Here is a 276,002-nt window from a genome sequence, read left to right as displayed (position 1 = left end):
ACTCAGTTAAGGTAAAGCCAGACCTTTATGTCAGGACAGGCCTAAGACATGACTAACCATGACTTGCTTTTAGTTAGGCAGTTTTAATTTTGATCATTCTGTGTAGTTACCTTTGGAGTTTGTAGGGTCTACCATGCAGGCCTCCCCAGAGCCTGTCAGGTTTACTGTGTGGCCCTTTTTTTGTGTCCACACTTCGGCTGTTCAGCATAGCCATCCATCCCCTGCCCAGAAATGCCAAGGCTTGATCAGCTGCTCTCTTGGATGGGTGGACACACAGTTTCAGAGGTTTTGGGGTGTTTTTTTAAAGACTTTATTAATTTATTTTTAGGGAGAGGGGAAGAGGGAAAGAAACATCAATGTGTGATTGCCTCTTGCACGCCCCTTAGTGGGGAACTGGCCTGCAACACTGGCATGTGCCCCAACTGGAAATTGAACTGGTGACCCTTTGGTTCGCAGGCCAGCGCTCAATTCACTAAGCCACACCAGCCAGGTGTTTTGTTTTTTTTTAATTGTGTTGGCCAAAAAGTTTGGTTTTTTCCATAAAATAAAACACATTTTTCATTTTCACTAATTACTATTGATTTGGATATTTTGAGTTATGTTGGCTGTCGCCTGTGTGGTATGATTGTTCTCAATTTCTTAATTTGATTGCTATCGACTTCAACTGGTCTTGATAAATCAAGCAAGAAATCTGCAGCATGAAACTTCACAAACCACTTTTCACACATTGGATCAGTCATAGCACCTCCATACAACTGCACAAATCTTTTGCATTTCAGTTGTGTTTTTACCTTTCTGGAAATAAAACATATGCTGAAAACGTTGCTTATTTTCTTCCATCTTCAATATTAAAATGGCTATGCAAAAATTTATCAATTTTGATTATTTTTAAAGCACACTAATGTGAGAACTGTAACAATACAATCTAACAAAATTGTTTTGAATGAAGTTAAAGACAACTAAGCACTACCTGAGCCATCTTGTGGGGAAAAAAAACTTTCTGGCCAACTCAATACCTGCAATTAAGTAGAAATGTCTGCTTGAAAGATCTCTTGTCCAAGTTTTCCCTTCTAGAACCTTCCAAGATGAGCCCTTCCTATGAAAGCTGTGGAGATATTTGATGAATATGTCTCATTCCCTCATTCAGTTCCACAAATCCATCTTGAGAGTCTAATAAGCCCCAGGCCCTGATGGGGACAAGTCAGACATGGTCTCTGCCTGGTTGGGGGCTGGGGTAGATTACAGTCAATGAAGGGAAGAAAGACTATGAGAAAGCAACCCAGTACTATGGGAATGAACAGGGCAGAAATGACTGAGAAAGTTACCCTTGTGGAGGTGGAATCTTCATGAAGATGGAAGAAGCCAGCCATTGCAAGGGTGGATGTGGCTGAAGCAGACCTAGAACAAAAGGTGATGGCAGAGTTGGGTGGAACCAGACTGAGAGGGTTTGTAGGCTGAGAGGAAAGCTTTTTCTTCTACGTGCAGAACACTTCGGACAGATGTGTGCATTTTCCATACCAGGCAGAGTTCTATGGTCACAGACCAGGTGTCTTACAGTTTTAAGTCAGGTTTGACACTACCAGGAGTCAGCACAGATCCCACAGGTTAAGGGCTCAATCCTCAAGGACTGCCCCCATTTCAGAAACAAGTTAAGTAGTAGGTACCCAGATCACCTGCATCTATCAGATTTGGCTACAAATTAGGGATTTCCATGAGCTCCTCTGGTTTGATAATTTGCTATAAAGACTCAGAACCCAGGGAACAGCTTACTTACTATTATTGATTTACTTCAAGGGACATACTAAAGAATACAAATGAATAGCCAGGTGAAAGATACATAGGGTGATGTCCTGCATAGGAGTTTCTGCCCCTATGTTAGTGACATTTCGGGTTCTTGGTTCTTGACTTCACGTAGGAAAGATATCACAATATGAGTCCAGGTAATTTTGAGAGTACATTGACTAAAGCTGGGGACAATGAAACAAAAGAAGAGGCAAAATCAGAGCAACAGGGGTGAGCCAAGGTGGAATTGTCTTGGCCCTTTGGAAATGTGAGGAAGAGTCAAGCCTAGGTGTGGCTGTCTTGGCCCTTTAGAAAGTCACAGAGACAGAACAAGTGAACCAGCTGAGTGCATGGACTCAGGAAACAAGTTATTGAGGGAAAAAAAGGTCCCTTGGAGAAGTGCCTTAGGAAAGAAGAGGGGGAAGTCGTGGCCATGCTGGATGGGGAGAAATAAAGCAAGCACATGCACTGGGTCCTTTGTCTTAATGGTTTTTATCTGTTTTCTAAAGACATGAATTTTAGGGGCAGTCTCAGAGGAGGATCTCAATAGAATATTCATCAGCTTTCTAGGTGTGTCCTATAATATACTGATTCATCAAAAAGAGCTTATAGTGTCAGGGTCATGGTCTTTACTGATTGGTTGGTGCTAGGATAGCAGGTCATTGGTCATTACATGTGGTCCTGATGCCAGCCATGGCATCGCTTTATCTGGTTTTGCTGCTTTTCTAGGCCTGGTACTGAAAAACAACTGAGGCCTAGATTTTATCACTAGTTTAACCAAAACTGTCTCTGTGGTCAACAGACCCAAGACCCAATCTTGTTCCTAAGATTATTTGATGCAGATCAGAATCTCATTGCCCTGAGAGTTTAATGCATAAGAGAGTGGTCATGCAAGGGAGGAGGCAAATGTGTCAGGGTGTTGAATGAGGCCAGTTTTAAATCAGCTGTCTCAATTTCCTCATTGCACTTGCCAAGGAATTTTCCTAACTTCTTACTAATACTGCCTCACCTAGAGAGTTTGAGATACACTACTTTCCCCGAATGTGGAGATGTTCTTGTTCACTAACCCAGAAGCTCTCCAAATCTTTTCAGTTAGGGCTTTTTTATAGAGGTTTCATTAGGTAAACATGATAATTAAATCATTCACCATTGGTGAGGAGCTCAAACTCCAGCCCCTCTCCCCAGAGTCCAGGGGCTGAGGCTAAAAGTTTCAACCTTCAAATCACAGGGTTGGTTCCCCAGGCATCCAGCCCCCATTTTTATAGGCTTTCAGTCAGTCACCTCCTTAAAATAAACTCAGATGCAGTTGAAAGAGGCTTGATTTAAATAACAAAAGACATCACCTTTACTACTCCACAGCTGTTTTTAGAGCCTGTTCAGGAATCATGGTAAAAAACAAGTATTACGACAAAAGACGTTTCTATGGTTATCACTTAGGAAATTACAAGGATGTTAGGAGTTCTGACCTGGAGCTGAGACAAAGACCAATATATATATTTCTGATTTTATCATAATATCACACAGGTCTAATAAGGCCCAACTGTAATAGTAGCCCTTATGATTGTGAGCAGGAAAGGAACATGGTCCAATATATTTTGTAAGATGATCACAGTTGGCCACTGTAAATTGTACTGAAGAGAGAAAAGAGGAAGAGTTAAGTGGAAGTCTGTGGAATAGCCTAGAGATGGTGATGGTCTAGACTCAGGGGATAGGGAAAGTGGACATATTTTAGATATATTCTGCAGGTAGATTAGACAAGATTTAGTAATAAATAAGAAATAGGAGAAAAAAAGAAACCATGGACAATGACCAGATTTCTAACTTGAGAAATAGATTGAGGTTTAGTGGGAAGAACCAGGAGTTTAATTTTATATGTATTCACTTGCTAGAAAGGCTAGAAATGCCTTTTAGACATTCAAATGGAAATGAGAACTTTTTTAAAGATTTTATTTATTTATTTTTAGAGAGGGAAGGGAGGGAGAAAGAGAGAGAGAGAGAGAGAAACATCAATGTGCGGTTGCTGGGGGCCATGGCCTGCAACCCAGGCATGTGCCCTGACTGGGAATAGAACCTGCAATGCTTTGACTCACAGCCTGCACTCAATCCACTGAGCTATGCCAGCCAGTGTGGAAATGTGAACTTTTAAGGCAGGTTTGAGTTTGGACTGCTGAGGAGAGGTTTGGGCATAAGCTGTGGTCAACTGGCAGCTGTCACAGAGAGAAATAATTGCTGAAGGAGACTTGAGTGCCCACCATTTGAGCCAGCAAACGACACTTAGGAATGGGCAAAAGGTGGGAGGAAAATTAGGAGAGAGGGTATTTATGGGAGCCTGAAGAAAAAAAGTCAAGGAGGCTGAAGTTAGTTTAGGTCAAGATAGTTGAAATATCGGGTAAAATGACAAACCTGTCCACTCCTCTATGTTTCACTAAAAATAAGATGCCATTATTATAAGAATCACATTATTTTATGTACAACTAAGGCAAAAATACTAGCATTTGGAATGATTAGATGTCATTAACCATAAAATATCCTGTTAGCATAGGTAGATATTAATAAAGGAAGGTAGCAAAAGGAATCAGACATTAATAAGCATAATCAGCTAGAGAGCATAAGCCTATTTAACCAGGTAGATACAGCTTCACACTCTCTCCAGGGGATCACAGCATTTCCTCACAAAGGGGCATTAACACCCCTCCCGCCATCCTATAGCGATAAAGGACTGGCTTTTTGATCTCCAGTGTTCACTCACTCAGACTACGGAGAGAGCCTATTACGCTCATGCATAATAGGAGCCAAGGTAGTGACCACAGAGGTCTTTAAGTCCAACCTGGGAAGGGGAGTGGTTAGAGGGTGGACCCATCAGAAGCCTGTGACAGCTTGGGAAGTTCATTGGTTAATCTGAAAAAGTACCTGGTCCATCTCAAGCCAGAGAAAATTTTATCCTAGCACAAGGCTTTCCCTCTCTCTCTCTCTCTCTCTTGCCCAGTAACATGTGCTCATCTGTTTATTTGTGCATTCATAGAAACCATGTGCATCTAGCAGCCACCTGGGACCCATGACAGACTGCATGGGCACTAAAGGAGTAAGCTTTAATATGACATGGAAATTCTGGACACTGGCCTTTGTTTTGGCCTTGATGAAGACAAGGTGGATTTTTTTCTATAGTAGTACAGAGATGGAACATTGGGAACCCAGGAGGGGCACTCTTATGATTTTGCATCTGGCACTGTGGCAGAGTAGTAAAAAGCCAGGAAAATTCATATGCAAGTGGAATAGGGAAACTGAGACAAGAAAATTAAACAGAATCAAGCAATTTGAAAAACTTATAGTCAGCAAGTCAATCACAGGACTGTATCTTCCCTAATTGAGGACACTTAAGAGCAAATGGTTTATACCTCTCTTCCCTAACCAGATAGTACATCATAGTTTAAATTACCCTGGTGTGGGATAGAGAACATAGACCCAGTTAATGCTATTTGTGCCAGCTAACCCCAAGGACATATGAAACCAGGGGAACAAATAACAAAAATCTAATTAGTGCCAGACAGGCACAAGATAAAAGTAAAAACAGTAAAGTAGACCAAAGAATAATCCTGAACTCCCCTATACACTCATTTTGATACATCAATATTTTTAAAATGCATCTGGAATGCTGATGACTATTCTGCTGAAACCCTCCCCTAAGATTCTCACCCACAGAAGAGAGATAAAAACCATCAAGATGATGACTCTGTACGGGCTCACCCTGGAGCATGACCATTCTCTTCCCTGGGTGTAAACCATTTACTTCCCCCTAAACTCTAAAGTTTCCCATGAGACTTGCAACCAGGGGAATAGTGGACAGCAGCAGCTCATTCTGGTCTTACCCCTTGATCCTATCTCCAGAGACCTCTTTTTTCTCTGACTTCCAAGTGAGGTAAAAGCAGACCACCTTGGCTCACTCATTTCCTATAATATTTCTAGGGAGCCAAAGCAGAGCACTGCCTAGGCTCTCTTCTGTTGCTTCCTCTAACCTAAGTCCTTCCTTTGCCTCACTGTTCCCAGCTTTTTATAAATGTCCTCTCAAAATTACCTGGACTCGTGTTATGAAATCTTTCCTATACAAAGTCAAGAACCCACACACTACAGGCTGGCCTGAGGCAGGCTTGCTTTGGGCCAGGCTATGTCCAGTAACAGTACCACAAATAAATCCTACTGTGCCACAGTCTCCCATATGTGAGTCTCCTGGAATGCTTTCCTTGTGACACTACAAGAGTTCCTCTTTCATTAGCAATACTGCTAGTTAAGAGATGTTGGAAAATTGTTTTAAATGTGCATCTTAAGTTAAAATATGATATTTGTGGTACTATGGAAGTTGTGGTGACTTTGACAAGCAATATCTATTTTTTAAATACATTTTATTGATTATGCTATTACATTTGTCCCATTTCCCCCCCTTCATTCCCCTCCACCCTGCAAACCCTCTCCCACCCACATTCCCCCCTTTAGTTCATGTCCATGTGTCATAAGTTCTTTAGCTTCTACATTTCCCATACTATTCTTGCCCTCCTCCTGTCTATTTTCTACCTACCATCTATGCTACTTATTCTTCATACCATTTCTCCTTCTCCCCTCCTCCCACTCCCCCTGTTGCTAACCCTCCGTGTGATCTCCATTTCTGAGGTTCTGCTCCTGTTCTAGTTGTTTGCTTAGTTTGTTTTTGTTTTTGTTTTAGGTGTGGTTGTTAATAATTGTGAGTTTGCTGTCATTTTACTGTACATGATTTTTATCTTTTTTTTCTTAGATAAGCCCCTTTAACATTTCATATACTAAGGGCTTGCTGATGATGAACTCCTTTAACTTGACCTTATCTGAGAAGCACTTTATCTGCCCTTCCATTCTAAATGAAAGCTTTGCTGGATAGAGCAATCTGGGATGTAGATCCTTGCCTTTCATGACTTGGAATACTTCTTTCCAGCCCCTTCTTGCCTGCAAGGTCTCCTTTGAGAAATCAGCTGACAGTCTGATGGGAACTCCTTTGTAGGTTACTGTCTCCTTATCTCTTGCTGCTTCTAGGATCCTCTCCTTCATTTTTACCTTGGGTAATGTAGTTATGATGTGTCTTGGTGTGTTCCTCCTTGGGTCCATCTTCTTTGGCACTCTCTGAGCTTCCTGGAAGTCTATTTCCTTTGCCAGATTGGGGAAGCTCTCCTTCATTATTTATTCACATAACTTTTCCACTTGTTGCTCATCCTCTTCCCCTTCTGGTACCCCCATAATTTGGGTGTTGGAACATTTAAAGATGTCCTGGAGGTGCCTCAGCCTCTTCTCATTTTTTTGAATTCTTGTTTCTTCATTCTTTCTGTTTGGTTGTTTGTTTCTTCCTTCTGGTCCACTCCATTGATTTGAGTCCCAGTTTTCTTCCCATTACTATTAGTTCCCTGTGCATTTTCCTTCATTTCACTTAGTGTAGCCTTCATTTTTCATCTAATTTGTGACCAAATTCAACCAATTCTGTGAGCATCCTGATCACCAGTGCTTTGAACTGTGCATCTGATAGGTTGGCTATCTCTTGGTTGCCTAGTTGTATTTGCTGTGGAGCTTTGATCTGTTCTTCCACTTGGGCCATTTTTTTTGTCTTGTCATGCCTGTTACGTATGAGGGGAGAAGACTTAGGTGTCCACCAGGGTGGGGCAACCCAGTCACTGGGTTGTGGCACTGTATGTGGGAGCAGGGTCCAAGAGGGAACAATGGCACTTGCTTCACCCTCTGTCAGATTTCAGAACCTTCTGTCACTTCCCCCAAGCAAACTGGGCCTTTCTGGTGCTGATTCCAGTGTGGGTGGGCTTATGTATGTTTTAGGACCCTGTGGGTCTCCCCAACAAACTCTCCTGTGAGACTGGGAGTCTCTGGGCACCTCACCCCCTACAGGTGTTTTCGATTGGTGTTTGCGGCTTTATTTCCTGGCGCTGGGATCCAGGGTTGCACAGTCTGTCTCATTCCCCAATTTCACCTGGTTTATCTGCACAGGAATGTGGGACCACCTGGTCAGCCAGCTGCCTTGAGCACAGTGCCTCGCTTCACAATTGCTGCCCCACTAGGTCTGCCCATTGTCACCTCATGCCCTGGGTCTGCCTTCTGCTGTCTTGCACGCCCAGTGCCACTGCTTTTTGTGCCTTGACTCCTCTCCACCTGGCCGCCCGACTTCACCCCACCTACTGGCCTGGATATATATGTCTATTTTAACTCCTTGGTTGTCAGACTTCCATACAGTTCTGTTTTCTGTCAGTTCTGATTGTTATTTTGTTTCTAAATTGTTGTTCTTATTTTAGTTGTGCAAGGAGGTGCAGTGTGTCTACCTATGCCTCCATCTTGCCCGGAAGTTGACAAGCAATTTCAGTGCAGTGTGAGTAGTTAAGTAAAGGGGAGGTAAGGATGTAGAAATTGTATATGTAAAAACTCTTGAGAAATATGATTCTTAAAGGCAGCCATGAAATGGGACAGCTAGTAAGGTATACAGGATAAAGTGAAGTCTTTCTTTGGTATATATTTTAGGATTGAACAATTAAAATTTGTATTCATAATATAAAAGCTTATTAATGGATTAATCTGAAAGATAATTTTGAGTGAAAAAATAAGATGTCAAAGATGTAGTATCATATGCTGTACATAAGAATTTCAAATATAATAATATCATACATTGTTTATATATATGTTAAATATGTTAAAAATAGTTAAAGATAATATAAAATGTATGCTTATATATTCTTATTTTTTCATATCAGGTTTATTGAGCTATAATTTACATACTATATGATTTCAAGTGTACAATTCAATGGGTTTACAATTGACCCTCACAATCAATTTTAGAACACTTTCATCTATCCCCCCAAAATGCATCCCCATCAACAATCACTCCCCTTTCTTCTACCTTCTCACCTCCAGCCCTAGGTAACCACAAAAGTACCTTCTGTCTCTATGGATTTGTCTATTCTGGTAATTTTATATAATAGAATTATACAATATATGATGTTTTTTGATGGGCTCCTTTCACTTAGCATTTTTAAAAGTTCATCTGTGTTGTATCAAGTGTTAGTGATACAGGACGCAGTCAAGAGGGGCGTCCCAAAAAGGGATTTGGAATGGAGTCCAGAACTCAAGGTGTCTAGGAAATATTAGAAAGACATATAAGATGTCCTCACCCCTTTCCCCCAAAAAGGTGTGAATTGGGGGAAGGGACACATGGAACAGGAACATGCAGGGCTGTTTTGTACAGCAACAGCTTTGCAGCTAATCCATGGCATGGTCATTTAATGTATCTATAGCCTTTGGCTGGTCACTTATATATGTTAAATAGCTGTGGCCATGCTCTGAGCCAGGGGGATGGAAGGGACTCCCCCTCAAGATATAACTGAGGGGCAGGTTCCCCAAGTTATAGCACCTGCGTGGGAGCTTGGAGAAGATTGGCTCCATGACATGGGGCCATGCCTGCCCAGACTCATGATGGGAGCCCAGTAAACTTAGAAGGATACGGGAATGCTGGCAAGCCTAGCCAATGGTGGGAGGAGTCAGAAATGGGGCTGCAGAGGAAGATTGGCATGGGGATTTAAACCAGACTTGGCAGCCATTAAGGAGAGAGGACCACGTGGCTGTGGAAGTGCAGAGAGAACCATGCAGCTGTGGCAGAGCAGAGAGTACATGCAGCTGTGGCAATAGAGGGGAGAGCCACACGCTTCTGGCAGAGTGGGGACCCCTGCAGCCCTGTGAGAAAGAATCAGCATGCATCTTTAGCAGAGAACCGCCACTTGGCTTTGGCTGAGTGGTGACCCCTCCTGCCACAGCTTTGCCCAGAAGAACCATGCAGTTTTGGCCAGAGTGGGGACCCCCACAGTCTTGGCAGAAGAGGACCACACAGCTTTGGGGTGCTTCCTTTGGCTATGTGGCCTGGGAAGCAGGAGACACTTTGCCTGGAAGAAGGGTGAAAGAACTCTTCCCAGTAGGCCATGAGATGGTGCTGCATGGCTTTGGATTAATTAGAGGTCTTGCCTGGATGGCAACACAGCTGATGGTGCCTGCAGCTGGAATCATGGATGTCTACTTCTTTTCTTCAGATACAGCACCCTGAATTAGGGCAGGGGGAGAAGGAAGCACTGTGGGCGTCTGTGGGTATCCAAAAGGACTTTGATATTTTAATGAAGACATCAGGTCACTACTTTAAGTCTGTATAGCTTCAAATAAACATTTCCTTTCCTTTTCACAAATCTCTGGCATTGAGAGACATCTTTCCTAAGGTGGTGGACAATCGAACCTAGTGAGGGTTCTTTCAATAATAGTATATAGTAACCCCTCTTGGCCCTGTGTGTGGGTGTGTTCTGTAACAGTTTTTGGCATTCCTGGGTGGGCCAATAATTGCCCCCCATCTGTTCTGTAACATTAGTACTTTATTTTTTCTTGTTGCTGAATAACATCCTATTGTATGGATATGTCACATTTTCTTTATCCACTCATCAGTTGGTAAGCATTTAGGCTGTTTTTACCTTTTGACTATTATGAATAATGCTACTATGTACATTCCTGTAACAAGTTGTGTGGACATGTGTTTCCTATTCTCTTGGATATGTACCTAACTGCTTTGTCATATGGCAACTCTACATTGAATCTTTTGTGAATCCAGCAGACTTTTCCAAAGTAGCTGCACCATTTTTGCATTCCTATCATCAGTGCATGTGGGTTCTGATTTCTTCAGATTCTGCGTAACATGTTATTTTTCTTTTTAATTTTAGCCATCTTAGTGTGTGAAGTGGTTTCTCATTGTGATTTTAATTTGCATTTCCTTGATGGCTAATGGGGTTAAGCATTTTTTTCATTTGTGTATTGATCATTTGTGTATCTTCTTAGAGAAATATCTATTCAGATTTTTGCCCATTTTAAAATTTGGTCATCTTTTTATTATTGAGTTATTAAGAGTTCTTTATATTCTAGACACAAGTTCTTTATCAGATCCATGGTTTCCAAATATTATTTCCCATTCTGTGGATTGTCTTAACTTCCTTGTTGGTGCCCTTTTGTGTGTGTGTATATGTATATACGTATATATATATCCATCTTGCATATATATACACACACACATAGATCCTTCTTATATATATATCCTAGTAGATAACCTAGCATACACTTTTATTTAGGATTCATAACTTTATTTAGATTAACCTTGTAAACCCTCTGAAATTATCCTAGATTTTATCAGGTGTATATAATCATATTCTGTAATTTGCTAAGAGTTTAACAGGATAGCTGAAACTTGATTCAACTTCTTTCATGCCTATGCTGTCCCTCACATTGATGATTGCTAAAATCATTTTTTAGGAACAAGTCCAGGATGCCTTGCAGGGCCAGGGGTTGATCTGGCTGAAATTGATGCCAGATCAAGCAGCTTGGAAGACCCTCTAGTGACCTCCTCAAACTTTTCTCATTATACCCTCATCTAATACTAAACTCTTCTCTCAGGGGCAGAGATTTTCCATTATTTTTGAATACACAATATACGAGACCTGTCCAGAAAGTATCCAGCTATATACTATGAAAAGTAGAGACATTTATTGAACAAGATACAAGAAACATTGTACATAGGGAAATTGCACCTCAGTGGGCACCTTGGGACCTCACACAGTTCTCTCAGTATCTCTTCCACTGTTCAAAACACTCTGCAAAATCCTTTGTTGGTGATTGTGAGCAAGAGGAGTGAACTGGATGGAGGAGAGGCAAAAGAGGGAAAAATGGGACAACTATAATAGAATAAACAATACAAAATTAACAGAGTAAAAAAGAAAGAAAGGCAGTGAATAAATAAGAGAGGAAAGAAAATCCTTTGTTGGGATCGCCATCAGCTGCTGCATCATATTTCCCAAATCTCATTAAAGGTCTGAAATCTCTTCCCTTTCAAAGGTGATTTTAGTTTTGGGCAAAGCCAGAAGTAACAGGATGCCAAATCTGGGCTGTAAGTGGTGCTGAGTCAACTGGGCGATTTGATACCTTGCCAAAAAAACACAAAACGTGGTGCATGAGCAGGCGCATTGTCATGACAAAGCTGCCAATCACCAGTTGCCCATAGCTGCAGCTGTTTGCATCATATTGCATCTCTTAACCAATGAAGAACATTGAGATAGGCTCTTTATTAACTCTTTGGCCTGGAGGGGCATACGCATGATGAATAACACCTTCCCAATCAAAAAACACAGTTAATATGATCTTCATCTTGCTGCAACTTTGAAGCATTTTATGTCACACTTTTCTTTGCATTGCATTCATTGTATTGTCCCTGAAAGCCTTCTGAATCATATAAATAGTTTCTGTGGAGGAATGTTCAAGCTTAACACAAAATCTGGTGCACATTCATTGCTCTACTTGCTCAGTCATTTTGAATGTGATGGGCACACAATACACATGCTTACTCAATAGTGTCTACTGCCCACACTGATTAAGTACAGTGAACTCCTCTTCCTTTACACATGCACATTCCAGTCCACTATCCTTGGCTGCTAGGTTGTTACATCAATGTTGTGAAAACCGTTCTCACTTTATTAACAATAGCTGGGCTTTTTCTGGATAGATATATTGCATGTGTTCTAACTGCACATGCTTAGGAATGTTTCCACTTATACATATTTGTAACAGTGTGCAGCCAAGGGGGGCCCAAATAGGGATTTGTAATGGAGTCCAGAACCCAGGGTGTCCCAGAAATACTAGAAAAATGTATATAGGATATCCTCACCCCCACAAGTCTGAGCTGGGGGATGGGACACATGGAGCAGGGCCATTGAGAGCTGTTTTGCATAGCAACAGCTTTGCAACTAACCTTTGGCATGGTCATTTAACATGTCTATAACTTTTAACTGGTTTCATAGATATGTTGAATAGCTGTGGCCATGCTTTGAGGTTAATTCATGCACTGCCCCCCAGTCTGCTCTGTAACAAGATGACAAAGCTCACCTTGATGTTAATGTGTGATTTCCCTGAACAAAGACAAATCTGATCCTTTATTCAAGTACACACTGTTTTTGGAATGTGCCCTCTGATGTGTCCTTGCTTGCCAGCTCAGCAGTAAAGTTCATTCCTTTTCATTAAATCATCTTGGAGTTGTCTTTTGGCTTGCAACTAGTAAGCAATTAAACTTGGTTCTCTCCAGTAATGCTTTAAAGCACAAAAGTTAAAAAACTTCTTTTATTCTCACCTGAGGACATTTTTTTTTCATTGCTTTTTTTAGAGATAGAGGAAAGGAGAGCTTATTGAGAAGGGAAGGGAGAGAAATATCGATGTGAGAGAGAAAAAAAATCCATCTGTAGTCTCTCCCAGGTACCCTGACTGGTACCAAACTGCAACCCAGGCATGTGCCCTGACTGGGAATTATACTGAGACCTTTTGATTTACTGGTGGATGCTTCAACTGAGCCACAGAGGTCAGGGCTAAATTTTTTATTGCTACAACAAACATTTATTTCTCATTCATATTACAATCAGTGGCCAGTGGCCAGCTGCTTCAGCTCTGCTCCATGTATTTTTCCATTCTGGCTCCCAGGCTGTAGGAACAGCCCAAATCTGGGAAATGGGTTTTAATGGCAGAGGGAAAAGAGCATGAGCCTTCCATGCCATGGCTCTTTAGGGAACCACACTCCTGATGGGGAAGGGGTAGTGATATCTCCTTAAAAAGTTTTTTAAATTGATTTTCTTAATGCAGATAACTAAATTAGTGGCTTTTTCTAATACTGAGCCAATTTTTAATCCCCAGGGTAACCCTACTTAATCAGGATATGTGGGGAACCGATCTGCCTGGCAATGGCAACTGTAGCCAGCCCTATTGAAAAACCCAATAGGTGTGTTGTGGCAAGCAGGAGCCAAACCCACAGATCAGTTCTCCCATGGGAAACCAGGCCTGCATTATAATTAGGCTGCTTTGTGACTGCTATTGCTAAAACTCCTCCACCCTGAATTCAGGCAGCAAATGTTTACTGCATATCTCCAAAGTAAGTTCCTGAAATCTGTGCTAATTCTCCCAAGGACTAAAGTGTAACCAGACCTATTATTACTCTTATTGTTCCCTTGCATTTGCAACATTTTTTTCTTGTTAATCTGTAAGAAGTAATCAGTAACATCCCTTCCACTGGTATCTGTAAAAGGTAATTACCTAAAGCAAACCTAAGTATAATGAATGAAAACCTTCTTTGATGTATACAATTAGAAAGTCAATAAAAGCTTGTCAACAAAAAGCTTGTCAAGGCAAGGGTCAGTGTGCTCTCCTTTTGAGAGAGTAGCCATGATGTCCCTTTTCCTCCACAGGACTCGGTAGTCCATGTGAGTTTGTCTTGTATCTCACCCATAATGCCATGGACTCTGCTGGCCAGTGTTCACATCAAGGATATATCAATATTTTTAACATATTGCTGCAATCAACTTGCTCATATTTTCTCTATAAAAGTTGTATTTGTGTTCAATAAGATTGACTTAGGGTTTTTTCTATTTATATTATCTTCAGGGGTTCTTTTTTTTGTATCAGGGTTATACTAGTTTCATAAAGCAAATTGGGATGACTTCTACCTTTTTTTCTAGAAGAGTTTTTATGTTTAATGTTTGGTAGAATACACTCATTCCAAATGGTCTTTATGTCTTTTGGAGGGTAGATTATTTTTTACTGTCTTTTTATTTCTCCCATTGTTACTGGTATTTAGCTTTTCTTTTTTCTTTCTTTCTTTCTTTTCTTTTCCTTCCTTCCTTCCTTCCTTCCTTCCTTTCTTCCTTTCTTTCTTTCATCAGAATAGAAGCCTTTTATTTTTTTCACACTTATCATGCCATAAATTCATAGGGAATGGGTTCCAACAGTTCAAGCTCCTTTCTATTAGTTCTCACAAAGTGTGCTTCTTTTGGGGAGCAGGCTGATGCTTCAGTTGAACCCAGGTACTTTTCTCTTTGGCTTCCTTCTTTTTCTGATCATTTTCCTTCACATATTTCAGGAAGCTATCTCAACTCTTTGAGTGCTTAATATGCTCAATTTGTACATTAATTCTCTTTGCAAAAATCTTGCCGTTAACTTGTTTGTTTGCAACAATGCCCACTACATGCTGGGTGATGTTATAGACTCTTCCAGTTTTGCCATGGTAACAAGTGTGGGGCATTCCTTTGAATAGTGCCCATTCCCTTAATATCTACAACATCACCTTTCTTGTAGATTTGCATGTATGTAGTAGCCAAAGGAACAACTCCATGCTTTCTAAAAGGCCTAGAGAACATATAACAGGTACCTCTCCTCTTTCCCTTTGTGTTAGTCATGTTGGTGAATTACTGGAAGATGGCAGTTCTGGCCAAAAAGTAGCAGCTTTTCTTCTACTTGAATTAATTTCAGTATTTTTTTGTGTGTGTTATTTTAAAGATTTTATTTATCTATTTGAAGAGAGAGGGGAAAGGAGGGAGACAGGGAGAGAAACATCAATGTATGGTTGCCTCTTGTGTACCACCTACGGGGAACCTGGTTTGCAACCCAGGCATGTGCCCTGACAGGGAATTGAACCAGCGACCCTTTGGTTCGCAGACCTGCACTCAATTCACAAGGCTACACTAGCCAGGGCTCAGTATTTTGTGTTTTCTTTAAAAGTATTCATTCCAATTAAACTTAAAACTTTATTAATAAATTATATGTGAAATTTTGCTTGTAATTTTAAAATCTTATTTGTAGTTTTGTTCCCATTGTCATTCCTAATGCTTTTTCTATGTCTTCTCGTTTTTATCTTGATACTAACGTTTTGACTGCTTTATTCATCTTTTCAAACAACTGGCCTCTAACAAATAGTTCTACTAGGCCCCGGCTGGCATAGCTCAGTGGATTGAGTGTGGGCTGTGAACCAAAGTGTCGCAGGTTCAATTCCCAGTCGGCCCCCAGCAACTGCACATTGATGTCTCTCTCTCTCTGTCTCTTTCTCTCTCCCTTCCCTCTCTAAAAATAAATAAATAAAATATTTTAAAAAACCAAATAGCTCTACTGGATTTTATTGTTATTTTAACAGCAATAGAAATTTCTTGGGTTGTGTGTGTGTGTGTGTGTGTGTGTGTGTTGTAAAGATTCTTAAACTGAATACTTGGTTCATTTACTTTTAATCTGTCTTTTTTCCTCTAATAAATGTATTTGTGGCTATAAAATATCCTCTGTGAATTAATTGTTGGCTGCATCCCATGGATTTTCATATGCAATGTTCTTATGTTGTCATTAATTTCTAAATAGACTAAAATGTATATTGTGATTTATCTTTAACCTAAGAGCTAATTAGAAGGGCATGCATTTTGCACTGTGGGTTTCTCCAGCAATTTAATCTTATTTGCTTTTTATTTTTTAAGTGTTTCCTCATCATTTTAGACCCACCAAATTAATCCCATTTTGTATTCCAGTGCTGTTGTGGACCGAGGTGTACATATGTATATTTCCTATGATTTCTAGGGTCAAGAGCAGGAGGTAAAAGCAAGCACATGTACTCAGTGTACCAGCAGCATGACTTCATCTCTTCCAGTATTTTTTTTAAGATGAGAAATTCTGGATCATGTTTTTATACCTAATGAGAATGGTCAGGGAGAAAGAAAGACTGACACTGTCAGAAAAGAGATACTTTTAAATGGAAGTTCTTGAAAAGGAGACAAATAATGGCCAGCAGTATCCATGTATGTGTGTTGTCATTGGTATGAACAAATACACATGGACTACTGAAGTCCTGTAGAGAAAAAGGGGTGGCATGGCCACTCTCTAAGAGGGAGAGAGGGCGAGAGGGCCCCAGCCTCTGCCTAGACAGGCTTTTATTGCTTTTCTGGGTACATTATGTGGAGGATGGTCCTCATCTACTGTGCACAGGTTCACTGCAGGTGATTACCTTTGACAGATAACAAAGGAAAGAATGTTGCTAATTACTTCAAAGAGAAGTATATTGCAGACCAAGGGGAAAAGTGGTTGAATCAGTTACACTCTATAGTTTGGAGGTTTAGCACAGATCTTAGGAAGTTACAGTACGCACTTGCTACCTCAATTCAGGGTAAGAGAGTTTTAGCAAAAGCAAGTCTCATAACAGTCTAGGTACAATGCAGGCCTAATTCCCCATGGGGAAACCTCTCCGTGGGCATGGTCCTGTGTGCCAACTGGCTCCCCACTGGTTTTCCACATGGATGCTGAGCTACATTTCCTTGCCCCATGAAATGGCTCCCTACAGAGCCCCAGTGGAGGAAGTTGGCCTGTGATAAAGCAGGACACTCATTTCACTGCAGCAGAGGAAAAACGGACACAAATGATGGGTTTAGATGCACCTCAGTTTTCTCTTTTTCAAGCCAGATACTCCTAGCTTTAACAGTTGTTTTCTCTGATATGTTCCTGGATAACTCCTCCATTACTTGGTCCTTCACTGAACAAACAAACAAAAAAAGTTACTATAAAAACATAATGTTGACAAAGTTCAAAGAGTTCCAAATAGCAGGACCATTAACTTCCTTGTTCTGGGCACTGTACTCATTTTAAGTCCAAACTTGCTTTACACTTTGTAGTCATTTCCTATATGTGGGCTTTTTGTGTAAACTGTTATAAATTAGGTCTTGTCTAATTCATATTTGCATAGAGAATAACAGTAAAAATGACATCAACAGGACTCAATTCCATCATTCTTTGAGTCATACTAGTGCTGTCTCTGGGGTGTCTTTTCAAATATGCTGTGCTAGCCCTAGGTCAGACTTCTACCATCTGCTCCTGAGACACCTGTGGCAATCTCTCCACTGGCCAATCTTTCCTCTCTAGTGCCCTCTGAATCATCTGTGTAAAATACAGACCTAACCATGACATGATTCTTATATAAAAAATGAATTTCTGGAGAATAAAGTCCAAACTGCTCATTATGACCTTCAAGATCCTTTACTACCAGATCTTGACACCCTTCCAGACCCTACAATGTCCATTGAACAAAATGGTCTGTGGAGTTTAATCTGACCACAGGCTAAATGAAATGATGTAGTTCTATGAATTAAGAATAGCTTTACCTAAAAATTCTAAATTTATTTACTACTTTGCATTATCTTCTTAGACTTGTCACTTTTCCCATGTGTTTTGTGGCCTCATTCAAAAATTATTTATCTTTATTTACTTTTAGGGAAAAGAAGAAGGAGGGTTAAAGAGAGGGTGAGAAACATCCATTGGTTGCCTCTCACATGCCTTGAACCAGCAACCCACCTGCAACTCAGGCATGTGCACTGACTGGGAATCAAACCAGCAACCCTTCTGTTTGCCGATGCCCAATCCACTGAGCCACACAGTCATGGCTCACTGCCTCATTTATAACATAAGAGCCTACTACTTTGTATGAATTAACCAAAAATTCAGTAAGGTATTTAGCTAGTAAGTCATCTTTTTAAACTTTTAAACTTGTCTTCTGCCCCATCCTAATCATGAAACTATTATCTCCTAAATTTGATATGGCAAGTAATTTTATCATACTGAGCTACATTTTGCTCATGTTCTTTCCTTTGATTAGGATTCATTTCCACTTATCTCCTGTAACTGAAGTGCAGGTTCAGCTGCCTGCTTCAGTGAAAGCCAAAGTTGTCAGACAGGTACTAGTGAAAAAGGAAAGAAATTTATTCAGATGCCACAACTTGGGAGAATGGTGGACTCCTGTCTCAAAGACCATCTGACCCTTCCTGCTCAAGCCCTTAGTTCTTAAAGGGAGAGGGAGGGAGGGCTTTTTTTCTCTGTCTTATTATCTTGCTAGCTTTTGGTGCTCTCAGGTCCTGTACATTCATCTTTCTAGCTTTTGGCACTCTGGATTTATCTTTCTAACTTTTGGCCCATTCAGTGTAAGAACCTCCCCCAGCACTATCTTGGCCAATGGGGGAAACTCCTTGGTGCTCCATGACTATCTACTGTAACATACCCTCCACCTCAATACCTGTTTCTCCTAAGTATTTAGTCCTGGAAAAGTTCTTTGAGATCCAATATCTAGTGATAGAGGGGTTAAGACTACATTTGAAATACCAGATTCAGTATAATAATTTATTTTTAAGAAGTGTTTTCTGAATATACTATATATAAAGTAAAATTCCATAAAATACTGACTGCTGGACATGTTCAAACTGCAGTCATTCCAAAAGTGTTGGGACTTTTCTTTGTTTCTCAGAGAGATTGAGGACCTTTCTAACTCAGGAATTACACATGCACTTTTCTTTCTGCCTGTAATGTTCTCTCCAACCCAACCTTGTATCCATTCACCCTTCCAGGTGCCAGCTTAAATGTGCCTTCAAGAAGGCAAGTGTAAAACTTCTGTTCTATGTTGTTTCATTGTCCTTCTGCTTCTTGGCAGACTTCACTATAATTGTAATTCTTATTGATTTTTCTTTGTTTTCTTCACTAAACTATGAGGATGGGGGTGTGACTGTTTTGTTCACTACAGTGATGTCTGGTACATGAAGTGGTACCAGTTGCCCTGGTACAACTTTAGTTGTCACAAGGTCAAAACGCTTAACAAAAGTTAAGAAACACTGCCTTAGTGGCTCTCTCTGTGGAGCACACTCAGGCCTTTCCCCAGGTGCATTTTCCTTGCCTGTGTCTTTCTTCTAAGCTCCAAGGGTCCTTCTTTTGCCTTTGGAACTTGTTTTCTGAGCCCATTTCTTCTATGGCTCACTTTTCCTACCTCCACAATTTTCTAAATAAACTTGTAGTTTGAAAAAAAGAAGAAAGAAGAATGAAACACTGCCTTAATAACTCAAAGCCTGCTTTCAACAGATGAGGCAACTGGGGCCCAGGGGTGTGAAGAGGTTCACTCAAGGTCTCAGGGCCAATTTGAAGGAAGGATGTGCACTAGACTGGCCCCAAGTTGGTTCTTTGCTCCCTCCTGGCCCAGGGACTTTGCCTCATCCTTCTCTTACGTTGCCTTCGTGGTTTGCCCTCTCAAGTGCCCGTGAGAAGCGTTTCCTGACCTCACTCCTCCTCCTCCTCCTCCTCCTCCTGAAGCTGCTGTTCAACCTCATGTCGTACAATTGTCAACACTCCACGCCCAGCGTTAGTGTTATACTCCTCTCACTTCTCCATTCTCTGATAAGTCTCATTTGATGAAGGTGACCACTGCCTGCCTCCTGGGTGCTCAGGAAATGTTTCCAGGAGATGGGTGACTGGGTGGCTCCGGGAGCTCACCTCCGTTGCTGCGGCCAAATAGGAGGTGCGAGGCCCCAAATTCCAGGCCTCGCAGTTGCAGCCCCAGCCTCTCCCAGGGCCCCACCGTTCTGGCTGACACAGCAAAGGGGAAGAGACAGAGGGGAGGTCACCCGTGCCCTTCTTACCTCCTCGGGGGCGCGCCGCTGTCACGCGACTGGGCGGGACCGAGGGTGAGTGACGGCAGCGTGTTCCTTTGGGGCTGACGCGCACCTCCCCGGCTGCCTGAGAGGCCTCCAACGCGGGCAGAAGCGCCGGCCGCTGCGGCTACGGGTGGCAACGGTTGCATCATGGGCCGGTTGCCGCGGGCTCCTCCGCTGCCGCTGCTGCTACGGACGCTCCTCCTGCTGCTAGCCGGAGGTGAGTGCGCACCAGCGATCGCAGGCGTCAGGGTTGGGCGGACGGGCAAGGTAAGCCGCGGTGCTGGACAGCTCCCGGCCGCTAACAAAGGACTGGCGTGGGGTGGTGAGCGGGGTCTGGCTGGGCTACGGCACGATCCTTCCACCACACACGCGCGCTCGTAGGGAGAGGGTGGGGGCGTGGGGCGACCCGGTGTGCCTGCGTTGTGAGCCGTTCCATGCGCGAGGGCCACACACACACACCCGCGAGTGAGCCGCGAGTGTCGTCAGCCACCTCAGCACGCTCCCTGCGGCACTGGACCAGGGTCGCTCTGGGCTAGCGGAGCAAGGCTGAGAGGATGAACGGGCCGCCAGTCCCTGCGACAGTCACACAAGAATGCGAGACAGCATCTAAAGGTCCCATGGGGCTGCGACAGTGAGTGTGGGGTGGACGTCTCTGTGTTTTCTAAGGGAGACTGTCAAGAACCTCTACATACAGCTTCTGCGACCGTGGAGAGTGTGTTTACGTGTGTGGGTTACTGGACAGGAGGAAGGGTGTGTCGTTGTGAATGAGTGTTTTACATAAGCTGCGTTGGGCAACTTAGTTTATTAGGAGTTGACAAAAAAGACGTATGGCAGCCCCAGAAAGTCTCTGACAGTGACACTCCTGGATAGCTCCCGCGCAGCTGACAACAGGGGTGTGTGAGAGACCCTGTGAACCAGTTTCCCATTCAGAAGCTACTCAAGGGCACTGGGCTGTACGTTGGGTGGTGGGGGGCAGGTGTGAAATGGATGTGCCTCTGAGAAAGAGGCAGAGCCTGAGAACAGCTTCCGAGTGGCAGACTTAGGATTTAGGTGTGTGCAGGGTGGTGGTGGGGGACACAAAGTGTGTGACAGCCTATGAGACAGGCCACCACAACAGAATGGGGGTAGGGAGAAGAGCTGTCTGCAAAGATGAGTCAAATCAGGACATGGCTAAACAGCTTCTCCTTGTAGCTCGACAGAGTGATGGGGAGAGCTGTCATGAGTACATATTAAGGTGTAACTGGTGTTGGTGGAGAGGAGTACTGGAGTGTGTACTTGTGATGCATGCTCCCATGTCAGATAGGCTGGAGTGACTCCACTTCCAATCCACGCACAAGGGTATAGTGTTTATGTGTAGCAGTGTGCATGGGACAGTGGCTAGTAGGTAGTTCCCATTCAGTTAACCCACAAAAATAGGCATATTGTGTGATGAGTGTGATGAAGGAGAGACTTGTGAAGTGTCTCTTCCTGAAGGGAGGAGCAATCTTGCTTCATGAGATGGGCCATTACCATGGGCCATAGTGACAGAATGCCAAGGAAAACTTGTGGGAGGGGAAAGGGGCCACTCCTGAGCATGTTCCAGGAAGGATCAGTTCAACAGGAGTACTTTTTCTCCACTGTCAATCAGGGATGGGTAAGGACCTAAGTGGTGTGCACAGAAAAAATGTCCACGAGGGTTTCTCTCAGACACACACATCTACCTGCATCCTGGCAAACCTCAAATCCTCTTTGAAGAAGATGAGAGTCAATAAATAAATTAAATATTGATTAATTTACTCTTTCTTTTTGTGACAGCCCCACCAAAACTGGCCATTAAAGTGTGTTAGCACCCATGCCCAGCTGTAACTGCCTGTACCCTTACATGGCTAGCCATGGATTACTGTGGGCAATTTTTCTCCCTTCTGTTCTTTCTCCGTTCTCCTGCCTCCCATACACACTTCTCATAACACATACTATTAGACACACATTAATGTGGGTGACGTGTGTATCCAGCAGTATGTCTTTTTCTTCACACCTTTGTGTGGAAACCCTGCAAAAACCTTTCAGCACTGTCTCTTTGATGTGTATAGACACACAAATAGTATAAGTATACATGTGGTAGGTCAACAGTGCTAGACAATTTCTGCTGTGGCTGACACTCAAGGGTATGGGAGCTATGTTAACAGAGGCTGCTGGGCAGCTCCAATATTGATGTCTGGCAAGAGCCTAGAGAGATCTGGACTTCAGAGCTGCTGATTAGGGGGAAGGTAGGGATGCAGCTGATGTTAGAAATCATAAAAGGATATTTGGATCTTGAGAAGTAAATTGCAGGGGAGATAAAACATGGGATTACTAAGGCCTTGTTTTCTCACTCCTCAAGATATAAGCCTGCTTTATTTGCCTCTTTTTCAGAGTGTGTTTGGGTCAAATTTTTAATTATTTGAGGCTGATCCCCAAATCCTTTTATGTCCCTTCTTTTTCTCTCCCTCCCTCTGTTGGCAGTGATGAAGAAACAAAACATTATAGGTATTAGAGGGGAAAAAATCAATTACAAAGAGTGTAAATCTGAAATTTTAAATCAGGTGGTCTTAAGGTAGATTAGTTAAGTGCAAAAGTAATATACATAGAATGGTTAGGTCTCAGCTACTATTTTGGTATGCAAGTTTAAAAGTAAGTAACCTCTCATAATTACCTAAATAATTACCCATTATCAAGACTTTTGAAAATACTAAGGTATATAAAAAGAAAAAGAATAATTATAGGGAAAATAACATTCAGAAGATGGAACTGTTTACTGGAGAAACAACAACAATAACAACAACAACAACAAACAACCAGATTCCTTTTTTTTACACACAGCTTTTCAGCAAAGTTATAAAAATCTCTGTTAATTCCTACCAGGCTGTTAGGCAAGGAAGACGAGGAGGGGGAGGGAGATAAGGTAGAGAGACATCATGGCTTCTCTCTTGACAGGTAGAGGAGAGAGGTTCAGAGAATGGAGGAATCACCTAAGTCATGGAAGTCATAGGGAATAAACCTAGTGAAATCATCAGACCACAGTCCTCTCTGTACACAGAGCTTCACTGACTAAAAAGGTATTTTATTCCCAGAGGTGGGAAATCAACAGGACTGCTGGTCAGACTTTTTCAATAGGGCAGACACAGTTTTTTCAAGACTCAAGCTGTCCAGGAGAGCCTGAGCAAGTCCTAGATGGTAGTGACTTCTCTGACACCACACAAGTGTTCAGCTCTGAAAGAGACAGTTCTTAGGTTTTGAAGAGGCAATATGTGTTTGATCCTCCAGTGGTTTGGTAGAGAGGGTAAGATCCCAAGAATTTGACAAATCAGGTTGCCCTTATCTAAAAAAGCTGAAGTAATGTCTTTCCCAACATACCTGCTAGTGACTGATAATATGTAGATAAAAATCTTTACTTCTTGACCCTCTCAAAAATTGGCTGTTCATGTGCTTGTGGAACCTGTAACATTTTTGTTATTTAATTATTACAAGTATTTTCCATTGGTTGACTTTTTTTCTTCCTGGACTGCATGAGTTTTTCCAGATTAGTTTCTAGTATTTGGTTCTCCTACCCTAGGGACATCACTTCTGCAGAGTAGGGCTACTATGTCAGCTGATATTTTGTATAAAATTTAGAAATGACCAAACAGTGGTCATTTTCCCTAGGACAGAGGCTGTCTCATGCTCATGTTTGTATCCCGAGAGGGCCTGGCATAATATGTGATACAGAAGGAGCTCAGAGGTGACCATATTCTTCTGTGTAAACTGAAATTCTAATGCAAATTTCTACCTCTAATAAGATACTGAAGCCTACCTAAAATCAAAGTTTGATTCTAATTGGCATTGTATCTGATTGGCATATTCTATGATTCTGATTAACTTTTTAAAAATGAGAAAATAACTATTAAATTAGTGCAGTTTATTGATGACATATTTTCAGACATAGGTAAAAATGATTCTTGGTGAAAATATAGGGAACCACCTTTCTGACCTCAGGCCTTTTGCAAGAGGAGAGATTCCTGCACTCTGAGCCTTGTATGTTTTGGATTTGCCATGAGGACCCTGAGCAGAGTGCTAGAGGGGGATGGATGTCCTTCAGTCTTTAGCTCTGGCCTCTTTCCTTGCTCCTTAAATCCTATGAAGTATTTATGCCATCTTGGGTATTCTTTTTCTTTACCTATACTTTGGAAGAAGGGTACCCAGCTTAGCAAATAATAGCTTCCCAGCTTTTCTTCATGGAGGAAGGTCTGCAAGACCTTTTTTTATGGGTAGAAACATCTAATTACAGCTTTTCTATTAACTATTATCTATTTGCTATTGCGCCTTAATCTCATGTAGTCTCAGTTATTTCTTTTTTTAAATAAGAAGGTTATTTATTTATTTATTCCTTCATTTATTCAACATGTATTGAGCCTCTATTATGTTTCAGAGACTGTTGAGTCACTGGAATGACAAGGTTAAATCTGACATGGGACATGCTGATTGTGGGCTTACTATTCAACAAAAGGAAGCCTGTAAGATGGTCTGTTACAATTCAGTGAGAAAAGTAATTTGTTCAGAAGGCTATGGTAACAGAAGTGGTACCTAGCCTAGATTAGAAGTGGCCAGAAAATACTTCTCAAAAGCAGGAGGAATAGTTAGGCAGGTGGGCAGAGGTGACTAGCTTCTAGTTAAAGGCTTTTGGGCCCTCTGATGCTATCCCATATTTCCACTCAGTCCTAGTTTTTTCCTCAGACATAGAATAACTGATCTTTATTATTTACATCAACATTTAAAAAATATATTTGAAGATGCTGACCATTGTCTCTCTTAAATGTTCTCTTTTCCTGGCTAAGAATATCCCAATTCTCTGTCCTTTATATAGAGTAATAACACATTTGTTCAATACAATATGCTCCTTATAGCACTGTTTACACACACTACATGGAGCTTACCTCATCTGATGCCCTTGCCTCTGTGAGGGTTGGAGGAATTATTGTCTTTGCTTTACTGATGAGGAAACTAAGGCTGCTGGCAGTGAAGTAGCTACTCAGAATCACTCAGCTAGGGGAGCCAGAATACAAACCTGCTTTCTTGGTGACAAGTTCTCTCTACAAGAGCTTCCTTCTGTGTGTGTTTTCCAGACCTGTTTATCCACATCAGCATGATTTTTACTTTGTTAAGCCCCTTTCACTTTATCCCAGAATGCTGTCCTTACAACTAGATGTTATTTGTGGACCTGTGTTGTCTGATTGTGCATAGCATGCACAGATGCCATCATATTTGGGATGTTCACTCTAGTTCTGCTAAAACAAAACTCATTTCTGAATCTGGAATGCCCTTTTTTCTTCAGTGGCCAATCACCCTGCTGGTACACACCAAGCTTATGGCTTGCTATTTTATACGGTAGTTGTAAAGATTAAAATTCAGATAATGCTTGTAAAGCATTTAGCACGCAGCATCAACAATGTTAGCTCTTCATTATGCTAAGTGAAGTAAGCCAGGCAGTGAAAGACAAATACCATATGATCTCACCTTTAATAGGAACCTAATCAACAAAACGAACAAGCAAACAAAATATAACTAAAGACACTGAAACTGAGAACAGGCTGACAGTGACCAGAGGGGAGAGGGGAGGGGATTATAGGGGGAAAGGGTGAAGCATTTGCAGGAACAATTGTGAAGGACACATGGACAATAATGGGGGGGGGGAGTTAGAAACAAGAAAAGGAGGTGGGGAGGGCCGGGGTGGTGGGGAGGTGAAAAGGCAGAAAACTGTACTTGAACAACAATAAAAATGTTAAAAAATAAAAATAATTTTATCTCTTATTTTTGTTTTAATGATTACTAAAAATTTCCATGAACTACTGTCGTTATGTCATAGTGCTCAACAGGGGAAGAGCAGGAAATGACTCCTAAAATTCTGTCTTTCCTGCATCACTGAATGTTGGTTGTGGAAAATAAAACTTGGAGGTCATTTCATCCACGTTCCTCATATTTTTGGATGAGAAGGCTGAGAGACCCAGAAGCTTTAAGCAACATTTGTGGAAGACATACAGCAAGGTAGTAGTACTTGTGTAATTAATTTAGTAATTAAGTTGTGGAATTGGCAAATATGGCTGTATTCCTATTCTTAGTGAATGAGAGAGAGAAAAAAGATATCCCTTTAATTTTTTTGTTTGTTTATTTTATAACAAGATGCCCTTTAATTTATTGTTTTTATCTGATTATTTGTCTGTTTTGTAAAATAGGAGAGATGCAGTCAAGATGCTACATGAACATGTCATTACCAACATTGGATGAATTTGATCTATGACCTCACATGGTTTTTTAAAGATTATATTCAGAAATCCCGTGTTGCTGAAATACTAATCACACTCTTAATGCAGTTTTGGAACTTTTTCAGGCTAGGATAGCAGCAATGTCCATAAAATTTTTTAAAATTATTTTATTGTTGTTTAAGTACAGTTGGCTGCATTTACCCGCCACCACTCCCCCCATCCCAGCCATCCCCACCTCCCTCCCCTGATTCCATCCCCCCACCTTGGTTTTGTCCATGTGTTCTTACAGTTGTTCCTGAAAACCCTTCACCCTTTCCCCACATTATCCCCTCCCATCTCCCCTCTGGTTACTGTCAGATTGTTCTTAATTTCAATGTCTCTGGTTATATTTTGCTCACTTGTTTGTTTTGTTGATTAGATTTCACTTATAGTTGAGATCATATAGTATTTGTCTTTCACTGCCTGGCTTATTTCACTTAGCATAATGCTCCCCCATTCCATCCATGTTGTCTCAAAGGGTAGGAGCTCCTTCTTTCTTTCTGCTGCATAGTATCCCACTGTGTAAATGTACCATAGTTGTTTGATCCATTCATTTATGGATGAACACTTAGGTTGCTTCCAGTATGTAGCTATTGTAAATTCTGCTTCTGTGAACATTGGGGTGCATAGGTTCTTTTGGATTGATGTTTTGGGGTTCTTAGGATATAATCCCAGCAGCGGAATTGCCAGGTCAAAAACAGTTCCATTTTTAGTTTTCTGAGGAAATTCCATACTGTTTTTCATAGTGGCTGCACCAGTCTGCATTCCCACCAACAGTGCACTAGGGTTTCCTTTTCTCCACATCCTCTCCAACATTTGTTTGTTGATTTGTCTGTAATGGCCATTCTGACTAGTGTGAAGTGGTTATCTCATTGTGGTTTCACTTTTACCACTCATATTCAACATAATATTAGAAGTCCTGGCCACAGCAATCAGACAAGAAAAAGAAATAAAAGGCATCCAAATTGGAAAGGAAGAAATAAAACTGTCATTATTTACAGATGACATGATAGTATACATAGAAAATCCTATAGATTCCACCAAAAAACTACTTGACCTAATAAATGAATTTGGCAAAACAGTTGGATACAAAGTCAATATTCAGAAATCAAAGATTTTTGTATACCAACAGTGAAATATCAGCAACAGAAATCAGGAAAAAAATCCCATTTGATATAGCAACAAGAAAAATAACTACCTAGGAATAAATCTGTCTATACATATTTCTTAAAAGCAGGACCCTGCTTTTGGCTACTTGTGCTCCCAGCACCTAGTACAGTTATGGCAAAGAACAGGGACACAGTCTGCATTTGAGTGAGTGCCCAGAGGATACTGAGTTCATCAATCTCTCATTCTCTCCTGCCTCTGTCTCCCTCTGTCTCTGCTTTATCTTGGCTAAGCATTTTGGATCTTTTGAAATATGAATGGCATCTCAGAACCCCCTTGCAGCCCCTGGCTGTCATGACTGATCCCCAAAGCCTCACCCCTATTTCAGGGTTTTTTTGTTGTGGAGACAGATCTGAACCCACAGCAGCCTGTCCTTTCTGTCCTCTCATAGGTCTGGCTTTTGTGTTTGTGCAGGAGTGTCCCTGGAAGCATATGCAGCTGGATCTGATGAACCTGGCCCAGAGGGCCTCACTTCCACCTCCTTGCTGGATCTCCTGTTGCCCACTGGCCTAGAGTCATTTGATGCAGAGGAGCCCCGTGAGGCCACGGGACTGGGACCTGGCCTGGGAGCCCCTGGGTCAGGCTTCCCCAGTGAAGAGAGTGAAGAGTCCCGCATGCTGCAGCCACCACAGTACTTCTGGGAAGAGGAGGAGGAGTTGAATGACTCTAGTTTGGACCTGGGACCCACTGCAGGTAGCTCTTCTTACCTAAGAGTATGTGCTTGAGTACAGCTGGGTATGAGACCATCTTGGCAAAATGCCAAAGGACCATTTCTTTGCTGAAATCATGTCTCTTCTCTTTCCCCACCAACTTTTTCTGTGTATCAAATCAGGTCTCTGGGATTCTGAATGTCTTATTGGCTCAGGAGGTTGTTTTCTCTTTAATATTTACTGCTGTTTAGTAAACTATATTCTGTGTCCATAATATTATTCCCATTTTACACGTGAGAAAACTGAAGCTTAGAAAGGTTAAAAGCATACTTAAGATCATACAGCTATTCAGATGTTCATTCATGATTCAAGCTGAGATTTTTCTGAGGTATGGGGTTTGTTTGTTTGCTTGTTTGTTTTTCTGTAGTGTGCTGTATTGTCTCAGTTGAAGGTTCCCAAAGGTCCACACATTGCATGTCCCCCCTTAAATCTTTCTGGCCCCGTCAAGGCATTATAATTGCCCTGCATGGACCAGAGCTGGTTTCTGGACTTACAGAACATGGTTGATGGACATGTGGGGCCTGGGCTCAGCAGGAATGCATGTACCATGGCTGATGTCAGATGTGACAGAACTCTCATGCTTTTAGCAACAGCAGCTGTGCACATGCCCTTGACCTGCAGCAGTTCATTTTTAAATGTCAGACTGTCAAATTGTGTGTGTGCATGTGTACTTGCACATGGGGGTGGGATGTCAGAGATTTTAGCTCTAATTTTTCTTTTTAAAATATATAATATTTTGGCTCTGGCTGGTGTGGCTCAGTGGATCAAGTGCTGGCCTGCAAATCAAAAGGTCACCAGTTTGATTCCCAGTCAGGGCACATTCTTGGGTTGCAGGCCAGATCCCCAGTTGGGGGTGTGCAAGAGTCAACCACACATTGCTGTTTCTCTCCCTCTTTAAAAAAAAAAGAAAGAAAAGAAAGGAAAAAAAAGGTAATACTTTGGATTTATGTTCTCTAATTTCAAAAATAATATATGAAAATTGTAGAAAATGTGAAAAATAAAAAACAGTACAAATGTACTGGTAATAAAATCCTGCTATGGTCTTACAACTAAAAGATAATTACTACTAATAGTTTGGGATGCATTTTTCTAATCACTTTATATGCAAAATTAGAATTATAGGGGACGTAATATCTTCACTTATGAATTCACTTATAAAGTCACTTATAAATTTATTTCTGCATCATTAATATTCTTTTATAACCTGGTTTTTAATGACTACACTGTAGTTCACGATGTGCCTCATTATATGTATGAAACCAGTTCCCTATTATTGGATATTTAGGTTTTCAGTTTTAATGCTGCTATAAATATCCTCACATGTTTTTGTACTTTTTTGATTTCTAAAATAAAATTTCTGGGCCTAAAGATATGTCAGTCAGCCTCCCAACCAGAAATTTAAGACATAATCAAGCTAAAATAATCCAAGGAGGGTTTATTCATACAGCAGTGATTTTACAAAGGTATAGGCAGGGAGTGGGTGACCACAGAGGAATCCAGGGCCAGTGGCAACAGAGCTATCAGCCCCCTACACCTATTGAGACAAAGGCAGGGAAGGATGAAAGGAACTTGCAAGGATAGATAGTGCTAGGGAGTAGGTGGCCCTACAGGGAAGGAGCCAGGAGAATAAGTACTCAACTTCCCTCCTCCCATCTTCTGCCAGGACCCCCATAATTCTCCCTTTCCCTCTTCTGCCCAGGAGTCAGGTCAGGAAGCAAGACATGACTTGTTGATGTAATCCACTGGGTCAGTCTGCCTGGGTGCTGGCGGGTTAGAAAAGGGTGGAGACTGGATCTATAGGGGACAGCACATATCTGATACAAAGGATGTGAATCTTTCCACAGGCTTTGGTTAAATATTTCCAAGCCACCCTCCAGAAAGGTGTTTTCAGTGTGCATATCCACTACAAGTATAGTGAGTGACAGTTTTCTTTAACACTTCTTACCACTAAATTTTGCCATTTATAAATCTTAGTCAATTTGATAGACAAGATTATAATGGCCTTTGATTACTAGTAAATTTTAACTTATATATGTGTATATATTCACACATATATAGTATGTATACTTACTATATATTCTCTCTAGATATGATATATACATATTCTGTCCATTGAGAGTTCTATTTGATTTGAAATACAGTGTAATTAAGAGAACAGGCTTTGAGGTCAGGCAGATTCCACAGTTCTAGCAATGCCATTGAACAGCTATGTGATTTTTGACAACTAACAAGCCTAAGCCTCAGTTTTATCATCTAGGACATGGGGATAATAGTAGTATCATAAGGTTGTGAGATTTAAGTGCAGTGATACATTTTGGCACATTGTAAGTCATCTGTAAATATTAGCTATTATTACTACTTTTTCTACTGAGGCTTTTTTATTACTGTACACATTTTCATATAGAATAGCTACTAACCATTTCTCTGATGTATATATAATAGAAAATATTTTTCTGGTTTGTCAATTACCTTTATTTTTATCATAGTACTTTTTGATATGCATAAATTTCATTTCTATAAGCTTAAAACAATTTTTCTTTTGAAATGTTTTTATGTGCTTTTCTATGCTTTATGTTTAGAAAAGACTTTTCTTCCTTGTGGTATACACACCTTTATTTCTTCTATTCTTTCTGAACTTGATTTTAAAAAATTTTAATTGTTCAAGTACAGTTTTCTGCCTTTTACCCCATTACAGCCCACCCTCCCAGGAGCTTGATTTTTTATATTTTATTTTATTATTTATTTTTGTGTGTAATATAAGATAGGGATCTAATTTATTTTCCTCATATATGTAACCTATTGGTGTAGAAACATTCATTGATAAGTGTATTCTCTCATCATTGAAAAGAAGTGACACGTTTACCTTGTACTGGAAAATTATATGTACTTGGTCTTTCTCTAAGCTTCTCCTTTTGTTCAAACTGAGATTCTAGTTTAAGACCAGCAGTCACTCAGAGAGCCTGGTCGAGAAAGCAACAGTTATGTACCTGGACCTTTGTCAGGATCACAGCAGGAAGACCTTGGTTTTAACTCAGATTTGCTTTGCACACACCTCCCAAAGTTGTTTCCGCTTTTTTTTTCCCTCACTTCATCTCATTCCTTATCCCACTGGCTTCTTGAGGTGTCATTATAATAAAAATACCTGTCATTTATTGAACACAAGCCATGTAATGAGCACTTTGCATACATTCTTTCTGTTGCTCATGCCAGGTGCACAACGTGCCAGCTCCACAACACAGATCTGTTTTCTTTTGAAAATATATTTTCTTGATTATGCTTTTACATTTGTCCCATTTCCCCCCCCTTCATTCCCCTCCACCCTGCAAACCCTCTCCCACCCACATTCCCCCCTTTAGTTCATGTCCATGTGTCATAAGTTCTTTAGCTTCTACATTTCCCATACTATTCTTGCCCTCCTCCTGTCTATTTTCTACCTACCATCTATGCTACTTATTCTTCATACCATTTCTCCTTCTCCCCTCCTCCCACTCCCCTGTTGCTAACCCTCCGTGTGATCTCCATTTCTGAGGTTCTGCTCCTGTTCTAGTTGTTTGCTTAGTTTGTTTTTGTTTTTGTTTTAGGTGTGGTTGTTAATAATTGTGAGTTTGCTGTCATTTTACTGTACATGATTTTTTATCTTTTTTTTTCTTAGATAAGCCCCTTTTAACATTTCATATACTAAGGGCTTGCTGATGATGAACTCCTTTAACTTGACCTTATCTGAGAAGCACTTTATCTGCCCTTCCATTCTAAATGAAAGCTTTGCTGGATAGAGCAATCTGGGATGTAGATCCTTGCCTTTCATGACTTGGAATACTTCTTTCCAGCCCCTTCTTGCCTGCAAGGTCTCCCTTGAGAAATCAGCTGACAGTCTGATGGGAACTCCTTTGTAGGTTACTGTCTCCTTATCTCTTGCTGCTTCTAGGATCCTCTCCTTCATTTTTACCTTGGGTAATGTAGTTATGATGTGTCTTGGTGTGTTCCTCCTTGGGTCCAACTTCTTTGGCACTCTCTGAGCTTCCTGGAAGTCTATTTCCTTTGCCAGATTGGGGAAGCTCTCCTTCATTATTTATTCACATAACTTTTCCACTTGTTGCTCGTCCTCTTCCCCTTCTGGTACCCCTATAATTTGGGTGTTGGAACATTTAAAGATGTCCTGGAGGTGTCTAAGCCTCTTCTCATTTTTTTGAATTCTTGTTTCTTCATTCTTTTCTGTTTGGTTGTTTGTTTCTTCCTTCTGGTCCACTCCATTGATTTGAGTCCCAGTTTTCTTCCCATCACTATTAGTTCCCTGTGCATTTTCCTTCATTTCACTTAGTATAGCCTTCATTTTTCATCTAATTTGTGACCAAATTCAACCAATTCTGTGAGCATCCTGATCACCAGTGCTTTGAACTGTGCATCTGATAGGTTGGCTATCTCTTGGTTGCTTAGTTGTATTTGCTGTAGAGCTTTGATGTGTTTTTCCATTTGGGCCATTTTTTTGTCTTGTCATGCCTGTTATGTATGAGGGGTGGAGCCTTAGGTGTTCACCAGGGTGGGGCAACCCAGTCACTGGGTTGTGGCACTGTATGTGGGGGCAGGGTCTGAGATGGAACAATGGCACTTGCTCCCCTCTCTGTTGGACTTCAGTCCCCTCCACCACTTCCCCCCAGCAAACTGGGCCTTTCTGGTGCTAATTCCCATGCGGGTGAGGTTGTACATGTTTTAGAACCCTGTCGGTCTCTCCAACAAACTCTCCTGTAAGGCTGGGAGTCTCTCCATGCACCTCAACCCCCACAGGTGTTTTCAATCAGTGCCTGAGGCTCTGTATCCTGGTGCTGGGACTTTGGGTTGCATGCAGTGCCTTGCTTCACAATTGCCGCCTTGCTGGGTCTGCCAGTTGCCACCCCACACCTGGGGTCTATGTGCAGCCATCTGCGTGCCCAGGGTCTGCCTGCTGCAGTCTTGTGTGCCCGGGATGCCTTATGCGCCCAGTCCCACTGCTTTCTGTGCCTTGACCCTTCTCCACCCTGCTGCCCAACTCTGCCCCTCCTAGCGGTCTGGATGAACATGTCTATTTTAACTCCTTGGTTGTCTGACTTCCAAACAGTTCAATTTTCTGTCAGTTCTGGTTGTTATTCTGTTTCTAAGTTGTTGTTGTTGTCCCTATCTTGGTTGTGTGAGGAAGCACAGTGTGTCTACCTATGCCTCCATCTTGGCCAGAAGTCCAGATCTATTTTTTTTTTTCTCTACTGTACATACTTGAAGGACTCTGAGGTGGGGATGTATGTGCCCTCCAACGAGAATGAGCAAGAGATTTAGAGCCGGTGGAAAAAGGAGAGCTGCATTTGTCCAGGCTTCCTCATTGCTTATCTTTTGGTTGGTCTACTTTCCACAGCACGCGCTTTGCCCAAGAGTCACACAGCTTATGTGCAGCAGAGCTGAGTCTAGAATCAGCGTCTCCTGAGCAGTGATGCCTGTGGACCTGGGTAATTGTCATGAGAGCATGTTGATAGTATGTGTTGGAGGAAACCAGTATATTTTTTTAATTGAAAAAATATGGACTGCTTCACAAATTTTCAGGTCATCTTTGTGCAAGGGCTATGCTAATTTTCTCTGTGTTGTTCTAATTTTGGTATATGTGCTACCAAAGCGAGCGTGTAAACCAGTACATTCTATTGTTACTAATACTATTATACATCTCATTTCTAGTTTGTTTGGACCTAGAAGAACTAGAGCTGGTGCTTTCCTTCACCTTCTATAGCAGTAATCCTCAGTGGGGTCCAATGGCAAAAATAGCTGATGGAGTTTTTGCTTGCCTGGTAATGAGTACTGGTGTGACCTTGAGTGGGTTCCTTTTCTAATTTTGGCTTCAGTTTCTTCATCTGTAAGTAAGACCATCGGAATGATAGATTAAAATCTTTTCCAGCTTTAAAATATGATTCTCTGGCATTTCAGTTGAAAAGAGTAGTCTTAATAAAGTAGGGAAAAAGAAATATAGTGTAAACTTCCCACTCTAGCAGCTAGTGTCAAGCCAACTGAAAGCCGGATCAATTAATTCATGCAGAATTGTTAATGATTAAGAATATATTTCCCAGGTTACCTATTCATCTCAAGACTGTCCCTATTGTCACTCTCCACTTCTTTCATTTTCCAAGCTTCTTAATAAAATTTTCTGCAAGCAGTTTCAATTTTCTAAGTGAACAAGATAACTGATGTTCTACAACAAAAGAGATAACTCTTTGGGGTTGGCAAGTTCTAGAAACCCTACTGAAACAGGCTCACAGGTGTTTCCTGGCTCAGTAACTGAAGAACTCCAAGCAGATGGGGTCCAGGGGTTGAACCTGAGTCAGAATCCACCTTGCTCCATCATGCTTTACCTTCCCTTCTTGGCCTCATTCTTAGGCAGGCTATTCTGGTGTGGTGGCTTTGAGAACCACCAATACCTATGGTTTCCTTCTTTCACATAGCAACCCTAACAGGAGAGAACTCTGCCTCCTCATCACTTTTGGAAAATCTCAGAGGGGAGACTGAGCTCAGGCTTGGTCATGAGGCCTTCCCAGAGCCAATCCTAAGGCCATCAGGACTAAATTTTCTCACTGGCAGAGTGGGTCTTGAGGCCCCCTGAAGCCAAGGGGTAGGGCTCCCTACTCCTGGATGGAGAAGAGGGGAGGAGTGCCTCTCAAAGGAGACTCGAGGTGCATTCACAGGAAAAGGGGAATGAAATGATGGTTGTGCATAAACCCCACTGCCTTTGAGTAAGGAACATTCATAAAATGTTTTTATTTTATGAAATATTATTATTATTATTTTTAATCCTCACCTAAGGATATTTTTAAAAATTGATTTTAGAGAGAAAAGAAGGTGAGAAAGAGATACATCAATGTAAGAGAAAAACAGTGATTGGTTGCCTCCCATTTGTGCCCCGACTAGATATCAAACTTGCAACTTAAGTATGTGCCCTGACCAGGAATCAACCCCTCAACCTTTTTGGTGTATGGGACAATGCTCCAACCAACTGAGCCTTCTGGCCAGTGCATGCATTATAAATTATTTTGACATAATATTGTTTGCCTCACAGCAACCTGAAATTTGTAAAAGTCAGCATGATTAGTATCACTGTTTTTATAGATGAGGGAACTGGCTTAGAGAGGTTTAAAAGTGACACTAAATTATACAGGTAATAAGTGTCAGAGCTAAATCTCAAATCTGAGATTTCTACTTCAAGATCTGCTTCTCCTTCTCTATATGAAATTATTCATGAGACCACTTTAATTACTTATCCCTATAATGAATTTTGTAGAAACCAGATAATCAAAGCAGCTTTCTGCTGGGACCTAGACACATTTCCTATACAGTGAATCCTTGTTGATACTTTATCTTCTGTAGAATGATTTGACCTTTTGAGTTACTTCCCAGGCATATTTACTAAGAGGAGGACCGGCTGACAGAAGCACTTTCACCTAGACACCAAAAACAAAAACTACTTAAAATCCCATCACCCAGAGTTAACAAATGTTAACATGTTGGTGTATATCTTTTTAAAAAAGATTTTGTTTATTTATTTTTAGAGAGAGGGGAAGGAAGGGAGAGAGGAAGAGAAACTTCATCAATTGCCTCTTGCACGTCCCCAGCTGGGGGCCTGGTCTACAACTCAGGCATGTACCCTGGATGGGAATCAAACCAGTGAACTTTTGGCTTATAGAATGATGCTCAATCCACTGAGCTACACAAGTCAGGGCTAGTGTATGTCTTTCTGAACTTTTTCCCATGTGGGAAATACAGAAAATATGCTTTTACAAAAAAATGGAATTATAGTGTACAGATCTTGCTGTTTCACCTAACAACATCTTTCCAAGTCAGCATACACAACTACCCAACCTTATCTATCTCAAATGTGATGGGCTCTCATTTCTTGGTCTACCCCTTGCTGTGTGAGAGCTGAATGGTTTCCAGTCTTTGCTATATGAACTCTGCCATGATGGGAACTCTTAAAACTAAATGTTATGAACATCCTCACTTGTCTCCTTAGGGTGCACTTTTAGAAGTGAAATTGTGGGTTCATAATATTTGTTTTCAAAGCTTTTCATTCAGTTGCTTACCCCACCCCAATGTGGTATGATTTCTGTTCCTTTCAGCATTGCATTAAGTACCTGTTTTCTGTACTGATTCAAAAATGGCTATTATCTTCACATACACATATATATGTATATACACATATATAAATTTATTTATTTTCAAGTTGGTTGGCCAAAAAGTTTATCATCTTTTTAAATTTACATTTATTTCATGACTACTGAGATTGACTATTAAAAAGCTGTTAATTATACTGAAACTTTCTTCTCTTGCACCTCTGTTTTATATAAATCTATTCTGAATTTTGTGGGTGTTTTTATATTAGCACTTGGTTGAATAACTGGCTTAAATGTTGCACACAAAGAACAATTTCAGTGATTTGAAATTAATCTAAAAGGATATTTAAAGTGATTTTTAAAGGCCATTGGCCCTGATGCCTATTTTAATTCCATGTCTTAAACAGAAGAATCAGTTCATTAATATTGAAGCTGATAATGAAGGTCATCCATGAAATATGGCTTTTCTAGAAGGAAGAAATAAAGTCCAGTGTGGCCTTAATAAACTAGGGAACAAGACATATAAAACTGTGGTGAAATATAGGAGGAAGAAAATGCAATATGATCTTTTGAGAGAACAATAATGAGATTAAAAGAAAAAAAGAAAAGGCCTGGAGAATCCTACTTACCCAGAGACCTGGAGCTTCATTATAGTGATCTCTAGCAGCCGCTGAGCCACCCATTGCATCTCCTGGGGGGAATGCAGCTTAAGTGCTGTGATAAATAATGTTACACAAATCAAGAACCTTATTTTAGGCCAGGTGGTGAAAGACAAATATCATACGATCTTACCTATAAGTGGAACCTAATCAATAAAACAAGCAAGCAAGCAAAATATAACCAGAGACACTGAAATAAAGAGCAAACTGACTAACCAGAGGAGAAGGAGAATGGGGATAATGAAAAAAAGGGAAGGGTTGTCAAGGAACATGTATAAAGGACACACGGACAAAGCCAAAGGGGAGTAGGGTCGAGGGTGGGAGGTGGGGATGAGTAGGGTGAGGGGAATCATGGGGGGAAAAATGGAGACGACTGTACTTGAACAAGAAAAAAAATCTAAAAAAAACCACCACCTTACTTTACCTTTTCCATCAATTAGTCTGTAGTTAGTGGTTCTTGTTTAGTTTCAACAAGTTATTCAGTGAGTATTTGTTGTGTAACTACTCTGTTGATTTTGTATAACCACTGTTAAAATTGTGGTGAATCCACAGTTTTCACAAGAGGAGGAAAATATTAATAAGCGTTGCTAAATAAGGGATAATTAATGTTGGTTCTTTAGCCCCAGGAAAATAAGGCTAAACTAGAGGAACTAAGACAATATGTACATTTCCCCCCAAGAAGGAGATACTTCCTAGGTGTTTCTCCCTTTGATAAAACAGAAATGGGCTTAAGTTAAGTTGTAAATGAACTATCACATTTGGGTTTAAGGAAATTAGGGAGGAAAAAAGGAGGCCAAGATGTGTTCTTGAAGAGGATTGCCAATCCACGTTTTCTAAACTTACTTACCACCTGCCAGAGGGCTAAGACCATCAGATAGCCTCCTAGGTCCCTTCTAGCATTAGGATCCTATGCTTCTTGTAGCCCTATTATAATAATAGCCTGAGCACAGATATACCTACTGGGAGCTGGATTGTGTAGAAAGCTTAGAGTGAAAGACATGTAGTGTGACTTTCAGAGAATGCCTTGAGGAGAAAAAAGTACCTTTCATGGGGCAGATGTTTTGCATTTATTATGTCATTTCATCTTAACCTCATGTCGCAGAGGGGTGGGTGTGAGGAGCCTAGAGACCAGTCATTAAGAATTCCAATCCCCACCTGCACAGCCCTGAAGCTTGTCACCCAGTCTGGTGATTCAAGCTCAGTTTTAAAGAAATTGGCTGTGGCCAGAGCTGCAGATGAACTGAGAGAGATAATGTAACTACTGTCAGTTTGCTCTTCTGTGTCTGAAGCCAAGTTTGAGTGCTGGCCTGACCAGGAGGTATCTTGAAAGACTGCCTTTGACCACACAGGAGCCTGTGTTTTACAACTTTACAATGTGACAAATTCAGCTTCAAAGCTTAGAGAAAATATCCTCTACTCTTGAAGCTTTTGTTTCCTCATCTGTAATAGGAGGGTGATGGGCCCTTGGATCTCACTGATGGGGGACTGGATTTTCCCCACAACTCTAGGGAAGATGTAGTTTCCAATAATGGCCACCAGAGGTCCTGCAGCTTCACAGCGTTGTTGCCTGATGTATCACAAAAGAAAGTTCATTAGCCTGCTTTGGTGGCCAGGAGGGAAGTGAGGCATTGACTGTCTTCTGGTACCTCCGGAACAGCCAGCTCTCAGAACTAGCTTCTTTTGCGTCCCTTTGCAGCTTATCCACTCCTTGACTTTCCACACTTTGAAGCCAAGCTGGAACCTCTCTCTGGAGAGCCAGAGCTGTGAGGGACCCTTTGCATCTCTTCAGTGTCCCAGTTGTTAATACCCTCCTGGGAATAGGCTTTGACAAGCTTTCTTGCTGTCTTCAATGTGTCTCTTGGGTACCTTTGCTTGTTCACTTCTGTGTTTAGTTATGGAGCATGTGGGGAGTGCTTTGTAGGCATGTCTTGGTCCCAGACAGGCTTTTGGGGTTTGGGGGGCCCAACTGTCCCACCTCCAGATGCCTACAGTAGATGGCACAGAGAGGGCACTAAACAGGAAGGGTTCTGCTTGTGTGGAGTCTCAGCTCTCTGTGGTAGTGTCCATGGGTCCTGGGGATTTCCAGCCCATCACTGCACCAGGAGAGTGGAGGAATGGGAAGTGGACTACCTTGCCTGGAGAGGAGGCCCATTCCCTTCTCCATTTTCTTCAACCCTGTTGGTACTGTTCTCTCTTCTCCTTTTTTTCTCTCTGGCTCTAACCTTTTTCTGATTTGTCTCACTTAAAAGAAAATTATTTACTGGACTTCCGGCCAAGATGGAGGCATAGGTAGACACACTGTGCTTCCTCACACAACCAAGATAGGGACAACAACAACAACTTAGAAACAGAATAACAACCAGAACTGACAGAAAATTGAACTGTTTGGAAGTCAGACAACCAAGGAGTTAAAATAGACATGTTCATCCAGACCGCTAGGAGGGGCAGAGTCGGGCAGCAGGGTGGAGAAGGGTCAAGGCACAGAAAGCAGTGGGACTGGGCGCATAAGGCATCCCGGGCACACAAGACTGCAGCAGGCAGACCCTGGGCACGCAGATGGCTGCACATAGACCCCAGGTGTGGGGTGGCAACTGGCAGACCCAGCAAGGCGGCAATTGTGAAGCAAGGCACTGCATGCAACCCAAAGTCCCAGCACCAGGATACAGAGCCTCAGGCACTGATTGAAAACACCTGTGGGGGTTGAGGTGCATGGAGAGACTCCCAGCCTTACAGGAGAGTTTGTTGGAGAGACCGACAGGGTTCTAAAACATGTACAACCTCACCCGCATGGGAATTAGCACCAGAAAGGCCCAGTTTGCTGGGGGGAAGTGGTGGAGGGGACTGAAGTCCAACAGAGAGGGGAGCAAGTGCCATTGTTCCATCTCAGACCCTGCCCCCACATACAGTGCCACAACCCAGTGACTGGGTTGCCCCACCCTGGTGAACACCTAAGGCTCCACCCCTCATACATAACAGGTACGACAAGACAAAAAAATGGCCCAAATGGAAAAACACATCAAAGCTCTACAGCAAATACAACTAAGCAACCAAGAGATAGCCAACCTATCAGATGCACAGTTCAAAGCACTGGTGATCAGGATGCTCACAGAATTGGTTGAATTTGGTCACAAATTAGATGAAAAATGAAGGCTATACTAAGTGAAATGAAGGAAAATGCACAGGGAACTAATAGTGATGGGAAGAAAACTGGGACTCAAATCAATGGAGTGGACCAGAAGGAAGAAACAAACAACCAAACAGAAAAGAATGAAGAAACAAGAATTCAAAAAAATGAGGAGAGGCTTAGGCACCTCCAGGACATCTTTAAATGTTCCAACACCCAAATTATAGGGGTACCAGAAGGGGAAGAGGACGAGCAACAAGTGGAAAAGTTATGTGAATAAATAATGAAGGAGAGCTTCCCCAATCTGGCAAAGGAAATAGACTTCCAGGAAGCTCAGAGAGTGCCAAAGAAGTTGGACCCAAGGAGGAACACACCAAGACACATCATAACTACATTACCCAAGGTAAAAATGAAGGAGAGGATCCTAGAAGCAGCAAGAGATAAGGAGACAGTAACCTACAAAGGAGTTCCCATCAGACTGTCAGCTGATTTCTCAAGGGAGACCTTGCAGGCAAGAAGGGGCTGGAAAGAAGTATTCCAAGTCATGAAAGGCAAGGATCTACATCCCAGATTGCTCTATCCAGCAAAGCTTTCATTTAGAATGGAAGGGCAGATAAAGTGCTTCTCAGATAAGGTCAAGTTAAAGGAGTTCATCATCAGCAAGCCCTTAGTATATGAAATGTTAAAGGGGGCTTATCTAAGAAAAAAAAGATAAAAATCATGTACAGTAAAATGACAGCAAACTCACAATTATTAACAACCACACCTAAAACAAAAACAAAAACAAACTAAGCAAACAACTAGAACAGGAGCAGAACCTCAGAAATGGAGATCACACGGAGGGTTAGCAACAGGGGAGTGGGAGGAGAGAGGGGGAAATGGTATGGAGAATAAGTAGCATAGATGGTAGGTAGAAAATAGACAGGAGGAGGGCAAGAATAGTATGGGAAATGTAGAAGCTAAAGAACTTATGACACATGGACATGAACTAAAGGGGGGAATGTGGGTGGGAGAGGGTTTGCAGGGTGGAGGGGAATGAAGGGGGGGGAAATGGGACTACTGTAATAGCATAATCAATAAAGTTTAAAAAAATAAATTAGCTTACCCTACTTACTCTGAAGAAAATTGCTAGATTATTAAAAATATACTACAAACCAAAAAATTTTATTTATTTTATTTTTAGAGAGAGGGGAAGGGAAGGAGTGATAGAGGGAGAGAAAAAACATCAATGTGTAGTTGCTTCTTGTGCTTCATTCTAGGGACCTGGCCTGCAACCCAGGCATGTGCCCCGGCTGGGAACCAAACCAATGACCCTTTGGTTCGTAGGCTGGTTCTCATTCCACTGAGCCACACCAGCCAGGGCTCACTTCTTTTTTTCTCTTCTTCCATTGTCAATTTACTCCTTTCCCCCCTCCAAAATGACTGCTAAGGGTTCCTCTCTCTTAGTGTTACAAGTGCTTGGAAGCCTGGTCTCTCTACCTTAGACACCTGAGTAGGAAAAGCACTCTTCCCTGTTCACCAGGGTTGTTCTCTGTCTCGTGGCAACTGTGTTTCTTCCTTCTGGAGTGTTCTGAACTCTTATTCTAGTATGGATTGCCCTGTCTCTGCCTTCTTTCTCTTCTCTTCTAGTAGTTCCAACACACTCACTAGCCAATAGTTAAAATGATTTATTTTTAATCTATCTCTCCCTTTCTCTCTCTCTCCCTTTATCTATCTCTCCCCTTCCCTCCCCCTCACCTCCTATTTTTTTAATTGATTTTAGAGAGAGAGAGAAGAAGTGGAGAGGGAGGGAGGAAAAGGGGGAGGAGGAGAGAGAGAGAGAAAGAGAGAGAGGCATTTGTTGTTCCACTTATTTATGCATTCATTGGCTGATTCTTGTATGTGCCCTGACCAGAGATCAAACTGCAACCTTGGCCTATCAAGATGGCACTCAAACCAACTGAGCTACTTGGCCAGGGCTCTCCTCCTATTTTTTTTAATTCAAATTTATATAAAACTTGCAAGAATAATTGCTATATACCCTTTACTCAGATTCCCTTATTGTTAACATTGCTTTATTCTATATATGTGTATATAGACATACAATTTTTTTCTAAACCATTTGACATAATTTGCAGGCATGATACTCCTTTACCCATAAATACTTCAGCGTGTATTTCTTTCTTCTTTTCAAAAGGATTTTTAAAATTCATTTTTAGAGAGAGAGGAAGGGAGGGAGATCTTGCATGTGCCCTGACCGGGACTGAACCTGTAACTTATCATGTGCCCTGACTCAGAATAGGGAATTGAACTGGTGACCTTTCCCTTTGGCGGACGGTGCCCAACCAACTTAGACACAGCTGTCAGGCGCAGTCTGCATTTTTTGATAGCAAAGTCATTCTCTTACGAAACCACAGTACAGTGATTGCAAATCAGGAAATGGACATTGATAAGATACTATTATATAATTACAAACTTTTTTTCAGACTTTGCCAGTCTTCCCAGTAGTGTCCTTTCTATCTAGCAAGTGAACAAGAAAATAGTTTTTTCTAGTTCACTATCCAGTCCAGAATCATGTACTACATTTAGTTGTCATATCTCTTTTGTCTCTTTTAGCCTGAAAAGTTTTACAGCCTTTCTTTCTCTTCATGACTTTGACATGTTTGAAGGGGATAGGCCAGTTATTTTATAGGATACCTCTGAATTTTTTTAAATATATTTTATTGATTATGCTATTACAGTTGCCCCATTTCCCCCCCTTTATTCCCCTTTGCCCTGCACACCCCCTCCCACCCACATTCCCCCACTTTAGTTCATGTCCATGGGTTGTACATATAAGTTCTTTGGCTTCTACATTTCCTATACTATTCTTAACCTCCTCCTGTATATCTTCTACTTACCACTTATGCTACTTATTCTCTGTACTTTCCCTCCCTCCCCTTTCCACTCCCCCACTGATAACCCTCAATGTGATCTTCATTTCTGTGATTCTGTTCCTGTTCTAGTTGTTTGCTTAGTTTGTTTTTGTTTTTTGTGGTTTTTTTAGATATGGTTGTTAATAACTGTGCATTTGTTGTCATTTTACTGTTCATATTTTTGGTCTTCTTCTCTTCCTTAGATACGTCCCTTTAACATTTCATATAATAAAGGCTTGGTGATGATGAACTCCTTTAACTGACCTTGTCTGGGAAGTATGCCCTTCCATTCTAAATGATAGCTTTGCTGGATAGAGCAATCATGGATGTGGGTTTCATGAATTCATGGATGAAGGTTTCATGAATTTCATGAATTTCATCAATGTTGCCTTTCATGAATTTGCATACTTCTTTCCAGTCCCTTCTTGCCTGTAAGATTTCTTTTGAGAAATCAACTAGTCCAATGGGAACTCTTTTGTAGGTTACCATCTTCTTATCTCTTCCTGCTCCTGGGATTCTCTCCTTCATTTTTACCTTGGCTAATGTAATTATGATGTGCCTTGGTGTGTTCCTCCTTGGGTCCAACTTCTTTGGCACTCTCTGAGCTTCCTGGACTTCTTGGAAGTCTATTTCCTCTGCCAGATTAGGGAGAGTCTCCATTATTTTTTCAAATAAGTTTTCAATTTCTTAGTCTTCCTCTTCTTCTGGCAGCCCTATGATTTGGGTGTTGGAATGTTTAAAGATGTCCTGGATGTTCCTAAGCCTCTTCTCATTTTTTTTGAATTCTTGTTTCTTCATTCTGCTGTGGTTGAATGTTTCTCTCTTCCTTCTGCTCAGAACTGTTGATTTGAGTCCCGGTTTCCTTCCCATCACTGTTGGTTTCCTGTACATTTTCCTTTATTTCACTTTCCATAGCCTTCATTTTTTCCTCTAATTTGTGACCATATTCAACCAATCCTGTGAGCATCCTGATTACCACTGCTTTGAACTGTACATCTGATAGGTTGGCTATGTCTTCGTTGCTTAGTTGTATTTTTTCTGGAGCTTTGATTTGTTTTTCCATTTGGGCCATTTTTATTTGTCTTGTTGTGCCTGTTACATATGAGGGGTAGAGCCTTAGGTGTTCACCAATGTGGGGCAACCCAAGTCACTGAATTGTGGTGCTGTAACTGGGGGAGGGATCAGAAAGAGAACTGCACCACTTGCTCAGCTCTCTGCCAGTTTTCAGTTACTTCCTCTGCTACCCACAATCAAATTGGGCCTTTCTGGTGCTGATTCCTGGGTGGGCGGGTTTGTTTTAGGACCCTGTGGGTCTCTCCAATGAACTCTCCTGTTTCACTGCAAGTTTCTCCTGCTGTCGCCTCCCCGCTGCAGGTGTTTTCAATCAGAAGCTTTGAGGCTTTTTTCCCCCGTACTGGAACCCTGGGTTGCATGGTCTACCTTGCTCCCCAGTTATTCCTCCCAGTTCATCTGCATGCAAGTGTGGGACCGCCCAGTCCATAAGCCACTGCCTCTCCTGGTCTGTCAGCCACCACCTTGCCTGCCCTGGTCCTCCAGCCACTGTTTTGCCCTGAGTCCTCTCCATCCAGCTGGCCATCTCTACCCCTCCTACTGGTCTTGATGAATGTTTCTTCTTTAATTCCTTGGTTGTTGGACTTCCATACAGTTCAATTTTCTGTCAATTCTGGTTGTTTTTTGTTTTTAAATTTGTTGTTGTCCTTCTTTTGGTTGAGCAAGGTGGCACAGTGTGTCTACCTATGTATGCCTCCATGTTGGCCGGAAGTTGATGCCTCTGAATTTTGGTTTGTCTAATGTTTCCTCATGATTAGACTCAGATTCTGCATTTTTTTTGCAGGAATGCTATAGAAATGCTATTGTATTTTTCTCAGTTGATCATGCCATGGTTCTACTGTTGGGTAACACTTGGTTTCTTTACTCATTAGTCTACGTTCATATGTGAGTCCTGTCCACTCTCCTAAGAACCCCATTCCATCTCACTCAGGTCTGTCCCACAGCTGCTCCTGGCAGACTTGTACTCATGCCTCCTGATCATAGTCTATGTCCCCAATAGGTCTTACTACAAATTCTTGTTTCTGTTATAAGAGACATTTCTGATATTCAGGTCACATCTAGACTTGTCAGTAGATGGTCAGTCCTTTCCTGCCCTCTTTTTGGATTCTCCTTGACTTATCACTCAAGTGTTTATCCTACTCCTCATCTTTGGAGCAGATTTCTGGAACAGTGCTATTTCTCCTATTATGATTTTACAATATAAAAATTCCTTTCATGATAATAACAGGAGGAGGAATACTAAAATTCATCAAGTATTTGCTCTGTACTATGGGCTGTGCCCAGATTTTATCTCATTGAATCCTGACCACAGACTATGTGCTAGGTACTATTATTTTACACATAAAGAAAAGGAGACATAAAAGTAACAGGCAAGATGAAGTAACATGTTTAAGGCAACACAGTCAATAAGCTGTGGAACTGAGATCACACAGTGAAAGGAAAAAGAATTGTGTTGGATACTGAGAGGTGGTAAAGAAGTAGGAAAAATTCTGCCAATTCCAAGTGTCAGCAAGTATTGTTTAGTGATTTGTTAGTCACTGGAGATGAGAGGCTGGAAGAGTGAAGTGAGATGGTGGGGGTTGTAGATTTAGGAACCTTTAGCATAGAGCCAACAAATAAGTGTTTGGAATCTGCAAACTCTCTGAGAAAGATGTGTAGAAATGGTGAATCAAAGCTCACTATTTGGGAGTGGCCACATTTAAGGAGGAGAGGAACTTCTGTAGATAATGAAGGAGAAGTCTGTACTATGTTTGGAGTCACTATTCTATCCCTAAAAGGACAGGTCCTGGGTATAAGAGGCAGAAGATGGAAATCAAGTGTTCAATAAACACAAATTCATCACTGTCCTTTCTATTCTGGGCCATTCACTGTGTTGGCTGCTGGGAATGTAAAGATAAAGAAAATTACCTTGCTTATCAGTAATAGTTTGTAATCAAGTGAAGCCTATTTTATGTTTATTTAGGATAGTAGAGGAGTTGTCCTTAATGCCATATGTGTAAGACATTTATCAAAACTACCTTCAAAATTTAGAACATAGGTTCTAGAAAGAACTCCAGTAAAATTCCCCAAACTGTTTATATTTTCCTCTAAGATGGCAAATAATAGTGGTCATGCTGTTGATGATGTGATCTGGGAGCCAGAAGATTTAGCCACTTAAAATTAGTCTCAATTTTAAACCTGTCTAAGCAATTCTCTGGGCTTCAGCTTTTCATGTGACAGTAAGGATGCTGGTTTGTCACATGAAAAACTGAAGCCCAGGGAATCTTAGAGAAGAATAAACAGTTTAGGAATTTTACTGGGAGCCAGGTAGTCTCTGGAGGTATGGAAACTTGGCTTTTAGAAAGTGGGCATCAAATTGAGTAGAGGGATTATTTTGGTCAGCTTGAAATCTTGGGAACTCTCCCACCTCACACTCCAGTGGAATTCTGCTGGTGAGTGCATTGCCATCCTGACACATTTGAGACTTTCTCTAATCTATTGGCTCATTAAAGTGATTCCCGAGAGTTTCCAAAGCACTGTTCCTCTAGACTTCACAACTTCTGTTATGAAGTTGTGGGCTACTCCCACAATCATTCAGAGTGCTAACTTCTTCCTGTTAGCCCACCACGTTTTATCAGTTCTACCTCAGGGCCATGTGCTGAATTCATTTTTCTCTCATCATTTCCAATATCATCACCTTCATTTATCTCTCTGGAATTATTGCAACAAGCTCCCTAATTCTTTTCTCTGCTTTCATTCCCTCCATCTAATTCTTGCACATTGCTGTCAGATTAATTTTCTAGGAATGAAATCTCATGATTGTATTTGTTTTATTTTATTTTATTTAATTTTATTTATTTATTTTTAGAGAGGGAAGGGAGGGGAGAGAGAGAGAGAGAGAGAGAGAGAGAGAGAGAGAGAGAGAGAGAAACATCAATGTGCAGTTGCTGGGGGTTATGGCCTTCAACCCAGGCATATACCCTGGCTGGAATCGAACCTAGGACACTTTGGTTCCCAGCCCGAGCTCAATCCACTGAGCTACGCCAGCCAGGGCTTGTATTTGTTTTATTTCCCAAGCACCCATCTAATATTTTGTTCTATAGTATTCTGCCAAGTGATCATCCAGCCCATTTTATTTATTGTTTTATGCATTGCATTTCAATTTTAAACACAACTGTCTATTATAAAGTTTTTACTTATATTGAAGTCAAATATTTTTCCTTCTATGTACTTGTTTTATGGATGTAATTTCCTCTTGAATATCTCTGAAGATGCTAATAAGAAGGTTTTCTACATTCTCTTTTGTTTACTAGATTAACTCTTCTCTCAGAGGTCAGTTGCTTTGTTTCTTACCCTCATGCTTTTTCACGAACCTGGCTTTCCTCAAATGTTCTGTGAACCTTGATTGTTTTTCCATGTCTATAAAAATGATACTAGATTGCTCTTTATTGGAGTCTGGCGTGGGTTTCCTCAGCAGTTCTGTGGTCATAGTTCCAGCAGCAGGAACCATGTGGTTTGTGTGGGGAGTAAGTAAGCTTCCTTGCAAGTGTGTACAAGAGGGAGAGTAATGGAAGGTCTTCAGTTGCTAAGTCTGTACTATTGAAAAAAGTTGTATATTTAAAAGAAGTGGGGTAGGTAAAATATTGTAGTTATTCATTTAAATATCATAGTGAGCTCTTAGTTAACACTGAGATTATTCAGTTTGGAAAAATCATACTTCTGTTATAGGTAATCATTTTTTGGTAATAATTCTCAGAGCTCTCTATATTCTGGGTTTAATTTGAATAATTGCTCTCTAGGTCTGCTGCACAGCTTCTACTCTGAGATTTACTTTTATGACGTTCCTCTCATGTATCTTGATTTCCCATGTCTTTGTCCGGGGGTGGTGGTAGGGGTGGCTTCTTAGAGAACTTCTTTAAATAATTTTCTCAGAATCTGTGAATGGTAAAACCTTTTAGTCCTTGCATACATAAAAATGTCTTTTTTTTTTTAAGAGAGAGAGGAAGGGAATGAGAAAGAGAGGGAGAGAAACATCAATGTGTGGTTGCCCCTCACGAGCCCCCAGCTGGGGATCTGGCCCACAATGCAGGCATGTGTCTTGACTGGGAATCAAACCACTGACCCTTTGGTTCACAGGCCAGCTCTCTATTCACTGAGCTATACCAGCCAGAGCAAAATGTCTTTATTTTTAACAACACTTGAATTATAGTTTACTTGGGTATAAAATTTCAGGTTCAAACTAAACTTCCCTTACAATTTGGAATGCATTTTTCAGTTTTTTTCCTTCAGTCTAGTGTTATTAATTCGAAGTGTGATGATGTTAGGGGACTTAAGAGTTGGGAAATTTTGGTTTGGGGTAAATAGTTATAAGCCTAGCAAGTAATGTATATGTTAAAGTTTTTGTTTCAGAAACTATAGATAAGGCCCATCCTGGCTCCTGGGAAAACAGCTAGCCTCCTGGGGCACTGATAAAGATTACCGCCTGGGGAGAAATGGAGGCATCCAGGCCATTGTATTTCAGGAAGGAGCAAATGGCATCTTCCCCTGGGAACAGCTAACTGCCCAGAACAGGAATGTTGCAGTTTCTTCTACCCGACCCTACTTGAATTTCAAAACCCTTTACTGTACCTTGTTTATTCCCTGCTATAAAAACCTTGGCTTGGAAAGAAAAGATGAAGACAGTCTGTTAGGGTATGAACCTACCATCTTCTTGATTGCCAGTCATCTGAATAAAGCGCCCATAAAGATTCAATCGCTGTCATTGCTTATTGGGTTGGTAGTGACAGGCATTCCGAACTCCGGTGTCTTTTCCAGTTTCAATGATAATTTGATAATCTGTTTCTTGTTCCTTTATGGGTTCCTTCATTCTTTTTCTGAGAGTTTTTAGGATTTTCTGTTGCCCCTTAGAATTTTGAGTTGTCATAGAATGAGGTTTGATGTGAGTCTTCTATCATTCCCCTTGTGTGTATTCTCTTTCACTATGAAGATTCATGCTTCTAGGCCACAGAAATTTTCTTCTTCTTCTTTGGCTATTTATTGTTGTCATTTTGCTTTTGCTCTGGAGACCTTCCCATGATTTTTTTCAGCTGTTCTATTGAATTTTTACATTTCAACAATTGAATTTCAATTTCCAAGAACTCTTTTTAAAAGATTACTTGACTTTCTTATTACCCTGCTTTTATTTTAGGGATGCAACAGTTTTGACTTTCTGAGGATACTAATTGGAATTTTAAAATTATATTTTGTTCCCCAAAAGTGTCCTTAGACTTTATAAAAAGAATCTTTTCTGATGCAGTATTCTTGGTGAAATTCCTAGAGGAGGAAACATAAACAAATTTTGAAAATAATAGAGAAGATATCCAAACTCTATCCAAACAAGGGCTATCTCTGAGGGGTATAAATATAAACTTTCTACTTTATACAATCCTGTATTTATGTAATTTGTGTGGAAGATTTATGTCATTTAAGAAATGTTTATTGAAAGACTTGGGACTTCCGCCAAGATGGAGGTTAGGTAGATACACTTTGCCTCTTCATACAACCAAAAGAAGAAGAACAACAAATTTAAAAACAAAAAAACAACCAGAACTGCCAGAACATCAAACTGTGTGGAAGTCTCACAACCAAAGACTTTAAAAAGATCCATTCATCTAGACTGGTAGGAGGGGCAGAGGTGGACAGCTAGAATGGAGAGGATGTGCAGCAAGGTGGCTGGCAGACTGAGCAGTTCCACATTTGCATATGGATAAACTGGGAGGAACAACTAGGGTGCAAGACAGACCACACACCCAGGGTTTAAGCATGGGGAAATAAAGCCTCAAAACCCCTGGCTGTAAAAATCTGTGGGAGTTGCTGCTGTGGAAGGAACTCCCAGCCTCACAGAAGAGTTCATTGGAGAGACCCACAAGGTTCAAGAATGTACACAAACTCACTCACCTGGAAATCAGCACCAGAAGGGTCCAATTTGCTTGTGAGTAGTGGGGGAAGTGATTGAAAGCCAGCTGAGAGACAAGCAAGCAGCACTGTTCCCTTTTGGACCCCTCTTCCACATACAGCCCCACAACTCAGGGGCTGTTTCCCCACCCTGAAAAATATCTAAGGCTCCACCCCTTACAACATAACAGCTATGCCAAGGCAAGGAAATATGACTCAAATGAAAGAGCAGATCAAAACTCCAGAAAAATAATTAAGCAATGAAGAGACAGCCAACCTATCAGATGAGGAGTTCAAAATTCTGGTAATCAGGATGCTCACAGAACTGGCTGAGTATGGTCACAAAATAGAGGAAAAAGTGAAGTCTATGCAAAGTGAAATACAGAAAAATATACAGGGAACCAAAAGTGAAGGGATGGAAACTGGAACTCAAATCAATGATTTGGAACAGAAGGAAGAAATAAATATTCAACCAGAACAAAGTGAAGAAACAAGAATTCAAAAAAATGAGGAGAGCCTTAGGAACCTCTGGGACAACTTTAAATGTTCCAACATTGAATCACAGGGGTGCTAGAAGGAGAAGAAAAAGACCAAGAAATTGAAAACTTATTTGAACAAATAATGAAGAACTTCCTTAATCTGGCAAAGGAAATAGATTCCTAGGAGGTCCAGGAAGTTCAGAGAGTCCCAAAGAAGTTGGACATACCAAAGCACATCATAATTACATTTCAAGATTAAAGATAAGGAGAGAATCTTAAAAGCAGCGAGAGAAAAGGAGAGAGTTACTACAAAGGATTTCCCATTAGACTAGCAACTGATTTCTTAAAAGAAAGCTTTCAGGCAAGAAGGGGCTGGAAAGAAGTATTCAAAATCATGAAAGGCAAGGACCTACAACCTAGATTACTCTACCCAGCAAAGCTATCATTTAGAATGGAAGGGCAGATAAAGTGCTCTCAGATAAGGTCAAGTTAAAGGAGTTCATCATCACCAAGTCCTTATTATATGAAATGTTAAAGGGACTTACCTAAGAAAAAGAAGATAAAAAATATGAACAGCAAAATGACAACAAACTCACAACTATCAACAACTGAACCCAAAACAAAAACAAAAACAAACTAAGCAAACAGAACAGGAACAGAACCACAGAAATGGAGATCACATGGAGGGTTAACAGCAAGGAGAGGCAGTGGGGAGAATAGGGGTAAAGGTACAGGGAATAAGAGGCATAAATGGTAGGTACAAAATAGATATGGGAAGGTTAAGAATAGTATAGGAAATGGAGAAACCAAAGAACTTATATGTACGACCCAAAGACATAAGCTAAGGGGTGGAGGAATTCTGGTATATGGGGAGGTGGTGCAGGGTATAGGGGAATAAAGGAGATACAATATATGGGACAACTGTAATAGCATAATCAATAAAATATACTTTAAAATATGTTTATTGATTTTGGGGGAAGGGAGAGAGCTGGAGAGAGAAACATCTATCTGTGACTTTTCATATGTGCCCCAACTGGACATTGAACCCACAATTTAGGCATGTGTCCTGACCAGGGATTGAACCCCACACCTTCTGCTATATGGGACCATACTCCAACCAAATGAGCCACACTGGTCAGGGAAGAGTTATGTCATTTTTAATATCATTAAGGAAATGAGGAATAGCCTGGTCCTTGTTTCCCCTCAGTTAGCCCCCCTTCCCCTTACCCAGCCATAACCTACTCTTTTTCTGACATGACCTCTATTGCAACCTCCTCACTGTCCTCCTATGGGTTTTATGGTTCTTTTATATCATCTGTTCAGCAAATACTGAACAAATCAATGAATAATGAAACTAGTGAATTAATTTTCTATCTCTGTTCTTAGATTATGGTTTCCCAGACTTGACTGAGAAGGCAGATCCCATAGGAGACACCAGCCAGGGTCAAGAGGTGTCGAGCCTCCCCCCTCCTTTGCCTAAGATGAACCTGATGGAGCCACCCTGGCATATGGCTCCTGGAGAGGAAGAAGAGGAGGAGGAAGAGCAGAAAGAGGAGGTAGAGAAGGAGGAGGAGGAGGAAGAACTGCTTGTGAACAGAGCTCAAGAAGAAGCTCAAACGCAGGTCTACCATTTTTCTCCCACTAGCAGCAGCACCCAGACTCCCCTGGCTCCCAAACACAGGCATAAAGATGTTGGGGGCCAGACCTCCTCAGATGTGGAGGTAGGGAGCAGCATAGAGCCAAGCCTGTCACCACCCTCAGTCACCCCAAGTACTGTGACCCTGGGGGGTCAGGACTTCGCCAGCCAGGAGGCAGGGGGCACAGTGCTACCAGCTGCAGGGCATGAAATAGAGTTTGAGGCTCCTCAGGAGGCAAATGAGAAGTCTACCATGGGAATAGCTGTGTTGGCTGGCAAACAAGGGGAAGTGCTGTCCTCAGCCTCATTCCCTCAAGCCCCCAGTGGATCTGAGACCCCAGATGAAGATCCCCTTTACCCTGGAGCCTCAGCTGCTTTTTCCCAGGCCCCCCAAGACATGGAGCTGACACCTTCCTCTGCTACCTTGGGACAAGAAGACCTCAGCCAGCAGTCCCAGCAAAGGCAGGCTGCTGAAGCTCAATCCAGAATCCCCTGGGATTCTACTCAGGTAATGTGAAAGTGTGTGCAGGCCCTTGGCCACTCTGGGGTTGCACGGCAGTGGGAGGTCTGCTAGGCTGAGGATAGAAGCCCATGCTACCATGAACAGCCTTACAGAACTGTTGAGGATGCACACCTCATGGCCTGGCAATGGGTGTTCTCCCCACACTTATACACAAAATAGAAGTTTTGAAAGCATATGGTCCCCTGGCCTGGTTTTCATTCATTCAGGTGCTATTGCTGCTACCCTTGGCTTCTACACTGCTTATGACAGTGGAGAGAGTTTGTGCTGTATTCTCTTCAGCTCTGTTCTCACACCTACTACTACATGTGCAGTTGTCCTCTGCTCCTCCCCTCATCATACCTACCCAGTATACACACACACCTAAATCAGTGCTCACACCTTTCAACACCAGAAGGAAAAGAAAGGGGTCCTAAGTTTTCAGCCTGTGCACCTGGCCCACAGGAATGTTTTTATTTGCACTACAGATTATTAAAAACAAATTTGTCTCTAGCTAGGGAAAACCCTCTTTAGTCTAGCTCCTTTGGCACAGTTTCCTCTTCCTTTATGTCACTTTTGGCTTCCTCATCTCACTTGCTATATGAAAATATATGGGTGTGTGAACCTTGGGTTGGATCCTGGGCATGTCATCTTCTTGTAGAGGCTATCAGCTCCCACCTAGCTAACACAGACCTATACCTGGCCTTCACCTGCTAGCTTCTCAAAAATTTTCTACCCATGCTCTCTCTAGATGCTTTTCCTTATGCTCTTTGTAACTGTCACCCTTCTTTCTGTTTCATTGTACAGGTGATCTGCAAAGACTGGAGCAATCTGGCTGGGAAAAATTACATCATTCTGAACATGACAGAGAACATAGACTGTGTGAGTGCAGAGCTAAGCTGAGGACCTCAGGCTGAGATTGGAGGGAGAGGGCAGAGAAGGGGCAGTGAATGGGCAGTGGGTGGGCACTGGGGAATGGGCAATGGACAGGGTGGAAAGCCTAGCTTTTAAGTCAGAGGGAACTAGCCTAACCCAGGGGATGAACCTACCAACATCCAAGAAGACAGTACTTTCATATTTTCAAATTTCTAAGGACTCTTTTGTTCTTGTTCCCCTTTGTTTTCAATTTAAAGGAACAGTTTTGCTTATGTGTGCAGTATCTTAACTCTGAAGATATTAAAATAGTTTTAAAAATATTTTCTCCCTGTAAGGGTTGCTTTCCCCATTTATTTATTTTTTTAACTTCAGTTTTTCCACATGCCCACTCTCCTCAAATGTTTGGTGGCATTTGCCACCAGAAAGCTGGTTGGAAGTTTTGAGCATGCTGGTGGCATCTCAACTATGGCTTCTCAGGAGGATGGTCTGGCTGAATCATTTTACTTCAAAATTTCTAGTCTCAACATCTTTAGGTCTTTTCTCTTAAGTGATTAGATTCTTTGAAAAGGGAACTTCTGTTCTCCTGGGAGTATAAAGGGCTGGTTGCCAGTGTTTTGGGAGCCAGGGTTGGAAGAGGACTGGGCGTCTCACTATTAGAAACATGTATGTATAAATATATTTTACTACTCATTTGCAGTGTGAGCCTCCTCCCACAGTTGTGCCAGGTATTCGCTAGGTTAGAGATCCTCTGTTTTACCCTCATTAAAGAATAAACTTCCAGTCTTCTACTAGGGGGAAGGGATATTTGTCAGCTGTGCAGCTTTGGGAAGAGGAACTAGGAATCCAGTGGATGTCTAGACAGACTTCCAAACAGCTTTCTTATATCTAGTACAGTTTCATCCCTTCTTATAAAGATAACCAGTGCTGCTTATTCCAGAGCATTTGGGAAATTTGATAGTATAAGTCTGATTGCTTCTCAGCTTTCTCTGTTTTGGCTTAGGATTTGACTCATTGGGGCTTGCTAAATCAGGGAATTCTTTTTTAAAAGTGTTTTTAAATTAAATTTTTTTCACTTAAAGTTTACATTCAATATTATTCTGTATTAGTCTCAGATATACAGCAAAGTGATTGAAAAATTATGTACTTTATGAAGTGGTTCTCCCCTACATCAAGTACCCACTTGGCTCAATTCATAGTTGTTGTGATATTATCAACTATATTCTCTATGTTGTAATCTACATCTCTGTGACTATTCTGTAACTACAGATATATACTGCTTAATCTCTTCATGTTTTTCATCCAGCCTCCCTATAAAGGGGAGTGGACCTTCTGTCAGTCTGTTTTCTACGTCTATGAGTTTTGTTTCTATTTTATTTGTTTATTTTGTTCTTTAAACTCCACATGTAAGTGAAATACCATGTGGTGTTTGTCTTTCTGTCTGGCTTATTGTTTAGTATAATACCCTCTAGGTCCATCCATACTGTTGCAAAAAGTAAGAGTTCATTCTTCTTTATGGCCAAGTAGTATTCCACTGTGTGTCTGCACTGCAGCTTTTTTATCCTCTTGTCTATTTGGTAGGGACTTGGGTTGCTTCCATATCTTAACTATTGTAAATAATACTGCAATGAAAATAGGGGTGAATATATTCTTTCAAATTAGTGTTTGGGTTTTTTTTTAATATACTCCTAGGAGTAGAATCACTAGGTCATAAGGCAATTCTATTTTGAATTTTTAAAAGAAACTCTACACTCTACACTGTATTCCATAGTGGTTGCACCAGTCTACATTCCCACTAACAGTGCTCTAGGATTTCCTCTTCTCCACATCTTCGTTAGCACTTGTTTGTTGATTTATTGATGATGGCCATTCTGACAGGTGTGAGGATTATCTTATTGTGGTTTTGATTTGAATTTCTCTGATGATTAGTGATGTTGAGCAACTTTTCAGCAAAATCAGGAAATTCTAACTCATATATCCAGATTTTGTTGCTCTTGTCTCCTCTTCTGTTTGGCTTTGGTTTTGTCTTTGTGGTTTTGAAATTAAAAAAAAATTTTTTTACTCTTGTTTAGTGAGTTTGGGGGAAAGTGAAAGTACATGCATATGTTTAATCCAAAAGTGACCACTGAGGTGGAGTTTTTTTTTTCAGCATAATTATAAATGGATAATTTTAACATATTGATGTATCTTAATCCATTGTAGTTATTATTCTTTTTTTAAAGATTTTATTTTTTTTAGAGAGAGGGGAAGGGAGGGAGAAAGAGAGGGAGAGAAACATCAATGGATGGTTGCCTCTAATGTGGCCCCAACTAGGAACCTGGTCCACAACCCAGGCATGTGCACTGACTGGGAATCAAACCAGCCACCCTTTGGTTCACAGCCCACGCTTAATCCATTGAGCTACACCAACCAGGGCCAGTTATTATTCTTATTAATGCTCAAATCCCCTGCCTTTGGTAGTGAAAGCTTCTTTGAGTTGACTTCTGAGTCCTTTTGACCAACTTGTTAGTTTTTGGTAGTTTCCTTGCTTTCTGTCATAATAAGATTTTCCAGACTCATCTTGCATGTTCCCTCCCCCACATTCAGAATCAACATTTCCTCAAGCTCTCCTTCCTTTTATTGAAAAACAGTACTTAGAGGCACAATAAAGGTCCTGGGGGCCCTTAAATATTTGGTATGGTATGCATACTTGAACAATAAAATCTAAAGATAATATTTCTTTTTCTTTCCAAATAACACAGATAATTAAAATGCTTTCATTCTGCTTTCTCTGATTTTGTCTTATTTGTTATTCTCATCTAATATTTGATGTCTACCCAATTAGTCATTTTTTTATGGTGGATATTTTCATTATGATAAAAAAATGAACAAAATTTGCCATCTTGATCATTTTTAAGTATACAGTTCTGTAAGTATAGGCATATTGTTGTGAAACAGATCTCCAGATCTTTTTAATCTTGCAAAACTGTACCCCTTAAATCAACCTCCCATTCCCCGCCTCTCAGTTCCTGACAACCATTCTATTTTCTGTCTCTATGACTTTGACTACTCTATTAGAAGTGGACCTCATAGAAGTGGAGTCATACAGTACTTGTCTTTTTGTGACTGATTTATTTCCCTTAGCAGAATGTTCTCAAGGTCCATCCATATGGTAGCATGTATCAGAATTCCCTTCCTTTTTAAGGCAAGATAATATCCCATTGTATGGATAGAATATATTTTGCTTATTCATTCATCTGTCAATGGGTATTTGGGTGTCTTCCATCTCTTTGTTCTTGTGAATAATGCTACTATGAACATGGGTGTACAAATATCTCTTTCAGACATTGCTTTCAATTCTTTTGGGTGTAGACCCAGAGTGGAATAGCTGGATCATATGGTGATTCTATTTTTAATAAGGGATCCACTTTCTCTGCATCCTTGCCAATATTTGTTATTTTCTGTGTGTTTTTTTTTTTGATAGTGGCCATGACAATGGGTGTGAGGTAGGATTTCATTATGGGTTTGATTTTCATTTCTCTGATGAATGGTAATGTTGAACATGTCATTATTGTTAGCAGTAATGCTTATTTTGCTTTATCAACATATTTGTTTGTTTCTTTGCTCATATGTCTTTTCACATTCCCACAGCTTTCTTCTGGGTTTAACACTCTTCATCCTGAAATATTGGGTTGGCCGAAAACTTAATTTAGTTTTTTCCATAAAATAAAAGACACATTCTTCATTTTCTCCAACAACTTTATTGATTTGGATATTTCGAGTATGTCAGCTATCTCCCAGGTGGTATAACATCAGTTGTTCTCAATTAATGTCTTGATTTATTTGCTATCAAGTTCAACTAGTCTGCCCAATCATGGAGCATCATCCAGTGAGAAATCTCCAGCATGAAGCTTCATAGACTGCTTTTGACACATTTGATCAGTCACAGTACCTTCTCCATACACTGCACGAATCTTTTCTTTTTGCATTTCAGTTGCATCTTAAACTTTCTTGAAATAATAAAGCATAACATGCTAAAAATGTTGCACATTTTCTTCCATCTTCAGTATTAAAATGGCCACAAAAATTTTCACAATTTTGATAAGTTTGTAAAATATATATGCTGAGATGACAGCTGTCACAATACAATCTAACAGAATTGTTTCGTATGACGTTAAAGACAACTAAGTGCTACTAGAGCCATTGTGTTGCGGGCTCACCTGCCTACAGTGAGCGCGGGCAGTGGATGGCTGGTTGAAACACAAGAAAGACATACACAGAGACAAACAGTTTCTGTGGGGAAGTAAAAATGGGATGGCCACCCTCTCTCTAGTGGAGAGAGCACCCCATATCCATTCCCAAGCAGATTTTTATTGAGAAAACAGAGTTAGTTTGTGGATTCATAGTCTGGCAGAAAAGATCAAAAGATGTAGGTGACAGACAGAACTCCTGCTGTGATTCTGTGCAAAGTTTGGAGTTTTAACATATGAAAGGACTACAGGTTCCAAAGGTTTCCTGTTTGTGCCCTTAAATTCCAAGTTAATAACATCCTCCAGCAAACAGATCTCACAGGATCTTGCATATTCTATGTCCCAGGCCTGATTACCCCAGGGGCCCGCCATTTCTGGTCTGGGCTGTACCGCCCCTGCAGGCCTGAGAAGGGCAGAAGACAGAGGCAGCCAGGAGATTTGGATTTCTCACATCTAAGAACAAAGACTCAGGCTTTGACAACGGCAAGGGGGCAGGGGTTGATGTGGATCACCCCTTCATTTCCACAGCCCTGTGAGTCTCTTCCTTTAGGACTTTCCCACATGATCGCATCTGTCTTAGATTTATTCTCTTTTTTAGAGAATTGTTACCCGTCATTGACTGCCAACCATGCAAAAGAGAAGCCAGGCATTAGAACATGCAGCATTCATGCCAGCGAAATAAGTTTTGTCTCCACAGTGGCTCCTGATCCGGAGGTCTTTCACTCAGACTAAGTCACGGGGGGGTTAGAGCTTCCTGAGACCAGGCAGGGCAGTCCCCAACACCATTGTACAGAAAAAACAAACAGACTTTTTGGCCAATCCAATATGCCCTTTAGTAATTCTTTCTGCAAAGATATCTCAGCCTTTATTTATGTAAAAATGTCTGCTTTTCTCATGTTTATTTTGAAATTTTTAATTTTGATATAATTTTAAACTTAGAGAAGGAATAGTACAAAGAAATCCATATATCCTCCATCCAGATTCACTAATTGTTAGCAATTTCTCAAACCATTTGAGAGTAAATTGAAGGCTTCATTCCCTTTCTCTCCTACCCTAAGTATATTAGTTTGTATTTCCATAGAATAAGAATTTTTTGATAACCACAGAACAATTATCAAAATTAAGACATTAACACTGACAGAAAACTGTAAACTATAGACCTTATTTAGATTTTATCAGTGGTCCAGTAATATCTTTTTTAGCTTTTTTCCTCCTGGTTCAATATCTAATCCAGGATCATGCCTTGCATTTGGTTGTCATATCTCTTTAGTCTCCCTTAATCTGGAACAACAGTTCCTCAGTCTTTCTTTGTATTTAATGACCTTGACATTATTGAAGAGTAATAGTAGTGCATAAAAAATGATGAGGCTATACAGATAACACATCTTCAGAAAAAGAAAGGGAGAAAGTGCTCACAGTCTTACAGGTTAAGTCTCGCAAGTTAGAGCTTCAGTTTGAGGAATTTGATCCTCACAATCTAGAAAAAGCAATGCAGACTCACTGGTTTCTCCTATTTTACCTAAGATATCACAGGTTAGTGCTCTTCCCACCTTTTGGTGTAGTTACACATTTGAAATATAGTTAGGTTTATTTGTTTCTGTTTGTGTTTAATTTTAGTTTATTTTTCTCATCTGTGTTGATTTATTTGTATTTTTTTAAGATGTAAAACAATACTGTGGTTCTAAATATCTAAATGATACACAAATGTATACTTAGAGCAATACCATTTTCCCCCATATCTCTTTCACCCCACCCATTCCCTTTAGATAACCAATCTTATAAGTTTCTGGTTATCTTTTCTGGGTATTTCTCATTGAAATAAGCAGATGTATGATTTCTTGTTTCTTCCCTACAGAAAAACAGCATACTATTTATATTTGAATTTGAAAGTTCAAGATTAAGTGTTGGCAGGTTTGTTTTCTCCTGAGCTCTCTCTCATTGGTTTGTAGATGATTATCTTCTCCCTGTGCCCTTATATGGTGCTTCTTCTGTTCATATCTATGGCCTAATCTCCTTTTGTAAAAAAACAAAAACAAAAAACAAAAATGCCAACAACAAACCAGTCACTGGATTAGGGCTTTCTTTAAGGACCTCATTTTAACTTAATTATCTCTTTAAATGACCTGTTTCCAAATACAGTCACATTCTCATGTGCTGGGAGGTAGTGGTTCAACATATGAATTCAAGGGAGACACAACTCAGTCCTTAACAATATTCTTGCATTTTATTTATTTCCCCCTTATGTTTTTTCCCTTTTGTTTTTTTTTCCAGTTTTTTTTCAAAAGGGAAAAAACTGAATAAAATGATTTCTGCAAATCATTTTGTCAGTTTATGAGATCATTCTTTATCATTTTTTTACAACTGAATAATTCCATTATGTTTGTATACCACAGTTAATTCATCAAATTTCCTTCATATGGGCATTGAGGTTGTTTCCAATATTCTGAAATTACTTCCATTGCTGCAGTGAATAATATGTGAATGTATTTTTGTGTTGTTGGGATGTATATTCAGAGTAAATTCTTAGAACTGAGGTTGCATATGCAGTTTGTTAGACATTACCAGATTCCCAATTTTCTCTCATTTTTATCAGAAGTTTATTGGGCTGTTTTTTTTCCAGTTACAGAGTCTTTTAACACACTTTTATGTTTTCTCTGTCTTTAAAATCTCTGTGATGCATTTTGGGTAATTTTCCATCTCTCACTTCCGAATTAGTAACTCTCTTCAGCTGTGTCTAATCTTCTGTTTGACTCATCCTTGAGTCTTTAATATAGATAACTTTTATGTCTTTGGAATTTCTATTTGATTCCAGATCTCTTCCTTCTTTTTAATTTTTGCTCTCTTCTTTCATTATGGCTTCTATTCCTTCTTTATTTCACCTTTTAAAAAAATCATCACCCAAACACATGTGTATTGATTTAGAGAGAGGGGAAGGGATGGAGAGAGAGAGGCAGAGAAACATCAATGTGAGAGAGAAACAGCAGTTGGTTGTCCCTTGTATGCACTCTGATGGGGGTCTGAACCCATAACCTAGGCATGTGTCCTGACTGGGAATCAAACCCGTGATCTTTTGATTTATGGGATGATGCTCTAACCAGCTGAGCCACACTGACTGGGGCTTTAATTATTTTACACATACTTATTTTTTATCTCTTTCATATTTAATGACATTATATCTTGGCATGTCAGTTCTCTTGTCTGTTGCATTTGTGCCTTATTCCCTCATATTTCTCAGAATTTATTGTGCTCTCATCTTGAACCCCAGGTTATGAAAGAATTTCTACAGAGTGATTTAAGAGTACCTTCAGGATTTCCAATAGTCTTAGAATAAATTTAATCTTATTTCTTGGCTTGGCTTTCTAAACCACAAAGGAGTACAAGTTTAGAAAGTTCCACCCCTAGATGAAGTATAAGCCTGGGGGTTTTAAGCAATCTTAGGTAACTTTTTCCTCCTACCCATGGACACAGGCAGATGGCATACCTCTTAGAGCTCCTCCAGGTGAGAGAAGTTTTTCAAGTCCCCATTTTACTGAAAGGGCTGCTCTTTGAGGCTGTGTCTTGGTACTCTGCTCTAGTTCTCTACCTTGCCTGGGTCAAAAGCACATTTCCCTGTCTTCACGTGAGCATTGAAAGTCAGGTTACCAACTGCTGGATTCTATATCTGGGTCCTGGATGCCCAGGAATTACTATAACTTTAATGCCAGCTTACTCTTATGGCTTTGAGTTCCCTCTATTTCTGTCTCCTTTAAGTTTGAGGATGGATATGCTTTTAGAACATCTTCATTGTTTTGTTGCATTTTATCTGGTATTTTTATGTGTATGTAGCAAGGTGGGAGAACAGAGCTTTCATCAGTTCCATCTACCATATTTCCAAATGTCAACATAATCTGATAGGTAAAGACATGTCCCTTCCTGTTCACTGCAAGGACCACACCAGTGGTGCTAGAGCCCCTATAGTAGGACAAACTCTGAGATTTGTGAGAAGGATCATCTGCTCAGGAGTTAGCAGGAAAGATAGCTTATATTCATGAGTGTATTGCACTTAAGAAAAGTTCTAATGACTTAAAATATGCATCCAGAAAAGCACACAAATCTTGAAGTATACAGCTTGATGAATTATCTGGCTGAAGCCCACAGACCCACAATGTCAGTTCTGGGGGAGTGTGATGACTATATCGTATTGAAAATATACCATTTATTTTGTAGGTAGGAACTGAGTGTTAGTGGCCTGGGAGAGAAGCCCTGGCTTTGGATTGGAATCTAAATAATCTGGGTTCAAATCCTGGTTCTGCTGTTTATCAGCTCCATGACCTTTAGCAAAATATTGCAATTCTATAAGCCTCAGTTTCCCCATCTGAAAATGTGGGCATTTATCCTAACAGCCTAGTCTTACCAGACAATTGGACTCAGGAAAATGTGAGGCATGCATGTGGTGGAGTATAGGGCTGTGGCATGGGCAGAGGCACTGCTGGTGGCAGGAGGGCCATTTTTTGTTTATGTTTTGTTTTGTTTACAAGCAGTGAGGCTGCTGGGTCACAGCGCATTCACCATGTACCCTGCTCAGACAAGTGAGGGCATGCACCCTCTCCCTGTATATACACACGTGGTAAGAACCATTTCAGGAACTAGGGCTCTCTTAACTACATATGTCACTCTCCAGGTACCTGTCTTCTTCCAAATTCAAAACTCATTTGGGTTTCTGTTAGGCTAGTGAGTGCCAAGGTTTGAGCCTAAATCTGGCACTTGCCATGGTAATGAGGGACTTTACCCTAGTGGCCTTCAGGTTGACATGACATCAGGGAAAGCTCATTAGCTTGGGCTGTAGCAGAAAGGAGACTAGGAGTGTCAGGGATTCCAGAGGGGTGGCCTAGTGAGATGCCTTTTCCTCATGGCAGACCTGGCTTACAGCTTCACAGCAGGGCACTCAGAAGAGCTGAGAAGCTGGTGGAGGGGTGTCTGGCTGGGATATTTGGAAACCAGGAACAGGGTATTTGTTCACTTCCCAGAGACAGGAAGGAGAAGACTGCTGGAGAGGAGCTGGGGGACAGGGGAGGTCAGGTGGGCAGCAGCCACAGAGCCAAAGGAGGGTCTCTTCCCAGATGGGGCTAGGTAGGGACAGGGGCAGGCTGGGGGCCAGAGGCAGGGTCTTGGCCTCTAGGCCCACCCAGCCTGAGTTCCTGCCACTCACTGCATTCCTGCTCAGCCCCAGCTTCTTGCTTAAAAAAATGTAATTACATATATACAAGGTCAAGACAATCTAAAGAGTACAAGAGAGTACTCATGAAAAAGAAGGCTCCTTATACCCCTGTTCTTACTCCCAGCCCTGCTTTCCAGGGGAATTGGGTTACCATTTTAACCATTTCTTTAGTTCTGGTCGCCTCTACCATCATTAGAGTGCTGAGATACCTTTCTTGATTCCCAAATTTGGGCTGTATCTCTGCAATGATAGATGAGAAATGAGAACAGTTAAACTGCTTTTCACCTGCCCTCCTGGTCTTTGGTGGCTGTATGAATCAGAACATCTATTGGTCCTTTACCCCTGCACCCCAAAATATTCATCCTTTGCACTATACACATAGGCATCATGAACTGTCTTCCATACCCCTTCACATGCTACACATCCCCTTCCTGGACTTGTCATCATATGTGGAAATATGTGTTCTCCCAGTTCACCTGAGAGTATCACTGGGTAGGTCCCACAGCCTTCTCGTGGCACAAAGCCAAGGTGGTAAGAAGCACCTGGATGCCTGTAGGGAACAAACCCACAGTCTTCCTGAAGGCCAAGTTCATAGCTTCTCAAGTGGTCCAGAGCATCCCCCTCTGTAATAGCCAGATGGTCTTTCCCAGTGTTTGACTAGTGGGTGCAAGTTGGAGCGGAGCTGGGACTAGAGGCAGGAATAATTAGAGTTGTCTTCCTCACTGAGCATAGGCTCTCTTTCTGCCCCTGTAGGAGGTGTTTCGGCAGCACTGGGGGCTGCAGCTCCTGGCCCTGGTGGAGGAGGTGCTACCCCGCCATGGCAGCAGTTTCCATGGAGACTGGCACATCTCCCTGAGCAAGCCCAGTGAGAAGGAGCAGCACCTTCTGATGACCTTGGTGGGCGAACAGGGTGAGCTGGGGTGGGGGGACACCCACAGGACAGTTATTGGCATATCTGGTGAGAGGGTCCAGGAGAGCAGTGGGAGGCAGGTCAGATCTGTAGAAGTTTCCTAAGGCCATGTGAACTCTCCTGCAGAACTGTGGGAAAGTGCAGCCAAGGGCTTTTGGATGTAGGCTGGGCTTTTAGGATGGCAAGATGAAGTGATGCTTGGACTCCTTAGTTTAGGGTCTGTGGGTATCAACAAGATGGGAGACAGGAGGAGAAAGAAGGTGAGAACATTGGGAATAGGAGGTGGAAGAGGTGTGGTTTCAGTACAGGTGCCAGACAGTTGTACTGTATACTTTGTGGTGGGATAAGAAGGGGTGTGTTTAGAATGAGCTTTAAGGAGCTGTGGAAGTGACCTCCTGGTATCACAACTGTCACTTAGTAGGAACTCACTAAATTTTTTTAATGAGTAAACCAGTGGGCAACAAGCAGAGGAGAGTGGTCATCCATGCCCCATGAGATCTGAGTGTGGTCAGGAGCCAGGGAGTGGAGCTCTAGAGGAAGAAGCTCAGGTCAGAGGCTGTCCAAGGGACGATGAGTCTGCAGGGGGAGTGCCTCAGTGGCCAAGGCTGTGCTGCTGCTGATGTCTCCCTCCAGGAGTGGTGCCTACTCAAGATGTCCTTTCCATGCTGGGTGATATCCGCAGGAGTCTGATGGAGGTAAGAGGGCAGGGATGAATTCTTCTCCTGTTCTTTAAAGCTGTGAGAGCAGAGCTGCCTGAAGATAGGAGGGCAGCCTGCACCATGTTGTGCAAAGGAGCAAAAAATAGACTTTTGCTCTGTAGCTCTTCCTTTCAGGTCTCCTAAGACACAGTTCCCATGGGAGAGACAGACTGTATGAGCACTTACCTACCAACTGCATTGTGCATGTGACAGCCAGGGGCAGAAAGGGGCCAAGGAGTGGGTGGTGATCAGGAGAGGACTCAGAGGAGAGGAGACCTCTGAGGGGGCATTTTGACAGGTAAGTGGGAGGTTTTTGGGTAGACACTGGGAAAAACACTATGTCTGACCAAGGAACTGCTCAGAATCCTGGTGGGTGGGAGCACATGCTGTGGCTCCAGAACCATAGGAGAAAGCACAAGAGGCCTGGGCATTTGTCTAGAAACCATGGGAGTAGGCAGTGCTTGGCCAGCTGAGGTTGGAGGGCGGAACTTAAGGCACAGCAGATAGCCATGCCTTCTTGAGATTCACCCCTGACCAACATCTGTCACATCCTGGAGACCTTGGCTGAGGACACAGGCTGGCCACCTGTGCAGAGTGGAGCAGAGCCATGGCTCATGGAGGGTCAGGTCCCCATTCCCTCCTGCTCCTCATTCCACACCCCTTCTTGAGGTCAGTCATCATTTCTACCAAAATTCCTTCTACTCACTGTGAAATTCAGTGATCTGTCATCAGTCCTCCTCCTTGAGGGCTGTGCAGTATTAGACAACAAAGATGAGCTGTGCATGGCTATGGTCCTGCCTCCTCATCTACTACACACAGGTTGAGGGGTGAATTCTGTGGGAGTTCTGGGTTTTTTGATTAGCTTATTGAATGCTTACTGAGTGCCAGACTGTACTCTGTTCCTTTACTACCATCCCAGGGCTTTTGAGCATTAAGTAAGGCACCCTATTGAGTAATCTTGGTATTCCATTTAAGGTTAGAGCTGAAGCCCAGGGAAGGGCAGTAACTCCTCTGAGATTGCACGGCTAGTAGCTTTGGACCAGGCATGAATGACTCAAGACCCAGGTCTTTCACTATGATGCTGTATCTATAGTAAGGGCTGTTCTGGTTATGAATGTTTGGGTTTGTGAACCCTGAGAGCTGGTAGGAACAGGCTGGCCTTGATATTCCTTTATAGACCTTCCTGCTCCTTCTCCCAGCCCCTGGCTGTTCTGGCTTTAATGGATACTTCATGCTGTCTGACATGGCCAAAGGTACAGTAGGCCTTTGGAAGTATATTAGTGGGCATTTATCAAGTTCTATCAAGGAAAAATTGACCCTTGATCACTTAAAAAGTCAATAGAGAAAAGTACTGGAAATATACAGGTGGTTCACAGAAACCAAAGAAGAGCTGATACCTGGCATTAGAAAGGGGAGTGAAAGGCAGAAAGGGGATTCCCAGCTCACTGGACCAGGAGCCAGGAAACAGCACCTTCACCCTGGCACCTGTCTTCTGAGGAGGGTATCTCACCTTCTTTGCTCCCTTTCTGCCTGGATGCTGATTTGTGGAGAAAACATCTGCTGGGCTGGGTCAGGGCACAATGCCTCTGGGCCAGAGAAAGCAGGCCCACCCAAGACAACCAGCAATGTGGGAATGGGGCTTAGCAGGTGAATATCACTGGTGACCACTCCAGTGGGAAAAGGAAGCTAAAAGCTGGGGGTGGCCCATGATGTCCCCAGCATCCATTGCACTGTCTGTGTCCCATGAAGACTAGGTTAATACTAAAATACCCTACCCCCAAGGTGGAAGCTGTGTCTTAGGGGCCTGAGCCTGTGGTGGTATGTGGTGGAGGATGTGTGGCAAGAGGATCACAGCTGCCTTTGTCGGTTTTTTTTTTTTTTTAACTGGTGGAACAGGTGTGGGAACTCTGTTGAGTTTGGATCATGCCTGACAGCATGCGAGGGCAGTCTCAGTGGGGGTCAGGGCCACAACTAGGTGGGTTTCGAGCCAGACTTCTGTCACAACAAGGTCAGGGTCAATCAGAGCCATGGTGTGGATGTCAGGGGGAGGCAGGGAACGGAGATTTGGGTGGAGAGGCTTGGAGCTGCCCCCAGGTGAACAGGGTGGGCATAAGGCAGAGAGAATCACTCATGAACACAGATCCAGGCCTCTAAGGGAGCTTCAGGAGCCAGGAGTGTGCCAGCTCCTCCTCACAGCTTATCCCTGTTCCTAAGCTCCCAACCCCATGGCCCCATGTCGGGGTGGGAGCCATGGCATCCTAGGGCCTCAGCTGAGGAGCCTGGCCCCTCCCAAACCCAGATTGGTATCCAGAACTACTCCACGACAAGTAGCTGCCAGGCCCGGGCCAGCCAGGTGCGTAGTGACTACGGGACGCTCTTTGTGGTGCTGGTGGTCATCGGTGCCATCTGTGTGATCATCATCGTTCTGGGCTTGCTCTACAACTGCTGGCAGCGCCGGCTGCCCAAGCTGAAACATGTGGTGAGTGTGGGGGTGGGTGGGGCAGAGGTCCTGGCCTGGGGACAGTGCTGGTGGAGATGGAAGTGCCCAGCAGGCTTGTCATCTTTATCTCATGTGGGCTGGCAGTAGTTGTCCTAGGATGGAGTACTGCAGGTGAGGCCACCTGTCCAGTGTTCACATCTTAGATGACCTTCTGTATAGGGCACTAGCCCCAACCACAGTAGTCCTTTATGGCATTAGCCCGTCCTGGGGCAGAGTGGCCCTGCAGGCCTGAGCTCATTTTGGGAGATCTCACCAGAGAAGCCCTAGTTCAGCACTGCCCAGTGGTCAAGAAAATACTCCCCACAGAGGAGAGGGCAGGGCAAGACTCCCATTTTTCCCAGGAGTCCCATAAGGTCTCTTTATAAGGAGGCTTTTTGGAGGGGTCTGCTGGTGTTCTGGAGGCCACAGGCTTCTTTAGTCAAAGGATCAGTGGAATTATTTTAAGAAAGGAGTTGGGCTGTGGAAACATAACAGAAGGGAAGTGTCATCTGTCAAGGGTCCTTGGGGTTCCCTGTGTAGGGTTTTACAGACTAAGGAAGGCACAATGAAGTGACTTACTTGTTCAAGGTCACCAGCTGGGTCGACAGGACACCAACAAGCAACTGGTGGGTTGTTCAGAGGCGGGGGCCGGGGGGTGCGAGGGGGGGTGTGGGGTGGAGGTGCTAGCCCAGCAGCCTGGTCCCGGTCCGCAGTCACACGGTGAGGAGCTGCGCTTCGTAGAGAATGGCTGCCACGACAACCCCACGCTAGATGTGGCCAGCGACAGCCAGTCGGAGATGCAAGAGAAGCATCCCAGCCTGAACGGCGGCGGGGCGGTCAACGGCCCGGGGGGCTGGAGTGTGCTCATAGGGAGCAAGCGGGACCCGGAGGACTCCGATGTGTTCGAGGAGGACACGCACCTGTGAGGGCATGAGCCTCCTGCGTCAGCACAAGCAAGATGGACTGGGACGCACAGTAGCGCTCCCTCCCTCCTAGCTGCCGCTCCCCCACAGCCTGGTTTCCCCCACAACCTGGTTCCGGGTGCTGGCTCCTCCCGCTTCCCCCTCACCCCAAATAACCTTGGCGTAGTCCTCCCCACCCCCACCCGATGTCCTGAGGGGCCAGCCCAGGACCCCCCATTAAAACCGCTCGGAGCCCACGCAGGGCCCAGTCTTTCTGCCTGCCCGACTGGTTTTTGCTGCGGGGCGGGTAGGGCTGTGGGAACTTGAGGGTGGGGTGAGCAGGAGGGAGGAGTGGGACGGCGGGTGTCTGTTTACCTCTGGCTCGGGAGGGTCAAAGTCGCTGCCACCTTCGCTGCCTGTGGCCAGTCCCCGCGTGCCCGCTCGTCAGTGCCATAAATACCAGCGCCTTCTTCGCCAGGTGGGAGAAGGGGGACATAGGCCTATTGCAGTGAGGACCCACAGCCCCGAGAGGGTGTGACACCCCAAGAGTGTCTTCAGCCCCTGGCATGCAGGGGACGGCTCCTGGACAGGTTGACGCCTCGGCACCAGCACCCGACCCACCACAGACGACTTGCCAACAGGCCGCCAGGGGGTCACAGTGGCCTTACAGATGGAAGTGTGGGAACAGGGTGGTCCCAAAGGACTTCTTGGAGGAGAGGACTGCCGCAGAGCCCTGGAGGACAAGTGGGAGGAGAGGAGGTTCACCCTCTGAGTACCTGAGGCTGAGGTCAGACTAGGGGCAGGCCCAGGACTCCCGATCTGTTTCCTCTTTCTGATGCCTGTGGATCTGGAGTTGGGAAAACGTGGGCCCACAATCAGCCTCTGGTCATCGGAGATTAGGAAATTAATTAATGTAGCTAAAGCACATATAGAGCTGAAATCGCTATCTCCACGGCTCTGGCAGGAGTGGAGAGGGTGCCCCATTGGGATGTGAGGCACCTCTTTTACTTGGCCCTTCCTTCCCCATTAGTTATTCCCACAGCTTCCCTGGGCCACTCTCTCTCATCAGGTGTCACCTGGGAGTTAGTAGATAACTCCCAAAGCTGAATGCTACTCAGCATTCCCTGGTCCGACCTGGATATCCCTCAAGGCTGCCCTGCTCAGTGATGGCTCCACCACCATCCATGATGACCTCCTTGCCTCGACATTGCATCACCTGTTGTACCTTTCTCCTGACTTCCACCTTCTACAATGTGTCTATTTCTTAGCATACTTCCATACCACCAGGATGCCTACAGGCAGCTTCCTCCTTGTTCTCCCTGCCTACAGACTCCCTAAGTCACCAGAGGGTCCTGGCTGAAGCAGAGCCCCCATCACCTCCTCTCTCCAAAATGCCTGCAGGCCAGAATATTAGCCTCTTCAGCTCTGGGTCCTGGCCTCTGATGCTCAGGGTCTGCCTTTTGTGTTCCCATCTCTACACCATATCTATGCTGGTCTGCCTGTCACCTGCCTTACCTGGGGGAGGCTTCCTTCAGCCAAAAAATATCTCCCCTCCCAGACTATGAGCCTGTATTGACCCAGGCTCTGACCTCCCCTCTCCCTGTCCAGGTACCTGCTAGAGCAGTGATATGTGGATGTGAATGTATGTGACCAGTGGGATACCACCCCCTTGTGAGTGTTAGCTGGGTGAGTGCTCAGGGTAGATGAAGCTGCTGCTTCAGTCCTGACAGATGCCTCCTGGTACTCCTTCCTTCACCTCAGGTGGAGCTGAGGAGCTGGTACTCTACCTTCTGGCCATTGGTGAGGGAAGGCAACAGGGGCTAAGGATGTGTGTGTACATGTGTGCAAGTGCTATAAGGCATGTGTATACATTTGCAAACAGCTTTGAGTCCTCTCTTTCCCTCACTGTACACCCAGTCAGCAAATACTATTAGCTCTACTTTCAGAACCTATTGCCTGCTTTGCCCACCTCCCATCTCTGCTGCTCCTGCATATCCCAGCTACCACATCGGTCCCTGGACCATCTTTCCCTGGATGCAGTGCCAGCCTCCTCGCTGGTCTTATGGCTGCCTCTTCTGCTCCATCTACAATCCTCTGATGGCTTCTTAATGTATTTAGTGTAGAAGTGGGATGCCTTTCTTTGCTTGGGAGCTGCTACATGACCTAATTCTCCCTCTCTGGCCTCTCTTGTTTGGCTTTCCCATGTGCTTCCTGTTCCAGCCATACTGGTCTCCTCTGTGCTGCTCCAAGTTTGTGCTGCCTCAGGGCCTTTGCACTTGCTATTCTTCCTGCTTAGACTGCTTTTCCCCAGATCTTTGCATGGCTAACTCACTTCATTCAGGTCTCTGTACATTGTCACTGCCCCAGTATCCTTCCGTGGCCTCCCTTTGTCATAGCTGCTGTCACTGTCACCCTTTGTCTTGCTTTGTTTTTCTTCATAGCACCTGATATCATTTGTTAATATGTTTATTGTCCTTCTGCCCCACTAAATGTCACTTCAGTGAGAACAGGGACCTGTCAATGGCAGTGTCCTCAGTGCACAGAAGAGGGCCAACCTCTCAGCCTACTCTGTTTTGTGTAGTCTGTGGTATGTATGAGTGAATATGTGTGGGTGTACAGGGCTTTGCCTGTGTGCCTAAGCCCTAGGGTCAGAGTGGGCCCAGGGTCATTTAGGAATGCATCCCCGGGGTATATGGATCCTACATGTGAGGAGGAGAAGAGGAGGGGAAATATGGAAATTAGGATTTCCCCAGGCCCCTCCCCAACTATATAGCATGCAGCCCCATGACCCCACTGCAAGGCCAACACCTTCCAGAATGAACGCTGCTTCTATGGGGCTGTAAGTGATACCATCTACTGGGCCCTGCATAATTAGAAGCAAGTGACAACCTCCTGCAGGAAGTGGGACTAGGACTACTGTGACTACTTCCTACAATAGTGGATGGAGCACAGGGCATGTGGATGGCCTTTGCCCAGTGGGTCTGAGGTGGGTGTGGGTGTGGAACCCTGCATGGGGCTGAGGGTTCTCCTACAGGATGGGATAGGAGATTGGAGTGGTGAGACTAAGGAGAGGCGTTCTTCATGGTGCACAGAAAGCCCTCCCAGGCCCATCACTGCATCATGGGTGCATACAGTGCCTACTTCACCAACATACTGGACACCAAATGGAAGGGCAAGAGCATCATGGACCTCAGGCACCCACTGGTACATCTCTACCTGGGGTGGGGTAGCAGAAGGACAGCAGGGGGCTTGTGCTGGGCCATGCTTCTAACCTTCCTTCCTGGCTGTCTCTTCCTGCAGATCAACCCTGTGGTCTTTGGGGCCCTGCTGCAGTACCTATACACAATGATCCCCCACCCCCAGGCCAGGGTTGAGCAGGCAGTGCAGAGGCTGTGTTTCTGTCCAGGAGCAGACTCAACTGTGGCCTTTAGCTGACCTTTTACTGCCTGGTGCTTTGTCCCCTGCAGTGTGAGGCAGTTCCAGTTGCCTCCTGGGTTGGGTTAGCAGACAGTGAGCTGGTATACCTGATGAGGAAGAGCTTGTTTCACCCATAAACTGATCTCCCCTCTTGTCTGTTCTGGGACCTGTAGAACTCAGGCACTAGCTCTTATGGGGAAGTCAAGGCAGGACATAGGCCCAGAAGTCCCAGTCCTGCAGCCAAGTGGCTAAGAAGGAGGGACCACTTATGAAACTCTACATGCCAATGTAGTATACTTTTAATGGTCCCTCTCAGGCCCTGAGCTTCCCACACTGCTCCCAGGCCACCTGGACGTCAGTGTAGAACATAGTGGCTGTGAGCACTTGGCTAAGCAGTGCCAACTATTGGATCAATGACCTGGAGGCCAAGTGCAAGGTAGTGTCTGAGTTCAGTGTGTCTAGGCTTTGGGGTCCAGGGCTTTGGGCAGGAACCGGCAGAGCCAACCTAACTCCCTGAAGCTGTGTTGTCTCCTCTGCAGTGGCATCTATGCCAGGCACTTACAAGTATGTGAAGGTTCTGAGCATTAGGCTCCCCCACCAGAGGACTCCTGGTTCTGGGAGGTCCTGGGAGGTCCTAGTCCTACTGGCTGTCTGCACCCTACACCCTGAGCTCCTACTAAGCACACAGGGGCTTGGGGTTGGAGCTGGTGGGCAGAAAATGTGTCTGGGCACTGGGCTGTGGTAGGCAAGCCCCATGTTTGGGTTCAGTTTCTTGTGTAGCCTTAAGCCAATCACTTCCCTTTTCTGAGTCTAGTTGTACACTGTTGTTTGCCTTGTATTTAAATATGCAAACAGGATGGCAGTCCATGCCTCCAGGCAAATGCAAAGGATCAAGGCAAAGTAGGCCCTTGGTGGAGGCCAACCTCTCGCTTAGAAGCAAGTGACAGCCTCCTGCAGGAAGTTGGGGCAACTTGGGGAGCTGCCCTTCCTTTTTCCTGATGTCTTCAAAATCTTTCCTAATATTTGATTCTGAGTGGGGGGGCTTCAGATTTCTCTGTCACAAGGTGATGTCCAACCCCCTCCCTGCATTAAGCCCTGGGCCAGCTCCTCTGGGCACAGCCCTGGCCCTTGCCTTCCCTAAGCCTAGCCTTCCCCAAACCTTCTTTTCTGGCCATAGTGACTACTTCCAAGCCCTGTTGGATGACCATTTTGGAGAAAATGAGGGGCTGAAGGCCATTGGTGACCTTCCAGCCATCACCCTGAATCTGGCCCTGCATCTTCACCCATGTGTTCTATCTACTACACATATAGCAGCCACGCCAAAGTGCAGGCTGGGGTGGGCTGTGTACTCTGTGCCAGGGGCAGGAGGCACGATGGTCAGGACAGGCACACAGCCCATGTCACTATCGGGCTTTAAGGGTGTGCCCAGATCCTGCCTGGCTTTGAGGGACAGGATTTCCATGTGGTTGGAGAGGGAGTATGGGGCCCATTTGCATTTTTCTTTTAGGTGGAGGGGCCCTAGAACAGGAATGAGTGACAACACCCATGTCATGAGCACATGACACTTGGGGACAAGTCAACCATATAGTGTCCCCAACTTCTTTAACCAGAGGACAGTAACCCTGGATTCCCACAACAGTGAGGATCTCTGAGCCTCCTGCCTGTAGTTTGCTGCAGACTCCTGGGGTTCTCTATCTCCTGTCTTCTGTTTTCTCACTGCCTCCCTGTATCTTCACCTGCTCCAAGGCCTCCCTAAAACAAGGTAACATGGGCAGCAGCAGATAGTGCCAAGAATGTTCTCTGCTAGGGTGTGTGTGTTCATGTAAAGGCCACTGTACATATTGTGACTTTTGCAAGAGAGAAATTTGTCTTCCTTTCATATGGAGGTGAGTATCCCTGGGCAGGCAGCTTGCTGGTTATTCATTCCACCTTGGGCTACAGGCCATATCTAGCCTGTTTGTCAATACTTTTTTATGGAAACTACAACTGCAACCATTCATTTCTGTACTGTTGGTGGCTGCTTTTGCACAATGGCAAAACTGAGTAGCTGTGACAGAGACCCTAGAAGGTGGCACACAGTATTTACCACATAGCCTTTTAGAGAATCCCTCCTACCTCCTTATTTCATTTCTCCTGTAGTGTAGCCCAGCTCTCTGGACCTGCCACCCAGGATCCAACTTGGCCCATCCTGACCCCAGAAAGCTTTGCCACCCAGAGGGCAGCTTCTTAATGACTTAGAGCAAGGACTTGGGTTCCAAATCTGGTTTAACTCTGGGTTAGTCCCCCACAGAGCTGTGAGATCTTGGTTTAGTTACTCAACTGCTTTATGCTTCAATTTCCTCTTCTAGAAAACGTGGATACTGATAGTTGTTACCTCTTAAGGTCTTCTGTGGTTGAATGTGCATATTGTAAGTACAGTACCTAGCAAAAGTAAGCACTGTGCACATGACCTGTGATGGGTTAGCAGAGGTCCTGTCAGCTCTGTATTCAGTCTGCTTCCTGTGGCCATTCAAAGTCTGGACCAGAGCTGAGCACATGATCTCTTCCAGCATAGGGTACAACTATGGCTATGCCCTAAATACCACAGCTTCTATAGATGGAGGGAGCTGGTAAATAGTTACTTCCCCTCCATTAGTAGAGTCTCTGCCTTAGTTTTACCAGAAGCAACTTTTGTCAGTTTTCTGACAGCGTTTTAAGGCAGGCATGATTGTCTGCAGCTCACAGGACAGCTGAGGCACAAAGGTGAAGTGATTTGCCCACGATGCCACAGCTAGAATTTCCTAGCTCATGTCTGTGTGATTCAGAGCTCAGGCTCTGCTCTTCCTGAGGCATGGGAACCCCAGGTTCTTGTGTCACTTTTGGTCCCAGTGATAACAGCAGGGATCCAGGCCAGGCACCTGGCATGGGTAGGGAGCATCTGCTTTGCCTGAAGCCTACAACCTCTCTCCCCAGCAGGTCCCATCCTTACAGCTGGGACCCTGAGAGGTCTTGGTGACCTTGAGGTGCACCCTCCATCACCCTCATTTCACCACAGCTTCCCCCACCCCACTGCAAAATGTGGCTTATGATGTGCTGAGGATGGCTAACATATAGCTGTTGCTGGGTCTGAAACTGTGTGACTGCAGTCTGGCCCAGCTGCTGGATGAGGACACCATGGTTGGCTGTGTAGGTGTGTGGCCTGTGGCCAAGCTATTCTGCCTCATAGGCCTTGAGGACCAATGCAGTGAGTACATGGCCAAGGTTATCAAGAAGGTGGGCTAGTGTAAGCTTTGGTGGGTGGGGGCAGGCAGTGGTCAGTAGTGGGCAGTGGGCATGCCCTGAGCTAGTCTGTTCACAGCTGTTGGAGGGGGAGGAGTTTTCAAAGGCTGTGAAGGAGGATGTGGTGGCTCTGGTGGCTGGCAGAAGCTGGGATCTATCCTGCTGATAGATGATATCTGCTTCTACATGGCCAGCATTGTGTAGATCTACAGCAACATTGAGATGATGCAGCAGCAGCTACATGCTCTTGAGGACCTGTTGGTGTCTATTGGCCTCGACTGCTGACTGTCACTGAGTTAGGGGCTCCCTGTGGACTACACATGTGTTCTGGTCAACCATGTGCTCCCTAGTGTGCTTGAAGACCCCAGGGAGGGTCACCTAGATACAAGCTTCCTCCCCCAGTCCACAAACCAGCCCCCAATGTCCTGGGGTTGACATCACTCAGGGAAACTTGGAGTGGGATCTCTTAGCCTTCCTACCCCAGGACCCTCTCCCCACTCCAGTCTGGCTCTCCCTGGCTACTTGCTTCCTAAAACCAAGTTGTCTTCTTTTTTTTGTATATTTTATTGATTATGCTATTACGGTTGTCCCTTTTTCCCCAACCCCTTTATTCTCCTCTGCCCCGCACTACCCCTCCCTCCAGCATTCCTCCACTTTATTTCATGACTATGGGTCGTATATATAAGTTCTTTGGCTTCCCCATTTCCTATACTATTCTTAATCTCCCCCTGTCTATTTTGTGCCTACAAATTATGCTTCTGATTCCCTGTATCTTTACCCCCATTCTCCCTAGCCTCCTTTCTACTGATAATCCTCCATGTTATCTCAATTTCTGTGATTGTTTCTGTTCTAGTTGTTTTCTTAGTTTGTTTTTATTTTTGTTTTTTTAGGTTCAGTTGTTGATAGTTGTGTTTGTTGTCATTTTACTATTTTCATTTGTTGTCATTTATAGCTTTGATCTTTTTCTTAGATAAGTCCCTTTTAAATTTCATATAATAAGGGTTTAGTGATAACAAACTCCTTTAATTTGATTTTATCTGGGAAGCACTTTATCTGCCCTTCCATTCTAAATGAAAGCTTTGCTGGATAGAATAATCTTGGATGCAGGTCCTTGCTTTTCATGTATTTGAATACTTCTTTCCAGCCCCTCCTAGCCTGCAAGGTTTTTTTGAGAAATTAACTGGTAGCCTTATGGGAATTCCTTTGTAGGTAACTGTCTCCTTTCCTCTTTCTGCTTTTAAGATTCTCTCCTTATCTTTAATCTTGAGTAATGCAATTATGATGTACCTTGGTGCGTTCCTCCTTGGGTTCAACTTGTTTGGGACTCTCTGAGCTTCCTGGACTTGCATGTCTATTTCCTTTGCCAGATTAGGGAAGTTCTCTATCATTATTTTTTTCAAATATGTTTTCAATTTCTTGGTCTTCCTCTTTTCCTTCTGACACCCCTATGATTCAGATGTTGGAATGTTTAAGGTTGTCCCAGAGGTTCCTAAGCCTCTCCTCATTTTTTTGAACTCTTATTTCTTCATTCTGTTGCAGTTGAATGTTTATTTCTTCTTTCTGTTCCAAATCTTTGATTTGAGTCTCAGTTTCCTTCCTTCACTTTGGGTTCCCTGTATATTTTGCTTTATTTTGTTTTACATAGCCTTCACTTCTTCCTTTACTCTGTGACCATACTCAGTCAATTCTGTGTGCATCCTGATTATCAGGGTTTTGAACTGTGCATCTGGTACGTTGGCTATCTTTTTGTCACTTAGTTGCATTTTTTTTTTGAGCTTTGATCTGTTCTTTCATTTGGGCCATATTTCTTTGTTTAGGTGCACATTGTAAAGGCCAGAGCCCCAGGCAAGCCTCTTTGCTGCATTGTAGCACTGTATGTGGGAGAAGAGTCAGAGAGGGAACAATGCCACTTGCTTGGCTCTCACTCCACTTTCAGTCACTTCCCTCACTTCACACAATCAGATTGTACCCTTTCAAGTGCTGATTCCCAGATAGGTGGGCTTGTGTATATTCTAGGACCCTGTGGGTCCCTCCAATGGTCTCTCCTGTGAGACTAGGAGTTTCTCCTGCTGCTGTAACCCCCAAAGGTTTTTATAGCCAGAGACTTTGAGTATTTAGTTTCCTGTGGTGGAACCCTGGGTTGTGCAGGCTGTCTTGCTCCCCAGTTGTTCCTCCCATCTTAACTCGAACATGGGATATTTCAGTCCACCATCTACTTCTCCCACCCCTGTCCACCAACTGCCACCATTTTGTGAATCTTTGCTGCCTTGGCTTCCTGTCTCCACCCCTCCTACTAGTCTGGATGAATGTTTCTTTAACTCTTTGGTTGGATTTTCTGCAGTTCTTGTTTTTTCTTTTTAAATTGGTTGTTATCTTTCTTTTGATTATTTGAGAAAGTGAAGCATATCTACCTATGTCTCCATGTTGACCAGACACCCAGTTCCCAAGTTTTCTTCTTGACAGGGGAACTCTAGAGTCAAAGATTTTAGCCTTAGTTAATAAGCTTAAGTGATTAATGCATGTGGAAAGCTGTTATTCCAGGAACTGGAATGAATGGCCACAATGACTCCAGGAGGTCCACAAGCAATTCAACCTTTTGTATCCCAGGAGGTCTGCAAGCCATGGAGATGGTATCTGAGCCATTGTGTTTCAAGGAGGGGGGTGCAGATAAAGAATTGATCAACAGATAAAGAAGTACTAGGAAACTTGCTATTATCCAATTAACCTTTTTCCAAACCCCTTACCTACCTTTTCTTCTTATAAAAAGGTAGGCTTGAAATGAGATGTTAAGATAGTTTTTGAGGGTATATAACCCACTGTCTTCTTATGTTGCCAGCCATCTGAATAAAGTACCCATGAAAATTCAATACTTGTCTCTACTTATTGGCTCTGGTAGTGACAGACAGCATGATCACTGACCTCCAGTTTCATATTCAGGCGACCAAGATAGGACATCTTCAAGAGTCTCTGCTAAGTGGCTATTTGGCATGGAGTCCCATTGGCTGCCTGGACTGAGGGGCCCTAGTGCATGGATTTGGAGACTCCCTAAAAGCTGCCAAGTGATTTCCTTTGGGGATTCTTCTCTGATTCTCAGCACCCCATGTCACCTTCACTTGCAATTGATCACTAAGCTTTCTGGTTTGGGATTGCAGTCCTATTTAATTAAGGTAGTTTCTGGTTTATAGAGTTCTATCTGGTAAAGAGGTGCCTTCTAGTTTAATTAAATTGCCTTCTGGTTTGTGTGGTATTACAGAGCTCTGGTAGAATATGGTGGTGGGGTAGCCTCTGTTCTGGGAAACAGTCCTTTGGGGTGAATTCTGGCTGACTGGTTGATCTATGCTTATGATCTAAGAAATGGCTTTTTATTATAATGCTGCTTGGCTTATGTATAGTCTGGATTTAGGAGAATGTTAGATGATGAATGGGTCTTTAAACTACTGTACTATACTGCATTTAAAGTTGCTTTATCAAAGATCAGAGGAATGGGAAAATGGTCCAGAGTAAAAAGAATTTGCCTATGGCAGACAGCAGGAGCTCAGAAGAGAGGGACCAGGAAGATAAGGATGGCTGCTGTGAGCATTGTCAGGGATCCCAAGGTTCCTCCAGCCCTGGGGAGTCCTCCTTCTAACTTGGCTAAGGGAGCCAAAGGAGGTGAGCCTGAACTGATCTCTCCATCTCAAACCTGTTAGGGAATCAAATTTGGTGGATGACAAGCTCCTACCAGGGCAGGGCAATCATATTGCAAGGGAAAAGTGCACTATAAAAATAAGTGTTCTTAGCAAGGGAAAAAGAGGCCAGAGTCTGAGAACTCAGGTAAAACTGACAGTGGGAGGACAAATTGTAGACCCTTCTGACTGATACCAAAGCAACATATTTTGTGGTCCTTAGACCTCTAGCTGAACTGTAACTGAAATTTCTGGAAACCCTGAAAGTCAATGTTCCTTGAAGACATTAAGAATGTTCTGTGGGAGATATGTTTTTTCTCCCCTGGGATTTGTTGATGAAACTCTGAGTTCAAATTACTTTCTCTCCAGAAGAATGATAGCTCCACCTACAGGTCCCTCCAGAGCATGCCAACATTTTCTTATGAAACTATGGGAAGGAGGAAAGCAATCAAGAATCAGGTAAACACCATTGTGTGGGCTGCTCAAAGTCCAGGAAAGGCTAAGCAGCCTCCTTTGTTAAAGGTGACCTCAGACCAGGGGCAGGGACTCCAGTAAGAGGTAGTATCCCTGCAAAAGGAGGGCCTAGAGGGAATACTTACAATAATTGAGAAGTTTCAGGCATTTTGACTTATTTGTCCCTGCTACTCCCTCTATAATATAAGATTTAAGGGCCATAAATGGCGTACAGAATAGCATATCCTGGACAGTCTCTGGTGTTCAGTATTGGACTTAAAAGATGCTTTCTTTTGCATGCCAGTTGACCAAGACTCTCAACCATTGTTTGCTTTTGAATGGCAGGACCTGGACTCTCAGAGAAAGACTCTACTGCTGGACAGTCTTACCACAAGGGTTCAAGAAATGGCCTATAATTTTGGGGAGACCTTGAGCCAGGGCTAAAAAGATCTGAAACTAGAAGGAGGGACTCTGTTACAATATGTAGATGTGCAATTTAACTAATACTATAGGTACATTGAACCATTTGACATCTTGTGGCTATAAAATATCAGCACAGAAGGCCCAGATTTGCCAACAAGCAGTAAGGTTTCTTGGGTTCCTGCTCTAATCTGGCAGGAGTCTTACTGGGCTTCTCAAAGAAACTTGATCAAGTTCTAGCCACGATGGAGGCAAAGGTAGAAACCCTTAGCTTCCTTGCACAACCAAAAGGAGGATAACAACCAATCTAAAATCAATAAATAACCAGAAGCACCAGAAAATCAAACTGCATGGAACTCTGATAACCAAGGAATTAGAAAAAAAATCAACCAGAACAACCAGACCAGTAAGGGGGTGGACTGTTCTAGCCAACTCAGAAAAATTGCGTGAGGCAGCAGACCAGGCAGGCAGGGCCAGCTGAAGGTGACACTGAGACTCAGAGTTGACTGTGGATTATGGTGGTTGCCCTGGTGGGTAAAACTCCCAGTCTCAAACGAGAGTCTAGTTGGGAAGTGTGCTAAAGACAAGCCGGAGAGCTGCATTGTTCCCTCTCTGGCCCCTCCCCCACAGGCAGCACCACAGCACAACAAAGAGGGTTGCCCTGTTAGGGTGAATACCTAAGGCCTCGCCCCCTTACAACCTATCAGCTGCACCAAGACAAAGAAATATGAGAGAACAGAGCAAAACCTCAGAAAGAGAACTAAGTGATGAGGAGATAGACAACCTATGTGATGGAAATTTTAAAGCCCTGGTAATCAAAATGCTCACAGAACTGATTGAGCTTGGTCAAAAAATGAAAAAACAAAGTGAAATAAAACAAAATATTTAGGGAACCAACAGTGACAGGAAGAAAACCAGGACTCAAAGCAACAATTTGGAACAAAAGGAAAAAATAAACATCCAACAGGAAAAGAATGAAGAAATAAGAATTCAAAAAAGTGAAGAGAGTCTTACAAACCTCTGGGACAACCTGAAACATTCCAATATCTGAATTATAGGGGTGCCAGAAGGAGAAGAACAGCAGCAAGAAATTGAAAACTTATTTGAACAAATAATGAAGGAAAACTTCACCAATCTGGCAAAGGAATAGACTTCCAGGAAGTCCAGGAAGCCCAAAGAGTCCCAAAGAAGTTGGACCCAGAGAGGAACACACCAAGGCACATCATCATTAAGTTACCCAAGGTAAGATAAAGAGAGAATCTTAAAAGCAGCAAGAGGAGAAGAGAGCATTACCTATAAAGGCATTCTCATAAGACTATCAGCTGATTTCTCAAAAGAAACCTTGCAGTCAAGAAGAGGCTAGAAGCAAGTATTTGAAGTCATGAAAGGCAAGGAACTACATCCAAGATTACTTTATCCAGCAAAACGTTCATTTAGAATGGACAGGCAGATAAAGTGCTTCCCAGATAAGGTCAACTTAAAGGAATTCATCACCAGCAAGCCGTTATTGTATAAAATGTTAAAGGGACTTATCTAAGAAAAAGAAGATCAAAACTATGAACAGTAAAATGACAACAAACTCACAACTATCAACAAATGAACCTAAAAAAAAATGAAAATAAAAACTAAGCAAACAATCAGAATAGGAACAGAATCAGAGAAATGGACATCACATGGAGGGATTTCAGTGGGAGAGGGATGGGAGGAATATCAGGGAAAAGGTACAGGGAAGAAGAAGCATAATTAGTTGGCATAAAGTAGACAGGGAGAGATAAAAAATGGTATAAGAAACAGAGAACTCAAAGAACTTATATGTACAACCCATGGACATGAATGAAGAGGGGGAATGCTGGAGGGTTGAGGGATGCAGGGCGGAGGGGGGATAAGGGGGGGAAATTGGGAAAACTATAATAGCATAATCAATAAAAAATACTTTTAAACAAAGAAACTAGATCACACTGTCCAGGAGTGACCAGCATGCTTGAGCACTGTAGCAGCCAACTGTGAGCTTTTATAGGAAGGTGAAAAGTGTTCCTTGATACAGCCTATCACCATTTATGTACCCCACCAAGTATTAAGCCTGCTAGAGCAAAAAGGAAATTTGTGGCTCACTGCTGAAAGAATGGGCAGGTACCAAACAATTCTTGACAATCCCAAGGTCTCCCTCGAAACTAATCCATTTACAGAACCATCCTCTAGAAGAGGCAGACTGGACTCTATATACAGATGGAAGCAGGGACAAAGGGAACAGAAAGGATGGTTATATCATTGTGACTCTTGAAGGAAAAGTAGAGGCCAAGGCCTTACTGCCAGGAACCTCTGCTCAGAAAGATGAACTGATTGTATTAAAAAGAGAGTGAGGTGTATACTGACTCGAGGTCCTGGAATTTCTAAAGTCATATGGAAAACAAAAGATGTATTTTGTGCCAGAAGAACAACTCCAAGACAGATCCCCATCAGAAGAAAGAAGGGAAACAATACCAAGGACAGTGCCTGTTTGAAAACTGGCACGTAGGCTTTAGCCAGATACAGAGGGTCTGAAGATAGACATACAGTATTTGTTAGATTTTGTTGCTACCTTTTCAGGAGACCTATCCTACTAGAACTGAGAATCCTCAGAGGCAATGTAAGCCTTACTGAAGGAAATAATTTTTCCCTTTGGCCTTCCTAGCAGCATCCAGAGCGATAATGGAGCTCCTCTTATTTCAGATATTACACAGAATGTTGGTAAATATTTAGGAATCAAGTGGAAACTGCACATGGCATGGAGACCTCAGGCTTCTAGAAAGGTAGAGGGGATTAATTACACCATAAGAAAAATGTAGCCAAACTGTGTCAAGAAGCTCATCTCCATTGGGATCATGTTTTACATATTGTTCTGCTCAGGACAGTGTGCCTCCTGAAACTGGGATTCAACTGACTTCTTATGAAATTATGAACTATGTACAACATTTAAGTCAGACTTTAGCTGTGATTACTGATTTTATCTGTATTAGAGATATCTTCCACACAGGTTTGCTACATTCTTTCAGCCTTGAGGTAAGGTGCAACTTAAGACACTGAAGATATCCCCAGAAAGCCAACTAGAAGAAAAGTAGACTGAAACATATGTTGAACAAACTTTCATTCCATGTCTTGGTAGGTGTTTGTACTCCCCAGGAAAGATAATTGGGGAGCTATTGTTACTCTAAAGGACAGGGAAATGTTTTCTTTAAAAATGCTAATGTAGTCCCAGATGGAAAATGTGCAACTTTTGTCAACTGTACTATAAACTGTTTTAGATGAACTGCAACCACATTACTAATGTTTCTTATGCCTTTAGTCATTTCAAATAGCCTGTAGGATGGTTTCTAATGTGTGGAAGGACTGTTTATTCAACAGCAAAATGATTTTTAAATAATCTTATCTGCTTTTATGTTGTTTTAGTTTATAAACGAATCTAATAGAAATACAATAATTAAAAAACAACAGGGGGGAGTGATAGGGGAACTCAAGAGTTAAAGATTTTAGTCTTAATTGATAGCCTTAAGTAATTAATGCACATGGTAAACTGTTATTCCAAGAACTGGAATGCAAGACCACAGGACTCCAGGAGGTTGACAAGCAATTCAGCCTTTGTACCCCAGGGGGTCTGCAAGCCATTGTATTCCAGGGAGGGATGCAGATAAAGAATTGTTGATCAACAGATAAAGAAATACTAGAAAAATCACTGGACTGCAACTCTTATCCAATTAACCTCTTTTCCAAACCCCTTACCTACCCTTTCTTATAAAAAAGTAGTTTTAGCCCTGGCTGGTGTAGCTCAGTGGATTGAGCATGGGCTGTGAACCAAAGTGTTGCAGGTTCGATTCCCAGTCAGGGTAAATCCCTGGGTTGCAGGCCATGACCCCCAGCAACCACACATTGATGTTTCTCTTTCTCTCTCTTTCTCCCTCCCTTCCCTCTCTAAAAATAAATAAATAAAATCTTTAAAAAACCAATTCTTTAAAGAAAAGGTAGTTTAAAATGTTAAGATGGTCTGTTAGGGTATATAACCTGCCATCTTCTCAAATCACTGGACATCGGAATAAAGCACCTATAGAGATTCAATCCTTGTCTTTACTTATTAGTTCTGGTAGTGATGGACAGCACAAACACTGACTTTTCCAGTTTCATTCTCACGGGGACAGAGATGGCCAGCAGGGAGCAGAAGAGTCTGGTTGCAATAAAGCTTGAATTCACTGTGGGAGCCTTAGCCCCTGGAAGGGGGTGGAGTTGGAGGAGAGTGAGGGGGCATTTTCTGGAGTTGGGACCCCTCAAGGAAAGGGTTGGGTGCCCAGCAGGTGTCCCTTAGGGATTAGGGGTTGTCCTGGGTCTATGGGTCTTGAGTAGGCAGCCCCTGGCTGTGGGGGCTCATTCAGGTCACCTTGGGTATGCCCCACAATCCCCAGCTCCTAACCATGGCATAGTCCCAAAAAGGAACAGAGAAGTGCTGACTGAGAGTTGAGGTTCATCTGACTTGTGTGTAGCTTTCATAGTGTGGCTGCACTACTTTTAGAAAAAGCACATCTATCCCCCACTTAACTTTATAATTAATTTCTGACTCTAAATGCAAAACTGCTGAATGAAAGAACATAAATCTCCATAAATTTTATTGGGTACTACATGCATTCCATCCCAACTCAAGATATCCACGTATTTTTTCACAGAAGTAAAAATAGGTCAACCAAACACTAACAAAATAAGCAACAATGGAAAAGAAATAATACAGTTAATATATATAATGTAACATAGGGATGGCTTGTTGCACCCTCGAAAAGAGAAAAGGAGTGATGATGGGGCAGGGCAGAGACAAAATCAGTGGCAGTGCTCTGCTGGGTCAAACTAAAATTGGAAGCAAAATGGAAAGCCAGATCCTATCATTATTTAAAATTTTATTTGGTTCATCACTTTTTTGCATTAATTTTGATTTAAAAAGTAGTCTTAATCACTAAGATTTTGGTGCCCTCTTACATTTTGTGATGAGGTGAGTACCGCATTGGCCTCACTTTAGTTCTGGTCCTGACCCAAACAGTTGTTACATGAGATAAGTCTATAATGAAAGAAATAAAATATTTTTTTCACTCATTCTCTAATATCATCCCTTCCTGAAAAAAGAAAAAAGAATGAAAATTTTGCATCGTATGTTCTTTCCTCTACTTGGAAAACACTTACATAGCCTTCAATGCCCTCTCTCACTGCAGCAGACCTAGGAATCCAAGGCAGGGTGAGATTGCCATCTGGCCACTGGCATCACAAAGTAAAGAGTGCTCTTGTCAGGTCTTGGGACAGAGTTGGTCCCTAGAGCAAACATTTTGAAGGCATAAAGCTTTCTCACTTTGGGAAAAGTCTGTACCAGAGGCCTCAGAGACAGGGACTTCTGAAAGAAGGGGCTCTGAGTAGTAACTCCTTAGGCCTCAAGGAGTTACTACTCTGAGCCAGGAAGGTACCCTCAGGCAATAAGGGTTCCTGTGGGGAACTGGTGAGGGAGGGATGGTGTGGATTTAAGATACGAAGAGTTGCATTGTGGTACTCTGCTCTTGGAGCTTTGTTACCTACCTTCCTTCTCTGGGAGGCAATAGGTACTCTGCACCTGAATCTGGTGATTTGGCTCAGACTCAGCATCTGGCTTTGAACAAATCACTGAATTCTTGGGAGCCTCAGTTTACTTAGTGTAAATGGAAGCAATAGCACCAACCACCCAAAGCTGGTATGAAAATTAAAGAGGGTCATGAGGAAGTGCCAACCATAGAAGGGGCTAAAAGAGCAATATGAATCTCAATGTGAATTTTTATTTTCTCTGGAAAATATAATATGAGCAATCTGGACAGACTTTGCATCCTTTCCTTATGTGGAGACACAAGGGGAGGTAACCATACAAGGTGATCTGATCATAAATTCCTAACTTGGCAGGTAATAGTGGGTATTCACTCCCCAGGAATTTAATTTCTTTTTTTTAAGATTGTGTTTATTTACTTTATTTCTGTTATCTCCAGTGTATTGTTTTTTAAAAAATTACTTTATTGTTGTTCACTTACAGTTGTCTGCATTTCCCCCCATCACTACCCCCAACCCCAGCCAAGCCCACCTCACTCCCTTGCTTCTACCCTCCCCCTTGGTTTTGTCCTTGTGCCCTTTATAGTAGTTCCTGAAAACCCTTCCCCCCTCATTGTTCCCTTCCTCCTCCTCTCTGGCTATTGTTAGATTGTTCTTAATTTCAGTGTCTCTGGATATGTTTTGTTTGCTTTTTTATTTTGTTGATTAGGAATATTACTTCTTCAGAGAGAGATTTTTTTAAGCCAGCCATGTCCAATGTTCTTGGGCATCTAGGCTAATGCACCTTCGAGATGCCAGAAGGATAACCACACTTTTAGCAAAGCACATAATCTTGTTAACTATCCTGTAATCCAATCTCCATCTTGCTTTTTCCCACCTCCAAGTAATCTACCTTACTTTCCTTCTTAATTTCAAATGCATAAAAGAAGCTGCAAAACTGTTATTCTTGAGCGCATTTGAGATCTTGTTCCCTGGCGTAGCTCTTCAGTTTGACCCATACTCATGAAAATTCTCTAGAGGTTTGGATTTTTTTTCATTGACACTTACCTACAGAGCTTTTTAAAGATAGATATGTGTTCTTTATGTTTTCTCCCAATTCCTTGACCCTCAAACTTAGTTGATCACAAAACCTTATTGATTTTACCTCTTTAGGAGCTGCTGCTCAGTCTCTCCGTTTCTGTACTCACTGCCACAAGGCCCTGCCTCATCTACAGCCCATTTTCACTGCCTTGTTGGCATCTTCCAGGCAGATACTGAGCCTGGGTATCTCCTCCTTGGAAGCCTCAGGGTGCACTCTTCATTCATGGGCATAGCCTGATGGCTGTTCCTGATATCTGAGACCTTTTTCATGAGCACCTGGCATATTTACCAGGCTTCTTTGTACCCGGTTCTAGATGTGAGCTGAAGTACTAGATGTGATCTGTGCTTTATTCCTTCAAAGGCACACTCATACCTGCCCCCTTCCTTTCTTCCCCTCTGGTTGTCTGGAACAAGGATACAATGGCAGGAGCTAGAGCAACCATTTTGGATGGTGGATTGGAAGCCTCATGCTCCAGACTCCAGATTCAGGAGGGTGAAAGATGGAAGCAAAAGAAGGGGGCTGCCTCCTCCCTGCCAGCCTCCATCTTGGCCATGGCTGTGTCCTCTGTCTGAAGCCCCAGCCTGACAAGTGTCATCCCTCTCCCAGGGCAGTGCTCTCCATGTTCAGTGACAAGCCCTCCAGCCATGGCTCCCCGCTGTGACCTGAGACAGGATATTAAGAAGCTAAGAAAATTCCCTGGCAAGTGGAATAGGATAACTGAGATAGTTGAACACAATGGCTGAGCAATTTACAGTCAGATACAAAAGGTCACCTCCCTAGAGATAACATCTAGGTCTCAGTTGTGTTTCAGCTCCAGGTCCAGAAAATCACAAAACCAGGTGGGCTACACCAGACCAACTGCAATGGCTAAAGACCCCCTGCCACTGACCAATCAGAGGAGACCATGATCCTGAAAGGGCACACCTGGAGAACTGATGAATATTATACTGAAACCCTCCCCTGAAATCTCCCCTAAGATTCCTGCCTGCAAAAAAGAGCCTAGGCTCTCTTATTGCTTCTTCTATGCTAAGCCCTTCTTGCCACCCTCAGCAGACCTGAGAGAAAATGTATTAATAAAACTCTTACTTATCCACTTTCATCTTATTGATCTGTAGTTCTTTACTGTGTCGGTGAGAATAAATGAGCTTCCAGTAACACATCTACCCCATGGGCTCCCTTCACCACACTGTCCTTATTTGGGTGCTGCTGAGGGTACCTTAGGTTTCTCCCATTCATCCTGAAAGTCCCAGTTCTGAGACCAACCTCTACCCTCAAGTCTTGCCTTGAGCCCCCTTGAGCTCCTCACTCCCACTTATTTCCCTGTTTTCCCTCAGGGCCAACTCTGGAGAGCATGCTAGCCTGCTGGGCTGGCCCCACTGTGTGCTCTGTCTCATTTCTTGACCCTCCACTGTTAGGTGCTAGAGTGGCAGGTTTGTGTCACTCTGTCTTCATTCTGTGGGGCAGTCCCAGGCCCAGGCATGGTGCCTGGCGGGCACATCAAGGATGAACAGTAGGGATCTTCTCATAGTACGAAATGCTCATGTGAGGCAGGGAAGGCCAGGTTTGATCAGGCTCAGGGTAGAATTTGGTTAGGTGTAAGAAGAAAGGGAGGTCCTGGGTGGGGCAGACTCTGTCCTTCAGGTATACAACCATTGGAAGGTCCTCTGCACAGAGGGCAGGCCCAATTCCAGCCATGCCCACAGAACCTGTTCCATGTGTGTAGAGCCCAGTGGAGAACAAACATGTGGGGAACTTGTTCAGAAATGACTGAGAATTTCAAGACAGCAGTAGCAGAGCAATAAGCAAAGCATGGGGGCCTTTCTAAGTATGGGCCCTGAGCAACTGATTGCACAGGTTGCATATGCATGAAATTGGTCCCAGTGCCAAACTCAGTGCTTGTCTCAGATGGCATTTGTCCATTTCTCCTTTCCTCCCTCCCTCCTCTATATCCCCTCTCTTATTTATTCATTCACTTTCTTCCTCCCTCCCACCTTCCCTCCCATCCTTACTGGACAGGCATTTTATCAGGAATCCCCTGGAAATCAGACAGAGAGCTAATTTTAGGACACATGATCCTGCAGCTTATTCCAGTGGTGGGGACAGAGAGCTACTGAGTAGACAAGCAGAACAGGTGGCAGTTTGCTGGAGGAGGAGAAGGCAGGGCCTGGGTTGGTGGGGTGACTTTTGACAGGGTGGTCAGAAAAGGCTTCATGAATAATGTGGCAAAGAACATGGGAGAAAAGACAAAGGCAGGGTGATCAGCTATCAGGCCAGAGGGAAATCGAAGCAGAGGTGACAGGATTTACTGCTGGGCAAGCGTAAGTGTGGGGCCAAGACAAGTGGAGCATGCTGTCCAGAGCTTTGGCCTGAACAACAGGAGAGCTGAGGTACCCTGTGCTGAGATGAATGAGGCACAGATAGAGTCAGTGTGGCAGTGAAGATCAGAGCTTGTTTCTGGAGATGTTCAGGTATCCATGTGGCACTGTGGAGGAAGCAGTTGGTTCAGAGCTGCGGGCTTCCCTGTTCCTCTGGTATGCAGTGTGGCAGGTCTACAATGTAACAGAATGCATGCACAATCTGCTCCTGGGGAGAAATCTCTGAGTGTATAGGAAAGAAAGTCAAGTCCACACACATGGGTTTATGTCAGATGACTGGCTCAGCACAGGCTCTCAGTTCTGCTCTCTCTGTAGGACCTGTTGTAGTCTTAGATCAGGCAGACAGACAGATAACACCATTCAAAAAACATCTGGTTTATTAGGATTAGCTGTGGCATATTGGTTTCTTTAATAATTCTAAACTGGTACATATTTCCCCACTAACAGCATACATTTAGGTGTGTGTTGAGCTGCAGTGACAAAAGCAAACAGGTGAATTTGTTTAGAAAATCATTGTGATCCTAATGGGTTTATATTAGCAGTGGTGAGAAAAAGAAAAAAATCTTGCTACAGGGTGCTGAGCAGAGCAAGGAGAGTGTCCAGAGCACCTTTCTGTGCTCTTTCCATGACCCCCAGTGCCCCTCTAGAAACTGAGGTGGAAGCTGGGGTCTGTGCTGGGTGGAAGGGAGGCTTCCCATTCCCTACAAAAGAATGGGGTCCTTTGGGACTGGGAACACCTACACTGGCTACAAGTGACATCTTTGCCTAGAAAGATTTTCAGGCATGAAACCCATTTCTGTATGTGTCAGGATGACCTCTGGGGTACAGGGAGAGGTGTGTTCACATCAGTGCTTGGGTATAGTATCTTGTTGTGTTCATCCCTCCAGGTGAGTTTGGATCAGCTGCGTCTCTGTGGTCTCTTCCCTGGCTAGCCTATGCCCTCTCACCTCTTTCAAGGCCAGGCTCTATGTGAGACCTACTGTCCCTTCCAAACCCAGCTCATCTGCCTTGCTCCCATGGCACCACTTTGAAGCTCCAGATGTCAGTGCAGAGCTGTCAACTTAGAGAATGAATTCAGTTGGAGACCCACATAGTTTACTTGGAGTACCTTAGGTAAGACTCCAGACACAGCTGATGTCTGGCTCCTGAGCTCACTCATTCATTTCAAATAATTTTTTTATATAGGCGATTCTTTAACCAGATGTGTAAATGTGACTAAATTTGTCTCTGTAAGAACATTCATATAAATAAATTCATGCATCTAAAAGATTTGTGGTTAAACCATGTGCCTGATATTTAATTTGGGAAATGGTATTATGGTGACCTGCTTATGGGAGAGGTAGGGCAGCGATAGAGTGGGTGGGAGGTGTGGGGACTTTATGTGACAGGAACTGTTACAGCTCTGGCAAGAATTCCAGGTCTGGGCTCAGGGGGTTTTGTGGGTTTGGGAGTTTGCAATGGAGTTTCTGCTTTTCCTTAGCTGAGGAGCACAAATATTCACATGGCTGCCCAGCTGAACAGACACCCACCTTGTCTCTCAGTGCATTTCTTACATTTTTCTCCCTCAAAGAGAAGTCAGAGAAATAAGACAGGGCAATGGAAGCCACTCTCTGTGGTGAAACTGGGGCCCTGCCCCCAAGGGGTAGGTACTTGGGTACTTTGCCTCTCCTGAGGGGCAGGGACATCAGAACAGAAACCTGGGCCCTGGGCAAGCAAGCATGATCAGACTGCCATTTGAAAGGGACTAATTCTAGCTGCGTCATGGTGCAGGCAGGTCCCTGGAGGGAGGGCAGAAATGAGTCCCCTCTTTGAGGACTGGAAAAAGCCCTAGAAGAATAAGATGTGGATAAGGGGCAGCAGTTCCACTGCTAGAGGAAGAGGAGTGAGAGACCCAACTCCTAGAGTCAGAGGCCCTGGCAGGGAATCTGCTGCCTCTTCTCTGTAGCCTGGAGCTCCTGCCTGCACCTTCCATGGGAGTCAACACTGAGCAATTGACCCCCAGTGGCTCTCCCCACCACATGGTCATAGTTGTACTAAGGAGCCTCATGAGGTCACAGCAAGTCTGATTGAAAGTGAAGGTATTCCTGAAGTGGGCAGTGATCCTTGTTTATTGCTGGCACTAAATGAGGGCCATGGGTGGGTGTTGGCACCTAAGAAAGGCTGGTCAGGCACTGCGGGGCCTCGGCTAGGAAAGGTCTAGGAAAGGTTGGCCCTATCAGCTAGCCTCATCTTTCCACCCGGCTGCAGGGCCACCAAGTGGGGACTCCCTTCTCCTGCCACCAGATGTAGCTGTGCTGCCAGGACTGAGCTCCCAGGACAGTTATGGGCCCAGACAAATGGGGACCAGGGAGAAGTGGCAGGGAGAAGGGGACCAGGGAGAAGTGCCCTGACACTGCCACTGGTGGTGCTCAGGGCCTTGCCTCTGGGGGCTGTGCATTGATGCCTTTGGCACAGAGTTCCCAGGCCAGCTTTTCCTATGCCTGTGCAGAGGGATCAGACTCATGTGCCTCCAAGCCCCCTTGGACCCACTGACCTACCTACCCAAATAGTATCTGCTTTAGAATATACAGTATATATTAGACATTCCCTCTTCAATACAATTGTCCTCCCATAGTGTCAGGTAAAATGAGTCATGGAAGGAAAGGCAGCCCTTGAACACAATTCTTAATGGGCAGCCTCAGGCTCCCTGAAGGGGAAGAAGGGAGAGTAGGATCTCTTGTCAACTTCTCTCTCTCTCTCTGGGCTAAGTTTCATGCCACATCAAAGCCCTGTTCTCACTGACAAAGAGTTGACAAGGGTCACAGGATGGGACTATGTATTCTGAAGAAGTTCCAGGCATTTTCTGGGATTCAGGGGGCACATAAGTCTTCCCTGGGAAGCTGACGCCAACCACCTCATCACATCACAGCCAGAGAAAGGCCAGACTGAGATGAATGGGGGTAGAGGGGTTGTGGGGACTGGACAGGTGGGCAGGAGGGGACTCTTCCAATTATTGCAGTCAGGTGTCACAGAACACCAGAAATTCCTGGGAACCTTGCAGGAGCTAGGAGAGGCAGAGCAGAGCCTCTGCTGTGTTTAAAGGACATTCCAGCATATTCCACCTCTGGAGAATTTCCTGTGACTCTTCTCTATTTTTTGCATGAACTGTCTGCCCCTTAAGGTAGGTCCATGGATGGACAACTTAATATAAGACAAGAGTGTCTATTTTCTTTAGTAAATTATGCTAGGGATTCCTCCAATTAGTGGGATTTTTTTTCTTTTTGCAAGCTACATCCAAGAGGTCGGCTTTTGCCCTTCCTCTGCCCATTTCCCTAACTGTGGGATTGCCTGGCTGGACAGTGTGTTTAGGGTAGGGACCCTGTTCTCGATGCCGCTGTCCTTTGAGAGACCCACGTGTTTATTTCATGGAAGACGGAGTTGGTTACTTCAGGAAGCTCTTTGTGGAGAACGTGGTAGGCACCTTCATAAATCTGGAATTAGAAGAGAGGAAATCAGGGCTATAGAAAGCTACAGGTGCAGGGAGGGAGGCCACAGGAGGCAGCTGGAATCCCCCAGGTTCTCCCCCTGTCCCCAGGACTCCTGTCTTTATGGTACTAATGCCTTTTGATCAGGTGATGGTTCAAAAAATTAAAATGTCCCAATATGTTCTAGCACTTCCTTTCTTAAGTCAACACATACTTTCCATTTATTCTGCTTCTCTCTCCAGCTGTGGACCTAGTCTGTGCCTCCATCTCAAAACTTTGATTTCCATTTACTGTCTTCACTTACTTGCCTTCCACTTGGACCTCAGCTGATCCCAGTCTATTTTTACTCCCACAAACCCACAGCAACTGTTCTTGGCAGGGGCTCCAATGACCTTCAGTTGTCATAGCCAGGGAACACCAGCTCTCATATTATTTGTCTTCCCAACATCACTCAAAAGCTGTTAACTTTCTAGAAATACTTTCCTCTTGTGGTTGCTTTCAATTCTTTTCTCAAATTTCCAATGGACTCTCTGATAGGTATCTCAAAATGGAACTCCCTGTGTCACCCATATTGGGGCAGGGGTCATAGTCTCCTGAATGATGCAGGCCCAAGCTCAGGATTCATCCTTAATCACTTGATCACTATAGTCACTCTCTCCAGGTCTGGCCAGGCTGTCCCCTATCTTCACTGCCACCACTTTAGGCCAAGCCCATCCTCTTGGCCTAGGTGACGCCACCATCTTCTCACCTGGTGTCCTTTCCCCCATTCTTGTCTCCACATGGCAGCTGAGGGATGCTTTGAGAACTAGAGTTGGAGCATGTGGCTCTCCAGCTCAGAACACCCTGGTGGCTTTTTCATAGCACTAAGAGAAAAATTCCAGACTCCTCCTCTGCTGCCAGGTCCCTCTGTCACATAACATCCTCACCTTGTTCAGCACATTTCTACTGCACTGATCTCCTGGTTGCTTGCATACACCAATATTTTTGCAACTTGGGTTTATGCAGTTGCCTTTCCCTTTGTCTGGAATATTTTTCTACTGCTCTAGTCACTGTTAGCTCTTAGCCCTGCCTGCCTATCTGAAGTAGGTACTTCACCTTTTGTCTGGTTTCCCTGTCCCCACCTCCTGCTTAATTTCCTTCAGGACATTCACCCTCTTCATTGTCATCATCATCCTGTCTGGTTATTTGTTTGTTGCTCATTTGCTAGGATGGACTGCTTGGGTTGAGGTAGAGACTTTGCCTGTCTTGTTCACTGGTGCTGGCACAAAGTCAATGTTTAGTGAACACTTGGATTGAATAAAGAAATGGATGAATGGAGAGTGAATGAACAGATGAGTGCTCTGCATGGCCTTCTTTTGCAGGGCCACCAAGTTTCCATTCCAGCAAAGGAAATGATATGTGCGGTGCCTACACCCAAACTACAAAGTGCTCATGGCATTTATACTTTCCAGCATTATAAGAGCCAATCTTCCTTTTTCTCTTTCTTTCTGTTCATCTAGGAGTCTATTATATCTTGTAGTTGGTATGGGCCAGGGTCTGCAATGCATAATGGTGTAAAAGTTTGCAAAGACATAAGAGTCTCTGTCAGTACAGTAGGGAATGGAGAGGATTAGTGTGCATGAGTCAGAGGGTGTGAGTTTGAATCTTGACCCTACTGCTCAGTAAGTGTGTGATCTGTAATGAGTTGCTTGTCCTCTTTGTAACTTAGCAGGAAATGGCTCTGGACTCAGGGCTTCTATGCATCCACTGCATAGGTGGTAGTGGCATAGTTTGGGGACACATCCATACATTCTTACACTGAGGCTGTGCTCTGCCCAACTGACCGCAGATAGCTGCCTTCAGGGTCAACTGACAGGTACATATTAGGTGCTTCTCCTCCTCCCATTACCCCAGCTGGAGCTCTTCCCAGTTCAATCAGATAAATAAAAACGGCAACATTGGGACTTCCAAACCACATCTCTAAAGGCCCTCTAATTAGTCCATTGCAGTTTGTATGTCTGACAAGCCATGTAGCTAAGCCACAGGTCCCATCCCCTAGTGCAGATTCACTTGCAGACCAGATCCTGCCATGTCCCACTCCACCAGTACAAGCACAGCCCTTGGCAGTGGTGGCTGGTCCCAAGCTGTTGAAGCAAACCAACCTGCAGGGAGGCTGCAAGTCTGCAGGCCTTTGGACCTTGGACATGGAAAAGTGGGACACAAACTCTGAGAGACCTTTCTTTCTTGGTGCCCTGTTGCAGGATTTTTTCCTTGACCTGGACATCTTCTGAGTGTTCTCTCTTTTTCCCTTTCAAGCTTGTTCACATGAACAAGCAGTCAGCTAATAGCTTGTGTTCTTGCTTAGAATTAACAACTGTTTTGTATTTCTGGTACTTATTTCCTAGCGGGGTCAGGCTGCCCCATTTCAAGATGCCTCTCCTGGGAGTGGCTTTCACATTCTGGGAAGATGTGCCCAAAAGGATACCACCTTCCCAACCTTGGGGAAGTTAGGTGTTCACCTTGAGTGTCTTGTCCTGACTCTTGGCAGACTCCATGAGCAAGTAGGCCCCTTTGCTGTCACACAGGCGGTCAGCAGAGCCCTGGAGCAGGAGGAAGGGCAAGGTCAGCTTGGGGAGGGCCCGCTCCACCCTCGAGACAGCATTGAGCAGTTGGATGCCAAAGCACACTTTCAGTCCTGCTCGGCAGATGAGGGGGTCTGTGTTATAAAGGTCAACCTGAGGGAAAAAAAAAGAGAAAGGGTTCTGTCACTTCATGGGTGGGGGAACTTTTCTATTTTCTGTTAGCTCTTCCTTCTTCTCTATGAATCCTCACCCAAGGATATGTTTATTGATTTTAGAGAGAGAAGGAAGAAATGGAGACACACACACACACACACACACACACACACACACACACACAGAGAGAGACAGAGAGAGAAACATCTTTGTGTGAGAGAGAAACATTGATTGGTTGCCTCTTGTATACGTCTCAATAGCGAATTGAAACTGCAAAGAGGTATATGTCCTGACGAGGGATTGAACCTGCAACCCACATATGTGCCCTGACTGGGAATTGAACTTGCAACCATTTTTATTTTTTTTGGTGTATGAGACAATGTTCTAACCAACTGAGCCGCCCACCCAGGCTGTTAGCTCTTCCTTGTGCTTTGGCCTGAAGAGCTGATTCCACTCAGTCAGGCTATTTGGGGTGCAGGTGCCAAGAGCCAACAAAATGGCCAGACCCTCCCTGACCCAGATCTACACTAGTTTTGATGCCTCTCTTCACAGGCCTTGTTCTATGCATTCCGAATTCATACATGTGTCTGTAGACAGTTTCAAGTGTTAATCTTATATTTTTATATAGGCAGCATTGTATTATTTACATAATATTTCACTAAGGAATAGCTCTGAAGATTTTTTTTAAATTTTATTTTAATCATTGTTCAAATACAGTTTTCTCCTTTTTACTCCCAATCCAGCCCCCCCTCCCACTCCTCCCCACTTCCCTCCCATTACCACCCACCCCATAGTTTTTGACCATGTGTCCTTTAAGTTTGTTCCTGTGAACCCTTCCCACTGTCCCCTGAAATTCCCTCTACTCTCTTCTGTGGGCACTGTCAGCCTGTCCTCTATTTCAGTGTCTTTGGTTATATTTTGCTTCTTTGTTTTGTTGTTTAGGTTCCTGTTAAAGGTGAGATCATATGGTATTTGTCTTTCACTGCCTGGCTTGTTTTGCTTAGCATAATGTTTTCCAGCTCCATCCACGCTGTTGCAAAGGGTAGGAGCTCCTTCTTTCTTTCTGCTGCATAGAATTCCATTGTGTAAATGTACCATAGCTTTTCGATCCATTCATTTACTGATGGGCATCTTGGTTGCTTCCAGCATCTAGCTATTGTAAATTGTGCTGCTATGAACATTGGGATGCATAGGTTCTTTTGGACTGGTGTTTTAGTATTCTTAGGATAGAGTTCCAGCAGTGGAATCACAGGGTCAAAAGGCAGATCCATTTTTAGTTTTCTGAGGAAGTTCCATACTGCCTTCCATAGTGGTTGTACCAGTCTGCAGTCCCACCAACAGTGCACTAGAGACCCCTTTTCTCCACAACCTCTCCAACACTTGTTGTTTGTTGCTTTGTTTATGATGGCCATTCTGACTGGTGTGAAGTGGTATCCCACTGTGGTTTTAATTTGCATCTCTCTGATAGCTAGCGATATTGAACATCGTTTCATGTGTCTTTGGTCTTTCTGTATGTCCTCCTTGGAGAAGTGTCTGTTCAAGTCCTTTGCCCACTTTTTAATTGGATTCCTTGTCTTCTTAGAGTGCAGTTGTGTAAGTTCTTTATATATTTTGGAGATTAAACCCTTGTCTGAGATGTCATTGGCAAATATGTTTTCCCGTACATTGGTTCTCTTTTAATTTTGATACTGTTTTCTTTAGCTGTGCAGAAGCTTTTAATTTTGATGAGGTCCCATTTGTTTATTCTTTCCTTTATGTCCCTTTCTCTAGGGGAGAAGTCAGTAAAAAAGTTTCTTCTTGAAATATCTGAGATTTTCCTACCTACGTTCGCCTCTAGGACTTTAATGGTGTCACGTTTTATATTTAAGTCTTTTATCCACCTTGAATTTATTTTTGTATATGGTATAAGTTGGTGCTCAAGTTTCATTTTTTTGCACGTAGCTGTCCAGTTCTCCCAACACCATTTGCTGAAGAGGGTATTTTTACTACATTTTATGTTGCTGCCTCCTTTGTCAAATATTAATTGACCAAAGAGACTTGGGTCCATTTCTGGGCTCTCTGTTCTGTTCCATTGGTCTATGTGCCTGTTTTTATGCCAGTACCAGGCTGTTTTGATTACAGTGGCCTTGTAGTATAATTTAGTGTCGGGTATTGTGATCCCTCCTACTTTACTTTTCTTTCTCAAAATTGCAGCAGCTATTCGGGGTCATTTATGATTCCATATAAATTTTTGAAGTGTTTGTTCTATGTCTGTGAAATATGCCATTGGTACTTTAATAGGAATTGCATTGAATGTGTAAATTGCTTTGGGTAGTATGGACGTTTTGATGATATTAATTCTTCCAATCCATGAACACGGTATATGTTTCCATTTGTTTATGTCTTCCTTGATTTCTTTCCTGAGTGTTATATAGTTATCTGAATACAGGTCTTTTACCTCTTTGGTTAGGTTTATTCCTAGATATTTTATTTTTCTTTTTGCTATTTCAAATGGGATTTTTTTTCCTTGATCTCTGCTTCTGCTGTTTCATTGTTGGTGTACAGAAATGCCTTTGATTTCTGGATATTGACTTTGTATCCTGCTGTTTTGCCAAATTCATTTATTAGGTCAAGCAGTTTTTTGGTAGAGTCTATAGGATTGTCTATGTATACTATCATGTCATCTGCAAACAGTGACAGTTTTGTGTCCTCCTTTCCAATTTGGATGTCTTTTATTTCTTTTTCTTGTCTGATTGCTGTGGCTAAAACTTCCAGTACTATATTGAATAGAAGTGGTGAAAGAGGACAGTCTTGTCTTGTTCCTAATCTCAATGGAAAAGATTTTAATTTTTGTCCATTGAGTATGATGTTGGCTGTAGGTCTCTCATATATGGCCTTTATTATGTTGAGGAATGCTCCCTCTATTCCCACTTTGCCGAGTGTTTTTATCATAAATGAGTGCTGTACCTTATCAAATGCTGTTTCTGCATCAATTGATATAATCATGTGGTTTTTGTCTTTGCTTTTGTTTATGTGATGTATTACATTTACTGATTTGCGAATATTGAACAACCTTGCATCCCTGGAATGAATCCCACTTGGTCATGGTGTATGATCTTTCTAATGTATTGTTGGATGCGGTTTGCCAGTATTTTCTTGAGGATTTTAGCGTCAATGTTCATCAGTGATATTGGCCTGAAGTTTTCTTTCTTTGTTGTGTCCTTATCTGGTTTTGGAATTAGGATGATGTTGGCCTCATAAAAAGAGTTTGTGAGACTCCCATCTTTTTGGATTTTTTGGAATAGTCTGTGAAGGATAGGGGTTAGCTCTTCCTTAAATGCTTTGTAGAATTCTCCTGTGAAACCATCTGGTCCACAGCTTTTGTGTGTTGGGAGTTTTTTGATTACTGCTTCAATTTCTTTTGTTGTTATTGGTCTGTTCAGGCTTTCTGCTTCTTTTTCATTGAGTTTTGGAAGATTATATTTTTCTAGATATTTGTCCATTTCACCTAGGTTTTCAAATTTCTTGGCATACAGTTCTTTGTAGTAATTTCTTACAATCCTTTGTATTTGTGTGGTATCTGTTGTAATCTCTCCTCTTTCATTTCTGATTGTATTTACTTGTGTCTTCTCTCTTTTTTTCTTGATGAGTCTGCTTAAAGGCTTGTTGATTTTGTTTATCTTTTCAAAGAACCAGCTCTTGGATTCCTTGATCCTTAGAATTGTGCTTTTAGTCTCTATGTCATTTAATTCTGCTCTGATCTTGGTTATTTCCTTCCTTCTGCTTGCTCTGGGCTGCCTTTGTTGTTGTTCCTCTACTTCTTGTAGACACAGGGTTACGTTGTTTGTTTGGAATGTTTCTTTTTTAGGTGGGCCTGTATCGCTATGAACTTCCCTCTCAGGACTGCCTTGGCTGTGTCCCATAGGTTTTGGGTTGTTGTGAGTTCGTTTTCATTTGTTTCCAGAAATGTTTTGATATCTTCCCTAATATCATTCTTGACCCATTCATTGTTTAATAGCATGCTATTTAATCTCCATGATTTTGAGTGTTTTGGGTTTTTTTCCTTCAGGTTGGTTTCTAGCTTCAGTCCCTTGTGGTCTGAGAAGATGCTTGGTATGATTTCAATTTTCTTGAAATTCTTGAGGCTTGTTTTGTGTCCTATCATGTGGTCTATCTTTGAAAATTTCCGTGTACATTTGAAAAGAATGTATATTTAGCTTCTTTTGGATGGAGAGCTCTGTATATATCAGTAAAGTCCATTTCATCAAGGATATTGTTCAATGCCACAATATCTTTGTTGATATTTTGTTTGGAAGATCTGTCCATTTTTGATAGTGGGGTGTTAAAATCTCCCACTGTAATTGTGTTGCTGTCCATATCTTTCTTGAAGTCCTCTAAGATTTTCTTTATGTATTTGGGTGCTCCTATGTTGGGTGCATATATATTTACAATATTTATGTCTTCTTGGTGGATTCTTCCCTTGAGTATTATGAAGTGACCTTCTGGGTCTCTCTTTATGGACCTTTTTTGGAAGTCTATTTTGTCTGATATGAGTATTGCTACCCTGACTTTTTTTCCTGTCCATTTGCTTGGAAGATTTGTTTCCATCCCTTCACTTTCAGCCTGTGTAGGTCTTTTATACTGAGGTGGGTCTCTTATAGACAGAAGATATGTGGGTCATTTTTTCTTATCCATTGAGCTATTCTATGTCTTTTGATTGGAGCATTTAACCCATTTACATTTAAGGTTATTATTGATAGATACTTATTCATTGTCTTTTGTGTATGTGTGTTCCTCTCTCTCTCTCTCTCTCTCTCTCTCTCTCTTTTCCTTCCCTTCCTTAAAGCAGCCCCTTTAGAATCTCTTGCAGAGCTGGTTTGGTCGAGGTGTATTCTTTTAGACTTCTTTTGTCTGGGAAGCTTCTTATTTGGACTTCTATCTTGATTGAGAGCCTTGCTGGGTATAGTAGCCTTGGTTGAAGACCTCTGGTTCTCATTACCTGGAGTATTTCTTGCCATTCTCTTCTGGCTTGAAGTGTTTCCATTGAGAAGTCAGCTGTTAGCCTTATTGAGGTTCCCTTGTATGTTACTTCCTGTTTCTCCCTTGCTGCCTTTAAGATTCTCTCTTTGTCTTGAAATTTTGCCATTTTAATTATGATGTGTGTTGAGGTGGGCCTCTTTGTGTTCCTGTTGATTGGGACTCTCTGTGTTTCCTGGATTTGTGGGACTTTTTCTCTCATCAAATTAGGGAAGTTCTCCTTCATTACTTTTTCAACTAGGTTTTCAATCCCTTGCTCTTCTTCTCCTTCTGGTATCCCTACTATACGGATATTATTACGTTTTATATTGTGTTGCATTTCTCTTAATCCCTCTTCATTTTTTCTGAGCCTCTTTTCCTTTTCTTGCTCTTTCTGGATGTTGTTTTCTACTTTGTCCTCCAGCTCACTAATCCTATCTTCTGCGTCATCGATCCCGCTTTTCATTCTTTCTACTGTGTTCTTCAGTTCAGAAATTGTATTCTTCATTTACTCTTGACCTTTGTTGAGAAAGTCCCTTTTCTATTCCTTTTTCATGTTTATATAGTTTGCAGTGAGATTGATGTAGTTTCCCTCTAATTTCTGATAGCTCATTGTGAGTTCATTGAACTTCGTGATAATCATTGTTTTGAACTCACTATCTGATAGTTGAGTTGCCTCTATTTCATTTAGCATTTTTCCTGAAGCTTCCTCGTTTCCCTTCAATTGGGAGTTTATTCTTTGTTTTCTCTTTGTTCGTGGGTTTCTTCTTGTTTCTTAAATTGATCTGTTCTGATTCCCTGTAATTATGGTGCGAACTTCTGTGGTTGAATATTTGTGAGATCAGTGGTGCAATCTCCTTCATGTATCCTGGTGTTCACAGCTTCCCCCTACTCCCTTCCAGCTTGATGCTCTTTCTAGTCCCCTCCCCATGGACTTCTTCGCAGCCAGGAGCAGAGGTGCAGGCAACACACACTACCCGCTTCCCAAAAGGCCATGGGGCTCAGCGGCACGCCTGAAGATATTTTAATATTAGTCATCTGAATTTTGCTTTTTCTAAGCCTGTCTCTCCTTACTTAGTGTCCATCTGGTAGAAGTGGGTGAGGGGCACACACAAGATGCAGGGGCAATGGGGGCCATGGTGGAAGGTGTGGGGCTGGTTGGAGTTACTCCTGAGGCACTTTGGCAGGGCACTACCCCACAGGCTTCCAGAGAAGCAAAGTCCAAGGCAGGTCTGGTCTGTGGTGGGTTCTAGAGTCCATGTCCTTTAGGCTGCAGAAGGCTGCCTGTCATTATGACAGGGATGCCTGCTGCTTCTCTAGGGGATATGCCCAGAGGCTGGGTCCTCCCTCCTTAGTCATCAAATTGCCCAGGACCTAACTCTGACACTCTCCCTGCTTATGTCTCAGAATCCAACCCAGCCTTTCATGGGGATACCCTGATACCTTATTCTTGTTCTTCCAGGCTTCACTCCTCCTGCCTCTAAGAGAACAGTGAGTTGTCTGTTCATTGTGACCCCAGATGGAGCATTGCCCACACAAAATCTGGGTGAGAAATATCTCAGTCAACATGGGTGGGTGTTGGGCCACAGCCACCCCTTATCTCATTTCTCTCACCTTTGCCGGTGGATTCTCAACTGGTTGGAGAAGTGCAACATGGTCTTAATACTGGGTAAGGGAGCAGAGGGGCCACGGGAACTAGGAATACAGGGACAGCTGGAAGGAAATGTGCTTCCAACTGTCCTGTGTGAGGCTGCCAGAGTGTCCACTGTGTTCCAATCTGAGTCTGCAAGGGCAGGGGCTACACTGCTTTTATGTTACCACCCCTGTAGGACTTGGCTAGAATCCGGATTCATGCCAAAATGGAACAAGCTATTCTAGGTCATCTCTGCCATCCCTGATTCCTCTGATGCTGGGGACAGAGCAGGCAAATCAAACCTTTGTGGAAAGCCACATGATATGATTTAGCCACTTTCTGCAGCTGAGCTGGTGTGAATCCTGCAGGGCCAGGCTATTTGTTTGGGGGGCTGAGGGGACAAGATACTGGCAGGGGTAATAAATGCATAGGAAGTACACAGCCATAGCAGTCGCTTGTCCAGGGGTTGCAAGGAGCCCTGTTTGGGAGCAGAGCCTGGGCTTGGAGTCTGTTGAGAACTGAGGCTAACAATGAAAGCAATGGTAACTACAGCACCACTGACTGGCCACATACTTTGTACCCAGCACAGTGCCAGGGCATCACGTACAAGATCTCATTTAATGAAAAGAAATAGGAATAGCTAATACTTCTGAGCTCTTTCTTCCTATGTGCATGCACTAAGTGTACAATCTGATTAACCTGTCTGAGGAATGGCTCTTATTCTCCCTGTTTTGTACATGAGGAACCTGCCTTTTATTCATTACCCAGTTCTTGTTTTTCCCTATAGAACCCTGAAAGTTTCATTTGGAACACAAGGATCCAGAGTAAAGACTACATTTTCCAGGTTCCCTTGCAGTTAGGTGTGGTCATGTGACCACATTCTGGCCAATGGGAAGCGAGCAGCAGTGCTGTGTACTCTCTTTTGTCAAATGCTTGTTCTATTTATTTCCCTCTTTCCACCTATCTGGACACAGCAGAGCAGGGAGGCAGATGAGGCTACAGGGAGAAGAGCTGTTCTCCAGAAACAGCAAGCAACAAAATGCATTGGAGCATGTGGGGCTGGTCACACTGAGAAGTCACTGTGCAGGGAAACAAACTTCTACTCTGTTTAAGTCCCCATTGTTGAGGTCTGGGTCTCTGCAGGCTGGCAGCCCTGCAAACAGCACTCCATTCTGTGATGCTGGGCTTTGGTTGCAGAGAATATGTCCTTATGAGTGCACAGGGCTAGAGTTCACTAGACCACCACTTTCCTGAAATGGCCTGCCACCTTGCCCTGTTGACCCAAGACATCTTGGCCACATGAGGCCCCTTGGGGAATCTTTTCCAGGGTCTAATTGCTCTGCCAGCCCAACTGGCTTCCTGCTTTTGGCTTCATTTTCCTTTTCCTGATCACGTAGTCCTTGTTTACACAATGGCTGATTCTGGGCCTGGGGAAGGAGCTGCCAGATATGTCGGAGAAAGGGCAGTCCCCTGGTGTGAGTCACAGCTGGGGCAAAGGGTGAGGGACAGAGGAAAAGTGGGATTTGGAGTGAAAAGGAGGGCCATACCTCATGGGGAAACAGACTTAGAAGGCCCAAACCTTCCTGTCAAGTAACCATTCTGGTCCTATCACAGTGGTCTTTGCTTACTTGAAAGCTAAAGGTGACAAAATGAGAGGAATGGAGAATAGAAATGTGGTTGTTAGGGGTGGGGCAGGAGGAAGTGGTTGTGCTATACAAGGACAATATGAGGGATCTTTTTGGCGATAGGACATTCTGTGGTTTGGCTGTACTGATGTCAATTTCCTGGCTATGATGTCCTATAGTTTTGTAAGATGGCAGCATTGAGGGGAACTGGGTAAAGAGTCCATTGGATTCCTCTCTATTTTTCTCACAGCTACATGTGAATCACTATTACATCAAAACAAAAAGTTGAATTTAAAAACATATAGCAAAGACCCATCTTTGGCAATATCTCTTATACTCCCTTCACCCAATTTTTTTACTACAGTTGTTTCTGCCATCTGAGAATGTGTCAGCTGGGGACATGTCAGTTGGAGGATGTGGGTCCAGGTCCAAGTGACCACATCTTCGCTTCAGATAACTGACCTCTGGGGGTGCCTTCACTGGTTGCAATTTGAAGTTTTATATCTTGGGGGCAGGGATCAACTGACAATATGAAGGAAAACAGAAGAGTGAGGAGCACCCATCCCTGATACTTCCTAGCCATGATCTGGACCTGGCTCCTAAACTCAGTTGGCTCATTTGTAAAATGGGGGGGGGGGGGGGATAGTAGAAATGTTTCAGAGGACTATAGGGAGATTAAAAGAGATGATGCAGATACAGTGTCAAGCCCAGGGTCTGGCCTCATAGTAAAGTTAATGATGTATGGGGTACATATGAACCTGACACCGGGAATAAGAGGAGGAGAGCCACTACACCCTGGAGGCTTCTCTCCCTTAGAGATCTTGAGTCACATAACCTTAGGTGAAGCCTTATTCCTTCTGAGATCTTGAAGGTTCCTCTTAGGCTTTAAGTTTCACAGGTTGTGAATAATTTCCTGGCCTCTTGTAGGTATTTTAGCAATCCTCTAGTACCTTCACTGTTTTCTATGGCTCTGAGAGCTCCCAGCAAGATTGAACTTGCCAGCCAGGAACATGCCAGCTGGGCTTCTGATATTGAACACTATCTTTCTGTGGGAAAGAAACTGTCCTAAAGCACAGTGAATATAGCTACAATTTACAGCTAGGAGTTGTCTTAACTTGGTTGAGCAAAATCTAGGCACCAACCCTGCAGTCAAATCCCTTGACCTATTTTTAAAAAAAGCTGTTCTGTGATGGAATGCAAAATTACATGTTTAATTAAAGTAATATTTAAAATAATGAACACACTGAGCTCTTAATTTTGTACCAGGTGTTGTGTCAAGCAAGTACCAGGTACTTGCTCATTGAATCTTCATGGGAACTCATTGTAGGTACTACTGTTATTATCACCATTTTATACATCAGAAGAGTGACTCAGGGAGGCTAGATGATCCACCCAAGGTTACACCATAAGAGGTGGAGCTAGGATAAGAACCTATGCAGTTGGGTTCCACAGTCAGCATTTTAAACCACTCATTATGCCATGCTAGAGAAGAGAAAGTAAAGGTGAGAAGAGAAAGAGAAGAGAAAGAGAGAAGAGAAAGTAAAGGTGAGTCCTGTGGACTCACAGATAGCCAGGAGCCATGGAGGTAGCACTCCTCAGAAAATAAAGGAATGGGTCTTTGGTGAGGACCATATACATCTAGGTAGTAAAATGACTTAGTGGTTCCCACAGGTTGCCACCCTTTCCAGAAGGGGATGGGGGCACCCTTCTGGACATAGGCAGGCAAGTGCCCTTCTCACATGACATTGTTTACCACTTCACAGAGAATAAGGCCCAGCAAGTCCAATCTGCATTTTCCCTTCAGGTACCTATATGTGTCCACAACTGGATGTTCCTGACCCTCCTTTTCTCTAATACCCTCCCCTTTTCTATGGAAGCCTCACTCTTCCACCTGTGCTTCAGACCCCATCCCAGGATTCCCATCTCCCTCCTCCATTGTTTAGATCTTTCTTAATCCACCTATTTTTATCACAGAGAAATCAGATAGCTTTCTCTGACATTTTGGAGAGAGTGCACAAGTGATTCTATCCAAGTAATTTCTGTGAATCTGGAAACTGTGAGGACCCTACAATGAATGGACATGTCTTTGCAGAGACAATATCATCATTTCCTACCTTTGTTTTTAATGGCAATTTGTTGTGGAAAGACTTGGATGATTGAAAATCCTCTCCTATGAGATGGACAACATATGAGATACAGATTCAAAACACTGGTAATCAGGATGCTCACAGAATTGACTGAGCTTGATTACAAAATGAACCAAGAAATGAAGACTATACTAAGTGAAATAAAGGAAAATATACAGGGAACCAAAAGTTCCCTGGAAGGAAAGAGAGGAAACCAGAACACAAATCAACAATTTGGAACAAAAGGAAGAAATAAACATCCAAACAGAACAGAATAAAGAAACATGAATTCAGAAAAATGAGGAGAGACTTAGAAACCTCTGGGACAACTTTAAGTACTCCAACATCTGAATCATAGGGGTTACAGAAGGAGAAGAGGAAGAGCAAGAAATTGAAAACTTATTGAAAAAATAATGAAGAAAACTTCCCCAGTATGGCGAAGGAAATAGACTTCCAGGAAGTCCAGAGAGTCCCAAAGAAATTGGACCCAAGGAGGAACACACCAAGGCACATTATAATTAAGTTACCCAAGATTAAAGATAAGGAATCTTAAAAAGAGCAAGAGTAAAGAGAGAGTTACCTACAAAAGAGTTCCCATAAGACTATCAGCTGATTTCTCAAAAGAAACCTTAGAGCTCTGGCTGGTGTAGCTCAGTGGATTGAGTGCAGACCTGCAAATAACAGGGTCACTGGTTCGAGTCCCAGTCAAGGTACATGCCTGAGTTGTGGGCCAGGTCCCCAGTGGGGGGCAGGTAAGAGGCAACCACACATTGATGTTTCTCTCCCTCTCTCCTTCCCTTCCCCCCACCTCTCTTTCTCTAAAAAAAAAATAATAATAAAGGAAACCCTACAGGCAAGAAGGGTAGAAAGAAGTATTCAAAGTTGTGAAAAGCAAGGACCTACATCTAAAATTACTCCATCCAGCAAAGCTATCATTTAGAATGGAAGGGCAGATAAAGTGTTTCCCAGATAAGGTCAAGTTAAAGGAGTTCATCATCACCAAGCCCTTATTATATGAAATGTTAAAGGGACTTATTGAAGAAAAAGAAGATCAAAACTGTGAACAGCAAAATGACAATAAACTCACAACTATTAACAACTGACCCTAAAAAAACAAAAACTAAGCAAACAACTAAAACAGGAACAGGATCACAGAAATGGAGATCACATGGAGGGTTATCACTGAGATGTGGGAGAGTGAGAATTGGGGGGAGAAGATACAGGGAGTAAGAAGCATAATTGGTAGGCATAAAAGAGACAGGGGGAGGTATAGGAAATAGAGAAGCCAAAGAACTTGTATGTACAACCAATGGACATGAACTAAGGGGGGATGCTAGAGAGTAGGGGGGGTGCAAGGTGGAGTGGGAATAAAGGGGAGAAAAAAATGGGACAACTATAATAGCATAATCAATAAAATGTGCTTAAAAGAACATCCTTTCCTATGTACAGTGGCTTCCATTGAGCATCTCAAGTAGTTTTTCCAACCCTTTGCTCTTAAACTAATCAACATCTATACCTCTTTTGGATTTCAGCTCAGACTTCACCCTTTTGGGGAGGCCTTCTTGACTTCCCAGGCTCTTATGACTAGCAGCCCTTCTCTGGTCCTGCACTCACTCTTCAACCAGGTGTTTTTGCACCTGCTTCTCCACTGACTGGAGTGTCAGCCCATGGGGCAGGGCTCTGCCTGTCTTGCTTTTGCTGTGTCCTGGCATTGGAGGACCTCAGTAAATACTGGTGGAATGAATGAGTGAGCCAACTTTTTCTAACTCAGCCCAAAAGACAGCATTTCTGGGCACTGGGAGCCCAACACAGATCAGACAGCAGCTGGGAACCTCTGTACCAGGCTCACTGGCCAACAGCTGGCAAAGGAGCTATTGTATTTGGCCATGTATAATGTGTGTCCATGTTTTGGGCCCAAACTTTCAAGAAAAGAAATCTTTCATTTTAAGTTTTTAAAAAAAGATTTTATTTATTTTTAGAGAGAGGGGAAGGGAGGGAGAGAAATATCAATGTGTGGTAGCCTTTCACACACCCCCTACTGGGGATCTGGCCCATAACTCAGGCATGTGCCCTGACTGGTAATTGATCCGACAACACTTTGATTCTCAGGTTGGCATTCAATCCAGTGAGCCACAACAGCCAGGGCTCAATTTTTAATTTATTTGTATTTAGATACTTGTTTTTTTTGTATTATAAAGGAATTTAGCATTTATTTTTGAACATATTATGGTATAAGAAATTTTATGTAACAATTACAAAACACAAGCACAGATACAAGGTACAACAAATTTTATGTGCCAGTAACAAATTGCATATGGATATCATTATTGCTTTCTAGAGTTACACTTTAATGCAGAAGCATAAGTAAAAGAATTAAAAACATCTATATAGATGTGGAATAAATATATGGAACTACCCATTTATAATGCATATCCTTATTTTTCCCTCAAAAATTTGGGCAAAAAAGTACGCATTATACATGACAAAATATGGTATTCACATTGGAATGATATCCATGGGCCTCACAAGAAAAGGTCCCTTATTAGTTCATTCAACAAAGAATAATTAGGTTTGAAGGAGGTAAGCTCCCCAAAGGTAAACTCTTTGGATCTGCTTGGTATTGTTTCCCTGTGACTCACTGGGCAGTACTCTCATGAATTTCAGGTATGTGGGATATTCTAAATGCGAATAATAATTTAGCATAGAAACTGGCCTGAATACAAAACATACTGAACACTGGAAACAGCCTTGTCTGTGGCATGGCCAGTGCATGCTCCTCTCTTCATGTGATCCCTCCTCTTGGGTCTGAGCAATTATCCTCCTAGCTGGCCACCCCCTGCATACTGTGCTCTGATTCTCCCTGGATACCCCTGCACCTAGGAACACTGCCATGCATCCCACACACTGCAGGGCCAAATCCAAACTTCCTGTGGCTTGCAAGTCCACAGAGGGCTCCCCTCTGCTTCTTTCCTCAACATTTCTCCCCCTCATATGGTCATCCCCTCTGCCTGGGCCACCTGTAGACTTTCTCCTCTCTTAACGACATTTAGCTCAGTTGCCCCTTCCTCTGGGAAGCCCCCTGCCTTCCCCAGGGACATTGTGTGACATCCCTTCAGGGCTCCCACTCTTTTCATATGGTCAGCTTCTGTATCTACAGACTGGGGGCTGCCACTGACATTTCTAGTTCCCAGAATGCACCTTTCCCATGCCCTAACTCCTGTTTGCCAGCAAATATCTGTCTCCTTTCAAGGCCCAGTTCAAGTGTTTCCTCCCATGACAGGTGCCCAGACACTAGTAGTGAAACTGATGCCTATCTTCCCAGGGCTCCTGTAGCTTCATCAACACTTCTTTAAAAACAGATCTGATAACAACAGCTTGCATTTACCTAGAGTTGATGCTGTGCCAGGCTATATGCTAGGCCCCCAAGGGAACTGAGGATCAGTGACACTGAGTGTGGTCTCCAAGGTTACACTGAAGCACAAAGAGACAGAGCTGGAGAGCTGGGTCCAGATGCAGGCCTTTTTGCTCTTCCCTCAAAGCTCTCTGTCTCTTTGTCCTCTGTAACAGAACTGTTGATATGCCTTTGTCCCCTTCTGCCTATGACCTCAGAAGATCATTGGGTGTCCTCACTTCCATTTTGGGGTCTGGCCCAAAGTGGGAGCTCCACACAAATTTGTTGACTTGACATGATGCCTGCAGAATGGCAAAGGGGAGATAGGGCCTTGCCTGACTTGGCAGAAAGTCTTCTTGGCCATTTACCAGGAGGTCTGAGCTCCCTTATGATTGCTGAAGCAGGCACTCAACTTGGGTGGCAGAAATTTCCAAGCAAGACAAGAACCACCAGAAGTAAGGATGACACAATTCCATTTTGGATATAAAGATGATTCACATATATGGATTTCCAGTTAATCAAGGGCATGCGACTTACCAAACATTTTTTCCCAGGAATTAGTTTAAGCCCATGCGATTTACTGAACATTTCTTCTCACAAATTACTTTTTGCCATTAAGGCTTGAACTCCTGGATATCCTGGTAGGTCATAGGCCTGGACACGTGGGCACAGGTAGTTTGTGCACACCCACCAGAGGATGCTAGGACCTCCTTCTGGAGGACCTTCTTCTGAGGGGCTTCACAACCAGAAGTAAGTCAGAAAGTCAACCTCACTTGCTTCTTTGGGATAGAGGCTCCTAGGGTGCAACCTTGGACCTAGACATAGGTAGGTCCTGAGTGGTCACCAAGGGAAGAGGAAAGCAGCTATCATATTCTCTACCTAATCACACAACCATGGCTACCTTTTGATAGGTCCAGGGATTGAATAAGTTATAAGAGATACGAGAACGAATTACGGGGCTTCTGGCCAAGATGGAGGCATAGGTAGATATGCTTCACTTCCTCATAAAAAAAAACACACACACACAACAATTTAAAAACAAAAAATAACCAGAACTGCTAGAAAAATTGAACTTTATGGAAGTCTGATAACCCAGGAGTTAAAGAAGAAACATTCATCTAGATTGGTAGGAGGGGTAGAGACAGGCAGCTGGGGTGGAAAGGACTCGAGGCAAGGTGGTTACTGTTGGACAGGGAGGTCTAGGCAGCAATTAGCACACTCATCTGAAAGGCAAGTCATAAAAGGCAAGTCCCACATTCATGTGTAGATAAGCCAGGAGGAACAACTGGGGAGCAAGACAGACCATGAAACCCAGGGTTCTAGTGTGGGGAAATAAAGAGGCAAAACCTCTGGCTGTAGAACCTGTGGGGGTTGCAGTAGCAGGAGAAATGCCCACTCTCACAGGAGAGTACGTTGGAGAGGCTGACAGAATTCTAGAATGTACACAAGCCCATCCACCCAGGGAATCAACACCAGAAAGGTACAGTTCAGTTGTGGGTAGTGGGGAAGTCACTGAAAGCAGGGCGAGAGTCAAGCAAGCAGCATTGTTTCTTCTCTGACCCCTCCCCCACAAACAGCAACATAACGTAGCAAACTGGGTTGCCCTGCCATGGTAAATACCTAAGGCTCTGCCCCTTACAATGTAACAGGTGCACTGAGACAAAGAAATATGGCCCAAATGAAAGAACAGATTAAAACCCCAGAAAAAGAACTAAGCAATGAGGAGATAGCCAACCTATCAGATGTAGAGTTCAAAATACTGGTAATCAGGATGCACACAGAAATGATTGAATATGGATGCAAAATAAGGGAAGAAGTAAAGGCTATACAAGTGAAATAAAGCAAAATATACAGGGAACCAACAGTGATGGGAAGGCAACTGGGACTCAAATCAAACATTTGGAACAGAAGGAAGAAATAAACATTCAATTGGAACAGATTAAAGAAACAAGAATTCAAAAAAAAAAATGAGGAGAGGCTTAGGAACTTCTGGGACAACTTTAAATGTTCCAACATCCAAATCATAGGGGTGCCAGAAGGAGAAGAGAAAGACCAAGAAACTGAACACGTATTTGAACAAATAAGGAAAATTTATTTGAACAAATGAAGGAAAATTTCCCCAATCTGGTGAAGGAAATAGACATGCAAGTCCAGGAAGCTCAGAGAGTCCCAAACAAGTTGGACCCAAGGAGGAACACACCAAAGCGCATTAGCCAATATTAAAGATATGGAGAGAATCTTAAAAGCAGCAAGAGTAGAGAGAGTTACCTACAAAAGAGTTCCCATAAGACTATCAGCTGATTTCTCAAAAGAAACCTTATAAGCAAGGGGGCTGGAAAGAAGTATTCTAAGTCATGAAAGGCAAGGACCTATATCCAAGATTACTCTATCCAGCAAAGCTATCATTTAGAATGGAAGGGCAGATAAAGTGCTTCCCAGATGAGGTAAAGTTAGAGGAGTTCATCATTACCAAGCCCTTATTATATGAAATGTTAAAGGGACTTATCTAAGGAAAAGAAGATCAAAACTATGAACAGTAAAATGACAACAAACTCACAACTATCAACAACTGAACCCAAAACAAAAACAAAAACAAACTAAGCAAACAACTAGAACTGGAACAGAATCATAGATATAGAAATCACATGGAGGGTTATCAGCTGGGAGGACGAGTTGGGGAAAACAGGAAAAAGGTACAGGGAATAAGAAGCATAAATGGTAGGTACAAAATAGACAGGAGGAGGTTAAGAATAGTATAGAAAATAGAGAAGCCAAAGAACTTGTATGTATGACCAATGGACATGAACTAAGAGGGGTAGGGAATGCAAGAGGGAGGAGAGGTTCAGGGCAGATGTGGATAAAGGGGAGAAAAAATGGGACAACTGTAATAGCATCATCAATAAAATATACTTAAACATAAATAAAAAGGAAAAAAGAGAATTACTAGGATCTTGCAGAACCACTTTCATAATCACTGGTCACACACAGCAAGATCATGTGGTCTCAAGTCTTAAAAGTTGTTGACAACTAAGGAAATCAGAAATATGAACTAGATAAAATAATACAGAATTATTGCTACTTTTTCAAAGTGTGATAATGGTATTGGGTTATATGCATGAAAGCCTTTATTCTGGGTTATTTCTCTTGAGCAGCACAGGCTGAGTTAAGAATCATAGTATATTTAACTTACTTTTAAAAGGTTCTGCCCTGGCTGGTGTGGCTCAGTGGATTGAGCACCAGCCTGAGCCCCAAAGGATTGCCATTTGGATTCCCCATCAGGGCACATGCCTGGGTTGAGGGCCAGGTCCCCAGTTGAGGGTGTGCAAGAGGCAACCAATAGATGTTTCTCTCACACATCTATGTTTCTCTCCCTCTTTTTCTTCCTCCTTGCCCCTCTCTCTAAAAAATAAAATAAAAAATATTTTTAAAAGATTCAGCCAACATAATACATCCACTTAATGACATTCAATTAGGCAACAAAAGAAAAATTAGATAAATTGAAATTAGATAAAATTTCACCAAAATGAAATAATTTTGCACATCAAAGATTGAAAAAGCAACCCACATAATGGGATATTTGCAAATCATATATATCATAAGGAGTTTATGTCCAGAATATATAAAGAACTTCCATAACTCAACAATAAAAAATTCAAACAACTTGATTAAAAATGGACAAAGTGTTTAGTAGACATTTATCTAATGAAGATATATCAGTGGCCAATGGCCAATAGACATGTAAAAAGATGCTCAATATCAATAATCATTAGGAAAATGCAAATCAAAATGATCAGGCAATCTCACTTCTGTGTATAAACTCAAAGGAAATGAATGCAGGGTCTTGAAGAGATATTGCACACCCATGTTTGCAGAATCATTGTTCACAGTTGCCAAGAGGTGGAAGCACCCCGGGTGTCCATCAACAGGATGAATGGATAAAGAAAATGTTTTCTAGCCATACAATGGAATATTATTTAGTCTTGAAAAGGAAGGAAATTCTGATGCATGCTACAACATGTATGAACCTAGAGGACATTATGCTTAAAAGAAAAAAAATGAAAAATACTATATGATTACACTTATATGAGGCACCTAGAATAGTCAAATTCATAGAGTCAGAAATCAAAATTGGGGTTGCCAGAGGCTGGGGGAGGGGAGGTGGGAAGACTATGTTTAATGGACACAGAATTTCATTTTGGGAAGATGGAAAAGTTCTGGAGATGGATGGTGGTGAGGTTGCACAACAATGTGAATATACTTAATGCTACTGAACTGAATACCTAAAAACAATTAAGATGACAAATTTTATGTTCTGTATATCTTACCACAATAAATTTTAAAAGATTTGAAATCTATATCTATGTTGATATTTTCATTTTTTAAGCATAAAGTATGGCAGAGTATTTCCAATTGATGACTCTTAAGAGGAGTATATGGGTATGCATTTTATGACCATGCCAACTTTTCTACAGATTTGAAAATTTCCATAGTTAAATCAGAGGGAAGAGCTGGTGACTGACTTTGACCTCTTCTTTACCCACAATCTCAGCTTTCTCATTTTTTATTTTGATTTGCTTTGCCAGGAGGAGCCATACATCCCTTAGGCAGGCTTGTGGCAGGGAGACCCTGTACTCTGTGGCCAGAGGCCTATCTGGGGCTTGTGTCTGGCTCAGCCACTTATTCAAGCCTTGGCAAGTCAGTTGCATTGGATCCTCATGTAAATGGGGGTTTAATTCAATGACATCTTTGAGAGAGCTTTGCCCAGGCTGTGTTCCTATGTGAACCTAGCAAAGTATGTAACCTCCTTCTTCTTCAACCATGCAAAGGTATTTGGATGAAAAGCTTAGCTTGGCCTGTGGGTCAGGGAGAATGCTTCATTTTGTCTTGATCAGGCTGGCAGTTGGGATTACTCCTGACAGTCCCTCTACAGAGTCACTGACTTTTCTGTTGCAATTTAAAGTCACTGACTTGAGGGACCTTCCTCTCATTTGCTCAGAGCTGCTTCTTCCAGAGTCAGAGGAGGAGAACTAGGAGCAGGAAACATCTGGAGGAAGGGGGTAGGAAGATCAACAGACTCCACTTTTCAGGGCACAAGACCAAGGCAGACCCATTTGCCAGTTGTCCCATATGGAGCTATACACTCCAAGAAACGTTCTAATGACTTGTTATGTTTTTAAGTCATTGGTAAATTATAGCTGCGTCAAACAGACAAATCTTATGTGGGGACTATGAGATACTGAAACCAACTGTCAACAGTAAATGTGTTTAGGTACTAGATCATAGAATCTGTAGGTATAGGCTTTAATTAAATGTTTTAATTGGTTGTCATATAGCTTATAGTCAAACATTAAGAAAGTATGTTAGCCATGTTTTGAAGGGCTGCCTAAAGCAAGTTCCAGGAGAAGTGTTTAAAATTATACTTTGCTTGAGATAATAGAGAAATACAGTTAAGCACAAAACAATGATAGCTTAAACAATAGTGATAGTCACAAGATGTCTAGTTTCTGCTTTTTGCTTTAGAGATAATGTCACTGGTGTACAATTATGAGATATTTTGCAGAATCTTGGTTCTTCAACCCAACACCCTTTGTTCTTACAGTATAATTTTGTGTTGTTGATGTGCTGTTTCTTTGTTAGCAGGAAAAGATAACTTCAGGGCCACAAGGAGAATTTATGAGTTTGCTTTGCAGAAGGAAAGAATGTTTCCAAGGTAGCTGGGACCAGCTGCTGCCGCTCAGAAGTCTGGCTGCACAAAATGTTATCTATGACTAAAGAAATACAGATTTCTCTCTCAGTTCACTAAAACTCTCCCTTCCCCACTCCCTAGCTGCATAAAAACTCCCTACTTTAGCTTTTTGATGTAGACAGATTTGAAAGATCTTGATCTCTCGTCCTCTGGCTTTGGCCAAATTGAACAAATCTTTCTCTCTTTCCAGCCACTGATGTCTCAATGTTTTGGCTTACTAGTGCATCAGATACACAAACCTGAATTTTGGGAGGTGATTTGGTAACAATATGATTAGTGGAAAGTAACAAAATAAAATTGGCTAACCAAACCAGAAACACTGGAAAGTTAATAACCAGTTCTTGGAGGGGACTACTGTGGGAGGCTATGTCCTGGGGAGAGAGAGAAAGCTGGGGCCTATCTTTAGCTGTGGTTATAATTAGCAAAAAGCCTCAGTGTGACTGGGCTTTCCAAGACTTGGCAGGAGCCTTTGAGGGCAATGGGCAGAGGTGGCCTACTGGCATGTGGGTAGGAGACCTGCAAGGAACTGGGGAACAGGGGGCCTAATCCTTGACACTGGCACATCTCAAACACTGGGTGGTACCTGGAGTGGCACCCACTTATAGAAATGAAATAAAGTGGTGTTGGCCACTCCTTATAGCTCTTACCATACAGCCTGCCAGCAACCTATAAACAAGCTAGGATACTCCTGGTGGGCATCCCAGAGTATTTATACAGAATAGAGACTTGGTTGTAGAAGACAAAGTACCTCAATATACAAACACTTCCTTGTCCCCAGTGGAATGGGTGCTTAGAATCACAGCATCTCTTCCTCCCAGCTCACAGGCCAAAGGATAGAGCTCAGAAAGAAAGCAATGCATTCTTTATTAACTGTGTGGTTAGCAATGGTGTGATGTGAAGGCAGGTGGAGACTCTGAGCAACTCCCCTCTTTATCCTCCAAATCCTACCACCACCTACATCGTTGGCTGGATGACTATTAAGACCATGCAGGGCTTTTCAGAGTGGCAAGGATTCATCACATTCTGAGGATGGAATGATTAATATGTCAGTATGCAGCGTTCTGACCAGGGACTCTAAATGTGTAGACAAACAAAAAATGCTTGAGTAGCAACTTCTTTGTTTCCAGGATTTTAGTGCCAACAGCACTTGGCTCAGAGCAGAGAGGTCTGGGCTCAAATCCTTACTTAGTAGCTGTGTGACCTCAGATAAGTGACTTGCCCTGTCTGGGCCCAAGCTTCCACAAATGCAAATACTGATAATAAGACTGCCTCCTCGGAGCTGTGGGAGACAAAAGGGCAAGTCTGACACAGAAGAAGGGTGCAACCACTGTGCATTGGATTGAGCTAAAACAATTACTCCTGGAGGCCACATAGTCCAGGAGACTGTGTGTCTGAGGGCTGGCAGCTGTGAAGTGGTGCTAGTTAAGGGTGTCATGCTAACAGTCCTGGGTGGGTTGTGAAAGCACTTGCCACAGCAAACCCCTGCTTTTGACATTGGAATGGCAGAACCAGCCTGTTTCCCCAGAGACAGAACTCCAAAGACTCTGCCACCTTCCACCCTCCTCAGCCTGCACCCTTCTTCCAAGGGCCTGCTTTTAGTAAGCTTGTTAGACAAATGTTTCTTTTCTTTCTGAGGCTTTTGTAGCTGCAGGGCTCCGTGGGAAATATCTTTGCTAAAGATGTGCTGTAAAACACCCCATGTTAGATCTGGGGGGATGCCTTTTCTGAGCATATTTCCCTCTGGATGTTGCTATTTTTAAAGTTGAACACATGTTTCAAAGGGAGACTCAGAGCTGGACATGTGAGGGGTAATTTCTCTCTGCTGAGGAATGGAAACACTTGCTCCTATACATTCCAATAGGAGTTTAGCCTTTGTGTTGACCAGCTACCAACCACCTCTCTCCTCAAAGTCTTCCTAGCAAGGACATTTATTAGTGTTTCTAAAGAAATCACTCCATTTAGCTGACCAGTCAGAAACCTGATACATGAAGGCATGCAACCCAGTATACCAGCCTGTGTGCCTTATTTTCACACCAGACTCTTACATGTGTTTAAAGCCTTCAGTGGAATTTTTCATTATTTCAAAAATGAAATAAAAACTCTGAGAGTTGCTACTTTTAAACAAAGAGGGCTTGGAATATTTTATTATCTCTTGTTTCTCTCTCTTTTTGTCCAAGTACTTTCAGATGGTGAGATAAATGACTCAGATTTGCACCTGGATGTTTCCTCTCAGATCTCAAAGCAAGGTCCCTGTCTTTCTTTTAACTCATTGTTGTCCTAGCACAGCTGCTGCAAAAATAGTTTTACTGCAGATTGCACAGTTGAGCCAGAGCCATTGTGGGGGTTGCCAGCAGTTGGAGAAGCCCCTACCCAACATTGATTCCCATCACAAAGTGAATCCTGCATACAGAGAAATGGCCCCCAGGCACAGGCTGCATGGACCATAAAATAGGAAAAAGAGCTCAATGATCATAAATACTAGCTGTTTGCAGGCACTCAGCCATGAACTTTGAATCAAATGGGTTCAAATCCCAGCTCTGCCCTTGACTGATCGTGCAGCCATGGATGTTATTTAACCTCTGAGACTCAGTTTCCTAATCTGTGAAATGGGGTTAATGTTGGTTTCATTCATGTCAGGCTTAAACTAAACAGCATGTGTTTTGCCTTTGGTTTTTCTGGGTCCTAAAGTTGTACAATTCTTTTTCTCTACTCAAATATTCTTTGGCCCTGTTGGGTCACATTTGGCCCCAAGATATGAATTTGGGGGGCACTGTGGGTATTAAAACTAGATTAAATTAAAATGGAATGTAGATGACTTGAGTGGAGCTGATACCCTCTGGCTCCCCACAGACCCCACCACTCCCTAGAGCCTTTTACCAGACTGATTCATAAGGAGCTGCTGACCCTGGAAGACTGGGAGTTTTAATCCTTGATAGCAAATGTCTCTTTCCTATATATTAGGGATGGTTTGCATTTAGTTGCCTACTCTGTAAGTGACTCAGAATGCCAGAAGATCAAATGTTTAAAAAAATGTATTTACTGACTTTTTTATGAGAGAGAGAGAGAAGGGAGAGAGACTTTGACCTGTTGCTCCACCTATCCATGCACCTACCAGTTGACTCCGTATATGCCTAGACCAGCGATTGAACCCACAACCCTGGCACATAGGGATGATGCCCCAACCAACTGAGCCATCCAGCCAGGGCATAGGAGGTCAAATTTTATGATAAAGCTAGAGTCCAACTGCTGAAGTCCCAAGGAAACCTGGGAAAGATAGAGTACCTCATTCCATTTTACAGGGTCCTTAGGAAGCCACTGCTTTCATGATTTTAAATTTCTAAGGCAAGATAGGAAACTGAGGGAGATGAGTGACAAAATGATTTGCTTAATCCTGAAGATAATTTCAGTGTCTTCCAGAAACCCAGGGTTGCTGCCTCTCCATTGGCTGTAAGTCTACATGGGGTTGTCGTCTCCACAGACAGAGAAGGGCTGCAGACCACACCCACCTACTAACTCAGGTTAGTCCCACCAGTAGGTGACCCAGGCAAGTCCTCTCATCTTGTAGAGCCTCAGTCTGGGGCTGTCTTGTGTGGGTAAGCACACAGCACTCACCTGGCACAGAGCATAAAGGCCCAATCAAAGGCAGAGACAGGTACTTGCCTTTTGATAAACAGGAGGTAGGTTGGTTCACTGAGGAGCATCTTAATAGATGAATCCCAATATCTGGGGCTTTGGAGTCTGCTCAGACCCAGTGCCTCAGGTACATTATTGACCTTGACCTGTTATCCAGGCTGACCATTGTGCCTGGTCCCAGAGGCAATGATGTTGACTGATGGCACAACCTCCCAGCTTATTTTCCCCAAAGCTGCCTTGCCTCTTCTTTCTAAGTTTCTGGTTTTGCTTTTATTTTTTAATTTTTCTTAATTTTTTCCTTCCTCCCTATCTTTCTTCCTTCCTCTCTTTCTTTCTTCCTTCCTCTTTCTTTCTTTCTTTCTTTCTTTCTTTTTCTTTCTTTCTTTCTTTCTTTCTTTCTTTCTTTCTTTCTTTCTTTCTTTCTTTCTCTCTCTCTCTCTCTCTCTCTCTCTCTCTCTCTCTCTCTCTTTCTTATTTAGCTTTTATAGAAGGCAGTACCACTCTGCTCAGGGGTCTGCAAGATACTCCTGGCAGGGCAGTGGCTCCTAGGAGATGGGGTTCATGGGTTATCTCATGATCTGACCTCAGTTTAGCCCTCAACACTTACCTGCTGCCCTACCTGTAATCGAACCAAATTACTGGTGTTTTGCAAATGAGCTGTCCTCTCTCCATGCTAGAGCTCATTACTTGTGCAGTTTTCTCTACCTGAACCCTTTTCCTCTGATCCCCCTTCAGCCCAGCACCACTCCCACAATCCATTTGGCCTGGCCTAAATCCATCTTTTGTCCTTTGCTATGCTATCCCAATTGCACCACTCTTCCTGCACTCTTGGTCCATGAAGTTGGGTAGGGTTGACACTGATCCCTTTCCTGGACAAATAACCCAGGCTTGGACAATCAGCCAATAAGAATCAGCCCTGGGACTTTTCTTGGAAAGAGGTGCTATTTCACCTCTGGGGTTGCTCATGTAAAGCTGCCAGTGGCCATTTCTGTCTCCACTTGGGCGAAGTTTGGTAGGAAATGAAGCTGAACCAGGGGATATGAGACCTGAGAAGAATGAATGGTGAACAAGATTTTTGTGCCCCTGGATCCACTCATGCCCTAGGCCCATAGTATATTCAACAATAAATTTCACTTTTAAATTTGCTTAAATCATTTTGAATTAAGTTTCTGTCACTTACAACCAAAAGAGACTTGGCTGATATACACACAGTTTTATCTTGTTAGCACCATTGCATGCTTAGGGCATAGCTCAGGCATCATGATCACACATCCCTTTCCTCCCCATCCTGAAGCCAGATGGCATCTTATGCATCTCCATGTCCCCAACACTTCATGCAAAGCCTTGGCTAAAAGGCAGCAAAATGCCACTGCTAGGGCTAAAACTCAGATTTCCAGCTGTGGCTGCTGCCTTCACTCCTCACCAGCCCCAGCTAACCACTTCCCCCACCCTCATTTCAGAAAGACTCTCACCTCTGTCTTATTCCGAGAGAGCACGCTGGCATCGATCGAGCCCAGGGACATGTTTGGCAGGACAAGGTTGAGAATTTTTGCTGCCAGGACCTAGCCAGGGAGGCAAAACAAGGGTGTGAGTGCAGTGGGATCCATGCCCAGCTCTGCCCATGGGACAATTTACAGTAAATTAGGAAAAGTGACACCCAAACTGAACATCAGCCAGGTTTGTTTCCCAAGGCTGAGTGCCCCAGGATTCTCCCTGCTCTGACTCAGACAGCCTTGAGTTAGTCTGACATAGATCCCTGTGGGGAGTGGGTGAGAGGTGGCCACCAGGGTTGACAGAGAGAATGCCACATCTGTTTTTCTCCTGTTCCAGATTCTGTGTGATAGCTCTCCCCATAATCACTCATCAGTCATTTTGAATTAGTTTCAGGAGCTTCCTGGCTGAGCTCTTCTGCACAAGCCACTTCTCAGAAGATCTTAAAAAAAATACTGCAGGAGCAGAATTATCTAAGTCACCTGAGAATGAAGCCAGACACCTTAAAAGGCACAAAAGGAACCTGCTCTGATCAGAAAGAATCTGTTGATCAATGTGGTTTCTTGTGGAAAGGAACAAAAACAGTCACCAAGCCTGATTAGGAGATGTGTAGCAGAGGGAATGAGGCCTGACTTGATTACTGGCTGTGCTGCCTCACACATGTGGACTTGAGAGCTGACCACGACCGAGACTCTATTGCCTTAGCTGCCAAGGGGGACCACTGTGTGTAAAAGCACCAGACACACAGTAGGTACTTAGTATATGCTCCTTGAACTTGAACCTGATTCTGATACAGGCCTTCCTGCCCCACCCTACCCCATTTCTCCTGCTGGATCTGGTGTTTACCCAGGAAAAGCATAAACCTGGGTCTCATACTTCTGCCCATAGAGGAGGACCATTCTCATTTCTGCACTATGCACAGACACTCAGGAATGAAAGATGCTATTCCAAAAGTGAACTGTGAAATGCTGAAATTAGAATCACATAGGTGATTCGAATCACCTTCTAATTCACGCAAACAGTGAATTCTCAGTGCATGCTGAGGGTGAATGTTATGGAACTAAGTGATGTTCCCTCAGTACCCTTGGTGGGGAGGCAGGGCACTAACATCTACTGAGTAACAATCTTTTGATGTATTGGGGACAGTTGTAGGTGCCCAGTCTTTAATCTTAACACAAATGCTGTGAGGTGAGGGTGTATCCTGACTTAATAGAAAAGAAAACAGAAGCTCAACACCATACAATGTGGTCAGCTGGACATGGGGCAAGGGTGTGAGTGAGGGTACTCTTTCTCTTTATGCCACCAGACTTCATTATTTTTTCTCTCCTCCAGAATACTTGTAAGTGCTACAAGAACAACTGGCACTGATACTCTCCATGGTGACACAACTGGTGTACTGCCCAGCTTCCCTTTACACTCACAACTATAAAACATCCTGTTCCTCAGGCTGAACAAGCATGATGTAACCTCACATTGTCAGGGACCAGGCAGGGCTTTGCTCCTAAAAGAACACACATGCATGTACCTATTCTGAAATTCACATGGTCAATTCTCCACTTTTCAGTGCAAGGATGGCAGCCTCTTGCCTCTGAGACTATCATAGATCATTGCACCCCAAGCCTGGCGTCTAGGCAAGTAAACCCCATGCATAGTGACTTACTGCTATCAATGTGCCAGACACTACTGCCAGGCTCTGGGCTGATCTGTGATAGTCTAGCACGGAAATATAAAGAAATCCAACTTGAGCACTAAGTTGGCACTTGAGTCGGTCCATGCAATTGAAGCCTCATGGGATGGTCGTGATCTATATTGGGCAGGTTCAAGAGCCAATATAGGGTTATGAACAAGTACAGAACCAGAAAGTCTCAGAATTCTGGGAGCACTACGAAAGGAAAGGATGTGAATGTTTCCAAACATAGGTCAAATGTCTGTGACCTCCAGGAACTGAAGGCTTCTCTGGGAACCTAAATTCAGAAATTGGTATTCATGCTTTCAAAGGTTGAAAATTTGTAATAAAGAGAAAACACGGCACATAAGAAGTGCACTGCAGGTGCATAGAGAGGCAGTGGGTGCCAGCCTTATAGCCTTCACTGGGCTTCAATTGTGTAAGGAAGGTGGACTTTTAGGGATTATCTCTTTCACCAAGGGCAACACTATTAGGAAAAAACTTAATGCGTCCCAAAGTTTGTAGAACTGACTTCTGCTCATAGCTTCCTGAGTAGACACAAGGGCTGATGGTTGACTCCACATGTGACCCTGCCATGCCCAGGAATTGAGGGGCAATTGTGTTCGATAGGACCTTGCACAAACATCAATCTCCAGACCCTGCTGCTTCATTTGGCCTGCCTGCCTGCCTGGTTTGGCATGGCCTTCTCAAGGACATGGCTGTTTTTCTGCAAACCAGCTTCCTACCCATTTCCAGATGAGATGGACAACAGCCAGGGACATAGTACGTTGGTACTCACCCTGAAATAGAACTGAGGAGAGAGACCATGCAGGGCCCATTCCATTTCTCTGAAGCCCACCAGCAGATTTTTCATTTGCCAACAATTTATGTTGTGTTACTCATCGCCTGATTCTGCATGAATCTGGGCATACAGGTGCTGGCCATTTGTGAAGAGGCAGATTTATCCTCATCTTTGAGTCCATGTTCCAGCACTTCTTAAACCAAACATTTGTATCCAAAAGTGTCAAGGCCTCAATGTCCAGGAAAAGATTCTGACAGTTTATGCTCAACAAGAATCAGAGAAGGTCATGCTATGGCAGGCACCATCCTTGCTTTGGTTTCACAGGGAGTAGTGAGGGGGACTAGAGAGACAGGAAGGACTCTGCCTCCAGGAGACAACTATAGGAAAAAAAAACTTGTTCTGTCCTTTCCGAGTCAGTGGTCTTTTCTTCCTCTTAACAGGGAAATTTTCTGCAGCTAAATGACTCTTTCAGGAAAAGAACTTCATGTAAAAAAAAAGGAGCATTTCTGGAGAAGTATTTGCTTTGCACAAAAGTGAATAATGCAAGGGTTTAGTCCCTACAGGAAGCACAACAATGGCAGATCAGTTGACCACCTTACTGCCCCCTTCCAAGTACAAGAAGCCAAGTCCTGGTGAGGACTCCTGCAACTGCCAATGACATGTTTCCAAAAGCACAAACAGGAGGAGACATGACAAGGACACATCATGCTTAGGACTGGAGGTAGCAAGTGGCTGGCCCAGTAGATGTGTGCAGCTGTATGCTTCCCACCACAAAGACTCTTGTGGGGGTGGGGATGGGAGGGGGCAGCAGCTGTTCTCAATACTCTAAGGGAGCTGATGCAGGTGGATTCAGGATGGGTGGATGTCCCTAAAAGGATCAGCTCATGATGACACAACTCCAGTGGCTGAGTGTAATGGAACACTGGTGTCCTAGCAATAAGAACTGGTTGTTCAATTACAAATATAGATGAGGGGTCAGTGTGCAGATATCACTGTTCTCCATTCTGCATGATTGGGTCCTGAAGGATGACACCCTAAGAATAGAAAAGTCTCAGCCTATAGATGATTATCAAAACCTGGGTATGAGTTAACACTTGGGAGAATGCATACAGAGGCCTGAGATGGACATACCCTTCACAGTAGAGGTACCATGAGGAAAAATAATGAAGAGGGTGTCTTGAGTCAGGGAGTCTCTTGAAGTGACCTGTGCCTACCTCTCTACCTATCTACCCAGTAAGACAGCCCTTTGTTTTGAGCATTCTGGATTTTTTTTTCCATTTGGTTAGAGTATTGTTAGGCGGTATAGCATACCTACCTGGAAGCCTGCCTTTTCCTAATATGCTATGGCTTTCCTGCTCTAACAGTGACTCTTAGACCAGCAGCACCATCAGCTCCTGGAGATATTGGGCCTATCAGATCAGAATCTGCATTTTTTCAGGAATCCTTGAGGCATTAGTTTGTGCTCTGAAATTTGAAGGACTGGCAACTGCTGTGTCTCAGAGAAGCATCACAAATGCCTCTTCCCAGATCCCACGGAGAGATTCTGATTGAGTTGGGACTCTGGAATCAGTGTTTTTTTTTTAGGCTCTCTAGGTGATTCTAATGTGCAACCAGAGTAGTGAGTGTTCCTGACTCACACTGGTTGGAAGGGAGGGGCACAGATGTCTCAAAAGAGATGTTCAGGTGGTGCCAACCCTCAGCTCTTTTTCTAAACCTGCACAGTAAGTTCCAAACCATATTTCTAATGGTACTTAGTTAGGGAGTGGCAATTCATGTCACAGTTAAAAAATTAGTTGTTTAGCCTCTTCCCCACAAAAGATCCAAGAATGATGCAAGGGCAAGGATGCTTTGAATAGTTGCAAAAGAGAACCCCTCCCCCTGCTGTCCTTTTCAGGTTTGTTTATTTCATTGTTCTAATGTCTGATGAAAGAGAAAAGGGTAGCTTGAGGGGAGAAAGAACTAAGCAGAAGCAGTGTTGATTGTAGCAATGAAGGAAGACAGAAAGGCAGAGAAGAGGGTCTTGAGGTCCAATAGTAAGGAAGCAGTGGGGGATGGACAGAACCCGGTATACTCCACACCAAGAAGGATCAGTTTTGTCCATGTTGCCTGAGTGGCTGCTGTTGCTTTCTGTCAAAAACTCCTTTGGCCTCTACTGTCAGACATAAGAGCCCTGTACTTATTTCCAAGGGAAGACAAAGGAAGCCATGACACAGATGAAGGGGAGGTGGAGTGGCTCACCATGAAGACAGTGTAACTCAAGGTATTACCATTCCTGATGTCATTTTGACCAAACTTTTTGAATAATCCTGTGTGAGTGTAGAGATCCAGCTCAGGAGAGGGATGACCCTAAATAGGACCCCCTTGAAATGACAAACCTTCACCATCCATCATGATCCCAACAGGCTGTCAGGTCTCTGCAACCACAGAGAGCTCAGTGACACTGACTCAACAGGGACCCCAGGTCTTATTGCCTGAAGGTAATTTGCAGGCCAAGATTCACAATGAATGGACATTCAGTCACTGACTACCAACCCCAGAAAAGGAGGTGATGAAGTGGAGCAATCAGACTCAGAGACCAGGAGCCAGGCAAATTTGCATTAGACCTCTGGCTCTGCATCCCCAAGAAAGTCTCTTATCTTCAGGTTTTTTCTTCTGTAAAAAGGGGATGATAAAAAAAACTTGAAGCATTGATGGGAAGGTTACCTGAGTGAGACCTGATTCTTACAGTGCTAGACCCTAATTGCCCTTCAGGCTTCTGGCCCCAGGAGAATCTCAAGAAGCCAGTGTTGGTTGATGAAGGAATGAGTACATGCCAGTGTTATTCAGAGTGGAGACTTTAGAAAAAGTAAGTGACCTGCAGCTTTGCAATAAATGTCATATCACAGCTAAAATCCCAAATTATTAAAAAAAATTACAAAAGGGACAATTCCCCAGAAATGAGGTCCACTTTATGAGTAGCAAGAGACCGAAATGTCTTTGCTGTGGCCTTATGGCATTCCTGGATTAACTGCAGGCCCATCATTTTAAATACTACTGACTTGCACAAATGCCTGTATTTTTACACAAAGTTTTAATGGCTCCCTAAGATCATTTTAAAACTTCTGCCCAGGAAAGACTTGACACGAGGGAGGTAACTACAATCGCTATCCTCTAAAGTAGCTCCAGCAGGTTGACCTGTGCAAAAGGAGGCTAGAACTCCATGTCTTCTATACAAGTGACATTAGTGCAAGGGTCAGAGGATGGCTGAGACTGTCTCAGGAGGGAAACTGACCCTCAAGCAGACATAGAATAGAAAGCACTGTGTGCCCTTGTTGGTAAGTCCTGGGAAAGCACCGAAAACCTGCTGGCTGCTGGGGCTCCCAAAGGATGTGTTGAGGTGATAACTCCTTCCTCAAGTCCTAAGTGTTTAGAAGTCTGAACCCCAGATGTTAGAGAGCAGGGGCCTGCAGGACAGAGGTAACAATGCCTCAGGGTACATTGCTGCTATCAAATTCATGAGCACAGCTAAGTCCCTAACTCCTGGGTATAAATGTACTTGAAGTTGGAAAGAGTGGCCCCATGCCCTCACATATTTTCCCTCCACCACCCCACAGATTTAAGGGCCTTTTGGGTGTTGGTCACTAAAAGCAGATGGGTGGTATTCAGTTGGGAAGTGGGCTAAAGTCAAGGAAACTTGATTTGGGTGGGTTTTGTGGTAAAAGAGAGCTTCCTGCCACACTTGCTAGCAGAGCTGGTGCTCAAGTTGACCTTCAATAAGACAATTTGCCTCATTTCTTTGTGCATATGTTGGAAATAATTTTCCCTCCTTATAGGATGGTGACAGAGAGGATGTTAACCAAAAATGCTAGGTTTATAAAGGCCATTCACTTCTCCCTACTTTGCCAGGTGCCCTCCTTGGTGGGGAGTGGAAGCATCTGAAAGCACTGGAAGGGTTGGCTCCTGCCTCTGACCTCCAGGCAATAGGCAGGAAGATCTCTTAAAAGGCTAGACTCCCAGAAGGCTGAGCCCCATCTGGACTCCAGGCTCTGCCCAAGGTTATTTCAATCCTGACCCTGAGGGCTCTCAGGGGAAGAAGCTGCTCTGCAGCTGGCCACATATTCCTGGGTATCCTGGAAAGCTGAGGAGACTCCAGTTAAGCTCAGAGTTTGACATCTTCTTACTTGGGCAGCAATGGATCTCCCCTCTGTCCCTGTTATTACTCCAGCCCTACCTTCCTCAGAGCATAATCTCCATGAAATGACCTCATAAACAGCTAAGACTTGGTCTGATGCATTAGATTTTTGTTTCTAAATTTCTCCTGTTCTCCTTTCCCTTGTAGGACCACATTCTTAGCACAGTGTTTGGAGGCCAGAAGCCTCTGCTCAGCCCAGCTTGTTGAAAACAGAGAATCCACACAAAAACCAGATGTGTGCAGGATTGGTGATAGGGGTGGGGGAGGGAGATCTGGCATTCTCACATTTCAGGGTATGGGATGTGGACAAAAAGAGGGGTTCTACAGAAAATAACCTCACAGAGTGACCTGATCATAAATTTCTAGCTGGGCAGTCATGGTTGGTAGTCACACCCTAGGCATATACATTCTTTACTGAAAGGCTTTGCTTTAAGCAAGCCCTGTCCATTGTTTCTGTGCATCTATGTTAAACATACCTTTGAGGATGCCCCCTTTCACACCCCTCTTTCTCAGATAAAACCACCAAGAATGCAAATAATCTTAACTGTCCTATAATCTGAACCTAGCCTTGCTTTCTTCTATTTCCATATAATTTTCCTTAAATTCCCTCCTTAATCTCAAGTGCATAAAAGGAATGGCAAACTGTTATTCTTTGGAGCATTTGACATGTTGCTCCCTGCCATATGTTGTCAGTTTGGCTCCACTGATAAAAATTCTCTTCAGGTTTGGACATTTCTTGTGTCAACTGTCTTATGTCACCTTCTACATGACCTTCTGTACATAAAAACTTGAGATCTCACACTGTCTGCTTTAATGATATCAAGAACCTCTACAACAGGAACTTCTGGCCATGAAATAAACCTTTGAAAAGTCCTGAGCTGAGTTCTGGGTGAGGAGTCATGAGTCAGAGGACTCATGAGACCCTGCATTCTGCAGCCCCCTGCCAATGCCACTGACCCAGGGAAAGGTCCCTCCTGAGTCTCAGCTTTCTCAGCAAGAGGTGGCCTATGGGAATCTGTCCACCTTTGGAACCATAAGAACAATCCAATGCATAGAAATGACCTGAAGATCAGTCAGTGGGGCATTGCCTAATCTAGAGCCCATTCTACAACAGGACCTCACCTAATTCAGAGCCCATCTTGCACCAGGGCCTCATCTAAACCAGAGCCCATTATATAGTCAGACCTCTCAATCTCTAGACCATTTACAGCAGGTTTTCAACTAATCCAGAGCTCATCCTATAATGGGCCTTTCGTTATTCTGATGGGAAGGAGCTGTAAGAGGGTCTGCTCTGCAAGTGACCAAATTCAACCTAAAACTCACAAAAACAAATCAGCCAACCAAGAGAGATCAATGAAACAAAAAGTGTAGGGAGCATGTTCCATTTGTGTAAAACACAAGAGCAAAGGAGGGTGTATGTGTGTCCACAGAAGATGTATCCACTCCCTCTGTAATTCTGGCTGTCCACCTCCAACTGGGAAAGAAGTCTTCCCTTGTGTAAATGTATTACATTACAATTTTAAAAATTAAATTAAAAAAAGATTCAGTGAGACTCTTTCTGGAAGGTTGTCACACAAGACCAGATGGGTGCAGTGTGATCAAGTCATCTGATGTAGGTAGACAAATGAATCATAGACTCAGTCAAAACTGCCCAAGAGCCAGGGGCAGCAACAGAATCCATGGGGAGGACATGTCCTCAGGTTTGAGGGCAACAGGAAATCTAATTCATCTTGGTCAATAAGAAGAGACCTACACCCCCTCAGAAACAGCTGGCCCTAGATTTGAGAAGGTGTTCTGTTAGCACAGGGCTCTAAAAGGTCATGTTAGTATGGCCTTGCCCAGAAATTCCATCTCCACCAGTGACTCTAGGAGGAAATCTTGCTGGCTCCACCTCACAGCTCAGCTGCCATGACCCTTGTGCATATCACCTGAAAAGCCCCACAGTCTGTGGCTTTTCTCTAAGAGAAAGTATCTACTGTTGAATACATCCACTTTCTTCTATGGGGAAACATCCTAGATGAAGAGTATATAGCCTTGGATTCAAATCCATCACACAAGTTGTGTGATCTTGGCAAGTCACTCATCGGGTCTAAGCCTAAAGTTCTATCCATAAAATGCAGGTCATGAACTCTCCCTAGATTGATAAGGGGAGTTAAGTGAGATAAGCACAGCACATGCCTGACACTCACTGAGCTGAGTAAATTTTCATTACTCCAAGCACATGAATGGCAGAGGGAACTCCCCTCCCCTCTGTCACCCTGGTCTTGCTTATTGTACTTGGACAAGAGCCCTTGACTGATTCAGCTCACATTATACAATTATAGTCATGATAGAAGCTGTCTAAAAGGACGTGTTCTTTCTTGCACATTTAAATGGCCAAGAAATAGCCACCAGTGACTCTGTGGATGACCTCATTTCTTTCCATGGCAGACATACAGTGGCTCCCACCTCCAAGGCTGTCCCATACCACTGTGAAATTTACTAATGATAGTTTCAATAAAACAGTGGTGATTTCTTTAAAGCTGAGTAAAATTAAAAAGAGCTAGCCATCTCTTTTCTTCCTCAAATTAAATAAATTGTTGTTCTCTGGTTAAATTATCAGATGGTTCCAAATTTCTCTTTTGCTCAACCTTTCTTCATTTGAAATTGGTGAAAATTTAGCTATCTAATTGAAAGCCTATACACAGGACCTGCCAGTCCATTTCTAAGAGTTAAGTCTGTGGCTGTGGGCTATCAGAAACATTTGAGGACATTTTGAAAAGGTTTCATTCCCTGTCCTGTGCTCCCCTGTCTGGGTCCTGTGGAGAATACCAAAGGCATCAGAGCTAAGGCAATGATTTAAATCAGGGGTCCCAGACCTGCTGGGGCCACAGACCAGTACTAGTCTATGGCCTGTTAGGAACTGGGCTGCACAGCAGGAGGAGAGCAACAGGCAAGTGAGCTAAGCTTCTTCTGTATTAACAGCCGCTTCCCATCGCTCACTTTACTGCCTGAGCTCCACCTCCTGTCAGATCAGTGGCAGCATTAGATTCTCACAGGAGCACAAAACCTCCTGTGATCTGCTCATGCAAGGGATCTAGGTTGTGGGCTCCTTATGAGAATCTAATGCCTGATGATCTGAGGTAGAGCTGAGGTGGTGATGCTAGCTCTGGGGAGCAGCTGCAAATACAGATTATCATTAGCAGAGAGGTTTGACTACACAGAGACAATAATAAATCAATTGCTTGCAGACTTGTATCAAAACCCTATTAACGAGTGGCAAGTGGCAATTAAGCCTTATCTGTTGGCAGGCTATAAAGCCATCCCTCCTCATTCCCCACCAGCCAATGGAAAATTGTCTTCCATAAAACCGGTCATTGGTACCAAAAAGGTTGGGGACCACTGATTTAAATGATCCTGCTATCATTTGATGGCCGCCCAGGTCCCCTGGCCTTGTTACCCACCACTTCACCCTTAGTGCTCCTCTGAGAGTTCCCAGAACTGGCTTAAAAGGCAGCAGTCCCACCCAGCACTTGGGTAAACTGGAGCTTTCCTAGGAGATACACAGTGTGGGGATTCTCTAATCTCATTAGATTATTGACTGTCTCAAACCTCATGCCCCTCAAGGACAGGTTCATCATATATCAGCAACCCACATTCACAATTAAGTAGCCAAGCTGAGGACCAGTTTCCTGTCCTTTTTCAGGAGGATAAGGCACTTGTTCTACTTCTGGTAGTATTATTGTTTTGTTTGCTTTGTTAAAAATAGCTCAGAGCCCCAGAACCAAGAGGTGAACACATGTGCCATTGTGTAACATTACAACCAGAAAAACAAAATGATGGTTGGGTTAGGATCAGAGAGGAAAGCACTTCAGGGTGGAGGAGAGCTACAGTGAACAAGACTCTATGTTGCAAGTACAAATAGCCCACAATTCCACTTACTGTGTACTTTTGGCTGAAATTGGCAAATATTCCATGAAAATCAGTTTGAGCCTTGCATGTGACTTGTTAACAAAGGTTGCTTTGCTGGAATCCTAACATGTGTAACCCTTTCTCCTTTTAATGTTCACCAATAAAACATGCACAAATAGGAAGTCACTTTTCCTTTGTCTTTGGGAAAAAAGAGCACCTGATTTAGAAATTGTAGAACCTCAGTGGCAATAATGTTCAAAATTTGTCCAAACCTTAACATAATAGTGTGTTAAGTACAAGAATGGACTTTGGCCCCTTTCCCCAGATTCTGCTTATAAATGGAGGTCCCAGGGAAGTTGTAGGAGTTTCACAGAATCAGAAGTCCGTTTACCTTGAATGTTGTTGCAGACTCAGGATTGGCCAGAACCAAAGGTGAAATGAGAATCATGCCTGAGAAGTGGCCTGGCTTCTCTGCAGCTGTGAGGATGGCAATGGCACCTCCCTGCAATGCAAAATGGGCAGAGTTGCTGTGTGCTGGCTTCAACCAGCACATGTTTTCCAATGAGCTCCATGGATGAGGTCCTCCTAAGCCTGGCTGAACAGCCCAGAGAAAGTCCACTTTGGAATAGGCACCATTGAATGTTGGATAAACTGGGTCTGCAATTATTTTATTTCACTTTTTTTTCCCAAGAGCAAACATTTCAGAGAGGTACAAATAAGGTTCCTACTTGTGGGCTATAAATTAAACAACACATTCCTACTTTGCTTTAAACCAAAAGCTGGCAGACATCCAATTCGTCCATTCTGTCAGGCTTAATAGGAGGGTCTTTCTTTCTTTCTTTCTTTCTTTCTTTCTTTCTTCCTTTCTTCCTTTCCTCCTTTCCTCCTTTCCTCCTTTCCTCCTTTCCTCCCTCCCTCCCTCCCTCCCTCCCTCCCTCCCTCCCTCCCTCCCTTCCTTCCTTCCTTCCTTCCTTCCTTCCTTCCTTCCTTCCTTCCTTCTCTTTTTTTTTGTAATCTGATGATAATAAGAGGTTCCTACACTTTTCCCCCTGGCTCAGAAAAGGTTCAAGAAAAATATTTAGTGAATGTGGATGCTGCTAAACGTCTGAGACCTTGGCTGTTTACTGAAGCTGCAGGTAATTTGAACCAAGGGTGGAAAGGGCAAATGCTTACAGGGGCCAAGCAGGTCAGAGAAATGCAGGTACAGAGCCAGGCTGTGATAAAGGGGGTGGAAGCTCTGCCCTGGAGTGAAAAGTTTCCCCAAATTCAAAATCAGGCAGTTCAAATTCTCTGTTGGCCAACATGTCAGATTGTCAGAGGAAGATTTGCCCTGGGTGCTATAAATTTGAGAACTCCCAATTTAAAGATTATACTTGGTTAATTCTTACAGGGCTTTATAAATTTAAAAGGTAAAAGGGATTCTGAATGACCATTGAGGAATTGAGTCCATGGGGAGCCTTTGTCCCTAGTTCCCATTTGTACTGTACAGCTCTGAAGCAAGCAGGCAGGACTGAAGCATCATCCCAGCTCTGAGAAGTGGCTCTGCAGGGAGCAGCAGTACCCTTGAGAGCATCACTATGAAATGGCACTGAGGTGGAAACAGGGTTAAAAAAAAGAGATAGTTTCCCAAGATGCCCCATACCTGAGCTCCTCATTAAGGATTGGCCAGCTGCCTCCTGGTGCCTTGGGCTCTGGTGAAAAGTAATGGGGTGCTCTGAGCTTTTTCTGGGGCTATCTGCAGGACTCTGAACCTAACCTGTTTCCTAAGCATCAAATAGCCTAGGAACTCCAAGTGTAGGGCCTGCCAAATGGGGTATGCCAGCCAGGTGGGGAGAGCGGATGAGGCAGGGAGGCAGGGCCATCCTTTCTTCATCACAAGGTTCTCACACTGCCTACTCACCACAGACCTGATTTGGACTGGGTCTTCTATGGTCTACTTACCATGGAGTGGCCCAGAAGGAAGACAGGAAGCCCTGGGTAGTCTTTCTGCATGATTTCCACATGCTGTAACACATCTCTGATGAAAACATGGAAGTCAGACACTACCATCCTCTCCCCTTCACTCTGTCCATGGCCAACTGGAAGGGAATGGGAGATGAGAGAACTGCAGTAACTAGGAGGTTGATTCTTGCTAAAGCTCAGTGGTTTCTTCACCAGAATTACCAGCCACTCTTTATCGAGAACCTGAATGGGTCATTTCACTGAACCCTTTCCAACCACTGTTGGACATGGGAATTAATCTCCCCTCATTGTGCAGATTAGGAAGTTGAGGCCCAGGGTGGTTAGGAACTTGCCCAAAATCAGTCAGGAAGTGAACCATACTGCACACCGTGTCCACAAAGCCAGGATGTCTTCGCTGTGGCCATTTCCAAGGAAGAAAGCAAGGCAGGTATAAGGAGGAGCTCACCAAACCTGATTTTCTGCAAAGTGGTCAGGAGTAAGACACAAGGCTCAAAATTTTCCTGGGTTTTCCTAGTTCCTTGACCCTCACAGTTGTGTTCTAATGTTAGCCTTTTACCAGATAAAGTGTCACCTCTTTTTATAGAAGATATGACAAACATAAAAATAGTCAAGTGTGCTCACTAGAAATCTTTTCAACAAAGCAATAAAAACAGGTCAAGTTCTATCCCCCTGGGATTTTATTGGGTTGGCCAAAAATATGTATTTTTTTTCTGTAAAATAAAAGGCACATTTTTCATTTTCACCAATAACTTCATTGATTTAGATATTTTGAGTATTTTAGCTATCTCCTGCATGGTAAAACATTGGTTGTTTTCGGTTAATGTCTTGATTTGATCACTATCAACTTCAACCGGTCTACCGGACATGGAGTACCATCTAGCAAGAAATCTCTAGCACAAAACTTCGCAAACCACTTTTGACATGTTCCATCAGTCACAGCACCTTCTCCATGCACTGCAAAAATCTCTTTTTCACATTTCAGTTGCATTTTTACCTTTCTTGAAATAATGAAGCACAATATACTGAAAATGTTGCTTATTTTCTTCCACCTTCAATATTAAAATGGCTACACAAAAATTCACCAATTTTGATAAGTTTTTTAAGTGCATGCTGATATGACAACTGTCACAATATAATCTAAAACATTGTTTTGAATGAATATAAAGACAATTAAGCGCTACTAGAGACATCTTATGGATAAAACCAAACAGATGTTTTGGCCAATGCAAATTCTCTAACACACATCTGGACTGTTCATTTTCCCTGTTTTTTTCTTAGGATATCTACTTTTGCCCCCTAAGGAGGACATAAGTCACTATAGAAACAGCACACTCTTTGTGGTTTCCACATTCAGGCTGAAAGCAGCTGATGTGATTGTTTGAAAATTGCAAAAAAGAGTGAGCTCTGAGAGAAAGGGGCCCACATAGCAAAGAGTATCTGCCCAAATCCTTCCTGCTGCTTTTTCAAGGAAGTTATTCCAGTAATAGTTATAATACTTATTTCACAGATGAGAAGGATGAAGATTCATCATTGCCTGAAACTGACTGGCTGCCCAGACCTCAGTCTCAGAAACTCAGTGTGGTCAGAACACAGACTCTTGTTTTCTATTCTCCTGTCCACCTCCCCCATGTGTCCCCACACTCCCTCTCTGACCATCGTATGAAGCCCAGGGCCTACCAGTTCTGTCACCTTTTCAGCAGTACCTCCAGTTCCCTGTCCTCTCTGAGGATTTTTTACCTTTTAAAATTTAATTAAATTTAATTTTGTATTGTGGTAAAATATACATAACACAACATTTATACCATCTTAGCCACTTTTTTAGTGTACAGTTCAGTAGTATTAAGTACATTCGCAATTAACCATCACCATCATCCATCATCAGAACTTTTTCATCTTTCTAAACTTACTCCCTACTCATTGTTATGGGCTGAATTACGTGCCCTGCAATCCACATGTTCAAGTCCTAATCCCAAGTGACTATTTGGAGACAGGGCCCTTAAAGAGGTACTTAAGTTAAAATGAGGTCACAGGAAGAAGATGGCCACCTGCAAATGAAGGAGAGAGCCCTCAGTGAAACTAACCCTGCCAAAGCCTTGATCTCTGACTTCCAGTCTTTAGAACTGTGAGGAAATAAGTGTTGTGTAAGCCACCCACTCTGTGGTACTTTCTTATGGCAGCCTGAGCTGACTAATACCTCCATTGAACATTTACTACCAGTTCCCCTCCTTGCAGCTCTTAGCACCCACCCTTCCATTTTCTGTCTCTATGAATTTGACTACTCTAAGAATCTCCTATAAGTGGAATCATATAGTTTTGTCTTTTTGTGACCAGCTTATTTCATTTGCCATAATGTCCTCAAGGTTTTTCCTTGTTATAGCATGTAACATAATTTTGTTCTTTATTTTTTAAGGTTTAATAATATTCCATTGTATGCACATATCTATCACATTTTGTTTACCCATTCAAATGTCAATGGACACTTAGGTTGCTTCTACCTCTTGGCTACTGTGGGTAATGCTACTATGAATATCAGTCTACAAATATCTCTTCCAGACATTGCTTTCAATTCTTTTGGGTGTAGACCCAGAAGTGGGATTGATGGGTCATATGATAATACTATTTAGTTTTTTGAGGAGTGGCTCCTCTGAGTTCTGAGCTGTCTCTCTTCCTCCTTCTCTCGCTTCCTTCCTTCCTTCCTTTCCTTCCATAAGAATTTTTATAAGAATTTATTTGAGCCAGGACTTCCAGCAAGATGGAGGCATAGGTGGACGCACCATACCTCCATGCACAACCAAGATTAGAACAACAACAATTTAGAGGCAGAATAACACCCAGAACTGATAGAGAATTTATCTGAATGGAAGTTGGACAGCCAAGAAGTTGAAGTAGACCCATTCATCCAGACCGGTAGGAGGGGCGGAGAGGAGCAGCTGGGTGCGGGTTGTGACACGGGTCCTGGTGTGGAGAGCAGAGAGCAGTGGGCGCATAAAGCAACCGTGAGTGCGTAAGGCATCTGGGGTGTGCAGGATCGCAGCGGGTGGACCCTAAGTACGAGAGTGGCAGCTGGTGGACCCAGTGAGGCCATGATTGTGGACAGGGGACAGAGCGCACAGCCCAGGATCCCAGGGAAGGGACTGAGGTCCCAGGAGAGCGGAGCTACTGCCACTGTTCCCTTCTGCCCCCGCCCCCACATACAACGTCACAATCTAGCGACTGGGGTGCCCAGCCCCAGTGAACACCTAAGGCTCCGCCCCTCACCTTAACAGGAGCAACCTGACCAAAAAGAAAAAAAAAAGAAAGAGAAAGAGAGAGAGACATGTCTCAAACAGAAAAACAGATCAGTGCCACAGGGCTCATCCTTTTGAGTGACCAAGAGATAGCCAATCTATTGGATGCACAGTTCAAAACACTGGTGATCAGGAAGCTCACAGAATTGGTTGATTTTGGGCACAAATTAGATGAAAAAAATGCAGGTTACCATAAAAGAGATGAAGGAGGATGCACGGAGAACCAATAGTGATGGGAAGGAAACTGGGACTCAAAACAATAGAGTTGACCAAAAGGAAGAAATAAAACAAACAGGAAAGAATGAAGAAATAAGAATTCAAAAAAACGAGGAGAAGCTTAGGAACCTCCAGGACATCTTTAAACATTCCAACATCCGAATTATAAGGGTACCAGAAGGGGAAGAGGAAAAGCAACAGATTGAACACGTATTTGAACAAATAATAAAGGAAAACTTCCCCATTCTGGCAAAGGAAATAGACTTCCAGGAAATCCAGGAAGCTCATAGAGTCCCAAAGAAGTTGGACCCAAGAAGAAATACACCAAGGCACATCATAATTACATTAGCCAAGGTAAAAATGAAGAGAGAATCCTAGAAGCAGGAAGAGATAAGGGGACAGTCACCTACAAAGGAGTTCCCATCAGACTGTCAGCTGATTTCTCAAACGAGACCTTACAGGCCAGAAGGGGCTGGAAAGAAGTATTCCAAGTCATGAAAGACAAGGACCTATACCCCAGATTACTCTATCCAGCAAAGCTTTCATTTAGAATGGAAGGGCAGACAAAGTGCTTCTCAGATAAGGTCAAGTTAAAGGAGTTCATCATCAGCAAGCCCTTAGTATATGAAATGTTAAAGGGGCTTATGTAAGAAAAGAAGATACAGAAAAAACATGTATAGTAAAAGGAAAGCAAGCTCACAATTATTAACAACCACACCTAAAGTAAAACCAAAAGAAACTAAACAAACAACTAGAACAGGAACAGAACCACAGAAATGGAGATCACATGGAGGGTTAGCAACAGGGGAGTGGGAGGAGGAGAGAGGGGGAAAAGTTACAGAGAATAAATAGCATAGATTGTAGGTTGAAAATGGATAGGGGGAAGGTAAGAATAGTATGGGAAATGTAGAAGCTAAAGAACTTATAAGTATGACACATGGACATGACTAAAGAGGGCGATATGGGTGGGAGAGAGTGTGCAGGGTGGAAGGGAGTGAAGGGGGGAAAGTGGGACAACTGTAATTGCATAATCAATAAAATATATTTAAAAAAAGAATTTATTTGAGCCAAACTGATGACATATGCCAGGGAGCAAGATCTCAAATGCTTCTCATTTTTTTAATAGAAGAAAAGGCTGGTAAAATACAGCCTGGAACAAGGAAAGAGAGATTAAGCATTCAAAAAGCAACACCTGACATTTGTGTGGCAGTGTGTAATTTACAAAGGCTCCTATCAGAGTTTATTTCATTTGATCCTCATAACTCTGTGATTCCAGGATTCTTACCCCCAATTTCTAGCTAAGAAAACTGACCCTCAGAGAGATTAGATGGAACTCAGTCTCCCAGTGAGTTAAAGGCTAGGCAAGGACTTGAGTGCAGACTTCAGACCGCAAATCTAGTGCTTTGACTGTCAAAGTTCAATGAAAAACACAGGGAAGAACAGGAGCCTCAGAGACCAATAGAATGAAAATAAAGCCCTTCCTAAACAGATAAAGAACCTGCTATGAAAGCACACAGATGGCACCTTTCCTCTGAGTGTGTGCCCAGAGCTGTTCACACCTGAGGTGAGTTCTGTGAGTGCTTGATGGTGTCACAATGAGACAGGCTCACTTGCTATGTGGCTGAGCTCTTTAGCTTTTGAAGATATGCAAACATGGAGGCCACCAGGATGAGTTATTCGGAAGCTTTCCAAGTATTTGTGGGTAGGTACAGCAGAAACATAAGGGCTGAGCTGAGATTGAAACTGGAGTTAATACAACAACTAGCAACATTCATTCACCGAGGACTATGAGTCTATGAACTCACTGCTTTCAAGGATGTCCCCCAAGGTACACTGCGTGGGCACATGTGTGAGCTTTATGAACACAGAAACTGGTCTCTGGGAATGTTAGCAACTTCCCAACCTGCTGGCTCAGGCTCATTGAGGAAGTGCAGTCTGAAGTGAATTGGAAGAATGGCCATGTCCAAAGAAGGGCAAGGGAGAGTGAGGCTCAGACCTGGGACAGAGAGAACAAAAATCCTGGTGAGAAGAGTTGTGGTGCTTTGGGGTCAGATCCCACTGTCCAGATGTGGCCTCTACCTGGAGAGACAGATGAAGAGTTGAGGAGGGTTTTGGCATAAGAGTGACATTTGCATTTTTAGTAAATAGGTCTCATTGCCTTACACCTGAAAGAACAAGAAATAGAAGAGCAGATAAATCCCAAAGTGAGTCAAAGGAAGGCAATAGCAAAAATCAGAGTGGAAATAAATGAAATAGAGTCTAAAAAATACAAAAGGTCAGTGAAACCAAGAACAAGTTATCTGAAAAGATAAACAAAATTTATAAATTTTTAACCAGACTCATCAACAACAAAAAAAAGAGAGGACCCAAATAATTAAAATCAGAAATGTAAGAGAAGTGACAACTGACATAACAGAAGTACAAAGGAGTATAAGAAAATACTACAAACAAGTATGTATGAACAAAATGGACAACCTGGAAAATATGAATAAATTCCTAGAAACCATCTTTCAAGACTGAATCAGCAAAAAACATAAAATCTGAACAGGTTAATAACTACTAATAACATTGAATTACTAGTCAAAAGACTCCCAATGGACAAAAGTCCTGGACTACATGGCTTCACAGGTGAAATTTACCAAATATTTAAAAAGAATTAGTCCCTGTCTTTATCAAGCTAATCTAAAAAAATGGGCTTTTTATGAGGCCAGCATTACTCTGATTTGAAAACCAGACAATGACATTACAAAAAAAGAAAATTATAGGCGAATATATCTGATGAACATAGATGCAAATATTCTCAAAAAATATTAGTAAATCAAATTCAGCACTATATTTAAAAGGTCATACACCATGATCAAATTGGAATTGTTCCTAGGATGAAAGCTTGGTTCAATACCTGTGAATCAATTAATGTGATATACTACATAAACAAAATGAAGGGTAAAGCTCATATGCTCATATTAATAGATACAGAAAAAACATTTTATAAAATCCAGCATACATTTCTGATAAAAAACTCTCAGCAAAGTGGGAATAGAGGAGACATACTTCAGCATAATAAAGACCATATATGACAAACCCACAGCTAACATCACACTCAACTGTAAAACAACTAAAAGCATTTTCCTTAAGATCAGGAACAAGACAAGGATGTCCACTTTCAACACTTCTATTCAATGTAGTGTTGGAAGTCCCAGTAACAGCAATCAGACATGAAAAAGAAATAAAAGGCATCCAAACTTGAAAGGAAGAAGTAAAGCTGTTCTTATTTTCAGATGACATAATATTATATATAGAAAACCCTAAAAAGTCCACTGAAAAATATTCAAACAACTATTAGAACTGAGAAATAAATTCAATAAAATACAAAATTAATATTCAGAAATTGGTTGCATCTTATGTACCAATGATGAACTATCAGAAAAGAGAAATTAAAAAAAAATCCCATTTACAATTGTATGAAATAAATAAAATACTTAGGAATAAATTTAACCAAGGTGGTAAAAGACCTGTTCTCAAAAAACTGTAAGACATTGAAGAAAGAAACTGAAGAAGATACAAATAAATACAAGCATATACCATGCTCCTAGGTAGGAAGAATTAACATCACTAAAATGTCCAAATAACCCAAAGCAATCTACAGTGTCAGTGAAATTCCTATCAAAACACCAATGGCATTTTCACAGAACTAGAACAAATAATCCTAAAATTTATATGGAACCACAAAAGACCCCAAATAATCAAAGCAATCTTGAGAAAAATCAAAGCTAGAGGTATCATGTTACCTGATATCAAACTATACTTCAAATTTATAGTAATCAAAACAGCATGGCACTAGTATAAAAACCAACACATAGATCAACAGACCCAAATAGAGAGAGCACAAATAAAACAACATCTATATGGTCAGTTAATCTTATGAGTAAGGAGTCAAGAATATACAGTGGGGTACAGGCAGTGTCTTCAATAAATGCTGGGAAATGTTGGGAAAACTGGACAGATACATGCAGAAAATGAAACTTGACCACTTTCTTACACTATATACAAGAATAAATTCAGAATGGACTAAAGACTTAAGTGTACAACTTGAAGCCATAAAATTTTTAGGAAAAAAAAAAACAGCAAAAAGCTCTCTGACATTGTTCTTAGTAATTTTTTTCTGATATATCTCCTTGGGCAAGAGAAATAAAAGAAAAATAAACAAATGGGACTACATCACATTGAAAAGTTTCTGCACAGCAAAGGAAACCATCAACAAAACAAAAACACAACCTACTGATGTATCACCAATGATACATCCAATAAGGGGTTCATATCCAAAATATATAAGGAACTCATATAACTCAATACCAAAAAGACAGACAATCCTTCTAAAAATGGGCAGAGGACTGGAATAGACATTTCTCAAAAGAAGACATACAGATGGCCAATAGACATATGAAAAGATGCTCAGTATCACTAATCATCAGAGAAATGCAAGTTAAAACTACAATGAAATATTACCTCACACCTGTCAGAACAGATACTATCAATAAACCAACAAATAAGTGTTGGTGAAAATGTGGAGAAAAGGGAACCCTTGTACACTGCTGGTAGGATTGCAAATTGGCACAACCACTATGGAAAACAGTATGGAAATTTCTTAAAAAAATTAAAAATAGGTTCTGGCCAAGATGGCAGTGTAGGTAGAAACCCTTAGCTTCCTCATATAACCAAAAGGAGGATAACAACCAATCTAAAATCAATAAATAACCAGAAGCATCACCAAGTCAAATTGCATGGAGCTCCAACAACCATGAAATTAAAGAAACAATCAAACACAACAACCAGACCCATAAGACAGTGGAGGGAGAGAACCTGAGGTGAGGTGGTGGACCATGTGGGTGGGACTGACTCAAGAGAAAACTGAGACTCAGAGCTGGCTGTGGACTATGGTGGTTTTCGAAGTGGGAGAAACTCCCAGTCTGACATGAGTCTGTTGGAAAGTGGGCTAGAGAGAGTAGGGGAGCTGCATTGTTCCCTCTCTGGCCCCTCCCTCAAAAGCAGTGCTACAGCAAGGAGGGTTGCCCTGACCAGGTGAATACCTAAAGCCCTGCCCCCTTACAACTTAACAGGTGCCATGAACAAAGAAATAGGGCCAAAATGAAAGAACAGAGCAAACCTTAGAAAGAGAGCTAAGCAATGAGGAGATAGACAACCTATCTGATGGAGAATTTAAAGTCTTGGTAATCAAAATGCTCACAGAACTGATTGAGCTTGGTCAAAAAATGAAAAAACAAATTAAAGATACCCAAAACGAAATAAAGCAAAATATTCAGGGAACCAACAGTGACAGGAAGGAAACCAGGACTCAAAGCAACAATTTGAACAGAAGGAAGAAATAAACATCCAACCAGAAACAGTATGAAGAAACAAGAATTTTAAAAAATAAAGAGAGATTTTGAACCTCTGGGACAACTTGAAACATTTCAATATCTGAATTATAGGGGTGCCAGAAGGAAAAGAGGAAGACCAAGAAACTGAAAACTTATTTGAACAAATAATGAAGGAAAACTTCACCAATCTGGCAAAGGAAATAGACTTCCAAGAAGTCCAGGAAGCCCAGAGAGTCCCAAAGAAGTTGGACCCAAAGAGGAACACACCAAGGCACATCATCATTAAGTTACTCAAGGTTAAAGACAAAGAGAATATTAAAAGCAGCAAGAGGAAAGGAAAGAGTTACCCACAAAGGAGTGTCCATAAGACTATCAGCTGATTTCTCAAAAGAAACCTTATAGGCAAGAATAGTGGAAAGAAGTATTCAAATTTGTGAAAAGCAAGGATTTACACCCAAGATTACTCTATCCAGCAAAGCTATCATTTAGAATGGATGGGCAGATAAAGTGTTTCCCAGATAAAGTCAACTTAAAGGAGTTCATCATCACCAATCCCTTATTATATGAAACATTAAAGGGACTTATCTCAGAAAAAGAAGATCAAAACTATGAACAATAAAATGACAACAAACTCACAACTATCAACAAATGAACCTAAAAAAAAGAAAGAAAAACAATGAAAACAAAAACTAAGCAAACAACTAGAACAGGAACAGAATCAGAGAAATGGACATCACATGGAGGTTTTTCAGTGGGGAGGGAGAAAGGAAGAATAGGGGGAAAAGGTACAGGGAAGAAGAAGCATAATTAGTTGGCATAAAATAGATGGGGAGAGATAAAAATGGTATAGGAAACAGAGGACTCAAAGAATGAAATTTTCCCATTTGCAACAATATGGATGATTCTAGAGCATATTATGCTAACTGAAATAAGTCTGACAAAGAAGGACCAACACCATTTCACTTACATGTGGAAGCTAAAAAACAAAATAAATGGACAAATGAAACAGAAACAAACATAGATACAGAACACAAACCAATGATGGCAAAGTAGGAGGGAGTTTGGGGAGTTAGATGAAAAAGGTAAAGAGGTTAAGAAGTAAAAATTGGCAGTAAAAAATAGTCACATGGATGTAAGGTACAGCATAAATAATATAGTCAATAATATTGCAATACCTATGTATGGTTTCAAGAAGGCACTAGACTTATTGGAGAGATCACTCTGTAAATTATATAAACTTGAAACTAATATACTATTGAAAGCAATCACAATTAAAAAATGAAACAAATTTGTAATTGACCTCATCAGATCACTTTTGCCACAAGATCATCATGGAAAGTCTTATCCAAAGCTTTGTCCATCAGTTATAACTACACGAGTACAGAGAACCCTAAAGTGACCTTTGTTCAGACTACCAGGAGTTAGGAGGGGAGAGCTTTGCCTCTGAGCATAGGCAGGGAGTTTAGGGTATAGAGCTATACTTGGGTAGGGTGGGATGAAGATTCAGCCAACCAGAGAAGATCTGAAATGGAGGACACAGTGATGGCTGAGGAAACCCTCTCTGACCCTACACAGAAAAGTACAACCTTTTCTTTTTTAAAGATTTTATTTATTTATTTTTAGAGAGAGAAGAAGGGAGGGAGAATGAGGGGGTGAAAAACACCAGTGTAAGAGAGAAACATCAATTCATTGCCTCTCATATGAGCCCTGAATACAAAACCTAGGCATGTGCCCTGACTGGGAATCCCACCTGCAACCTTTCACTTTGCATGATGCCCAATCAACTAAGCCACACTGGTCAGGGCAGAAGAATATAGCCTTTAGCTCAAAGACTGACCTGCAGCATCATCTACTTTCCTTGTAGATGAGGAGACTGAGGCCCCAAGGAGCTGAAAACTCTGCATGAGGCCTTGCAGTGGCAGGGCTAGATTTGACCAGAAGATAACTAATTCTGAAGCCCACCCATTAACCATTGTGGCCTGAACAGCTGCCTCTGTGCATTACTAGTCCACCCACCTAAATCTACCTTGAACATATCTTACTTTGATAATGAGGAAAAGGATGTGGCATGTATTATTTAAAATGTAGGCAAATGAATATATGTTAACATCAGACCAGCACTTTCTATCACCAGTTCCTCTATCTTTTGAAAGTCAGAGGGACAAGTCTAAAGTGAGGAGATTACTTCTACAAGACATGGGGGTGCCTAGCTCCCTTTGCCAACTTCGCTGTGAAAGCAGAATCATCACCCCTTTTGGTGAAGGGTCTGCAGTGGGCCCACAGTTTCAGTTTTTCTAACCCCTACCACACATGCTCTCCATTGGGGATTTCTGTAAAACAGAAATCGCTTCTCTCACCTCTACTCCTTTTGAGGTAGCAACCAGATAGAATTTTCTGATCCTCAAAGCTGGCCACATTCCATAGACTACATTGGCCACATTCCATAGGCTACATTGGCTTAGCCTGCCAAAGGAACCAGCTCTGTTAAAACATGAACTAATTAGAAAAGTTGCTCTGGTCTTGGCTTTGTTCCAAGTCCACAACACCCAGGTAGAGTGATCCAAGGCACTATTAGTTCTTTAGCAGACTGCTGTATTTTTTCACATTAACCTGGCAAGTTCCTCAATTCCTGATTTTCAAGGAGATCTTTCCTCCCACCAGCAAGGCAGCCATGGGACATGCAAAGGCTGAGACAGAACTGAGGCTCTAGAGAGCTGGCTTTGGTCTCCCTGGGAACATGAGTGTTAAGAGGACCTTCCACCATGGTTAAGATATTGGCTTTGCATTCCTGGCCAACCCACAGGAGGTCAGCAAGCCCCAGGATAGGGGACTCTTGCAAGACATATGGTTCAGGTCAATGAGACAGACAATCACTGTGGAGCCTTAGGCCTTGAGAACTACATGACTGGACTGGCAGGAGTCAGTTGTGAGAGTCATGGACACTCAGACTCAGAGGGAGAATGGTAGCCACTTGTGGATGTGTGCCAGAGTGGCACAAAGCATTGTTAGGATTAAACATCTACTGCTAAACTTAAAGGGAGTTAAAACCTCATATGTTACAGAAGAGAGAAAAACTAGTACAACCACTTTGGAACACAATTTGGTGTCTTATAAGTTTAAAATTCCATACTTTACAACCCAGCAATTCTACCTCCAGGTATACCTACACCCATGAGAAGTTCTTGAACAAGTGTACCAGGAGACATGCATAAGACTATTCATGACAGCCTATTGTCATAGCTACAGAATGGGCACAGTGTAGCAAAAGGGATTATTCTACAGTAGTGAAAATGAATGAACTAAAATTATACTTAGCAAACTGGGTGAAACTTAGAAAATATAAAGTGAAAAAGGCAAGTCATAGAGAACTGCATAAGTATTCAGTTTAGCCATTTTATATTAAGCTAAAAAAAACCCAAAAGCAAATAATATTTTTTAGAGAGCCATACCCATATGAAAAAAACATAAAATAAGAACGCAAGAGAATGAAACAAATTTTGACATGGTAGTTAACCCTGGTTACTTGCCCATCTGTAAAACTGGAAGACATACACTCATGTCATAAATTTGTCAGGGGAATAAATGAAATAGCAAAACATTCCCGACATATAGTAGGTCTCCCATTTCCTTTTCTCATGTAAATAGTTTCAGAGGATAAAGTTTATAAATTATTGCAGTGTTCAGCATCCTTCCCTGTCAGAGATTCTTCTATTCATCTAACTTGTATTTCTCACACTTAAAAGGATTTTCTCTTGTTCAGCTCTCCAAAGAGATGAACAATAACTAGTCTGCATCCTCAGTGTAATCGTAACTTTACAGATGAAGCATTAAATTACCTCTCAGCTCAAGTTCCTTCAAACTAAAAATTCCAGGTTTAACATGTAGCAGACCTTTTCTTTTCCCCCCTCAAAAACATTTAATTACTTATGTTGTATCTTCTAGCAGATTCAAGTTCCCATGCAATACTACCACAGTTTTCAGAGCTTAGGGTTGGTAAAATATGACAAACACATAGAAATTCTGCAATCCATGTTTAACTTCTTTTGGTATTGTAACAAATGCTACTTTTAAAAAACAAAGGAGCTTGCACATGGTAGAGTGAATTGCTTTAAAAATAAGTGCAAATTCATATCTCTGGTATGGAAGATGTTATATTTTTAATATTAAGAAGAGGGTATTTCTGAAATACTTGGGGATGCAGATAACTAAACTCAGTTGAAGTTGGGATCCTGGAGCCTTCAGAAATGCCACAACTGGGTCAGCATTTCCTCAACCACAGGGGGTAAGTAGATCCTTTTGCCCTTGAGAGTTCCAACTTCCCTCTATGCAGTTATGCCCAGACAGGGCCCCCAGGATGATGGCCCTTCACACATGAATAAGAGTGAATAAATACTATTGCAAATTCAAATTCAGCAAAGATGTCATGAGTGCAAAAAGAGCCTCAAGTGTTAAGCATTTTTTATTTAAATATTTTATTGTTTATGCTGTTATAGTTGTTCCAATTTTTCCCTCTTTGCCCTCCTCCACCTAGCCTGTCCCCCCACTCTCACAGGCAATTCCCACACCGTTGTCCATGTCCACGGGTCATCATAAATGTTCTTTGACTAATCATTTCACTTTTCTCCTCCTCCCCTCTTAGCTGTCAGTCTGTTCCATGTTTCTATTTTGCTCATTAGTTTATCATGAACACAAAAAGTGACTAATTTGTTAAGCACATATTACATGTCTGACCCTATGCCAGCTCACTGGGCCTGTGTGTGGTTCTTATGTTTGATAATAGCTAGATCTGCAGGAAGGAGTCACCATGTCACCATCCAGTTTCAAGACAGGAGACAAAAAAAACAGAGAATAAAGGGAGTAGAGGACTGGGGTTAAGGATGAAGGCAGGCTGGTGTGACCTGGGCAAGTGACCTTAACCTCTTGAAGGCACAGCTTCCTCACCTGTAGTAAGAAGCACTCCATAGTGTACTGCAAGAATTATAGGAGGGTGTGAGTGTAAGGTGCTTTGTACTGAGTGTGGCACACGGTAAGTGTTTAGTACCTGCTCACTGCTGCTATTAGGTTATGATGAAGATATGGGCTGAGACCAAAAAGCAGCCCTATGTTCTTTGCACGGGAACATCTGCTATGTCATTTTCAATTCCAGGACATCACTGACTCCCTCCAGGATACAGTGAAATCATCTACTGCTCCTTAAAATAGGCATTAATTACATATTAACATATGACACACAGTAATATTATGCTAGTACCTGAGGATGTTAGAAGTGCTTGTGATTACTGAAAGTTTGGAAATGATGATCTAGATCTTTCCTGTGGAGTCCTCAATTACTTGCAGGAGCAAAACTTACCCTAGGAGGCACAAACAAGTGATTGTTTCTTGAACCATTTCCTAAGGAGCTAGGTGGGGGTCCCAAATGATAATGGTGGAGGGTGGAGACTGGGGGCTGGAATGAGATGTCAGGCTTTTACCACCCACTAAGTCTTGTCAGAATAAGAAACAAGGGGCAAAGGGGCTAAAGACATCCTGATAGTGGGGACCCAATCCCTCCAAGCCCAGAACAGGTTAAAAATAGCCATTTGGCTTTCTCTGCCCACCACCTGGGCACACTGCTCATCTCCCAGTATGGGCATGTGGCCACCAGCTCAACCCCTTAGGGGTATGCACAGGAGAATAGACCAAACAGACAGGGTCGTGGCCTGACTTCTGCCAGCAGGGAGCTGTGTCCCTCTCTAAGGGTGTCCAACTGTTTGGCATCTCTTGGCCACACTGGGAGAAGAGTAGTCTTGGGCCACATATTAAGTACACAAACACTGATGAAAACTGATGAGCAGAAAAAAAGAGGTTTTATGTAAATTTAATATTTTGTGTTAGGCCCCATTCGTAGCCATACTGGGCCACATGTGGCCTGCAGGTCACAGGTTGGACACCCCTGCCCTACTAGGCCATCAAGCAGTGCCACTGAGAAATGTGCTGTACCAATTGCACTATTCAGGATGGTAGCTAACTACCAGTCCATGCGTCAGTTAAACTTAAATGAATTAAAATGAAAACTATTAAAAACTCAGTTGCTCAGTCTCATCAGCCACATTTTAAGTGCTCAGCAATCACATGTAACTGACTGGTGGCTGCTATATTGGGCAGGGCCAATGCAGAACACATCTGTCACCACAGAAAATCGTTTCAGGCAGCACTGAAAATGTTTTCTGTTCAGGCAGTACTGTGTAGCATGATGAAAAACACCTGTATCAATCTGCCTGCATTTGAAATAATACACCTTGTTCCTTTCTCTGATTATAGAAGTAATACATGTTCAAGGTAGGTATGGAGAAAACTAGAAAAGCATTGGGGCAGCCACTGAGGTTAAGTGGAATGAGGCTGGGTTTTAGGCTGCCTCGGATCAAATCTGGCTACACTGTGGGAAGGCCTCCCACAGGATTTTCAAATTCTTTGCACCTCAGTCTCTTCATTTGCAAAGTGGGAATGAGAGGCAAGTGTGTGCCCTGACTGAGAATCGAACCAGCAACCCTTTGTTTCATAGGCCAGCACTCAATCCACTGAGCCACACCAGTCAGGGCACCTCACTTTTACAAAAGACATAAGTTAATACCGTTTTCACTAATCAAAAGAAATCCAGAGAATTTTTGCTTTTACGAGCAAAGGTGAAAATTAAAACCGTGTTCAGGGTTTGTTTTGTAGGGGCCATTATAGAAGCAGTGGCACCCTGAACAGTGAGACTGGCCCCAACCCAACTCCTTCCCCAGGAACCGTGTGAGCATCTGCCCTTTAACTCCATTTATTCTGTGCATCCATTAGTGAGATGTGTCCTAATGTACCAGAAAAACCAAGAAAGCTCATAAGAGTGTTATACTTAGCATAAAACTGGACATGATTAATTGTTTCAATTGTGGTGAACAAAATAAAGATGTTCATGTGTTGAAATTTGGGATTCGGAATGCTCAAAAAGTTTCCTTATAAATAATGGCAACTGTATCGTTGCTTTACTATTTTGGCTTACAAAAGATTTCATAGGAATGCCCCACTTTCTTATAGTAGAGGAAACATGTATTATTAAAGTGCTTTTTTTTCCCGATGGCCTGCCAATGTGAACTATATGAACTGACCCAGGAAGAACTCTAAGACAAATTGTTGAAAGAAAAAAACCCAAACTGTGAAATGATGCCTACATGGCTCACCACTTACATTTTTAACAAACCCACAAAGCCATACTATTTCCTATGGTCCTGGGAGACCATCTGTCCTGCATATGACTCTGAACACTATAACACGACCAGGGCAGGCTAGTGTGGCCTTCTCAGGCTCTTTTCAGACAGCCCAACTTCTCTCAGATAGGACAGCCACCTTGCATGTATTACTCTGCTCTTTGTCAGGCCTGAGGCTCATGCTAGGACACCCATGACACACGTGCTGCAAGGGGCAGAAGGTGTAAGTTGGAGGTGGCCATGGAGATGCCCTTCCAGCAAGAACAGCCAGGGAGAGTCATTTGACTTCTTGCTCAGTCTATACCCCATTATCTCATGTCTCTGAGGAGAGGGGCATATATTTGGGCATGGGGTAGGGGAGAATGTAAGTGTTCCAATTAGACAAGGCCTTTCTCTATCAGGGCTGCTACAGGAAGATGATGAAAGCTCTTTGCAACTGAACAGACGTGTGTTAGGTCTTGGTAAGGTACCAGGGCCTAGAGTTGATTTTTAACTTAACATATATAATACATAAATATTTCCTCCACAGTGTTATATAATTTGTATTTATGATTTATAGTGACTGCATGATAGCCTGTCACTGGTTAAATTCAAGACTTCTTCAAATACTTTTTATGGTGAGGCATTGAGATTGCCTTCAATCTTTTGCTATAATAAATAATACTAAGATGAACTTTATTTTTTACAGACATATATAAAATGTTTAGAATAAACTCACCAAAATGAGATTTCTAAATCAAAATATACAAATATTTTGGGGAGTCTTCATTCATAGAACCAAAAATGCTTTTCAACTAGATAAATTTCACTGTCCCCAGCAAAGTATGAAAATTTGAGTTTCATTATATCCTTGCCAGCAGAGGGAGTTATGTTTTTGTTTATTACACAGGCAGTGACAAACCCACTTTCTTCCTAGTGTGGTACTTGGCTCCCACTTAAAAACCCTACAGAAAGCTTTTTTGGTCTGAAGAACATGTGGCTCAAGTCATATGTTTTCTTCTTTCTTTATCTCTCTTTTTTAGGGCAATCTATTTCTCTACCATTGGTAGGGAGAGAGCCATAATATATGTCACTCATACAATGGGTAGTAAAATTATCCAGGCTTTGGGCTGACTCACTTGGAAATCAAGCAGAATCTATGTGACTGCCTGAGCCATATCAAATGCACCCACAGTGATGTGACAGAAAATCCACTCAGTGGCCTTTATTCATCAAGCCATGTTCTCCACTTCTAGCAGACTTCCTTGTGATTTGAACAAGGATGCCAGCATCTCCATATTTCCTTTCCCCTTTAGGCTGTAACCTAATTATGCTGTTTAAAATTTAAATATCATAGTTTCAAACCCATTTTTCTAATGTAGGTTTTCTGTGGCTAGGTGACATCCAATAGCAGAAATCCCATTAGCAGTGGAATTGTATACCAAAATGTAAGGAAATAAGACCAATGATAAGTTAAAAGTAATGGAAATGCATCCTTAAACCAAAAGGCTATATGTCCATTTGCTGCCAACAAAAATGTATGTTGGGTCATCAGCCAATACATTTCACTAATGCTTAAAATGTCTTTGTTAGGTTCCAATAGCTGTGTGGGAACAAAGGGAGATTCAAAGTCACAGGGCAAAGAGGCTACAGAGATAGGTGATTTGATCCAGGTTAGATAAGAAGTGCATGCTACTAGGCTCAGGTGTCCATCCCCTTGCCAGGGCAAGGAACAGCATATGATCAGGAGGTTCTGCTTCCATCTCTCTTTCTCTTTTTAAAAAGCATATGGTAAAAAGTCTAAGATCACAACTTGTTGGCCTGGAAAACAGTTTGTTTCCCGCAACAAGTCATTCCTCCTTTCTGTTTGTTGATGACCAAAGTGTTCATCTCAGACACTTAAAACAACACATCTTCATCCCCCTAACTACTGCTGCTCTCAGTCACCTTCAACAGAGAAAAACATCTCCCTTTGTAGCTCTCTGCAGCTTCCAAGCATACCCTTGATCTTAAAAGGACATAAAGACAGAACTTAATCTCTTTACTAATTGATAACAGTTTGAAAAAGGTATAAAGATGCCAGAATTCAACATATGGGCTATGGAAACATTTTAGCTCAGATTTTTCCTTTAAGCTGTTAGAATATGCTTTATAATGTAACCAGCTAAAAGGCTGCTAACGGTATGGCATTTTAGAAATAATGCATCCTCAGGATGTCGTATTTAGAGGGTTTATTTGAAAATATCCTACTCTCCACTGTGTAAATAAGAAGAAACAGCATGACAAAAAGTGTCGTAACTATGGTTCTTGGTGTCTAACAAAATGATCTTCCTTTAGTATCATGCTGTAGACTGATAATTTGGTTTCAGAGAACTGAGGGAGGTTGGTTCTCACTGTCTGATAAGCTGTCACTTTCCCATGTGTCATGCCCATGGGGGCATTTCTCCCATTAATTTTCTGTCTCATGACCTGGTGGGGCTCTGGCCAATTCTGGGCTAGCCAGATCATCCAGAAATGCTAGACCTTTTACCCAGATCTTCCTGATGAATATACAGAAAGTGCCTTTACTTTATAAACAGGCAGCAGCTGGTGGGTGGGGAGAAGCATTTACTATCAGAGACTTCCAGGATGTAATGAGATCAAGGAATAAAAAATCTGTAAAAAAAATAACAGGATGTTCTGCAAATTCCATAAATAATGCTTGAGGCAAATTACAGAACACCACAGTATCAGCGATTGTAATGGTTTGAAATTTCAGGAAAATGCTTAACATTAAAAAAATCTTCCTATATTTAGAACCAGACAAAGGGGAAAACATCAAAGGAACAATATGCCAAATTAAACAAATTTCTGATCTGATCCAGATTTTACAGAATAGTTCATTTGTAAATGACTTTCTTTGGGTCTTTAAGATCATCTTTATTTTTGTTAGAAAATATATTATAGAGACTATGTTTTGACTAAAATATTTGCCTCCACACCATAAATCCATGGGCTGGCAGAGTTTCTGGAAGACCCCAGAAAGAACACAGGCTTTGGCATCAGATCTGGATTTAAATTCTGCTGCTACGTTTTAGCTGTGTAAACTTGGTCAGACTACTTCATCACTATGATCCTGGTCTTCCCAACTGTTAAAACTGACATCAGGGATAACTGTATTTAGCTGGCAGGAGGCTGAAAGATTTACATGAGAAAGCAGGTGACAGTTGATCAATGCCCAGAAAATGTTAGTCTTCCTTTTCCCATTGTGATCCCAAGAGTAAGAAAGACTGATTTAGGCCCTGGCTGCTGTGGCTCAGCGCACTGAATGCCAGCCTGCTAACCAAAGGGTTGCTGGTTTAATTCCCAGCCAGGGCACATGTGTACGTTGCAGGCCAGGTCCCCAGTGGGGGGCATGTGAGAGGCAACCATACACTGATGTTTCTCTCCCTCTTTCTCCTTCCCTTCCCCTCTCTCTAAAAATAAATAAAATCTTTATTTAAAAAAAGCCTACTTAGAACTGGGACCATGAGTTTATAGCGTGGTGTCTGTCTGTCCTCCACTGTATAGTTCTTCCACTTGAGGCCAAACAAGGTCTTACAGTGGCTGCACCCTGAGCACAACCCACCTTGGGCAACTGTTGTCATGAGCTCTCTCTGTGAATGTAGCTGAGGGGATTGAAGAAGCAGGCTGAACAGGTTCCAGCCTCATCCGAGACCAGATGTGAAATGTCCAACTTTTGCCTACTGTGACAACAAAAGTGATTACGACTTTTCTGAAGGATAGGCAAAGAACAGAGTTTGAATAGAATGGGAGACACAGACTCCAGGAACTTGGGAGAGATGGGGTTCGGGGGAGATACATGGATGGGAATGAAAGTGAGAGAAGACTGAGAGTAACGGCATCAGCAGACTGACAGACCAAATGAGTTCCTAAGGCTTTCTCTCCAGATTGCTGAAATGGAGCAGAGTCCAGCTGAAATGCGCAAGTCTTCCTGACCCTCCTTCAGGGAAAAAAACTTAAACAAAAATGTGCAGCCACTTCCATCAAGTTTTCTGATATGGTGACTCCACACATCACCTGCTCTATGTTTCTCCAAGTTTCTTTGAGCCACTCATCATCCCTGTGCAGATGGTGGCTGCCCTCCTTTTGCTTGTGAAACTCTCCTGTCCCTTGGATTACAGGTCCACCCATCCTTTGGTCTAATCTACCTCCAATGTCACCCCCCCAAACCCCTCTACTCCTTTATCCTGCCCCTGCTTTCTCCCCACTCCAGCCCTAGGGTCCCCATTCATACCAAGCACTTGAATGCCACAAGGTGATGCCATGGGGTGATGCCCTGGGCTGCTTTCCTGTCTCATTCTGCTCCCAGATTCCATACACATATTTCCCACCTATTTAAAATGAGTCTCTTCAGGTTCCCTCCCACCCTGGTTCTCATGAGGCTTCACTTTTCATCTTTGATGGTGGTGAAATCACAGGATTATTGTTTACCCTTCTTTCTCCCAACTCACTCAAGGGGGGTGCCTACCCCCTAACTTCCCTCCTCTTCACTGGTTCACAGTCTGTCTGTCCTTTTTCCTGCCTGCTATCCTATTCCCCACTCTCCAGCCCCCACTCTTTCTCCATCCCAGGGGCTCCACAAAGCCTATCAGGTCTGTGGACCTGGGGATAACCCCTTCTTCTCTTCCTCATTTCCCCAGGGAGGGGGGAATACTGTAGATCTGATTGGTCTTAGGCTACATGACTGGAGGGACTCACGGTGTATTAGAGTGCTTACAGAGCTCTCTCTGTCTTGCACATCCCTGGACCTCGCACATGATCTTGCTCCATCTGAAACATTCCCCAACACACCCTTATAGATCTGCACTTATCTCGTCTTTCCCCTAAGGACACTTCCCCTGACATTTCCTTTTGTGCTCAGAATTCTAACTTTAGTGTTAGCACACAATTTAATTTTAAGTCTGTCTGCATTGTAGAACCACTTTCCCAGAGACTGTGTATTTCTGGGAGAGGGAAGGGAAGGAGATTTATTTTTGTATCTCTAGCATCTAGAAAGTTCCAGGCTGGTAGCAGATTGTTAAGAATAAGAGAACTAATGAGAACCGGATGTTACGGTTCATTTGGTAACAAATGAGACATTCACTCCAGATCAACTAACAGGCTCACTAAGAATTTGGCTACAGGGTCTCAAGTCCAGCTGAGCCCCAAATGGGGAGAGTCACAGTAGTTTATATTAGGTTGCTGTCCACAGCTTCCACTGTAACACCTACCACTTAAGCAATTGTCCCAAAGGAAACAGAGATACCCTGATTTGGGCTGGAGTTTATTTCACACTTGTAGTTCCTGGGACTGGCTCACAGACTTCCAGACCTGCACAAACAGTTGACTTAGTCACATTACAGGAAGGGAGCCTCTCCCTATAGGGGTGGAGTTTGCCTCAGCCCTGTCACTCTGGGGCCTGATGTTGAAAACAGGCCAGGTGGGACCAAATGCTTTCTCTTCCTGAGTTCATGTGGGATTTCATGAGGGAGGAGGCCACTGTGTTAAAGGCACCATGCAGAGTAAAAATTATCAAGAAGATTCAAAGGTATTCTTCAAAATGATAACCATTAAAAGTAATCATAAATAGATATCAAACAACCTTGAGACCATACTTTGTGGAGCTCACTAGTACCATGTGTGGGGGGCAATTTCAGGTGTTTTTTTCCCCATAACAAATGTACCCAGCCTCTGTAGCTTCAGATAGGCTTTTCCTGTGGTAATAGATATACCACAGAAAGGCCTCTGGCATTCACAGGATCATTTGAGTTAAATCCAAGGTCTCGATTCATTGTTATAAATCTCAATCTGTTGACATTGTTCCTTGCTTAATACCTCTCAGGAGAAAATTACGACCCCTTAGACATCTTCACCAGTCCCAACTCATTTCCTATTATGGTGCCAGGGGCTGAGTTGTATCCCCCCAAATTCATATGCTGACATCCAAACCCTCAGTACCTCAGATGTGTCTGTATTTGGAGATAGGACCTTTAAAGAAGTAATTAAGATAAATTGAGGTCATGTGGATGGGCCTCACATGAGGTTGTCTCACATGATGTCCACCCACATGCTTACAAGAGGAGATTGGGACACAGGCACACACAAGAGGGAGGACCATGGGAGGACACAGGGAGAAAAGAGGACACACCAAGGAGAGAGGTCTTAATAGGAAACCAAACATGCTGACACCATAATCTTGAAACCCCAGCCTCCAGGACTGTGAGACAATACATTTCCGTGTTAAAGCTACCCAGTCTGTGGTATTTGTTATGGCAGCCTGAGCTGCTGACTACTGAGCATGGCACCAATCCCTGATAAGTGGTGTGTAGTTCCCTCCACACATCTCACTGCTATAGGACTCTGTTCTTTTGCACAGAGAAATGTAATTCTCTTTGCTTTAATGTCACCCTGTTCTGCCCACCTCACAAACTTCTACTCAGTTATCAAAACTCCCTGTATAGGTCACCTCCTCCTCATACCTGGCCTCACCCTCTGCCTTTACACAAAAAGTTGCTTCCTCATCTGTGTCTACAGCCCTAAATATACTTTGCAACCTGTGTGTGAAAATTTGTTGAGATGCTTGTGAGCTTGTGCAGAATGTGAGCCCTGACACAGGGGTCACAACCATTTTCTAACTGAACAGGACCAAAGCAAAGTTTTCACAGAGCCTCCTGCTAAAATAACTTGAGAATGTATAAATTCAGACCAAGTCCACTTTAAAGGAAAACTGCATGATGACCTCCTCTGTTCCTTTATCTCTAGCCTACTTCATTTCAAATTCCATTCATCTTTTATTCAACTAGAAGTTTCCTGAGCACTTGCCATGTTCAGGGAGGAAGGGTTTAACAGTTACCAGTAGACAAGACCAAAGAAGAGACCCCTTCCTGCCCTAACTCCAAACATTTGTTTTGTTTTGTCATTTCAGTGGAATCAGACAAGAAATATAGAAAATGCAGAACAGGTGTGCTGGTTGGTGGTCTGGAAAAAACAGAGCAAGGGAGTGAGTAGGGAGTGCAGGTGTACATGTGCATGTGTGTGTACATGGAGGATACAGTTTCAGAGAAGGCCTTATGAGGTGATGTTTCCATAAAGATGAGGAGGAGGTGACAGATTTCTGGAGAGTAGCAAGTGTGGAGGCTCTGATGGGGGCTGGGTAGGTGGGGAGCAGAGAGAAAGAAGCCAGGGAATAGGGAGGGGCAGGGCTAGATCAAGAAGGAGGAAAGAGTGGCCCTCCCAGAAAGACATTCCCTGGGGGAAGAGACTTCTAAGGCAAGGGTGGGGCCAGGGCTCAGGCTTTCTGCTGAAAAGACACCACTTGTATAGTTTGCTTCCTGGTGAAATTCAGGGCCTCTTTTGGGTTTGCTGTAGAAAAGGCACCTGAATGACGAGGAGGCCACATGTTGTGGTCTGGACACTGGTGGTCAAGAGCTCCTATTCTGCATCCAACCTGCTGGGCTGCCTTGAGAAAGACAGGGCCTTTGCTTCTTCATCTGTGCAGTTAAGGAGACAGTCTCCAAATTTGCTCCCATCATGCTTCAAAATGCTGCACTTCCACTTTCCATTTTCATAAGCAACTTACAAAAAAACACAAGGAAGTACAAAAATAAGAGAACACACCATGATGAAGGAAATGGAGAATGCCTGAAACAGCAGGTGCAGTCTAGACCCCAAGGGACATGGAGGGAATGTCTATTATGTTGTCAAAACCACTGGTCTCAGTCATTTGCACACACCACACACACCACACATACACATATATCTATACACATACTCACTCCCAAATATATACCACATACACCTATGCAAAAACATATGTTCACACATATGTACATGCACACACACATAACACACATACACATGAACACACACCACATGTATACACACAACACACAATGCATACATACACCCACACCCACAAAAATATACACTCATATGCACACACATACAGCTGAAAGGATATACCACAAAACAGGGTACTGACCATCTCTGAGCAATCAATTAGGGTTATTTAAATTATTTTGTCCTTTTTTATATTTTTCAAAATTTCTACAGTAAATTGGTATTTTGTCATTAGGGGAAAAATAAGGTTGTATTTTAAAATATCACATTTGAAGATGCAAGAAAAACAAAAAAAATCACATTTGAACATATGTACAGATGGAGGCCTGTGAAACATCATAGAGCATGAAACAAAATTCCCCACCTCTGCAATTAGCCTACAATCATATCTGCTCTTGAGAAATGATTGTAATTGGAATTAATGCATTCATGTTTTTTGCTGACAATGAGGGACTTGGCTAGGTTTTGAGGACATAAAAATGTAAAAGCTGAGTGGGGCAGGGGAAGGAAATAATGACAGTTGATCTGAAGAGCCCTTTAATAGAGTAATTGAGGCAGGAGACAGCATAGGAAGAACTCTGAGACTGCAATACTGTCCCTGGCCAGCATTTAGCATCCTGGTTGCCACGCAACACCTTTTACCATTTAGGTAGAATAATTAGTAAACCAAGGTAGGAAGAAGGAAGGAGACATGTCTCACATGCTAACTCAGTAGTCCTAAGCCTGGTCTGATAACATTGCCAGGTATTCCAACATCACAGGAAACACTATGTTAGTAGGAAAGAAGGGAAGTCCTTGAAATTCTATGTAGCATTTCCACTGTCTGGGAAAGAAAGCCTTAAAACTGTGCTTTCATCCCAAGGCCTGAATGTGGGAGAGGGTCCCCGGTGCCCAAAGAAAGAGCCCATAAAACAATTTTGGTTAATTGCCTACCTCTGGTCACTATCTGTTTTATGAGGGAGTCCCTGATACTTACAGAAAGAACCCATAAATAACTTTGGAAAGTACCCCAATTTCAATTACCTGCCTCCTGTCATGTATTTGTTTTACAACAAGATGAACAAATGGGGTCTGGAGCAAGATAAGGATTTGGGCTAACAGACCCCCACACATCCCTAAGTTTGGATAGTCACATTCCCCAGGAAAGCTGGAGCCACATTTACCCATTAATCAATATGTGACTTTTTCCCCTCCTATCCCACCAACTATATAAGTCCTGAGAACCAAGGACTCAAGCTCACTCTCTGTCAGGGGCTCTTGGCTCTTGGGCCACAGGGCCTCAGGCTGCCCAGGGGCTTGCCACCACTGAGCGCTGGTCTTCAGCTGCTCTTACTTTTTCCTCCCTGCTTTGCCCTGAAACTTTGCCTTCCATCCCCTACTCTACCCAGTCCTGTTCTCTTCCATGGAAGCAGGCCAATAATAAACTGATTACCTACTAGTAGATTTGCTGATATGTAATTCTTTACATGCATCAGCAAGAAGAACCAGGTCTCTCCCATCAACATAATGAGGCTTCTGCTGTCCTGCATCAGAGCCACAAGACAATTCCCTTAACCACTACTGAGATATCTTAGGATGGAAAAAAATAATTCTCCAAAAGAGCTCCAGGAAACACTTTTCATTCTATTCTGCCAATCTTTGCCTTCTTGGAAACACACCTGGGCACTTATCTTGGTCTCCTGGTAGGCTGACTGCAAAAATGGTGGCAATTCTTCCCCCTCTGCAAAATGCTTCTGAAGCTCCTCCTAGCCAGGACTGAATGGGGGTTCAGAGTTGTTTTAATTGATGCAGTGTAGCAAAGCTGATGTTTCACTAGGTCTGAGCCCAGGTTCAATGGGTCTTGCAGCTTCTGGAAACTCTGCTAACATGCTGAATGGTGGAGACCAGCCTAGGCACCTCCACACCTCTTGTCCCAGCCAATAGCCAGACAATCTTCAGACCACAGGGGCCTTGCGGACCTGCAGCTGAGCTCAGACTAAATTCATTGACTCACAGGATCATGAGCTAGATAAATGGTTGCCTTAAGCCTCTCAGTTTTGGGTGGTTTGTTATATAACAATGGCTAACTGATTAACTGGGTACTGTTGAGGCAGGAGACAGGTAGGAAGAACTCTGAGACTGCAATGCTGTTACTGACCAGCATCTAGCATCCTGGTTGCCACACAAAAGAAGATCGGTTTTCGGTGCCCGAAAAAGAAGCTGATAAAACAACTTTGGTTAATTGTCTACCTCTGGTCACTATCTGTTTTATGAGGGAGTCCCTAATGGTTACAGAAAGAGCCCATTAATAACTTTGGGTAACCGCCCCAATTTTAATTAACTGTCTCTTGTTACGTATTTGTTTTACAATAGGATGAACAAATGAAGTCTGGAGCAAGATAAGGATTTGGGCTAACAGACCCCCACACATACCTAAGTTTGGGTAGTCATATTCCCCCAGGAAAGCTGGCACCACATTTACCCATTAATCAATATGTAACTTTTTTTCTCCTATCCCACCAACTATGTACGTCCTCAGAACTAAGGACTATTTCTCTCTTGGGGACTCGGGCATTCTTGGAAGTCTTGACTCCCGGGGCCACTGGGCCTCTGACCACTCTACTTCAGGCTACCTGGGGGCTTGTCACCCTGGTCTTCAGCCGCTCTTACTTTTGCTGCCCTGCTTTGCCCTGAAACTTTGCCTTTTACCCCCACTGCCCACTCTACCTAGTCCCATTCTTTTCCATGGGAACGGGTTACTAATAAACTGAGTACACACTAATAGATTTGCTGATCTGTAATTCTTTACATGTGTCAGCAAGAAGAACAAGGTTTCTCCATCAACAATGTCACAATGTCCCCAGGCATGAAAACTTTGGCTCAATTTTAACTGGCTTTCAGAGAATTTTGTTCTAGACCATAAAGCTCTGGCAGAGAAAACTCTTTTCCTGTGATGACATCTGGGATTTCCCTGTCCACAGTGGGGTCCTTTAGAGTTTAATCACTGTGACAGTTGAGGAGCCACAAACAACTTGGTCAACAAGCATTTTGTTCATTGATTTACTTATTTTACATTACAAAATACATTAATACAGTCTCATTATTCCCTCAGATTTGCCAAGTCTATCACTTTGGTGTGCATTCTTCTAGACCTTCTTCTACACACACTCATATGTCTTTACTTCTGTATAATTTTGTGTTATGGTCTTCTTTTTCCTTTCATAAACAGTACTGTACTCTCTCTTTTCCCTTGACAATATGTCTTAAAAAACTTCCCATAGCCCAAATCATGGCTATTTCTCCTTCTGTATAACCAGCAAGTTGTGAGTGTGACTGAGCTATCAAACAGCTCTTCTGTTGTGGGCATGCAGGTTGTTTTACTGGAATAAGGTGTATGCATGCCAGGTCCCTCTGGGGTATAAACAGAAATGTGGAATCACTGGTCAAGTGAGCATTTTTAAAGGGACAATCATAGCAGAGGGAGACTTTCCAAAATCCACAGACCAATGAATTAACAATTCCTGCAAAACCAGCTGAACTGAGCCTCCCTTTGTAATAGGGTGCAGCCAGGGTGGGTGCCCAAATAAGGATTTATAATGGGGTCCAGAACTCAGGGTGTCCAGGAAATATTAAAAATACAGGATGCTCTCCTCCACCACAAGTCTAAACAGGCGGATGGGACACATGGAGCAGGACCATTGAGAGTTGTTCTGCATAGCAACAATTTTGCAAATACCCTCAGGCACGGTCATTTAACATATCTATAACTTTTAACTGGTTTCATGTATATGTTAAATAGTTGTGGCCTTGCTTTGAGCCAGGGAGATGGGAGTTACTTCAACAACTCCCCCTTGTTACATTATCTGTGTGAGAGCTTGGAGATGATTGGCTCCATATCATGGGGCCATGCCTGCCCAGAGTTACTATGGCAGCCCAGAAAAGCTGGAAAAAATATGGGAATGCTGGCAGGTGTAGCTGATTGTGGGAGGAGTTGGAAATGGGGCTGCAGAGGAGGATTGGCGCTGGGATTTAAAACCCAGGTGGGCAGCCATGCTAGAAGGGATTGTGTGGCTTTAGCAAGAGAAAGAGGGGGAACCATGCAGCTTTGGAGAAAGGGAGAAAATGTGCCACATGATTTTGGATTAACTGGAGATCATGGCGGTGACACAGCTGATGGTGTTGGGAACCAAGGGTGGCCGGCCAGGCAAGTGCAGATTACTGGGAAGAACCAGTGGCTACCTGAGCCACAGACTTCCATTTCTTTTCCTGAGATATGGTACCCCTGACTGGGCAAAGGGGGGAGGGAAGGACTGTGTATGTTTGTGGGTGTTTTAAGGGACTTGGGGATCTTAAGACATTAAGTCATTACTCTTATGTCTGTATAAATAATTCCTTTCCTTTTTCACCAATCTCTGACACTGAGAGCTACAACTCCCTGGCAGCAGGCAAGGCGAACCTAGTACAGGGGACCCCAGGAGAATGGGGCGGAGGGGTGTCTGTTCAGTAATAGTATATTGTTCCCCCCCCTCCACATGTCTGTTCTGTAACATTCCTGGTTCTCTGTAATACTTCCTGGTTCTCTTACCTCCCTCCTCTCTCGGGCCCTCCTCTTTCTTCTTCTCTCACAGCCTTAGGTATGCACTGCACAGGACTCATCAGATAGAGTGTATTTTTCCTCCCTTAATCTCAAAGGCATGTTCACTGAATCATTATATTTTCTAAGAGGGGAAAAAAACTGCCCCTTATTTAATTGCCGCTGTGCCCTTGATTGATTTTTTTTTTCTGAGTTTTGGTCTTCCATGGGGGAAAAAAATAGAAAGATTTTTGTTACATTATAAAATAAACACCAGTTTCTTAGGGGAAGAAGACTCTAAAAGGAACCACCACAAAAATGGGAGACAATGTTAACAGGAATAAATACAAAAAATCCAAAAAGAAGAAAAGAAGTAATAGAATAGTCAAGAAGCATCGAGCATGCTCATCCTGTGGGTCAGGAACCTGTCCCACACCAGAAGCCCACAATGTTGAAGATACTGTATCCTTTGCCTAGTGATTCTGAGAACCCAAAGACATTCTCTGTGGTTAGGTGTGAGGCTGTTTGCCCCTTACAAAATGGCCAAGAGCCAAGTTTTCATGGCTCTTTGTTCCCATAGCCATTTTTCATCAATTTTCCTGGTATTTGCTGAGAACAGAACATGGGGAAGCTGCTGAGCTGGGAGCAGGCCCAGCACTGCTTTACTCAATCACCATCAGATATTCCTGGGCCTGATTCTGATTCTGCCATTGGGGAGCAATGTGTAATTCTGTAACCTCAATGACCTTCACTTTTCTTGTTAAAAATGGTGGCAATAACAAGGGCAGTATGGAGTCCATGGGGTAGAAAAGCCTCTGCAAGTAAGATGAGACTCAACCATCCAATGACCTGATCAAGGCCACATGGCTACAAGATGGCAAAGGCTCCTGGTCCAGGGGGATATGCGGATCTCACTGTCCCAGGCAGGGCCCCCAATACCCTTTCCTTGACATTCTTTTCTTCCCTGCTGCATCTCTGCCTCTGACTTGGCATGCTAAGTGAACTGGCTTGGACTAGCCAGGGCTGGCTGGTACCGTACAAACCCTGTCTTTCCTAGGATGGCACTTCCTACCACCAGCCACATCACAGCCTTTGGGGATCTGGGCACTGGCACTCAGCTATTTTCCTTATTTGTGTGAGCCCCACTTCCCACAGGCCACACACTCAGGCCTACCCAGGCCTTGGTTTCATACTGCTCTAAGCTTCCCGCTAGTATTTCCTTCTATGAGCTCAGTCCACAGCCTATGAGAGGCCCCCATTGTGACCTCTGATCCCTGTGACTTGCCAGGCTAGGATGCCCACAATCTTACCAAGTTTACTCTGAGGTCCTCACATCCCCTTGAAAGAAGGAGATGCATAGACTAAGGAAGAAAATATCTCCCTTTTAGGGAAGCAGTCTTGCTGTCATCCTCATAATGATAAGGGGCAAAATAAGAAAGAAAACTTTACATGTATATAAAGTTTATATATATGTATATAAACTATACATATAAACTATATATATAAACCATATATGTTAAGTTTATATATATCTTTATACCAATATATTCCAAGATTACGAGAAAAACTTAATTTCTACTTCAGTTTCCTCAACTATAAGATGAGAATTCCTAAATCTTTTGCTACTGGCTATTGGGAGATTTATAATATTGTACAACCATCTAGTGTCTCAAACTTTTTACATATACTAACTGAATTAATTCTCACAACAGCCCTTCTAGGTATACAGCATTATTGATCCCTATTCTACTGAGGTAGAAATTGAGGCACAGAGGGGTGACATGACCAGCAGAGCTGAAATCCACAGCTGGTCGGCTTTGCTCTGACCACCTCAGGCCATTAGTTCTAGTAGATGCTTAGCAGGTTCCCCTATAGATCAGGGGAGCAAGGGTCCTGGAACTCTAGCCTAAGAGGTGGGAGGCTGGGCTGTATCCTGTGAGGGCTGGAGTACAGGCCAGCCTTGGCTTAGGATGCAGGGAAGGCATATGATTTGTCCCCCAGCTTGTCCTCCAGAGGCTCCCAGCCGGCCTCCCTGTACTCCTTCCCACTCAGCAGCTGAGGAAATCAACCATGGGGAGAAAAGGGAGAATGTCAAAATGAAAGGCTTCTTTTTGGGCGGGGGACAGTAGGAATCTTGTAAAATGTAATTTTAAACATGTATGCTCATGTTCACATATCCCACACTATTTAGATGGTAACATTTCCTCAATTGTTTGTGCATTCTGTTTTAAAAATTCACATTGAGCCTAAGTGAGGGGATTATAAAGGAGAAACACAACATTTTTGTTTGTTTTTATTCATGTTTTTGGCATCCTCAGACCTTTGGGCAGTGGCACCAGTTTGAGTTGTTACCCAGCTGTGTAGTTGGGGAGGAAATGTGCTAAAGAAAGTGTTGTCAGCAGCAGGGAGCTCTCTCAGCCTGCAAAACCCTATCTGCTTGGGAAGGCATCCCACATGTTGCTCAACCTCAGAGAAAAGCAAAAGACAAATCTTAACTCAAACAATTCCACTTCTCATGAGCCACTATTACCTGGAACAAGGAAAAGCCAAAGTTAAAACTCTGTTCCTTGTGAAAGCAGGGAAGGGTGCTTTGCCAACCTTGCAGCATCCAACCTCAAGTTCTCCCCTTGGTCCAAGATGGCTACTGGACTTCCAGCCATTGCATCACAATTATATTTCAGATATCAGAAATGATGTGTAAAGACTTTCTGGAAGGTCCATCTATCAACTTCTTATATTTTAATAACTAGAACTTAATCACATGGTCACACCTGATTATTGGGGAACATGGAAGATAGAGTGCTTTGGGTACATTGCCAATCTGGATAAAATCAGGTTTGAGTTACTAAAAAAGGAAAGAATGAATACTGGGTAAGCAAATAGCAGTCACTACCAGTTATTATTTATGGAAAATGACTCTGGTTTTCCATTAACAGTAGTGATAGAAAATGTTTTTATTTAAAATCCTCACCCAAGGATATGTTTATTGATTTTAGAGAGGAAAGAAGTGGGTGGGGGAGAGAGATGAAAGAGGAACATCAGTTGGTTGTCTCCCATACAAGCCCTAACCATGGATCAAACCTGCAACCTAGGTATGTTCCCTGATTGGAAATCCAACCCACAACCTTTTGGTATACAGGATGATGATCCAACTAACTGAGCCACCCAGTCAGGGCTAGACAGTGTCTTTAATAACTATATTGACATAAGAAAAAAAGTGAGTCTTTGTAATAAAAAATATATTAAGTACAGGTGGTATGTGTTCAGGCCAAAATTGTAAAGGTGGTGTCCTGGGACTTGCTGGGGCCCATAGTAGGTCCAATCACTGTGGGTTCAGAGTAGCAGTGACACATGTCCATTCAAGTTCACAGTGCTGGCTGCACTGAGTCCAGGTGCTAGCTAGGGAGCTGTCCTGATCATGAACTTCACTAATGTGCCCCTAATCAGTATGCATTCAGAGTCAGGCTTGTCTTCTCTGTGCATTTCTCACTGAGATATCTTGGCATTCCGTGTCACTCTTGTGTGAAGATTTTTGGGGACTTCATTAAGCAGTTTTATTGTACAATTACTGATTGATTCAGTCAGGGAAGTAACAATCTACTAATATTTATTGATTTCTTAAGTATTTGTTAGAAATAGTCCTAGCTATATCCCAATGCCTCTATATAAAACACTCACATACACACATAATACAACACACACACATAACCCCCCCTACACACACACATAAGTTAGTGAAACTAAGAAAGCTGTGACAGTGTTGTAAAGTTGGGTGGACCTGCTTATAATGAGAGAGCACTCCTTGACTACAATCAGGGTATATCTGAATCAACTCAAGCTTACCCTGTCTTAGCTGCATTTAGCCATGTGTCCTTGACACCTTGCAAATGGAGGGCTGACTAATTGCATTCTGATGTCTTAGGAAAAGAATGTTTACATTTGGTTACATTTGTTGAGTGCCTGCCATATGTACAGATGCCATTACCCCAGTACATCTGTTCCACAGTTGTGAGGTGTCTTTATTTCTATTTTACAGATGAAAAATTGAGGTTCATTAGGCCCCACATTGTTCCTGTCACCTCTGTCTCATCTACCACTCCCTCCTCTCTCACTGTACCCCACCTCCTGACTGTTTCTCTCATGAGTGAGACATTCGTCTGCTCTAGGACTTTTGCATAGCTGTTCCCTCTTCCCCCAAATACTGCATGGCTACCCCTCACCTCCTCTAGGTCTTCGCTCAACTGCCACTTTCTCAGTGAGGCCAACCTACTTAGAATGGCAACCTGCCCCCACTCACCTATCCCTTCTCTGTTTTATTTTTCTCTGTGACACTTATCTTTGAGTTACACACTCCAAAGTCACTCATTTCTGACAGTACAGGGTCTGACAATTACAGGGATTTTTGTCTGTCTCATTCACAGCTATATTGCCTGTGCTTAGACCAGGCCTGACCCATGGCAAGTATTCAATAAATCATAGAACAAGCAAATAAACAAATGAATGAGTGAGGCTTAAAGATGTGATGGAACTTGCAACATATCAATAGCAAGATGTTTTCTGAGCATTCTGGGGCTCCAATCTGCTAGGCCCCTTACATGGCCCATGCTGCCTTGTATAATTAAACCCACAGTGACACTTCTCTCTTCCTTTGTACTCCCTTTGTCTTTAACTCTGAAAGACAAAGTGTCAGTCTCTTTTTGTAACAATTCTATTATGTGAAGCAAGGAGAATTGGGGAAGTCACTAACAATTTATTTTTCTTTCTCTTTAAAAAGGCCTTTAAAATTCAGATATATTTTATGAAAAAAACAGTACATTTATCATGCCAATGACAAGCTATTGTTAAAGGGGAAATATCATTCCTGAAAATGTGCAGGAGTGTACTAACTATAAGTTGCAAATGTTGTACTTACAGGTGAGGACAATCTAGGGGGTTCCTGACAACTAGTTCAAACAGTTCCCCTATATGTGACTACAGTAGCTAAAACACATGGGGTCAGACAGGTCTTAAACCTGTGGCTCTGCCACCTGGTGTTTGGCCAATATCTTGAACCTCTCTGGACCTGTCTTCACCCCTCACATGGCCCCTGTAACACACACGAATGTTGACAAAGTAGGTGTTCAGTGAAGGTCAGGTTCATCTTCTTTCTGGGTCATGTGCACAAGGTGGACGTCTGTGTTTACCTGTGGTCATTTAGAAATCTTAGCCATGGGTGTGTTCTCATATTTCCTCACACCTTCTCCTGTTGAAGAGGCTTTAGAAATTGTGCCACTTTATCAAGATGCATGCAGCCCAGGGAGACCGATAACTTCAGGGGTTCTTGGTTTGTGGGTCAGCTGGGAGGGAGGAAGGGCCTGACCTACCTCAGATCAGCCCAGTGCCTCCTCCCTCATTCTCCCCAGTAGCTTTGAAATCTGCCCCTTGGCCTTTAGATTAAGTACTCTCTGCATGATTACTCTCCTTCAGTAAAAGAAAGTTTCCACTAAATGAACTTTCTGAGAGATTTTATGATTGGGTGACATTGGTACAATAAGCAGGGAAAGAAATAACTGCTATTATGGTGACTAAATGATCCAGCACTTCTCCACAACTCTGGGGAAAGAGACAGCTGGCCCCTGCTTCTCATACTCAAGTCTTTGCTGGCAGGTCCTGACTCAGTGGGCTTGGTTTTCTGGTAGAGAAGGCTGGTTGGTGTGAGTACAGCCTTTCAAACAAAAGCAGAGCAGAGCAGAGGGAAGGGAAAGAATTATATGAGCCCCCAAGCCTACATTTATTGCATGCTAAGTTTACTGGGTTCTATGGTTTAAATTTTCTAGGGAAAGCCTCAGGCCCATCAGACAGATGGGCAAACTTAGGCTCAGGGGGTAGTCCTGGCCACACAGCTAGAAAAAGTGGAGCAGGGCCTGAGCCCAAGTCCCTCTGTCTCTACCCAGCAGAGTCACATAAGAGAATATCCTGGGCTGAGCTTGAGCTGAAAATAGGGATCTGACCCCTATAAGGCTCATGGGGTTCAGTTAGCATGGGGTGCAGGGCATGTCTCTGTCAGTGGGGAAGCTGGGGAATTAATAGGGTGAAGGACCATGTTCCCACTCCTGGAATCAACCCTGGCACTGTGTCTGTCCCTTGGCTGGGCTTGGGTGCCACCTTTGGGAGTCAGAGCCTCTCTGGGCAGAGCCTTGGCAGAAGACCACTCCTGAGAAGGTGTGGTTTGGAGCTGGCATGCACACCCAACAGACAGCATGTCCCAAGCAGTTCCTGGAGTTGCTTTGGCACTTCTGTCAGATGATACAGAAACCTAGGACCACTTCTCTGGGGACTGCACTCCAAGCCAGCTGCTCAGAGGCACACATTGAGAGTGGCATTGCTGGTCAGATGGAACCTACAGCACCCTATCTCAAAGCAATTTTCCAAAAATTAAAATGCTAGTGAGGTGAGTGTTGGAATTTGAATAGAGCTTTGCCATCTTGATGGCTGTGTAGCCTCAGGGAAGTCACTCTGCATCTCTGAGCTTATTTCCTCAATGGGCACACCTCTTGCCTCATCACATTGCTGCAAGGATTACAAGGGGTGATACATGGGAATAATCCCTAGCACAGAAATGATGGATTTTTCCAGGTGGGAAAGTATTATTTGACTTTCTTCAATAGGGCCCTCCTCTAGACCAAATTTATACACACATAAGCATGATTCAAGAGTCTGAAGTGGGGAAAATCCAGGGAAATCAGTGTCTTTAATCAAATACTTTAGAATTCATCAGACATCCATTGAGCAGCTACAATGTCTAGGTACCAGGCAGGATGCAGAGATCAGTAAGCTTTGGGTACTATTCTGAGGGTTCTTATAGTCAAGGCATGTTTTGTGGCTGACTGTGCCGTGGGAGAGATCAGTGTGGGAGGGAGTTCTTAGGGAGGCTGATGACCAGACTGCCCTGTTTTCTGGAGCTCACTATGCACACTGGCTTCTTCCATGGTGCTATCCTGTTAGAGCCACTATGCTGGGTTTGCTGGCTTGGTTCAGGATGGGCGTGAGCTGCTGCAAGGGAGGAGGTGTTTCTCCAGGGCTCCTCTTTCGTCTCCAGCAGGCATTGTCACCTGCTGTCCAACCTCTGCTTACGGGATCAGGGCAGGACCTCACAGTACTCCAGAGGAGGCTACTTCGGCAGCCACACCCACGTGGGAGGGCCTGGAGCAGACTGCACACAGAGTTCATACCCCATTCCAAGTGCTTTCTGCATGTACCCATGTGTTACAATAAATTGCTCACTGTAACAGTCCACGATGGAGGTATTGTCAGTCTCATTTTTTTGCAGATGAGGAAGTAGAGGCCCAGAGAAGTGCAGCACAATGACCACTCAGACTGCCTCAGTCCCTGCATGTCTAGCCCACTTATTTCACTGACTTGGCATCAGGCAGCCCAGCTTGGACTTAACCAGCCTTCGAACACAGAGCTCTTCATTCTTGATTGTTTAGGAAAACACTAGATACATGTAGCATCCCAGGGCTTTGCCAACAAGAGCTTTCTCTGCTTGGGTATTGGTTCCTAGGGTGGCCTTTTAATTTTTCCTTTTACCAGTAATACATGAGAAATCAAGGCACTAGGAAAGCAGTTTCATAGGACTGCGAGTAGGAATTCTGATACTGGAGTATCAGAATTGGCCCTCCACTCCTGGCTGCTGTCATCTGTGAAACAGAGGCAACAGTCGCTCTACCTGCCTTGGAAGTGGCTTGGAAAAATGAAATTAATAAAGGATATGGCAACACTCTGGAAGGGTGAGTGTCATGCAAGTGTAGCTGGTGGTTTATGATTGCCAAGTGGTATGTGCATTTTAAAATTGTCACCAGAGGTTTATGAAGCAGCTTGTTTGCCATAAAGAGGTTCCTTTTTCCAGTTTGGGGAGGGCCCCTTTGGCCTACTGCCCACTCCCACATTCTCCTGCTGCCCTGGCAGTTTGTAGCATCACAGTCACTTATTTTTAGTTCTCTGTGGGTCAGATATTTCCTGGCCACATGCTATTTCAGCTCTGACTTCAAAAAGGCTCCAGCTCTCAAACAGAGGATGCTCCTCCTTCAAGCAGCCTCTCCCCACTGCAAACCTAAGCATTCCATGTGGGCCCCACAGAGTCATATAGCCTCTCCAAGGGACGTGTTTAAATGCATCCAGCTTGGCTCTACCAGTTTAAAAACTGGAGTAGCTCCTTTTCCTGGTCTATCTACAGAGTTATTTTATTTTGTGTGCTTTATTTTTTTTAAATCCTTACCCAATGATTTTTTAAAATTATTCATTTGAAAGAGAGAAAGAGAAACATTGATGTGAGAGAGAAACATTGGTTGGTTGCCTCCCAACTGGGAACTGAACCAGCAACCTTTTGATGTATGGGATGACACTCCAACCAACTAAGCCACCTGGCCAGGGACAGAGTTATTTTAAATGTTAATTTACCAAAGGGCAGCAGCAATTTCCAAGTCTGGGAGCCACATATGTAGGCAGTCTTGGGAGGCTGGAATCCTGGATCAAATCTGCCGTGCTAGGTGGAATCTAGAATGTAGCACCTGCCCCCATACTCTAGAGTGAGAAGACAGGCCTTCCTTGTAGGTTCACTGTGGCTTCCTGCTTGTGGGTGACTAATATTTGATATTAATTATGCTCATATCTTAGCTTCAATTAGAAGTATATATATTAGAATAGGCACCATATGCTGACATGTTTTTTGGGCCAGGTCCTGTATTAAAGGCTGTACAGATGGTAACATCCAGGCATTGTACATTGCCACCTCACAGAGAGGAAACAGAAGTTCCAGGGTCAGGGTCTTGTCATGTCTTGTAGCCAGCCGGTGAATGGAGGAGCTGGGATTTAAACCTAGGCAGGGCAGTTGCTACCAAATCTGCCTCTCACCCTGGGTAGCCATGTTAGGTTATTTTCCTTCCCTTTGTCTCGACATGTGCTGAAAAAGTCTGTGGGTTACTAATTCTGACTGGAGACAGAAGCCTAATCCACCCGACCTGAATGTCTTTAGGAAAATAGTAAATATTTGCAGGCAGAAAATAATAATTCAAGGTAATTGTTACCTAAGCCAGGCGCATACTGTTTAAATTTAGAAGGTGTCTGATGAGTGGCATGGGAGACAGCCTCATGGAATGTAATGCAGGGCACATGTTGGTGCACCCTTAGGTCTGCCTGCAGTCCCAGTGTCCAGGAACCAGTGTGCCCGACAAGAAAAGGCTCCAGAGGGCACATCATTGCCAAAGTGAGTTTGTAAGACACCAGTGAGGACATCTGCTGGAGCACCAACTGAGAGTGTTATAAAATGACCACTAAAAGCACCAATGCTTCTGATACTATGAAGCCACACTGAAACTAACAATGCCTGGCCAGCATCTAATCATTATGTTGATATGACAACTCAAGTTCAAGGCTAGCTCTGATTCAACCAGGCCTACAGTCATACCCAGGACTGTGCCCTCTGCTTCCCAGAGGCCTATTGCAGCCAAGGCTGCTTAATCATGGACCTTGCCAACCCAGGTGGGGACCCCTGTCAAGCCACAAGACCCACCTGGACATGTCCTGCTGCTGACCCAGTCTAGACACTGGCTGATGTCAATTTCTTACTCTGTTTTAAGCTCTGCCACCATGACCCTGCCCTCTGAGGAGTCTCTTAAAACTTCCTTCCTTCCTCCTCCCTACCCCTTCTCTCCCTACTATCACTCCCCTGTCCTGAAACTCAGAGATGAAACCCCTACTGGAGAGGCAAAGACACAGATTGTCCTCAGGCAGTTACCAAGCTTGTTTATTTCACAGTCATTCTGCCTTCCCTCAGTCAGTGACCAGGATCTCAGCTGTGCTACGGATATAGGGGAAAAATAATACCTAGTTCTGATGCTGAAGGAGCTGAGTGTTAAGATGGGGAAGCAAACACACAAACAGATAACTAAAAGTGTGCAGTGGAAGATGCACTATCCTCAAGCAAGTAAAAGTTGTGACAGAAGCATGAGAGATATGAAGGTGAGGAAAAGCTGCCTGAAGTGGGAGTTGGGGTTGCAAGTTTGGCTAGGTGGGCAATGGCAGGTCCCCCTGATGGGGACCTGGGCAGGCCATCAGCTAGCATCAAAGGTGGTCCAGTATCTGCACAAAGCTGTATTTTGAGAGGGAGCTGACACTCCAGGACCTCATGATATCTTCAGCCATTGTCTGCAATATAAAGGGCTTAAAGATGATAATAGGAATCCAGGAGCTGACTGATGGGACAGCAGCTAAAAACCCTGCCTTGGAGCCCTGGTCTGGGCTGTCTGAGAAGCTTCTGGCAGCAGCATGTTGCCCCTCCTCCCCAAATGGTTCAACAGTCATCCCCAAACTCCTGCTCACACCTGGTCACCAAGCCCCAGGATTTGGCCACTCAACCCGAAGGTGTCTTCCCAATGATAGCCATCCTGTATAGTGCAGGGAATCCAGTGTGCTCTTCCTACCACGTGACCCAGCATCCTGCTTCTCCAAAGCCCAGTATAGCAGTCCACTCTTATTCATGGGGGATGCATTCCAAGACTCCCAGTGGATTCCTGAAGCCATGGATAGTACTGAACCCCATATATAACTGTACTATGTTTTTTCCTATACCTACATACCTATAATAAAGTTAAATTTATAAATTAGGCACAGTGAAGTATTAGCATCAATAACCAACAATAAAGTAGAATAATTATAACACTGTAATATACAATTATGTACACTGTAAAAAATTTATATGAATGTGGTCTTTTTCTCCCTCTCTCTGAACATATTATACTGTGCTTACCTTTTCACTTAAAGGAAGCATTTACAGTTTCTCTTTGGCATATACAAATTACCAGCATCACTACTCTTACGCTTTGGGGCCATTATGAAGTAAAATAAGGGTGACTTGAACACAAGCACTGTGATACTGTAGCAATTGATCTGATTATGAGATAGCTACTAAGTGATTAATGGTCAGGGAGTGTATACAATGTGGAGAAACTAAAAAAGGGATGATTCCTGTAGTCAGTGGGATGGTGGGGATGGCAAAAAATTTCATACGGTGCACAATTTAAAACTTATCAATTGTTTGTTTCTGGAATTTTCTATGTAATATTTTCAGACTGCTGGTAATTGAAACCCTGGAAAGTAAAACCACGGATAAGAAGGGACTACTGTACTCTCACCTTTCAAGTATAAGACATGTCCATGGATCATGGTGTCTGGCCCATGACAGGGAAGCTTGGCCTGTGTACTGCCCTTGCCTCTAAGCTTTTACCCAGCTGCTCCTTGGGACTATGATGCCCTTTCTCCCACCCCACTCTGCATGGCATGTCTGAATTACAGTTCAAGTCTCAGCTACAAAGAGTCTTTTCCTCTCACTCCTGAAATGTTCCTCCCTCCTGGCCATCTTGTAGGCACCTCCTGCTTTTCCTGGACTTTGTGGCATTACCCAGCCCTATGCTAATGACCTCCATCTCCAATCCCAGCACAGGCCTCCCAGGTAGCACCCAAGCTTGTTTGTTGAGGTGACTAAACACCACCACCAGGCCAGCTGTCCTCCCCTGGCAGTTCTCCCAGATACAAGAACTGCCTCTGACAAAACATAAGAAGGACTGGAGAACATGCTTTCCTTTAGGTACCTCTGGCCATGCAGCAGACTACCTGGGCTCCAGGAAGTGTCAGGAGGAAGAACGTCTTCGTTATCTTTTCAGGGAGGCAGAGAACAGGGATTCTGGGGCTGCAGAGCTGGAACAGAAGGAACCTAAGCGTGCCTCACCTCATCTGTGTGCCTTTTCTCTGCTTTCTAGTCTGGAAAATGGGCATGAAAACATCTAGACCAGAGATTTTCAACTGGTGTGCCACAAAAAATTTTAAAACATGCTACGCATGACTATTTATTTAATCAAGGATATTGACCTCTTTTTCCTTAGATTGTCAAACAAAAAAAAAATAACAACAGCCAACTCAATAGCAGTCCAGTGTAAATGAATCAAAATTATACCTATTTCTTTGCCAGGTCAGGAAGAAATATATTTTTTGGTGTGCTGCAGAATTTTAGTAATTAGTTTATGTGTGCCATGAGATGAAAAAGGTTGGAAATTTCTGGTCTACACTATAGGTCTGCGTGCAGAATAAATGCGATGAAGGATGGGAAATGCCAGGAGAGTCTTGGCCCACAGTTAGTGCTGTGCTGGTGGGTAAGAAGAGGCATTCCGGGGTGTTCAAGAGTTCTCCTCATCTGTAGTAATAACTGTATCTGCTTCAAGGCTATCATGAGAATCAAACAAAACGATATTGAAAAAGCTTTTGTGTGGACATTCAGGGGTACAATAAATATTAATTAAATAGAAATATCTCCTTATGTGAGAACTCTTATAAATATCCTATGAGATAGGTAATATTACATCCACTTTTCAAATTTGAAAAATACATTAGGTAGTATAAAACTAGAACTAGTGTCAAACTCAGGTGTGTTTCTAAGACTAATAAGTAGTCACTTCATCATAGCCAATATTTATGGAGTATTTATGCTGAGCCAGGCACTTTATGTGGATTATCTTACTTAATCCCCCCACTGGCCTCATGGGCCAGATAGAGACTTTAACTCTTCTCTTGCTGTAGATGAGAAAACTGAGGTTCAGAGAGGCAGGTAACTTGCTTACTGTCACACAGAAAGAAGGTGGTTGAACTGACTCTAACTGGGACTTTCAGATGCCAAGGTCTATGTTTTTCTCTACTTCCAAATATAACCTATGTATACATTATAATTAGGTACCTCTTATCCAAGTTCCTGAACCACAACAAACAGCACCCTCTTTTAAGAAGAATTTCCTTCCTCAGAATTATTCAAGCATTCTTAACACAGCTTCACATATAAATAATTTGACTTTATTTTCTCCTCCATAAAGAACTATATAAACACTTCAGAAATGGCTTATTCAAGAGACAAAAAGTGATGTCTGTCTTCTCACCAGAAAACCTTAAATATTTCCATTTCAGGAGCTATATAAATAATTTTGAAGGAACATATACCCTTTCAAAGTCCTTTAGAAAGATAACCAGATGGCAAATTATCAGGCAACTCCATCACTGAGATGAGAAAAGATGGCACTGGATTTCTGGAAACATCCATTTGGCTTTCAAAGTCCCTACAACTAACTCCTGATACAGGATTCAGACTACAAACTTGCCTGTAAATCATGTGTCTGATTCACATGTGACTCACTCAGCACTCTTGGTGTATCCTCACAGCAATCACTTTCTAAATATTTATAAAAATGACCTCAACAGTGGTGACTACTCCAGACATCATCAGAGGGAAATCCCCAGATGCTGATATAGAAGCTGCTTCTGTGACAGTGACACAAGGCAAGAGTAGCCCCATTGCGGACTGCACTGCTTTAAGATTAACTAAAACAGGAAGTGTGAGCAACATGCGACAGAAAAAATAGAAACTGAGGAAAATGACAAAGAAAGTTCTTGCCTCAAAGATCATGCCAAATGCATAGTGAAGAGAGAAGTGGGTCTGTGTCAGGGGAGTGCAGCATGGATATTTATTGAACACCTATGTGCCCAGCAACTACCACATTTATATAATCCTACCAAGGAGATACTATGACTCAGGTGGGAAAACTGAGGCTCAGTGAGGAGTGGTGATTTGTCCAAGGTCACAAGTATCATGTCCTGTGAAGATTTTTTGGATGATCACTCCCTAAGGGAGACTCAGCCTCTCTCTTTTACCTCCTGCCCACTCCCACCAGGGTATTATAATAAGCTCCTCTACTCACTGTTCTTTTAAAGCTGTCCGTCCACTTCACTGTAGTGGGTTCTTGGAAGCTGTACCTGGGTATCTGTCATTTCCATATCCCTATGCCCAGTGCAACCCCCTCCCCCACCTAGTAGGTTCTCATATAATTTCTGCTGTAGGACATGTTAAATCTACTTATTACAGATGTTACATTTTCAATTTTGACTACATCTACACTGCACCTTATTTAAACTCTACACAAGAAACACCTGTGGTGACCCTGGCTCCCTTCTTCCTGGAATTTGCCCAATAGAATCCAACAGTCTGAGAAGCCAGCCATCTGGGGCTCAGCCATCTAGGTTTCCACAAGCCTTCCAGGGAGAGTGAAACACTTCTTTCTCCCATTTTATCCTACAACCATGATGTAACTTTTATTATTATCTTCATTTTTAGATGAGTAAACTGAGGCTCATGGAAGCCTCTGCTTTATTCAGGAAAGAAGCAATTGACCAAATAAACTCATGTCAGACATTTATGTCCAAGATTGAATGTTGTGCCTAACTATGAATAAAGCAGGAAGGGAGGTGGTGAGGAAGGGAACTGCAGAGACCTCAAAGAGAGAGGAGGCACAACTGAACTCAGCATGCCTGAGGCACTTGCAGAGAGTTCTAACCCGGGGTTAGGTCTTGTGAAGCATCAAAGGGCACTCACTCTACTATTTTAACTCTCATATTTACTAAGATAAGAAAAATTGTTAACATAATTTTGAAACAATAATAACAAAAATATATTATTATAATTGATGGAAGTCTATTTTAGGATAGATCCAGCAAAGTACCTTGACCCAAACATGTCTACCTGCATGGAAAATATACATATATCATCTTTCTCCCCAGAATTTCCTAAATACTGTTCTCTGGACAGGGTAGCCCCCCTCCAAAGTTACTCAGGCATAACTGCCAACCACAAACATTCCCTCAGAACTTCCTCTTCTTACATACCCAAAGATAGTTTTTAAATAAAACAAACTAAAAGAAAACCAATAAAATGCACTTAAGCCATCAAAAAAAATAACCCCAAACAAAAACAAAATAGTCTTCCTTTAACACTTTCCCTCAAAGATTTGCAAATAATTAATTCACTGTTAATCATTTTAGAATGATTCTTCTATACTATTTAAATAAAGAGAGAGCATTCCAGCCCCAGCAAAAGTAATTTTAAGTGGGCCACTGCACAGAATTAGGAGGTTGCTTACTGGGAAGGGTGACCTGGCCAACAGCCTTGTCACCTGGGGCCTAAATGACATGCCAGACTTGCTTGTTTCAGGGATGATGACGCTTCATTGTCCCATCTCCCTCCACCCACATTGCCTCCTTCACCCCTCTCTCTTGGTCGCACTGCTACTCTGGTTGCCGGGAAAGCTTAGGGGTTTCCAGTGAGTCACCAAGAGCAGCTTGTGACTGAGGGACAAGCTAGTGAGAGAGCCCCATTTCTCTCTGTGCTATATTTAGAGTGGCACAGAAAATCCCAGACTCTGTGGTTTCTACCTGTTCAGATGTCTCTGCAGCAACGCCATTTCTGCTGAGCCACGCCTCTTCCTCGCTGGGCCCTGTCCTGGATCCCATTTCCTGATGGTTCCAAAAGACTACTGGTAGCCCTTGCTGTATCCAACAGCTATCCTATCTTTCCTGGCTTAAATTCCTCCATAAGGTCCAAATGTCCAAAAGGAGTTATTACAGAGCCTGGAGCTGTGCCAGAATGGGCTCCCCCTATGTTTCTGTTCGTAAACCTGAGGGTCTAGCTAAACCTTTGTGCCAGCCAGGATTTCTACCTGAACATGACATAAATATGCAATCTGGTGTATCTGTTTTTCTTTCTCTCTCTCTTTCTTTTTCTCTTTCTTTCTTTTTCTTTTTCTTCTCTCTCTCTCTCTCTCTCTCTCTCAAAGGAGGGAGAAAGAGAGGGAGAGAAAGAGCAATGTGTGAGAAATATATTGATCAGTTGTCTCTCACACACCCCCAACCAGGGACCTGGCCCACAACCCAGGCATATGCCCTGACAGGGAACCAAACTGGGGATCTTTTGACTTGCAGGCAAGCTCTCAATCCACTGATCCACACCAGCCAGGGCTGGGTTGTTGTCGTCGTTGTTGTCGTTGTTGTTGTTGTTGTTGTTTGCCCTATGACCTCTTTTGACTGTAATGATAGTTCTTAGCCTTGGATGATTTTAAAAAACCTTGATGCTCCAGCTACACAAAAAATCCCCAAGAAATCAGTCTCTGTGGAGAGAGGGCACTCACACTTCAGTATTTTTAAGACTCCTTAGTATTTTTTAATGGGCAGCAAATATGAGAACCACAGTTCTTGATGATTGGTGACTCTACATTCTTTCTTTGTCTGGCAAGCTCCTACTCACCTGACAAGACCCAGCCACCTTGCCAGCCCTCCAGGCATTGGGATAGCCCTGTGCCTCTGAGATTTAGTATCCCACCTCTGCCTCAGCCTCCATCCACATCACTTTTTAGCTCTACTTGATTGCTACCTCTGCCTCAGCCTTGGCCACCAGACTCAGAGTTCCAATGGCCACTCTGCTAGATCCTCTTCGCAAGGATAAAACTCAATAGTGCCCTGCTAATATGGATATTTTCTTTACTATTGCTATTTGAAACATTTCTGGTCTGATCTATTAATTTGGGTCATAAACTCCTTCCTTCCTTCCCTCCTTCCTTCCTCCCTCCCTCCCTTCCTCCCTCCCTTCCTCCCTCCCTCCCTCCCTTCCTTCCTTCCTCCCTTCCTTCCTTTAATAACCATTGATGATGCCACTATTGTCTGCTCAGTCCTGGGACCCATATAGCAGATTAGAAGGTTGTGGGGGTAAAGAAAGAAGCTAACACATGACACAATAAGACAGTCTTTGCCAGGAGCTTGCTGCCTCTGCCATGAGGAGATAGTTACCACTCAGGATAATACTCTAACAAAACTGAGCACTTAATAAAGGCTGCTTAATTTTTCTGGTGAAGATAGTCACCTACCACGAGGACATCAGTTACTGTGTCCTTGTGTTTCTCCATATATAACACCTAACCCAGGGCTAATTAGGAACTTTAACCACTCCTTACTGATGATGCTAATAATAACATTTGCATCAAAACCTCATGAAAGAACATAGGGATAGATAATACAGAAAACATAAAAAAGAAATGATTGAAGAATGCTCTCTTAAATAATAAACTTGGAGTGTAGTGTGGCAGAGGACAAGATGGATACTAACAATATGCATTCTTTACTTCTCTTTTATTCACAGAACCATGTTTTGTTTGGATCAGCCAATATGCAGTTAACAAATTAGATTTTTTCTGCCTCACTTGCAGTTAGGGGTAGCCATCTTATGCAGTGCTGGCAGTGCTCACAATACTTATTATGTTATAGGCCTATCTTGCCCATTTTGTAGATGAGAAAATGAGGGCTTGCAATGGTTAAACAAGGTCTTCAAGATAGCACAGTCCAGTGGGGACTTAGATCCAGGCATGTTTGTGCTGTCTGGGGTAAAGATTCCAACAATGTGCTGCTGATAACACACAGGAGTACAGGATGACAATGTTTAGTCACAGAAAACTCATTTTAAAGACTGTTAGGCAAAGAAATATGTGTATTGGGACCCTTCTCAGCCAAGGAAAATGTCACAGAAATGATTAAGGAACTGCATACTGACTTAGTCTATGAATATTACATTTTTATGGTTATTGTGGATTTTGTTACATGACAAAGAATCAAAGATTCAGTCTAAGGACATGTATGTGTATAAGTGTATGGATATGCAGGTGTGTGTGCATGCATGTGTGTTTGGGTTTTCTCATGACCAATATGGTCTTTTGAGTCTTACTATTCTCCTGTTTTGAAATTCTTTTGTAAACCTCTTGTGGTTAAAAGAGAGTTTAAATTGCCCTTTTGTTGACTGCACCACATCCATCTGAAGTCCCTTGAAAGAAAACCAGGGCCCATTTTATAAAGAAAGCTCACTATAAATGTAAGAGAGTGTTACTTGGCCTGGGGCAAGTTCTTATATAAACATATTCCCACTTTGGTTTTCCAGTGGAGGTCCCAAGCTCAACAGAAACTGCTGGTCAGACATACTTTTTGTTTACATAACTACATATTTTTTAACTCAGAAACATCCCATGGAGAATATCTTTTCCAGTTTCATTGCAGGAATTGGAAGAGAATAAGTGAGGAAGAAGAAGGATGAAGGTAAGATGTACTATACATCTTTCTTAGACCCCAAAACTGACCAGAATCATGGGCCCTGCTCACTGTGGCCCTGGGGATACTCACCATGATCATGGGCGAACACCAGCAGCTCCAGGCCCACTAGCATCTGAGCCAGCTCATCATAGCGGCCACAGTGCTCCCCAGCTCCATGGGACACAAAGATGAGGGCTCTGCAGGTATGAGAGGGGAGCCAGGTTAGGAAGGTGGCAGATCACCGAGGCTGCAGCTTGAGCAGTCTGAAGTTTCATGACATCAGCAACAAATCAAAGACCAGATAGACTAAATGCATCTGTAAGTGAAAGCAGATTGCTCTTAGAGTGCTGAGCTTCAGGGTTCCGCAGAATGGAGTCCCAATCTTGGCTCTACTGTGAACTCACAGGGACAGAACTCATCCCTGAAGCTTCATTTCTTTACCTGTAAAATAGTAATAACAGTCTCTTCCTCTGGAAAGGGGCAGTGAGAGTTGCAGGTGTTAATTTATACCAACACGCCAGACAGAATGCTGGCACGTGGCAAGCCCTCAATTGGTGCTGGTTTCCTCCCTAGCCAAGCTGCCCAGGTGGACCAGCCCTAAGCCAATTAGGATACTCCATGATCATGCCATAGTGACTGGTTCAGGTATAGGTATGTGACTTGAGCCAAGCTGTCTTGATGTAATCAGAGCTGATCCCAGAGCTTTGGCCTAGATGGTCAGGAGAAGGTATTTTCATTTCCCCACTTATACTAGCCATGGAAGCTATGGGCCTAGAATGGCCCCAGCCTCCTGGCCCAAACTGACCTATGAGTTGACTCAACAGAGGAGAACCATGTAAAGGAGGGCCACCAAGTCCCAAATGTATTTGAGCTCTGAATCCAGCTGGCCCTGAAGCCAGCATTCTCCCTCATCCTGCCTTTTGTTGTTATTGACATCATTGGATTTTCTGTGACTTGCAATGAGAAGAGTCCTGACATATAATTCTTTCTATTTTTGTGTAGAATAACTGTACTTACACATTCACTCTTCTACAGGCTGCTGGCATTTGCCTTATGTGTGTGACTTTTATTATCCTCCCTCTCTCAATTTGGCAAACTCCTCCCCTTGCTTCAAGACTGATCCTTAAGATTCTCCTCTGAAAAAGATTTTACACCCTCTGAGAGGCTGTCTTAAGTCTCTTCTCTGCGCCTCTGCAATCCCTCTGTTACAGGATGGGTGACAGTTGCTTTTTACTTTCCTCTACCACTGGTGGAGGACATGCAGCCTTCTCTCTCATTTTTCTTCAGTGACTAGCATAGTTTTGAGTTATTGGAGGGTACTCTGCAAATGCTGTTTGGATGAATGGGTAAATGACAAAGGTTATGAGGTTTTAAAATAAACAGCTATCAGAGAGGAGAGGGGAGAGAATTTCAGGGGGAAAGGGGAAGGGTTTACAGGAACAAGTATAAAGGACACATAGACAAAACCAAAGGGGGGATGGAAATGGGAGGGAGGTGGGGAGGGCTGGGGGGGGTGGGCTGGGATGGGAGTAAAAGGCAGAAAACTGTACTTGAACAATTAAAATTAAAAATGGCAAAAATTAAAATATAATAAACAGCTATATTTTTAACTAAGATCCGTGCAGAAGAAACCTCAGGAGCTAGAAGCAGAGTTTGGCTGTGGTCTCAGTCACCCAGGAAAACCTTCGATGAGGCATGAGTGCTTTGGGACACAAACCATAGTGTCCATGGCACATAGCTTACCCTGGCTTCTACACTGGATGGTGTCAGCCCAGCAGTGGTGGAATTATGAGAGGGGATTTAGATTCTTAAGTACATAACTTTCAAGACTCATGTTTAGCATAAGACTCATGAGACATTAGAGTCCCTTCAAGCAAGGAGTGACTGTTGTGATACACACCCATTCAATTTCTGCTAATGAGGTAGGGGCAGGGAAGGAGGAGAACAGTAGCTGCCATTTTATTGAGCATTTACTATGTGTCAGTTCCTCTGTTAACTCCATCTACAAGAGTTATAATCCTCAAAATCATGCCATTCTTTATTTCTTTACAGCTGAGAGTGAAAATCAGAGAAGTTAATTGCCCAAGTCACAAAATAAGTTGGTAAAAGGTAGATCAGAGCATGTCAGCACCTGGGTTTCAGGTCTTCAATGGGCTACCAGTAGGATCAGAATACAAGTCATCTTGTCCCTTGCTTTCTCATCACTCCTTCTGGCTACATCTCCAGCTCACCTTCCTGTCCTCATGAGGGGCTTCCAGTCATTTCTTCAGCAGCACCCAGTTCTTTCCACCTCAAGGCCTCCAGCTTTGACATCCCCTTCTCCCTAGAGTGCTCTCTGCCAGATTTCCTGTGGCTATTCCTCATGCCTGGGTCTCAGGAAAAATGTCACCTCAGAAAGGTCTCTCCTCCATCCCACCTGCGGTGATCTCCTTCTCTTGGGCCTTTCTGACCTGCACTGGACCCTCACTGCACATCACAATTTACCATTTGCTTGCTTGATTTTTGGCTCTCTCCTCCACTTTGAAGTCAGCTCAAGAGGCCAGGAAGGCAAAACACCAGAGTAATACTCCAGTCTGTGGTACTGAGCAGGGACCAGAGAATATGTGTTAAGTGAATAAACACTTTTTTCAAAAGCCTGTGTTCTTTCTATAACTTCTCTTTTAGGTTGTGTAGAGGTAGAACAGCACTAATTCAGTTTACCATGCTACACACTTTATCCTTTAAGTGGAATATGAACTACCAGCATTAACCTCATTTTTCTTTGACATCTGTCCTCCCTGCTCTTTACCTAAAGATACAAGAGAAACATTTCACACCCTCTTTATTGTTCCATGTAATGCCTAGCCACCTGATTATACCTGTCCACCTGACACTTCTGGGGTCCACTGATGGGACTCCTCTCAGCTACTGAGGAGCATGGCTGGAACCTACTCATCATCTCTGATCTGCAAAAGTGACTGGACCTCCAGAAAAGGAGGCTTAGACCTTTAAAATTCTTTGGGAATTGTGGAAGCTGCTGTATTAAATTAGTCCATAGTTAATGCAGAAGGACAAGTGATTAAGCCAGTCATGCAATAGTTAGTTAGCCTCTCACTGCATTTTGGTCTAACTCAGTGGAGAACTTAGGGGTTTCACTCATTGTCCAAAGGAGTGGCACTGTCATCATGCCTGGAATTGCCTGCCAAATAGAGTCCACTTCCTAGGCAACATGTGGAAAAATACTTGGCCTTTTACTATACAGAAATTCTTCTATTCCAGAGGCTCTCAACTTGGGCCACACCTCGAAATTACCCAGAGAGCTTTCAAAAGTGCTGAGGTTGGGTCCCACCACCAGTAGAACCTCTGGGCTTAATTGGCCTGGTGTGGGAAAGCTCAACAGCAGTTCTCATGTGCAGCTGAGATGGAGAGGCACCTGTTTTATTCACCATGTGCAGCTTGGGTGACAATGCTGCTCAGATGCCACTAGGAACCTGCCAGTGGCAAGAATGTAGCCATTTTGGTGTGGAGACTTACAGCCACTTTGGAACCACTTATCTCCCTGAGGAACATGCTGGATAAACCATGGGTTCCATCTGTAGAGATGAAGAGGCTTCTGTAGCTTGCTGCTGCCATCCCTTTGGAAATGAAGTAGACTGTATGACCATCCCATTGCAGGTGGCCAAGGCTTCAGTAACTCTTCTCTGCAAAGGCAAAGCAACACCTGCAGGCTCAGGCCCCTTTCCCCTCTAAATCCATGTTAGGCATCTCTTCAGACATACATTGCAACAACAGGCCTCATTCTGGTCTTATGCTACTGCTGCTGCAAGGGGCAAGGGAGAGGGGATTCCCCTGAGTTACTGGATTCAGTTCTTGCCAGGCCCCCAATTCTGATAAATCAGTCTTCCTCCTACCCACATTTACTGTTCTTTGGACATGAGTCTTTGTTTTGTAGAATCTGTTTGGCAAAGTGAAAATCAAGTCATGTTACCTCTGTGATTGAAACCTCTCAGAGACTTTGTCCACGACCACAGAACAAAGCCTGCTGCTTTTGTGATAATATATCCTCCTCACCCTGCCTTGGGCTTCTTGATGTCCTGGGAAAGTAGTGATCTTCATTTATAGCTTTGCCAATTTCCATGGTATAAATGCTCTCACTGTGACTGATTTTAAGCCATTAGCATGCCATCACTGAATTCAGAGTTGAAAAGGGGTGTGCACCATTGGCCAATGAAAACCTGTCCAAACCTGCTCCAGCCTAGGTTGGTGAACCCTTTCCCATCTGAATGGGCTTCTGCTGGAGATGAACACTCTCATCCCCATCTTTGCATGCTGGCTTTGATCATCATTTGAATCTCAGGCCTCTTCTGACCACTTTGGTTTCTTCAGTACTTGTCACTGTCTAAATGTACTTATCCAGTGCTATGCTTTCTTTTGCCTCCCCTAACTAGACTGTGTTCTGTGAAGGCAGAGGTCTTGTTGGTCTCATTTACAACTATATTCTCAGCTGGGAAAAATATTAGTGCATAATAATAGCTTAGTAAAGATTTGTTGACTGTCTGGATGATCCCTTAGGCTTGGATCCCTCTGCCCATAGCAGTCTCCCAGGTTGGAGCTTATGCCCTGGGGTAGGGGTCTTGAGAAGCACGCTGGTACCAGGATTTTTCATTTATTTGTCCCACCCACTTGCTAGGATGCCCCCCTCCCCTTGTCAGACCTCCCTGGCTTTCTCCTCTCACACGTGCTATAGGTGGAGCCACCATCTGCTTATGGTTCCACCCTGTGTCTAAAACTGACCAGTTCCAGGCCCTCTGAGCTCCTCTCCTGGTTGCCATCGACACATCCAGCTACATTCTGAGCTACATTCTTGTCTCTTTGGAGAAAGTGCAATACCCCATCAAGGCTTTCTATGGAACTTCATAGTTCCATAGAAACACACTCACACTGGATCCTGGCTACCACTTAGGATTTCACAGTCATGATTATATTTATGCTCTGAAAGTACACAGCACTAAGAAACTTAGGTGTTGAATAAAGAATACCACATATGTCAGGAAGCCATGAAGAGAGAGCACATGCCAGGAGGGTTGGTTTGATTCCCAGCATCACCACACATGGCTCTGGGCAAGTCACCTGGCCACTCTGAGCCTGCAGTCACAGGATGGTAGTGACAATGCCCCTTTGACTGAGACTGTCCAGAAATAGTGACTCAAAGCTTACCATATGCCAGGTCTCAGGGACACAGAAATGGAAAAACAGCCTTGTCCCTACTCTCATGTAGCTGACAGTTTCACAGGAAAAACAGATACTGAGCAAAGAATACATGTATAAGTGTGTATTGTGAGAAGTGTCATGAACACAAAGATAGGGGTACCACAGGGGACCTTACTGGCACTGAACACAATACATAGGGAAGGTCTTGAAGAGTTCAAACTGAGACCTGAAGGCTGAGAAAAGGACAGTTATGGGCAGGGATGAGAGCTATTGGGGTTTAGGGTTGTATCTAGGATAACACAGGTGCACCTATCCTAGGCACAGAATGAAGGTCTACAGGGGGCTTCTGGGAGGAGAAGGTGCCTTAGATGAGCTCTTAGAAGTGAGGCAGCCAGAGTTTGTGGGTGTCTTGGAGGCAGCAAGGAGCTAGGGGTGGTACTTCCTTCATACAGAGTGTGGTATGGAGCAGAGAGTGGTATGGAGCATGGAGATGGGGATAATCTGACTTTTTGAAGCATGTCTGGCTCTGTGGACAGAGAAGCAGGGAAGCTACATGGCCAGACCCTCCTCCACTTCCTCCCCTGGCCTTCTGAAACCTCAGTCAACAATAGCAGCAGAAAATTAACAAGGCATTTATGCAGACACAGCAATACCCACAGTGGTAGAAATTAGGTTGCAGAAGAGGCTAGCAAAGATCTTTTGGCAGGACCACCTTTAATGGCTGTAGCCTATTAGGAGCCAGTTGTTCTGGGAGAAGGCAGTGACTATTAGAGAGGGAGGCCTGGGCCCAGGAGCAGATGGCCTGCCTGGCATCCATCCCTGGGAAGCAGAGCAGCTCCCAATAAGGTATACACAGACCTTGAGATGAACATGTTGCAGAATTCCTCAGTGTTTATAAGTCAGGTCCTGCTTACTCATGCCCGGGTGTGACAAAGGGGAATTTCCCTTCCAAAAAATTAATTTTCCCTTTATTCCATTGCTTATTCATTGTTGAAGTGATGAACTTTTCTGGATCTCAGTTTTCTCACCTGCAAGATGGGGATAATCCAAACACCAACCACAGAGGGCAATATGGAGTAAATGAGATGTATATGGAATGCTTGGGGCCTTGCCTGGCATAGAGAACACATTGCAACTGTACACTCTGAAACCCTTTTCTCTGATAACACAGATGGTCCACTTGCAGTCTGGAGGCCTGGGTTTATGCTCCAGCCTTCCCATGAACTGGTTCCTGGGTTTCCATAGGGCTCAATTTCTCCACCTGGCACGAACTCACTAAGGTTTGGGGATGAAATGATGGAAGATATGTAAAAATATGCTAAAGGACTCTGTTTCTCAACGTTGAGTCTTCTGCTTTCCAAGTCATCTACTCTGCTTGGCTAACCCCTCCAATGGTGAGGGTCATTCATAGACCCACATGGTGCTGGGATCCCTGGAAGGGTAGGCAGGGAACAGTCCAGCAGCCCTACCAGCACCTTAAAAGATGACCAGTGTTGGGAGGAAAAGAGCTCACTTCCACAAAAGGGCCCCCACATATTTCCCACAGGACTTTGGACTTGGCTAGCACCTACACCTCCCTCTACCTGCATATCTGTAGAGTGAGGATCACAATGATTCCCTCACAAGGTTGTCAGAATTAAACAAGTGCTTAGCATGGCCTGGCACTGAGTGGAGAATGTTAGCCTCCTTCCTGCCTGCCCTTTTTTGAGCAATGTCAAGTTTTATTAAAGGAAGAGCTAGATGTCCAACTGAAAAAACATTCTACTAATTTTACTAGGAAAAGTTTGGAAAACAGGATTTGTTGGGGGAAACAAATGGTCAGAGGAACACAATGAATGTTCCTGCCCCTAGGCAGCAGCTCTGGTGGCAAAATGGGGGTATCTGACCCAGACAGTTCCACTGACTTTTTTTTAACCTTTTTGAAATTAGCACACATGCTATTGACTTTTATAATGTCCTTAAGTGAAGAGGGTAGAAAGGAATCTGCCTGCCTCCTCTCAAAACTGTATATGCAATTATCTCTCAATTATTTCTAAGGTACTCCACTCAGGCAGCACATGGCCCACCTCATCATCCACATCCACCAAACTCCTACTGCCAGATTTTATTATCTTAAAAGTCATAGGAGCTTCCTGTCAAGATGGCAGAGTAGGTAAATGTGGTACTCACCTCCTCCCATGACCACTTTAAAACCACAACTAAACTACAGATCAGCCACAAATGAGAACCACTTGAAATCTAGCTGAACAGAAGTCCTATATCTAAGGATATACAGAAGAAGCCACATTGAGATTGGTAGGAGAGCTTAGGTGGTAAATGTGCTGGTCTCACACCAAAGTGTGGTGGTTGAAATTGGGAGGGATATTTTAGTTGTGGAGGTCCACACTGAGGAGCAAAGGGTCACAACTAGACACCAGTTCCCCCAGTGCCAGGTAAAGAAGTCCTCATAATTCAGGCTGTGAAAACCAGCAGAGATTGTGTCTGAGAGAGATGAAGACTTTTGGAGTCCCAGGTATTCCTCTTAAAGCACCTGTGCATGAACTTATTCAATCTTATGCCCTCTGATCTCCAACACTAGGGCAGCAGCTTGAAAGGCACCAGGGACATACAGGAGAAACTGAATTGTCTGGCTTTGGGGTGAAATCTGAAGGGGCAGCTTTCTCCCAGACAGAAGTGCCGGCAGAAGCCATTGTTCTTTTGCTGAGTCCTTCCACTGCCAGTGTGGCAGGCACCACATCGAAGCCTCCTTCAACTTGGTTAATGCCATTCACCCACACTGATGATTCCCTGAAATCTGGCTCCCACTCAACCTGCAGGCCCCTCTAAGCTGCTTCCAGTGTCTTTTCCCTACAAACAGCCTGCCTTGGCTCATGCATCAGAGTTTCCTAAAATCTCTCAAAGATTCACAACCCACAAACAAGAGCATCTGGCCTCAGCATGTCCCATACGTCTTGCTAAGTGGCCCAAGCCCAACACTAGTGGTAGCCAGCCTCAGTTTGAATCTTAGGTCTTCCAGCCACCTTCAAGCCCAGCACAAAAAGCAGCCACCTGTAGGTCACTCTGTAGTTCACTCCAGGTGGCCCAGGAATACCAGGGATCGAGTGGCAGCTGATCTTGGCCTACATCTCCTGGGAAGCTGCTAAGCCAGTACATCTGGTGGACAGCTTCAGACCATGGCAGAGCACCACCCAACCATTTCTACCAATGACATACTCAATGGGTGGAGTCAGCAGGCACCAACAAATTAGTGAAGCAAGTCCTGCTTCATTATGTGTGCCCCTTCACAGCAGCTCCTCCATCCTTCCCATGGCTAGACCTTGCAGCTGATTGGCCTGGGGTCAATCCTTCCTACTGACATGCCAACAGAAATCAAGGCTCAACTACAATAGGAGAATGCACACAGCCTACATGGGGGTGCCTCTGGAGTGCCCAGCTCTGGTGACTGGGGAGGCTGAGCCACTGGGTCCTACAGGATACCTATTGCTACAGGCCACTCTACTAAGACTGGATGATATAGCAGCTCTACTTAATACATAGAACCCAACACAGGAAGGTAGCCAAAATGGGGTAAGCAAAGAAACATGGCCCAAATGAAAGAACAGAACAAAACTCCATAAAAGAGCTAAACAAAATGGAGATAAGCAATCTACCAGATGCAGAGTTTAAAACACTGGTTATAAGAATGCTCAAATAAGAGAAAAAGAAGATGGCAGAGGAGTGAATGGAGGTCACACTGACCTCCTCCCAATCTGGAATTACAACTCAATTGTGAAGAAACCACCCAGAAGAAACAACTGAGCAACAGCCAGAGAGAAGCAAATAGCTTCGGACATACAGAACCAATTTCAGCACAACTGGTCTGGAAAGGAGTGCGGTGGAGACTCGAGAGGGCTGGCTGGGTGCCTACAGGTGGCAGCACTGGCAGGATAATTAAGTGGCTGGTTGGATCCCCCAAAGAAGATTGGGGTCTAAACCCTAAGCTAAGAGTCCCAGCCTAGAACACCAGAGCCCAAAAAGTACACAGAAAACAACCAGCAGAAAAAGCAGCAGGTTGCTCTTTGCCAGAGACAGATGTTGGAGATGCAAGGGCTGTTTAAAGGGCCAACACACAAATTTTCATTTGCAGCCACTTGTGTGGAGCTCAGGCAAAGGCAGGGGCAGAATAGGTTAGAGATATCTGAGGAGAGACTGGGGACAGAAGCCTTGGGGAGAGAAACCCAATAGTAAACATCGGGATCCCAGTGCTGAGTCATTCCCCAGACTTTGTGCTCAGGCAGACTACTCCCCTCTGAGAGGCAGTAGCCTGAGGGAAAACAATAGTCCTGACCCTAGAAGGGTCTCTACCCTGGGCCTTTGGTGCTTAAGCCTGACTGCTGAGGCCTAGTGACCAGAAAAACAACCGAAGAAGGCAGCCAAAGACAGTAGATCACTGACAAAGGTTGGGCAGAGTGGACTAGAGAGACTTGAGGAGAGACTGGGGATGGAGGTTTTGCAGAGAGAACTGAGAAAGTAGCCACCAGATCTGGTGCTGAGCCAACCCCCATATGCAGCAACTAAGCTGTTCAGGCAGACCACTCCCTTCCAAACAGCAGCTACCTGAGGGGAAACAATAGCCCCCACTATAGGAGGAATTTGGCCTACCCTACGGTGCTTAAACCTGACTGCTGAGTGCAGAGGGACCATATTAACAATTGAAAGAGACAGCCAGTGACAGCAGATCCCTGGAATTATCAAACCAGCTGCTTAAGGTCAGATGAGGTCAATATCTGAGATCACCAGAGGCAGATCCAGAAAGAAAACAAAAACAGTGGCAAATACAAGAGACTACCTATACAAAAGTCACTGTGGTCTCCTTCATTATTTGCAATATTTTATTTCCTGCATAACTTTATAATATTCATTTCTTGTCCAGTGAATTTGTATATAATAAGTCACTAGATTTTATACTATAGTGTATTTCAATCCATATATTTTGCCCCTCCCTTCTCTTAGCCCATCTTACCTTCCTCTTTCCTTGCAATATTCTCATTTTAAATTTGATTTACTCTCTAGCTACAAATTGTTTCCATTTCACACTTTTACTGTTTCTCCCCTGCTCAGACACTCAAAATGAATTCTCCTGTCAAGGGTCATTTCACATCCTTGTGCCCAGCTATCAAAATACCTGTGTTCTCTTTACATCTATAACAAACTTTGCTAGTTGGTTGTGGGTAGGGTAGGAGTTGTTGTATTGTTTTCTCAAGGTTATCGCTAGAGCTTCACTAATTCTGTATTTCAAATAACAAATTTTACTGGACCCCTCTCAACTCTTTTTCTTTTATCCAAATTTTAATTATGCTGTCTTAGTCTGTTTTTTTTCTTTCTTTTTTGTCTTTCTTCTATTTCCCTTTCATTCTGCCCTTTTATTTTTCTTTATTCTCCTTATTTTCCTATTCCTTTGCATCCCAAATTTTAATTTTTCCCTCACTTACTCTAGTTTTTGTTCCTCAATCTTAGTATTCCCTCACCCTCTATAGTTACAAAATCACTTCCCATTCCTCTAAACATCTTTTAGATTTTCATTTGTTTCTTTTTTCCCTCTTATTCTCATACCACCTATATTAATTTTAGCTTGTTTATTGTTGATAGTACTCCAATGGATCTTTCTCTCCATTTTGGTCCCTATATTTCATTAATTATTTAATATTTTCCCTTTCTTTTTCTTTCTCTAACTTTATTTTCTTTTATACTATTTTAATTTATGTTTAAACCTAATATTATACCCTTCCCTTCTCATACACTGTTCCTCACTCTTCATTCCCTTTCTTTATTCATAAGGTAAACTTTATCTTCTCTCCTTCCATTGCTCCAAATCCCAACTCATATCAGTGCTCTTCCCTTACCCTCTCAAAATCATTTCTCTTTTAGTAGGTCATCTCATATCCACTCTCTTTTCTTATAATAGTCCTAATCTCATTACACCTTTATTAATACTGGTTCATTAACTATTGATAGTAGGATTATGAGGAGAGTTACATTTCTGGGTGTGGGTTTGTTTCTTGGGCTCTGTGGTTTTGTTCAGACAGTGCCTGCACAACAGCATACTAGACGTGGTGGGCAAAGTGATGCTCAGTCAACCAGTGGCAGGGAAGGACCCACAAAAGAACAACTCAACAACAATAAAAACCCAATTACATCCAGAAAACTAGCATAAAAGTCATAAAGGACATCCCAAGAACATCAACTTTGGGTGATCAAGGAGACTGCACCACTGAATCTCACAGGCCTCCCACCATAGAAGTTCACACCACAAAGTCAGAAAGTCAAAACAGATCAATTTAAGAAGCAGAAGCAAACAATAAGTGTCCCACAAACAATGGAGACAAAGAACCAATCCCCAATCTAAAGCAAAGAAGGAATCCTCAGAAAGAATTCTAAATAAAATAGAGGTAAGTCAACCATCAGATATTGAGTTCAAAACAATGGTTATAAGGAAGCTCAATGAACTCAGTGTGAACTACCAAAAACTGCAGGGAAAATGCAAGGAACTTACTACAAATTATATAAGCATAACAAAGGATATAGAAAGAATCAACAAGGGCCAAGAAGAAATGAAGAATACAATTTCTGAATTAAAGAACACAGTAGAAGGAATCAAAAGCAGGCTTGATGAAACAAAGGATTGAATCAGTGACCTGGAGGACAAAGTAGAAAACAACTCCCAAAAAGAGCAAGAAAAATAAAAAAGACTGAAAAAGAACAATGAGGGGTTAAGGAAATGCAGGACCACATGAAACAGAATAATATCCATATAATACGGGTAATGGAAGGTGAAGAAGAGCAAGGGATAGAAAACCTGTTTGAAGAAGTAATGATGAAATACTTCCCTAATTTGACAAGAGGAACAAGTCCAGGAAGCAGAGAGGATACCAATCAAGAGGAACCCAAAAAAGCTGACTCCAAACACATCATAACTAAAATGGCAAAATTTAAAGACAATTCTTAAAGGCAGCAAGGGAGAAACAAGAAGTAACATACAAAGGAGCCCCAATAAGACAAGCAGCAGACTTCTCAACAGAAACACTACAAGCCAGAAGGGAATGGCAAGAAATATTCTAAGTGATGAAAAACACAGGCCTGTAACCAAAAACACACTATCCACCAAGGCTCTCAATTAAAATGGAAGACCAAATAATGAGTTTTTCAGACAAAAGAAGGCTAAAAGAATACACCTCCACTAAACCATCACTACACAATATGCTAAAGGGGCTGCTTTAAGAAGAGGAAGAAAAACAGAGAGAGAAAGAAACAAAGGTACAAAGGGAGTAAAATGGCAATGAATACGTACCTATCAATAATAACAATAATGTGAATGGATTAAATGCTGCAGTCAAAAGACATAGGGTAGCTGAATGGATCAGAAAACATGACCCACACATATGCTTCCTTCAAGCAACCCACCTCAGAACAAAAGACCTACACAGACTGAAAATGAATGGCCGGAACAAAATATTCCTTGAAAATGGACAGGAGAAAAAAAAGCCAGAGTAGCAATCCTTATATTTGACAAAACAGACTTCAAAACAGAGGCCATAAAAAGAGACCCAGAAGGACACTTCATAATACTTAAGGAAAAATCCATCAAGAATATGTAAACATTGTAAACATATATGCACCCAACATAGGAGCACGGAAATACATAAAAAAATTTTGGAGGATTTCAAGAAAGATATAAATAGCAACACGCTTATACTATGGGATTTTAACACCCCACAATCAAAAATGCATAGATCTTTCCAAACAAAATGTCAACAGGAATATTGCAGCATTGAACAATTCCCTAAACCAAATAGACTTAACTGATATATATAGAACCTTTCATCCCAAAGAAGCAAAATACATGTTCTTTTCAAATGCACATGAAACATTTTCAGAGATAGACCACATGATAGGACACAAAACAAGCCTCAACAAACTCAAGAAAATTGAAATCATAGAAAGGATATTCTCAGACCACCAGGGTCTGAAACTGGAAACCAACCTCAAGGGAAAAACTCAAAAACACTCAAAATCATGAAAATTGAATAGCATGCTATTAAACAATGAATGGGTTAAGATTGAGATCAAAGAAGAAATCAAAAAGTTTCTGGAAACAAATGAAAATGAACTCACAACAGTCAAAAGCTTATGGGACACAGTGATGGCAGTCACTGCTGAGAAAAGTTCATAGCAGTACAGGTCTACCTAAAAAAGATAGAAACACTTCAAATAAACAACCTAACCCTACATCCACAAGAACTGGAGAAACAACAACAAAGACAGCCCAGAGAAAATAGAAGGAAGGTAATAACCAAGATCAGAGCAGAATTAAATAACACACAATAAAAGTACAATTCTAAGGTTCAGCAAATCCAGGAGCTGGTTCTTTGAAAAGATATACAAAATTGACAAGCCTTTAAGCAGACTTATCAAGAAACAAAGAGAGAGGACCCAAATAAACACAATCAGAAATGAGAGAGGAGAAATTGCTACTGACACCACAGAAATATAAAGGACTGTAATTACTGTGAAGAACTGTATGCCAAGAAATTTGAAAGCCTAGGTGAAATGGACAAATATCTAGAAAAACATAATCTTCCAAAACTGAATGAAGAAGCAATAGAAAACCTGAACAGACCAATAACTGCTAAGGAAATCAAAGCACTAATCAAGAAACCCACCACACAAAAATCCTGGACTGACAGTTTTACAGGAGAATTCTACAAAACATCTAAGGAAGAACCAATCCCTATCCTTCACAGACTTTTCAAAAAAAATCCAAGAAGAGGGAAGACTCTCAAACTCTTTTTACAAAGCCAACATTATCCTAATCCCAAAACCAGGTAAGGGCACAACAAAGAAAGGAAACTTCAGGCCAATATCACTGATGAACACAGACACTAGAATTCTCAACAAAATATTGGCAAACCATATCCAGCAATACATTACAAAGATCATACACCATGATCAAGTGGGACTCATCCAAGGGATGCAAGGATGGCACAATATTCTCAAATCAATCAATAAAATACATCACATAAGCAAAAGCAAAGACAAAAATCACATGATCATATCAGTAGCTACGGAAAAAGCATTTGGTAAGGTAAGCACCCATTTATGATAAAAACACTCAGCAAAGTGGGAATAGAGGGAGCATTCCTCAACATAATAAAGGTCATATATGAGAGACCTACAGCCAACATCATACTCAATGGTCAAAAACTAAAAGCTTTCCCACTAAGAACAAGAACAAGACAAGGATGTCCACTCTTACCACCCCTATTCAACATAGTATTGGAAGTCCTAGCCACAGCAATCAGACATGAAGAAGAAATAAAAGGCATCCAAATTGGAAAGGAGGAAACAAAACTGTCATTGTTTGAAGAATACATGATACTGTACATAGAAAACCCTACAGACTCCACCAAAATATTACTCGATCTAATAAGTGAATTTGGCAAAACAGTAGGATACAAAGTCAACATTCAGAAACCAAAGGCATTTTTGTACACCTACAGTGAAACATCAGAAACAGAAATCAAGAAAAAACTCATTTCCTATAGAAACAAGAAATATAAAATACCTAGGAATAAACCTAACCGAGGAGGTAAAAGACCTGTACTCAGAAAACTACATAATGCTGAAGAAAGAAATTAAGAAAGACACAAATACATGGAAGTATATACAATGTTCATGGATTGGAAGAATTAACATCATCAAATGTCCATACTACCCAAAGCAATTTATAGATTCAATGCAATCACTATCAAAATACCAATGACCTATTTCACAGATTTAGAACAAACACTTCAAAAATGTATATGGAACCATAAATGACCCTGAATAGGTGCAGCAATTTTAAGAAAGAAGAACAAAGTAGGTGGGATTACCATACCTGATAACAAACTATATTACAAGGCCATGGTAACCAAAACAGTCTGGTACCGGGATAAGAGGAAGCACATAGATCAATGGAACAGAATACAGAGCCCAGAAATAAACCTAAGTCTCGGTGGTCAATTAATATTTGAGAAAGTGGGCAGAAACATAAAATGGAATCAAAATAGCCTCTTCAACAAATGTTGTTGGGAGATCTGGATAGCTACACACCCAAAAATGAAACTTGACCACCAACTTACACCATACACACAAATAAAACTCAAGATGGATAAAAGACTTAAATATAAGTCATGATATGATAAAAGTCCTAGAGGAGAAGATAGGTAGGAAAATCTCAGATATTCCACACAGCAATATTTTCACTGATATGTCCCCTAGAGCAAGGGACATAAAAGAAAGAATAAACTAATGGGATCTCATCAAAATAAAAACTTCTGCACAACTAAAGAAAACAGCATTAAAATGAAAAGAGAACCAACCTTATGGGAAAATATATTTGCCAATGATTCCTCAGACAAGGGTTTGATCTTCAAAATATATAAAGAAGTCACATAATGCCACACCAGGAAGACAAACAATCCAATTAAAAATGGGCAATAGACTTAAACAAACACTAGTGCAAGGTAGACATACAGAGGGCCCAGAGACATATGAAAAAATTTTCAGCATCATTAGCCATCAGAGGGTGTTGGAGTCTGCCCTGCCTGGTCTCAGGAAGCTGTAACCCCCTGTGGCTAAGGCTGAGTCAGAGACCTCCAGACCAGGAGCCACTAAGGAGACAAAACTTATTTCCCTGGCATGAATGCTGCCTGTTCTGTGCTGGCCGCCAATGCTTGATCAGTTAGCCAGTGACAGGTAAGATTTCCCAAGGAGGGAATTGCCTAAGACAGGCATGATCACATGGAGGCCTCAGGGAAGGACTTGAGGGGCTGTGGAAATGAAGGGGTAATCGACATCAACTCCTGCCCCATAGGCTTTGTCAAAACCTGAGTCCTTGTTCTTAGTTGTGAGAAATCCAAGTCTCCTGGCTGCCTTTGTCTCCTCTGCCTGACTCAGGCCTGCAGAAATAACAGGGGTGGTGCAGTCCTGACCAGAGTCAGCGGACCCCGGGGGTAATCAGGCCTGGGACATAGAATATGCAAGATCCTGTGAGATCTGTTTGCTGGAGGATGCTATGGAATTAGAATATGAAGGCATGGGCAGGAAACAAAACTAGCCTTTTAGATTCCGCAGTCTTTTTAAGTGATAAAACCCCAAACTCTGCCCAGAATCCCAGCAGGAGTCCTGTCAGCACCTTTGAAAGCTACCTATTCCTTTTGATCTTCCCTGCCAGACTGTAATCCACAAACTGTGTCTATATTCTTAATAAAAGCCTACTCAGGTGGGGACTCGGGACACTGTCCACTAGAGAGAGTGGCCGTTTCATCCCTATCTCCCCACAGGACTCAGTTGTCCCTGTGTATGTTTTTCTCATGTTTTGCCTAGCATCCACAGCAGGGATGAATACTGTTGGCCAGTATCTTCCACAAGAGAGATGCAAATTAAAAGCACAATGAGGTACTACTTCACACCAATGAGAATGGCCATCACAAACAAATCAACAAAAAATAAGTGCTGGCAGGGTTGTGGAGAAACGGAACCCCAGTACACTCTTGGTGGGAATGTAAACCAGTGCAGCTTTTGTGGGAAACACTATGAAATTTCCTAAAGAAACTAAAGATGGAATTTCCTTTTGACCCAGCAATTCCATGCTGGCTTTATACCCTAAGCATCCTGAAACACTAATTCAAAGAACCTATGCACCCTAATGTTCATAGCAACATAATTTACAATAGCCAAGTGCTGGAAGCAGCCTAGGTGCCCATCTGTAATGAGTGGATCAATAAACAATGGTACATTTTCACAATGGAATACTAGGCAGCAGAAAGAAAGAAGGAGCTCCCACCCCTTGTGACAACATGGATGGGACTGGAAAGTATTATGCTAAGTGAAGCAAGCCAGGCAGTGAAATACAAATACCATATAATCTCACCTAAGTGGAACCTAACTAACAAAAGAAACTGGCAATCAAAATATAGCCAAAGACAATGAAATCTACAACAAACTGACAGTAATCAGAAGGGAGGGGAGAGGGAAATAACTTTGGAAAGAAGGAAAAGTAAATGAATATGAATGAGGGACCCATGCATGGAGCTAAGGGGGGGTAGAATTGATGGTGGGAAGTGTGCATGGGTAAGGCGGGGGGTGGGGAAGTGGAGTGGGGAAGTGGAGTGGGAAAATGGAGACAACTATATTGGAACATCAATAAAAAAGTAAAATGTGAAATAAAATAAAAAATGAATCTATTGTCACAAGATATATAAGAAAAAGAATGCTCAATGAACAAAGAGTATATGAACTCAGTTGAGAACTTTAATAAAGAGATAGGAAACATAAAAATGAAGGCAGAAAACATAAAAAACAACCAGTCAGAAATGAAGGCTATCTCAGACGAAATCAACAGTAGATAGATGGAGCAGAGAATAATCAGCAATTGGAAGATAAGGTAGCAGAAAACACCCAAATCAGAACAACAAAAAGAAAAAATAATCCCCTGAAAGTGAAGATAGTTTAAGGGGCCCCTGGGACAACATTAAGTGTAAGAACATCTGCCTCATGGAGGTGCCAGAAGGAGAGGAGAGAGATCAAGGAATTGAAACTTACTTAAAAATATAATGATGGACAACTTCCCTAAGCTGGTGAAGAAAGAAGACATACAAGTCCAGGAAGCACAGAGTCCCAAACAAGATGAGCCCAAGCAGGTCCACACCAAGACATGCCATAATTCAAATGCCAAAGGTTAAAGACAAGCAGAGAATCTTAAAAGCAGCAAGAGAAAAGCAGTTAGTTGCCTACAAGGGAGGCCTCATATGACTCTCAGCTGCTTTTTCAACAGAAACTTGTCAGGTCAGAAGGGATTGACATGAAATATTCAACGTGATGAAAAGCAGGAACCCACCACCAAGATTACTCCACTGAGCGAAGTTATCACTTAGAATCAAAGGACAGATAAAGAGCTTCCCAGACAGGAAAAAGCTCAAGGAGTTCATCTCTACCAAAACATTACAAGAAATGTTAATGGGTCTTCTTTAAGAAAAAGAAGGGGTGATTAAAATAAAATTAAATTTAAAAAAAAGAAGGGGAAAAAGATTAAAAAACATGAATAATAAAGTGGCAATAAATATATGTATTAGCAATTACTTCAAATGCAAATGAATTAAATGCTCTAATCAAAAGACATAGGGTGCCTGAATGGATAAGAAAACAAGACCATTATATATGATGTCTATAAGAGACTCACTTCAGGTCAAAGACACACATGTACTGAAAGTAGAGGGATGAGAAAAGATACTTCATGACAATTAATGCTGGAGAAAAGATACTTCATGACAAGTAATGCTATCAATACTTTTCCTGGACAAAATAGACTTTAAAACAAAGGCTATAACAAGAAATAAAAAAGGACCCAGCAATTCCACTTCTGGGAATTTATACAAAGATATCCAAAACATTAATTTCAAAAGATATCTTTTGGAGACTTCCAGCCAAGAAGGAGGCGTAGGTACCACACTGTGCCTCCTCACACAACCAAAATAAGGACAACAACAGTGTGGATAAACCAGGAGGAACACCTGGGGAGCGAGACAGACTGCGTAACCTGGGGTCCCAGCACAGGGAAATAAAACCTCAAACCACCAATTGAAAACACCTGTGGGGGTTGAGGTGGCAGTGGGAGAAACTCCCAGCCGCACAGAAGAGTTCGCTGGAGAGACCCACAGGATCCTAGAATGTACACAGGCCCACCCACATGGGAATCAGAAACAGAAAGGCCCACTTTGCTTGTGGGTAGTGAGGGAAGTGACTGAAATCCTGCAGAGAGTGGAGCAAGTGCCATTGTTTTTTCTCAGACCCCTTCCCCACATACAGTGTCACAATTCAGTGATGACGTGGGTTGCCCTGCCTTGGTGAACACCTAAGGCTCCACCCGTTATACATCACAGGTGCACTGACACAAAAAAAAGAGGACTAAATGAAAGAATAGATCAAAGCTCCAGAAAAAACACAACTAGGCAATGAAGACATAGCCAACCTATAAGATACACAGTTCAAAACACTGGTAATCAGGATGCTCACAGAATTGGTTGAATTTGGTCACAAATTAGATGAAAAAATGAAGGCTATGCTAAGTGAAATACAGGAAAATGTACAGGGAACCAACAGTGATGGGAAGGAAACTGGGACTCAAATCAATGATGTGGGCCAGAACAAAGAAAGAAATATTCAGGCAGGAAAGAATAAAGAAACAAGAATTCAAAAACATGAGGAGATGCTTAGGGACCTCCAGGACACCTTTAAACATTCCAACATCTGAATTATAGGGGTACCAGAAGGAGAAGAGGAAGAGCAACAAGTGGAAAAGTCATTTGAACAAATAATAAAGGAGAACTTCCCCAATATGGCAAGGGAAATAGACTTCCAGGAAGTCCAGGAAGCTCAGAGAATCCCAAAGAAGTTGGACCCAAGGAGGAACACAACAAGGCATATCATAATTACATTACCCAAGATTAAAAATAAGGAGAGAATCTTAGAAGCAGCAAGAGAAAAGGAGATAGTTACCTACAAAGGAGTTCCCATCAGACTGTCAGCTGATTTCTCAAAAGAGACCTTGCAGGCAAGAAGGGGCTGGAAAGAAGTATTCCAAGTCATGAAAGGCAAGGACCTACATCCAAGATTACTTTATCCAGCAAAGCTTTCATTTAGAATGGAAGGGCAGATAAAGTGCCTCCCAGATAAGGTCAAGTTAAAGGAGTTCATCATCACCAAACCCTTATTATATGAAATGTTAAAGGGATTTGTCTAAGAAAAAGAAAAAATATGAACAGTAAAATGACAGCAAGCTCACAGTTATTAACAAACACACCTAAACCAGAAACAAAAGCAAACTAAGCTAACAACTAGAACAAGAACAGAACCACAGAAATAGAGATCACATGGAGGGTTAGCAACAGGGAAGTGGGAGGGGGTGAGAGGGAAAAGAGGTACAGAAAATAAGTAGCATAGATGGTAGGTAGAAAATAGACAGGGGGAGGGTCAGAATAGTATAGGAAATGTAGAAGCTAGAGAACTTATAAGTATGACCCATGGACATGAACAAAATGGGGGGAATGTGGGTCAGAAGGGGTGTGCAGGGTGGAGGGAGTAAAGGAGGGAAAATGGGACAACTGTAATAGCATAACCAATAAAATATATTAAAAATAAAGATAAAAAAGATATCTTTTGTGTTCACTGCAGCATTTTTTAAAATAGCCAAGATATGGAACCTAAGTGTCATCAATAGATGAACACATAAAGAATTGGTGCATATATACAATGGAATATCACTCAGCCATGAAAAAGAATGAAATCTTGCCATCTGCAACAATATGAATGAACCAAGAGGGTATCATGCTGAGTGAAATGTCAGACAAAGACAAATGGCATATTCTTTCACTTACATGTGGAATCTAAAATAAATAAATAAATGAATAAGAAGAATAGAAAGAGACTCATAGATACAGAGAACATTTTTATGGTAGCCAGATGGGAGAGTGTTTGGTGGGGTGAGTGAAAAAGATGAAGGGATTTAGAAGTACAAATTGGTAGTTACAGAATAATTACAGGTATATAAAGTATGGCATAAAGAATATAGTCAATAATATTGTAATAACTATATATGGTGCAAGATGGGTTTTCTTTTTAAAAAAATACAAGGGAGATGTTTCTGATCATGGATAGTTTGATGCCATGGTTTTTTCAAGGAGAAATATTTAAATCATATTTAACAATAATTTCCATCAGGCTATTTACAGTTGGGAAAGTTAATTCAAATGTCACCTGTTTAATTATTGTTTGTTATTCTTAATTAAAATGTTAATGAATATAAAAAATTATCAGGTTTGAGTGGGACCCTGAGGCCGAGTTAGACAGCATGACAGGCTTTGTTGGAATCCAAATTTAACTGTTTCCCTTCCTCTTTCAGACTCCCTGGACAACTTTGTTCCTCCTTCTCTGGCAGGGCTCCTGCAGCATGAGTAGCATGTGGCAGGGATAGAAATAGAACAAAATTCTTAAAGGGGTCTAAAATTTCATAGAGGGAACTAGAAATAGAGTTCAAATTTGTAAAACAGGTCAATAATGCTGATTTTCTGGGCTCTTTTTGAGCAATGATTGAGAGAATTTATGGAAAAGAACTCAGCAGGATGCTTGCTGTAGAGTCAAGCATTACATAATGATGCACGCTAGCAGCTGATATCTACTTTGGCCAAATATTTATTTAAGCGCGTCATGCACTAATTCATTTAACCCTCACAACAACCCTGCTGGGTGGGTACTATTATTTCCCCCATTTTAAAGATGAGAAAATTGAGGCCCAGAGAGGCTGACAAGGTTGTCTGCAGTCACATAGCTCGTAGGTTTTGAACCCAGCAGAATTTGAACCAATTAGGCTGGCTATCAAGTCTGTATTCTTACCATTGTGTGATTGCAATAAGAATTTAAGATACCATGTAATTGTGTCCCAGTGAGTGATCAGGTGGGATCCTGTAGGCCCCACACCTCGATTAGTTTATCCTCTGGCCTCCTGCCCCAGCCTGCCCCTTCTGTGAATTCTGAAGTCTTTTCCAACTTCTAGGCTGAGTTAGCTGCTCCTCTCTGGGGCCCTGTAACATTTTGTTCACATCTCTTTTATCCAGTATTCATCATAACCTAGTATAAGTAGACCATGAATTATTTGGGGACAAGGACCATGTTTTATTTATCCATGCTAGTACCCTGTCCCTAGTAGCTAGAATGACCTTTGCTCCATGAATGCTAAATGAATGAATAATGTGGCTAAGAGAAGGCAGGGACAACCCTGGGCTAAAACAGTCAGGAAAGCATTCCTGGAAGGTTATAGACCACTCCTGCATTTTCTCTAACTATGTTGAAAGCATCTGATCCCCCTTATTTAATTCCCTTTCGCTATGCCTGGCTAGAGAGGCTTCTATAGTCTGTGAATGATACAGATACTTCAGTTGAGAGGTTGAGATGGCCACTGAGTCCACGGGAAGGGAAGAATGAGGAAAGGTGATGAGGCCCTGAAAGGTATGGTCAAGGTGAGAGAGTAAACTCAGGAAGTTTGAGGTGTGCCATGTAGACTCATAAGGTGGTCAGGAAAAGACTCGATGTGAGGGAGTAAAGCTCATCTGAGTGGAGAAGAGGCCCTGGATGCAGGAACAAAATGGTTGATTTTATCCTCCAGGGGTTCAGAGTTGCTGAAGGATTCTGGGATAGGATGTGACTAGGTAGAAGGACACATCTATGGCTGGAAGGACAATTTAAAATTCAGGAACACAGTAAGAATTAGACTAATTATCTTGAAATACAACCCAATCTTAGTTTTTTGTTAAAAGGTAGATATTCAATACGAGCATTTTCTAATGAGAAAACAAAATTATATAATTTTTAAAAGGCCACAGGGAAAGCTTCCTTAGCATTCTTTCATTTAACACACCTTTCAAAATGTGCATAAACCAAAACCTAGAACAGCTTTGCATAAAGCATATTCCACCTTAAACACTGCTGTCTACTCCCAAATTGTTTATTTTTTTATTATCATAAAGAACACTATAAAACAGAAGATGTTGGCTAGGCCAAGTTAAGCCATTCAGTTAAGGTCATTAAAAGTAGATGCAGTGACAATCACCCAGATTAACAATAATAGTGCTGACTGATATGTATTAAGAGACATACTATGCGCACCCTGTGGTTTGGGGCCCTGGAGTCACTCCTTGGACTGGAATCCTCGGTCCACTCTTCACTAGCTACAAGCCTCAGACAAGTGACTCAATCTCTCAGAGTCTCAGTTTCCTAATCTGTGATATGCAGTGCTGATGATAGCACCTCCTAGAATTGTAAGGATTGTTAATCAATGCCCAGGAGTCAGTGACTGCTCAATACATGCTAGCTAGTATTTACTTACTATTACATGTCATTTTACAAATTTAGAAAATGGGCATAAAGATGTCAAATATTTAGCTCAAATCACACACATGCCAAGCGTTGAAAATTTGACTGGAAGACCCTCTTTCTTAGCCAGTATACTGAATGCCCCTCATGGAGAGGGGCATAAGGGGAGCTCTTTGTGTTCCATGGAGGTACAAGATGTTGGGGTGATGGATTGTGAATGGCTTCTGTTTAGGCATGGGTCTTCTTCATAACATGCATAGTCACTCCCAAATTGATTGTAGATTACCTATTGAAAGTCTGCTTCTATTCTACAGTCATGAAATAAATATCCTGAGTTATTCATTCACTGATGATTTACTAGACTTACTATGTATCAAATCATGGAAGGGTCCTATGAATATCCCATAGCACTCTTTCCCTACTCCACCCTCCCCACCACCTCTTGGCATGACTCTGAATGCTCGTCCTAGTTTGGTGTTCCTACTCAGTACCCCATCTGCCTGCCCTTCCTATGTGACCCTGGTCTAGGAGTCTGGTCCATACATGCTCCCCTATACACTCCACTACTCCTCACTTACTCCAGGGGTCCACTGTGGAAGTGAAAACACTGTCTCCTGTTCTGATATGACCCAGAGTTTATGCAATTACAATAGAATGAGGCCCTGATCCTCCATGCTGCCAGATATTCCCTTTCTCACTACAGAGCACTGCTTGGTCCCCAAAGTACGGGCTTAGAATATGGAGGCCAGCACCAAGTGAGGCCCATCTTTCTGTTCCTTTTGATGAAGCACATGCCCCATTCTCATAACCAAATTATGACTCTGCTTCCAGATCATTGAAAGATCAGAATTCTAGAAGAATCTAAGAGTTCATCCTGTATACCCCACCTGCTGCAGGCACCAGAATGCCACTCTTCCTCCCTTCCCTTCTTGTCTCTTTTTCATCTGTGAGCCCTCTTATTTTAAAGCACTAAAAAGAATCTGTAGCCTCCAGGAAAACTAAGCCACAGTTCAAATGTCACATCCTAATTATTCCATACAGTTGCATTTGGCTTTGTGTTTATTTCTGTGCACCTCTTAGCTGAAGGGGAAAAATTCTTACTTGTTGAGCCAGTACTTGACATGTCATGCTACTGAATGAGCTCCTGAATGATTACCACACCCCATACCTCTCCCAGGACCAGGATCAGAAACAGGATCAATACACTTAAATGCCACTGTGGGACAATGATCCCAATGCTGACCTCTTGAGTACAGGAGTTTCTTTCTCACCTTTTATGGAAATTATTTATGCTGCAAATGGCTCTGTTTGCTTTTGTTGTGTCCACAAAGAAAGGAGGAGTGTGGACCCCTTTCCTTTCACATGCATGATGCCAGCCCCTGGAGCCACTCACTAGGTCCAAATCTATTTATCTATTGACATATCTCTCTATGAAGATCTATAGTTATTTATCTGATTTTAAGACACTTCTGTTAAATCAATCCATTCACTTTATTTTTAGCTCATAGGTCAATAACATAGCAGAAAAACATGGCTGTGGTCCATAAACATATGTCTATAAGATTTGATGAAAAGGGTTAGAGAAAACCTGGAGCAGTGGGAAGGAGGCAAGCTTTAAAAATCAGTTCTGCCTGGTAGAACTGGCAGAGGCAAGGTAGGTCTGAGCCCTACCTTTGATATCTGAGAAAGTCACTCACAGCCTAACATGGAAAAGTAACCCCTGCCATGCAAAGATATTTTAAAGATTAAACAATGATATTCTCAAAATGTCCAGTGTCATACCTGCCATGTAACACAAGGCTACCTTGTACTTTTCTGTGCATGTCAAGATTGTGTAAATCAAGTCATGTAGGAACATGCAAAAGATGCTTGTACTTTTAAAAGCTCCTCCAAACAAACATTTGGTTACTTGTCAGGTCACTTCCTGGTTTTCTGGTCTGTGTATTTGGGTTTTTATGTATCTGACTCATGTAAAACAGGCACATCTGTGCTAAAAATGAACTGGACCTGATCCCATCTGGGGTCATGACATGAAATATTTTTACTGGGAACAGTGATGATGACTGTCATCTTACCTAAGTCTGAAGGAATTCTCCACTCCCCCTGGCTGTGAGCCAGATGGAACTCTTCCCAGCTCCAACATGGTAAGTAACTATAGTGGCTCCCAGCAGAGACATGTGCAAGCAGAGTAGAACCAGATGTGTGGTGGGATGATAGTCACCCTGGACCTCAGCTGGTTCAGCAGCTCTCAGTGCTGGGTCTCAGTATGCAACCCACGTGTTTATAGAGAAGGAGAGAGAACTGAGTTTGGCAGAAGTACAGAAATTGGGTGGTTTCAAAACCCCACTTAGCATAACTCCTAATAAACCAAAGCTTTTTAAAACATTGGAAAAATAGGTAATGTGTGTGTGTGTAGTTTATAACATAAATATACTTTTATTTTAAAAATTATAACAACATGTTTTGAGTGGCTCTGTGTCAGGTACCTAGGCAAAGTGCTCTATATACACAATTTCATCCTCCTGATTGGAAAAGCTATAGACCCCATAGGATCTTTTAAGATGTCAGTTTATTCCCTCTTCATAAGTACTCATTCTTATTTTATAGAAGCCAAGTCTTCCTGGACTGTGTTGGAAGGTATTGGAAAATTTCTAACTTTCTTGTAACAACACAATCTCATAAGATGTTTCTATGACTCCTCAGAAGACTGCCCTGCTTTGGGGATGCTAAACCTTTTGGATTTCTGGTGGCTTTTGCTCATCTTTTCAGAAAAAGGGCAAGATCTGTCCAGTATTAGAAATTGGGAGGTGACTATGAAGGCTCCTGACCAAATCTTTCAGCCCAGATGAGACAGAAGGTTTAGCACTGCTCTAAGTAGCTACCAAGAATTACACTGAGGAGGAGTAATAAATGCTCCTGGTGAATTTATAAAGTACAAAATGCATGCTATCAACTCTGTGTGTGTATGTGTGTGTGTATACATACACAATAGGATACATAAATATAATATCCTAGCCTATAAAAGGATATATATAATGTTATATATTTATATCCTATAAAAGGATATATATAATATTATATATATAAAACATTATATATAATGTTATAAAAATTCACACTGCCACACCCACACACATAACACGTTATGTTTGAAAAAGAAATGTGGGTCATTTTGAAAATGGAAAAATGTAGATGAGCATAAAGAAAACGAAAATCCATCCATAATCTCACCAGCTAGCACTATGAACATTATGGTATGTTTCCTCCCAGGTTCTTCCTTTCCACATATATTAAAATTTGTTTGTAATTATTTCTAATTTAATTATAAATTTATAATTGTTGTCACACCATATGTCTTTGGGATCTTGCTTTTGATTCCCTAACATCTTTCCATGAACATTTCCAAGGAGAAGAGCAATGCCACTTAATTCCAGAGTTGCTGTGACAGTGAATGGAGAGAATATCTGCACAGGGCTCAGCACCTGGGGGGTATCTGGGAAATGGTTAGATGACAAACACATGATACTTGGGCTACCATCCCCACTCCTAAACTCAAAGCAAAGATTACTAATCATTCACAGCTCCCTGTTCTGCTGAACCCCAGGAGGTCTCTGAACCTTTCCAGCCCCAAATGCTTAATAGCCACATATATTCCTTTGCTGAACCCTGGCTTTGAAAAGGCTACTTCAGAGTAGCTTTGATTCCTAATTTCCTTCTAAGACAGTATCTCCACTACTTGCAGCATCGGCCCCTTGTACGCAATTAATCTACAGTTGGATCTTTACATTTAGCTTGGGCCTTCAAAAAAGCTCTGTGGAAGGTAATAATGTATTCAGGTGGCTAAAATCAGGGTCTGGCTTCAAAACCTCCAGTTAGGAATATAGCCAATGAAAGACCTCTCTGCTGCACAATAGTGACAGGGCAGACTTTAGTTGGAGACCTGTCCATCTTGATTCTTGGGCCATAAAAAGAACATTATCATACAACTCTCAGAACAGCAATATATGGAAGCTGATGGTGCCCCATGATAAGTGGCACAAGACGTCTGGAGTAATCCTGTCTTTCGAGCACCAAGCCTCAGTAAAGACTGCCCAGTATAAGAACAGTTAGATTCCAAAATGGGTCTGCCCAGAAGTTATTCAACTAGAAAAACATAAGTCATAGCAAAGATACATTTCTACATAAATACGCAAAAGCAAATCCAGCATCAACCAGCTTAAAACAAAAGCACAGACAGTTTGATACATTTTAACACATAATTTATCACACTGCTAAACTATGGGCATTTACTGCATTTTGCTTGGGCCATCTGAATGTCTGCTGTATCTAGAGGTTCTAGAAGGTGATGCCTTACCCACTCTGCAGGGTTTCATGGGAGCCTGTGGCCAACTGATGTGCCTGTAGTCAAGGCTGGCAAGATAGAAGCATGTGATGCCACACTGCCATCAGGCACAGGGTGCTCTTCATGCCATACACACATGCCTGTCACTGTGGGCTGAGCAACCATGTCAACATTTCCCTGCCCCAACCCTCCTACTGTCTTTCTTGTTTTTCTGCAGAGGACTTCTCCCAGGGCTGCTTTCCACTCAGCTTCTGAACATTCTTTCCTGGGTCTCTGCCATCCTTTACTTTACTGGCTCTTTTCACTCCTCCATTCTATGTGGTAGCCCCCAAAAAGGCTGGGCAAGGCTGAGGCTCCTCTCAGGGTCACAATCTCACTTTTTTCAGGCAAAGAAAAATGTCTCCAAGATGCACAAGAGTACCATATCTCTTAAATAATATTTCTTCTTGACCTTTCAAGACTCAACCTAGTCTCGCCCTACACACAGCCTATTTTCTGAACTGGAAGGCCTCTGAAAGCAGAAACCTGGGCCCAAAACATGCAGATATAGCACAATCCTTTTATTATACATGTTTATAATAAAGACTTTATATATTCTGAATATTACTAATATCCTAAAATATTCCAGATTATAGAAATGACATGAAATCAAAAATTTTATATCTTATCAGAGAGGCTTCCCAGTGTGTTCAAACCTTGTCTCTAGCCTCATGCCAGCCTCAAAGCCACTTACACTGTCAATGTTGTTAGGTCAGAAAGGCTGGTGTGATCTCTCATTGTGAATTTATCTGTGCAGGTCCAATAATCATAAAAAGTGGATGCCCATGTATAAAACATCACCAGAATTGTAGAAACATGTGTATGCCTCCTTCTTCTCCCAGAAGCACCACCTTCTCTGACTCTGTTTTAGTCACTTCCTGTTTTCTTCACAGTCTAACTACACATGTATACTGATATAGGTAAACAATAATCTGTTTAGTTTTGCCTGTGTTTGAACTTTTGTGTAAATACACTCATCCTAACAGTTCTTCTGTGTCTTGTTTCTTTTATTCAATATGTGTTGACGACTCATCCACATGAATATGTGTAGCAGTAGTGTCATTTTCACTACTGTATTGTATTCTACAGTAAGACCATTCGATGATATATTCATCCATCCTCCTATGTATGAACATTTGGATAATTTCTAGTTTTGACATGTTACAAGTCATGCTGCTATGGACATTCTTGAGTATGTCTCCTAGAACTCATGAGCAAGAGGGACCCTATGATATTTATTTGGTAGTAGAGTCACTGGATAAAGCATACAGATTGTTTCCAAAGAGCCTTATACTTACTCTCTTTCTCCTTTCCACTGTCTGCAACATAAAAGTGGCAATGACACAACATCAGACCATACCCTAAGTCATGGTGGGGCAATAAGATAGAAGGAACCTGGCCCCTGAATGACTGCATGGAGCAGAGTGGCCTTGCCAACTAGGCTTCTGTCTTATATAAGCCACTAAATTTGGGGATCTCTTTTTCATAATGCTCAGCCTATAAGTTAACAAATGTGGACTTGCATTAGTAAGATCCCTCACTTAAGAAGGAGCAAATCGACCTGGGTTAAAATTTAAGCTTTATTACTTTCTAACTCTGGGACTTTGGGCAAGTTGCTGAATTTCTGTTTCCTCATCTGTGAAATAAGGATAACAATAGGACCTGCAGTGATAATTAAATGATATAGAGCACACATAACAAAGCTAGCTGTTGTTATATCATAATGTCAAAATGTTTTCTTGCCAGTAAAGCCTCAGCCAGGCTACCCTGAGTCAGTAATCCTGTGCCAGAGGAAGTATCTTTTACATTGATCCCCTGTGTGGTTAGCTATTATCTTCCTGACACAACTGGTTCTATCTCCTCACACCCTTTTTAATGCAAAATCCAAAACAAGTATGTTGGTAAGAACTGCAGAGTAAAGTTCAGATTTGTGCAAGGTTCTAGAATATCTCCCAAAGCATCTATTTTCTTTAAATATATGAGTATATATTTAAATTTTATACACTTTTTCAAATATATGTGTTTGTTTATTCATGTGTATATATGTGTATGTGCATACACATATTACATATAATGTTTTTCTAGAAAAGATGAAGACCCATGAAAGAGGCAGGAAGACTAGGATTATCTTTGTAATGTAACATGAAGAAACAGCAGAACTGCCTGTCACCAGTCTGATGCTCACTCAGCTCTCAGTTCTTCATTAACAGAGCTTTTGAGCACCTTGGGCCAGGCACTGGTTTAGGCTCTAGGGACACATCTGAATTAGATAAATTTCCTGTCCTTATGGAGATTCTAGTCTAGTGCCAGATGCAAAATATGTAGCAAATAAATACATGTGAGGTCTTGTTTAGCTCTATTGAGAAAAATAGTTAAGGTTGGGTATTGGGGAATATTTTTCTCCATCTTTCACAACACAGAATTGCTTCCTACAGTACTAAACATTCTAGAGATGATAGTTTGAAGACTTTGGTCAAATATTTTTCCAAAGAAGGCCAACAAATGACCAACAGGTACATGAAAAGATGTTCAATATCACTAATCATGAGGGAAATGCAAATCCAAACCACAGTAAGATACCACCTCACAGCTGTCAAAATGGCTATCATCAAAAAAAGCAAGTGATAATGAGTGCTGGTGAGGATGTGGGATAAAGGGAACCCTATAAACTGTTGGTGGGAGTGGAAATTGGTGCAGTCATCATAAAAACAGTATAGAGGTATCTCGAAAAATTAAAAATAAAACTACCATATGATACAGCAATTCTACTTCTGGGAATATATCCAAAGGAAATAAACAAACAAAAAAAACTAAGTTAAAGAGATATCTACACCCCTGTGTTCATAGCAGCACTATTTATAATAGCTAAGGCAAGGAAACAACCTAATTGTCCTTTGATGGATAAAAGGATATAGAAGTTGTGATATATATATATATATATATATATACACAATTGAATATTAATCAAGCAGAATATAACCAGAGATATTGAAATTAAGAACAAACTGACAGTAACCAGAGGGGAAGTGGGAGGGGATAATGGGGGAGAAAAGGGGAAGAGTTTTCAAGAACATGTATAAAGGGACACATGGACAAAACCAAAGGGAGGTAGGACCAAGGGTGAGAAGTGGGGATGGCTGCTGTCAGGGGGAGTAGTGGAGGAGAAATGGAGAAAACTGTACTTGAACAGCAGTGAAAAAAAGAATATTATTCAGTCACAAAAAGGAAGGATATCCTACCATTTGTCTCATCATCGATGAATCTTGAGGGCATTATGCTAAGTGAAATAAGTCAGACAGAGAAAGACAAATACTGTATGATCTCACTCATATGTGGAGTCTTGGGGAAAAAAAGGCAAGAAAGAGGAAAAAAAACAAACTCATAGAAAAAGAGATCAGGCCAATCCAATATGGTGGAGGAATGAGTGAAAGTTACACTAACCTCCTCCCAGGACCAATCTGGAATTACAAGTAAATTGTGGAGAAATCATCTGGAATAAACAATTGAACAATAGAGGGAGAGAAACCTTATAACCACAGACAGACACAAGAAACAGCTTCAACACAACATGATTGGTAGGGAGTGCAGAGGAGATGCACAAGAGGGCTGCCTGGGCTCCCATGGATGGCAGCTGAAGTGCCAGAAGCATATTTCAGTGGCTGAGGGGATACTCCTGAGGAGTGTGCATCTAAACCCCAAGCTGGGCTCCCCAGCCTGCAGCACCAGAGCCCAAAAAGTACACAGATAACATACCGCTCTGAAAAGCAGCAGGGTTTCTCTCTACCAGAGATGCAGAGAGACATTTAAAGAGCCAACACATAATTTTTTCATATGCACCCACTTACCCTGGGCTCCAGGAAAATGGGGAGGGGGGGCAAAGTGACTAGATATGCTTGAGGAGGAACTGGGGACAGTGGCTTTAGAGAGAACTGAGAGAGCAGCTGCCAGGATCCTGGTGCTGAGTCATTTCCCATACTGCAGAAGCCATCTTGCTCAGGCAGACCACTCCCCTGAGTGGCACCAGCCTGAGGGAAAGCAATAGCCCCACCCCTAGGAGTTACTCTGCCTAACCCTTTGGGGCTTAAGCCTTACTGCTGAGTACACAGTGACAACTGAAGGAATCAGCCAGAGAGGGTAGATTCCTGGTAGTCTCAAACAGATTGCCTAAGGCCAGACTAGGGTACCATCTGACATCACCAGAGGTGGATCCAGAAAGAAAAATCAGTGTTCAACACTAGATGCTACCGAAATGAAATCCACCATGGTTTTCTCCATGATTTGCAATATTTTATTTCCTGCATAGTTTTTTAACATATATTTCTAGTCTTTCAAGTTTGTGTATATTGTTGCTAGATTTTATGTTGTAGTTTATTTTAATTCTGATATTTTACTCCTCCCTTCTTTTGGCCCATTTTATCTTCTTCTTTCCTCTTATTACTTTCATTTTAAATTTTGTTTTCTTTTGCTACAGCTTGTTCCCATTCCATACTCCTAATATTTCTCCCCCGTCAGCCTCTCAAAACAAATTTTCTTGTCAAAGGTCATCTCACATCCTTTTTCCTGCTGTTAAAATACCCACATCCTCTCTACACCTTTAGCAATCTTTGCTCATTAGTTGTGAATAGACTAGTTGTTGATTTTTTCAATTTTATCTCTAGATCTCCACTATTCTTGTGTTTCAAATCTAAAATTTTATTTGTTCCCCTCTCCATTCTGTCTTCATCCTGCCCATTTTTGTCCAAATTTTACTTTTCCCTGTCTTAGCCTGTTTTTTTCTTTTCTTTTTTTTCCTCCTGCCTTTTTTTAATCTCAAAATTTGAATGTTCCTTGTTGTAGCCTGCTTTTCATTCCTCACTCTTAGTATTCCCTCTCCCTCTATATACTCAAAATCACTTCCCTTTCCTCTAGATAGTTCATAAGCTTTCTTTCTTTCTTTCTTTTTTCTCTTATTCCCTTCACATCTATGTTAATCTTAGCTCATTTGTGATAGCTCATTTTGATAGTGCTGTGGGAGATCTTTCTTGCCAATTTGGTTCTTATTTTTTATATTATTTATTTTTCCCCTTTTTCTTTCTCTCTCTCACTTTACTTTTTAAAATTTCCATTAAAACCTAATACCATACATTTTCCTTCTCTTACTCCATTCTGCTTGCTTCATTCCCTTTTTGATTTACAATGTAAATTTTACTTTCTCTCTTTGCATTGTTCTGATTCCTACTCTTATTAGTGCTCCTCCCATCACCCCCTCAAAATCATTTTTCTTCTAGTTAGTCATCTCATACTTGCTTCTCCTTTCTTATAATAGGATTAATCTCTTTACACCTTTATTAATACTGGCTCATTTGATGTTGATACTGGGATAGTGGGTGGGAGTTATTTTTACAGTTTTGGATTTGTTACCTGGGCTGTGTGGTTTTGTTCTGGCAGCATCTGCACAACATTCAAGATGTGGTGGGCAGTGTGACACTCAGCCAGCTAGCTGGAGGGAAGGACCCACCAAAGAATGACCCAACAATAATCAAAACACAATTACATTCAGAGAACCAACATAAATGGCATACAAAACATCCCAAGAGCATCAAGTTCAGGAGAGTGAGGAGACTGCACTACTAAATCTCACAGGTCTTCTACCAGAGAAGTTCATACCACAAAGACAGGGAGTCAAAGTAGATCAATGTAAGAAGCAGAAGCAAACAAGAAGAGTCTCAAAAATAATGGGAAGACAAAGAAACAACCCACAATTAAAAGAAAATGAGGAATCCCTAAAAAGAGTGCTAAATGAAATAGAGGCAAGTAAACTATCAGATATTAGTTCAAAACAATGGTTATAAGGAAGCTGAATGAGCTCAATGAGCACTACAAAGAACTACACGGAAGCAACAAGGAACTTACTGAGAACTACATTAGTATGAAATAAGACATAGAAACTATCAATAAGAGGCAGGAGGAAATGAGGAAGACCATTCTGATTCAAAGAACACAGTAGAAGGAATCAAAAGCAGGTTTGATGAAGCAGAGGATCAAAGGAGCAGTCTGGAGGGCAAGGTAGAAAAAAATTCCCAGAAGGAGCAAAAAAAGGAATAAAGACTTAAAAAGGATGAAGAGAGGTTAAGGTTACTGCAGGACAACATGAAACATAATAATATACATATAGTAGGGATACCAGAAGAAGAAGAGGAACAAAGGATAGAAAACCTGTTTGAAAAAATAATGACAGAAAACTTCACAAATTTGATGAGAGAAAAAGTCACACAAGTCCAGGAAGCACAGAGGGTCCCATCAATATGAACCCAAAGAGGCCCACTCCAAGACACATCACAATTAAAATGGCAACATTCAAAGATAAAGAGAGAATCTTAAGGCTGCAAGGGAGAAACAGGAAGTAACATACAAGGGAGTACTGATAAGGCTATTAGCTGATTTCTTAACAGAAACATTACAAGTTAGAATAGAATGGCAAGAAATATTCCAAGCAATGAAAAGCAAAAGCCTGCAACATGACTACTCCACCCAGAAAGGCTGTCATTGAAAATGAAAGGTGAAATGAGGAGTTTCTTAGACAAAACAAGGCTAATAGAAGGCTAATACACCTCCATCAAACCAGCATTGAAAAATATGCTAAAGAGTCTGCTTTAAGAAAATGAAGAAAAGGAGAGACAGAGGAACACAGGTAAAAAGGGGGGAAATGGCAATGAATAAGCACAAAGCAATAATAACCTTAAATGTAAATGGAATAAATGATCCAATCAAAAGGCATAGGATAGCTGAATGGATAAGAAAACAGGACACACACACATGTTGCCTACAAGAGACTCACCTCAGAACAAAAGACCTAAACAGACTAAAAGTAAAGGGTTGGGGGAAAATATTCCAAGAAAATAGGCAGGAAAAAAAGCTGGGGTACCAATTCTTATGTCAGGCAAAATAGTTTTCAAAGGCCATAAAAAAGACATAGAAGGACACTTCATAATATTCAAGGGTAGGATTCATCAAGAAGACGTAAACATTGTATACACATATTTCACAATATAGCGGCCCCAAAATATATAAGGAAAATCTTGGAGGACTTCAAGAAAGATACAGACAGCAACACACTTATAGTAGGGGATTTTATCACCCCACTGTCAACAATGGATAAATACTCCAAATAAAAAATCAATAATGATAATGTGGCACAGAACAATGCACTATACCAAATGGACTTACTTGATATATACAGAACCATTCACCCCAAAGAAGAAAAATACAGTCTTTTCAAATGTACATGGAACATTTTCAAAGATAGACCACATGATAGGACACAAAACAAGCCTCAACAAATTCAAGAAAATTGAAACCATATCAAGCATGTTCTTGGACCACAAGGGACTGAAACTAGAAATCAATTCAAGGATAAAACTCAAAAGCATTCAAATTAACAGAGATTGAATAAAATGCTGTTAAACAATGAATGGGTTAACGATGAGATCAAGGAATAAATCAAAAAGTTGCTGGAAACATATGAAAATGAACACACACAGTCCAAATAGTGAAGGTAGTCCTAGGAGGGAAGTTCCTAGCAATACAGCCTAACTTAAAAAAAGGTAGAAACATGTCAAATAAACAACCTAACATCTACAAAAACTGGAGAAATGACAACATACAAAGCTTGAGCAAGTAGAAGAAAGGGAACAATCAAGATCCGAGCAGAATTAAATGACATAGAAACTAAAAGAACAATTCAAAGGAGTAATAAATCCAGGGGCTGGTTCTTTGAAAAGATAAACAAAATCAACAAGTCTTTAACCAGACTCATCAACAAAAACAGGCAGAAGACTCAAATAAATAAAATAAGAAGTGAAAGAGGGGAGATTACAACTGATACCACAGAAATACAAAAGATTACTAAATTACTATGAACAACTACATGCCAAGGAATTGGAAAACCTAAAAAATGGAAAAATTTCTAGAAATATAATTCTCTAAAATCTGAGACAAGAAGAAGCAGAAAGCCCAAGAAAATGGATAACTGATAGTGAAACTCAAGCAGTAATGCTCACAGTACACAAAAACCCCAGGCTGGATGGTTTCACAGGAGAGTTTTAGAAAACATTTAAGGGAGAGCTAACATCTTTACTTCTCAAACTATTCCAAAAAATCCAAGAAGAGGCAAGACTGCCAAGCTCTATTTATGAGGCCAGCATCAACCTAATCCCAAAATTAGATGAAGACACAAGAAAGAAAACTACAGGTCAATATCACTGATGAAAATATATGCTAAAATCCTTAAAAAAATATTGGCAAACTGCATCCAGAAATACATCAAAAAGATGATACAACATGATCAAATAGAATTCATCCCAGGAATGCAAGGATGGTACAATGTTCATAAGTCAATAACTGTAATACACCACATAAACAACAGGAAAGACAGAAAACACGTGATCACATCAATAGATGTTGAAAAAGCATTTGACAAAGCACAGCACCTATTTATGGTAAAAACACTCAGCAAAGGGGGAGTAAAGGGAACAATATAAATACAATCCTCAATAAATACCTCAATATAAATACAAAGAATCTATAGCCAACATCATACTCAATGGGCAAAAACTAAAAGTCTTTCCCCTAAGATCAGGGACAAGACCAGGGTGTCTTCTCTCAATAATTTAGTCAACAGAGTATTGGAAGTTCTGGCCACAGTGATCACACAAAGAAAAGAAATAAAAGGCATCCAAATTGGGAAGGAGGAAGTAAAACTGTCATCATTTGCAGATTACACGATAGTGTACATAAAAAATCCTATAGACTCCACTAAAAAACTACTCGACCTAGTAAATGAATTTGGCAGAATGGCAGGATACAAAGTCAATATTCGAAATCAAAGGCATTTTTGTACACCAACAATGCAATATCAAAATCCCATTTGATATAGCAACAAGAAAAATAAAATACCTAAGAATAAACCTAACCAAGGATGTAAAAGGCCTGTACTTGGAAAACTACACAGCACTGAAGAAAGAAATTAAGGAAGACACAAATAAATGGAGACATATACCATGTTCATGGATTGGAAGAATTAACATCATCAAAATATTCATACTACCCAGAGCAATTTTTATAGATCCAGCACAACTCTATTAAAATACCGATGACATATTTCACAGATTTAGAACAAACATTTCAAAAATTTATAAGGAACCATAAACATCCCCAAATAGCCTCAGCAATTTTGAGAAAGAAGAACAAAGTGGGAGGGATCACAATACTTGGTATCAAGCTATATTACAAGACCACTGTAATAAAAACAGTCTGGTTAGGCATAGGAACTGACATATAGATCAATGCAACAGAATGTAGAGCTCAGAAATAAATCCATGCCTCTATGGGCAATTAATATTCAGCAAAGGAGACAAGAGTATAAGGTGGAGAAAAATAGCCTCTTCAACAAATAATGTTGGGAGATATGGACAGGTGTATGCAAAAAAAATGAAACCGGATCACCAACTTACACCATACACAAATATAAACTTGAGATGGATAAAAGACTTAAATATAAGTCATGACACCATAAAAGTCATGGAGGAGAACATAGGCAGCAAAATTTCAGATATCCCACACAGTAATATATTCACTGATAAAGGAAAGAATAATCAAATGGGATTACATCAAATTAAAAAGTTTCTGCACAGCTAAAGAAAACAGCATTATAATGAAAAGAGAACCAACTATATGGGAAAATATATTTGCAAATGATATTTCAGACAGGGGTTTGATATCGAAAATATATAAAGAACTCATATGACTCCATACCAGGAAGAAAAAGAATCCAATTTAAAAAATGGGTGAAGGACCTGAACAGACACTTATCCAAGGAGGACATACAGAGGGCTCAGAGACATATGAAAGGTTATGCAACATCACTAGCCATTACAGAGACGCAAATTTAAACCACAGTGAGATACCACTTCATACCAGTCAGAATGGCCATCATTAATAAATCAACAAAGAATACATGCTGGCAAGGTTGTAAAGAAAAGGGAATCCTAATACACTGTTGTTGGGAATGCAGACTGGTGCAGCCATTGTGGAAAACAGTATGGAATTTCCTCAAAAAACTAAAAGTGGAACTGTCTTTTGACCTGGCAATTCTACTTCTGGGATTATACACTAAGAATCCTGAAACACTAATTCAAAGAACCTATGCACCCCAATGTTCATAGCAGCATTATTTACAATAGACAAATACTAGAAACAACCTAAGTGCCATCAGTAAATGAGTGGATCAAGAATCTGTGGTACATTCACGCAATGGAATACCATGCAACAGAAAGAAAGAAGGCATTCCTACCCTTCGTGATAACATGGATGGAAGTGGAGAGCAATATGCTAAGTGAAATAAGCCAGGCAGTGAAAGACAAATACCATATGATCTCACCTATAAGTGTAACCTAATCAACAAAAAATCAAGTGAACAAAATAGAACCAGAGACATGGAAATAAAGAACAAACTGACAGTGACCAGAGGGGAGGGGCGGGGATAGTGGGAGAAAGAAGGGGATGGGTAAAGTCAAGGAAAATGTATCAAGGACCCATGGATAAGAACAATTGGGTGGGGTGGGTGGAAGATTGAATGTTGGAGGGTGGGCATCTGCAGGACAGGGGAGAGCAATGGGGGAAAATGGGAACAACTGTAACTGAACAACAATAAAATTTTTTTAGCAAGATAGAAAAAAAGATCAGACTTGTGATTACCAGAGGCAAGGTGTAGAGGGAGGGGGAATTGGAGAAAAATGGCCAAAAGGTACAAACTTCCCATTATAAGATAAATAATTACTAGGGAAGTAATATATGATGACCGTAGCTAACCCTGCTGTATGCATATATGAAAGAGAGTAGATTTAAGAATTCTCATCGTAAGGAAAAAACCTGTCTTTTCTTTTTTCTAAATCTATATGAGGTGATGGATTGTACATAAACTTAATTCAGTAATCATCTCACAATATATGTATGTCAAATCATACTGTGACCTTAAACTCATACAGTGCTGCAGGTCAATTATGTCTCAGTAAAACAGGACAACAACAAAGAAATAAAACTGGTCAGAGAGGAATTCACTAACTTAAATGCACACCTTACTGTTGCCAATAAAATGCAAATATGACTAAATATAAGGGCATGACTGAGGAACATAGCAGCCTGGCAGTTCTATTGCCCAAACTGTAATAGTAAGCAAAAGGGATATGCCTATTTCCTAATTAGGCTTAATTAGCCTCTCCCACATTTTTCCTTTCTCTTGTGATTTCAGGGAGGTGAGATAGATAACTGTCTTACATAAACCAAGACACTTATATGTAATTATTATTCCTCCAACATCAAAAATGTCCTGTCTCAACATAATTCCTTATGATTTGGGGGATGCAATCTCCAGGAATGATTTATCTTTAATTACAGAGCTGTTCTGTATTATAAGCCAAGAGATTCAGACCTCTCATTAACATGCATAATCTCTTCTGAGGCCTCTCTGGCAGCCATGGCCTGGCCAGCTTTGGGAGGGTTCTCACTCCAAAGGGCTGCTCAGAGGCCACTGTCTAAATCAATATTTAGAACTGGCCTTCTGGGAAACTACTAATGGTCTGTGGAAGACACATGGCATGACTTTTAGGATGTTCCATTAGTGAATTGTTTCACAGCTGTCCCAAGATTCCAAGAAAGGAAAGTCAAGGGGCTAGACATTGGTATGGCTGACTCAGCTTGTGTGTGAAAGAGCTCTGAGCACTGTCTTCCAAGCCTGAATCTCTTTTATTGCACAGAAAAGGTCCTGTGTTTACTCTTGTTCCCAGCTGTCAGGTACCCACCTCTGGGCACCCAAAGGTGCACAGGGGAGTGTCTTGGCCTCTGGCTGCTTCCCCACACCCTTCCAGGTGCCAACCAGATTTTCAGCAACCTCACTGATGCATGCAAGCTCATACCATCTGGATGCTTTTGCTTTGCTGACATGTTCCATAGGAAAAGAGAATGGCATACTCATTTATAAGGTGACTTTTAAGTGGAGATGTGCATATATATAGGGCAAAAAAAAAAGGTATGTTATCAGATTCTTGAAGGGATAGTACAAACCCTCAATATTTACTAACATGAATCCTGAGGGAACGCAATTCTCATCTTATAGGCTCTAAACATGTAATATTTCCATGATGGTGGTACTCAGGATGAAAAATTGTTCAGTTTCTGTACACAACATTAAATAACATTGAAGTACATGGGAGAACATTACTTAATTTCTAGTTCATCTAATTCTCATCTCTGAGTATATAAGGGAGGGTCTCAGCTAGGTGCTGATCCATCTCAAACACCTCTTTAAGACTAGTCAATCCCCATTTGCAGGACAGGAGAAGCCACAGCCTCTGGGTTTGGGGGCAAGCCCAATATAGAGCTGGAATGGTTTTGTTTTCTCCTGTGGCCACATTCCATCAATGACATCTGATACTGGTGTTCCCTTTCTTGAGCTGAAAAAAAAATTTCTTCTTAAAATAGATTTGAAGTGAAAAAGTGAGTTGAATCAAATAAAACTATGAAGAGAGAATATAAAATTCAAATAGCTGCAGTGAGAATCATGTAAGTGGCATGCGAACAACAAAGGCATGAAGAAAACAGTCTCATGTGGTCTTTGCCTATGATGGGTCAACAAAACTGACGGGTAGGCCCCTCTCTCATTATCAGGCTGGTCCCTGTGGCCCTTGGGAAACAGTTGAAAACTCACTCAAAAGTAGAGATGGAGGACTGAGGTCTGAGACAGAAATGACCTGTAGGAGAGGGGGTTGGTTAGGAGGAAGCAAATGAGGAACCAGAAAGCCCTGTTGCCAATGAGGGAAGCACCAGATCAAGTGTCAAGCTGATGAGCATGGATGGCAAATGGACTAGAGTTCCAGGATTGCCCTTGTCACTGGCCTGCAGGTTTCTGCCCAGAACCAGCTCAGATGTCCCTTTAGCTCAAAGCCATCCAGGCCACCTTCTCAGAGTTAGCCTGTCCCATCAGCTATTTTGTCACCTGTCCCATGTTCCCCAACTGGCCACCTACCCCTCAGTTTTTCTCTTGATTGACATTTGGCTTCCTGGGGATGGATGTCTTTGGCTTACTCAGCTCAGACTTCCTGGCTCCAGTGAATGAATGAGCCTAACTCCTTTGTGCCTCAGTTTCCCTATATGTAGAGCCATAGAAGAAATGGCAAACAATTGGGCCATTACAACAACCATGGAGAATGACTAGGGGGAAGTGGATGAGGGTCCACAGGGGACCCTCAGGTCTGGGAGAAGACCTCCATCCTTGCCCAAAGGACAAAGCAGCTCACACAGACTTCTGGGAGAAAGGCTGTTTGAGTTCTCTGGTAGAAACCTCTACTCTCAGACCCCAAAAAAGACCTTGAAGGGAGGGCAATTCCATGTGGACATGGGGGTGGTATTTAGATCCTCCTTAAAAGCTTTGCAAAAAAATGTTTAAAAAACATAGCTGCAATGCAACTATTTTGGACCTATATAAAACAGGAAATGATAGGTAGAGATAACAGGTACTTTCTTTAGTAAGAGAAGTAGCTTCCTGGCCTTCCTATAAGAATGTACTGGGTTTCATCTTATGTAACATTTTTTTTTCTTGAAAAGAGAACAGCATGAACTTTCCAAGTCTGCAGATGGTTCTAAGTTCTTCTGGGTGGTGAAATGCCAAATGGATGGTAATAAATAATCAGGAACTTATTGAAAATGAAGGAGAGGTTAGACAATCATAGAGTGATGAGTTTAAGGAATACAGTCACAATTTTATGGCCAAAATGAGGTCTCACAGCTGTGTTATAACCCAAATGGGCAGGTGCAGTCAGGCCAGCATAATCAAAGTGGATGCTGGAGTTGAACGCCTGTGGAGGTTGGACAGACTATGGATCATGAACACACAACAGGCCTGTCATCCTACTTTCAGACTTCATCAGAGCCACTGTAATTTTGTGATCCTGTCTTGTCATTTGTAAGTGAGGTTATCATACTACATCCCTGAGTTGCTGAGAGCATTAAATAGCAACTGTGCACATAGCAGGGTTATAGAAACAGTTCTGTATGTATTTCATGAGGCAGAGCTGGGTGTTGGAGAGAGAACAGTGCTTTTGAAGCACAATATTTGGGTTCAAATCCTGACTGTGCCATTTATTAGCATAGCATGAAACTCTGAGATTCACTTTCTATGTCAATAAAATAGCCAAAGATGATGCTAATAATCTTATGGCACTATGAAATTCAGACACAGAAAGCCAAGAAACATCTACTAAGATACCAGATTGAGGCTTGAGCCTTCTGAAGATTAGTTTCCTTCCTCTTTCCAAAGATGATACAGGCTTGTATCATCTTTGAATACATAAAGACATGTATTCATTGTTACATTGTAACAATTATAAATATATGAGGTCTATCTGGAAAAAGTCCAGCCATTATTAAAATAACAAAACAGTTTGCATGACTTTGATGTAGTCTGGCAGCCAAGGAAAGTGGACTGGAATGCACTTGTGTGAACAAAGACAACTTCATTGTACTAGTCAGTGGGGGTGGTAGATGCTGTTCAGTGAGCATGTGTACTGTGTAGCCATCACATTCAAATGACTGAGTGAGTAGAGTAATGAATCTACATCAAATTTTGAGTTAAACTTGAACATTCCTTTGAGGAAACTATTTGGATGATTCAGAAGACTGCAGTTATGGGCAACTGGTGATTGGCAGCTTCATCACAATAGCACGCCTGCCCATGGATCACATCTCATGCAGAGTTTTTCGGCAAAACATCAAATCACCCAGGTGGCTTAGCCCTGGTACAGCTCAGATTTTGTGCCCTGTGACTTCTGGCTTTTCCTAAAACTAAAATCACCATTGAATGGCAAGAGATTTCAGATCATTGATGAGATTCAGGAAAATACAACAGGGCAGCTGACGCTGAATTGGGAGAACAGTATGAGTTCTTCCACGGTGCCTACTTTGAGGGGCCTGAGGTATCATTATCCTATTTACAATGTTTCTTGTGTTTTCTTCAGTAAGTGTTTCTATTTTTCATATTACATGGCTGTATACCTTCTAGACAGATCTTGTATATACCAGCTGTAAATATCTATGTGCCCAACCTAGGAACACCTAAATATATAAAGTAATTATTAATGGACATAAAGGGAGAAATTCACTGTAATACAATAACAGTGGGGGATTTAAATACCCTACTCATATAAATGGATAGATCATTCAGCCAGAAAATTAATAAGAAAATAATGGTCTTAAATGTCACATTAGACAAGGTTAACTTAATAGACATTTATACAATGTTTCATTCAAAAACTGCAGAATACACATTTTTTTCCAAGTGGACATGATACATTCTCTAAGGCAGATCACTTATTAAGTCACAAAACAAACCTCAATAAATCCAAGAAGATTAAAGTCATACCAAGCATCTTTTCTGTCCACAAAAGCATTAAACTAGAAATCAAATACAGAAAGAAAACTGGAAAAAACAAACATGTGGAGACTAAACAGCATGCTGCTGAACAACCAATAGATGAAAGAGGAAATCAAACAAGAAATTAATAACTATCTTCAAACAAATGAAAATGAAAACACAACTTTATAAAATTTATGGGATACAGCTATACAGACCTACCTTAAGAAACAAGGAAGATTCCAAATAAACAATTTAACTCTACACCTAAAGGAACTAGCAAGTGAACAAACGAAACTCAAGGTAAACAGAAGAAAGAAAATAGTTAAGATCACAGCTGAAATAAATAAATAAACATTAAAAAACAACAAAAAAGATCAATAAAACTAAGAGCTGGTTCTTTGAAAAAATAAATAAAAAAGACAAACCTTTAATCAAACTCATCAAGAAAAAAAGAGAGAGCCCATATAAATAAAATCATGAATGAGACTGAAATCACAGAAACACAAAGAATCATTACCAAATCAAACAATCATATGCCAACAAATTCAACAATCTAAAAAAATAGATATAATTCTTGAAGTATAAAACCTTATAAGACTGAACCAGGAGGAAACAGAAAATCTAAACAGACTGATTACTAGGAATGAAATTAAAGCAGTAATCAAAAAATTCCCTACAAATAAAAGGCCAGGACTGATGGTTTCACATATGAGTTCTACCAAACTGAAAGAATTAATACCAATTCTTAATTAATTAAGAATTAAGGATAATTAATTAAGGATTGAATTAATCAATATGAATTAATTAAGAATTAATCCTTAAAGAATAAAACTATTTCAAAAAATTGAAGAGTAAAGAATGCAACCATACTCGCTTTATGATGCCATCATTACCCTGATGCCAAAACTAGATAAAGAATTACAAAAAAATAGTTATAAGCTTGTATCTTTGATGAACATAGATGCAAATGGTCTCAATAAAATTCTGGCAGACTGGGTTCAACAATACATTCAAAGGATTATAAATTGTGGCTAAGTGGAGTGCAAGGATGGTTCGACATCTGTAAATCAATGTGATACAGCACATTAACAAATTAAAGAAGAAAAACTATATGATCATCTCAATAGATGCAGAAAATTCATGTGGCAAAATTCAACATCCTTTTATGATAAAAACTCTAAAAAAAAGTGGGTATAAAAGGAAAATATCTCAACATAATAAAGACCCTATATGACAAACCTACAGCTAATACCACACTCAATGGTGAAAAGTTGAAAGATTTTCCTCTAAATTCAGGAACAGGAAAAGGACGTCCACTATCACTACTTTTATTCAACATGGTATTAGAAGTCCGACCCATGACAATCAAACAAGAAAAAGAAATAAAAGGCATTCAAATTGAAAAGAAAGAAGTAATGAGGGAAAGAAGGGGAAGAGGTATAAAGGACCCATGGATAAGGACAAAGTAGAGGGGATTGTCTTTGGGAGCAGGGGTTGGATGGGGCAGGGGAGAGCAATGGGGGGAAAAATGGGGACAACTGTAACTGAACAACAGTAAAAAATAAAAAAAGAAGGAAGTAAAACTCTCATATGTATGTATATATACATACACAATAGTATTGTCTCATATGATAACATGACACTATAGTTTAAAAAAAACCTTAAAGACTCCATCAAAAAACTATTAAAACTAATAAATGACTTCAGTAAAGTTATAGGACACAGAATCATTATACAGAAATCTGTTGTGTTTCCATACACCAATAAAGAATCATCAGAACAGGAAATTAAGAAAATAATCTCATGCCCTGGCTGGTGTGGTTCAGTGGATTGTGAACCAAAGTGCTGTCAGTTCAATTCCCAGTCACGGCACATGCCTGGGTTGCAGGCCAGGTCCCTAGTAGGGGGCACACAAAAGACAACCACACATTGGTGTTTCTTTCCCTCTCTTTCTCATTCCCTTCCCCTCTTTCTAAAAATAGATAAATAAAGTCTAAAAAAAAAAGAAAAGAATCTCATTTACAATTGCATTAAAAAGTATAAAATATCTAGGAATAAAGTTAACTACAGAGGTGAAAGACCTGTACTCTGAAAACTATGAAACATGGAAGAAATAAATTGAACAAGGTACAAATAAATGGAAGGATATAACTTGCTCATGAATTGGAAAGCTTAATATTGTGAAAATGTCTTTACTACCTAAAGCAATATACAGATTCAGTGCAATCCCTATCAACATGCCAATGGCATTCTTCTCAGAATCAGAACAAGTAATCTAAAATTTATATGGAACCACAAAGACTCTGAAAGCTAAAGAAGTGCTGAGAAAAAACAAAATGAAGGATATCACACTCCCTGATACAAAACTATATTTCAAACCTATCAAAGCAGCATGGTACTGGCAAAAAAGAGATATATGGAATGTAACAGAAAGCATAGAAATAGACCATTATTTTATATGGTCAATTAGTCTACAATGAAGAAGCTGATGATCTACAATGGTGATGATATTCAATAAGTGGTATTGGCAAACCTGGAAAAAATGTAAAAAAGAAAAGAAATTAGATCACTTAGGCCATATACAAAAATAAACTCAAGACAGATTAAATACTTAAATTTTATACCTGAAGCCAAAAAATGCCTAGGAGAAAACATAAGCATTAAACTCTTTGACACCACTCTGAGCAATATCTTGTTGGATATATCTCCCTGAACAATAGAAACAAAAGAAAAAAACTAAAAAATAGGACTACATCAAAGTAAAAACTTTTGGTACAGTAAAGCAAACCATCAATAAAACCAAGACAACCTACTGAATGGGTGAAGATGTCCCCAAATGATACTGCTGATAAAGGGTTAATATCCAAAGTGTTTAAAGAACTTATACAACTTAACAAAACCCCAAACACTCCAATTAAAAAATGGGAACAGGACTAGGACAGACATTATTCTCAAAACATCACTATGCATCAGGAAAATGCAAATGAAAACCACAATGAGATCTCACCTCACACCTGTCAGACTGGTATCATCAATAAATCAACAAACAAATATTGGTGAGAATGTGGAAGAGAGGGAATGCTTGTTACACTGTTGGCAGGATTGCAAATTGGTGCAGCCAGTATGGAGATTCCTGGAAAAAATTTAAAATAGAGCTCCTATACAATCTAGCAATTCTACTTCTGGGTAATTATTTGAAAAAAAAAACCCACCAATTCAAAAAGATATATGGATCTCTTTGTTCATTGCAGCATTATTAGCAATAGCCAAGATATGGAAGCAACCTAGATGTCTACTGATAAATGAGTGGATAAAGAAGAGGTGATTATATATATATATATATACTATTCAGCAATTAAAAAGATTGAACTCTTGCCCTGACTTAAGTGGCTCAGTTGGTTGGGCATGGTACCACAAAACGAAGGTTGCTGGTTCCATTCCCTGTCAGGGCACATGCCTGGGTTGCAGGTTTGGTCCTTGGTTGCAGTGTGTACTTTGCATACTTTGAAGCACAAAAGTTGTGAATTCTGATGAGGTCCAATTTACCAATTTTTGTTTTACTTATGATTTTAGTGTTATATCTAAGAAACACTGCCAAGTGCAAGGTCAAGAAGATTTATTCCTCTGTTTTCTTCTAAGAGTTTTATAGTTGTATCTCTTGTATTTAGGTGTTTTACTTCACTTTTGTATATGGTGTAAGAAAGAGGTCCACCTTTATTCTCTTGCAGGTACATATCCAATTGTCCCAGCAGTACTTGTTGAAAAGACTTATTTTCCTATTGAATTAACTTGACATTTCAGTCAAAATCAATTGATCATAGATATATAGCGTTTTCTAGACTCTTAATTCTTTTCCACCCTTATGCCAGTAGCTCTCTGACTTGTGTTTTGTAGTAAGTTTTGAAATCAGAAAATGTGAGTCCTCCAACTTCATTCTTCTTTTTAAAGAATGTTTTGGCACATGAATTTTAGGAACAGCTTGTCAATTTCTAGAAAGAATTCATCTGGAATTCTAACCAGGATTGCATTAAATCTGTAGATCAATTGGAGAAGTGCTGCCATCTTAACAATATTAATCTTCCAGTCCATGAACACAAGATGTCTTTGCACTCATCTGGATTTTTCTTAATTTCTCTCAGCAATGTCTTGCACTTTTCATAGTATAACTTCTGCATTTCATTTGTTAAATTTATTCATATGTGTTTTTATTATCTTTGATGCTCTTGTAAATGGAACTGTTTTTTTATTTCATTCTCAGATTGTTCACTGCCAGTGTATTGAAATACAATTGATTTTTGTATATTCATCTTGTATCCTACAATCTTGTTGAATTAATTTATTAGTTTGAATAGATTTTTAATGCATTCCTTAGGGTTTTCTACATATAAGATCATGTCATATGCAAATAAAAATAGTTTTACTTCTTCCTTAACAGGTGGATGACTTTTATTTCTCTTTCTTGCCTAATTGCCTTGACCAGAACCTCCAGGACAATGTTGAATAGCAGGGGTGAGGAAGACATCCTTGTCTTGTTCCTGATCTTAGGGGGAGAACATACAGTCTTTCATCTGTAAGAATGACATCTTAACTTGAGTTTTTTTGGTTATTTCCCTTTATCAGATTAATTCCCTTCTAGTTTGTTGTGTGTTTTTACCATGTAAGTGATTTGGATTTTTTCAAATGCTTTTTCTGCATATATTGAAATAATCATGTCTGTTGTTATTCTACTAATATGGTATATTGCAGTAGTTGATTTTCCCTCTTATTCCTGTGATAAATCTTGTTTTATTGAAGATTTTTACATCAATATTCATAATAAGTATTGGACTGTCATTTTCTTTCTTGCAGTGTTTTTGTTTGCTTTTAGTAATACTGGCCACTTAGAATGAATCAAGAAGTGTTCCCTCTCCTCTTTTTAAGGAAGATTTGTGAAGAATTGGTATTAATTCTTCTTTACATGTTTGGTATATTTCAACAGTATAGTCATCTGGGCCTTGTTTTTGTTGTGTGTTAGGGGGGTACTTCGGGGGATTTTGCTTCCTAATTCCATCTCTTTGCTTGTTATAAGTCTATTCAGATTTAATATTTCTTCTCATATCAATGTTGGTGGTTTTCATATTTCTAGAAATTTGTACATTTCATCTAAATTATCTAACTTATTGATATAGTTATTTACAGTATTCCTTTATAATCCATTTTATTTATAAGAGATTGGTAAGAATTCCTTCTTTCATTTCTGATTCCAGTAATTTGAGATGTCCTCCTTTTTTTTCTTGATCAAGTTGGCTAAAGATTTGTCAGAATCATTTTTACATTTAAAAAATTTTTCAATTAAAGTTGATATTTAATATCACATTAGTTTCAAGTGTAAAGCATAGTGGCTAGACATTTATATAACTTATTGATATGCCAATAAGTCTAGTACCTTCCTGGTACCATACAGAGTTATTACAATATGATTGACTATATTCCCTGCTGTAATTTATATCCCAGTGACTATTTTGTAACTGTCAATTTGTACTTATTAATCCCTTTACCCTTTTCCACCCAACCACCAGATGCTCCTCCCAATGGGAACCCTCAGTTTCTTCTCTGTATCTATGTCTTTTTCTGTTTTGTTTGTTCATTTGTTTTGTTCTTTAGATTTCACATATAAGTGAAATCATATGGTATTTGTTTTTTCTACTTAGCATAATACTCACTATGTCTACCCATATTGCTACAAATGGTAGAATTTCATTCTTTTTATGGCAGAGTAATATTCCACTGTGGGTGTGTATATTTTATATATATAAAATATCTTGCATTATATATAATATATGCAATATAAAATATATATCTTATATATATCATATATTTTTTATATTAAATATCTTTATCCAATTGTCTATTGATGGACACTTAGGTTGCCTCCATACCTTGACTATTGTAAATAACGCTACAATGAGCACAAGGATGCATATCTTTTTGAATTAGTGTTTTGGATTTCTTGGATAGATACTCAGATGTGGGATTGCTGAATCACATGGTAGTTCTATTTTTAATTTTTTGAGCAACCTGTTGTCCATAGTAATTATATCCATGTGCAATCCAATGAACATGGCACCAGGGTTCCCTTTTTTCTACATCCTCAGCAATACTTGTTGTTTGTTGGTATGTCAATAGCCATTCTGACTGGTGTGAGGTGGTATCTCACTGTGGTTTTAATTTTCATTTCTCTGATGATTAGTGACATTGAGCATCTTTTCATGTCTGTGGGCCATCTGTATGTTCTATTTGGAGAAATGTCTATTTATGTCCTCTTTCCATGTTTTAATTGGATTGTTTATCTTTTTTTGGTGTTATGTTGTATGAGTTCTTTAGAAATATTGGATATTAACCCCTCATTGGATGTATCATTGGTGAATTTCTTCTCCCATTTTGTACATTCTCTTTTCCTTTGGTTGGTTGGTTCCTTTACTGTGCAAAACCTTTTTAGTTTGTTGTGGTCCCATCTGTTTGTTTATTTCTTTCTGTTTATTTCCTTCAGATATGTTTGAGGAGACATATCCAAAAAAAGTAATAATAAGAGCAATGTCATGGTTTGGGTCTCACATTTAACTCTTTAAGCTACTTTGAGTTTATTCTTATGTATGATACAAGTGGTCTACTTTCATTTTTCTGTCTGTATCTGCCCGGTTTTCCCAACACCATTTATTAAAGCCTCTGTCTCTATCCCATTGTATATCAATGCCTCCTTAGTCATAGGTTAATTGACCATGTAAGGGTGGGTATATTTCTGGGCTCTCTATTTGGTTCTATTGATTTGTGTGTCTGCTTTTATGCAAGTACCATGCTGTTTTATTACAATAGTCTTATAGTGTAGTTTAATATCAGGTACCATAATACCTCCAACTTTGTTCTTGTTTCTCAAGGTTGCTTTGGCTATTTGGGGTCTTTTGTGATTCCATAAAAAATTATGGGAGCATTTGGTCTAGTTCTGTGAAAAATGCATGCATGTTTTGACAGGGATTTCACTGAATCTATAGATTGCTTTGGGTAGTATAAAAATTTTAACCATGTTAATTCTCCCTACCCATTACTATGGCATATGCTTCCATTTACTTGCATTTTCTTCAATTTTTTTCTTCAATGTCTTATTTTCTAAGTACAGGTCTTTTACCTCCTTGGTTAACTTTATTCCTAGGTATTTTAATTTTCAGTGCAATTGTAAAATGGGATTATTTTCTTAAATTCTTTTTCTGATAGTTCATTATTGTTGTATAAAAATGCAACCAATTTCTTAATGTTAGTTTGTATGCTACTACTTTCCTGAGTACATTTATCAGTAATAGTGTTTTTTGGCAGACTCTTCAGGGTTCTCTATATACGATATCATGTCTTTGCAAATAGTTTTATTTCTTCCTTTCCAATTTGAATGCCTTTTATTTCTTTTTCTTGTCTGACTGCCTTGGCTAAAACTTGCAATACTATGCTTAACAGAAGTGATGAAAGTGAACATCCTTGTCTTGTTCTCAAATTTAAAGAAAATTCTCTTAACTACCATTGAGTATGATAGATGTGGATTTGTTGTGTATAGCCTTTATTATGTTTGGGTATGTTTCCTTTATTTCAAATTTGCTGAGATATTTTAAAAATTATAAGTAGATCTTGGATTTTGTTAAATGATTTTTCTGCATCTATTGATATGACCATTTGATTTTATCCTTTATTACATTTATGTGATGTATCACATTAAATGATTTACAGATGTTGAACTAACCTTGCATCCCAAGAATATATCCCTCTAGAATTTGATCATGATCTTTTTGATGTACTGCTAAATTTGGTTTGCTAACATTTTGTTGGGGATTTTTGCGTCTATGTTCATCAAGATTACTCACCTATAATTTTCTTTTTTATATAATGTGTTTGTCTGCTTTTTAAATGAGAGTCATAATTGAGCATGGGAGACTTCTCCCCTCCTCAATTTTTTGTAATAGTTTGAGAGGAATATGTGTTAATTCTTCTTGAATGTTTTGTAAAATTTACCTAGGAAGCCATCTGGTATAGGACTTTTTGTGTGTTGGGAATTTTCAAATTCATGATTCAGTTTTGTTGTAGTTACCAATCTGGTCACATTTCCTGTTTTTTCTTGACTCAGTCTTAGAAGGCTGTATGTTTTTAGAAACTTACCCATTTCTTTCAGGTTGTCCAATTTGTTGGCATATACATGTTCAAGTATTTTACTTACAGTAATTTATATTTCTGTTGTATCAATCGACGCTTCTCTTTCATTTCTGATTTTATTTATTTGGGTCCTGTTTTCTTTTTTTCTTGGTGAATTTAACTAAAGGTTTATCAATTTTGTCTATCTTTTCAATAAACCAGCTCTTAGTTTCATTGATCCTTTGTATTTTTTAGACTCTATTTTGTTTACTCTGCTCCAATCTTTATTTCCTCCCTTGTACTCATTTAAGCTTTGCTCTTCCTTTTCTAGTTCCTTTAGATATGAGGTTAGATTGCTTAGTTGCGATTTCTCTTGTTTCTTGGGGTAGGCCTGTACTGCTATGAATTTCCCTCTTATAACTGCTTGGGGTCATTGTAGTTTCATTTTCCTTTGTCTCAAAATATATTTTGATTTTCTTCCTTGATCATCTTGTTAACCCATTCATTGTTTAGCCTCATGGGTTTCTGGGTTTTTCTGTTTTCTTCTTGTAACTGATTTCTAGTTTCACACCACTGTGATGAAAAAAGATGCTTAGTATGATTTCAACCTTCTTAAATTTATTGAGACTTGTCTGTAGCCTAACATGTGGTCTCCCATGTAAAATGTCCCATGCATGTTTGAAAAGATTTATGTTCTGCTATTTTGAGGTAAAATGTTCTAAAACTATCATTTAAATTCATCTACTCCAGGTGTTCAGAAAGAACTCATGTACCTTGCTCTCAAATGGGGCCCAAATCTCCACTTTGTCTGTGCATCCTTCATTGCTGTCTTGCACAGTGCTGGGTTTACATTTTGAAGCTCAATTAATACACACTCAATTATCCCCCTACATCAAAAAAGGAAGCAGACCTCATCTCCAGGTTCTGGCATCCATGCTGACTTCTGTACTACATGGAAAAGACTTTTTATCATCCTGAAGTTCCCACTCATAGATACATTTTCGCATATAGAATTTTACTTCAAAGTTAAATTAGCTTAAATACCTAGTATCTCAGGGGATTATCTGCAGGGAACATTCTAATTCTAAGTTACTAACACCTTCAGTGATCCAGTGGGTTTAGGTGCTCCATTTCCTGCACAAAACATTAAGCACTCTGATCTATACTCAGTAGAAATGCTTCCGCTCTTTTCCAATAGAACCATGACAAAAGGGCATTTTGGGATCATCTAGCCCAATCATCTCACTCTAAATATGGGAAGTTAATCCATTCATTTGACAAATATGTTTATTTATTTACTTTTTTTTAGATTTTATTTATTTATTTTTAGAGAGAGAGGAAAAGGAGAGAAAGAGGGAGAGAAACATCAATGCATGGTTGCCTCCCAGTCATGTGCCCTGACTGGTAATCGAACTGGTGACCCTTTGGTTTGCAGTCCAGCACTCAATCCACTGAGCCACACCAGCCAAGGCAAACAAGTTTAGATCCCTTATTTTGTGCCAGGCATGAAACTCTACAAGGGGCAAGCACTAGAGAAGACAGAATAAAACAAAACATGGAATCTGCCCTGGAGAATCTCATAAGTTGTATTACCACCATGAGACGCAAACTATCCCAGAGTTATATAAAATGCAAAACCCTCTGGGAACTTGCTGGAAGGTCTATGAGATGTTACCCTGTCTAAAGTAACTAATAGGCAGAGGCAAAAGTGAAATTTCAACCCTGGTTTCTCAATTCTTAACGCAAAGATCTTTTTTCCATGTGGTAGATTTCAAAAATGCCCACAAACTATTCTCTCTCTTCATCACACCACCTATGGCTGACTTGCTTTGACAATGGAACATTCATAAAAGTTAACACAAGCAGAGACTTGAAAAGCACTGGTACATTGGGGTTTGCTCTCTTGTTGCTCTAAAATGTTGCAACCCTAAGAACAAATCTGAGCTAGCCTGGTGAAGAACAAGAGACTATGTGAAGAACTGAAAAGCTCCTACCAAACAGACTGCCAGATATGTGAGTAAATCCATCTGAGACCAGCATGCCCCTTGCCTGCCCACCAATGCCTGCAGAGGCAACAGCCGACTGCAGACACATGAAGGAGCCCAGCCAAGACCAGTAGAATTTTCCAGCTGAACCTAATATAAATTGTCAACCCACAGAATCGTGACCTAAATTAATAATGCACCCAGACTGCCCTGCTCATCCTGATGGAGTAAATGGCAGGACAGCATCTGCAGCAACAATTTCATTCCTGCAACACAAACATTTCCATACCACCCTGATGTACAACCAGGACTAAAGGAGAAAGACATGCCAAAGACTGAATGAAGTGACTGAAGATACAGACGACTGACAACCAAGTGGATGCTTTTACAGAGATTTGTTTGCATTGACTCCCAGCTATACTTGCTTAGGCTGGTTTGGTTCCCCTGAAAGTCAGGAGTCATACCTCAAATATTGTCACAGAGGTTTTATGGGAGGTAAAGTGTCCAATTATGCTAACTGGGTTATCTCAAAAATAATTCACCACCATTGATTCCCTCATGGCTTTCTTGTGTCATTTACCTTGTCAACTAAGCACCCAGCATCTACAGAAGTTTATCAGGGAGTTTGAAATTCAATAAAATGGAACTGAGTTGTAACTATTAAATAGAAAAAAAGGAAATAACTTAAATACTAGGGAAAAGCATGCAGTCTGCTGTTAACAGGGAGAGTGGTAAAGGGGAGTTTATGAAGACCGTTATTATTTTCACTGTAGGTCTTTGTGACTAATGAAGGTGGCAGGAAGTAAGAAATAATGGCCAGCCACAAACAAGCCCAACACACAATCCTCAGAGCCCACCAGATTGACCATGGAAGTAGCCAAAGAGGCAAAACAAAGCTATAAGAGCCAACACACACATGTCATTTACTGTGTGCCAGGCCTTGACCTGACACCTCTAACCTGTACAACCACCCTGGGGAAAAATGTGCTATTAGTCCCCATTTTCAAAATGAGAAAACCAAAGCCCAGACTGGTCAAGGAATGTATCCACAGCCTCGTGCCTCATCCATGTGGACTTGCTCTGGTCACGGAGGTCCGGCTCCTGAGCCTAAGCTATTCTCCACTGCACCATTCTGCTTTGCTTCCCAAAGAGAACAGTTTCATCTAAAACATGTCTTTTCAATATCAACTGAACAGGAAAAAGAGGGCAAAACTTTTAAAATGTCTAAAGGCATCAATTTCCTAACTGGGGCCTTTCAGCTTTAATCCTGGTGGCTGTAAATATCCTGGAGAAAGCAACCTGCTTTTATAAAAAGAGTTAAACAGAGCCTATGTATGACCAAATCTGCAGCTTTTTCTTTACATTCTTTTCTCCCCTTGCCCCCTTTTTATTTGGGAACACCTTATCTCCTCTGCCACACTCTTCTCTTATTTTACTAAAGGCCCACAGGGCCTTACCTCTTTGTCATCTAAGAGGCCCTACCTCTTTGTCATCTAAGTAAACCTCCTGCTGTGTTTCTGAGGTCCATCCACCCCTATCACTCAGCCTCGTTGGGTACCACCTGGTGCCCACACACTTCTAACTTCTGCAAACAGAGCTGCACAAACAAAAATGTGTTAGATAGCTCTGGCAGGGGGAGGAAGCTGGCACATTAAGACCTCTCCAGCCCTGCCCCAAACTGCATTTGTTCAAATCCCTGCTGGAAAGGGATGAACTGTGGTTTGAACCCATAAGAAGAAGGTGTGGGCACAACTCCTGAGAAACAGCATGTAGCAGAAGAAACACACTGTCAGGAGATTGACTTTGGTCCCATGCCAGTCCACTAGGTGACCTCATGCTTACCCTCTAAGCCTCAGTCTTTTCATCTGTAAAATGTTTGGCACAGAGCCTTGGGATTGTGGAGCATACCCATTCTGAGAGGCTCATGGAGTCCGTGACCCATCGTCCTTTCCAGAAAAATGCATGTACCCTCAAAACCATGTCAAAATGTCCACAGACTCTAAAATTCTCCACCACCAACCTCAGAAAGTCCCTAAGTTTAGGGGTTGCTGATTAATTCTAACAATACCTTACTGCCCAAGTCTGAGTTTCTCCACCAGAAAAAATATCTAGTTCTATTAGTAACATGCTCATATGCCCCTTTCCTCTTGCTGGAACAGATTCATTCATTTATTAAGCTCCTACTGAGGGCTGGCCACTGTTCTAGACCAAGGGCACAACATGTGCACAGAGAAACAAAACACCAAGGAGAAGTGCATCACAATCTCTGTAATCTAAGCCTTTCTGTGGCTCATTCATTCCCAACACCTGCTCTCTGGAGGTAGCAATATAATATTACAGAGGCACAAGTGCCTTAAAGGTAGCAGAGGTGTGATTATTTCACAAAGAGAATCTATTAATTCTTCCCTGTGGAACCTTGTAAATATTCATATTTTTGAAAACTTGTTCAAGGAAAGGAAGATCAAATTCCCCAAACCCTAACATTAACTGAGGTTACACTTTTCTAAACCCTTTCTTTCCTTCTGGTCTCCCTTCTCCTCTTCCTTCTTTCCCTTCCCCTTTTTTCTCCCCCTTCATTCCCTCTATTTTTTCCTCCCTTCCTTCTTCCTTTCCTTTCCACTAGAACATTGATAGAACTGTTACCCCAGGAGAATCAGTGTGTTTGAACCTTTTTGAAAAAGGTAAGGCATGTGTTTTTGTCATTGCATACAGGAGGATTTGTTGGGCACCAAGGGAAGAAATAAATGATCAGAAGAGCCTGGGAGAGAGGCACATTAGGGAAGGCAATGAATATGAACTTGGGCAGCTGCAACTGGAGTGAAATGTAGTGCAGAACTTCTCCTGTAGCCCTGCCAGCTACACACAAGTTCCTGTTGTAGCTGATCAGGCCTTCAAATAAATACATAGAGAACAACTTCACTCCTGGTGCCACTCAATGACCACCATCAGCATTCCCACATCCACCCCTAATGAACAGGACTCTGTAATGAAAGGACTCTCCTGCCAACAAGAACCTTGGATGACCCTAAAATATGGGACAAGGGTCATCTTGTAATCTCAGCTGTAAAAATTCACACTGCCAAAGGCTGTTTCCTCCCTTTATACAATAATCAATAGTTTGGTTTGCATTCATGGACAAAGTGCATCTGGGATTAAGATCCAAACCTAAAAGGTGCTGATAAATAGGCAATGATGCACAATGGTTGCTATTCAGAAAGTGGCTTATTTTGCTATTTTTTCCCCTTAGACTACACTGCAAAACAAAGCCAGATTTGTATTTGCAGAACATTCTTATAGCAACTGGAAGAAATTATCCCTTAACGAAGCTGTTGGAAAAATCAACTGCAAGAATAGCAACTGGCCTTTCCTATTGCCATCAAAAGATCTTTGCTATTCAAAGAATCTTTAAAAAGAAGCCCACAAGAGCTGCCCTATTTAAAAATAAGGCAGTTTATTACAACAAAGGCAGAAGCATCAGAGGGAGAAATAACAGTTTCATGCAAGACAAAGAAACTTTCAGAAATTCTTAAAATAGGCTAAAGAAAAAAGATAGGCAAAAGAAAATTGAGGCACTATTAAAAGGCAGTAATCTGATTAAAAATAATATGACATTGCTGTAAGATGAACAGTAAGGTTAATTTCCTCAGAGTTTAAGTGCAAATTTCATGAAATAATGCTTATAAGTCAAAAGCACTTAATTTTTTAAAAATGTCTTATTTATTAATTTTTTTAGAGAGAGGGGAAGGGAGGGAGAGAAATATCAATGTGTGGTTGTTTCTCATGTGCCCCCAACTGAGGACCAGCCCACAACCCAAGCATGTGCCCCGACTGGGAATCGAACCAGTAACTCTCTGGTTCGCAGGCCAGCCCTCAATCCACTGAGCCACACCAGCCAGAGCAAAGGCACTTAATTTTAGATTCCTCATTGTGGGGAGACAATGTAAGACATGATTCCCTTCTCCCCTTCACTAAAATGAACTTGTACTTGTCAGTTATATTATACTGGTGATATTTGAAGTACAATTTATTTGCTTGGCCATGCTCCCTCACCTCCATTTCCCCTACTGGTGTATTCCAGGCCTGTTCCAATGAAGTGTCCCACAGCACTGAGTGGCTCCACCTGACCTCACTGTCAGAGAGCAGCCCTGGCATCTTTGGAGCAGAGGATAATGTAAAGGTGTGTCCCAGAAAGGAGAAGCCCATGTCCCATTGTGTGCCCATTACTCAGGAAGACACTGGAGAGCTTTCCTTACCTCCCTCCACTGCCCACCATCACTGTATAATCAACTTTCATCTCCCCATCCACTACTGCCATGCAGTGCCACCACTACACTGTGGCTCAGCCTTCTTCACCTGTCCTCTGGATTATTGCAGACACCTCCAATCAACTGATTGTCCAAGTAACTTCCTGGCTTAAAACCTGTTCATGTGTCCTCCAACCCCCGAAGGTTCAAGTCCAAGTTTACAGCTTGGCCTGCAGGACCCCCCAGGCCTGACCCCCTTCCACTTCTCTGGATTCATTCAGTTGTTGTCAGTGCTTTGTGCCCAGTAATGCCATGCTGCTGTGGCTCCTACTTTTCCACCCCAGCTCCCTGCTCTATCATGCCCTCCTCACAGTTGAAATACCATTCAAGGGCACTGGCTGAAAAGATGAATAGGAAGTAAAATTCAGCCAACACTTTGCTCACCATACCACACACATGAGGGGCTGTATCTACCCAGACAGACCCCTTTTTTAAATTTGCACAAAAGCTCTGCCTGGTTAAATGGTGGTTCTTTCTCTGGGTACTTGTCACGTCATATGCTAATTGTCCATGTGTTTGTCCCCCCTTCCAGTCCTTGTCAAACAAAATGGTCTTTGACATTCTATCCCTGGTGCCCAATACAATGCCTGGGATATGTAGACTTGTTGAATGGGAGGGTGACTATAGCTGAGCTGGAAGAGCAGGGACACTGGCAGAACCTGGGAACTTACAGTCTCTTAAGATGGTCTGGGGAGCTTAAAAGCTAATCTAGCTCCTCCCAATCAGGAAGGAGGGCCAAGGGGCTGGGCTTGAGGGGAACTCAGCTGTCTTCATGGAGATCAACACAATGGAGTTCAAAATGTCTCCTTTTAGGGACAAACAGGGATATGATTTGGTGGACCCTGGGGATGTAATGACCAAAGTTAAATGATGTGGTAATACCTAATCAAACAGGACTTAGCATGGGCTGCACAGGAGGCAGAAACACCCAAGGATGTAAGCAGAATCCATGGCACATTGACTCGGAACACTGAGCCAACACCCTAGACTGGGGGAAAGAAAGGCACCACATGACAGACTTACAACCTGATTAGAAAGCCTAAGAGGGAGGGGAGGATAGGGAAACACCCATCTCATCTATGAGAACAAAATTTCCAGAAGATAGAGGGTATAGAAATTGTGTCTAGCCAGCTGGTGAGGACTCTGTATCTACATGGTCTGGATCCAGTTGGCTGGGAGGGGCCCTTATCTTCTGGAGCCACAGGTGATACACCCAAGTGGCTGACGGCTGATATGAGGAGGACATTATGAGGGTGGCAAGAAGGGAGAATATTTTTTAGCATTTAAATATATTCCAGCTTCAGGGAATTGCTTCTCCAGGTGGGAGGAAGTATCCTAAGAGGGCATTGTCCAAAACTCCAAACACGGCTCGAGAAGGCTTCTTGGAGAAAGGGATCAATGTGACCCAGAAAAGAACAGTGTAGAGGTAGGGAATGTCAGCTGAGTCCCACTAGGGGCAGGGTGGGCCAGGGGCAAATAAGGAATAAGGAGAGATGCAGAGGGAGCAGGGATCCTGGGTTTCCTGATTCTCAATCCACTGACAAGGATCACCAGAACCAATGCCACATTACTCTTGTATAGTCCACCTCCTGTCATGTGCCCCACTTCTAGCCCACATCACCAAGAGGAAAATCTGGAAACCACACTATCAGCAAAATAAGAGTCATCCATGGTGAGGGTGTGACTGCAAAGTTACTGGAGGAAAAACCAGGTTACTGAAGTCAGAGGCAAGAAAGGAAAAAAGGCAAGCCCAGCAAAGTCTGGGGCTTATGTTCTGGAAAATCTCTGAAAATGTAGGGGAACTTGGAACAAAATGCTAAACAGAACTTTCAAAGAAGAGTAATTTGTGATTCTCCAGGAAGAGTGAAAGGGGTCACCTCTTTAGGGGTTTGCATCAGGACATCTGCAAGTGGAGAGACAACTGCATGTTGAAACAGCTCCCTCAGTACACCAGTTGTTTTCACAAACAGAAGCTACAGAAAGGAAAGCTTATCAGCTCTTCAGAATTGAAGGGCTACCCAGATACAAAGTACATGCGGCATGAGAGAGGTATCAGCTTTAAAGAAAGATGAAGAGTACCAAAGTATTTTTTCAGCATGCATTTATTTGATATCAGGCCTCAATGATGAACTGAATGTGCTAGGAGTTGCAGTTGTGTAATCATAATTACAGTGTGATCTCCAGTGTTCCTGGTCAGACAGAATCAAAGAAGGATTTTTGGGGAATCGAGACATCAAATTATTTCAGACCACCCACAGCATCCTCCTAACAATGTTATACAGTTAATTATTCACCATTTGGGGCAGAAGCACTTAACTGTCCTGAAAATGGCTAAGTAATATTCAGACATTAATTTAAAGTCATTTTTCAAATGGATTGAGGGCTACTTGTTAGACTGAATTCAAATATTACTCAAGGTCACAAAAGCCCACAAAGCAACACAACTTCCACCTGGGCCAGTCTCCATTACTCTGCCAATACCATCAGTGAAATTTGTTGAAGAACCAGTATTTCAAAATTCCAAAGTACTGAAGAATCGCTATAAAGCAGCCAGTCCCCTAGGGCATCATAAGATTTTTTGTTTCAGAATGGATATATAACTTTAGTCTATTTCCCACTTTTAATATATTATGAACAAATTATTAGGGAGAATTACTTGTTCTATTATTCTTTAATAACAAAAATGTAAGCATTTATCAAGAAGGCACTACTTATGGAAGAATTAAGGAGAGCAGTTGAGTTGGAACCAAACAAATCTGGACGACTGCTAGTTGGGTAATCTTGGACTTCTGTTTCTCATTTGTAAAATGGGAATAATAATGGTAGCTGTCTCACAGTTGATGTAAAAATAAAATAAGATCATGTCTATACAGAGTCTAGTCCAGACCTCAGAACATACTTGATAATTAATATAAAATAATTCTGCTATGTCTTAAGTCTAACATTTGTTATGATCATAAATAAATACTACCAGATGAGCCTAAATTTGCCTTGGTATTGCCAGTTGTAGGTTTAAAATCTCTGGCTCATAATGACTAAATCCTAGTCTGTTATATTTAAAATAGCATTGTACTTGGACATACATTGTAATGACTATTCCAGGAAATACTCACCTCTTTTTCAGTATCTGGTATGAGGAAGCTGGTATTTACAAAGACATAATTTGTTCCCATAAGCAAGTTAAGCCAGTTTCCCAGCTATGGCTGACACCTGTGACTTAGTGTTGCTCTGAGCTACCTGGTCTTGGAGCCCAGCAAGACTTCTGAGGGCAGGATGTTCTGGCAATGTTCTGGGCAGGCCCAAGGAACTGGAGGCAACTTCTTGATCAAACCAGTGCCAATTAAAGGAGCCATGCACAGACCCCTCGTGTAAGACAGCCCCTAGGTGGCTTCTGAGGTCCCAAGGACCTTGTGAACAAGATTTTTAAAAGGAGCAGAGTGAATAAGTAGAGAGAAGGTGATGTTTGCTTGCTTTCCTCCCATGCATGGTAGAGTAGGGAAGACCCCGAACTGAACAGAGCAGAAGCCTGGAAGAGAGTCCCTGGAGGAAATAGGCTGCAGCCAGTGGTGACTTTTAGTCTTCTCCCCATTCCTAAAAGCAGCAGGCAGAAATATTGAAATACAATAGCAGAGACATGCTAGACCAGGGGTGTCAAACTCATTTTCACCAGGGCCACATCAACCTCACTGTTGCCTTCAAAGGGCTGAATGTAATTTCAACTCCTTAACAGTTAAGGAATAGTTACATTTATACAGTCCTAAAATTATTTTGGCCCTTTCAAGGCAACCTCGACGCTGATGTGGCCCCCAGTGAAAATGATTTTGACACCCCTGTCCTAGACCATGCAATAAGGCATCCTACTCAGCAGCTGGAACACAGCAGCTGGACTCAGTTATTAAGATATGGAAACATTTTGTACCAGTTGTCATAAATCTCTGTCCTGAGGTCCCCACTGCCCATCCACCATTCTAGCTGTCATGATTTCTCCTCCAGTACCCCCTAGCCATCCCTAATATGCAGGAAGCACATGGTTAACATCTGTCACTGCAAGGGGCCTCCAGAACTTTCTCTTTGGTCTGGGCTGGTTTTGAAACATTTTAAAGATCACTGACAGAGGGAAACTCCCAATCCCAAAAGGGGGTTTATTGATCTTCATCATCTCTAGGAGATAGAGATGGAATCCCTAGGGGAGTGGGTTTAGGGTGGGCTCTTGACCTGGGACCAGGCCACCTGTGTTAGATACTGCCTCCGTGAATTTGGCTGTCACCTGACCACCCTAGCCACACTTCTCTTCCAAAGCCCACGGCCAAATTTCCTCCACTTGTTCACCCAATTCTATATTTCCATCAGTATCTGTCCCAATACAAACACTGACTTCCAAGTGACAGCTCTGTTTAAACAACCGGGTTGCCGTCTCTGACTGGAACAAAAGTGAAACAGCAGAGAGCTCACCACAATACAGCATCAACCTGGAGACTGTGAAAACCACTCATAGCCAGTCAGCCTTTCCTGACCCACTCACCCACCACCCTGTCTCCATTTGAGGATTTTGAGCCTTCTTTTTTTTACTGACCTCAAACTAGGACAACCTCCCACTTCAACCAAGAAAGCCCCCAAAGTCTGAGACTTGGACATTAAAAACTACTTTTAGTTCTTTGTCCTCTTTTTTATACTGAAAAATAATTCACCATTTACCACTAAGATTTAGAAATTAAACCCAAAACATGTAATTCTACATCCAATTAGGTCAGAGGAATACATCAGAATGGAGCATAAAGATAATGCTTGACAACACTCCCTCCACCTGACACATATGCATAATATATGGGCATACTCACTCTCCTCTAGAGGAAATCTTTAAGAAAGATATTTCCAGAACTGTTAGGAACTATTAACAACCCATTATGATAGCCAGTTTGTACAGCTGCCTTGAAGTTATGAGTTTAAGCCAGATCTTTAAAAAGTTTATCTCTGTTTTTTTTAATGTGCAGCTACCTGAATTGTACACCTTGTTGAAGATAGAGAAATTTTATAGTTGTGCTATGGTTAGGTGATTACTGAAACACAAAGGGAGATATAATTTCACCATACCATGTTCCCTAGGAAACAAGAGTCTTAGGAAGAAGCAGGTAAAATGTCCATGGAACAGAAACTATTCATTCATCACTAGGCCGATTGGTTACCACAAATAATTTCCTTTCCTGTACAACACAAACAAGCAGAGTTGTCCCTGCTTCATACAAGAGGAGAAAAGCAGCAGGAGACCAGCTGTCTTATTATGTATAGTCCCAATGTCTGCTTCTAATAGTAAGACAACCCTGGATGGAAAATGTACAAAGTAACTGAGCTTGCAAGAAATCAGAAGGAAATACCCAGACCCCTTGCTTCCCAGTTAATATATGACACCTTCTGAAGCTCATAATCAAACAGGAAACAAAGAACAAAGGTTACTATATATAAATATAATTTTGATTTCCTTATCTGATTAGGTGGTTTTCTGTAATTGTTGGGTTTAATTTTAAAGAAATGCCTGTACAACAACTCCAGAACAAAAAATAAAGTCGTGGAATTTTTGAAAACTGCCATACGGTAGAATGCCTACCCTAGTTATAATGAAAATAGAACTCCTGCTTCTTAACTTAAAAAGAAGATGAAGTACAAATCTCAGCTTTGTTAGCATAGCTGAATGTAATGTCAAAGTGGCATATGAAGCATATCATGGAGACAACACCCTCACAGGAGAGGCTACATGGAGAGGAGAGGCAGGTGTGAAGGTGCCCAGCATCTGGGAGAGACTTACTTGGGAGTGCCCGTGGGTTTCCAGTACCTGCAGAAGAGGTACTGTCCATCAGCATTGACCAAATGAGGCAGGTCCTGGTATGGAACACTCTGTGGAGTCCGCCTGGGAGAACTTACCTCTGGCATTCTGAAAGGATCTCCAAGTCCTTGGAAGAAAGGAGGACATATTCCAAATCAGCAACATGGCAAAAAGAGAGAGGAAAGCCTTGCCAGTAACATTTTTAAGTATTTAAAAAAAAAACAAAAACCCTCCATTTCAAAGGTTAAACAAGTACATATATTTCTTGCAATTACTTCAACACTGAAAAGTCCCATTTGTTCTTAAGAAAATGCTCACTTTATTTTGTAAGTGCCTCATTACAGCTTTTCCCCCCTTCCCATCTGTGTTTATTTTAAATCATTTCAGGAAACTTCATCTTAAAAAGACTATTTTAACTGTAATCAAGTGGAAATTATAGTTTGCTCTGTGGGTATAAAGACCCAGCTGCAAGAAGACCCAGCCATCTACACATTCGCCAGGAAGTTTCGAGGGGGCTCGATAATGAGGTGACAATGCTCCCGTTAATTCCTCCTGCCCGAAATTCCAAAGATGCCTGGTGGACAAACCTGTTTCCATCATGTCCTGGTTTTTGCATTTCACAACCACGACAGCCTGGAGAATCAGAGCCAGACAGATAAAGGCTGGTCCCTCATCGCCGCGGGCACATCGCGGTATCAAGCACCAGGAGCCGCTGTCGCCTACCCCGCGCCCTGCCCCCAGATCTTGCCTTTTGGGTTGGAGGGGTGCTGAGCCCCGCAGCCTGCTTCCAGCTCTCACTGACAAGCTCTACTTCGTGTCATCACTTTTCCTAAGCAAATCGCTGAAGGAGCTCGGAAAAGGGAGGGGCGGGGAGCCCAGCATCCACTGCCGGAGAAACTGGGAAACGCTCAGAGCACACCGAGGCAGCTCGCACACGCACACACGAGGGTCCCCGAGGTAAAGTCACCCCCGTGCTTCCTGACAAACTTTGTTTCCTGCCAGTATCCGACAGTGCAGGGAATAGAGTGCAGCTGTTGTCACTGGAAATTCCACGGGAAAAACCTGGAGACTTCCTCCTGGTCTCAGAGCCCGGTCTCCGGGGTCTGGGCAATGGAGTTGATGTGGACAAGTTGGTTTGCTGACTGGTGCGAGGGACCGGGGAGTGCGCGCGCGCGCACGCGCGCGCACACACACACACACACACACACACACCAGCGTGCGCACAAGTAGGTGTAGGAGCCCACGCCCCGCAGATTAGGGACCCCGAAGCTGCTCCCACCCTTGTTGATGGCACTTGTAGGCTAGGATGAGGACCGGGAGGCAGTTACCGGGGCTACCAGGAGTGCCGCTTTCGAGTTCCGGAACGCCACGGGTCCTAGTCTGCGGCGGGGCAGGGTGGGGCTGAGCTGCGTGCCTCCGGCTCCGTGGAGACAGGGTGCGGTGACTGAGCCACCAGTTTAACCCTGGCCAGGCTCACGGTGGGGGTGGCCCGTGGTGGGTGGGGACATCGGAGACTGGCGGGTGGAGCGGGGAGGCGGCGCCCAGGACCCACGTGTGCCTGGCCCACAGGGAGGAGCGGTAGCGCAGCCCCTGAACTCCTCCATATGCTCCTCCGCCTGCCTCGTGGGCTTCCAAGCCCCAGGGTAGCCTCTGGGGGACTGCCACAGGTCCCTGAAAGAAGCTAGACTCTCAGAAGCCTCAGCGCTAGAGGACATGCCACACCCATGGGCACGCATACACACCATGCAGGCACACAGACCCACACACATAGGGACACATGTACCACAGGCAGGCTCTGTGGATACAGATAACACATGTGCATACACACACAAACCCACACACATAGACCACAGTACAGGCACAGACAACAACACACTGGGACACACACTAATGGTGCACTGAGACACACAGATATCAGATGCACACAGATCTCCCCACAGATAGAGGTGTGTGCACTATACACATACAGGCACAGGCACAGAACACACCACACACAGACAGCACATACACAAAGACAGATACATGACATCCACAGAGACATACAAACCCACATAGACACACATAGAGAGGAACATGGATGCAGAGAGACACACACTCAGAGACACTCCACACAGATACACACAGACACATATCCAGGCATACACACGTGTCACACACATATGGGCAGACACACTCATATCACACACATACACATATACAGACACACTCATACCCACACAGAATCACACACAATGTGATATACAAATACAAAGCTGGTATGTGTGGGGGTGTGCAAATCCCTAGGAAATAGAGAAGAGGCAGTCTGGTACAGGCCTTCTCCCTCCACCCCCACCCCAGCAAACTTCCCCATGCTTTAGGACTCAGGCCCCCCAACAAATCTCTGGTGCATCTACGCTGGCCAGGGAAAGGTTTGAAAGCTGTCCAGGACAATTGGCAATGTAGCTTGAAGAGTTACAAGAAGGAACACTGAATTTAGAGTCCAGATTACCTGGGTTCACATTTGCCCTGTGACCTTTAATCTCTTTGCCTGCAACTCAGGAGTAACATTACTTATGTCCCCATGGAGTGTGACACATGTCCCCTGCTCACACTGACCTTAGCAGGCCTTTGTTTCCTTCCTTCTTTCACAAAAATGTTACACCATAGCAGTGTTGAAAAGAACTGTTGTCCTTCAAAAACTGCTGGCTCAGTATCATACCGTGTGGGGAGGCCCAGGCTTAGAGCATGTGATCTAATTTAAGAAATAAAACAATAGCCTTTGAGAAGCAGCTTAGAACATTTTCAGCCATTATTTCTTCAAGTACTTTTTCAGGCCCACCATCTTGTTTCTTCTCCTTTTGAACTCTAATGATATGGATGTTAGAACTTTCATCATGACTCCATAGGTCCCTGAGGCTCTATTTATTTTTTCCCCATTTATTTTCTTTTTGTTGTCCAGTAGGTTATTCCTAGTGTCCTATCTTCCAGTTTACTGATTCTTTCCTCTGTCCCCACCATTCTGATTTAGAACCCTTCCACTGAGCTTTTGATTCAGTTATTGCATTTTTCAGTTCTAAAATTTTCACTTGTGTCATCTTTAGATTTTCTCTTCCTCTGCTAAGATTTCCTATTTTTTTTTTAGTTTCAGGCATATTCACAATTGCTCACTGAAGCATTGTTATCATAGCTGCTATAAAATCTCTGCTCTTTCTGTTGATGCCTATTCATTTTTTAAAAATTCAAGTTTAGATCTCTCTGGTTCTTATAAGATATGTGATGTTCTGTTAGAACCTGGACATTTTTTTGTTTTGTTATAAGACTCTGGATCTCACTTAAACCTTATGTTTTAGCTGACCTTCTCTGCTCCAGGTCTGGAGTTGGGGAACTGGGTGAGGGTGGGGGGCTGCTTCATTCCTTCCAGGTAGAGGTAGAAGCCTAGGTCTCCCATTCAACCAATGTGGGTAAGGGCCCTGTGATGTTTGACTGGTGTAGGAAGGTTAATATCTGAAAATTTTCTGTCTTGTTCAGCTCTCCCTCTCCCAGTCCTTTGGCTGGAAATAGCAGGCTTTTGTTGGGTATTCTCTGGTCTGTCCCCATGGCATTTCTGGGTTCAACTCCAAGTCTGGAATATATGAGGCAACATAAAACTCAGGGAACTCACCACCACATTGTTTGTTGGGTCCCAGCTTCCCAAACTGGTCTGCCTTTTCTCTCTAACTTTCAGAGTCTCCTTATGTCTGTTTTAATATAATGTCCAGGACTTTAAGTTGTACTTAGTAAGCGTAATAGGCACAAGCACATCCCCTTTGCCTATGCAGATGCAGAAGTTTGGCTGTTAATTTCAGTGCTCCACTGACTATATAACTTTTCAGAGAGTTACTGTACCTGGCTGACCTGCCTCCTTGCTGGACACAGGAGAATACAGCCACTCCTCCAGACCTTGGCCAAGATCAGTTGAGACCATGTCTACAAGTATTCAGTACACCCCTGTGGGGCAGCCAGCTCACACTAAATCAGGGTGGCAGCTTGGTGGCCATGATGTCAAATCTGATCCAAGAGAGAAAGTACTATTTGCCTGATAAAATTTTAATGTGAATTTTAAAAATTGGTGATTTTTGCATGCAAATCCAGATTCCTAGCTTTTCTTAAATTACAGAGGGGTATAGTCACTCAGTGCCATGGTGCCGACCATGTTGAGTATAAGGTGCCTATAGAGGAGAACGGATTTTTGGGTCTCTAACCAAAGAAAGAAGTCAGGCTGGAGACATAGGAGTCGGCCCAGAAATACCCATGGGAGGGGGTACACTTACCCCAGGAGAGTGGGCAGATAGAGGTGTGACTTGGCAACCTTTATACTGCATCTGGCTAGCAGGAGGTTTAACTTGGCCTACGCAATGCTTTCAAAATATTTGAATCAATAGTCAACATTTAAAAATCAGGACATTTTATGTAACAGTGCGGTTTCTGGATTTCCTCTGAAAGGCCAATGGCCTGGCAAAAAGGGGACACTTTTGTGCCTGGCATTGGTCTACACTGTGGCTGGGTGGAGGCTGCCCTCTTCAGGTGATCTCTGCATCTACTTATCTGCCTATCCTTCTGCTATGCCCACCTCCAAAAAGCTAATCCTTGGGTTTCTGGTTTGCTTTGCTGGGTTGGAACAGGAAGAAGGGGGAGTAGGTTTTGATGGTGGTGGGCAGGGTGTGACATGTAATTCTAGACTTTTTGAGATCTCTGGGACATCCAGGTAGAGATATGGTGGGCAGTAGCAGGTGCAGTGTAAGATTAAGGATGGAGATGAAAATTGGGAAGTAATAGGTGATTGATGTCATGGGAATGAGTTAGATTGCCCACAACATGTGAATTGAAGGAAGAAATGGGCCTAGAAGAGATCCTTGTGAGGACAAGGGAAGGAGGAAAAGAAGGAGGAGATGAGTTTTCAAAGGTGACGGAGACCAATGAGGAGACCTGGAAGGAGTGATTTCAGTAATCCAAAGACACAGCATGTTGTAAGAAAAAGGACCAACAAAATCTAATGCTGTCCAGAAGTCAAACAAGAAGGCCAAGATATGCCCCACAGATTTAATAACAAGAAAGTTATAGTGTCCCAGGTTCGATTCCCAGCCAGGGTACATTCCTGGGTTGCATTGCCCCCAGCAACCGCACATTGATGTCTCTCTCTCTCTATCTCCTTCACTTCCATCTCTGAAAATAAATAAATAAAATATTTTTTAAAAAGTTATTTGTGACATTGGGGAGAATCCAGTTCATGGATTAATCAGGGCAGAAGACAACCTGCTCTGAGTTGTAAAGTGAGTGGAAAACAAGTGGCAACAGCAATTTGACACCTCTTCAAGACATTTTCTGTGAACAGGAAGCAGTAGAGCATGTTAGCAAAGTTTGTGGATTTTGGAGCCAGACAGCCTTCATTCAAATCCTGGCTCTGTTAACTGCAACTCCACAATCTTGAGCAGTCAGTGTACCCTCTTTATGTCTCTACAGCGCAGGGTAATTACCTAGCACAATACCTGGTATCTGGTAGGTAGGATGCAATAAAATCTCACCATTATTAAGTTAAAGTAATGTATACGTATGTTCAAAATTCCAATGAGAACTAAAAAGTTAACAATGAATTGTGAGCCTCCTTCCCATTTTGTGCCCTGGTTCCATTTTGTGTCCAAAGAAGCAACCAGCCCTGCAGGTTCTTGTGTGGCCTTTCAGAGTTTCTCTGAGGTTTGTTTTATCAATGACCTTAGTGAATGGCCTCTCTGTTCCTGTGTCATTTGTTTTGTGCTTTTGCAACTCTTTCCATCAAGGGATGGAGTCTACTTTCCACTGTCTTGAATCTGGGTTGGCCTGGTGACTTGCCCTGGGCAATAGAATGTGGTGGAAATGACATCTAAGCCTAGGCATCTAAGGATGCCTAGCTGTCATTTTCCTCTACTATGTGAACCAGCCTGCCAAGCTAGATGGAACAATGACTGAGGCACAAAGATGATGAGACACATGAAGGAAGCTGAGGCTCCCTAGCAGATAAGAAGCCAACTTCCATGTACTCTGCTGACCCACAGTTGCTGGCAGATGCCTGAAGGTATCCAGTTGAAACTGAAAGAACCATGCAGTTGAGCCCAGCCCCAAACTGCTGACCCATAGCATCATGAGCAAAATAACTGGTTGTTGTGTTAAGCCATGCAGTTTTGAGGTGGCTTGTTATGCAGCAACAGTTAATTGATGCAGCAGGTTACCATTACATTTGCCATCTTACAACTTCAAGTTACCCTTTCTCCATAATCACTGTGGGACCTGGCAGGAAGGATTCAGAGTACAAACTTTAAATATATTCTTTTTAATTACTGATAATTTGGATAGGAAGAGAAAGGGAAATAAACCTTTGGACCATATACTATCTACAAAAAAGAATTTACAAATGACAAACAGAACAAATTAATAGGATGCACTCAATACTGTGACTAAAAATGTCAAGAAATATTCTTAAAGTTGCTGTGTTAGGGTATGTTATTTTTTCATATATGTTCAATTTCTTACAATTGAAATATGTTTATAATTCCCCACACCCAAGGTCATTTCTGCCTTGGCCCCTTTTCCTTATTTTTCCCATGGAGTCTTGAGTTTCTTCTTTGTAGATCTTTCCTGCATAGGAGATTTGGGGCTGGCCACCAGTGTTCATGGCTGAGAAAGAACAGCTGGATATTAAATTCAAGTATAAGTTCTAAAATATGAGTGGGTGCAGAAAAATTATCAAGAGTTAATTTACTCCTCCGCTTAACTTTTCCATAAGGACACAGTTGTACAAGTCATTGGAAGCAATTGTATCGAAAGCTGGGTGTCAAGGGCTACTTCCTACCTTTCCTTAACCTCTAAGAGTCATACAAGAAAGACAAAACAGTGAATTTTGAATCTTTTTAGTGTGGTTCCCACAGTAGGTACATCATTTAGAATCAAAACAGGGAAGTAAATTAATATGTGCTGATGACAGTGTTGATATCGTCATCAATGGACTCTGTGGGTAGGCTCTAACCTGGAATTTTACAGCTGAGTAAACTGTACTTGTCCACTTTCTTGCCCAAGTCCAGACATGCAGAAGTGGCAAAACCCACTCTTGAGCCCCATTTGTCTACCCGCTGTATTCTCTCTTTTCCTGCATACTGGTATGTGGACTGAGGTTGCAGGTGCCCAGTGTCCAGGGAATTAAAATCACACTCAGCTTCACGGTGAGAAAGTCTTTTCTTTCACCTTTTTGATGAGTAAAAGCCAGAGCCTTCACTGGGGTTTATGGATCTGTAATACTCTCCACTTGCTCATCTCCCTGTTAAATAAAGGTGGTCATGTGTCACTAGATGTAAACCAAATGGTTTTGTTGTCATTTGTTTATTTGCAGAGTTACCTTAAATTTGTGGCAAGTGTCCATTTTTTATTTAAAAGACATTTTTTGAGAACTAATCTTGGGTATTTCTGGGCAAGATGGCAGCATAGGTAAACACAGGTTGCCTCTTTGCACTACCACATCAAAATTACAACTAAAATATAGAACAACCATCACTCAGAACTGTCAGAAATTGAGTTGAATGAAAGTCTGACAGCTACAAAATGAAAGAAACCGCATCAATCCAGACTGGTAGGAGTGGCACAGATGCAGAATGGGCTGGTCCCACATCCACATGTGGTGGATAAAATTTCTGGAGGGATATCTTGGGAGCAAGGAGTCCTAGCCCCACACCAGGTCCCCCCCCCCCCCCAGTTTAGCGTTCCAGTGCCAGGAAGATAAGTCCCCATAACTTTTGGCTGCAAAAACCAGCAAGGACTGAGTCAGTAGAAGAAACTTCTGGAGTCCCAAGCAGTCCCCTTAAAAAACTCACGCATGGACTTACTCAGACTCACTTCTTCTGAGCTCTAGCACTGGGGTAGCAGCTTGAAAGGCTCCAGTGGCATACAGTGGGGAGCTGTGTCTGACAGCTTTCTCCCAAACAGAAAGGTGGGCAGAGACCATTGTCCCTTTTCTGAACCCTTCCTCCACAGAGCTAAGAGCTGGCAGGCAGGTGCCATTTCTGAGACTCCATAAACCTAGCTAACAGTGTTTGCCCTGTACTGGAGATCCCCTAAGACTCCGTTCCACCCAAATTATGGGCTGACCCAAGCTGTTAATAGAGATTTTTCCATGAATGGCTGGTCTTGGCTCATGTTCACAACTTCCTAAATCCTGTCAAACAAACAACAGCTGACCTCAATAAGCTCCCAGCCCCCATAACTCTTGCTAAGTGGTCCCAGGCCCAGCACTAGCAACAGCCAACCTGGATTCATAGCTTGGCTTTGCATGGGAATCTCCAAGCCCAGCACAAGTAACAACCTTCTCAGATTGCTTTATAGTTCACACAGGGTGGCCCCAGAAAGAACACAGGTAGAAGCTGACCTTGGTTTGCACTACCCAGTAAACCTCAGAGTCTGCACACCCATGAAGCTGCAGATCTCGTTGCAGTACCTCCGCCCTGCCACTGCACAGCTGATCCTCCATGGGAGGGTCCAGGGAAGAAGATGGGGGTCAGTGGTTGCAGCCAGTCCTTGCAGCTGACTGGCCTGGGTAAATCCCTCTCATTTACCTGCCAATAGCAGTCAAGGTGCAACTACAAGAAGAGGGTGTACTCAACCCATATGAAGGGTACACTTCAAGTACCCAGCTTCAGTGACAGGGGAGGCCATGTCATTGGCCCTTACAGGACACCTAATACATTAGACCACACTACCAAGACAGAGAGTCATAGGTGCTCTACCTAATACATAGAAACAAACACAGGGAGGCTGCCAAAATTAGGAAAAAAAGAAACATGGCCCAAATGGAAAAACAGATAAAAAAAACAGAAAAAGAACTAAACAAAATGGAGATAAGCAGTTTATCAGATGCAGAGTTCAAAACACTGGTCTAAGGGTGCTCAAGGAACTTAGTGAGGACCTTAGCATCATGAAAAAGATCTAGTCAGAAATGAAGTTTACACTAATTAAAATAAAGAATAATTTACAGGGAAATAAATAGTACAGTAGATGGAGCTGAGAATCAAATCAATGATTTGGGATGTAAGGAAGGAAAAACAATCAGAACAAGAAGAAGAAAAAAGAATGAAAAAATGAGGATATTATAAGCAGCTTCTGGAACAACTTCAAGAATTCCAATATTCACATCATAGGGGTGCCAGAAGGAGAAGAGAAAGAACAAGAAATTGAAAATATTTGAAAAAATAATGAAAGAAAGCTCTTAGTTTGGTGAAGGAAAAGACATGCAATTCCAGGAAGCACAGAGAGTCCCAAACAAGATGGATGCAAAGAGGCCCACAGAAAGACACATCATAATTAAAATGCCAAAGTTTAAAAATAAAGAGAGAATCTTAAGAGCAGCAAGAGAAAAGCAGTTAGTTACCTACTTGGGAGTTCCTATAAAACTGTCAGCTGATTTCTCAAAAGAAACTTTGCTGGCTAGAAGGGATTGGCAAGAAATATTCAAAGTGATGAATAGCAGGGACCTATAGCCAAGATTGCTCCACCCAGCAGAGCTACCATTTAGAATCAAAGGGCAGATAAAGAGCTTTCCAGACAATACTAAAGGAGTTCATCATCACCAAACCATTATTATATCAAATGTTAAAGGGACTTATTAAGTAAAAGAAAATAAAAACTATGAATAATAAAATGGCAATAAATACATACTTATCAACAACTGAATCTAAAAAACAAACTAAGCAAATAAGAACAACAGAAACAGAATCATGGATATTGAGAGGGTTTTAGATGAGAGGAGGTGTCAGGGAATGGGTAAAGAGGTGAGGGGATTAAGTACAAATAGGTAGTTACAGAATAGCCATGGGGATGTAAAGTTTAGTATAGGAAAGGGAATAGCCAAAGAACTTATATGCACAACCCATGGACTTGAACGATGGTGGAGGAATGACCCGAGGAAGTAGGGAGTGCTAGGTGGAGGGGGACAAAGGGGAAAAATTCATGACAACTGTAATAATATAATCAATAAAGCATAATTAAAAATAAATATAAATTAAAAAGACATTTAAAAAATTCTCACCTAGAATGTGTTTTTATTGATTTTGGAGAGAGAAGAAAGGGGGAGGGGAGAGAGAGACAGAGAGAGAGAGGGAGAGAGAGGGAGAAACATTAATGTGAGAAAGATACATCGATTAGTTGTCTCCCATGAATACCCTGACCTGGGATTAAAACTGCAATGTAGGTATGTGCCCTGACAGGGAGTCAAACCCATAACCTTTTGGTGTACTGGATGATGCTCCAACCAACTGAGTCACCTAGTCAGGGCTCGTTTTCTACTTAAAGAAACTTTCTTAAATAAATGAATTAAAGTGTAAAACTTGGGTTGATTTAAAGGAAGAGATTAAATAAATAATAGATTATATGAGATATTGATCTGGCAAAGACATAATGTCAGTGGGGTGACCATAACCAGGGTTGGAGACATGCAGAGGGTGGTGGCTGGAAAGAGAGGTGAGCATGTGCATGCCTACCCTCCCTCCCACCCTGAGGGAGAAATTCCTGGGTTAGGCTCCTTCCACTCCAGCTGATACTTCCCTTCAGGGCTTCACCTTTCTGTGGTTCAGGAAAAGGACTAGCCCAGATGGTCGTCCGGGGTCCTTCAAGCTCTCAGAAAGTCACTCTGTTGGTGGCTGTTTTTGCTGTGTACTCAAGCACCAGGACCAGGACTATTGGGAAAGGCCATTAAATACAATCAAAGCTACAAAGATGAAAACACAGGTTCTCACTCACATAGCACCTTCTTTTGGAAAATCCAGAATGTCAGCAATTAGTAACTAGACCCAATCACTTACTGGTAAAGGAAACATTCTTTCACTGACTAACCTGGTTAATGGAGCAGTTAAAGGTTATACATGCTGAAAAATAATCCACTGGGGTTAAATGTAAATGCAGATAAAATGAACTCTGCTAGCAAGTAGCAGTGGTGGATCACACATGTGTATCTTTCTATTTTACTTTTTGAAAACATTTTTTTTACCTCTCTTAAAATAGATGCACTGACCTAATACTAGAGTTTGACTTTTGAAGGCAAATAAGACAGTGGTTATGTTTAGACAGGGAAAGTCCAATGAGGGTTGAGTAACAATGTAGAAACTGCTGCATATGTATGGTAGACATTTCCAGATAATCTAGGAAAGGTTGGGGGTGGGATTACAGAGCACAGCTTTTCTAATCAATAGCATTTTTTTCTAGTGTGCTTTTATTTGGCTTGTTTGGGTCAGAGAGGTCATGATTTGTGTTTGTTAAGGGCACAGACCCAGGAGTCTGAATCAGCTCTTAGATATATAAGCTCTGTGACCTTGAGCAAATTACTTAGGTTTTCTGTGTCTCAGTTTCCTCATTAGTAAAATGGAAGCAATGGCAGTATTTATATCATAGTACTGTGGTGATAACTATACGAATTAACACATTAAAGTGCTCAGAACAATGCTTGGCATACAGCAATGCTTTATGTGTGAGTTATATTATTATGATTATTTGTAAAACAGCCATCAACTCTCCCCTCCAAATTGCCTTTATAAATACCACACACAAGATAACCTGTGTCTTATGAGATCATGTTACTTTATACAATGTTAAGTGTACATTTCTTTGTACATGAAGCAAAATTGTCAAGCCTTGGGGGGAATTCCACAATTGGAAGGTGTGCTAGACTTCATGTAGTCTAAAGTCAGCATTTTGTAGATGAAGCAACAGAGACCAGAGGTGACTTGGGCGAGGTGACTTGCCCAATGTTGCACATTAAGTGGGTGATGAAATTTGAATTAGAACAAGAGTGTGAGCCAGTGGATTCTGAGTGTTTCAGGTATGAAAAGCAATGGAAAACCAGGAATTGAGATGTTTGGGATATTTTACTTATACTCTGCCACAGACTTGTGTCAGATTTCCTTCTTTCAAATCCTGGAGAGGTTTCTGTGGATATTTGCTTTCCCTGATTTGATTTTTGACCACCAAGCAAGACTTTCTGTTTTCTAACAATGGGCTAAGGGATGGCTCAGGACCTAAGGAAGGCTTTTGGATTCTCCCTGGATGACTCCTGAGCAGACCACATGGGATGAAAGGCACAGGATGCTCTTACTTAGTGCCCTGCTTGCCTGGCAAGGTGGCTACATGTTAGGACTGTGGGAGACCTGGTGTATGTCCTGGGTCCTATGCTGTTGTTTCCAAGCCTGGTCTGCAGACTAGTGCATTCTATAAGCAATCCAACAGACCTCAAATGAAGTCCCTTTTGGCTTAAGTCAGCCAGATTTGATTTTCATTAATTACAATCAAAGAATCTCGACATACAGCTTACTCTATTGACTTAACCTACCAAAGCTATTGGAAAAATTCCTAGCAAATTGAAAGATGGTTAGAGACATGGGGAATGGGAATTGAGGTGCACACTGTAGAGAAGTCTACAGGAAGAGAAAGAGCAAGCTGTGAGTAGAGTAACACTAAGCAATCTCTTTAGATCAGCCTGGAAAAGGTTCAGCAGTAGGAAGGCTGAGAAATACGAATTGTGTCAAAACAATAAGTTGGCATATTTAAGTCACCAAGTGTGTGTGTGTGTGTGTGCACATGCACAGGGTGGCAATAGGGGGTGAGGTGTGCTATGCTGTAGCTGATGATTCAGAAACAGAAAAACAAGAAACAGAGAGGAAAACTACCAGAGACAAATTTCTTTCTCAGAAATTGCTACACCTACAGCAAAAGCATTGTACAGGGAGCCCTTAAAAGTGCAACAAAAATTGTTTGCTTGTATTTTTAATTTTTTTTTGTTGTTCAAGTACAGATGTCTTCATTTACCCCCCTCCACTACCACTCCCTCCCACCCCAGGCATCCCCACATCTCTCCCCGGATTCCACCCGCCCTTGGTTTTGTCCATTTGTCTTTTATAGTTGTTCCTGAAAACCCTTCCCCTCTTTTCCCTCCTTATCCTTTCCCATCTCCCCTCTGGTTACTGTCATATTGTTCTTAATTTCAATGTGTCTAGTTACATTTTGCTTTCTTGTTTGTTTTGTTGATTAGGTTCCACTTAAAGGTGAGACCATATGGTATTTGTCTTTCAGCACCTGGCTTATTTCACTTACCATAATACTCTCCAGTTCCCTACGTGCTGTCACAAAGGGTAGGAGCTCTTTCCTTCTTCCTGCTACGTAGTATTCCATCATGTAAATGTACCACAGTTTTTTGAACCATTCATTTACTGATGAACACTTAGGTTGCTTCCATCACTTCGCTATTGTCAATTGTGCTGCTATGAATTTGGAGTGCATAGGTTCTTATGCATTGGGGTTTCAGGGTTCTTAGGATATAATCTCAGCAGTGGAATTGCCTGGTCAAAAGGCAGTTCCAGTTTTGGTTTTCTGAGAAAATTCCATACTGTTTTCCACAGTGGCTGCACCGGTCTGCATTCCCACCAACAGTGTACTAGGTTCCCTTTTCTCCACATCCTCTCTAATGCATGTTGTTTGTTGCTTTGTTTATGATGGCCATTCTGACTGTGGTGAAGTGGTATCTCATTGTGGTTTAATTTGCATCTCTCTGATGGTTAGTGATGCTGAGCATCTTTTCATATGTCTCTGGGCCCTCTGTATGTCCTCCTTAGAGAAGGGTCTGCTCAAGTCTTTTGCTCATTTTTTTAACTGGGTTGTCTTTCTGGAGTGGAGTCATGTGAGTTCTTTATATATTTTGGAGATCGAACCCTTGTCTAAGGTATCCTTTGCAAATGTGTTTTTCCATACAAGTAGTTCTTTTTTTTTTTTTTTTTCATTTTAATGCTGTTTTCTTTAGCCAGGCAGAAGCTTTTTATTTTGATGAGGTCCCATTTGTTTACTCTTTCCTTTATGTCCCTTACTCTAGGGGACATATCAGTGAAAATATTGCTGCATGGGTTATCTGTGATTTTCCTGCCTTTGTTTTCCAGAAGGTCTTTTATAGTGTGACAACTTATATTTAAGTCTTTTATCCACTTTGAATTTATTTTTGTGTATGGTGTAAGTTGGTGCTCGAGTTTCATTTTTTTGCATGTAGCTGTCCAGTTCTCCCAACATCATTTGTTGAAAAGACTATTACTGATTCTTTTATGCTGCTGCCCAATTTGTCAAATATTAATTGACCATAGAGACTTGGGTTTATTTATGGGCTCTCTATTGTGTTCCAATGGTCCATGTGTCTGTTCTTATGCCAGCATCAGGCTATTTTGATTACAGTGGCTGTAATATAGTTTGATATCAGGTATTGTAATCCCTCCTACTCTGTTCCTCTTTTTCAAAATTGCTGCAGCTATTTGGGGTTGTTTATGGTTCCATATAAATTTTTGAAGTGTTTGTTCTATATCTGTGGAATATGCCATTAGTACTTTAATAGGTATTGTATTGAATCTATAAATTGCTTTGGGTAGTATGGCCATTTTGATTATGTTAATTCTTCCAATCCATGAACACTGTATATGTTTCCATTTGTTTGTGTCTTCCTTGATTTCTTTCTTCTGAGTACAGGTCTTTTACCTCCTTGGTTAGATTTATTCCTAGGTATTTTATTTTTCTTTTTGCTATATCAAATGGAATTTTTTCCTAATTGCTGTTTCTGATGTTTCATTCTTGGTATACAAAAATGCCTTTAATTTCTGGATATTGACTTTGTATCCAGTTGTTTTGTCAAATTCATTTATTAAGTCAAGCAGTTGTTTGGTGGAGTCTATAGGAGTATCTATGTACACTGTCATGTCATCTGCAAACAATGTCAGTTTTTTTTTCCTCTTTTCCAACTTGGATGCCTTTTATTTCCTTTTCTTGTCTGATTGCTGTGGCTAGGACTTCCAATACTACGCTGAATAGAAGTGGTGAAAGTGGACAACCTTGTCTTGTTCCTGATCTTAGTAGGAAAGTTTTTAGTTTTTGCCCATTGAGTATGTTGTTGGCTGTAGGTTTCTCATATACAGCCTTTATTATGTTGAGGAATGCTCCCTCTATTCCCACTTTGCTGAGTGTCTTTATCATAAATGGATGCTTTACCTTATCAAATGCTTTTTCAGCATCTATTGATATGATCATGTGATTTTTGTCTTTGTTTTTGTTTATGTGATGTATTATGTTTGTTGATTTGAGAATATCTTACCATCTTTGTATCCCTAGGATATATCCCACTTGGTGCTGGTGTATGGTGTTTTAAACGTATTGCTGGATGTAGTTTGCCAATATTTTTTTGAGGATTTTAGCATCTTTGTTCATCATCGATATTGGCCTGAAGTTTTCTTTCTATTTTATGTCTTTATCTGGTTTTGGTATTAGGATGATGCTGGCTTCATAAAAAGAGTTTGGGATTCTTCCATCTTCTTGAAATTTTTGAATAGTCTGTGAAGGATAGGGGTTACCTCTTTCCTAGATGTTTTGTAGAATTCTCCTGTGAAACTATCTGATCCAGGGCTTTTGTGTGCGGGAGTTTTTTGATTACTGCTTCAATTTCATCAGCCATTATTGGTCTGTGTAGGCCTTCTGCTGCTTGTTCATTCAGTTTTAGAAGATTATATTTTTCTAAAAATCTGTCTATTTCACCTAGGTTTTCAAATTTCTTGACATATAGTTCTTAGTGGTAATTTCTTACAATCCCTTGTATTTTTGTGGTATCAGTTTTAATTTCTCCCCTTTCATTTCTGATTGTGTTTATTTGGATCCTCTCTGTTTTTTCTTGATGAGTCTGCTTAAAGGCTTATTGACTTCATTTATCTTTTCAAAGAACCAGCTCCTACATTTACTATCCTTAGAATTATGCTTTTAGTCTCTATGTCATTTAATTCTGCTCTGGTCTTGGTTATTTCCTTCCTTCTGTTTGGCCTGGGCTATCTTTGTTGTTGTTCCTCCAGTTCTTGTAGATGTAGGGTTAAACTGTTTATTTGAAATGTTTCCACTTTTTTTAGGTAGACCTGTATTGCTATGAGCTTCCCTGACAGGACTGCCTTCACTGTGTCCCACAACTTTTGGATTGCTATGAGTTCATTTTCATGTGTTTCCAGAAACTTTTTGATTTTTTCCCTAATTTCATTCTTGACCCAATCATTGTTTGATAGCATGTTACTTAATTTCCATAAACTTGAGTCTTTTTTGAGTTTTTTTCCTTGAGTTTTGTTTCTAATTTCAGGCCCTTGTGGTCGGAGAAAATGTTTGGTATGATCTCAATTTTCTTGAATTTGTTGAGGCTTGTTTTGTGTCCTATCATGTGGTCTATCTTTGAAACTGTTCCATGTGCATTGGAAAAGAAAGTGTATTTAACTTCTTTGGGGTGAAAAGTTCTTTATATATCAGTTAAATCAATTTGATCTAAGACATTGTTCAATGCCACAATATCTTCATTGATATTTTGTTTGGAAGATCTGTGCATTTTTGACAGTGGGGTTTTAAAACCCCTACTATAATTTTGTTGCTGTCAATATCTTTCTTGAAGTCCTCCAAGATTTTCTTTATGTATTTGGGTTCTCCTATGTTGGGTGCATATATATTTATAATGTTTATGTCTTCTTGGTGGATTCTTCCCTTGAATATTATGAAGTAACCATATGGGCCTCTTTTTATGGCTCTTTTTTTGAAGTCTATTTTGTCTGATATGAGTATTGCTACCCCAACTTTTTTTTTCCTGTTCATTTGCTTGGATTACTTTTTTCCAGCCCTTCACTGTCAGTCTGTGTAAGTCTTCTGTTCTGAGGTGGGTCCCTTGTAGACAGTATATGTGTGGGTCATGATTTCTAATCCATTCAGCTATTCTATGTCTTTTGATTGGAGCATTTAATCCATTTATGTTTAGGTTATTATTGATAGGTACTTATTATTGCCATTTTACTTCCTTTGTACCTGTGTTCCTCTTTCTCACACTCCTCTTTTTTTCTTTTATTAAAGCAAACCCTTTAGCATCTCTTGCCGACCTGGTTTGGTGAAGGTGTATTCTTTGCAGCCTCTTGTGTCTGGGAAACTCCTTATTTAGCCTTCCAATTTAATTGGGAGCCTTGGTGGATAAAGTCATCTTGGTTGCAGGCCTTTGCTTTTCATTACTTGGAATCTTCCTTGCCAATCTCTTCTGGCTTTGAGCATTTCTATTAAGAAGTCAGCTGCTAGCCTTATTGGGTTTCTCTTGTATGTTACTTCCTGTTTCTCTCTTGCTGCCTTTAAGATTCTCTCTTTGTCTCAGAATTTTGCCATTTTAATTGTAATGTGTCTTGAAGTGGGCCTCTTTGGGTTCCTCTCAATTGCGACTCTGTGTTTCCTGGATTTGTATGACCTATTCTCTCACCAAATTAGGGAAGTTTTCCATCATTACTTTTTCAAACAGGTTTTCCATTGCTTGCTCTTCTTCTTCACCTTCTGGTATCCCTTTTATACAGATATTTTTATGTTTCATATTGTCCTGCAGTTCCCTTAACACTTATTGATTCTCTTGAGTCTCTTTTCCTTTAGTTGTTCTTTCTGGGTGTTTTTTTCTATCTTGTCCTCCAGCTCACTGATGCCATTCTCTGCTTAACCTAGCCTGCTTTTGATTCTTTCTATGCGTTCTTCAATTCAAGAATTGTATTCTTCATTTCTTCTCAGCATTTGATGATAGCTTCTACTTCCAGGTCATTGTTGATATAGTTTACAGAGAGTTCATAGTACTTTCCCTGTAGCTATTGGTAATTCTCTCTGAACTCATTGAGCTTCCTGATAACCATTGCTTTGAACTCAATATCTGATAGTTGACTTGCATCTGTTTCATTTAGCATTCTTTCTGAGGTTTTAGTGTTCCTTTCATTCTTCCTTTCATTCGGGTTTTTTTTATTTGTCTTTCCATTGTTTCTGAGACTCTTCATTTTAGCCTCTGCTTCTTAGATTGATCTGTTCTGATTCCCTGAGTTTGTGGCGTGAACTTCTATAGTATGAGACCTGTGAGATTCAGTGGTGCAGTCTACTTAATCTCCTGAACTTACTGCTCTTGGGATGCCATTTATGTTGGCTCTCTGGATATATTTGGGTTTTGATTATTGTCAGGTCATTCTTTGGTGGGTCCTTCCCTCCAGCCAGTTAACTATGATCACTCCACCCACCATGTCTTTTATACTATTGTGCAGGTGCAGACAGGTTGTGTCAAAGCTGGTTCTTCTGTCTGTCCAATGTTTTGAGGCTTGTCTCTCACTATTGTCCAGTTGTTTGTTCTGGGTGATTTCTCCACTATTTAGTTGTAATTCCAGATTGTTCCTGGTTGGAGACTAGTGCGGCTTCCACTCACTCCTTCACCATCTTCCTTTATGTTGGTGGTTCTTTGTTGGTTGGTTCTCTTTTCCAGCAAGTATACTGGTGTTTCCAGCTCCCACCTACTCCTTTTTGTGATCAGTTGGAGGGGGAAGGCAAAATGGTTTAAGACAGCAAGAGTGTATTTTATGGTACCCAAAGTACCAACCCATAGCAAAGATATAGGAGATCCTTTGGATAAGTATATTATTAACTGGGATATTTCACCCAACTAGCCACTTTTTAGAAAGGGTGGATGAAAGATAAGACTCTTGTTGGGGAGGAAAGATTGTGAGTTGAATCCAAAAAACAGTGAGTTTGTGGGAGGTGAGATTATGAGATATAGTGAGTGTAAAGGATAGAAAATAGGTGTAGTGTGAGAGAATAGAGTTAACCACAACAGTAATAAAGTCCCAGGAAACAGTGAAATGGGCTAAGATCTTGGGACTGCTAACTCTGTGAAAAGAAATGAAAATAATGAGAAAATAATAATAATATAAATAAGCAATAACATGCAAGTTCTCTGGAATAGCAAAGTGAAATTTTTCTCCATTTCTTAGTTGTTGAGATTAATTAGCCTGTGATCCCTCTTTGGGTCTGACTCTTTGTCCTTTCACAGCTCTGGGTCTTATTGTCTCACTTGGGGCAGGGGGAAGAGAAAAAAAAATAAAGAAAGAAAAGCCTCCTGCTGACCTTAAACTGGCCAAGTGATTTCTGCTGGTCTTTCTGGTTGCAGCAGGCTCAGGGGGGTTGGGTTTTGCTTTTCCCTCTTCCTATGGTTTTACAAGGATGGTCTGGGCAGCACCCTTTACATTTGCCCAGTCTCCAGCTGAGTTCCTCAGTTCGCTGCCAGATCCCTAATGCCCTTCTGCTCCAGGCCGGTGCCTTCAGGCCACCAGTTGTGCTGTCCTTGAGGTATACCAATTAGGGGCAAGTCACACACCACCTTTTCACTCTTTTCTGTCCTAGGTGCTAGGCACTCTCAAAGTATCTTCAGAGTAGTTCAGCTCAACTGACTTAAGTCTTTCTTGAGACTGCTAACTACCTGAGCTCTGCTGCTCTTCTCTGGGGGAAGCAGGAGGTGTGCCTCCTCCTTCCTCTTAGCCAGCCAGTCAGGCTGTGTGGGGCAGGGGTGCTGCCCTGGCTCTGGCAGCAGGGGCAGGTATGCAGCCTCCACCACTGAGGCATGGAGAGGGGCAGAGGCATGGTCGCAGTTGTGGCAGCAGGGGCAGGAACGTGGCCAAGGCTGAGGCAATGGGGCGAGGGGCAGTGAGGTTGTGGCCTCCACTCCTGCAGTGGTGGGGGCATGGCCAAGATTGTGGCTAGGCAGCTGTGGGGGCACGGCTGGGGTGGCTGGGGCAGCCGATGTGGGAGAGTTCCCTAAACAGCCACCAAGAACCTTTTTTTGAACAAAATTCTCCTATTCAAGCCTGCCTCTCCTAACAAGCACCTGGCCTCACACACAGCCCAACTTTCCAACCAGTGGAGACTATCTGGTTCAGGGTCCATCATGGCCCAACACTTCTCCCTTCTCCAAGCAACAGCAGGCTCCCCAATGTCTCTGGTAATGACCCAGAGTCTCACATGTCTCAGTGGGTGAACACTTCTGCTGAGCTTCTTGCCACTTCGTCTTTATTTTCCCCAGTGACTTCAAGCATCCAGGTCCAATCTGGTGCCACTCTATCTTCCCTGTTTGGTGGGGAGGGAGCTGTTGATTTGGTTCTCTTCCAAGAATCCTGTGGCAAGCCTGGCAGGCACTGGGCCTGGGGCTGCAGCAGCCCTGGTCCCAGGGACCTTATTGTCCCAAAGCAATCTCCTTACCATCTAGTTTTCAATGTCCTCTACGGTTTTGGCCTCCAACCTTCATATATGCTGGGATACCATTGGCTGTTCTTTCTGTCCCCAGATCTGCTAGGTGTTCCACCCGTGTTCAGGGGCAAGTGAACTCTGCTCCCACCTACCTCAGCACCATCTTCCCTCCAGCCTGCAACAAAAATTGTTTTAAGGATGGTGTTGACAATTAGAAGTCATTCTCCATATATTCTTTCTTTCATTCATTCAACTTGTATTTATTAAGCACCTGCTATATGCCAGACATCATGCTGAATGCAGGGCTGTGAACCTAAACACCACTGCTCCTCCCCTCACATGATTTCCAGTCCAGTAAGAAAGAGGGACAAGAAAACAGATAATCACAACCAGGAAAGTGGGAAGGCCACAAAAGATCAAGTAATGGTTCACACAAAAAATCATGTGACGGCAACATCCATCTTCAATAATTGGAGGATATGTGCAGATTCCAGTAGAGATCCAAGTATGTGATCTGTAGCTTATCTTTCCATTAACTGAGTTGTCCATTTCGGGCTTTGGAAAGGAGCATGTATATGCCAAGCTGGGCTTCACTCTGGTTCCCAAAGTTCTGATGATTTAACACCCAGTTTCCCTAGGAACATGCACATGACACCCTAGTTCCTTACTACAGAAGTTGGTCCATAGACCAGCAGCATCAACCTCTGCTAGGAGCTTGTTGTATCATAAATTCAGAATTCCAGACCAATTCTAGAACCACTCAAGCACAGCATGCATTTTAAGAAGTTTCCCATGTGATCTGTAAGCATGTTAATACTTGAGAAGCAGTAGTCTAGTTAAACCTGTAGGTGATGTTCTGAGCTATTCACTTAAGGATATCATTTGGGAGGACTCAGGTAAGGAATTAAACCATGTCAGTCAGGAATAATACCTAACCAATGTATGTGTTACTAGTGAGGACAATGGCAGAGGGATGGGGATGGCAGGAAGACTCAGGATAAGTTACTATGGGCTGGATATACCATAGAGATGCCTAAATGTAAGCAGGATTACCAGTTACATTTAAATTTCAGATAAACAACAAATGACTTTTTAGTATATTTATGTTCTAAACATTGCATGGGACATGCTTATACTAAAAATTAATTCATTGTTTATCTGAAATTTACATTTAAATGTAAATGCATCCTGTATTTTTATTTTCTAAATCTGGCAACTCTAGTGTACCAAGATCCAGGTGTTGCTTCAGAATATCTAAAAGAGCTTGAAACTATTAAAACCAATGTATTAATTAAGAAAGAACCCAAAACAGAAGGAGTGACTTAAATTTAAGGACATGTATACAATAAATTGTAATATTTTCAATTCAGATATGATTATAGTTGAATCTCCAATTTCTCCCCACAGAAGAGAAAGAACCAGAGGTGGCAGAGATTTAAGTAAATGTCACTGGAAAAACAAAGCTGAATCTTTACCCAACACTATATGGGTAATAAACCTAAAAGTGAAAGAGAAACTTAAAAAATTAATAGAACAAAATTCAGGTGAATATTTCTGTTACTCAAGTAAAGGGAAAACATCTTAAATTTTAAAAACAGAAACCATAAGGAAAGGAAAGAAAGGATTTGATTACAACAAAATAAAAGATTTCCTTTCAACAGAGGACATGAAAGACAAATAGGGGAAGACCAGAGACAGGTTGAAGATATTTGCCAAGGACAAATTAAGGATTAATTTATAAAAAATACAAGGAACTCTTTAAATCAATATGAGAAATATATCTATCTATACTAATAGAAAAAATAGGCAAAGCATATAACCAGGGAATTTACTGAAACAGAAATTTAAAAAGCTAATAAGCACATTAAAGAGATGCTCAAAATGTTTAGTAATAAAAGCAATGAACAACTAGATAACATCAAGGTGTCACTTTGTACTGACCATATTAGTTTGGCCACAAGTGACAGTTGAGTTGTGGGAAGTAGTGGCAGGGGTGGGGCTGTAGGAAAGTTCCTACCTCACTGGTGGGAGTGGACAGCCACTCTCCTGTAATTGCATGCACTCCTATGGTCAGTTTCTCACAATCCCATTCTTACTCAGGTCCAGAGGGGCAGCACAATCCTTTCTGGAGTAGTGTCCTTTCATCCTGAGCAACCATAATTGGGACAGTGGACAAACCATGGAAATCCATCCAGAATTCATAAAAATGATCAGATGCACCCAAGTAATAGGATGATCTTGCAGAGCACTTAGTAAATAAAGTAAAAACAGAATGAAAGCTGTAGCACACTTCCAGTTACATATATTTTAAAACAAAGGCACCCCATACTAAACATATTTTTAAATCATGAACTCTAAACAGAATAGAAGAGTTGTATTTTCTTGGAAGGAGAAGTGGGAGACAGATGTGAAGATGAAGAAAATGACAAATAAAAAATAATAATACAAAGTAATAAATAGGTAGCAGACATTAAAAATAAATAAGAAAGAAAATAAATAGAAGAACCAACAATGATAAAGTGATGTGAAGTGAGGAGACTCAACTCTCTGCACCAGAAAAACAAAAATAAACATGTAGATATAGAAATAAGTAACTACAGGTGTCAACAGTCACTGTCCTGGTCCCCTTTGGGGTATACCATAAGTTCTCACATTCCCAGCACTTAGGAGCCCAGGCTCCTAGTCCTGGAGCTCAGCTCTGCTCAGTCTCTAGGTCTGTTGGTCAAGGCTACTGACACTTTTCAGTCCTATCTTTCTTCAGTTTGCACATGTATTCCCTGCTTCCCATGTTGGAAGGTGGTTCATCCCTGGGTCTCATGGAGAAATGTTATCATGCACAGGTGGTCAGTTCGTTGCTCCACCCAGCCTCACTCTCTCTGACTCATGGATGTGAACTGTTCATAATCAAGGCCTTAATTTTGATTTTGATCAGAGAAGCAGAGGGCCACCAAATCTCTTTTCCTTCCCTGATGCTATCCTGTGACCTTAGACAAGGGAGAGGGGATCTCAGCATCTTTTTTTTTTATCCTCACCCAAGGACATACTCATTGATTGTAGAGAGAGGGGAAGGGAGGGAGAAAGGGAGAGAAACATCAATTGGTTGCCTCTTGTATGCACCCCAAGAGGGTACTGAACCTGAAACCCCAACACGTGCCTTGACTGGGAATAGAACCTTCAATGTTTTGATTTGTGGAATGACACCCAGCCATCTGAGCCACACCAGTCAGGGTGAGTCTCAGCTTCTTTATTTGAAAATATTTTGTTTTTTCAAAGTTTAAGGATTTTATTTATTTTTAAGTATATTTCATTGATTATGCTATTACACTTGTGCCATTTTTTCTCCCCTTAATTCCCCTCTGCCCTGCATCCCCCTCCCTCCAGCATTCCCCCTTCTCACCCTTAGTACATGTCCATGGGTTGTACATATAAGTTCTTTGGCTTCCCCATTTCCTATACTATTCTTAACATTCACCTGTCTATTCTGTACTTACCAATTGTACTTCTTATTCCCTGTACCTGTTCCCCCATTATCCTCCTCCCCCCTCCACACTGATAACCCTCCATGTGATCACCATTTCTGTGATTCTGTTTCTGTTCTAGTTGTTAACTTAGTTTGTTTCTGTTGTTTTTTTTTTAGGTTCAGTTGTTTAGAGTTGTGAGTTCATTGTCATTTCACTGTTCATAGTTTTCATCTTCTTCTTTTTCTTAGATCTAAGTCCCTTTAACATTTCATATAATAAAGGCTGGGTGATGATGAACTCCTTTAACTTGACCTTACCTAGAAAGCACTTTATCTGCCCTTCCATTCTAAATGATAGTTTTGCTAGATATAGCAATCTTGCCTTGCTATAGGCAAGATTGCTATATCCAATCTTTGCTGGATATAGCAATCTTGGATGAAGGACCTTGCCTTTCATGACTTAGAATACTTCTTTCCAGCACCTTCTTGCCTGCAAGGTTTCTTTTGAGAAATCAGCTGATAGTCTTATGGGAACTCCTTTGTAGGTAACTGTCTCCTTTCCTCTTGCTGCTTTTAAGATTCTCTCCTTATCTTTAATTTAAATATGATGGGTGATTTAAATATGATGTGTCTTGGTGTGCTCCTTTTTGGGCCCAACTTTTTTGGTACTCTCTGAGCTTCTTGGACTTCTACATCTATTTCCTCCACCATAGTGGGGAAGTTTTATTTCATTATTTTTTCAAATAAGTTTTCAATTTCTTGCTCTTCATCTTGTCCTTCTGGCACCCCATGTGATTCAAATGTTGGAACATTTAAAATCATCCCAGAGGTTCCTAAGCCTCTCCTCATTTTTTTGAATTCTTATTTCTTTATTCTGTTCTAGTTGAATGTTTTTTCTTTCTTTTGTTCCAAATCATTAATTTGAGTCCTGGTTTTCTTCCCTTCACTGTTGGTTACCTGCATGTTTTCCTTTAGTTCAGTTTTCATAGCCTTCACTTCTTCCTTCACTTTGAAACCATATACAGTCATTTCTGTGAGCATCCTGATTACCTGTGTTTTGAACTCTGCATCTGGTAGGTTGTCTATCTCCTCATCATTTAGTTCTTTTTTTGGAGTTTTGATTTGTTCTTTCATTCAGACCATATATCTTTGTGTTAGCACACCTGGTATGTTGTAAGGAGTGGAGCCTTAGGTACTTGCCAAGGTGGGGCAACCCACATCATTGCATGGTGGCACTGTATGTGGGGGAGGGGTCAGAGAGGGAACAATGGCATTTGCTCAACTCTTGTCCTGCTTTCAAGAGACTGGCAATTTCTCTTCCTGCCACAAACCCCACAGGTTTTTAAAGCCAGAGGTTCTGAAGCTTTATTTTGCCAACTCTGGAACCCTGGGTTGAGTGGACTGTCTTACTCCCCAGTGTTCCTCCTGATTCATCCTTATAAGAATGAGAATGTGGGACTGCCCAGTCTGCCAGCTGCCACTTTGATGGCCTGGTCCACCTGTCACTTCTTTGCTATGTGTCTTCTCTGCCCTGGCTGCCCATCTCTGTCACTCCTACAAGTTGGGATGAATGTTCCTTCTTTAACTCCTTGGTTGTTGGACTTGCACACAGTTCGATTTTCTGGCATTTATGGTTGTTTTTTGCTTTTAAATGGTGTTTCCTTCTTTTGGTTGTGCAAGGAGGTAGAGTATATCTACCTACACCTCCATCTTGGCCAGAACTCTGAAAATATTCCTTAGGTGGCTCTTAAAAACTTCACAGATTGAGAAATACTGATGTTCAAAAAAATCTATGAGATAGCAGGATATAAAATTAGCATATAGAATCAATAGTCTTTAAAATATACATTTAGAAATTATTTATATGTGTATGTATAAAACGTAGAGAAAACCTTTTTTACAGTAACAAGAAGATAAAATATAAACTTAAGAAATATGCAAAACCCTTATTAAACAGCTCTGCTAGACAGAAAAAAAGATGGGAACAAGTAGAAAAATGTTCCTTCTTCTTGGATATGATGACAATATGATAAAGATGTCAGCTTTCCTTAAATTAATTTATAAAGTTTAAACAATCCCAGTAAAAGTAGCAACAAGCTTCTTTGTTGAGGTAGACAATTGACACTAAAATTTTAAAAATGCAAGAATGGCATTTATTGTCTTCAAGGTAAGAATGCCTTGTTAGACATTAAAGCACACCTTTTGAGACAATGTGGTAACTGGCATGTAAATAGACTAATGGATTAGTGGAAAAGAACGGAAAGTATAAAAATAGACCAAGGCACTGCAGGAATGTGCCATTTGATAACGGTGGCATCTCAAATCACTGGGGCAAAGTTGAACTTCTTAACATACAGCCCTGGACAACTTGTTAGTTGTTTAAAAAGATAACATTATATCCATACCTCAAACCTTACCCAAGAACAAATTCAAAATGGATCAGGGATCTAGATGTAAAAAAGAAGTCACACAATTACTAGAAAACCACTGGTATTAGGGACCTCTCTTATCCTTCCTACCTCTCAGGTCTGAGGTAGGTATTAAAAAACAAATACCATGTGATTTTACCTATAAAAGGAACCTAATAAACAAAAACAAATGAGAAAAAGGAACCTAATAAACAAAACAAATGAGAAAAATGAGAGGCATGGAAACAAGGAACAGACTGGTGGTGACCAGAAGGTAGTGGGGAGTAGGGTAAGGGGAAAAGAAAGGGAAGGGTCTAGTCAAGGAACAGGTATACTGACCCATGGACATGGACAACAGGGTGAGGATTGACTGTGGGAGTGGAGGGTTGGGCAGGGCAGGGGTGAGCAATGGGAGAAAATTGGGACAGCTGTAATAGAGCAACAAAAAATAAATAAAAAATAAAAACTGAGGCAGGTTTAAAAAAATCTCTGGCGAAGAAACTTAAGGCAAAGTGTCCCCCTAAAAACAAATACATCTCTGGCTCACCTACCTGTGCAGGACAAAATTGTGATTTAAATGATGGAGTAAAGCCATATTTGTGGTTGGGTGTGATGGGGTGTGGATTGCTGGTTCTTCTCTTTGGGAGCATACTGCTAGTCTATATTTCCTAGAAACATTTGGTGGTCTCATTCTGCTGAGTTCTGGCCAATGGAATGTGGAGGAAATCTCTCTCTCTCTCTCTCCCTCTCCCTCTCCCTCTCCCTCTCCCTCTCCCTCTCCCTCTCCCTCTCCCTCTCCCTCTCCCTCTCCCTCTCTCTCTCTCTCTCTCTCTCTTCCTGTCTCCTCCCCACCCTGCAATCTGTTAGCCAGATGAAAAGTGGAGAGTTCTAAAATATGGGCCATCTGCATGTGTGCATGAAGCAGAGAAACCCCAACAATTGCATCGGGATGTGAAACAAGTATCTCTTATAGTAGCTAGCATTACTTGTTCCAATACCATGTTTGAACTGTTGCTATCCCAGCAGGAAACCTTTATAATCTTTTTTTTTTCCTGCCTCCATATATATGTGATATGGCAACAAAAGAACATAAAAATTTGAAGTTAAGTAGAGGGGTTACCACCCCTCTGTGCTTGGGAGACATAAAATGATAGGAAGTACCTAGGTGTGTGATAAAGGAGAACAAAATGCTGGAAAAGACAAAACTCTTTTAATTCTGGCGCCTGAAACAGATCATGAAGACCAAGTTCAAAATTGTTGTAAATAATGTGTGATTCTACCTCTAAGTTAAAACTGTCCTTTGTTTATTTAAAAATTAAAACAGAACAGTGGGAAGTATTATTGTAGTGCCAAAAATGGTACTATAATGAAGTAGCATTGGCATGTTAGATCATAAAGAGGTAGCAGCCTTGGTAGAAAGTGAGCCACTATCAGGCAGAGCTATTATAAGGGGTAGCAACATTTAGAATTACTTTTCAGGGATTAAAAGTCATTTTCATATAGCCAGTGGCCTTACACTTGTAATTGGAACATTGGTCCCCACCCCCTCAGATCAGGGGAGCAGATCAGGGGAGATCAGTAACATCTTAAACCATCAAAATAAAATACATATTTAACCAACATTTATCAACATTTTACCATCTCCAAGCACCAAATATTCTCTCTTTCTTGAGAGCGATAAGTATGACTTGGCTGATAACCTGGGGACAGATCAGAACTTGCTTGGCATCAGGAGGTGGGATGTGACCATACACACTGTTGTCCCACCCTAGAAGGTCAGGGAGCAAGCTCAAGGCTTATGGAGCCGGCAGGAAAGGGCACTACAAGAGAGGTGTTGGGAAAGGTGGGGAAAGAGGGGAGAAGGGAGGACTGAAATGCATATATAACATACTGGGGAGGTCTATAGAAAGCAGTGGAAGAAGTGGTTGCAGAAAGTCAGGCTCTTACGCCCTGGCTGGTGTGGCTCAGTGGATTGCGGGCTGGGTCTCTGGTTGGGGGTGTACGAGAAGCAACCATACAGCGATGTTTCTCTCCTTCTCTTTCCCTTCCTCTCTTTCTAAAAATAAATGAAATCTTAAATAATAAATAAAATCTTTAAAAAAAGTCAGCCTCTTAGGAATACATACTCCAGCCCTCAAGTGCCCAATGATGCTCACTTGATGCATAGCCTTGGGGGCAGCCTTTATTGGTGGCTGCTCCTGGGAGCACTACAAATGCTAGGGAGTATTCAAAGAGTGTGGGGGCCTAAGTTGATTGGCAGCACAAAGAAGAGCTGATTAAGGAAAAGGACAAAACTCTCCAAATGTCTGATCCTGGAGAAAAGGTGATAATACATTTATAAACACTAGCTTTAATCAGGAATGATATTTGCCAAATAAAGATATTCAAAGGCATGTTAGTGACATGTAACATCTTGCAAAGAGAAAATGCTTTCAAGTGCTGTGTTGGCATGTGATGCCCTCCAAACCCCAGACACAGTGTCCATGTGGTCCATGTATCTAGAGCATGGTAAATTCATGGCAGTCACTGTAATATAGACACTGTTAGGGACACCAAAAGTAAGGACACACTAACAATTACATTTAAAGTGTTAATGTCCTAAGACAATATCAAGGAAAGATTTTTAGGACTTTACTCTTCCACATGGAATAAAATAGATCACTTAAGAAATGTGAGCATAGGTTCATGTCCTCCAAAGACAATTTATGGGCATGGTAGGCCAACTCTTCACATGGCTTGCAAGGTTCCATCAGGTATGGCCATAGCCCCGATGTCTCTGAATTCATCTCCCCCATTCTCACCCTTTTGAGACAGCACTCTGGGTCCTAACGCAGGACCTTTGCTCTTGTTGGGTGCTCTGTAGGGGACTGATTTGTTTTGGTCTGGCAAATGTGACTCAGCTCCATATGGAAAACATACAGAAGCAGGGGTGTAGGCAGGAGCCAGACCTTCAAACCAAGTTTTCCCGTGGGAATCCCGCCTAGAAAATGCATACAGACCATTATGGCTTGCTCTTGCTGAAACTCCCTTGCCCTGGTCTGAAACAGTAGATGTGTATTGTTTATCGTCAAGGTAATTTGTAAAGCCTGTATAAATTTTCCCAAAGATGGAGCTAATTAGCTCACTGCCTTTCCCTTCTGCATTTGTTATTTTCATTTCCTTGACTGTACCTAAAATATAGACAATAACATTTTATGTAATAGATAATAAATCCTTCTTTAATGTAAGACCCAAGAAAAACAATAAAAGTTTGTCTAGGCAAGGGTCTGGGCACTCTCTTCTTGAGAGTCCCCTTTTTCTCCACAGGATTGCTGTAGCCTGTGCATTTATTCTCATCTTCAGTCACAACAGGTGTACTCTGCTATCCAGAGTCCACCACAGTGCTCTACCTACAAAGCTCTTTCTCCAACCTTAGAATGATTCTTTCCCTCACACCCTCCAGTTTCTGCTCAAATTTCAGCTCCAGAGAGGATTGCTCTGACCACCCAGGCCAAATAACTCCTTATCCTTTGTCACTTGTCCAATTTTAGTTTTCTCCATAATATTCTTCCAATTATGAGTAGTTCATAATATGTCACAATATTCATACTAAAATTATATAATTTATAAGTATATTTATTATATATTGCATCTTTGTTTGCTTGTTTATTATACAGAATGACACTATCTGATATGGTAGCCACTAGCAACACATGGCTATTGAGCATTTGGAATATGGCTAGTCTGGATTGAGTTATGCTGTAAGTACAAAATAAATATGCACAGGATTTTTGAAGAATTAACATAAAAAAGAAGTCAAGCATTAATTAATTTTATAGTGCTTATACGTTGAAACAGTAATATTATGTATTATGAATATTATGAATTTAATATATGTGCAATATATTAAATTGCACATATGGATTGAATTTGTGATTTTCATTCTTTTTCCATTAAACAGTACTGATCTAGGATGAGTATGCCATGAGAATAAGGATTTTGTCTTGTCCCAGAATGTAGAAGAGCATAGTCTTCCGAAACATTGGTTGAATGGGACTCTGTATTCATTGAAAACTTAGCTCTATGCAGCCTCTCCCTTTGCCCTCAGTATCTTTGTCCTTCTTCCTTTCTCCCTCTTCTTCACCTTCTCCATCTGTCAATTCCTTGCCCCTAATATCATTGTTACATAAGTAATGGACAGCCTTCCCAGTCTTTTTACTGAAGACTCTGTCCTGATTTAGCCCCTTCTAGGTTAGAGTTTAAAACATGTTTTCAAAACACTATTTTATGAAATAACAAATTTAAATTAAAATAACCTTAATTTTTTCCCAAAATAACATTGCATTTTAAACAACCCATTTTATGGACAAAATAGGTATTCTAATTAACCTGAGATAACACCTTTAAGAATGCAAAAGAAAAACAAACAAACATGTATTATGTGGGGGAGACATCAGGGAAGCTGAAAGAGGGCAAAGGCCTGCGGTCAGGAGAGTGTCACATGCTTGACAAAAAAAGGATAAGTAGTGAAAAGAGGGGGCACACTGAGAACAGGTCTCTGCTTCTTTAATTATTCCAGTCATGCCCCCTCAGAGCAACTGGCTTATGCAGCAAATATAAAAAAGAGATACAACCATTCAGTCATTCAGAGCACCACAGATTTACTGAGTACCTCCTCTGTGCCAGGTGCTGGGGATAACAGTGAGAATGAAACAGACAAGATGCCTCTCTTATTGAAGCTTTTGTTCTTTCTAAAAGGGACAAAATATGAGTGTGTAAGCACATAAATATATCCTATATGTATTTTATATACTTTATACTGCATGCTCAGAGAGGGGAGTCCAGGCTGTCAATTATTTTCTAAAATCCACAGCTTAGTGGATGAAGTTGGGCAGTGGAAATTTTTTAGGATAATAATTTTAGAACTTTTACAAACTAAGGGTATTTAAGATAAAACTTTACAAAAATAAAACCAAGGCTAGATATGGGAACCCAGAGTCTACCATCTAAAGGTGCATCCAGAATGGGTATAAATTCAGTCCCATTGGACAACCGCAAGACTTGTCACACACATTGCATGTTGAAACCTAGGAACTGCTAAAAGTATATTTCTAGATAGGAAAAAACAATTTTAATATCAGTATTAGCATAAGTACAAAAGTAGTACAACATATACCTGCAGTGTTGCTAGAGTTGGTATAATATTGATTGGCACAGAGTGAAAGAAAGGCAAAACATGACACCCACCGAAACAGAACATGCCAACCTCAAAGTCCTTGAACTCTAAAATGTTCCAGGATAAGACAATGCACCCATCTTTTTGTTAGCTTTGAGCATGCCTGAGCATTTTCTGGAAACTGCTAATAAGGCAGCCTAGATCATCTGCTCTAAGCTGAAAGGAGACCAAAGCAAATTGAGCCAGGGCCTTAATTTAGAATTCTGCAGTCATTTAATCCCAGGGTGTGAAGCCAGTTTACAGGATTGTTTCACTTGGGAGACTGACAAATCTATAATGCAAGTTTTCAGGCCAAGGATAATCAGTCCCTTGGTTTATAAATTATGTAATAGTAAATTGATGCTTATTGAACTTCTGCAGGAGAAATAGGCATGCTATTCACAAGTGGTGTCTTAGTAAAGTAGGAAACACTTTTTTAAGAATGAGGATTTGTATGGGTATGCACATAATTATATCATCTGTGTTCACCCATTCACCAGAAATCTATCTGTAACATTTACAAATTCAATATTGGAGATACAAAAATGAGTAAAATGGGGTCCTTGACTTTAAACAAAACTACAGTCAGGTTTAAGAGATCAACATATGAGCAAATAATTATGGTACCACATGGTGATTGCTAATAGAGGTTTGGACACTATTATGGAGTCAGTGAAGAGAAAATAATGAATGCTGACTGGGAAGACAGGAGAGTCAAGGAAGGCTCCTGAAGGAGGGGGTATTCGATTCGAGTATCATAGGTCGAGTAGGAGTTTACCAGACAGAGGTGGGTAGGGGAGAGTATTTAAGCAAAGGAAGCAACATATACAAAACATAAAAGCAAACACACATATGTGGCAGTTCAGGGTCTCCTTAGAGAACTGCAGCAGGAAAGGAGGAAGAAAAGCGAGAGTAAGATAAAGTTCACTATGGACTTGGGTGTTAGTTTGGACATGGGTTCAGCTATTCAAAGAAATGTCCTCAAATAAAAGTGACTTTCAAAATAAAAATGTTACTTCCAGCCAAGATGGTGGTGTAGTAGACACACTGTGCTTCCTCATACAACCAAAATAAGGACAACAACAATTTAGAAACAAAAAAAAAACAACCACTACAGACAGAAAATTGAACTATATGGAAGGCTGAGAACCAAGGAGTTAAAGTAGACACATTCATTCAGACCGGTAGGAGGGGTGGAGTCTGGCGGCCAGGTGGAGAGGGGTTGCAGTGAAAAAAGTGGTCGCTGGTGGATCCAGGGCATGCAAGGCAGCAGCTGGGGGACCCCAGGAGCACAAGAGAGCAGTGGGCGGACCCAATGAGGCAGCAGATTGTCGAGGAGCACAGCGCACAAGGCAGCTGGCAGACCTGTGGTCCAACATTAGTGTGCAGATAAACCAGGTGAAATTGGGAAGCGAGACTGACCTCGTGAACCATACTCAAAGCGCAGGGAAATAGAGCTTCAAAACTCTGACTGAAAACACCTGTGGGGGTTGAGGTGCCAGGAGAAACTCCCAGCCTCACAGGAGAGTTCATTGCAGAAACGCACAGGGTCCTAGAGTGTACACAAGCCCACCCACATGGGAATCAGCACCAGAAGGGCCCAATTTATTTGGAGGAAGCAGCAGAAGTGACTGAAATCCAGCACAGAGCACAGGAAGCACCAAAGTTCCCTCTACGACCCCTTCTCAACATACAGCGTAATGGGACAGCAACTGGGTGGCCCCGCCCTAAGGCTCTGCCCCTCACTATGTAACAGGTGAGTCAAGACAAAAAAAAATGGCTCAAACAAAAGAACAGATCAAAGCTCCACAGCAAATACAACTAAGCAACCAAGAGCTAGCCAACCTATCAGATGCACAGTTCAAAGCACTGGTGATCAGGATGCTCACAGAATTGGTTGAATTTGGTCGCAAATTAGATGAAAAAAATCAAAGCTACGCTAAGTAAAATGAAGGAAAATGCACAGGGAACCAGTAGTGATGGGAAGGAAACTGGGACTCAGATCAATGGAGTGGACCAGAAGGAAGAAAGAAACATCCAACCAGAAAAGAATGGAGAAACAAGAATTCAAAAAAACAAGGAGAGGCTTAGGAATCTCCAGAAGATCTTTAAACGTTCCAACATCCGAACTATAGGGGGTACCAGAAGGAGAAGAGGAAGAGCAACAAGTGGAAAAGTTATTTGAACAAATAATAAAGGAGAACTCCCCCCAATCTGGCAAAGGAAATAGACTTCCAGGATGTCCAGGAAGCTCAGAGAGTCCCAAAGAAGTTGGACCCAAGGAGGAACACACCAAGGCACATCATCATTACATTAGCCAAGATTAAAATGAAGGAGAGACTCCTAGAAGCAGCAAGAGATAAGGAGACAGTAACCTACAAAGGAGTTCCCATCAGACTATCAGCTGATTTCTCAAATAAAACCTTACAGGCAAAAAGGGGGCTGGAAAGAAGCATTCCAAGTCATGAAAGGCAAGGACCTACACCCAAGATTGCTCTATCCAGCAAAGCTTTCATTCAGAATGGAAGGGCAGATAAAGTGCTTCTCAGATAAGGTCAAGTTAAAGGAGTTCATCATCACCAAGCCTTTTTATATTAGATGTTAAAGGGACTTATCTAAGAAAAAGAAGATAAAAAACATGTACAGTAAAATGACAGCAGACTCACAATTATTAACAACAACACCTAAACCAAAAACAAAAGCAAACTAAGCAAACAACTAGAACAGGAACAGAACCACAGAAATGGAGATCACATGGAGGGTTAGCAACAGGCGAGTGGGAGGAGGAGAGAGGGGGAAAAGATATGGAGAATAAGTAGCATAGATGGTCGGTAGAAAATAGACAGAGGGAGGGCAAGAATAATATGGGAAATGTAGAAGCTAAAGAACTTATGACACATGGACATGAACTAAAGGGGGGAATGTGGGTGGGAGAGGGTGTGCAGGGTGGAAGGGAATGAAGGAGGGAAAATGGGACAACTGTAATAGCATAATCAATAAAATATATATATATATTTTAAAGATTTTATGTATTTATTTTCAGAGAGGGAAGGGAGGGAGAAAGAGAGAGAGAGAGAAACATCATGTGCGGTTGCTAGGGGTCATGGCCTGCAACCCAGGAATGTACCCTGACTGGGAATCGAACCTGCGATGCTTTGGTTCGCAGCCCATGCTCAACCCATTGAGCTATGCCAGCCAGGGCTCAATAAAATATATTCTAAGAAATAAAAATAAAATAAAAAAATAAAAAATAAAGATGTTTATTTCTTCCTCACATAATACTATGGACATGAGCAATCGTGGTCTGGCAGGAAGTCTCAGTGTCAGAGACCTAATCTCCTCTTCTAGTGCCTCACCATGCTGGAGTTTGGCCCTTGTCCACATGGTCCAATAAGACTCATTCCTGCACATCTACATTCTATTTTAACCATCTCTCTGCAGTCACCATGACTAGTCACAATGTACTGTCTATTCTCCACTACTACTTTTATGCCTTCATGTTCTGTATTCTGGCTGGAAGGGGAAGGGGAGAACAAGCCTCTACTGTCTAAGAGTAGAACCTGTAAATTTGTATGTCACTAACATAGTGTACTGACTTGGGAGAACCTAAATGCAAAGAAGGTTGAGAAATTTAGTTCTTTTTAAAAATATAT

At 41.9% G+C, this 276,002-nt stretch overlaps 3 protein-coding genes, 1 non-coding gene and 1 pseudogene across 7 annotated transcripts; 2 read left to right on the top strand and 3 right to left on the bottom strand.

The window, feature by feature from the left end:
- Nucleotides 1–14,597: 14,597 nt before the first annotated feature.
- Nucleotides 14,598–15,083, bottom strand: LOC123826265 (annotated as a pseudogene).
- Nucleotides 15,084–20,205: 5,122 nt separating this feature from the next.
- Nucleotides 20,206–68,202, top strand: PODXL2 (podocalyxin like 2). The gene is made up of 8 exons (XM_045850175.1): nucleotides 20,206–20,334; nucleotides 27,992–28,270; nucleotides 51,928–52,685; nucleotides 53,484–53,558; nucleotides 63,729–63,885; nucleotides 64,519–64,580; nucleotides 66,883–67,062; nucleotides 67,776–68,202. Exons 1-8 carry the CDS (start codon nucleotides 20,265–20,267, stop codon nucleotides 67,986–67,988), a joined length of 1,794 nt encoding a protein of 597 aa, XP_045706131.1. The 5' UTR covers nucleotides 20,206–20,264; the 3' UTR covers nucleotides 67,989–68,202.
- On the bottom strand, nucleotides 33,823–33,925 carry LOC123826514. Its single transcript, XR_006787078.1, has one exon. It is a non-coding gene; the product is annotated as a U6 spliceosomal RNA (small nuclear RNA).
- On the top strand, nucleotides 67,993–74,924 carry ABTB1 (ankyrin repeat and BTB domain containing 1). The gene is given in 17 exon segments (XM_045850281.1): nucleotides 67,993–68,037; nucleotides 68,354–68,472; nucleotides 69,573–69,641; nucleotides 69,674–69,684; nucleotides 69,726–69,767; nucleotides 70,754–70,901; nucleotides 71,009–71,168; nucleotides 71,265–71,307; nucleotides 71,722–71,791; nucleotides 71,793–71,833; nucleotides 71,921–71,992; nucleotides 72,501–72,642; nucleotides 72,644–72,691; nucleotides 73,049–73,143; nucleotides 74,416–74,633; nucleotides 74,719–74,776; nucleotides 74,779–74,924. Coding segments are annotated over 17 exon segments (1,527 nt in total).
- Nucleotides 74,925–88,566: 13,642 nt separating this feature from the next.
- MGLL (monoglyceride lipase) lies at nucleotides 88,567–242,678 on the bottom strand. 4 transcript variants are annotated; one of them, XM_045850160.1, is made up of 8 exons: nucleotides 242,531–242,678; nucleotides 241,185–241,329; nucleotides 178,079–178,185; nucleotides 131,497–131,633; nucleotides 129,947–130,057; nucleotides 119,007–119,096; nucleotides 94,170–94,385; nucleotides 88,567–91,677 (listed from the first exon to the last, which is right to left on the bottom strand). In XM_045850160.1, the coding sequence occupies exons 2-8, from the start codon at nucleotides 241,307–241,309 to the stop codon at nucleotides 91,552–91,554; spliced, it is 912 nt and encodes a 303-aa protein (XP_045706116.1). In that variant the 5' UTR covers nucleotides 241,310–241,329; nucleotides 242,531–242,678; the 3' UTR covers nucleotides 88,567–91,551. The 4 variants fall into 4 exon arrangements, with proteins under 4 accessions (XP_045706116.1, XP_045706117.1, XP_045706119.1 ...); XM_045850161.1 differs by lacking the exon at nucleotides 242,531–242,678 and adding an exon at nucleotides 241,951–242,286; XM_045850163.1 differs by lacking the exon at nucleotides 242,531–242,678 and adding an exon at nucleotides 241,790–241,940.
- Between the last annotated feature and the right edge of the window lie 33,324 nt (nucleotides 242,679–276,002).

The sequence above is a fragment of the Phyllostomus hastatus genome, unplaced genomic scaffold (assembly GCF_019186645.2).
Source record: "Phyllostomus hastatus isolate PE091 unplaced genomic scaffold, TTU_PhHast_1.1 phas_contig_80, whole genome shotgun sequence".
Classification (NCBI taxonomy): Eukaryota; Metazoa; Chordata; class Mammalia; order Chiroptera; family Phyllostomidae; genus Phyllostomus; species Phyllostomus hastatus.
The sequence above is the reverse complement of the archived record's forward strand: the minus strand, read 5'-3'. Positions and strand labels throughout refer to the sequence as shown.

Coding starts and splice junctions, on each gene's coding strand:
- PODXL2 (XM_045850175.1), top strand. CDS start 20,265: ATGGGCCGGTTGCCGCGGGCTCCTCCGCTGCCGCTGCTGCTACGGACG. Junction 20,335..27,991: donor CCTCCTGCTGCTAGCCGGAG/GTGAGTGCGCAC, acceptor GTGTTTGTGCAG/GAGTGTCCCTGGAAGCATAT. Junction 64,581..66,882: donor TCCGCAGGAGTCTGATGGAG/GTAAGAGGGCAG, acceptor TCCCAAACCCAG/ATTGGTATCCAGAACTACTC.
- MGLL (XM_045850163.1), bottom strand. Junction 131,634..178,078: donor GGTGTTCGCCCATGATCATG/GTGAGTATCCCC, acceptor ATTCCCTTCCAG/TTGGCCATGGACAGAGTGAA. Junction 119,097..129,946: donor AGTCTGCAACAACATTCAAG/GTAAACGGACTT, acceptor CTCCCTGGCTAG/GTCCTGGCAGCAAAAATTCT.